The sequence below is a fragment of the Cottoperca gobio genome, chromosome 14 (assembly GCF_900634415.1).
Source record: "Cottoperca gobio chromosome 14, fCotGob3.1, whole genome shotgun sequence".
In the NCBI taxonomy this organism is placed as follows: domain Eukaryota; kingdom Metazoa; phylum Chordata; class Actinopteri; order Perciformes; family Bovichtidae; genus Cottoperca; species Cottoperca gobio.
In genome coordinates, this window is record NC_041368.1 from 6,163,098 (window position 1) to 6,423,503 (window position 260,406).

The 260,406-nt window shown below is 40.6% G+C and overlaps 12 protein-coding genes across 19 annotated transcripts; 8 read left to right on the top strand and 4 right to left on the bottom strand.

The window, feature by feature from the left end:
• Positions 1-8,531: 8,531 nt before the first annotated feature.
• Positions 8,532-11,667, bottom strand: supt4h1 (SPT4 homolog, DSIF elongation factor subunit). The gene is made up of 5 exons (XM_029448317.1): positions 11,495-11,667; positions 9,431-9,537; positions 9,283-9,338; positions 8,899-8,952; positions 8,532-8,781 (listed from the first exon to the last, which is right to left on the bottom strand). The coding sequence occupies exons 1-5, from the start codon at positions 11,561-11,563 to the stop codon at positions 8,714-8,716; spliced, it is 354 nt and encodes a 117-aa protein (XP_029304177.1). The 5' UTR covers positions 11,564-11,667; the 3' UTR covers positions 8,532-8,713.
• A 1,729-nt stretch (positions 11,668-13,396) lies between these two features.
• hsf5 (heat shock transcription factor family member 5) lies at positions 13,397-18,033 on the top strand. Of its 2 annotated transcripts, XM_029448514.1 has the most exons (6): positions 13,397-13,489; positions 14,706-15,194; positions 15,462-15,782; positions 16,367-16,458; positions 16,568-16,942; positions 17,138-18,033. In XM_029448514.1, exons 1-6 carry the CDS (start codon positions 13,474-13,476, stop codon positions 17,171-17,173), a joined length of 1,329 nt encoding a protein of 442 aa, XP_029304374.1. In that variant the 5' UTR covers positions 13,397-13,473; the 3' UTR covers positions 17,174-18,033. The 2 variants fall into 2 exon arrangements, with proteins under 2 accessions (XP_029304374.1, XP_029304373.1); XM_029448513.1 differs by having other exon boundaries at positions 16,568-18,033.
• Positions 18,034-18,647: 614 nt separating this feature from the next.
• On the top strand, positions 18,648-106,098 carry rnf43 (ring finger protein 43). Its single transcript, XM_029449030.1, has 9 exons — positions 18,648-20,117; positions 75,049-75,162; positions 98,759-98,833; positions 98,967-99,101; positions 99,420-99,521; positions 99,631-99,801; positions 99,901-100,003; positions 100,781-102,286; positions 102,967-106,098. The coding sequence occupies exons 1-9, from the start codon at positions 19,896-19,898 to the stop codon at positions 102,990-102,992; spliced, it is 2,454 nt and encodes an 817-aa protein (XP_029304890.1). The 5' UTR covers positions 18,648-19,895; the 3' UTR covers positions 102,993-106,098.
• Positions 106,099-107,520: 1,422 nt separating this feature from the next.
• hpda (4-hydroxyphenylpyruvate dioxygenase a) lies at positions 107,521-115,473 on the bottom strand. Of its 2 annotated transcripts, none has more exons than XM_029448420.1 (11): positions 115,373-115,473; positions 115,247-115,289; positions 115,066-115,148; positions 113,633-113,722; positions 113,438-113,544; positions 113,248-113,325; positions 112,511-112,673; positions 112,082-112,153; positions 111,829-111,951; positions 111,621-111,737; positions 107,521-107,819 (listed from the first exon to the last, which is right to left on the bottom strand). In XM_029448420.1, exons 1-11 carry the CDS (start codon positions 115,451-115,453, stop codon positions 107,706-107,708), a joined length of 1,071 nt encoding a protein of 356 aa, XP_029304280.1. In that variant the 5' UTR covers positions 115,454-115,473; the 3' UTR covers positions 107,521-107,705. The 2 variants fall into 2 exon arrangements, with proteins under 2 accessions (XP_029304280.1, XP_029304281.1); XM_029448421.1 differs by having other exon boundaries at positions 111,829-111,947; positions 112,078-112,153.
• A 3,318-nt stretch (positions 115,474-118,791) lies between these two features.
• Positions 118,792-164,891, top strand: mtmr4 (myotubularin related protein 4). Of its 4 annotated transcripts, none has more exons than XM_029447771.1 (20): positions 118,792-118,927; positions 126,054-126,154; positions 141,998-142,087; positions 146,401-146,517; positions 147,403-147,432; positions 148,010-148,092; positions 150,162-150,328; positions 151,246-151,342; positions 153,195-153,308; positions 153,388-153,587; positions 154,746-154,874; positions 156,276-156,387; positions 157,051-157,246; positions 157,925-158,110; positions 158,471-158,641; positions 159,373-159,527; positions 159,689-161,489; positions 161,642-161,752; positions 161,872-161,960; positions 163,138-164,891. In XM_029447771.1, the coding sequence occupies exons 2-20, from the start codon at positions 126,152-126,154 to the stop codon at positions 163,313-163,315; spliced, it is 4,029 nt and encodes a 1,342-aa protein (XP_029303631.1). In that variant the 5' UTR covers positions 118,792-118,927; positions 126,054-126,151; the 3' UTR covers positions 163,316-164,891. The 4 variants fall into 4 exon arrangements, with proteins under 4 accessions (XP_029303631.1, XP_029303632.1, XP_029303629.1 ...); XM_029447772.1 differs by lacking the exon at positions 118,792-118,927 and adding an exon at positions 124,860-124,996; XM_029447769.1 differs by lacking the exons at positions 118,792-118,927; positions 126,054-126,154 and adding an exon at positions 134,075-134,252.
• A 2,556-nt stretch (positions 164,892-167,447) lies between these two features.
• Positions 167,448-177,845, top strand: ca4a (carbonic anhydrase IV a). The gene is made up of 8 exons (XM_029448807.1): positions 167,448-167,897; positions 171,379-171,423; positions 172,604-172,768; positions 172,853-172,998; positions 174,156-174,248; positions 174,345-174,411; positions 174,500-174,663; positions 175,761-177,845. Exons 1-8 carry the CDS (start codon positions 167,771-167,773, stop codon positions 175,938-175,940), a joined length of 987 nt encoding a protein of 328 aa, XP_029304667.1. The 5' UTR covers positions 167,448-167,770; the 3' UTR covers positions 175,941-177,845.
• Positions 177,846-205,706: 27,861 nt separating this feature from the next.
• Positions 205,707-217,269, top strand: gusb (glucuronidase, beta). The gene is made up of 12 exons (XM_029448797.1): positions 205,707-206,011; positions 209,428-209,613; positions 210,087-210,268; positions 210,594-210,736; positions 210,883-211,070; positions 212,043-212,195; positions 212,376-212,554; positions 212,954-213,100; positions 214,159-214,243; positions 215,097-215,273; positions 215,489-215,624; positions 216,358-217,269. The coding sequence occupies exons 1-12, from the start codon at positions 205,796-205,798 to the stop codon at positions 216,507-216,509; spliced, it is 1,944 nt and encodes a 647-aa protein (XP_029304657.1). The 5' UTR covers positions 205,707-205,795; the 3' UTR covers positions 216,510-217,269.
• A 1,309-nt stretch (positions 217,270-218,578) lies between these two features.
• On the bottom strand, positions 218,579-229,607 carry vkorc1l1 (vitamin K epoxide reductase complex, subunit 1-like 1). The gene is made up of 3 exons (XM_029448270.1): positions 229,340-229,607; positions 225,794-225,903; positions 218,579-223,287 (listed from the first exon to the last, which is right to left on the bottom strand). The coding sequence occupies exons 1-3, from the start codon at positions 229,561-229,563 to the stop codon at positions 223,061-223,063; spliced, it is 561 nt and encodes a 186-aa protein (XP_029304130.1). The 5' UTR covers positions 229,564-229,607; the 3' UTR covers positions 218,579-223,060.
• Positions 229,608-232,551: 2,944 nt separating this feature from the next.
• Positions 232,552-234,796, top strand: znhit3 (zinc finger, HIT-type containing 3). Its single transcript, XM_029448707.1, has 5 exons — positions 232,552-232,723; positions 233,641-233,672; positions 233,791-233,838; positions 234,247-234,324; positions 234,470-234,796. The coding sequence occupies exons 1-5, from the start codon at positions 232,656-232,658 to the stop codon at positions 234,646-234,648; spliced, it is 405 nt and encodes a 134-aa protein (XP_029304567.1). The 5' UTR covers positions 232,552-232,655; the 3' UTR covers positions 234,649-234,796.
• Positions 234,797-234,900: 104 nt separating this feature from the next.
• Positions 234,901-250,144, bottom strand: myo19 (myosin XIX). 3 transcript variants are annotated; one of them, XM_029448705.1, is made up of 24 exons: positions 249,905-250,144; positions 248,104-248,251; positions 246,989-247,137; positions 246,610-246,723; positions 245,872-246,004; positions 244,953-245,022; positions 244,748-244,850; positions 244,571-244,667; positions 244,395-244,471; positions 243,956-244,046; positions 243,380-243,545; positions 243,073-243,146; positions 242,840-242,961; positions 242,523-242,636; positions 242,097-242,273; positions 241,882-242,019; positions 241,660-241,767; positions 241,479-241,549; positions 240,820-240,899; positions 238,403-238,560; positions 238,048-238,177; positions 237,655-237,740; positions 236,402-236,725; positions 234,901-236,315 (listed from the first exon to the last, which is right to left on the bottom strand). In XM_029448705.1, the coding sequence occupies exons 1-24, from the start codon at positions 249,962-249,964 to the stop codon at positions 236,202-236,204; spliced, it is 2,904 nt and encodes a 967-aa protein (XP_029304565.1). In that variant the 5' UTR covers positions 249,965-250,144; the 3' UTR covers positions 234,901-236,201. The 3 variants fall into 3 exon arrangements, with proteins under 3 accessions (XP_029304565.1, XP_029304566.1, XP_029304564.1); XM_029448706.1 differs by having other exon boundaries at positions 238,403-238,557; positions 246,610-246,726; XM_029448704.1 differs by having other exon boundaries at positions 246,610-246,726.
• Positions 250,145-250,567: 423 nt separating this feature from the next.
• Positions 250,568-252,967, top strand: pigw (phosphatidylinositol glycan anchor biosynthesis, class W). Its single transcript, XM_029448267.1, has 2 exons — positions 250,568-250,712; positions 251,117-252,967. The coding sequence occupies exon 2, from the start codon at positions 251,120-251,122 to the stop codon at positions 252,602-252,604; it is 1,485 nt and encodes a 494-aa protein (XP_029304127.1). The 5' UTR covers positions 250,568-250,712; positions 251,117-251,119; the 3' UTR covers positions 252,605-252,967.
• Positions 252,968-253,264: 297 nt separating this feature from the next.
• ggnbp2 (gametogenetin binding protein 2) lies at positions 253,265-260,386 on the top strand. The gene is made up of 13 exons (XM_029448798.1): positions 253,265-253,388; positions 254,231-254,356; positions 254,890-254,970; positions 255,088-255,341; positions 255,892-255,990; positions 256,653-256,766; positions 256,873-257,082; positions 257,232-257,406; positions 257,516-257,704; positions 257,831-257,954; positions 258,191-258,310; positions 258,403-258,569; positions 259,550-260,386. Exons 2-13 carry the CDS (start codon positions 254,264-254,266, stop codon positions 259,751-259,753), a joined length of 1,830 nt encoding a protein of 609 aa, XP_029304658.1. The 5' UTR covers positions 253,265-253,388; positions 254,231-254,263; the 3' UTR covers positions 259,754-260,386.
• Positions 260,387-260,406: the final 20 nt, after the last annotated feature.

A 260,406-nucleotide genomic window follows, 5' to 3' on the forward strand; every position in this document is an offset into this window, starting at 1 on the left:
TGTAAACAGTGCTGGAAGAAATATCACATCCTTCACTTAAATAAAAGTGCACAGAACCCTATCATTTCATGTGAACGTCAACTAGAGTAATTCATTGAAACCTTGTTTAGATACGACTTATTGAGCGACATTTCCGTCACTATGATACCCAATACCTTTCTGTTGGTTTCCAAAAGTGAAAGGCCGCAGCTTTCAGTTCCTTTTGAATGTAACTGTGGGGTTTCTCATAACGTGTGTACAGTAATGCACAACACTAACAACTGAACTCCACAGAAAACCAAATGTTCTCTCTTGACGTAGACTTGTTTATTTTCTGCCCCTCTGGTAGTTTACAGTCTAATCTAGGTCACCAAACAAATCCCTGTGAAGGAGCAGCAGCCCGCCCGTGTGCGCTGTGACGGAGTGATGAGCACGACAGTTTGTTCCATAAGCTTCAAATCAGTCTTTTTGTTTTGCAAAGAGGCTGCTCATCTATACTCTAAGTGAAGTGTTGAAGTATGGGAAGATATGAAGAAGCACATTTTCCTTTCCATTGTTTTTAGTGAGTCCCTTTATATGCTTGTGAAATGGGGTCTGATAAGCTCTGCATCACTGTAGTAATGTCAAATGTAAGTGAAAGGTGTTTGGAATCCATTTTGTTAAGTTGTAACATGGATTTAAGCAACATAAATAAATAAAAATACTCCATTACAATTAAAAGTCCTGCATACAAAATCCTACTGAAGGAAAAGTACATCACCAAAATGTTTCATCCCTTTAACTGATACATTATTACATATGACATTATAATTTTGTTAATACTGTTGCATTAAAATGTAAGCAGCATTTTACGGGTGTAGCTGGTCGAGGTGGAGCCAGTTTGAACTCCTTTGTATATAATTGAGTAGTTTCGTCCTGTGGGTCACAAGATAACAACCAATGTTCTGCTGCACAGAAACATTCGGTGGCTTTGGGCGGTGTTTGTGAGACGTGAGACGTGTAGACGGGAAATCTCTTTTAGGTGGAGCTGCTAACAGCTCATAGACCGCTGAAAGATTTAAACTAGACACTGCGGTTTGTAAGAGATTATCCTTTTATGTAAAATCTTAATCTGAAAAGTAACTAATAAATATATTGTCGTAAAAAGTTAAATATTTTCCTCTGAATTATGGTCAAATAGAAGCATTTAATATTATGTAAAGTAAAGTACAAGTAACTCAAATGATACTTCGACTCAGTACTTGAGTAAATGTACTTCGTCAGTGTGTTCAGGCTTCTGAGGATTTGAAACAACATGGTGAGTGTAGAAAATGTGACGTGGTTAGATCTATAACTTTACTCCCATGACGTGGATTCCTTTCTGGGAGTTGCTGTGGGTCTGAGAGTAGAAGTCATTGTGACATTAATACTCTGGAGAGGATGTGGTAAACAAATCCATGGCTCATCAATGTCTTCGTATTCAATCACTCCTGATGCTCCAGTTACAAATAAAAGCACGTCACTCACTCACAAGGAGTAGAAAATATCAAGCATATGGTGTCTTTTAAAGCCACACTTTTTTTTTAGCCTTCAACCCTCCAAATCTCCTGACCCCTGCCCTGCATTTTACTAATCCCTGCCCTCTTCAACTTATTGAGTCAGCGGCCTGCACTGAAGCGCTGCTGCTTCATCTGGCAGCCGACCGCTAGCGTCTGTGCCTGTGCCAGTGGGGAAGTGATCCTAACTCCCCGTGTGTGTGAAGAGAACACTAAAGCTGGGCCCTGATAGACCTTATCTGGGCCGGCAGCCATTTCCTCTCCACGCTCAGCCGGGTGTCGACACCACCGAGCCGCCCACAAGCTTATTTCCCTCCCAGACCGGCGAGCTCCACAGAGGCCGCCTGAGCTGCTCTAAACCAGCTTCTGCAGAGCACCAGAAAGTAGATGTACTCACATTTTGAGGTACTTGTACTTTACTCGAGTGTATCCATTTAATACATTTATCTGACATACAGTATATAGATACTTTTAAGATTAAGATGTTACATTCAAAAGTTTATTATATAGCGTCCAGTCGGGGCTTATTGTCACATTTCAGATGTCTATGAGTTGTTAGCAGCGCCACTAAAGAGACATTTCTCCTCTGAACTTCTCACGTGTCATTTAAGTGTCTGGAGTCCAGGATCATTTTGTTTCACTTTCTATGCTTTTTTTTTTTTTTTAGCTTAGGGGCCTTCAATGTTTTTCAGGCCAAGGACCCCTTACTACATGTTGATCAAATTAAACTGGCTCTACTGCAACATGTAGGGTGGCCTGAAGTGCCATGCAGGAACCCAAAATACAAGAAAATGTACAAATCTTCAGATGTGGACAAAGTATAAAACATTTACTAATACAACAGTGTAGAAATACTCTGTTACAAGTAAACGTCCTGCATTCAAAATGAAGCATCAACATATACTTAATGTATCAAAAGTAAAATAACTCGTCGTGCAGAATGACATTTTTAAGAAAAATCTATATTATATTGCTGGATTATAATTATTGATGAATTCATGTGTTCATCACTTTAATGTTGCAGCTTGTAAAGGAGGAACTTATTCTTTATGCTTTATATACTGTATATACTGTCGGGTAGCTTGTACATTTCATCAAGGGATCAATAAAGTTTTATCTTAAAGTCTTTAGTGATGGTCATAATATTAGTTCAAGGCTTTACAAATGATAGTTTCACTATCTATACACATAAATACAGTAGAAAAAAATACAAGAAATCACTGAATAATAATAATAATAATAATAATAATAATAATAATAATAATAATAATACAGTTTTAAAAAAACATTTATTTCTAAGAAAAAATGTGATACCCATTAAAACAATTATTTTTGATCGCACGGCCATTACAGCATAAAATCACGCATTCTATTATATCAGCCTCTCCATCGGCTTCGTCCTATCGGGCAAATACATGCTGTTTTCCTGCACAAAAAATAAAAATGCATCAAAATCTATGTTGTTGCTAATCATTGAGTCTGAAAAAGAATGAATATTTGGTAGTGATGATCAGGACTGAAATTAGCTAAAGGATTAAAAATAATATTAATGTATAATGTTTTTTATGGCAGTTTATAGACAGGGACATTTTTGTCCTGTGAGGACATCAGAGCAGCTTTTTATTTATTTAAAGGGTTCTGAGTTCTTCTCCCACCACTGCCGAGCACCAACCTTAACAATCTCAATGTGACGGACTGCATGTGTCAACACTCTGAAGCAGAGGCCGTCATGTGTTGAAAAGAAGTTAAAATCCTTAAATAGGACAAGCTGTTCTCTGTTCTGTAGCTGCTTTCTCATCTGCAAGAGGCAGGAAGTTGTGTCAGCCTGATGCAACAGACTCGCATATAAAATAACACACACACACACACACACACACACACACACACACACACACAAAGACCAGTTTGATTGTGTGTGGCCTTCAGTTGATAATGTCCATCCCCCATGTCAAACACATCCCAGTTACTTCCCCATCTCCACTGTATCCAAATCACACAGAGCACAATGCAACACTGAGTTGAAGAAACCTCTATTTGCTTTTCCCCTTTTTTACCAGAGGTCACCAAGCAGCCGATAAACTTCAAGTCAACACCTAACTTTCTGATCTAATACCTTCCCTTTAGCTTAAATCCTTCACACATCCTAATAAGGGCAAAAGCCACAGTTGTGAGCACCAATGAGGTGGCTGTAGACAGGCCCGTGAGTGTGAAAATGGAAGGCGTGTTTCTCTTCGCTACAAACGCTCGGCGTGTGTAGAGCGCACGGGTGGAGCTGAAAGCCTTCCTGACTACGCCTGCTGTGGTCATGGGAGTCTTTGCAGCACTGAACCAACGTTCTCAGTTTCGTTTTTAGTTTGCAGCTCTCACCAAAGACTTCACCCACATGTAGCTTGAAGGGTAAAGAGGTTCAAATCACATGAAGTGATTTCCATTTTAATGTTGAATTGTTTAGTTTTACACAGCAGACAATGGGTCAAACTGAACAAGGAAATGAGGTTGCACTTATCTATACATGCACTTAGTTCTGCATTGAATTAGAAAGCCACATGGAGAAGTACAGACTGACTTGTGGTTTATTTCTCATTTGATTATAAACTGTCTGCAACCACTGGAGGTAGCTCCTCAGAGCAACACGCCTCTGTTCCCCTGAGATGGAAAGCATGAGTACATCTGTACATCTGAACAGTGATATTCAATGTTTGTGTAAGGAGAATCTGAGTTCTGTTCAAAACCGCTTAAGGCCCTGTCACACATATACGTATGACAGAAACATATGTCAGCGCATACAAAATATCGGCAATAGGTTGATATAAATTAAGAGTAAGTTGTGATCGTTCGAAGGACGCAGACGATACGCCGAACACGCCAGACATACGGCCCTGTCACACAGCTCCGTATGGCAGAAACATGCCGGTGTATATGAAAATGAGCTCAGAATTTGTCAAAGTCCAAATATGTCCAACTTTTCCACAGCGGTGTTGTAGCTGACGTATACATAACGTATACATAACAAATTATTATACATATGTCAAACATTGATAGCTTATCACTTACTTATACAAAACGTATCAGAGCGTCTGGCCAACGGAGCTGGAAAAGTGCCATCTGGTTCACGTCATGCTGATGCTGGAGAACAGAATGTACTCTTGTCGCAGCCTCTCAGCATCCTCCATGCTCTCTGATGATGGGTTGATGTATTCATCAAGATGTGCTGTGAAGAAGTGAGGATGAGCTACTCACAGGGACCCTACATACTATATTCAAACCACAATAAGCTCCCAAAACACTAGCTGAACGCTAGCTGTACTGTAGAAACATGTTTAATAAGTTACTCCGTCGTCAGGCATCATCTTAACATAGGGTAGGAATAGGGTATCCACTCGTTATCAATAAGTTGGCTGTAGGGTTCACCGCCAGCCGACGTAGCCTATATCTAACGTTCCTCTAACGTAGTCACGTAGGTATTTATATAGGTAAGTATTCACGTACGTATTCCGTATTCACGTATGTCTAACGTCACGTAACGTCTGCATATCTTATGAATCACACGTCGGGTACGTCCGGTAATTTTGAACATGCTCAAAACATCAGCGTTCAACAACGCACCCCAGCGTAACACAGCGAGCTCTTAACGAATACTACTTATACCTTATATCAACGTACTCCAGCGTGTTGCCGATATTTTGAATACGCCATAATTTGTATACGTTATGCATTCGTTGGGTATTCGTCTGATACATTTTGTATTACTAAGTGATGCTCTATCAATAGGTTAGACATGTGTATCTGTATATGTTCACTTTTCCGATCAGATGAAAAGTTGGACGTATTTGGACTCTGACCAATTTTCATATACGCCAGCATACGTTTCTGCCATACGGATATGTGTGACAGGCCCTTAAAATATTTCATTTTTAATCCATATGTTTTCACATTAAAGAGGAGATGTAGTTATTTGCTTGTCAAATTATAGTAATAATAGGCCTACATATTTTGACACATGGCTTATTTTATTTGTGTAACATGTCTGACTTCCATGATTGCTTTGATTGAACTGAGAATCTTTTTATATGCTAAAGACTTCGCTGAGTTTCTGTAGGATGACCTTTCTATGGCTGCACATGCGAGAATATGTTTTTGTGTTGTGTGATAACAACTTTGCCTCTGAGACTAAAGCTGCTATTATAGTAAATACATTGAGATAAAGTGGTCGAAATAATAAAGAATGAAAGAAATGTAGAAGTAAAAGCATCAATTATCAAATAAATGTGCAGGTTATTTTGAAAATAAATTGTAAATTCATAAAATGTATCTAATAAATACAGAAAGAAAGTATAAACAGAAAATAATGAATTGTGAAGTAATTTAATATATGAAAACAAATTAATATAACAAAAAGTAATTTGTCACATTTAATTATTTATTTTATGTAATAATTATTTATTTCCCCATCAACTAAGTTTGTCAGTTATCTGACCTGTAGCATCGCTGTTCACAGTGACTGAGCCTCAGAGATCTGTTCAAGTGCAAAGTGTTTGAGACGGTGAGTGTTTCCATTGAGCAGAATAACTGTCACGCTGTTAGAAAACGCTTCTCGTGGAAACATGGTTACAGTGTCGCAGCGTGCGAAGGGGCCATGTTCCACTCTCACACATCCTGCAGTACAAGACACCTTATGAAATCAGCCTTGATGTAGGAAGAAGCATTACTATTGTGTTTAACACCTTATATTCCTTCCATATACATCCTAGCCACAGTATCTTTCATTGATACACACTGTATGATGACGTCATTATAACAGATGCATTGAACCCCCTCCTGAAATCTTAACATGACTTCACATAGATTTCTTGTTTGTTACAGTAAAAAAACAAATGTATGTTGCACATCAGTGCTGGAGCCATTGTAGTGTGTCCAGAAAGGTAAAGTGAGAAGTGTTCCTGCATACATGAAACTGGGACAGCTCTCCTGTACCCATGTATCGTCTTACAGAAAGAAGATTCTAGCTGTTTTCACTTCATGTTATTTTACTGAATAACACCTCCCTGCTGGCCTGGGAATAAATCTGAATTTATTTTTGCGGTGGCAAATAAGGCAGAAACCCAGAAAATTCAAACTGTTCGCTGACCGCAGCTAGTGTAGACAGGCCTGTGTGTTTCCTCCTGCTTTTCTTATAAAATCATTGATATGTTATCAGATGTTTTTCTTAAGTATATAAAAAAAGTGTAGAAATACTTAATTCAAAATTGTACTGTAAAAGTACTCATTATGCAGAATGACCCATTTCAGAATAATATATATTATATTGCTGGGATTCTAATTATTGATGCATTAATGTGTTCATCACTTTAATGGTGTAGCTGGTAGCTTTTATTTTTTACTATAGACACTGACAGGTGGCTTGTTCACCTTGGATCAATAAAGTTTAACCTATAATAATAAATTATTTGTTTATTTATTTTGTTTATTTATTATTAATCTGAATCTGAATCTTGCAGTCTAGCAGGAAATGGAAATACTCAAGTAAAGTACAAGTACCTCCAAAAAGTACAGTGCTTGAATAAATGTACTTAGTTACTGTCACCACTGTTGCCGGATCTTTTCTTTTCTGAGATTTTATTAGTATGGTCGAGATAAAGCATCTCACTAACAGTCACTAGCAGTGTCACTAACCGCACCTTTGTAAAGAAGTGTCAGCACCAAGTGCCCTGCAGTGAAACCCTCCTCTAATAGGACAATAGCGAGAGCTCACTGTGGCTACACAGACTTACAGAGTCCTCGGTGTGCACGCATGACCCCGATCCATCAGGTTACAGGAAAAGTAGACAATGCCCTCGAGCAATAAACAAATCTTCCTCGGTAGTAATAGAAGCTCCAGCTGAACAGTAATACGCACAACAGCAGCACAGATGTTATTACAGAGTACAATGAAACAGTAGCTACAGCAGTGGCTGGAAGTTGGCATGCTGGAAGCATTTCAAATGTAACCTGAGAAACTATTTATGACAGTCAGGTGAGAATCATGCCACAAGATTTACACCACTGATGGTCTTGCTGATGGTTCTCCCTACTGGTGATGTTTGGTATTGCATTTAATCCCAGTACTCAGTGCAAAGCACCATCTCTTGACCCAAATAAATACGTCCAGGGATGTGTCATTAGCATTTGTGAACTAAAATGATGATAGGTGTTGCAAATCTGTCGCTATAAAAAGACTACGGTGATTTCTCTGTGAATGCACTGAACTCTCTTGGTTTAGTGAACATGAAATACTTTAAGAGATTGTATTGGTAAAGTCAGCCCCATATTGAGGCTACAAAATGCCTAAAATGTGATATTTTATTTATATAGAATGTATTTTTATTTTTAATTTAATACATTTGAAGAGCATTTTTTTACATTTATTTGTAACAAGACACGTTTTGATATTTGTGCCCATCTCTGCGTCAACATGCTAACACGCTCACAGTGACAATGCTAATGCTAACATGCTGATGTTTAGCAAGTTTAATGTTTACCATGTTCCACAACTTAGTTTAGGGTGTTAGCATAACGTTTTGTAATTAGCACTAAATAAAAAGCACAGCTGAGGCTGATGGGAATGTTATTAGTTTTGCAGTATTTGGACATACAATTCAAATTGTGAACTAGTAAAGGTGCTGAAAGAAAAGGGATCACTAGGTATTACAATTCATCCTGAAGGGGACATGAATGTCTGAACCATGTCGTGGCAATCCATCTAATAGTTGCGATACTTCAGTTTGGACTTAAGTGGACCTATTGACAGACATTGCCATTTCCAGAGCTACGCTGCTTAACATGGCCAAAAAATAAATTATTTCTAAACTAATTTAGGTGTTTCATGAGTCCAGACCTGAATAAAGCAAATCTCACTGTGTTTATGTTACTGTACTAAAAACAAGTACTCTTTTTTTTTTATGAAAACAGACTTTTATTTTTTCTCAGTTATTCAAAGATATATATATATAAAAAAAGAAGAAGAATATTCTCCCCTGCGAGCACCCATGCTAATATTTATAATCAATACAACAAACAAAAATTGAACAACAGTTTTTCAACAGTTGATAATTATTAATAACACATGACGGACATGATCGCATTTAGTCCCACTGTTGTGACTTCTTCCTGGAGTTGGTGCTGCAGTATGACACCGCTCTGGTGTGGCTGATCAGACAGGTTTATGACTTCACTGCTGTGTCTCTGGATTTGTAGATCACTCCTCTGCTCTTCAACTCCCTCACCACGCCTTCAGAGAGAGATAAATAGTTAGTAGCGTAAACAGCGGGTGAGTAAAGTTGATGTAATAATTAATAAGGAAGGAATTCCGAACAAGAAAAAGCCAGAACAGTTAGATAAAGTGTACCTGGAGGTAGTCTGCCGGTCACTGACACTGCATATACACCTGGCTTGAATTGGCCTGTAGGATGGAGCAAAAACAAAAAACACAAATATTATGACTCAACAATAATTCAAACTGAAAATTACTTAAGCCAATATTTAAGAAAAAATAAAAACTATCGGAAGGCATGATTAAAATCGTTCTAAACAGCATTTGGTATCCATTCAACTTTTTATTATTAACAAATTACTACATATAAAGAAAATAGGGTCCTTATTGACATCATATTGAGTGATAAACCCACGCAGAATTATCAACTGACTTTGTCAATCTTAGTTCTATATCTTAGCTCGTTTCAAAATTCCTGTGCTCCCTTATCAAAAATCTCTTATGAGCATACATATTTACCTATCCTCTGCCATTTAGCCACCCAACTGTCCTCAGGACTCATCATGGATATCACTCTGTGGACATACAGACAATAATGGTAAACATCAAGAAAACAGTTCAATCCATTGGAAGTTTTTTGAATAATCGATGCTGAATCAGTGTTTACCCGTCAAATGAGGAACTTGTGCATTCATAAACCATCTCTCGGTTCCCTTTCATCCGAAGGTACGACTCACAGTTGTCACAGCCGTCATATTCAAACTGGTCAATGGTCTAAAGAAGACAAAGCGGGGAGGGTGAGCTCGTACTGGATTAAATGAATCCAGGACAATGATTAGAGAGTGAATAATGGATACAAACATGTAAAGTAAAATATAAACTACAGATTCTTTTCATTATCGATTAATCTGCAGATCTTTTTTTCTTTTCTCCAAATGGATAATGGATAATCATTTACTATTTATTACTATTTGAAATGTCAAAACATCTTCAAATGTCTTGTTTCGACCAAAGAGCCAAAACATATTTAGTTTATAATGATAATGATATATGACAAAGAAAAAGAAGGAAATCATATCATTTGAGAGGCTGGAATCAGAAAATATTGAAATTGTTTCACTATTTACAGGTACATCTCAATAAATTAGAATATCGTGGAAAAGTCAGTTTATTTCACTAATTCAATTCAAAAGGTGAAACTCATATATTATATGGATTCATTACACAAAGTTAAATATTTCAAGCCTTTATTTGTTTTAAACTTGATGATTACAGTTTACAGCTAATCAAAAATCAGTATCTCAGAAGATTAGAATATTACATAAGACCAATAGAAAAAGGATTTTTAATACAGAAATGTCAGCCTTCTGAAAAGTATGTTCATGTGTCTGCACTCAGTACTTGGTTGGGCCTCCTTTTGCATGAATTACTGCATCAATGCGGCGTGGCATGGAGGCGATCAGCCTGTGGCACTGCTGAGGAGTTATGGAAGCCCAGGTTGCTTCGATAGCGGCCTTCAGCTCGTCTGCATCGTTGGGTCTCGTGTCTCTCCTCTTCCTCTTGACAATACCCCAGAGATTCTCTATAGGGTTCAGGTCAGGCGAGTTTGCAGGCCAATCAAGCACATTGATTCCATGGTCATTAAACCAGGCATTAGTACTTTTGGCAGTGGGCAGGTGCCAAGTCCTGCTGGAAAATGAAATCAGCATCTCCACAAAGCTTGTCAGAAGAAGGAAGCATGAAGTGCTCTAAACCTTCCTGGTAGACGGCTGCGTTCACTTTGGACTTGAGATAACACAGTGGACCAACACCAGCCGATGACATGGCTCCCAAATCATTACTGACTGTGGAAACTTCACACTGGACTTCAAGCAACTTGGATTCTGTGCCTCTCCACTCTTCCTCCAGACTCTGGGGCCTTGATTTCCAAATGAAATGCAAAATCTACTTTCATCTGAAAAGAGGACTTTGGACCACTGAGCAATAGACCGGTTCTTCTTCTCCTTAGCCCAGGTAAGACGCTTCTGACGTTGTCTCTGGTTCAGGAGTGGCTTGACATGAGGAACGTGACAGTTGTAGCTCATGTCCTGGATACATCTGTGCGTGGTGGCTCTTCACTGACTCCAGCCTCAGTCCTTGTGAAGCTCCCCCAAATCTTTGAATGGCCTCTTCTTGACCATCCTCTCAAGGCTGCGGTTATCCCTGTTGCTTGTGCACCTTTCTGACCACACTTTTCCTTCCATTCAACGTTCTATGGATATGTGTGTATGTGGATGTGTGTAATGAATCCATATAATATGAGTTTCACTTTTTGAATTGAATTAGTGAAATAAACAGACTTTTCCACGATATTAATTACTAATTTATTGAGATGTACATGTATATCTGAAGAAATGCTAAAACTATCAATTGTTAAGTATGTTTCTGTTAATTGACTAATCGTATCAGCTTTTTTTTTTTTTTTTTACTAATGCTACTTCTGATATCGACATGATATGGTCAACTGTTGTGTAGAAAATACATTTTAGTTTGTGTAACGTTAAAATAACATTAGCATTTTATGTTTGAGTTTAGCCAAACAAACAGGCTAAGCTTCTTATTGTGTGATTCTGTAAATAAAACTCATTAACAAAGCATTATACACACGCAACAGAGAAATACAGTGCAGAAAGCGGCTAACACGTTAGCAGAGAAGCTAGATTGAGCGTTTCTTTTTTGCATTTTAGTTTACCTTCACTAAAGAACAAAGAAGGCAGGCTCGCAGATGGCGAAGGTCTTTGGGCACCGTTTCCAATGCCATTATGTTAAGCTCCTGGAGAATGTAATACTGAAATATCAAACAGATTAATGTTTTGAATGTGTTCCAGTCGCTGGGGATCTGCGTCACTCACTGTGAGGACCTGAAAGACCAGCACAGAGAGGTACCTATTGTGCGCCTGTATTAAAATCTTAATAATCTCCATCATAGTCAAGATTCAGGTTCTTTATTATGCGCAACAATTACAGAGAAGCAATGACGATATGAGATCTCCGGCTCCTTCCAACAATGCTCATTAAATATATATTATAAAGAAATAGAAAATCAAGCATGTAAAATCAAAATGAGAATCTAAGACATAAAATAGTTCAAATATAGGTCTAAAATATAAACAAAAATGTAAAATAAAGTATTATACATTTGTGGAAAACAGTATTGTAAATTAATAAACTGAGTGCAAACAGGAATATAATAAGCAATTGTATATGCATAAGAGAAGTAATAATATAAAACAGTCATTTCAGTTACAGTGATGATGCTTGAACTGTTTTGTATAGTCGCAAATTGTATATGCTAAATAATGTTAATGCTACATTATATATATGTATATAATGCTATATTTTATATATTAATTTTGTCATCCTGTCTTATCTTACATCTTAATGTAATTTTATCTTGATATGACTAGTGCTCTTATTGTGACTGGTTCCATCGTCCAATACATATGTATCGTTGACTCTGTGTTAACAGATGTGACTAATAAAGTAAAACTTAAACTTGAACTATATATGTTCCTCTGTGTCCAGAAACTTGTCATAGTTATACTAAACATTGATTTAATTTGTGGTCATGCATGCATGTATTTCAGCCATTCCTAAGGGATTTTATATTTAATTTAGTGATTCTCCCTTTCGACTATATGCATTTTCAATTAAATGTTATTTTAATTTTTATTCCTATTCTTAATATTATATATATATATATATATATATAATATTACTGTTTTGTTATATCACTTATCACTGTCATTGTATTATTTATTTAGCTATTTGTTTTAAGGAAAATGTTGGATTAATACTGTGTTTTAAATATAATTCAGCAATATTATCCAAATACAAAATCAATGAAGTACAGTTTACGTTTACTTTTGGCACAAGTACAGGTGCATTCATGCTGCCTCTTAATTACAAGTGTTCTTTTACTGAGGCTGATAATAAATATATTAAATATTAAATCAAGTTTTAGATCAATAAAAATCTATATCAACAACAGACTCATAACAATATTTTACTACCTTGTTATCATAGTTATTTAAAATGTTCAAATAAGGGTATTCTAGTTTATTTGTCCAAGTGGAAGACAGTAGCTGAGAGCATTTACTTAAGTATTTGTGCTTTACTTGAAACTTGCTACATCATATTTATACTTATTCAAACATTGTGCTTTTTACTCGACTTCATTTGCTTGACAGCTATTGTTACTACTTTAAAGAATGAACATTGTCATACAAAGCATGTTAGGCCTATCTTAGAAAAATGTAGTTTAGGCTCATCATCTCCAGCTGGACCAGCTGCAACCTCCATGTTACTGTCAAATATTTAATGTATATAATTATATAATCCTCTGGCAGGGACAATTCTGCAAAAGGAGCACGTTTACTTTTTGCTGCTAACACTTCTGTATTCTTAAGTAGCATTTTAAATGAAGGACTTTAAACTTGTCATGGAGTATTTTTAAATTGTAGCAATGGACTTGAATACTTTCCCACACACATATTTGTCCTAATGGACACACACCTGCATGAGAAGGATCAATTAATAAACGGTCCCCTCTGTACACTAATCAGAGAACCTTGGCAGTTGGTACCAGAATCAGTGTCAGATGAAACGTTTAAACTCCAACAGCTCCAACGGTTCGGGAACTTCAGACGGTTCTGAGAACAGGAGAGGGTCATGTTTTGCGATCCAGGTACAGTTCACCTATCATGGAGTTTCTTCTTGGTGTAACATAACCCCCAAAAATAGAAGGACATAACAACATAATCGTATGCATCCTTAATTAACGTTATTAACGATAAATTCATTAAAAAATACGGATCAGTTAATTGACGAGCTAACGTTAAAGTTAATTTAAACCTAGCTAATGCTAGCTGAGTAACGTTATCAGTAACGTTAACGCTGAAAGTTAGCATTTTCAGGTCTTATAACTTTAATAGCGTTAAAGCTAAATTTACAGAATTTTGTTGTTGTTTTCAGTTAGAACTATTGTTGACATTGACGTTAAGTACGTCCATTTGATATACATTTAAGTAGAGGGGCATATGTGGTTTTATTTTACGTTAACAACTCTTAGTTCACGTTTTGAAAGTGTACAATCTTAGCTAGCCGTAGCTAATTTAGTTACTTTATAACCATATAATTTAACTGGTAGTAAAGATGTATTATTAGCTAACGTTAGCATTAACGATAACTGTCCAAACCAGGACAGTTCTGCTTGTTGGCTAACGTTAATGTTAATGCTAGGTAACGTTAATAATCTATCTTTACTGACGTTACCATTGAAGTATACGGTTATGAAGTAACCAAAGGAGTGATTAACGTTAACTGATTACGGTTGGCCTGATATTCAGATGCGGTGGACCCTGTGTTCAATTCTTTCTCCTAAATATATCATTTTGTAACACTATGAGTTACAAATCAGTAAACTGTGTTTTTTACTTTTTTTTATTCAATTGGAATTTAAAAATATGTATTAACAGTTAACAGTTTAGAGTGTTTTAGGTTCAAAACCCTCTTTACCTCTTTTTTAAATTAAATGTCAATGCTTAACTCTCTTGATCGAACAAACAATAAAAAAGCAATATTAGAATATTAGAAACATATTTAGTTGATGAAACCCCCTGAAGGCACATTAATTTATATTTTCTAATGTATTTCCTTATATATATATATATATATATATATATATATATATATATATATATATATATATATATATATATATATATATACTTTATTTTCATCCTTTTAATTTAAAAAATATATATATATACGTTTTTTGATGTCAGCAACTCACCTGTTTTGTGTTGTGTCTGACTTGAAATGTACTTTTTTTTAATAACATTTTGTGTAAAATAAAAAAAGCCTTGTGTTCACTAACTTTACCCCTTTTTCCAATTCAACAGACAAAAGCATGGTTGCTGGGGATAGTTCACTCCCTGACAGCATCAACCCTAATAATTTTCCTGCTAAACTATGGCGTTTGGTGAACAACCCGCTAAAAGAAGCCATCTGCTGGGACAGACTCGGCCAGTTCATTGTCATTGATCAACAACTCTTTGAGAAACAAATCCTGTCTCCCAGCTCCATCACCTCGGACAACGCTGACGCCTTCAAAACTTCCAACTTCTCGAGCTTTGTCCGTCAGCTCAATCTGTATGGTTTCAGGAAAGCAGATCCAACTATTAAAGAAAGTGGGGAGAATGCGGCGTGTCATCATTTTTACAACCATAACTTCAAGCGAGACCAGCCTGAACTTGTTGCCACTCTGAGGAGACTCACTGTCGACAACAAAGCCAAGATGCAAGCTGGTCTGAATGTGAAAAGTCGTCCCCCAAGTCGATTCCTGCGATTTAGTGGTGACAGTGGTGACAGCGATAACAATTTGAAAAGAGGCAAGTGTCATTGCATGACCTCTAATGGCTGTCTTTCAGTGGGAAAGTATCTGTAGGTAGCAGAAACCCATCTTAATGGTCACACAAGTTTCCCTGTAGTGGTATAGTGAATAATACTGTAAAATTAAATTACCGTACTTTCATGGACTGGAAAGGGTCCAGTTCAGCTTTGTTACTTTTCAATCTTAGTTTCACATCCAGTGCTTTACATTTCAATTATGGCTCTCTAACAGGTTGCCATGCTTTGCTTTTTTCCTGTTTCTGCAGAGAGTTCTTCACCTAGTCCTACACATCAGGGGACATCTCATCCTTACTATCCAAATAAAGCTCAGGCCATGGCATCGCACAATGGAACCCCAGTCCCACCACGATTCCTGATAAGGGGCCATAGTGCGGCTCTTTCAACTACTGTCTTTGCTGAAGACAAAGGGATACCAGTATCTTTAAGCTCCCACTCCCATGGAGTACCCTCAAGCTCCAATGCTGTGCACATTCAGCAGGGTATACTGTCCCGTTCAAACCATGGAAATTCAAATTTCACTTATAATGGTGCTAATGCACAATATCAGCCTAGCTACTATTCCCCAGGTGAGCATGGTATCAATTAACCTGTTAGTGAAAGGGTTATAAACCACACTATTTAAATCCCTTTACTTACATTGTACATGAGTAGAAAAACACATTTTTAGATACAATGTACTTTTAATATCTAAAATTAGAACTTGAAAGATTAATAAATAAATTGTCAACTATTTAATTAATCTATTAAATAACTTTAATAATTAATTAATTGGTTTGAGTAATCTTTTAAGGGAAAAATAAATCTCTGATCCCATCCTTGTAAATGTGAATAGTTTGTGTTATTTTTTACTCCTCTATGACAGTGAAATTAATATCTTTGAGTTGTGAACAAAACAAGACATTTCAGGATGTCATCTTGGGCTTTGGGAAACACTGACTATTTTCTGACATTTAAATCCCAAACTAATAATTAATCGAGAAATAATCGACAGATTTTTTCGACAATGAAAATAGTCGTTAGTTGCAGCCCTAACTAAAATGTACTAATGTGTGTGTTGAATAAAAACAAGTATTATTAGAATGCAAAAATGTATGTTTCAACTCCAAATCCTGCATTTTATAATCTAAAATCTTTTTGTCCTTTTTTGAAGTTTGCCAGTGCTACCATCCGAACCTTGTGGCATCACATATGGCAGGTGGTGGGCTTCAGACATGGCCGTTATCTCCCCACAGTTATTACCAGGTCTTTCCTGTTATCAATGAGTCACACAAAGTCTGATCGGTCAAGGAAGATAGAGTGTTTTGAACATGTATTGTCTCTAAAACACTTCTTTCTTATTTTGCTGATTTAGGCAAGCTACCCTGTGAACATGTTGTCGCATGTGGACCCCAACCAGGACTCAAAGAACAAGGAACACCAGGAGGTGAAAAAATGTGACATTAACTTGGAAACTATTTTCCAGATTGCTGATGAGGTGATGCAAACTCCGCCCAATAGCAGCCTGGTTAGAGTTGTGACCCCAGAGAAGCCTGGCCCTGAGTTAGTTCCAATCTCCGCTAACACTTTGATGTGTGACAATTTTGCCAGTACCATGAAAGCTAGCCCTTTGAGTCCTATTACCATTATAATGGCTGGGTCAGGCAAGGATCGTCCAGTTACATACGCACAGCAGGAGAAATCTGTGTTTTCAATACCTGATCAAATGCCTGAAGATGCCATATTTGAGGTAAGCCTCTACATTGTAGATAAAGACATTTGGCTTTATTTTTTCTAAATACTTTGTCAGACAAGGCAACGTGTGGTCTGACCAGCAAGTAGAAATAATCATCCATGATGTGTATTTTTACATGTGGAGAATGTGTAACAGCTTAGCAGAAGACCTGTTCATTATGTGCTGTGGTTTTCTCTGTGCCCTGGCAAGGTTACCATTGATGATGAAAAGGACACTGCTTTATAAGTTTCGAGTTAAGCAAACCTCTGAAGGATACCAGTCATGCCTACAACAGCAAGGAAGGTACAGGAAGGGCACCAAATCTTCAGGGAAGACATTATTGAGCATTTAGGGAGCACATTCAGAATAAAACTAGTGGAAGAAAAGGCATCATTTGCAAGTCATCATATTAACAAGTTTACTGACAGTTTTTTATATTTTTTGTTTTAGATCTCTACTTGTTGATTTGATTGGCATGAGTCTGAGAGTCATCACTTTAGTATTTGATGATCTTAAATTCTCACTATTAACAGACGTTATTCACCATTTTAATGATTTTTTTGTTGATGAGTTCAAATTTAAATCTTATTTAAAACTTTTAGCAAAATGTGATATATGTTATGTCATAGTTGTGTGTTTACTTATTGCTTGTGACTTGTAACACTCAATCATAATGATTTGTTTCTCTAAGAATTAGAATAACTTGTACCACGGTACATAAAAAAAAAAATGGAAAGCAAGGTTTACCTCTTTATTTTTAACACAGTACTTTCTTAAATGTAACCACCTTGTGATGTTTTTAAATATTTGCCTTTTTAAGTATAATTCATACAGAGTTGCTGCAGTAAGGCTAACTCAGCCTCTCCCCATTTTAATGTGCACATGTTTGAAATGTTTTTAATAACATAAAGGGTAGTGTTTTTTCATTGCAAGTTGTAACACAACTGCTGTAATGAGGGCAAAATTGATTGTATGAAAATATACATTTTAATATTGACTAGTGATTGTTTGCTTTGTGATGGTTGCATTTACCAACTTTAAAAAAAAAATGTACTGCGTCACTTTAAAAAAAATGTGTAACAGACATGTTTAAAGGCAAGTGTATAAAAGTATTATAATTAAAGTGAAATATATTTATAATATATATTTATATTGCATGTCCTGATTTCTTGATGACACTGCAGCTGTGCACTGAAGGTGTCTGCTGGTTCTGTGGGGTTGTGTACACTAGAGGGAGCCACTTACTCGTTTTTATCAGCGCTGCTGCTGACCGGCTGCTCTGCCCTCCAGCCTCTAATGTGGCCTTCAGGTGCTACTTGGAATCTCCTCTTACGTTATTACTTTAACTATTTTTCTTATTCTGTAACGTGCAAATTTTGGGGTTGAAAACGAATCCGGTAACAAAAGTGGTATTTGACAGCTGTTTATTATCATCGACTGTAATTTGACACTACATTTCTTGAAAATAGGAGTTGTAACTTTTACTTTTAATTTAGACAGAAGCATCATTACACATCATTAAAGTACTTGTAACACCATTTGTTAAGTAGGTTTCTCCCTCGTTTAAAGAAACCAGATTACAAAAATCCATCCGTGCCCAAACACATCATGTTTGTTCATGCGCATCGTTTCTTTAAAATTCCCAAATCTCCGACAGCACGGGAAGGCAGCAGGACAGAGAGCAGGTAGAGTGTCAATGAGATCCCAGGGGAGCGAGAGACAAGTCCGGGAGGTAGACTTTTGTCATAACTGTACACGGTGTCTCTCCACTTTATCAACTTTAAATGGAGACTACAAGGAGTTTGGACCACTTTTATTCCGTACTTTTTGTAGTATTTCTACTCTGTAATCGTTGATGATTTTGATAAACAATTCATTTTCCCTCGGTGTTCTCAGGAGGATCGTATCTGATTTCTTAGAGTGCAGCGGAGGCACTGAACTCAGGGGAATGCCTGTGTTTTCTTTTTTACAGCGTTTATGAACACCGACTGTAGAAAATAAGTTGATGGGTCTGTTAGAGGAGTAGCTTTGGTGTCGGACCCAGTATAATTACCAAGCTATAAGCGAAGTAAGTCAACGGTCCATTTGCTTTGGTTAATAATTAGATAGACCGGTGTACTGAATTTAACAACTTCTTCGAGATTTATTTTTCGCAACTCCTTGGTTGTAAAACATATTACCCAACTTTTTGGCACTGCACTATCATCCAACATGCCTTATAACTTTCCGGCGGCAACCTGTAACTCAGCCTTTGAAGTTCAAGTCTTTGCTTTTCTGCGTTTTTTGTGGAATTATCCAGAAAATGTGGCGCCCACAGGATGTGCTATATCTTCTGACGCTGTTTGCCAACTCGCAAAATGTGATTGTAAGGTACAGTGACTGGTGTACACTGTAATATTAATAGTAGTTTGGATACGGATGAAGATTGATACACTGTTGCCAGGACCTGCCCTTCTTCTGGGAGAGGATACAGCCGCTCAAACATAACGCAAACACGTTACAAATGAAGACATTTGTTGAGTATCTCCTGAAGACCAGGCTGCTGGAAAACCAATGCACACTTCAAGCTCCAACACAACACAGCGTGTCTTCATGGTGCATTTGAGCGTGCAATGTTTCGCGACCCACATCAATAACACTGGATAAAAGTTCACTCAAGCTTATTGTATCTCGGAAGATATTCTGTAACGAAGGCTTTGTCTCAGGTGGGCACAGCATTTCTATAACGTGTAGAGTTTGAATATTATCTCTGGTGCTGAATGGAAGTTTTAGGACATTCACGCATGAGTTATGATGGCAGTCCTCCAGCTTTAAAAGTTTGGATTGTATCAGTTTAGTCGTCGAGGCGGAAAGAAGAAGAGGGGACGTATAAATATATACACATATTTTTTCCGTTTGTCTATCCGCGGCGCTTGCCTGCTTTGAAGTCCACCATGTGCGGCCGGGCACCACCGCTAAAGCCGAGGCCATGACCGTCCCCCAGCGGCGCCTGGCCGGGCTCTGGCCGTGGCTGCTCATGGCGGCCCTGCAGGTGGTGCTGGGCCAGCCGGGCCTGGAGTCCGAGCGGCCGGCCCTCCGAGCGGTCATCAAGGTGGCACTGCTGAATCACGAGCCGACGGGAAAGCCCATCACTCTGGAAGGGGTGTTCGTGGGAGGAAGTGCCGGCTACGCGGAGGGAAAACTAATGCAGGTAAGGTGTCTTAAAAAGAGCATCCACAAACAATGCATTTCCACACCTGGGCTTCCTATTCTCACTCATCCTTTACCTTCAGACAAAGACTAAAATGAGGAATTCACTAGATATGCTACCAGGGGTGCGGGTGGGCACCTGTTGTTCAGCTGGGGCTCAAAGTTTCTCCAGGCCACCCTGCAAGTGAATAGCGCCCTCAAAGCTGTTACGAATGTAATGTCTTGCCTAAAGACACTTAATGTGGATAAGGGGGGATATTTGGTCTCGATGGACAGTCTTACCACTCGGCATCATTTTGCTTTGATAAACATTGACATGTTGTTCTCATAACCACTTTGTCCCAGGGGACCCCTCATCGTTCTACTACTCTTCTATATGTACAAATGGACAGATCATTTACAAAGACAGTATTTCCTAACTTGAATGTTCTCCCAGTGTACAGTATTGAAACAATATTGATGAAGTTAAATGGTGTCCACCGGAGAGTAATAATTAAACATTAAAAGTCCAATATAAAAAGCATTAATTTGAAAATGAGTTTTCAGGACACACTGTCCTGCCTCTTGGTGCATCACTCCCTCTGTGCACGGACCCACATGTTTCTCTTTCTTTTCTCTAAAAACTGTACACAGCATCCACTGTCTGATAAACTAAATGATGTTAACACCTGTACTTGTTGCTAGCCGCCATCAACATACTGTAGTGACCATGGGTTACACAGCACACTGCATCTTCCTGAGAGCTGCTCACAATACCACAGTTTCCCACTCAGCATGCGAAGACAGAAATTGTAAATCCCTTGAACAAAAGTGATGACACACAGGTGTTATTAAGGGTATTTTGTCTTCAATCTATTTAAAAAACATGGGTTTGGTTGAGGTTGCCAACCTTTTCATGTTTATCTTTTCAAAGATGATATCTTACTATGTATGTCATGTAATGCTCTTCCAACATTTTTAATGTCCTGGTGTGTTTGAAATCATGTTTAGACTTTCAAACTAAATTTAAGCAAAACATTTATTTTTACCATTTAGGCCTGGACAAAATCTTGCTGTTACCTTGCACATGTAAAGTATGTGCTCTATTCACTGCGCATATTTAGGATTCAGGAGTGGATTAAGGTTCCCGGGCCTTGAAGCTTTGGCTGTGTCAATTTATTTACCGTCTCCAGAGAAACGGGACGACAGATATGAGGCATTGTAGGATCTTGTCTCTTCTCACTCACCAGGCGTGGGAGGTTTAGTCAATGGCAAGCCAGATGCTGCAGTTAGCCATAATTGATAAGGATTTACATGGCTTCTCCACAGAGAAAGCCCAGTGTTAGACACCTCTCCACTTAAAACTGATTTGGCTTTTAATGTGTCTGTGTGGGATGTTGACAACATGTTATGGATGCACATCACAGCGCAGGTGAGATCAAAGACACTTCCAGCTTTCTGGGATTTCCAGCTTTATTTTTTCTTTCTCATAAAACCTTGCACAGTTACTTTTTGTAGTGATCCAAATACATATGTGCTGTAGAGGGAATACATGGACAGTTATTAACCCCGTTACAAAGGTGCTTCAGCAACATACTGTAAGATAGCACATGGGTAACAGAGTGATTTCCTGAAAGTGTGAAGAAAGTGGGGCTTTCCTCGACTAAAGAAATTATTAGTCCACTAATACTCATACCATTTTGGCGACTAATCGATTAGTTTATTTTATCTACAGATCTGTAAAGTTTCTCCACAAAGAATCATGCAAAAGTTTGCTTTTAAATCTTGTGTTTACCAGAGACATGCTCATAGGTTTCTTGTAAATAGGTAGTTCGGCATGAAAACAGCATTCAAAAAATTATATCTGAGACCAAAACGACCAACTAGTTGACTAATCGACTATAAGAGGACTAAGCCCTAGGGAGAAAGATGCACTAGTACCTCATTCAAACTAATATTCTTTATTATGTCGTAGTCTTAATCCTCTGCTCATAATATCCCTGTTTTTTCTTGCTTTCTTCTGCCTTAAAAAAGTCTGTACAGTTGGTTTTGTCCGCTCTTCTGTTTCCTTGTTTCCCAAAGGCAGACCGTTGATTGTGGTTCTGTCCGAGGCGGGGAAGGTATAGTTTTGTCAGGGCTGTTCCCACAGTGCACAGAGGTGGTGTTATGCTGCAGGATGCTCTTTGTTGCAGCTTAGGCCTGTTCCAACAGGTCCTCATTGCCTCTGCAGGCTGCTTTATGGTCCCGCTTTATGTTCTTGTCTCCCTGTTGATTGGTGGGGGGGAGGCTGGAAAGGAGGTTGAGTTCCATAGATAGATTCTCTGCCTCACTCTTTGTCCTTCTTTTATTTTTTATCTTAGATTGCGCTCTCTCCTCTGTGTTTAAACTGTCCACACTTCATGTATTATCATGACCACAGAGCCAAATTGTCTTATTGTAAGCATAATTACTCTCTGAGAGTTCAGCAAATGCACTTTAGGAGTCCCTGAAGCTATCCCAGACTCAACTCTGGATCACGCTGAAGCATTACAATCACTTTTCATAAGCTACAGTTATTACTTTTTGGCCACATGCTGATCTTGATTAATGTGCTCTTCTGAGCTAGAAGTTAAACAGAAATGTCATTTAAAAAGTCGTACAAATGTTGAGAAAGTGTTTTTGTGCTGTATTGTAGCCTTTTGAAGTAAGTTTTCTTGTAGAACTGAAGTTATTTCTCTTAGAAATCATCAGATCCTGTTTGGACCATGTTTGCTAACAGGTGAGGAATAACCTCAGAGTGCTCAGGCTAGAAGAAAAATCCCATTTTTTCCCTCAGTGCATTCGAGTCATAAGACTTTGCTTCATCTCCCTCTGATCTATTAAACTGTGATCTCTCTGGAAGTATGCCCTGTCCTCTGAATGAACACGTTCATTGGAACACTGGCTGGGCTCTGGCCAGCAGTATTTGGACAAATACAAGTGCTGAGGAATTTTGACTCTCTCCCTCTTTCCAAATTGAGGCTTGCATTATGAGCAGAGGAGAAGTGCAAAGGCTTCTGTGATACCTTTGAACTTGAAAGTATTGTCAACTGTCCTCTTTGAAGAGAAGGAGTTGGAAGTTTATCCTCCAATGGGCATTGTGCCTAATTACAGGACTACAGGACTTTCTACTTTGAAATGTTGAATTGACCTTTGAGAGCTCCCTTAAATACATCAGCTATAATTAAGGCAGGGAAGGCAATTGACTGAACACCAGTTAACTGTGCACCACTTCACATTCTTTCGCCTCCCTTCTCGGTGTCCAACAAGGTACTGAATGCCTCTTCGTCTCTCCCTAAACCCTCCGCTGTCCGAGCCCACTATCTGCATGTTTCCCTGGCTGGCCCTCAGCACGGCCGTTTGGGAACGAGGGATGGGAGGGCGGAGGCGGCGCTGAGGGAGAACATCAAAGTGCGTCCAGTTCCGAACGTGAGCTGGGATGATTAAAAACCGAGACTGTTTACACTGCACTTCCCATATGGGCCCTCTCCTCCCCCTCCCTCTAGATTTCCTGTCCATACTTCCTATCTCCCTGGATGAGATAACAGCCTGTCCAGGGCTCCTCAGGGCTCCTCACTGCTTTACATTGTTGGAAGTACTGCTGCACATAGCTTTGCTTTTATATGTGTGGCATAACATACATATATGTATTCATGTTTAGGTGCCTGGAGCTTTTAGTGTTTAATATCAACCCTCGAAATGCCTAGTTGTGTGAGAACTCTTGATAAGATAAAAAGGTAGTATCATCAGAATGGGATCAGAGAATGGGTTTGACTCCAAATCCTTGAAGTTTTTGGAAGATTTGATATACCTAGACACAGGGATGTGGATATTGTAAGGAATATCTTGACGGTAAAATGGCTTATTATTTGATTAGTGTGGATGACAAGTGCTATATTTTACATTAAACCTGGAACAACCTCCATGTTTAAATCCAACATTTTGCGAACAGATTCACTCACTGAAGTGTTTGTTTTACAATACAGTAACAGTAAAAGTAGCAACAGTAGAATAGGCCTGCTCTGAATTTTGCTGCACGTCCCCATCTGTCCCATCTGCCCCTCGGCGACACTGGCAGTTATATAAAGGTATGAATGAAATCGCTTTAAGCTCACAATTTCCCCCTGCTTTGCCACAGCGCCTGTTGAAAAATATGCTGACTTTTCTGTGATTAACTGCTGTTTGTGTAAAAAAAAAAAAAAAGGAAGGCTATTCAGGGACAAACGTCAACATTAAAGCCAGCATTTTAACATAAGAAACATTTCAGCGCTGTTGATGCAGAGATTATTCACATTCCTTTATGTGGCCAGCTCACACAGATCTGCTGTGAAGACATGTTTGTCCTTTTGTATTTCCATATGGTCATCAGTTCAGCAGCCTGCTATGGCTTTTCTATCGTCTCCTTCCTCTTAGTGATCGGAGAGTACGATTCCATGTTGCCTCTGGCTCTTGCCTTGAACAGACCCCCACGTGTGTCCAAACTATCAGACAAGCTCTGGACTAATGGTTTCTCCTGAGCAGGGATCTAACAAAGCTGCAGCCTGCAGCACAGGAAGCAGGGGCGAGTGCTGTCCTGTCCACCCTCTTCCACAAGAGATGGCTGTTGGGATGTTTCTCAGGACACTGGGAAGAAGGGAGAGGCAGGTAGAGGCAACATGGCAAATCTCTTAATCCTGCCGGCCCACTTCTTTTTAAGTCATTAGACCAGATCTGGAATTCATGAATGTTATTCAACACATTCTTTTCTACTTTTCATAGCTCTCCTCGTGCAAATATCACTCATCCAGTCACTGACTTTGTGCAAAAGTGTCACATGCTTAATTCCACGTTTTTATTGTAGCACACCTCTGTAGAGCATGCAAACACACACACACACACACACACACACACACACACACACACACACACACACACACACACACACACACACACACACACACACACACACACACACACACACACAAAATGTAGTATGGTAAAGGAATTACTACTGGACCTGCCCTTGAACTGGCCCACAGACAGGGGAGTTGGAGAGGAAAAAGGGAACATCAGGGCACGATAACGTTTCTGCATCAACATTGCGATGTGCGCATGCACAATATTCACATCCCATGATTTGCGGTGTCAAATAAGGCAAATTAACACGTCATGCTTCATCTTTTTTGCTGCTTGATAAAAAAGGAAAACATTTTCCGTAACTAATCTCCAAGAGAAGTCTGTCTGATAGGAAATCATTTACTCCATTTTTAGGGTTCTTGGATACACAGAGTTTGTTGCTAGTGACATGCAAACCTCAAATCACAATTATTCTTGATAAGTTTATCAAACAAACAGCATTACCAGATCTCCCATCAGAGTGACGGCTTGTCCTCCTTAGTATTCATCGGCCGCCCTGCTCTCCAAATATCGGCATCGGCCGTTGAAATACCCATATCGCCCATAAGTCCTCCTCCTCCACTATGTTTGTGTGTGTGCTTTCACATTCACACACTTTATTGATGTCAAACAAAGTGGTGGAAAAACCTGAAAACACATACACACTTAACTGAAATGTTAATGATACAGGCTTGGTCTCGCTCTTCTTTTTGAGCAGTTTTATTGTCTGTCCCTCTGAGAAACCAGCAGGGCACTGAAGGATTACACAGCTCTTTTAAGTTGTGCCATCGTGTAGCCACACAGCCATTACAATGGAGAGCAGTGAGTCACCAAGGACTATAAAAGAGCACATGCACGCACTCACATACACACACATGCATTCATTTTCCTTTGATGGCACCGTACCTGACATAAGGCCAGGCGGGGCCAGGGTGCTTTCAGGGTCAGTGGAATCCAATTATGTAGGGTTAAACAGTTGATAATACTTTTGCATTTTTGCATTCCCAGTGAGATGGGTTTCTTGTGCGACCTTTCTGAACGTGTCCTGTCGGTGCAGGTCAAGTGAAACACCTGTCCTCCAACCTTCCAGTTGAAACTGATCCACTGGGAGTACAGAGGAAAGCCTGCTGATCCATGGCGGGCGTGGAGGCCAAGCTATCCCTTCTCTGGGGATCATGGCCACATTTATAGAGATTTACAGAGAACCATGTTGCAACAGATGACAATTGCACCATACGTCAGTAGAATTCAGATGCCAGTGCTGGGGAAGGTGACCGTGTCTGCTTTCTATGAAGCAAGAATGTTTTGTCTTCATTTTCAAACACAAAAGAGTTCTCAAAATAAAGAAAACCAATTCAAATCATTTTCAGATCAGATTTTCATTCTTTCACTGTAAAATCATATTTTTGCAATTCACTAACAAAACATTGTGAAATACTGGATGAATAGATGAAATGGTCCATCTTACCTTCTCTTCCAGGCTTTTGAAATGAAATTTCAACACCCATTCCACTTTGTATTCATGCTAATGGCTTCAGGGATGGCAGTGACCCCTTTGGTCCAGACTGAAGTATGTCTTAACGATTGGGTGGATTGTCATGACATTTGGAACAAATATTCATGGTGCCCAGTTGATGAATCCTAATGACTCGTCCTCTTGTGCCACCGTGAGGTTGAAATTGATGTTTTTTAGTGAAATGTCTCATCATCTATTGTATGTACTGCCATCATAGTGACATTGTTAGCATGCTAACATGCTAGACTAAGATGGTGAACATGTTAATCATTATACCTGCTACACATCAGCTTGTTAGGGTTAGGGTTACAGCCTCTTCTTAACCCTTTTTGAACTATCTGTACACTAGATTTCTTTGTGTTTTTCTAGCCATTTCATTTGAGATTCTTCAATCATCAGAGTATGTACAGTACAAAAGAAAATGGTATATACTTTCCACTTCTCCTACACAGCTTACACAATCTGTTTTCCTGCTGAATACTTTTTTTTATCAACTGCAACAAAAGATCTTTGGCTTCTAGATAAGCAATGCCAAACGTTTGTTTACTATGCTTATGTGTGCATAGTAAAAATGATGCTGAGGCTGTGAAACGTTTTTGAATATGCTCAAAAAAACGTTTCATGGCCTCAGCGTTCAACAACGTACACCGGCGTATTGTCGATATTCCGTATACACAGACATAGTTTCCGCCATACGGCGAAGGAATGCATTATACATCTGTTGGGCATTCGTCGAATACGTTGGCCATTCGCTCTGATACGTTTTGTATAAGTACATGATACGCTATCAATAGGCTCTGTATACGTTCATATACGTTGTATATGCTAATTTTCATATGCGCCAGCGTACGTTTCTGCCATACGGCACTGTGTGACGGGGCCTTAAAAGTGCAGCTTCAAATTCCTCCTCCTCACCTCCTCTCCTCTAACCAGCCCTCTCTTGTTTCTTGACAGCTCTTTAAAATGGTTGTAATTCATTGCATGTGCTTTAGTTTCAAGGACAAAAATGGCTACATGTACTCAAAAGGCAGGAAGCGCTTAGTTTGCTGAGAGGTTGGAGGAAAAGAGTCATCACCATACCACAGATAAATGCTCTCTGACACACTCCCTCCCTCTCTCCGGCTCCCTGTTGCTCCTTCACTCACTCTCTCAGGCATTTTCTTTTTTCTTTTTTGCTTTGTGCTTGCCGCTTTGGCAAATACAGCAATAACACCTCCCAGGAATGTAATCTCATTACAAATTTGTTTGGTTCCTGTTTGAGAAGCTATAAAAACTATTTGAACTACATGTTTGTGACAGATACATGTGCGTCAGAGCTGCAGTGATATTGTTTAAAAGCAGAATCTGCAGAGAGCACTTCACACAGTCTTCTGAGTGGAACCACATTTTATGCTTTTCTGCTTGAACGCTTGGCTCAACGATCCGCAAGGAGAGGAGCTTTCACCTGTGTGACGGTCTGATTCTTTATGTATGTGTGTACAAGCATGAGTGAGTTTTTGTGAGTGTGTGTGTGTGTGCACAGGAGGCGGAGCTCCCATACTGAGATCATTTACCAAACTCTATTAAGCGGGATCAAAGTGACTTGGATCTTTCAGTGCTGCATGACTACAAAAGCCATATTGTAACCCCAGATCTAGGGAGATAATGCTGCTGACAAAAAATGCTTTATGTCTGCAAAAGTCACATGGTCACTTCCAAACAACAAACAGCATGTCCTGTTTTTGACCCTTTCTTTTGCCTTCTTCACAGAAAGGCTTCAGTGTTAGTTGCGATAATGGTGCTCATACTTCCCTGCTTCATGAAGAGTTTGATTTATTGAATTAAAAAAGCTGACCGCAAATGGCAAACATGAAACAGCACCAAAGTGGCTTGAGTCATGTTGAAATACTGGCATTCAGATGGCCTTGGAGTATTGTAATATACACTATTAGTCTCATGAAGTCCACATGCCACTCATCATGTGTACTTTTCAACATGGGATATGCAGTAGCTAACAAGTAAAACATTAACAACCTGCCCACTATTGGACAATTTATGAAATTCTGTCTTTTCTTTCTTCATTTTAGTTAATCAAATCCCACGTATATGCCGCGTTTTTAGCATTGAATGAATTTTGTTATCATTCTGCTTGAAGATGTTTTCACTTGATAGCTTATATTGGGATGCGTTTCCATGACTTGGCTTATAGAATGAGTTCAAGTTATACGATTTCAGTCCTGGTTGACGTATGCAGTTAGATACTACAGAACCCAGAATTCTTGGGGCAGGAAACACTTGTTGAGCAGCTACTTTGTTGCAACAGAAGAGTTTGCAGCCGAACAAACTCCCTATGAGTGTGCAGTGCCAACCTTGCTGACAAATACATTGTGTTTCCTTTGACGGCTTCAAAGCCAACCCGTGTTTCGCCAATCAAATGTGTTTAACGAACGTGTGTTGTATTAGCAGGAACTTCACAGCTCTGGAGGCACGCATAGTAAATGCTAGGTTAGAAACTATTGCTAGTGAACTAGCTTGGTGAGCAAGGTAGCCACACCCTTAAGCATACCCTGCTTTATCGTCTATTTTACTCTCAATGGGGCCATAATTTACTAAATGAACATCATGCTGTATTGAAGAAGACGTGAAACTAACGATTGAGAACATGAACTCATCAGGAAAATGTTTACCGAGGTGATAACTCAAGTGAGAAGAAGGGTCATTTTTCTCATAGACTTCTTTACATTTAGACTTGTTTTTTCAAACTCAGTGAGGTCGCCCCCTGCTGGCCATTAGAAATAATGCAGGTTTAAATGCACTTTTCAGACCTTGAGATTGCTGCTTGGGAAAGACTTATCACCCTGTGTTTTTCCGAGAATGTTGTGTTGTTTCCAGGGAACAGCTAGTGTTTAGCAATATAAAATACTGTCAATGGAAAATTACTAATGTTATTCACTTTTTTGGCTTGAAATACTGCTGTGTCTTTGCCCTTTGTAGCTGCTTGCCTGCTCATGACTGCTGTGTGAGCGGGAGGTGAATGATTGTTCTCTGTGAACATGGCTGATCATCCTACTTCCAGTCACATGCCTGCCAGCATGATGGATGGCTGGTCTCTCGGTTGGACTAAATGAAATGTGCATACAATGGTTTGTATGTCTGCCAAAGAAGTGTGTTTAACTGATGTGTTCATCTCCGTTCACCTGTGGGGAGAGTCTTCCGCTTCCCCTTCAGGGAGTTTTGGTTGAACATGTACACTCAGACCTGCATAGACAAAGTCCCATGTGACCTGCTGAGAGAATTTCGTTGTGTCACATGGCCTTTGGCGTTACATGTACATATGCATCCACTGACAAATACATTTCACACTAGTCCTTCCACTTCCATCAGTACCACTTTGTCAGTCTGCTTCTACTCGTTCATTTGTGTCCATGTTGCACTACAGCACAGTGATCCAGATCCAAATCCAACATGCTAAATAGATATTATTATTATTATTACCAAATTATACTGGGTCTAGTTTGCTAGGGAAGGAACTAGTTTTACTGCCACGGTTCTCAGGTCTGTGTCAAGATTTATGCTTATAAAATTAAATTGGTTTGTTTTAAAGCCGTCTATTAGTCTTACCGCAGGTGGAATAACCGATTCCGCACAGCCAAGCAGTGACCTTGTTGCACGCTCCAAAAACAACTAAACCCAAACTTGACTGTGCCTGTTGCACTGTCCAACAGCCCTCAGGAAAGGACTGCGTATCTAGGAGGCCTGTTCCAATTGGCCATGACCTCCTGACTGGCGGCTCCTAATTAGAAGCAGTCCCTCACAGTGCCTCCATCTCTTGTCCAAAGTAAATACCTTGGCACCCAGCAGGAATGCTGACAAGCTGCTGTTTAGGGTGCTCTAAGAGAGGCTTGGACAGCCACTGACTCCCCTCATGTTTAACCCTTTGGAGAGGGGTGCAGCCAACACTAACAACTAACACCAGTCAGCAACAGAAACACAAATGACTTCATTGTCGAAATTGCTCAAAGGAGCATTACTATCTTGGCTTTTCCATGCCAGCATGCTGTGTTGGTTTTCCATTTGAAATGTGTTCAGATTACTGTCTTCAGATGGCCTTGACCACAGACTGGGACTTTGTGAGGATGGGATAAAGCCGGGGGAATATCATCGAAATCTGTGTTACATAACCTTAGTATTTACACTTACTCCAACATTAGGCTTCCTGCAGTCTCCAAGTAAAAAAACAGATCCTCGCTGTTTCAATGTCAGCTGCCCTTGGTGTGCAGCGGTTCACTGGAATCAGGTGGGCGGATCAAAAGGCAGTCTGTATTTGAGAGAACAGGGCCATGTTGTCGCATCAGGGCCATTCACCTGATAACCTCCTGTGTGGGAGCCGCTCCAAAGCAGCCGAAAAGTAGTCCTTGACACCTAACAAGGCATATTTGTATGGCTGCATGGAAACAAATGAGCTCCTTTTTTACTTTGTGACTATCTGTTGGTGACTATAGCTGCCAGGACCCATTCCCTCACAGCCTGCTATTTAAACCCCCAGATTGCTGTGCGGGAGTGGAGCATGGTGTTGCTCTTTGTTCTCGGCCCTAGGTTAGGGTTAGCACAGCATTACACCACAGCGTCCCTGAAAGCCAGCTCTGAAGACTAAAGCAGAGCTGTGTGTGGTTTGGTGTTTGGTCTGCTCACTCTGAGATTAGAGCAGCAGGTTGGCAGAGGATTGGGTAATGACATGTCTACCACTGTTGAGTCCTTGGACTGTCTGGGACTGCGGGGAATACTTGAAAGCGAGACGTGCACACACACACAATACACACATACACACATGAGCGTAGCACTTCTTCCTCTACCTCTTAATGTGACCATGAAGAATCTCCGAGACGAGCTAACATTGTGGTAACAGAAACAACATAACATTTATAATCTCTGCCAAATGAGATGTGACATGGTCAGCCACTAATGGTCGTGGACACAGATGACACGTAATGTTCCACTCATGTCACTGAGTCAAAATCTTATTTTCAGGAGCATTAAGTCTCCATGACCGACTACAATAATATTAAATATGAAAATGAAGCGGAAGTTAGCATCATAGTTTCCCTCGACAAAAAGCCAATGGGAATTTTCTATAGGAAAAGCTAACATTAGGCTACAAACAAACTACATCACGGTCGCATGACTCCACGTCGTTTCATGTCCCCAACAACCTCTGTACTCTCATTTAGCTACTTGTTAGCAACCGCCTTTTTTTAAGACACGTCCAAGCGTCAAAATTTGCGAGCGGGGTATTTACTGACGTATTTCATGTCGTAGAACAAAATGTTAAGATCTCTTAAGCTTGTGTTAACCACAGAATTCTCTTCAGGCAATTAGATAAAAACACATTCAAAAAACACATTGACTTCGAGACGAGGGAACAGGAAGTGCAAAAATACAAACTCATATCCAGCTTTAGGACACATTCCTGCAGCACACTATCACTATAAATAACTTCATGGTGACGATAGTAAAAGATGTGTAAAGAGAATTATAATAGAGGAATGCATTCATTTCAAGCGTTGTCCAGTGCTTTTGATCTTCACTTTCCGACTCTTCATTAACACAAGTGTCCAGTTTGTCCTTTTTTAGCATTCTTTCCATTTTACACACGTGTGTTTGTACAATGTTCGGAATGTTCTCCAGCGAGGCTTTAGTGTTTTACGCTAGAAATGCATGCATGTTAGTAGTTGCACAGTTTTTATTGATGTCATTACTGAGGTCATCCATTACCCTGAAAAATCACAACAATAAAAGTAAATTGGAAATAGACAGCTTTCAAAACAGGTACAGTCAGATCCTGTGTTCCTGGTAGAGGACTGTTTACATCCCACAGCATTCTATGAAGAATATCTTGTTGAGTGCTAATTACAACACTTTGTCCTATATGAGTCAACAGCATAATCATGAAGCTCCAGTTCAAACCTAAGAGCTAGGAGCTGAGCCAAGTGTCCCAGTGCTATGCCAGATCTCTCTGAGAGAGAGAGAAGGCGGAGGGAGGGAGGGTTGGGCTGGAGGGGGGCAGCAATGTGTCTACTGCAGTTCTCTGACCTACCTCCATGCCGCTGACTTCCACTGTTTGCCCACTCTGTTAACTATTACCAAAAGGCTGTGTACCTTGGCTGCAGCCCAACGCTCTTACACATACTGTGGCCCATTATCAAAGGAGACCTGCACTACAAGCCCTGGAGTCCTTCCAAAAAGGCCACAGCCACATTCTGCTTCAAGACCTATCCCAGGCTGCACTGCAGCACTATCTGAGCACTCCCTCCTGTTTTGTCTCCCCATCGGTCTCCCTCTACCTCCTTCTTCTTCCATTCTCTCTTTCTCCTAACCCCTTGCTTGAACATGCACATGTTGGTTAAACTGTCCTTGGCAGGTACCTCACCCACTCGCGCTGCATTTTATAATCCCTTTAATGTTTGCATTCATTTTCTTTGGTGTGGTCACAGTACAAAAACACTGAAAGAGTAAAAACAAGAGTGCTTCACTTGAACTCATGAAATAACATTGTTTTAGGATTTAAATGATCTGTTTATGTTTTATATTATTGAAAGTAGCTGTCGATGCCTTTGGAGTTAGAACAGCATAAGTGAGTCAAGTGAGATTCTCGAGTTGGAAATGTGAATATTTTCATTATTGATTTATCTGCCAGTTATCAGTGGACCATTAGTCAGGTCTATCAAGTATAAGAAACACAGAGAAGGAGTTCACTTATTTTAATGACTTATTCTGTCCAACCAATAGTTTACTGTCATTGGAAAAAAAACAGCAAATCTCCACATTTGACTTAAATAATTAATTAATTAACTAAATTGATTGATTTTCAGTCAATCAACTAATCAATTAATCAACTAATCGCTTCAGCTGTAATCAGTATGTGAAAGTTTGATTACAGTATCTTGAGTGATATTAAAAGCAGAATTTTGTGTCAAATGTGCAAAAAGTTCTCGCATTTTCAAGTCCATAACTGAAAAAGTAGTAAAATAATAGTATGGTTAAAGGGACAATTCAGCCCAAAATCAAAAATACATATCTTTCCTCTTACCTTTGGTGCTATTCATCAATCTTGATTGTTTTGTTGTGAGTTGCCGAGTGTTGGACTACACTTGTGGTGCTCAAATTGTATTGTATTTTTGATTTTTGGGCGGACTGTCCCTTTAGGATGGCTGCGCCATACCCTCGCTGAGAGCAGATTATATTTTATTACTATCTTGAGATATCACTAATCATTAATCATTTTATGATGAGCATGACTTTATTATCTCGTTATCTTGAGATTACAGACTCGGTTTAGCTGAGATCCAGCCCGATTGCCCAATTGATTTTGACAGTCAGTCCATGAGGAAGTGGCCATGGACAGGAGACACTGATCAACTAATCTAATTTCAAGAGTCAAATGACCAGATCCAATTTGATATAATCTTTATCTACATTAATCCAATTTGACGTTGACAAAGCCATACATTTGCTTTCTCAAGTGAGTTTCCTCCGTCATGATCACAAGATAACTATTTAATATGTAGGTAATTATATAATTAATAGGGCCTTTGAGGACCAGAAAGTCCTGTTTAGTTATTTTAAGAAAGGGGAATATGCTTTAAGTTGTGTTTTCAACATAAATGGATCAGATATTTCCTGTTATTTCAATGTTCAGATAATTTAGAGTGCGTGATTCTTCCTTATGTACTGTACAGTGTATTACGTTTAATGTAGTTCATGTTGTGTCTTTGAGTTTTGTGCCATCATGTCACAAGTCATTCATTACAACCAGTGGCGGGCCGTACATTTCACACCTAGGCCTTCAGTGATGTCCTACACAGTCCTACCTGAATTATTCCCCCTCTTAATACCATCATTATGACGCCATGGCTCTAGAAACTATACATTTAGACAGAAACGCAGTATAACCGGGCGTTGCATCACCCTAACAACAGAGTTATATTAATATTTACGAAACATTTAGTTGTAAATAGCAGGCATTCCCAGCAGTACAATGTGCAGTGCCTCTCGGAGGCTGTGAGCTGGGGGTACCGCTCGTAGTTAGAGATTTGAAAGTGGCGGACAAACCCTTTTCCCGGCTGTGATAGGCTCGCTAGCGTCGGGGTTGGCCGTTCTCTTCTCACGATCTATCTTTTCTTGAAAAGTTTGTCTTGAAAATGGCGTTGTAATTATATCTGCGACCAAATCGATCTCTTCTCCTCTTTCAGCCATTGTGGGTTGAAAAAAAACAGCTTGTAGAAATCTACACGAGTTAGCTCGTTCAAAGTTTGCTAGCTCTGCATAGCTCTGCCTCTCAATAGTGCATATCCAATCAAAAGACGTGGACGTGCTGACGTTATCGTACGCCTTCTAGCTGGCCCCGGTGTCGCCAACTCGAAATCTGATTGGTTAACGCCACAGTTTTGTCTCCGTTCACTTTAAGCAACAGGCGCCCGCACGGTTGATTCTGAAGGCCTCAGGGCAGATCTCTTGGACCCTGGCAACACATGATGGCTGAAATATGATTGGATAAAAGCTCTAATATAAAGGCCAGACCTCCAAATCTCGATCTGAGGCTGGAAGCAGCGCAACCAAGAGGAAAGCTATGAAATGAAGAGAATAGACTATGGGGAATAATTTAATACAGATTTGTGAAAAAAAATAAAATAAAAAAATGTATATTCTGATGATGCCAGCAGAGAAGGCCTTGCTGGCCCTGATGGCCCACCACTGATTACAACCAAGTTCTAGTCAACAGAGTTCACAAAGCAACATATTCGTTATGCCCCCTGTTGCTGTTAGTTCATACTGATATGTGGCTGCCATATTGTTAATCTAATTTAGGATTGCATAGAGAGACTGCATGTGTACGTGTGACAATACACTGATGTTATAAATGTGACCACATAATTATGTAATATCTCCTGGATCTACTCTGCAGCATTTTGTCATTATTTATTGCTGTTTATTTCAAAAGAAATGTAGGTTAGACTCTTAGTGGTTCAGAACCCTTCATCAACACTACCTGTCATGTTCCAACAATGAATATAATAAACTGGATATTAACCACTAATTATATAAAAGTGGATATTGTTACAATACTTTTTTATACAATTGAACTGTCAATGTTGTCGACAATATGGCCACATAGCCTACTACTACACGACATTACTTTTAGTGAACGAGTTCAGCCACATAGCTTGCGGTTACTTGTTAGCTCTCTAAATATTTGAACGTTTAGCTATTACAGACATGTATCCATTACATTTAGCTATTACAGACATGTATCCATTACATTTAGCTATTACAGACATGTATCCATTACATTTAGCTATTACATACATGTATCCATTACATTTAGCTATTACAGACATGTATCCATTACATTTAGCTATTACATACATGTATCAATTACGTTTAGCTATTACATACATGTATCAATTACGTTTAGCTATTACAGACATGTATCCATTACGTTTAGTTATTACAGACATGTATCCATTACGTTTAGCTATTACAGACATGTATCCATTACATTTAGCTATTACATACATGTATCCATTACATTTAGCTATTACATACATGTATCAATTACGTTTAGCTATTACAGACATGTATCCATTACGTTTAGTTATTACAGACATGTATCCATTACGTTTAGCTATTACAGACATGTATCCATTACGTTTAGCTATTACATACATGTATCAATTACGTTTAGCTATTACAGACATGTATCCATTACGTTTAGTTATTACAGACATGTATCCATTACATTTAGCTATTACAGACATGTATCCATTACATTTAGCTATTACATACATGTATCCATTACATTTAGCTATTACAGACATGTATCCATTATGTTTAGCTATTACAGACATGTATCCATTACGTTTAGCTATTACAGACATGTATCCATTACATTTAGCAATTACATACATGTATCAATTACGTTTAGCTATTACAGACATGTATCCATTACGTTTAGCTATTACATACATGTAGCCATTACATTTAGCTATTACAGACATGTATCCATTACGTTTAGCTATTACAGAAATGTATCCATTATGTTTAGCTATTACAGACATGTATCCATTACATTTAGCTATTACAGACATGTATCCATTACATTTAGCTATTACAGACATGTATCCATTACGTTTAGCTATTACAGACATGTATCCATTATGTTTAGCTATTACAGACATGTATCCATTACATTTAGCTATTACAGACATGTATCCATTACATTTAGCTATTACATACATGTATCAATTACGTTTAGCTATTACAGACATGTATCCATTACGTTTAGCTATTACATACATGTATCCATTACGTTTAGCTATTACAGACATGTATCCATTACGTTTAGCTATTACAGAAATGTATCCATTATGTTTAGCTATTACAGACATGTATCCATTACATTTAGCTATTACAGACATGTATCCATTACATTTAGCTATTACAGACATGTATCCATTACGTTTAGCTATTACAGACATGTATCCATTATGTTTAGCTATTACAGACATGTATCCATTACATTTAGCTATTACAGACATGTATCCATTACATTTAGCTATTACATACATGTATCAATTACGTTTAGCTATTACAGACATGTATCCATTACGTTTAGCTATTACATACATGTATCCATTACGTTTAGCTATTACAGACATGTATCCATTACATTTAGCTATTACAGACATGTATCCATTATGTTTAGCTATTACATACATGTATCCATTACGTTTAGCTATTACAGACATGTATCCATTACGTTTAGCTATTACAGACATGTATCCATTATGTTTAGCTATTACATACATGTATCCATTACGTTTAGCTATTACAGACATGTATCCATTATGTTTAGCTATTACATACATGTATCCATTACGTTTAGCTATTACATACATGTATCCATTACATTTAGCTATTACATACATGTATCCATTACGTTTAGCTATTACAGACATGTATCCATTACGTTTAGCTATTACAGACATGTATCCATTATGTTTAGCTATTACATACATGTATCCATTACGTTTAGCTATTACAGACATGTATCCATTATGTTTAGCTATTACATACATGTATCCATTACATTTAGCTATTACAGACATGTATCCATTACGTTTAGCTATTACAGACATGTATCCATTACATTTAGCTATTACATACATGTATCCATTGCATTTAGCTATTACAGACATGTATCCATTACGTTTAGCTATTACAGACATGTATCCATTACATTTAGCTATTACATACATGTATCCATTACATTTAGCTATTACAGACATGTATCCATTACATTTAGCTATTACAGACATGTATCCATTACGTTTAGCATCCATTATGTTTAGCTATTACAGACATGTATCCATTACATTTAGCTATTACAGACATGTATCCATTACGTTTAGCTATTACAGACATGTATCCATTACATTTAGCTATTACATACATGTATCCATTACGTTTAGCTATTACAGACATGTATCCATTATGTTTAGCTATTACAGACATGTATCCATTACATTTAGCAGACAATTTAGCTAGCTATTACTTTTTTGGCTAAGTAATTATTTAACCCTTTAGCCATTACTTTGAGCCTTTTCCTACCACTTTTAGCTATTTCAACCTTTCACTTTTAGTTATTTCAACAATGTAGCTGGTAATTGGTTAACTATTTAAACCATTTATCCATTACATTTATGTATGTGTTTCAATCTGCTCACTTGCTAATAGTTTTCAAGCACTTCTACACACATTGTCCAGCTTTATAGCTGACTCTGTGGATTTTCTTTTGTATTTATATATTTTTTTCAATTTAGTTGAGCTACTGCTAAATGTTCCATGTACTCCCTGGCAACTACAGAAGTACCTGCTGGGGTTCATGTGAATACTGTGAATATTTGCCCATATGTATCTTTATCAGGTGGCAGCCTCATCATACTTGAACCAGCTGCTCACCCATATTAGGTTGAATCTGTCCGTAAACATGGCACTCTTGATGGCATGCTTTGAAGCGTGGATAGTTGTGTGTGTATTAATCCTGGAATCTGATTCTTTTTTTGACATGTAAACACAAAGTGCTTTGAAGTGCGTGTGTGGCACAAAGTGTATCTGAAAGTGTGATGTCAGATATCCTCGGGTCATACAATTCTCTGTTGGTTCAGTGAAGCCTGTTAATGTGGAGAGATAATCTCTGCCCCCCACGCCTCTACATCTTCCAAGCTCACTTCCTCTTCCCAGCAGGAAGTCCTGGCCTTTTTGTACCCTGACAAAGCAGTGGAGACAGTAGCTTCTCATTGGAGCCTTATCTCTGCAGCTTTTAATGAACTCTGAGGTGTTTACTCTTGTCTTTTAATGCCAGGGATTCGAAACTCTAATCCTTGACCTGAATGTGGTTCATGATGTATATTAAAGTTATTTTAAATACATAATAGCTCATATTCTCCAACGTCTCTCCTAGTAAATGCAGCCAGACACAACATATTATACCAGCAGCTGATTGATTAGATCATTAACAAGACTAAGTGGGTATTCAAACCAAAATCATCTCTGTGTTAAAACATCATGAAAGGCTGTGTTGGTGTGTTGCTCCAGGTATCCATGGATCTGAAGTCTCCTCAGACACATTTTTTGTTTTATTTATAAAACTGTTAGACAAGATTTTACAACAATAGCAATTATTGTATCTTTAGTCACAGTAGAAATGCAGTGTTCACATTACAAAGTTATCTAGCAGGAATGTGCTCCTGCATGTATTTGATTGGCCAGCCCACTGCCTTGCCAAGAACTCCCGTCAAACTATTTGACTTTACGTGTGTGGATGTACATACACATGTCAGCTTGCTCTGTCCTACACTGTGTGAAAGCTGAAAGTTACAGAACAGGCATTGTTTTGCAGGTCACAAGTAAGTGTCAAGTCTTTGCTCTCCCAAGTCAAGACTGATTAGTCCCGAGTCAAGAAAATGGTCAATTGCATTTAGATAGCGCTTTTCCAATTTTTGCGACCACTCAAAGCGCTTTTACAACACATGTCAGCATTCACTTATTCACACACACACATTCATACAGAGGCAGAGACTACCATACAAGATGCCACATGCACTCATCATCAGGAGTGATAAACATTCACGCACACTCACACACTGTTGGCCATGCATTTGGAGTTCAGTATCTTGCCCAAGGACACGATGACCACAGAGGCTGGGCATCAAACCACCGTCCCTCAGACTCAATCCACTCTACCTCCCTGAGCCACAGCCACCCCGACAGGCAAGTCCCAAGTCAATTCTCAAGTTTAAGTTTTGAGTCCTAAACAAGTCATATTGCGCTCTTCACCATTTTCTATCCACACATTTTACATACTGTAATTTAATAATTTTTTACGTTGATTCAAGAAATGAAGGTAAATTAATTAAGTCATGAGTGTTGAAGTCCCACTCAAGACTTTTTTGATTTTGTCAAGTCTAAAGTCATCAAATTTGTGACTGGAGTCCACACCTCTGTAAAACAGGTACACATTTTAAAGGCGTTGACTACAATTAAATTACCTGTTTTATGCTCAGCAATCCTGTTTTATTTCAGTCGGGCCGTGATGTAGAGCTCTTTGTATTTCGTCATTTAAAGGTTTACAGACAGCACTATAGCAAGTGTTGCTTCATGGGACCTTTGCTGAAGGGCTGGTAAGGCGAGAGTTGGCGTTGACATCATTTAACCGGAGTCTGGTTGGTGCCAAGAGGACAAACAGTGGCAGCACTTTACAGCTGGATATTAGGTATTGGATATAGTAAGACTTCATAATACAATGTGCACAATGATGCACAGGCCACAATATGGTAAAATTACAACTCTCAAGCTTAAATGTCTGCGCTTGCCAGCACGTAATTATGTGTAAAACATACAGTTACTCACCACCTCCCAAACTCAGAGTTACTGCTTTAAACAGTCTAATTAGGCAAGACTTGAAAATTGGTGACTAGTGAGATCTCAAACACACCACCCACCCACACACACACTCACACACACACACAATGCCCTGCAGCGACCCCGTGGTTACAGTCTACATGGCGAGCAGGGAGGAGAGAGGGCAGTACCCTTCGGAGGGTTTCTCCTCCACGCCTACGACGCCTTTGTTTCCTCACATAATGTTTTCCTTTTGGGTCACCTCTCCAGCCTTTTAGGGCAGTGAAAGTGGATCTGTCCAGGGCCTCTCCATTACATAGCCCATCAGATAGGGAGCGCTAGATAAGTCCCCCCTGTATAATAAATGTCTCATATTTGATCTTCACAGGTGGGAGTGATCTCACAACACTGCAGCCAGGGTGCCTCTCCTGGGACAGCTTGCACAAACACCTGCTTTTAGGAGAGAAGAAAGACACGTCTCGTTTCCTTTTTCACATGCACTGCAATTGACAACACAATTTGAAAAACACACACCCTCGTGTAGCCCTTTTCCTGTGACCCTGTACTGTCGATGCGTGGGAAGGTGACAGGTTAACATATCCTTGCTTATTCAGCCCGACCAACCTTTCAGGAAGCTTTATGGTGCGAGTCGTAAACGAGTTAACCCCCAACCTAGAGCCCTCTCCCCACGCCTCGCCTCCCTACAGACTACAAGAGAGAGTGCCTTTGCCGGGTCGGTTCAAAGTTCAGATTCAGGGCCCGACAATCATTTACACAGTAAAGCGACACCATTTTAATGGGAAGAAATCAAAAGGGAACATTAGAAGGTTTGGCACCAGAATAGACAGGCGATCATAAATACAGTGGAAAGTAAATAGTGGAGGCAGAATGTCAGACCGCCTTGTTAGCAGGTATAGTATTGCACGGCTGTGGTCTGAATGGAAGGCATTGGAGACATGGCAGGCAACCCTAGCTGTGAGTTATGTTTCCTGAGCTACACGGGTATGCAGTACTTGTTCCCTACTTAGCATTTGCTAACAATCAAAGCTGTGGCTTGTCAATCATTTTTCAGGGTGACATTTTCCTTGGAGATCATTGGCCACTTGGGGCTGGGGTGTGTTCCACTACACGGCCCACTACGAGCTCTCCCTCTCAGCCCCGCCCATAGCTTCGGTTAAATCTTGGACACTTTGTGCACTGGTGGAAAAAACAGTGACCTGCTTTTGTGCTTGTATGCCTGCCACCCTGTTGAGTGTGCTATTTAACTGTCTGATCTTTTACTCAAGTTAGAGTAAAAGTTATAAGTAAAAGTCCTGCATTCAAACTCTTACCAAAAGTAAACATGTATTAGCATCAGAATATACTGAAAGCACCAAAAGTAAAAGTACTTATTATGCAGAAAGGCCCATTATAGAATAATATATGATATTACTGAAATATAATTATTGATGCATTAATGTGTTCATCACTTTAATGTTGCAGCTGGTAAAAATGGAGCAAATTTAAATTACTTTATATAGTACTGTTTTATTATCTTAATCCATAATAATCCATCATAATTTATTTGTTGATTTATATTTTGTATCAATAATCTAAATCTGAAAAGTAAAAAGTACAATATTTGCCTCAGAATTGTAGTAGAGTAGAAGTACAAAGTAGAAGTAACAATAGAAATACTCAAGTAAAGTACCTCAAAATACTTAAGTACAATACTTGAGTAAATGTACTTAGTTACACTCCAACACTGTTTAACAGAAACCTTTAACACACCAGTGAATGCTGGAAAGGAAAGAGTGCAGGATTTCAGCTGTGGCTTTTTGAAGAAAGATAAATCTGTATTTCAAAATCAATTGTATTAATTTACTTTATTGCGAGTCTCTTTGTTAACTATACTTGAGATATGGCTCGGAAACGTTGCATTGTTCGTTGTTTTACTGTTATTCAGATGGCTTATCTAAAGTAAATAGAGGAAAAGTTCTTTATATCAGTCAGCTATTTTAAAACCACAATCAAAGTTTGTTTTTCCACCAGTGGAAATAGTCAGCTATGCCTCCCTCTTTAAAGAAACATGGATTACATGATGGCATTTAGGTAGTATTTATAAATGGTATTCTACAGTGAGTATCCTTAAATTCGCTGAAGGATAATCCATACGCAGGCTTTAATCCACAGCAAAGAAAACTGAGGAGCTGACCCCTGGCCTTTGTTGTTGTTGCCAGTGTTTGTATCCTGTAGCAATGGAAACAGGCATTTCCCCGTTTCATCTCCCTGTTTCCTCCGCTATTCAGATTCACTCATTGTAACCTGCACGCTTCACTCTGTCATCGTCTACCCGCTTCTTTAGCCCCTATATTTTTAAATCTCTTATCTGATATTGTCATGGCAATGCAGAGTAAACAAACCGTTTTGATAGCTGCAGGTTTGTCAGTTGGAACCTGTCTCTGGGTCCTTTGATCAGAGAGGCCTTTTATTCTGCCAAGAAGGTTGAGAAGCCAGGAGGGGGGCAGGAATGACAATGAAGCAGCCAGAGGAGCAGCAGTGTGCCACGACTCTTCACTGAATGTAAAGGAAAGCAGTAGAGCTGACAACTCGAGGAAATGTTTTTAACTGACTTGACCTAAAAGTATCTTTAATGCCAGGTTCAGACTCCACCAGCCTGACGCTGTTATAACTTCTTGTAAATCAAATCCTGTCTCATAGAATTATAAACCTCTGTGTGGACCAAACTAGACTCCCTTCCAGTGCCTCAGGCAGCAAGCCTCCACCAACTTGCAATTTTCTTTTCTTTTTTGATCAAATTTTATTATTATTTGAACCAAAGAAAAGTAGACATGCGATCTGCAATACAGCAGTGAATAAGAAGCGATAAAACAAAACATAATATGAATTGGCTAAAAAATGCGCTAAATTATCAGTGGAAAAAATAAAAACACAACTTCTGCGGGGAGGGACTGCAGGGTCTTGGAACACGGACTCTGTCAAGTTAACATGCTTTGTATGGGGGACGTTTTTGCTGTATCATGCAACCAATGTGTTTATAAATGAAAAAAATTACAAGAGCACAAAGTTCTTCATAGATCAACCCTCTTAATTTTGCTTTCTGAATGCACCGCATTGACACATTTAACTTAAAAATGTACAACACTTTCACTGGGTTAAGCCAGAGTTGGACTGGCCATAAGGAGCACTGGTGGGCTGGGACTTTGACTTTGCACCAACTGTTGGGAAGTAAAAAGACAGAGCACACCTCTCTGCCTCTCTGGTAAACACTAGTTGTTGGTGCTGTCAGGTGGAACAGTGAAGTCGTTACTGGCACCATCCCGATCACTTATCATGTAAGTTTGTAGAGATGGCAAGCAGTGATTGGTCGGGATCCAGCGTGTAGTCTGCCATGTCTCTCGACTAAGTCGTGGTGAGAATGTATGACTAATGTGTGACACAGTGATCATCTCGAAAGACTCAAATCTCATGTGGTCTGATATTGGCATAAATGGCAACCATGGAAAGAACAGACCACATTCTGTAAATGCTAACAAAGTGTTCTTCATTGCATCCTTTCATTTCTCTTTTATCTTAGGAACACAGCACCATCTTCACATGAGAAAATAAATATTGCCGTCCCACAGCTCCTTGTTACACCCACATTTTGGTGTTTGGATGTTGAACCATCTTGTTACTAATTAACAGAAAGCAGGCCTGCAACATTTGCGGGTGATGACATGCTTACTTGTTTACCCCTGTGTGGTTGTACATGCCATTGTGACTTGAACAAAGTAATTGAGTTTTGGTTGGAGAGCGTATCAGCTGGAGTGTATGACAGGTGGCTTTGTGGGATAGGGGGATGGTGGCATTGATGGAGTAGGTAGTGTAAATATGTGTTCACATTTGTGTTTATGTGTGCCAAAATGTAGGTGCTTGTGACAATACGTGCATGCCTCTACATGGTGAGGTCATTGCTCATTGGCCCTTTTGTGCGGGTAAGGTTGGTGAGCAGTGATGCTTGCTACAGAAGGGGAGTGTGGGAACCAACTGGTCGGTGCACAGAGGATGGGGGTGGGGGTGAAAGATGAGGTAAATGTTCTGGAGCTCAACAATCAGCATGTTGAAGTCTTCACTGGGTGGCCTAGTTCTATGATGTCCGCAGGACAGAGCAGGTCTCTGGGTCTCAGGGTTCTACGGGAGCTCTGGGCAAGGACCAGCGTGATCTCATTGGACACCATATAAATAGCACGCCACTTTTGAAGACATTTCACATTTTGTGTCATGTCTACATTTAACGCTCCATTCTTATTGCATTAAAGTTTGCGTGTCCTTTAACGCCCTGTTGTCATTACCAACTCGTCACAGTCATGGTTCCAGTTTTAAAAACGTGATTGACGTTGTGATTTCAAATAAAACTACTTAGTTGTATTTAGGCAACACAAGTACTACGGTTTAGGAAAAGATCATAGTTTGGTTAAAAATGTGTTTGTTACGTAAAATAAGTTAGTAAGTAAGCCTAATAAGTAGGCAACGGTTGACTTTTGGTTTCACACAGGTTATGAACAGCGCTCTCCTAAGGGAAAGTCATGTGTTTGTTTGACCTATCCATCTAGCACTTGCTCTGATCCTCTAATATTGTCACGCAATGACATGCGGTAAGATAAAAATGCGTTTTGATAACATGCAAAATGACTTAAGAAATCGCCATGTTACTTATACGCCATTTGGTGAAACCTGGCGGCAGGGACTCATTTGCACCATCGTGCTGGATGATGAGCTGTGCTCGCTGCTAAAAATAACAAGATGGAATCATTCCATGAGGTGTCAAAATATGTACTGCGCTTGATACCGAATCCAACAACTTGCAGCATATGAATGGACGGAAGGTTTGTTGAATAAAGCTCAGTGTTTCCTTGTTGAACGTCTTAAAGAGGCTTACTGCCATTCAGTCAAAGTTCTGTTATATTTCCTCAAATAAATGTTTTATTCAATCTTTTTATCACAAAAAAATTCAGAATGGATGAAAGCATTGCTGAAGCTACATATTTTACATTTTAACTTTATTTAGACATATGGGGGACAAATCCTTTTCAGTGGTACCTCCAGTGTGAGTGTGTATTTGCAGATGGAACTGTTGGATTTTATTTAGAGTTAAGTGTCAGCGATAGAGCATTGGCAGACATTTCACCAGGTGGGAGATGCTGTCGTCATGAGAAATTCCTGATATAATCGACTTTGAATTACACTACATGTTTACACTACATGTACTGTTCGAGGCTGACGTGCACTCTTTTATTTCTACTTCTTTCATCCTCCAACAGTCATTCAAATGAAACCACCTGAGAAGTTTAGAGGGGAATATCTCTTTGGTGGAACTGCCAACAACTCATAGACAAGTCATTGACAAGTCTAAATGTCTGCTGTAAAAAAGGTCTATTCTGATTAATACACCTTTCTGCCATCACCATTGGTAGTGCGCTCTTATTGTGTTTACTTTGTTTTGTGTCATCATTCATGAGCATTCCCATCAGTTTCTATCTTTTAGGTGTGTTAAAAGCACCTATAGTGCTGTCTCTCACCATTTGCAATTAGTTTTTCCTTCGTCAAAAACATATCTGCCATGCAAGAACATACACTCAGTAATGTTGCCAATTTAAATCCTCTTTAGATATTTTCTGTAATAGACAACATTGCCTAACATCTCTTGTTGGTAGACAGGAGAGTGTAGTTAGTCGGGTGTGATAGGACCCAGCTGGCTAATTTTATTTGAGCTCTACTAAAACGACTTTTGTCCACAAAATCTGTGTTTTATTGTGGATTGGGCGATGCTACGTTGGCAAAACATCACAGAATAGAGCCTTGGTTCTGAGAATTGTAGCTTTGGCACAGTTAGCATTGCTTACAAATAATGATTAGCCTTTGATTTCTCTAGAAATAGCGTGCAGCATCATTGTGGTAGTAGCTTTAGTGCTCTCTGTAACTCTGTTGTTCAGAGAGGCAGCATCACTTCCTGCTTGCCAAGATACTCTATTCCTTAGCATATATTTATATTTTTCCAAGCACAGTTGGCTCCTGTTGGAACAATGTCAAAGTCCCCCCTCCCACCACAGCAACCTCTTTGGAGTGAAATCTTAACTGCCAGCACTCAAAGCCTGTCAATGAAAGGCCAGCTGTTCCTCGCCCTCTGCCGGCCTGCCCAGGCCTCCGTTAGATGCTCGCCTCGATGTTCGACCCCCCCCAACTCACACACACTCTCACAAACACACACACAGACAGTCCAGGCTCGTGTGAAAGCATGAAATGCCATTACCGGCAGGCGTCAGGTTACGTGGGCAAAGCACCAAGCTATGTACCCACTGCTAACGAAGGATGTGGTGAGAAACTTGTGTGCTACATGCTAACTGCACTCCCAGCATGGCACTGTTCTGCACTCTCTCTTTCACACACACACAGGCAGTCCTCCGGGCCCCTGCTTGCCGGAGCACAATTCTGTAAAAGTTAACCATATGACAGAAATAGAACGCAGTCTTTAATGTTCGAGTCTCCTCAGGAAAACACAGGCTGCTGGTGGGACCCCGTGGAAGAAATGAAGGCTGATGTGGTCAGCTGTAAGAGAAGAGATCTTTGACTGTTTTGAAGCTGCGGTTAATCAAACAGTGTGGAGGAATGTCACTGCCAACAACAGCCTATAGAAAATGAAATATAAATACAGCTGATGTTAACCATGTCATTGACAGCTTCAACCACAATCATACTGAAACAACAGCCACACATTTGTGACTAGTATTATTTTTAGTAACTGCAACACTAAAAGCATTTCCTTCAGCCTCAGCTTTAATTTGGGTTTAGTGCTAATTAGTTCATGTGAAATGTAAAAACATTTTATACCTAACATTATACCTGCTAAACATCGGCATGTTAGCATTCTCTCAAATGTATGTGCACAGGCACTGAAAAAGGGAGGTTTTCTTGAAAGTAACACCAGGGATTGTCTGATAAATAAGAATTTGGTCAAAAAAGAGCATATCGGCCAATGAAGGTGCCAGCTCTAATTGTCTGTGTGAGCAAGTTAGCAAGCTGATGTTAGCATTTAGCTCAGTACAGCCTCAGACAACTGCTAACATGGCTGTTGTGTTTGTTTGTTTGTTTGTTGAGTATCATTGTCGTCAAGAAAACATTAATACCTGCAAAAGTCCATGTCCATTATTGTTTTATATGAATAGGCCAATTTTCCAGTTTCACATAATAATTGAAATACTGCTATCTGAAATTATATATTTTACTGATATTATGATCACACCCTTTTGTTAATGGTTTCCAGCTTTGTACAACATTTCCCAGTGTGTTTGTTCACCAGTTGTTTTAAATGCTGCTTGCCTGTCAAGGATAGCTGCCAGTTCTGTTGTATAATATATATTTGCTTTAATCACATCATGCACGGTAACAAAATAGCGTTTTGTAGACTGATACCACACTGTTGTTGCAGATAGTAGTGGTGGTACGAGATTGGTTTCATTTCCGCACGTGGGAGGCGTGCTCTGCATCGCCTGAGGATACAAAACCACATATCTTTTGCATCTGATATCATCTCATATCACTTCTTGAGTCTCGTCCATCCCAGGCTGTTTTTTTTCCGTTATGTTTTTCCTTTCTCCTGCTTTTTCCTCGCGTTTCTCTTTGTCAGAGTCGGGTTAGCTTTAATGAGTGGACTCCATTGTTACTTGGGGCGGCCGCCTGCTTGCAGCTGTGGATGAAACTATCTGGTGTATTTGGCATGGCGCCCGTCTTCGGCCTCAGTTTCTAACACGAGGAGGAGGAGGAGGTGGTGGAGGCCAAAACATTGGATGTGCTTGATGTAGACTGATGGACAGCAGACAGCTTGCCGTGTCTGCAGGAAAACAAGAGTGCTTTTCTAGTCTTCTTAAACAGGAGTCCATTGAAACTGAATGCTGGTGGAGAAGGACGGGAAGTTACTGTAGATGGGAGATCTAACAGCACTTGAAGTGAAAGTTACTTTCTGTTGAATTTTTTTTTCTTATTTTCTTTACAATTCAGTTGGTCTTCCATATTTGGTCTCTGATGTTTTGCTTGTTTCCACGGCCCATATAGTATAATCAGCTTGTACAGTTTTCATGCATGTGTCAACATCGACCTCCAGTGTAAACTCTACCTTAACCTGTGGGCTGCACTGTCCCCTCAGTCATTATCAGGGCCCATTAGTGCTGACAGTCAAAACACTAAGATGTCTTATCAGTTCATCCTCCTGGTGCCATGCTTTATTGGGGTTAGTTTGTCGTGGGCTTACCTAGAATCTGTGGAACTTTCTAAATCATCTGTGACGTCAACCGAGGGTCCCATAGTCCTCATCTTTCAGCCGGATCAGATAATAATACGTAACGTGTGAAGTCATCCCCAGAGTGTTTAGGTGAGCTGTGAGAGCCCAGGCACCACTACTACATTACCTTTGTCTGGACTTAAATATAACAAAGTCACATTTTTCAATAGATAATAAAATAAGATTCAATTGTTAGTAAATTGGTACATTTTCACAATAACTGAACCTCTTTCAAATCACAATTTTGATATAAAACAATCGTTGTGCCCCAGCTTAAAGGAGATAATTATTATAATAATAAACTTAGTCACCGTGACGTCACCAATTGGTTTGTGGATTACAGTTTTGAAACCTTGACTTTGGCATTTTGGCCATCGCCATCTCAACTTTTGGAAAACAGAAGTGACACGCGATGGTGGAGCTAAGTACAGTACAACCGAACGCTGAGAAAGACATTTTTAGCAAGTCACCTAAATGTTACAATTAACTTTCATGAGCTGTAAACACACTGTGAAAGGGATAAAGTTCTAAGATGAAAATAATTATCGAATCATTGGTATTTATCAGCATTCAAATTGTTGTGTTGTTTTGTGCTCTGCGGCATAATTTATGTTTAGTTGCCCTTGAATAAGAATTTTTTATTTTTTTTGCATTTCTCCTTTACCGTCACATACACCGATGGGTATCACAAAGTTCAGTAAGTCTAAAGATTGTCATCAAGCTCAGCGGTTTGGCAGCTGGAGGAGATTTGACCTTTCCGCCTGTCTTTTGTGCCGCTTGTGTACAGTATCGTGTTTGTGCAGTTTTATGCTCCTGTGATCAGCAGCGGAGCGGGCTACTGTATGTGGCCAGGGTGAAAATAAAGGATGATGAAAGGGAGCAGATTACACATTCATCTGGTCCATTTAGAGGAAGCGAAGCCTAGAGAGATGCCTGTCGAAGCACACTGACGGACCCAAGATTACTCACAGGTGCAACTGTGAGACACACACATACACGCCAATCTCTCCCTCTTTATTCCTGAGTCTCTTTCACTTCCTGTGTCTTCATTTCAGACGCTTGTGTTTTGCCACCTTCAGCTCGGTGTCTTTTATCGCCAGCCCTCATCTCCCTGCTCTTGGCGCGTTTCTGCATGTACAGTCTTTGTCTTTTATCGCCAATCTACCTAGCTTATCAGTTCCCTTTTATGAGCCTTTTTTTTCTTCTTTTTTTTCCCCTTGTCTATTGCCGGCTTGCTTTTATTTTTCCACTGTTGCTTATAATAAAGTCCTTCATAGGAAGGTCCCGCTCCGAGATCAGTGATGTTTCTCTCTTTCACTGACACTGACTGTCAGTTTTAAACAGAAGGACCCAAGTGATGGAGAAACAGGTACAGATACAAAATGGACAATGGTGGGAAAATTGTTATTTTTATATAATGGTTGAAAGTAAATATGTTCTCTGATTAAGAAGGAATCTTAAAATCATCTTTGTTATTAAATGCATCTTCAAACTTCTTTCATGTATGCAGTAGTCCTCCCTAAGACCTTAAATGCTGGAGTTCACCTTTAAGTTCATATGCAGCTTTTAAGCATCAGCAGCAACATCACAATTGTGAAAAAGAAAGAATGGCTGGTTTTTGATTGTAACTTGTATAGGTCTTTAGAAGTAGCACTCCCTGTGTGTGAGGGACCTCTGGTGCCCTCTCTCTGCAGACCAGCTGGTCTCCATGTTTACAGATTTTGCTCTGCATCACATTTTCAAATCCACACACTGCACACAACTAGTTTATTGCTCCATTAGTTTTCCTCAAGTGTTCACAAGTGCTGTGGTAGAACAGCAGCATGCAAGCTTTTTAGAAGGTTAGATTTTTACTAAATAAATACAAATCATATCAAAATGCTCTTCTGTTTTTGCTTTGAAAAGATTGCGACACAGCTTCCTATCATGCAGTGGACCTTTGATGCACCAGCTCAAGACACTCTTTAATGTGAAGGAGTTAATTTTTGGAAACATAATGTAGAGTATGATCAGCATACTCATGATGACTCAAGGAAGTCACTGCACCCAGCCAAGAAATAGTCCGAAGCATAACTCCCTGCATGTGGCGTTATTGTAGGAATTCAACTATGAGACATAACATGTTAAATAATGAGCTTTAGAGCTGCTGGTAGGCAGACTTAGCTGTTTACCACTGTTTACAGTCCTTATGCTAAGCTAACCCTCTCCTGGTTTTAGCATCAGTTTTGGGAAAGTTACTTTGAAGTGTAATAGATTAAAGATTCCAAGTTAAATGTAATAAGTATTGTAACTATTGTAATTACTCCATCAAAGTAATGTAACTTATTACATTTGATTACTTTCTGATTAATTTGTCCAACAAATGCTTTGTACTGGGCATTGGCAACTTGACAGAATGTTCCCTGCTGCTAAACACGCTTTACCTGGTTCAGTAATATTAGAGCTCTTTCTGATCTCAGAAGAAAGATATTGTTGAATTTCCGGCACTGAAAGATGTTCTTGTCCGACAGGATGGCCTAGGCGTGGTCAGCAGTTTGCAGGCATGTCACTCTCAGGTTGCTCAGAGCAATGAGCATTGATTTGATTGTAAGAGGAAAGGCATATTCAAACAAGAGAACTAATCAAAAACAAAACTCAAAATGTGTGCACATACTGCCAAATAATTTGAGCCTGTCTGGACGTAGAGACAGATCCTTGTAAGCAATCCTACCCTTGATGGTGTTGCACTCAAATTTGTCCCACCAGCTTTACTGACCCGTGTCGTCCGGAAATATGCCAAAAAGCATTCCTGCACAGCGAAAAGATGCAAAGCAACATAATGAATGTATATTCTACTAATAAGCTTTTTACAAGTATCTACTTACATGTAACTAGTTACTTCCCAACACTGTTTTGCCTAAAGACGTGAGTGGTAATCCTACTCTTTGCAAAAAAGCAAGTTGGTGTGTTTCCCAAAATGTCGAAACCATTCCTTCAAGGCGTCACTGAACCACAAATGCATGAGGAGAACACAGGACGCTCCTACCATGAATCTTGCTCTCCTTGGGGGTCTTGATAGGTGTGTTTTTGATTCATACCTGATCTAACTGCCTTCTCCGCTCCCATGTTCTGCCCTATTGGCCTAAAGGGCCTAATAGATGCTTCTGAGCGGTAGCCGCTCAGCTGTCGCAGGTCTAAGCCTTGGGCCAGATCCATCGCATCGCGTGCAACCATTTCAGCCTCTAATTAAGCTTCTGAGGAGAGTGACAGCTTTTATTTATAATAGAGGTTTTTTTTTTTTACTTATTCCACGCCCTAGCTGCTACAAAGGCAGGAAACTAAATGAAAGGTGCCTTCCATTAAGGCCCTGGTTTAACCTCCAGCTCTGATTCATAGACTTAATGCTTAAACATGTCTTGTTGTTACGTTTGTGCATGAAGAAGTATGAGTGTGTGGATCTGATTGTGCTTTCCATCATATTTGGTGGTGGTGGCGGTGGTTGGGGGGCTGGAGTGGTTGGGGATGACTCCTCCAGATGATCCTGTGTGTAGCAGCAACAGCGACGCAGCTGGAATTGTTATCTCCTTTGATATTAGGGCTGCATGTAATGTGGAAAACACCCTGGGCCGGCTCCACTTCCTCCTCAGACGATAGGGGTTTCACATGCCAGTGGGGTTTTTATAATCCCCTCGAGATTTCTAGTTTATTCCACTGAATTCAACCGTAGCTATGTAAAATATTTCCCCATCGCTGTTTTTTTCAAAGGATCAAAGAAGAATATGGAGTTTACATTTTGTTTTGCTCTTTCTGAATCAAATCAAACGCAGTTTGGCATTAGATTAGATTGTTCTGAACACCCTCTTCAGAACAAGGTTACTGCTTTGAAAGAAATGAATTAACGTATATAAATTTGCACCAGTGGTAAATATCAAGTGTCGAATAAACAACTCACAGACCAATTAGGTGGGGCCTGATAATGTGGAGTGCATTTTCTGGGCCTCCCTCGTGATGAATGTCTTAGATTCTCGGTCTGCCTCTCTACCTTAACAACATGTTCCTTTGGAGTGAGTTTGAGGAAGGAAGTGCCTTAGATGTCATTGCCCGTGTACCCAGAGGGGCTGCATGTCGAGACACACCCCTCCCTCCTTCCCTTCCCGCCTTCCCTTTCACACCCCTTGCACTGATCTCCCAGCCCATCCATCTCTCCTGAGGCGACAGTCCCGTCTCCTTTACTAGAACTGTCTGGCCTGCAGGGTTCACATAATGAGACGAACACACACTCACCGTAAAACACTGCCAACATCACTTCACCACTCCAAAATAATGCAGACGTTCTCATGCTCTTGTGCCTGTAAATGTGTGTGCAGTGTGTATGTTCATTTATGTCAGAGGAATGTCTCAAGTAAACCAGCAGTAGAGAGTGAGGTCGAGGCAGCTGTTGTAGCGCCCTGTAGACACAGATGTTTGCTTGTATTGACCAATGACAGTGGATGGTCCTTACTGCGTCATACCCATTCCACAAAACCACATGTAGTATATTGAAGGCCCCTCCAAGAAGTGTATATTACATTACGATGACTCATCTTTGGTTCTCCATTTGTTCCCCTTTCTTCTGCACATTAAGATGACTGTTAGTCTTTTCGTCATTACCTCCTATTCCCACTGTCATTAGGATGCTAGTTCAATCATTGGCAGTTCTTGCAGAGAGTTAGATGAGAGGATTGATACCACTCTAATACCTAGCTAGCAGCTGATTAGCTTAGCTTAGCTTAAAGACTGAACGCAGGCGGAAACAGATCGCCTGGCTCTATCGAAAAAGTTAACAACATCCGCCGACAAGCTCCTTTAATAAAGCTCAGTAATTAACGTGTTATATCTCATTAGCTTAATTCATGCCAAAAAACAAGTGTAAAAAATGGGCTGTACGGAATAATTAAAAGCTTCCTGGTTTCATTCATAACGTTGACATTCAAATTTTAAATGCTGCACAGCTTCTTTTTTTTGCATTTCTGTAAAATAAGTTGCAGTTAAAGAATAGGCTGCTCTGATATTATTAGTATTATACTATTTGTAAGTCACTATTTACTTAAAATGATTTCAAAAATTCACAAAATGTTTTTTATCCAACTAAACATTCTGCTTCAAGCCAGATTGTTGATGTATTTCAAAAACAGCATTTTCTCTGCGGTAAAAAAACAGTTTGTTTTCCCGCTTGCCGCACACAAAGGGACGCACGCACCGGTATTAACGGGTGTGGTCTAGCAGCAATCTAACAGCACCATAAATTCTATTTGTATAACCACAATAACAAAATAATAAAAACATTTATGGTGATGATTTCATAAAATATGATGAAAGACATTCAAAGTACCTCAAAAAGAACCTCAAAAGAAACTTTGGATGTAAAATTCACGTCATTTGATACAGCCTTAGTAAAAATGTAATGATAAGGTTATACTGTGTTACAGGGTGTTAGGTCTATTTATACTATTTATGTGTACTAGTATACATATTTATATATAACTCGGCAAGAAAGCAAATAAGCATATTTCCCAAAATGTTGAACTATTCCTTTAGAGTGGTGTCCAATTAAAAGAAGCCAGCCCACTTCATGTAGAGTTTTTGTCTTGAAGGAGTCTTAAAAATTTCTTTTTTGAAGCCGACAACTACCATCAGCTATGGTTTTAACATTCATCTTAATTATGAGCTCCTGTATTTAGTTAAAGCAGCCGGGGATTTAGTGGTATATCTTCAGGCAAAGTGATAAATGTTTCCCTGTGTGGGAGGTCTGGAGGGTTGGGCTGATGTTCTGCCTTAAGAATACCCAAACTATGAGAGAAAAAGAAATCACAGTAAATTAATTAATATTGATGAATTACTTTAAAACAAGAGGGAGCGAAAGTCTGAATGCAGACTTCCCTCTGGCACTGTAAATCAGTGCCTAGTCACTCTTGAGTGTCCCGCTTTGAGGAATTAACTGCCAGTAAAACAGCCATCACATGAAAGACACCCTGGGGCGAAGCAGCTCTCAGTAACACAACGACAGAGCCTGTTTTAGAGGTCTGGTCTTCTGGTCTTTGTCATACAAATCTTGATTTCTTTTGATAAAGCTCTTCTTTTGTGTCTGCATTGTATTCCTAAAATATTCTTTGAGTTCAAACAGGAATTGCTGAAAAAGAAAAAAAAAAACCTAAAAGCTTAGTTTAAACTTGTTTTGTCATAGAACAGGCTCTATGTCCCGGGTCAACACTTAAAGGCAGTTATGAAATACTCCTGAACATATGTTTGTGATCGTTTATGAGTGTATTAGGGCATCAGGAGTAGGACAACAGGACTAATGATATTTCACTGTTTTGTTAACCTGAGTGACGTGTTTTGCTGGCACCTTTGTGAAAAGCATGTGTAATGTGTGCCAAGACTCACAGAGAGAGTCGAGATAACCACTTAAGTAATAGTAACACCGCCTACCCTTAAAGAGTACAGCAGCCGGTGCTATCAGGATGACTCACATCGGCTCTTTGATATGGCAGTGATAATAGGCTGGCAGAGGGTCAGGATGACTAAACATCTGCTTGAATCACACATATCTGCTGCTATTGATTTAACAGATCGTTCTAGGCTACGGGACACTTCTATATGATGAAACACACAGAGGGACACACCTACAGCTTACCTAATGCTTTATGAGTTTAGACAGAATTAATTCTTCTGCGATTACTGAGCTTAATCCCATGAGTCACACCTTAGACAGATGGAATCAATTACATTTATTAGAGGGTAATGCAACACTGGATTAGTGTGTTCAAGTTGTGATCATGAGGCCATTTGTCACATAAGAGGAATTCTGTCTTTTCATTATGTTTATGTGTTTTTGCATATACTATGTGGTAAAATCAGCAATACGAATACCTCAATAGAGACTTTGCGTCTTTTGACTTTCATTATCTATTTTGTAGTTATGGCTAATGTGTTAGCAAGGACAGGAACCAAACATGACTTGACTTGACAGCAGAAACAGAGGGGTCCACTCAATGGAAGTCTATTGTTGATGATGCTGATGTTTTAGCTCTGGTGTGGTCCAACTATGAAAAGCTTGTGTAAAGTTTGATGCTCTTCACCAGCTTTTCTTGCACTCTCTGCTGTTTCACATTAGGCCAGCAGCTTACATTAGGGTTGTGGGCCTTTCCCCATTTGGACTCAAATAGCGCTGCAATTAATGATTTGATTGTTCATTCGATCAATTTATAGAAAGTTAATCAGTTTCAATTTAGATAACCGTTTAATCTGGGGTTTTTTCAATTGAAATCCCCAATCATTCTCTGGTTGCAACGACTCAATTGTGAGCATTTGCTGCTTTTCTCTGTTTTATATCACTGTAACCTGAATACAGGAGTTTTGGGCGGACAAAAAAAACAAACTTTGAAGACGTAAAGTTGGACTTGGGAAAACTAGAGTGGTAGAAAGACAATAGTTGAGGAAAAATATGTGTTTTATTTTTATTTTGGGGGGAACTGTCCCTTTAAGCTTCAGAATGTGTCGTTGATTCTCAGTGAGGTTGGCGGTACTAGCAACTCTCAGTAATGTTTTATTATGTTTTATTTTGTATTGTCAAATAACTTTGGTTGTGTTTTTCTCTACATTTGAGTAAAACCACAACATAAAAACATGTGCTGTGGATAAAAAACGAATGTGAAAGTGGTTGTTCCTTTCCTTTATTGTTACCTGTCAGCACAGATGTTTAACATCAGCATAACACCCACTGGAGCTTGTTTTAAACTGTTCAACTAATTGAATGTTGATGCACTCCCCCCTATCCACAGCTCTGTTATTTTACCATTACCCTGCAGTGATAAGCAGGTGTGAATGGGAATGGGAGGGATGTGACAATAGAAAGGCGATGAGTGCTGTTAAAGGTCAGCGTTGCTGTTGGTTTGGCTGTGATGTGGTTTACCAGGAGAGCGCTGGAGCGGCGGGATACAGTTTGGCGGAGTGGCAGCTGGCCTTTGCCACACTGCACTCCGAATCCTCTAAGGGACCGGCCTGTGAAAGCTGGTTCTGATTTGCGGCCCACCCACATAGAAGCACAGCTTGAATGGAGTTTGCTGTGCTTTCCCTCAGTCTTTATCATTTCCCTGCCAGGAGTTTAATTTTATGCAGTTATTTACTGCGGTCTACAGTGGAGCTCCGCTGCTTTTTTTTCTCCTCTCCTCCTCCTTTCCACCGGGTGGAGGTGTGTCTTGTCTACAAAGGCACCAACATAAAAATGTATCAGGAAATTCTGGTTCCACTTTATACTGCGTTCCCTCCCCTCACAAGGCCGTAAATGCTACCCCCCGACCCACCCACCGCTGCAGGAAAAAGGTGATGAAACGTTATTGCCACATTGTTGTTGTCACCTGCCTGCTGCTCAGTAGAACATTCCTTTCCAGTAGTCTTCAATTAGCAATAAACTTTAATGATTTGATCAGTCTGACAGAAGGTAGGAAAAACCCGATACATGATTTATTTTAGTACCTGAGGCGGTTCAGCAGATGAACTTGACTCACATGACAGTTAATAGGCAACTGCAGGACTGTCAGCATTGTGGACCCTCCAGTTGAGACAGGATTCAAGTCTCCTTTCATGTCCTATGAGGTCACCTCCTTTTGTGTCCACTGCACAAACACACACACACACACACACACACACACACACACACACACACACACACACACACACACACACACACACACACAGATACCCATGGTCCTCACACCCTCAGGGCCAGAGGCAGGAGAGCCAGCAGAGGAAGTGTAAAGGTCTTAATGTGAGACTGCTGAGTGACTCTGGAAAGAGAATAGATCAAGTTGCGGGGGCCAGCCTGGTCTTTATTGTGAAGATGAGTTGATCTGTCTCTGTGAATGGGCTTCGTCTCCGGTCCTGTTTGTGTCGTAGACCCCTGGACCTGCCCGTAGGTGCTAAGCGCTGCAGTGGAAGTTTGAATTCCTTTGTAATACAGAGGAATGCCATTCATGAATTTTTTACTCGAAAAAAGATACTGGACCCAATCATTCATGACAGTGACTACGTTTACATGCACACTAATATTACACTATTATTTTACGAAATATTCTGATTTGGATATAAGTCATGTAAACAGCATATTCTGTTGGGATATTCCCACATTAGGCCTTATTCTGAATGTAGCTATTTCTGATTATTATTCAGGTTTTAGGAGCATGCTTCGGACACAGATCTTTGGATACAGCTCATTCCTAATATGCGTCTCAATTGGGGGTTTTACTGCATGTGCGAAATACAGCCTCTTGCTTGTTTACGGAAGGCTCTGTGCGTTTGACACAAACCAACCAGCCAACACAGGTAGAGATGCATGCCCAAAAGAAAAGCTCACCTCAAAATGTTTGTGTTTTTGCAAAGAAAAAACTGTTTCCTAAAACCTTTAGTTTTTGCTATAAAAAAAACGACTCAAATGATTAATCTATTCAACATAGTTGAAATGTCTGTCGAACAATGAACAATGAGATGATTCATCGTTTCTTTGCATGCTGCACAGTTTCTTGCACATTTCTTTGAAAAGTATAGTAACGTTGGACACGGAGCCATTCATTGGATTTTTAGCTCTTTATTTGTACCATTTGATTTATGAAATAACAAGTACAAAAGGTTTATGAACACATCACATCATGTTAGCTAAGTATTGAATTAAGTGATGTAGAGGCACCAGGATCATGCAAATCTTGGTATTGTTAAATACTTTTATGCAACTTTCATCTATCTCACAGCATTGTGTCTGCCAGCTGCAGGATCCCTGTATTATGAATAAAGTCTCCTCGTGATTCCTGCCCTCCTTGTGGCAGCCCGCAGGTGTTTACGTGCTCAAGGCTACAGGCTGGTTGGGCCTGTGAAACTGCCCTTGAGGATTGTCAACTCTCTGTTTCTGTCAGTGATGGCCTCGGCTTTTGTCCAGAGCCGCTGGGTTAGCTACAATATTAGAAAACAAGGAATAAATCTACCCCTAAAGACAAGGCAAGGACAGGAGGGGGAATGTTTTGATGGGGCCCAGAAGAAAATACTCAGGAGTAAAGAGACTGACCCCATGAAGAACTGAGATTGAAATAAATATTCCATCAGGAAATGACTTAAGGAGCTCCCTGGAACTGACCCCAGACTGGTTAAGTCATTTGCCAGAGGCTAAAAGACAGTAGTAAGGCACACTTTGTGTCAGGGACATACCTTCTCTTTTCTACAGAGGACACGGCACTGAGGATTCAGAACTTGTGTTGACGATGAATCCTAGCCAATGATAGTAAAAAGAAAAAAAATGCACGCAAAACTGGAGTGCAGTCTGGATTTGTCTGTGATTGAATTGAGAGGCCTTCTCTGTTGCTGCCAAGAATCTGCAGAAAAACAGCGATGTTTTGTCTGTGGGCCCAGAGAGCTCCTAGGTTAGGAGGAGGAGAGCAGGAGGCAGGGCCGAGGTAGATGAGCTGCTGCGGGGGTTTTATGTACCTTACCCTCCTGACTTGGCTCTCTCTCTCACTGGGGGCCGGTAGTGGAGCGGTGCCTACTTGTGGTATCGGCTGGCCCCTAAATCACAGACACACTGTCCCTGCTGAAGAGATTTATCTAGCGGCCGGCTACCAGAATACACTAGCAGACCTGCCCTGCCAGGCAGCACAAGTACCAATTTAAAAGCTTCCCTATGATATGACAGCGAAGTGGTGATGACAGGCCACGCTCTGTTCCGGGCTCCCCTACCTTTCATCCCACAGAATGCAGAGGGAGAGCGGAAAGACTGCTGAAAGGCCTTTAGAGTAGGAAGTAGTGCTCCATAATGTTGCCGCTGCGGTAGAAGGACGCCTTGTGTTTTGTTGTCTGAGGCACATCGAGTCTGGCTCAATACTCTCAACATAGTCTTCCCCTTCTGTAATTATGCACCAAATATATTTTTAATGAGGAATGATGTCTGAATAAATGTAATTTGTGCAAAGCCATTTAGTTTGTTGAGCCTTTGGAGTATATTTTGGATGTTGCACTATCTACAGTAGGTTTTTTTTTCACTGGCGCCAAGACAGAACTGCTGCAGAAGAGTGTTAGAGCGAGGCATGAGAAAAACTGAGGAGGAGGATGGGGTTTTTTTTGCATTTTGAGAAAAGTTAAAATAACATTGACATGTCAAGATCAAAGTTGAATAAATCACATTAGTTGAGATATTGAAACTCTATTCTCGACTTAAGTCTCGACATTCCAACTCTATTCTTGACTATTCATTTATTTTTAAATGTATTTTCAAAAAGCTAATTAAAAACAATCTTCCCAGTTGTTCCCCCTTATGCCTGGCCCTAACACTCCTGCGTAGAAGAGCAGTGGGGGAATGCTGCAGATTTAATTCCTCGGACTCAGGCCTGTGTGCTGATGACTCTTCCTACTCTTCCTACCTAGATGGCACAGTTCTGTGAAAATGAAAGCCCTCGCATGGCAGACAGCAGCAGCAGCCACGGCTCAACTTTACTGTGTTAGTGTCTGTGTGTGTACTGTATACATAGTGTTACCAAGTAGGACAAGTGATTTATGTGTATATACACTACAGAGACTTTTATGAGTGTATATATGGATGTGTTGAGTGTTTCTGGGTAGCGGTGTTGAGTGTTCGCTGCTGTTGGAGCAGGCAGATGTTATCATACAACTGCGTCCACTATTTAAGACTTCCGGCACTGAAGATAAGCACTGTTTGTATTTACTGCAGGAGGATCCTCAAATCCTGGCCTCAGCTAAATCAATGCAGGCGGATAGGGGAGTAACTGTACAGGTATTCACACTATCCTACGGGCCATTCAGTTTGTTGCGATACATAACTTGTTTTGTTAAGTCTAATGCAACTTAATTACAGTTTGCAGTTTGACACATGAGGAACGTGCAGTAAATTCAAAAGAACATTTTAGTATTATGTCACTTTGTGACTGTTACCTAAACACGGTTAATTAGTCAGGTTACCCAGCCTGTTGAGCTAGAAATACCTTCATGGGAAATGTAGATGAGAAGCCAGAGTAAAAGGAAAGTGTAACTTCCAAGGTCATTTAAAATGCAAATGAATAAAAATCCTTCCTTGCTGTACAGCAGGTTGCACCTTTCACAGTTCACTCTTTTATCTCGGCATTGCGTAATATTATTATTTGTTTTTCGTGGCCTTTAACAAAAACAATTTTCCACTTTCCCAAGGCTGTAAAACACATCAGCTTGACCAACAGGCAGAAGTTACAGCATCACCTGTCGCTGAACATATGGGACAATACTAAGTAAATGCATAGGCTCGAGGTGCATGTGTTCATTCATTTGCATGTATTAAATAATATGATTAAAATGTAATTTATATAATCAAAAAAATAGTCATTAATACTAAGCTTTTCTTCTTTTTTTTTGTTTTCTTTTATTAACTCCATATGCAGATGTTTACATGCCTTAATTTTTAAAGCACAAATTATGTTACATGAATGTTTATGATTTTCAAAATAAATGTCATTTTTAGTTTTTCCTACTGCGTAGCAAACCATGACTCTGAAACCACAACTTTGCATATCCCCTAGTTGAGAGTGGTTTTGATGTAACACTTCAATTACACAGTCTCTCTCTCAAACACACACACACACACACACACACACACACACACACACACACACACACACTGATCGTAAGAGAGAGTGGTGATCCAAAGGGCAGCAGTGTTTACCTGCCCACTTGAGTGGATTCCTCAGCCGGCTGGCTCAGACGCTGAGGTAGAGGCTCCGGTGCCTGCGTGTCTACTGTCTACACCGGAGACATTCTTTGCCTGATATCACTGCACACGCTCAACAAAGATGTTGAAAGGACATATTGAAGCAGGACTTGGAGTTGAGGGTTAGGAAGCAGAAAGGTGGGGGGGTGGGGGTGTTTGAGGAGATAGATGGACCCGGCTCATAAAACTCACTACCGTCAGCACGGCCGGAAGCCTTGAAGTGTCCGGCCTGCAGAGCGGAGAGCAGGTGTGACTTTTTGTATACAGTATGTTGGTGTGTTTAGACGCATGTGCGTGGGTGCATGTGTGTCTCCTCCGGACATTGAGCTGGGCTGGAAATGCACACATACTGTACATGCTGTGTTTTGAGGTTGCATTCATGTCAGCGCCTAAAGAAAAGCAGAGGCTACTGGTCACTAGTTCAGATCATTTCTTGGCGTGTGCGTGTGCGTCTGTCTGTCTGTGTGTGTGTGTTGTGTGTGTGTGTGTGTGTGTGTGTGTGTGTGATAGGGAGATGACTTCAAAGCAGCATGGCAGCATTCTCTCCGTCCGGCCTGTTTACACTGCTCAGTGGAGTCTGCATTCCTCCGTCTCATTTTCCATGGCATTCCACGAGGAGCTCTCTGCTCCTGGCCGCCTGCCCACACCTCAGCAGCGTTTACCCCAACACCCCCTCCCCTCCATCCCCTACCCATATAGTGCATACATACTTCTGTACGCACAACTGTACGCTCCATTTGGACATTAAAACAAGACAGGACCCAGCTGGGACTGCAGCAAGCAGCACCCACCATGCAGCAGGGCACCTTAAGAGAAAAGGAGGGGTGTCAATCTTTCGGTATCTCACGATTCGATTTTATTTAAATTCGTCGGTTTGCGATTCGATTTAAAATTGTTTCTCGATTCAAAACAATTCCCAATTCAAAATGGATTTTGGATTCAGTTCATATGGGTGGTAAGTTCAGGATGTACTCCAGTCTGCAAATTCTAGCACGAAAGCAGTAAAGTGTGTATAAGATGTGGAGATCAGAAAAAGTTTGATCAACTTACTGCAACACACACAAAAGCAAACCTAAGACAAAAGGTAACATTTATTTTACAAAATAACAGTTAATTAAAACTGGTATTTCTTTATTGATTTTTCAACAATCCCACAATAATGCTTCACACAACTTTGACTTGGTGTGTGGGATTACTGTCCATCAGTATTAATATCTTGGTTCTTTTGTAGAAAATAATATTTTTAGAAATGTATATTTGGAAGTTGGGAACCCATTCAAATTCTCAGAAGATAGGATTCTTACTTTCCCCCCACCCCCACCCCTACGCAGGAGGGCCGGAGACTCAGGCTTCCTCCCCTATCCCTTGTTCCTTTTCTCCCCCTTTACGGACGGACTCAGGTGGATATCCAGACGGACAAATGTCAGTCCTCGTCTCTCAGACAGAAACATCTGTGCTGGTTTGTCTTGAAAAGCTCTCAGCACATTCCCTGACCATAAATCAGGCTGCTTCAACGCCCGCCTCAGAGCCAAAGTGAAATATAGCAGCGAAAAAGAAAACAATTCTGCTGCCAATTACAAGGTGTGTTGCAAGCAGTGAGCGGCCACATCAGAGAACTTCTCTGCTGGTGTTTTTGTGACTATTTACTGCAGGGTTGCTAAGGATGCAGCATGTGTGTGTGCCTGGGCAATATAACCACATAAACATTTGCGAAGAGTAAAAATAACATAGAAAAGCCTTTTATTTAGCTGTTGTGTTTACTTGCTCTTTGCCTTTATGACTGTATTTCTCCGACATTGGCCACAGGTGATTATGGGATTCCCTGTGGGGTGCAGAGTAGGGACGGTGGCAGACAGTGACATCTGTGGAGAAATATGTCTCTCTTTCTTTTCTCCTTTCCATGGGATCCTGCGCTGAATTAAATTAAGAGATATTCCATGACAGAATAGTAGGTAATGACAACTGCACAGTAAAAAGACTCATCTAAAAGTGTGCTTTCATGGAGTTTTTCATCTGAAAAGGAGACACTGGAGAGATCTTTCTAAGAAATGATTCTCCAGACACTCCTCTGTTTTGATTTCTTCTTCCCAGGAAAATAAGATTTAGGGCTGAACATGCAACTACACTTGTTAGTATGGAAAGGTTTTGCAGTGTACAATAATTGTACATACTTGGAGGACAGATGTTAAAGGAATCAACTGTGAGGAAAGAGGAAGTCAGTGGGTTAAGTCATTTGTTTTGAGCAGATGGGAGGATGGGGATGTGTCGGAGGGAAAATGATTTACAGTGTAAGCCCTAACCCCGATAACTGAGCATTACAGTTCTCTGCAACCGTTTATAGTTAATTTACGTTTGAATTGTGTTCCGCAGCCAACAGGTGAACCACACCTGCTGCCAACTGGAAGACAAGATTAAGAGTGCCTGTTCCATTTTACAGAGCCACATGTCCAAACTTAAACAACTAGTGTATGCGCCCCGTGATTCGGATCCTCTCCAAAGTGGAATGGGTTTTTTTTTGGCCCATGCTACACCCTTGCAGCTACACCCTTTGGTTTGTTGCATCCTTCAGCAAATCAACCTAAAACATAACATCCTTGGCGGAGGTAATTAAAACATTTATATAATATGCCTACTTAAAAATCCATTTAAAGAAGTACTTTGCATTTTAAAATAGCACTTAGTATGTAACTCAGTATATTCAACTTGTTTTGATGGTTTCTCCTTTGTTAGCAAAAAATACAAATATAAGAAACTAGAAGGGCACTCAAAGAGGCCAGACCTCCGCTAAGACCATGCCCTATCTCGCAATGCTAACGAAAGTGAAATAATGCGTGGGCCCACACCGTGATTCGGAATCGCTCCAAAATTCAATTGTTTTTTTCTTGGCCCATGCTCCACACTTCCACCAAGTTTCATGAGAATCGGGGCAATAGTTTTCTGTATTCCTGCTGAAAACCGGACAAACGGACAAACAGATAAACAAACCGAGTCGAAAAACATTACTTCCTTGGCGGTGATAAACATTATGCTCAATTAAAGAACGTTAGTCACATACTTCAAACTGATCTCCATTTATGCTCTTTATTCATTAATTTATTTTAAATGGTAGTTGTATACCGGTAGTTCAGATTCAGGGGTTTCAGGCTGTCCCTGTCCTCCACAGGGCTTTATGAACAAAGAAAAGCTCATTGGCTGCATAGTATATCACTGCATGGTGGCATCCATGTTCAGCCCACAAGCTGCGTCTTTAGGGTTTAAAGCTTTATGAGGTTGACGGGAAGAACAGTTGGAAAGCTGGAGCTGCAAGAGGAAGGACGAAAGGAGAAAAATGACTCCCTCTCATATTCCATAATAAAGTTTGACCCCTCTTTAAGAACAGCGTATTGCCACAGCAGAGACATGTTGATGGGTGGGTTCAGGGGGGGACATGGGATTGCATTTCCAAATGAAAGGGATGTTAAAACCACCCCCAGCAGTCTACTGTTTTTTTTATTTTATGTGGATGGTTTAAAAAAAGTCACCTGTCTCTCGTTAAAGAGAATCACACTGTCTATAACCCTCCTCTGGTGTCATGGTCCTTACTCTCTGTTGAGGGTGACCTTTTCTGTTTCTGCAGTAGTCAGTTTAATCTGATCCACCATATAACCCTTATCTTCAGTGAAGTTCCTCTATCAGTTGCTAAGGCTGAAACGTTTCCTCCTGAACTGCAACAGCACCGTGAAAAGATATTTAAATGAGCCTAGGCTCGTTGGTGTTTGTCAAATATGTTTTTAGCCATGAGAGCAGCACGGCTCTATGGATGGCATTGTTGGTCAGTCGGTTGGTCTACCACGTTCAAGACTGAAATATCTCATCTACCATTGGATGGATTGGCTATCATTTGGTTCAGACATTCATGCTTTCCAGAGGGTGAATCCTACTGACTTTGGTGATCCCCTGACATTTCCTCTAGCACCATCAGCAGGTCAAAGTTTTCCCTTATTCAATATAATATCTCGTCATCCACTGGATTGATTGGTTCATAATTTGGTTTACATCCATGGTTCGCAGGCCATGTATCCTCATGACTTTAGTGATCCCCGGACTTTTTCTCCTGTGCTAACATGAGGTTCACATTTGTTTCTTTCAGTGAAATGTGTTTACAACTATTGGATAGATTGCCATGACATTTAATATATCCACAACCCAACAAAGGATTAATTGTGATAACTTGTGATAACTGATCCCTTGACTTTGATTTGTCCAATTCTTTGGTTTCTTAAACACCTGCAAAACCAATGACATTCCCATCAGCCTCACCTGTACTTCTTACTTTTAGTTCTAATGTGTACTTTGGATGCAATTTCACAATCATAAATCCAGAAACAACCAAGTAATGTGTAATTACTTACCATAAAAAGCTCTACATTGACCATAATTACGGTACATATTAGCTTCTAACAGGCAGCTCGCCCTCCTGCTTCGTAGCTTCATGTTTCCTCTTTGTCTGTTTCTTTGTGTTTCTCCTTCTCCTATAATTTGCAGTTCCATTCTGTGAACACTCTTCCTTATTCTCCAGGCTAATCACTTTCCACATAGCTGACCTTACGTTCCCAGCCGTAAGTGATTGACATGCTGAAAAGTGTGGGTTTTCTCTCTGACTGATATTGTGGAACCTGAGAGAGTCTGAGAACCGTCTTACAGGCCAGGGCCGGGCCGGAGGAAGCCTGGAGGACGTGTGGATGTGGCCCCTGTGTCTACAGGGAAGAAGGATCACTGCAATACTAACAAACCGCTGGGTTACCAAGCCACTGACTTGTTATGACAGGGAAGTGCTGTGTTTATGTTGAACTCAGAGCTTTGAAATGTATAGCGTAGCGCTGGCCTGAGGCTGATGGAGTGGCCCAAGTTGTTGGTGGTGTGTATGCGCATATATGTGTTTGTGTAAGACCACAGAACCTGTTCAGGAAGTGTGAAGAGGACACAGAGCTCCATCTTTAAGCGGTTTCCATAGTGATCCAATTGCAACTAATATAATTTGTCTGTTGAGTGGCTCTAAGTGCTTTGTCACCAGTCACAGAGAGAGAGAGAGAGGGAGAGGGAGAGGGAGAGAGAGAGCAGGGTCATTCTGCTGTGATTTAATGTAGCAGGTATAATGATAATAAAACATAAGTGTGTGAGATGTGCTTTGTGGCACCTAAACAGGGCTTGAGAGGGGTCTTATTGTCACAAAAGACCTTCTTATGGCCTTGTGTACAATAATTACCTGGTCAGTAGCTGGACCATATTTGATATATTAGGTTTGTTGTGATCTTTATAAACTGTAGGCAACGGGATAGAATTTTGGTATTGGAAGCGTTCTGGTTTCTGTTTATAGTCAGTGTAGTATTGACCAATCACGTTTGGTTGAATGCAGTCCGTGTTGAGATCAAAAGAGGCAGAACGCATTGGTCGAAATGCAATCTCCAAACCCATCAGATATCGTTTGACGATGATTTAGCTTAAAATGTGTTTAAAATTAGCTTGTAAACTGGCCGCTTGTGAAACAATTCAGTCATAGACGTCGTCTCTCAACTCCAACTCCAGTCTCGCATTTCAAGTTGGTACTCAGACTGTAAACAATTGAGCAGTGCATGGAAAAGGAAGTCTTGGCCCAAATATCCATTAGCTACATCGGAACCCAAGAAATGTATCCCCTTGCGGCTGTCAGACCGATGGCCCATGGGTTCCGAGATTGGATTTGTTGCAGCTATGGACTGTGTAAAATAAGTGGACATAGCCACCATGATGTCACCCGTTGGTTTGTGTACTAGTGTTTTAAAGCCTCGAGTTTGGCATTTTGGCTGTCTCCATCTTGGCATTTGGAGCCAACAATTAGACTTCTGTTGACCATTACAAAAAATGTAAGTTTAATATTGCAAGTTTAAGCCAGCTCCACATTGGCTTAATTTTTCAGATCTGGAGGACGCGCCATGGTGACAAGATCCATATATTTCAGTTTATTGTCTTTTCAATGTCATATTTAGCTTTTTTTTTAATCTAAACTTTGCAATAACGTACATTTGTAATCTATAGGTGTTTATCATCCTAATGGGTTTTCTGTGTACTTTATGTGGGTGTGTTGAGGTTCAATTACAGATTTGTAGTGCTTGTACAGTAGGGTGTGTCCTTCTAATAGTCCATTCTTTGGATCTGAAACCAGATCCTGACTATCTCTGTAGCTTGTGTTTATAACTTTAAGAGTGCTCTCACATAAGGTATTACTACTCCCCCACTGAGCTTTAACATCCAGTTGTTTTCAATGCCATTTGCTGTGTCTGAATTAAAATCTGCTTGCACTGATCAAAGCAGAGGTGCAGCTCTACCTAGTTTAGAGCCTTGGTGCTCAAAGTTCCCCCCAGTTTAACTTGTGTGGTGCATGTTATGATGAAACCCTTGTACATCAACTAGATACATTTGTCACAACCCCGGCTCTAGGGCAGGACAAACAAACGATAAGGACACGAAATGCCAAAATATATAAGCGATTTATTTGTAACCAAAGGACATAACTTGCGCAGCAAGGTATGCAAACAAAAGTCAACGCCAAAAACCCGCGGTTTCCTGGCTCAGGCAGGGAGAGAGAGCAGCATCACGGATGCTGGCCTTTTATGGTCGTGAGATGCGTTGCGCCCAGGTGCTCCAGATCTGACGGAATACTACCATCAGCTCCACTGACACCTTAAACAGATACAACACAGTGACTGACACAAGACAGGTTAAGCAGGGGCCGTCACACAAGGGAAGTACAGAGTGAGGAAGGCAACAAAAAAAGAGCAAAAGATGGAATTGAGTAAGAGTTTATTCCATCTGGCGTTCCACCAGTATAAGTACTCAGCAACTTTGTTTAACGACAACATTCAAGCTCACTCCTCAGCTTCCTTTCTTTAATTCCAACTCCTCTATCCTTTTTAGGTTCTTTCTTCTCTCTTGTCTAATCCCTTTTATAGAACAGAGAGACAGTCTGACGGGCCTGGAGTTGGGGGGAAGCACTCCGAGTTAAAGAAAGCGCCCGGGCAAATTTGGGGCTGGTGGTAATTATTTAGGCCTCATTATGGGATCACGTTTCCCCAAGTCATTCTCTGTGGTAACCGTTACTGGATATGGGGCTGACACTGTCAATAAAGCGAGGGGAAAGATGACACGCCTTTTGTTTTGACAGGACCAAAGCAGTAATGCCTCCTGTTCGTTTGCATTTGCAAAGACAGGAGAGGCAAGGGCCTCAGAGCCCACTTTTCCAGATGCTGTGACAGAGAAAGACCCTCTGCTTGGTTCGCCTGGCACCAGGCAACCCGGTGTCACTCCCGTATCAGCCTTTCATGTAAATCTACTTAGTGTAGGCTCATGACATACAAGGCTGTTTGATTGAGGAGTGTGTATCTGTGTCATCTATGGCACTGGGAGCTTGACCACAGAGTGTGTGTAGAAGCCAGCGCTGCTTGATTATTGGTGCACGGATGGACATGACATTTGAGAAAAGGCTCAGTGGCGTGCCTTTCAGTCCCCCCCCCCCCCCCCCCCCCTCTCTGAAGTAACCGCTGTGATTTAGACCACCGGTGGAACTAAGTACATTTACTCAAGTACTGAAATTACAAATTTGAGGTTCTTGACACTTTCTGTTTCTATTCCACTACATCTCCACAACATTTGTCTGACAGCCTTAGTTACTATTTATTTTAAATATAGAGATTGTTGCATATAAACATATAAAAGGCTTATAAAGTATGAATTTATCTTATAAATTAAACTTCCCAACAGTTCATACAAGTACATCTGAAACAGTTAGTAGAAATAAAATTAATTTGCAACTATTTGGATAATTTAAGTCATTTTTTATGGTTAAACTAAAGATAAACTAAAGATTTTATGCTTTTCCTTTGAATATTTTGTATTAGTTTTTAATAATTTAGTACTTTTACTTAAGTAAAGCAATGTTTCTCAAAAAGGGGTACTAGTACTCCTATGGGTACTTTCCAGTACTGCAGGGTACTTGAGAGTAAAAAAAGTTATTTTATACTATAACAAGTTCAATGAAAAAATGTAAATGTAAGTCTCTGTTTTCAATGCAATCAATAACTCCCATAAAATGTCACAACAAACACAATAACTTTGACGGTTATGTTTGTATAGTGCATACCTGTCAACATTGGAATTTCAAAATAAGGGAATTTTCTTGCCGGACTGCGCCCATATTTTAACAGCTCTCAGCCCCCATATAATGTAAATGTAAACACATAAAGGACGGGTATATACATTCAGGAAATACATGTTTATTTAAAGTATGTATTACTTGTACAGACATGTTTATAAGATTTATGTATTTTATTTATTAGTTAATATCATCAATGTATTTGATGATGGATGAGTTGTGTTGCTTTTGTTTCCGCCACGAGGACTTCCTTGCAATGTCAGAGTCGGGAAACATGTCCGCTACACTGCGACTGAAATCAACGCAGAAGCTGAAGGCTACATTATTTTGGCGCAAAGCATCGACATCTTTCCCTCAGCTTTGGTCACTTGGTCTGCCTCCAACACAGTTCATTGTCACACATGAAGTAATTGACTGTGTGTGTTGTGTGCCTCGAGCTTGTGCTTGGACGATTTTTCTTGCTGGTGAACATCTCTTATTCCGCCGTGTGCGATGCTAACATCGGGAAAATATAAAAAAAATCTATATAATATAATAATAAAATAATAATATAATAAAATATTCAAAAGGGAGAAAAATGGGATAGAAGTAAAAATACGGGATAATCCCGGGGAAAACGGGAGGGTTGACAGGTATGGTATAGTGTGACCAGGAAGTCTGTTGAATGACAAAAATCAAGAAACTGGATTTGTGGTTGAAACTGAGCAGCAATAAAGCTGAAAGCAACAGAAAGAATTGGAAAAGAAGTCTATGTTTCTCACGACATTGTACGTTAGGTTATCAAAAAGACGCAGTTCGATGCGACTACAATGCCGTCTTTAGTGTCAAAAATGAGGTTTGCAATGAATTTAGTTATGGATTCTAAACATCTGAAATGTAGCATTTACTGTAGAAAAGGTTGTTTTTGTAAATCAGACGGTGATGGTGAAGCGTTGTATTGTAGATCTTTATAAAGGCTTTTGTTTTCCTACCAATAATGTTTTGCACTGTTCAGGGGGAACTTTGCTGACAAGATATTTCAAAGTGGGGATACATTCTTGAAAAAGGTTTCAGAAACACTAAAGTACAGGATCTGAGTACCTCCTCCACCACTGATGTAGACACACTCCTGCTCCCAGTGCTGAGTGACTCACTCCCCTGCAGGACTACAGAGGGACTTTTTGCGCCGATGGATCAGTAGAACACACATGTACACATGCAAGTACATGCTCAGGTGCCTCGAGCAACAATACATAACTGCACTCTCATTCATTAACCCGTGCTCTTACACAGTGATTTCAGTTAGGGGGCAGGAAAGGGAGCAATGGGTCAGTGTCTCAGCCCGTCCTGTCACCTCAGGCTCCCTCATCCCTTCACAAATGCGCACAGCGAGCCAAATCTCAGCGGGGACCACAGTAAGTGTTGCCCAGTAACCCGGGCAACCAGATTCTGATCTCTTTCAACTATTACATGAGGTCTCTTGTTGCTCCTTTTGGAGACCGCTCTTCCTGCGCTTAAACCAAACATTTGCCCTCGTTACCAAATCTTCTGCCAAGTGGAATGAGATAAGGCTTTGATTTACACCCTCAGAGACAGATATAGATTTATTAATTTATGTTGTGTCATGAGTGAGGCCAAATCACTTTCTGTGTGTCTCTGTGAATCAAAAAAGAAATTAACTTTTACATTACTCAATAAATGAGTCTAGTATTTATAAAAAATAAAAGACTGAATGTCATTCTGTTAACTTTGGCAACCAAACTTTGAAGCCTGGTCTCAATTTCTAAACTGACTGCAGGGTCCTGTTGCAGCACACTCGGACTCCTTCCTCACTTTAACAGAAGATTTCAACCCTTTATATAAGTGCTGTAAGTGTGTATGTGCACGACAGGTGTGTTTAATGGAGTTTCAAGAGAATGAGAGAGACAAAGACATTTCACAAGATTTAGAGCCCAGACGTGGGATACTGAGTCACTCACTGTGGAAGTGGCTCAGTCAGAACCCAGGCAGCAGATAGTATGTGCTTTTAGGTGCATATGTGTGTGCGTGCGGCTGCAAGTGTGTGTGTTGCAGGGTTGATTGAATATTCCCTGATATAAACTAACCACGCAGGCTTTCCAGGCCTCGGGGCAGAGCTCCATTGAATGAACCTTCCTCCCCCCTGTCACGATTAAATACTGATGTGATAGAATAATCATACTTACGTATTTCTTTCATCTCCGACTAAACCAATCTGTTTCGTTTTGATAATTTTTGCATACAGCATGTCATCCACTAGCTCTTGAGAAGCGACCTGAGCAGCTTTTTTAATTGAGTGGTGGAGCTCGATGAGAGGTGCGATCTCTTTTTGCTTCCCCCCTCTAACACACACTGACATAACTGCCTGGGCCTGGTTCCCTGCTGGCAGCAGATGAACTAGAAAGCTCTCTTGCTGATTATTGGCAGATGAAAAAAGAAGATCCGTAGGGTTAAGCGCTGGGGGAAAAAATATTATTGACTTCTCACCGCAGCTACTATTTATTCTCCCCTTTTTCTGTCCATGTATTTGTTTTTGAGGCTGTTAGATTCTTGCCTCAGAATATTTTTGGGGTAGTCTTTGATTGAGCTGGAAAGGAATGCCTTTAATCGTGGCTACAAAGGGACCGAGGGACATGTCCCCGTCAGTTTTGCAACAGATCTAGACAGATGAGGAGGAGGAGGCGGAACGGAGGAGTGAGCATTGTTAACAGTCTGTGGGGAACTGTTTGCGTGCCCTGTGGTTTCTAGTCCCTGTGAAATGGAGACTCAGTGATTTGGTTTCCCAGGCCCCTTTTTCTCAGGGCCATACAAAAACCAAATGAAGACGTTTCAGTCTGTCCTGGTCGCCATTTATAGTCCAGTGGCCAGAGTGTTTCTAAGTGGTAGATGGCACCAATGGTGGCACATGGAGAGTGTTAGCAGCCATCTGATTATAAGTGGTGTGGGCATATCTAAAATAGAAGATTATGCTTACTCTTTTCAACAATGCAAAACATAGACACTGTGACCATGGAGGTGGTTGCCCTCAGAGCCTCGGAGAGCCAGAGGAAACTCAAACCAGCCACTCCTTCTGAGCCTGTTTGGCTCAGCTTTGGGATTATTATCTGCTTTATTAGGTATGATTACACAGTCCCATGCATTGACATGTTTAATATCACAACAAGATCCAAACATGACCAACTAAGCCTCAAGATTTAAATTAAGAATCGTAATTTCACGGTAAAGCAGATCCTTTTTTACTGAATTTAGCACTTTTTCAACATTTCCCATAAACCTACAGCAAAACAGAGCAGATGTCATGGCATCAGTATAGTAGTGTCATTAAAAGTATTTTTTTCTTTCTTGTTCTTTGTTAAGGGCCAAGTTCAACTATAGGCCTTTAATTTGGGCCTAGTAAATGTGGACTCGTAGAGGCAACTGGGAGCGCAGCATGCAGGCCAGACCATAGTTTCCTTAACAGGGGCTTCCATTAAGGCTGCAAACGAGGGTCTTAAAACCTTATGCATGGCATAATCTTCAGCCTAGATTATTCATTTTTTATTTCACCTTCAACCCTTACTGGAGAGAGGTGTTCTGGGATGTTTTTGTGACTTATCACTCTGTCTTCTCTATAGCAGTGCTTCCCAATCTTTTCTGTCCGGCCCTCACATCAGATGAGCTGAAGTAGCTCTTCTGTAACACTTGTAACAGTGGTTTTTGTGACATTAGATTTAGTTAAGATAACAATCATACTAATTTGTAATTATATTCAGACTATTTTTTTCTTCTCCTAAACACAAATATGTGCTTGTTGTCTTTAATATTTCTCATGTGTTATGGTGCAGTTTCCCAACTAGTTTCATCATATACACACTCATAGAAGATATGATATTAATGATTTGTGGTATTATGAATCCTCTGCACCGTCCTATTCGCCATACACAAAGTGTTTCCCTCCTACCTTCTTTTACCTCAGTGCCACACCCCGGTCTCCCACGTCAGTTCTGTCTCTCCTCATCCTCTCGCTCTCCTTGTGACAGACATGCACCAGCCCTTTGCTGCACATTACGTCAATTCCCCTGGATGGGGGTGCCAGCTGTTGATGTCACCCTTGGGTCTTTTTAATTTAGGTATTTCCGCTGGGTGAGATGAGGGGGAGCCCCATGACCTCAGCCCACAGCCACATGAAGAGGCCCACCAGTGCTGAAACAGGCCGGGACAGGCCTATAGGGCAGGGCAGGACAGGACAGGGTGGCACCGCTCTGCTGGGGTTTTTGGGTGAGCGCAGGAACTGGGCCCTGTCGGGTGATCAGTGAGGATGGTTCGAGGAGCCCCGTGTTTGTGCCCTCATTGATGTCATGTGAGGAAATTAACGAGGCACGGGGATTTTTTCTTGCAGTTTGCTCCCTTTTGGAGTGCCGTGCAATTCCTCGTACCCGTGACAGCATGTCTGTGACTTGCAAACACTGCTGCTATCCCTTGAGCTCTTAAATGCAGCCTTTCAGCAGCAACGAATTTCCTCCCTTTCAGAAGGGATCAAATGTTCCTACCAAAGACTATCTCTCGTTCATTTTAGTCCTCAAGGCTTTCAGTGGGAGTGAACATCGCCATCCATGTAATTGATTTTGCAGGGTGCCAAAGTATTTTTCCTCTTGATATCAACTGTGAACAGTTTAGAGCGGAAACGCCTTCATTTAACACACAAAAGATTCTATCAAATGCAACTGTCTAGATTTTCTCAAACATTATTTTTTCTTATTGTTATTGGTCCAATTGGTCCAATCTTTGATATCCTTTAGGTCACATACTGTCAGTTACATGTATTTTTTTATATCTGGATAAATATGTTGGATATACTTGTATGATTTTACAAATGTTTGGAATGGGACAGAGGTTAGTGTTATCTCTTCTTATCCCTCCATCTTCACCTCCCCTCATCGGAGGACAAATATCTTTGCACTTAACAACAATTATTGTTTTAGAAATTCTCTTTTCCTCCTTTGACTACTGTAGTCACACAGTTTTAAAAGATAATCATACAATAATCAAAATGAAATCAGTAAAGCTCAGTAATAGTGCCGTAAAGAAGAGCAAGTCTCCACCAAAGTACATTCAAGTATGTCAAATGTTTCAGACGATGCCATCACCATCTGTGTTGCTTTACATTTCAAGTGATCAACAACAGGACGCTTCAGTTAGCATCGATATGACATAAATAAATCTCATTTGTTGTTATCTTTGTCGCCATTTTGGCTGTAAGGGAACCTGGAAGGACAAATGTGTGAGATTCAACTCTTCTTTGTTTGGGAGGCGAGAGGGAGACACACCTGGTGGAGATCTGCACTCTTCTAGTTTTCCTTATGAGATGATAACCTCTTTTTCTCTTTTTTTGCAGTATCACCCTCTGTCTCTGTGTAACACAAGCGAGGATGAACGGCAAGAGAATGACTTCATCACCATTGTCAAACTGGAGCACAGGGTACCCCGCTGTCTGCCGCTGCTCGATAAGGTACAGATCACACATACACACACACCCACAAACCCACCATTGACAATGCTTCCTGCATTTTTCCTCACTGAAGGCTCTGAGAAACTCCCCTCTCTGTGACCCCTTCCCCTCTGAGACATGGCAGCAGACAGATTCACAATTTTGCCATTTTGTCTTCTCTCCAGTAACCCTTTTGCTCTTGGATTTAGACTTTAAAGAGAAGATGGTTTTAGAGGGAGTTATTTGGCAGGAGCTTAATGTTTTGTTCAGGACAGTGATCTTTCAGAGTGAGGGCTTGGACAGGAGGGGGTGGGCTTAGCTCAGCGCTGCTATGTAGCAAGTGGCAGTGAGCCCTGGCTTTGGATGTAAGGCTTTCAAGCCCCAGCTGTCACTGGTCCGATCCCAGCCAGCCGGCCAGCAAGCCAGAACCAGACACTCGGCGTTCTCCATTTCTGCTTCCCTCTAATATGAACGTAGCCATAGATTCCACCCACAATGGTTTAGATGTATGTGCGATGGAGTTGACCTAAATGCCCCTTGTGTTTAAGTATTCTACCATACACACTGGCTGCCATATCCTAACTTTAAAGTAGTGTGATTTAAAACTGTTGCTATTTTTTCCCCTCGTTTTTCAAGTGGTGACAAATTAGCAGGCAGGAGTATAGTTAGGCGACTGCCTTTTTTTAGCCCGTGTTTTCTTTTCCCCTAATTTAAAGCCATGTTTAGGAGCTGCCCGCCGTGGCGTCGATGTAGAGACATTCCCACACTTTCCCCGCTCCTTTCTTCCTCCTCCTGTTGCTCCCTCAGTGGGAACCAAACCAAACGGGCCAAAGGGGGGGAAGAGGGGGTGTCACTCAAGGCTGACTCCAGAAAACTGTTTTGATTAAAGCCTTAATGGCAACACTATGTTGTCCCATAAACAAAACATGGTCTCTCCCTCATGCAAAAGTACCCTTGAACAAAAGGCTGTTGCTTCCGAGTGCTTTCTCCCTCCCTGCAGATCTCCTTCGATATCAGGAGAAGTGAAGGAGGGAGGGGATCGAGGTCTTTCTTGTTGTTTTGGTCGTTTGGAAACTATGTGTTGCAATAAACTCCACTTCAGCCACCTGCATCCTCGCTTCCTTAGCGAGATTCAAAGCTTTTGGTCGCAGTGGATTTATTGGGGATTCATCATGCAGCTGTTGAGGAGCCTGCTCTCGGCCTTTAAAGGAGGATGAATCAGATGGTTTGGGATGTGCGGTGCTGGGTCAGCCGTGGTCTCTGGATGGGACTTGTTTACAGTTTAGTCTGACTGCAACCCGCCCCACTGATCTATAGATACCTCGACAGCCACAAAGGGTTTGTGTTGCACCACACACACTCAGAATAGACTGTAAACCAAACAAAGTGAAGCTCAAAACCTTGAAGGATAAGGTTTCATTGTTGTGCTTTGTTTTTATTTTGGTTTTCAGAGGTTCTTATCCGCAGCGACATCATGAACAAGGGAGATTCCTTTGCTGGTCGCAGTCTCTCTAATGCTCTTTGTTCTCCCCGATGGATCTCACAGAACAGAAAGTTAAAGTTTATCTAAAGGATGTCTATGCTGTTATTTTGAGAGTGCAGCACATCTTCAAATTAAAAAGGAAAACGTCAAACACTTTCTCAATCAAAAGTTGTGCATTTAATCGTCGCCCTCTCCTGGTGCATTCTGCACTACTGGCAACCTCTCACCCACATTCACATCTTTGGATGGCTGCTACCTCAGAGAAACTTTGAAGTTTTTCCCCATTTTTCGACCCTGCGGCTTATATAACGGTGCGGCTTATCTATGGATTTTTACAGCTAACGGCCACTAGGGGAATTCCTAAATCTATGGATTTTACAGGTTACAGTCCACCGGATGCCGGGAAAGAGCGCGCAAAAGTAGCGAGTGGTACGAGAGACAGACGGACATTACGAGAGCGAGACAGTTTGTGAGACACCCTCATTATGGAAAAAAAAACGTAGAAATGCATATATATTTATTTCGAGGAGTCTTATTTTGTTAAATATGCTTTTATGTTGATACTCCTGAAACCGGCACTTTCTGGGGGTTCGCGCCACTTTTTCGGGAGACGGAAAGAAGGATACGCTGAAGAGGCTACATACACATCAGTCAATTTAGCATCTGCGGCTTATAGTCAGGTGCGGCTTATAGTCCGAAAATTACGGTACTCTTTGTGCAGCTATATTTTACTGTTCTGTCTTTCAGATACAGCTCTGTCTGTCTGTCTGTCTGTCTGTCTGTCTGTCTGTTTCTGTCTCCCTCTCTCTCTCTCTCTCTCTCTCTCTCTCTGTCTCTCTCTCTATCTCTCTCACACTCTCTCTCTCTCTCTCTCTCTATCTCTCTCACTCTCTCTCTCTGTCTCTCTCTCTCACACTCTCTCTCTCTCTCTCTCTCTCACCCACTCTCTCTCTCTCTCTCTCTCTCTCTCTCTCTCTCTCTCTCTCTCTCTCTCTCTCTTTGCAATTGCCTGAATCAAAACCCTCCACCGCTTCAGTGGTTTTGCATCATTACACAACACAACACAAGCAGAGGCCACGGGCTTTCACTGCCAGCATGTTGTGCTACAAGTGATCCGTCTGCTTTCCACTAGCCAGCCTGGCTTTTCTGTTTACACTCAAGCCCTGGAAAGGTTCTCAAGCTAAGTCATGGAGCAACACATGACTCAACGAGAAAAGGCATGGCAGCGGTGCCAGGAGGGCTACTGTAAACTCCACACGAGGCTTACGTTGCTCTCAATGAACGATGTAATCTGTGCTTTTTGAGACACCGAGCTAACTTTCTCCCACTGCAGCTCTGTGAAACACCATCGGTAAGAATCCACGGTTTTGTGAAAACAACTTTTACAGTACAGTGTTTGAGTCTCTGGCCTGTGTCTGAACTTGTTGACTCCCATAGAAAGCCTTGCTTATTGATTCTGCTCCTCTCAGATGAAAAGGGTTTTGGCCTGATTGTGCAGTAATCCCTTTTTCTTTAGGGTTGTCATGTGCCATGTACCGTGTGTGTGTGTGTGTTGTGTGTGTGTGTGTGTGTGTGTTATTGGAACACATTCATTCAGATTTGCCTAACTTTGTTCAGCATAAATCATGAAAACTAGACCGGAAGGTCAAACCTTTTTTTCTAGTGGGGCCTAAACTTTCAGGCCAGGAGGAGTAGTCCCAGTGACAGGAAGTGGTTGAAAACAAGGGAAGCCCGTTGAGGGAGGAATAAATCACGGCTCTCATGACAATGTTTTTGTCTGATTGTGAGACATTGTAGGGGGTGACACTGACCTCAGGCTATTCTTGCCTGCTGTTTTTTTTTAGCAAAGACAGGGGCTGGAAATGCAATGGCAGCTGCCTTTGGCTTCTTTTCCTCCAGTAGCAGAGTCCAACGTCTCCAGTTCATCAGAGACGAGTCGAGCAGGACAACATCTGGTAAAATGGGAATATTTCAGCTTTTGAGAGTAAATGCAAAAAGCAGCAGGTACACAATGGACATTTTGGCTAGTATGAATGAAATGCATCAGTGTTAGCAGACTTCTGGGTTTCGCTTTGATTTCTCTCCCAAGAAAATTCATTATTTGCTTGTCTATGCCAGACAGTTGCACGGTTGTCTTCAAAGGGATATCTTTCTGTTTCTCTCTGCTGTCAAGGCTGGACTTTGCTAATAGACCGTCAAGGACCACGCACCTCTGAAACCATTGCAAGCACCTTAGATTACTCTTTGAAGAATACAAAACAAACACGCCACAGCAATATTGCCAATATGAGATAAACTGCAAATCACTGCATAAAGAATTTAAAAACCATGTGGGGACATTTCTAAATCTGTTTTTCAGTCCTCTGAGCAAAAGGTACGAGCCCTTTCTTCCTCTCGTACTCCCTCTGCTCCTTGTCAGATAGGTTTAATGATCATTTCATCTTGAACGAAACAGCTTCAACAGTGAGGAGAAGCAGCTTTGGGCTTACCCCCTTTGTATCAAGCAGCAGTGTGAATGTTCCAAATATTTCTGCTGCTTTTAACTGTTCAGTGACTCTGTTTTGCCTGTTCAGATATGTCCTCGCGTTGGCATTGTATATGTCATTCCTTCTCTATTACAAGAAATTACTGAAGACTAACTAACCGTGTTCCTCTGTTTGACCCTGACAGTCATTTCCTTCCCATTTCCTCTGCTACTAAAGTTAGCCGCTGTCTTCGCTCAGCACATCAATGTAAAGATAACTCAGTTGGAAGTACTTAGCTTTGAGTCCAGCAGCCTAATGACTGCCTTATTTCAGTCAGTGCACTCATTATGGCTCTACCTATGATGTCATTTCTAGTTTGATTTATTCTGTCGTTTATTTAGAAATACTTGGTGTTGTGACTGTGAGGGTATTTTTCCCCGTCCTCTGTCTCTCGTTCCTTTCATGATGATGTAGATATTAAAAGGGAAGACACACTGTCAGTGTTTTTAATAAAGCAGAACAATAGGCACCTTTGTCAGGCCATTCTCTAATCAACACACGCTGAATCATAACCCCCAGGCATGCGGTGTTAAAGGGATAGTTTGGATTTATGGAGTTATGAGGTACTTATCCATAGTCAGTGTGTTACCTACAGTAGATGATCTCTCTTCAAAGCCACCAGACTTCTTCCACAAACACAGCAGAATTTTAGCAGAACACAGGAGATGCTGGTCTACCGCTGCCTCCATCGGTTTGTTTGTTACTGTGTGACTTTGGTGTTTCAAAGGGTTAGTTTGGATTCACCAAACTAGATTATACCCTGTGTGTACAAGATCTGTATGTGGTGGGTTGTGATGCAAATTTCAGGGATTTTTTAAATTTGTAATTGTAAATACAAAAGCAGCACTTAAAATGTAAAATAAGATTTCTAAAGTGTTCATTTGTACCCGGCAAAGTCTCTGCTTAATCCACGTAGGATGTTACAGGAGTTTGTAAAGCACTGTTAATAATTTAGCAACGCACGCACACACACACACACACACACACACACACACACACACACACACACACACACACACACACACACACACACACTACTACATATAGATGTTATACTGTGGCTTCTGATTCTGTGAAGTGAGACCTGGAAGAGACTGCTTTCACTTACTGCCAAGCACCATGGTTCATCTTTGTTTTTGGGATATTACAGTAATGTTTGGTGTGAGTCAACAGGTATATATACTGTATATTTGTTGTTTTTTGGATTCACCATCAAGAGGATGGTTATAGGCAGTTATAAGTCCTGTCCGAAATCTTTTATTTGTCTAATACTTTGGTTTATGACCAAGTACCTGGAAAACTCCCATCAGCCTCAGCTTTACTTTGTGTTTGGTGCTAATGTAGCAAATGTTAGCATACTAACACGCTATACTTAAGTGGCAAGCCTACCTGCGGAATCAGCATGTTAGCATTGTCATTGTGAACATTAGCATTTAGCTCCAAACACCACTCTACATACAGAATTGCTCGCATGGCTGAAGACTTCCTTTTGAAGCATATTTGTTCTTTTTTGTAAAAATTAATAAAAGAAGAGTAAAAATAAAAGTACTGAATTTGTATAATATATTTGGTCACTTTACTTTTAGAGGGTAATATTATGTTTTTCACTCAGACATGTTCTACTCAATACTCCCCTGCTGGTAGAATTCATTAAAGATAATATACTCCAGTGAAGTGCAGTGATGAACTCTGGAAGAGTAAAATATTGCCCTCCAAAGTGCTGGCTAACAAACGAAATAAACTCAACCTGGAGCAAAGTTTGAGAGTGAAAATGAGCCATCAGTTGTCACGGATGTTGGTGAAGTATCTGCTGTGTCAGGAGTCCAAGGACAGGAAAACAGGGTGATAAGTCTTCTGTTGTCGTCACACAAGAGGGAGCACATTCCCATGGGACTCAGACAAAGAATATTTTGGATGAGGAAGAGCGCTGAGCAACAGGAATGTCATTCAAGTTCCAATCGCCAAAATGAACCTCGGGCTGCTGCTTGTTGACCTCAGCTTGTCTTGGAGGGCTTGTACACAATTTCAGATTTTCTGCTCATTAGGGGCAGATAGTTGCTGTATTCGTACTGTTCTTGTTGTTGATGCTGATGTCCTCCCTTTACCACCTGAGTACCTAGTTATCGGAGGGAAACCTGAGGTCACCAGCTGGTTGTGGTGCGAATTCACAGACATGGTGGAATCTGTGGACAGGGGGCAGGGCTGTAACTATACTGTACGGCAGTGTACTTTTAACACAAGCTCTGTGCAATCGGGAGGGATTAGCAAGCATAGGTACAAGCCTTTATCACTGGGGGAGACCTTTCAGGGAGGGCTTGGCTTTGTGAGCGGCTCAACAATGAGGGGAATACTTCAGTTTTCCCTCCTCAATGAAAAAGTGCATTCCTCTTTTTGTCACCACTTCAAAAACAAGTGGTGTGCTTTGCATTTCGCAGTCATGTGTGGTTTTGTTGACTTTTGTGAGACACAAAAAAAAAAGAGAGAATTTGAAAACAACTATTGAGTTGAATGTGTCTGTTCAGGTGAGATAGAACAGGATAGCGTGGATAGATAAATCTCAGGGGATGGATGGAATTAGGTTTCCTCGTCACGCCGTGGGGAAGGAAAGTGGGTTCAGCTCCTCGTGAGATGTTTTTGACCTTTGAGGCAACGAGTTGAGTCTACACAAAGATGTGTGGAAGATGAATTAGAGGTTAAATCAACATAATGCCAATGGGAGGTTATTAACACCCATCTATCCATCACATTTTAGCCCTGATGGTGCATCTTACCACTGCATTCCTACAGTTACAAAACAACACTTTCTGGCCCAAGGCTGCTGCAAACACAGCTGTAAGCAAGCAAGACTAATCTATTGGGCACGGAAGCTAAAGAAGAGTACTGCTGTGGACGTCACTTTAGTTTGGATCCAAAAGTCACACAATAACACAAACAAACTTTCTATTCGAGGCAGCAGTAGGCCAGCAACTCCCGTGTTCTACAAGGTAAAATTACTTTTTTTAATCAATGGTCAATGAGTCTGATGGCTTTTAAGATGGCATAAATAACAGCTTCAGTTCCCCATTGGAAAGGCTGTCTGACGGCAAGGTAAAGTGGTGAAAATGTTCTTAATTTAGCGTACACTTAAACTGATTTTTTTGGTGGCCATTTTTTAGGTGCCTAAAATAAGTTTTTCTGCTGCTCGCTTCAACAGTTGCTTTATCTAGTTAGACAGCCCTTCCTGACGGGGAACTGAAGCTGGTATATCACTCTCTTCCAAGCCACCAGACTCCATTGACAAAAGCAGTAATTTTACCTTGCAGAACAAGGGAGTATACATACTTCCCCACTTCTGAACCAACCCTTTCAGATATTTCCAAACGTAGCACAGCTAACGTCGACTCAATAAGTGCTAGCATTCACATTATTCATAACTTTAAATTGATTAGCATACTTTGGTAACCTATGTCACTGCTTTTTGCTAACGTTTCCATTTAAAAACCTCGGAAAACAATGCAGATGTACTCGACCTTTTATAATCAATAACACACAGTTCAACCTATAGGTGACCAGGAGCATTGGAACTGCAGGTCTTTAAGTTTACAGGATCACAACCCAATGACACTTAGAGATTAGACAGGCCGGCAGGTCGCAGCATAACAGATGTCACCTTGACCTGCAGCATTGTTGTCGTTCAGCTCAGTTCAGTGCTGTGATCACTGCGACCAACGAGGTGTGAGGGATTTGAAGAGGTTCTGCTGCACTCTTTCCACTCATCCTGTCACCTTAAATAGGTAGAAAATTCTCTGGCCTAAAGGTGTGTGCGTTACTCTTGCGGCATCTGGCGGGATATTTTCAGCGTAACACACCCCAGCTGTGGCCGCTGCTCTCATCCGCATGTCCTGTCCTCAGTTGGATTTGCTAAGCTAAACATTGACCTGTCCTCCCCACACGTACAGAAAATCTGGAAGATGTGTTGTTTGCTTTGAGAGGTGGTGTTTTCAGATGCTGCCTCTTTTTTCCCAGCGACTGGCGATTAGCAGCTTGTTGCTCCCCTTTCTCACTTTTCTGCTCTTCCCTTTTTCTCTCCCCTCACTGCAATGAGACATGGGCTGTGTTCTGGCTCTGCTTAGTTACTGTTGGGCGAACACAGCCTTCTCTGATTCTGCAGCTCAATTTGAGTGAATACAGCATCACCGCAAAACTTTTATACACAAACAGTGAGATGTCTACAGTGCCGCTCGGTGGGAAGTACCTCTCCGAAATAGAAGCTTTTGGAATATCACCTGCATGTGTTTATGTGTGGATTGCAAAATAATTCCCTCTTAACAAGTTCCGGCTAATATTTTGTCCAGAGTCCTACTTTTCCTATGAAAAGCTAAGAACATCCCAACCATGTTTTCCGGGTTTATTAATACATAATGCCGAACAAGATATTTCACATGTCATGTGCCCCTGGAGAGTAAGACCATATTGTTTGCACTCATACCTAAAGAAAATCGACCCAGAGCCCAACTTTAAATGCATGGATGTACAATACAATGGACATTTCCAAAAAAGAGAAGATAACAGTATATGTTAACAATAAATTGGAATTATTTGTTTCACGCTGGGAACTGGGTTGACTATATAAAGCCAGATTTGAGTTGTACAAATCCATGATTATATGGTAAATTAAAGATCACTCCCTAATTGTACATGTTTTTCACTGTTTGTGTTTTTATTTATCTCCGTTACCAACTGTAACTTTAAAGTATCTTCATTGCCTCCATGAGCTGCAGCTCCACCTGTTGACTAAGTGTTGGTAAATGGGCCAAATCAGCAGCCAAAATTCGATAACTAACTTCCTTTGCCTCACATTTTTCCCCTGCACTCCATTCACACTCTACAGCTCCCCCTTGGGGATGATGGAACATGATGGAAACTTACTGTGTGTCTTTAATTCCTGTTAAGATAAGTTGTATATTTTCATAAAAATGGCAAGTATCAAATTCACTCCCTATGGCTATAATTCTAATCCATCAAGGTGTGAGCAGCCTGGCATGTCGACTTTGTGTTAACTCTCGTGCGAAAGTGTCTTCAACAGCAGAAGCATCTGCAAGTTCTTGCTGTCTGAAACTGTCTGACTGAACAGCTGTTGACTCAACCTAATTCCTTAAATTAATTAAATTTATCACACATTCATCAAACTGGCAGTTGGTTTTACAGACTAAATATTCACATTGAGTTCAGTAAGTTCCGTTTTAAGTTAAACCAGCAAAACATGTTTGACAGTAATTATAACACTAATGAGCCTTGAAAAGACTTAATCTACACATAAAACACTTGTTTAAAGGCAATAATGATTTTAAAGGCTAATGAAGCCAGATAATGTATTTCCTGTAAAAGAAAGGAAAGCATATCTTCTCTTACAGGCAACTGTGTATTTGTGATTGTGCACACACATATATAAACATGCATAAACACTGTGCATGTGCCCATGGGAGCACCTCTGCACGCATGGCCGATTATCTGCTCCCTGAGGGCGAGCGCGCCACCCTCTTGCAGGGCTGCTACTGTTATTGGAGAATGCAAAGTGTTTGCGTCTCAAGGCGTTCATATTAGGGCGGCACATCTCTCACTTGTCACTTCAAAGGGAGCGTGCGGGGGTCAGGGTTTCATCAGGCTGTCATCGGCACTGAAGAAAAATGCTGTACTAAAAATAGAATGCCGTGTCATGCTCATAAAGATAGATGATACCATTCTGTGCCAAATTGCTGTTATTAAAATGCTTCCATCCCAACCAGTTAGGAGACACCTTCAGCTCGGGGGGGGGGAGGGGGTGATGGTGGCTGCAGCCTCGGTGAGTTGGGGTAGGATGCACAAAGAGTTTGGACAGAGTTGGAGATTTCGTCACACAGAGAGAGATGTTTGTGCACTTCCTTATCAGCTCAGATTTTTGGCATTACTGCTAGGAGTTCATTCTTGGCTCTTGCTCTGCCTGCAGAGCTGGGGATGTTTTTCCACACGGGGACGGCGAATAGGATCATATGATGAGAGCTTAATGGCCCTCCAGTTACAACTGTACTACATCACTGCCTCTCCCCGATGAATGAGGCGTTCATAGGGCAGTAACTTATTATTACTTCAGTATTAGTGCTTTGATCTTCCAGCAGTTTGAACCCTGGAGTTTTTTAGGGGGAGAGGGGGTGGCTTGTCAAAATAGCATTGCAGATGGGATCGGGCCTGGTCTTGCCCTGGCTTTGGGGAGAGGAGGCCTGGAGGTGTACAGAGGCACCAGTGTGCAGGAAAACCTGACTACAGAGGCATCACACTACTGCAGTCTCACGGACCTTTGAATGGATCAAAGGAATCATTTATTATCTTATACTTGTAACTAATCTGTTGATCAGCACGGAGGGCCTCTGCTTACTGTAGGTTAAAGTGGCAACAAGTGCTATGATTGTTGGTGCACCGGGATACACTGCATCTGTTTCCAAACAAACTGCAGAACAGAGACGGGGGTAACATATTTGCGGTCCATTGATTTCCATATGAACAAGTAGCTTTGATCTACTTTTAGATATATCGTTAGCAACATGGCTACGGCTAAACGCAAGAAACAACCGTAAGAATCGCAAAGAACTAGAAACCCAGATCTCAGTGCTCTGATAAAGGCAGACTAACACACCCAGTAGTATTAATAAGTAGACAGGTTTTGTTACCCACTGATGAGCTTAGTAAAAAGAAAGTTTTTTATCACTCTCCCTCGTCACCTTCATCACCTCCGTCAACAGGTAGAGTTTCCACAGTTAGCATTACTCTGATTGTTCCACTATCTGGGGACAGCTACTGTAAGTGTCCTCTGGTAAGCAGTGATGCCGTGAATACGTTTCGGGCTTTTGTTGTGAACTTAAGACCCAAAGGAGTGTAGCTGTAATCAGCTGCCGTTGACAATGTGGAAGCAATAAAGAGTTTGCCATCTTGGTTCAGACTACGGAGCCTACATGTGATTATTTTATTACCTTGATAAGAAATCGAGCCTTCATTTCCCAGGAGCTCAAACACAGAGTTGCAAAGTGCAGGCAAGTCATCTAAACGCTGATGTTGTCATTATTATTTAGCATTACATTGTGCAGTCAACATTTACTTCAGAAAGATAAGTTAAGGCAAAACACTTGTCTACTTTAAATTGAGGAGGAAGCCCAGTTTTGTCTTTACAGACTGCATGAAAAGTGGGGGCCCTGAATATAAAGGTGCTGCAATTGAATCTTCGCTCAAGAGCTAACGATAAAACACGAGATGTCGTTCTCAGCCAGGGACATTCCTCTATTAATGACAAAGGCGACTGTTAAGCCCCATGGTGAAACATGAAGAGGGGAGAGGAGAAGGGAAGAGAGAGCAGGAGAGGTGGAGAGGTGAATGGGTTGATTCAGAGGAGTGGCAGGCGAGGCCAGAGGGCGACCCGCACCAGTCCTGTCTCGTGCTTCAAGGTCAGGTCACAAACAGGACTGTTGACAGGAAAATGTGTTGCTTTGATTTGACTCTTTCACGTCTTTCTGCTCCCTTTTTGTTGCCTCCAGTCCCTCTGTGCTGCACACATTCCCCCCCTGTTTGCCTACCTAATTCTCTTTCCACCCTCCCATCCTCCATCGGTGCGTCTGGCACATCCCAGTTCTCATTGTGCAGGCTGAGCCGCTGGCCCTCTTTAAGATCTGCATTAGAATGTTGTTTTTATATAGCAGCAAGCGGAGGCATGTGGAGTCTCTTTTGAACTGCTCAGCAAACAGATGGAGGTTTTCACGCTGCCTTTATGAGATTAAGTGAAACATTCCCGTAAAAAAAGACATCTCCCCATGTCTCTCCACTGTCTCACTTTCTCCCCGTCTTCTCTTTCTTGCTTTCTTCCTTTCTTTCTCTCGTCACTGCCTCTTTTACTCTCTCTATTTTTTTCTGGCTACCCTCAGGCTTGGGCAAGGGCACGCTGCTGCTGAAAGTGAAGTGAAAAGTAGACAGGTTTGTGTTACCAATAACTACTTCCCCAGGCAAGCAAGCGAGCACCAAGCATCTCCCAGAGTTAGAGCAAACCGGCAAACAGCTCTTGTTAGTCCTTAGGCGAAGGGAGTGAGTTCTTGTTTCTCCTCTGGAGTATGAACCTGTTTAACTCTGACTCAGGTAGGTTAGTGCCAAGTGCCCCCCCCCCCCCCCCCGCTTTGGCTTTTAACAGGGGTTTGACAAAACAGATTCACAGGGCAAACAGCAAAGCTCTACAGTATGTAATTCACTAGGATACAATGACACTATTTAGACACAGATTTGCACGGGGCGATTGCCTACTGGCTATCAGTGTGGTTATTCAAAATATTTGTAATTTTTTTAATTGACCCACATTTCATGAGAAAATCATTTAGAGGCCAGATAACATTCTTAAAGTGCTTTGATATTAAATCCTAATGTTGTGAATATGTTTGAAGTCCCACAGGGTAGGTTACAATATTTAGCCTGTCTGTCGTAGTGACTGTTATTAGTTGTTATCACGACCATTGTAATGCTTCAGATGGGGCAAACTGCACCTACCTGCAGGTTTAGGGGGCAAAGAAATCATGATTCGAGATTTTGTTTTTACAGACATCCATGGTTCCCTGATCTTCAGTGACACCAACTATTATATGGATTGCAATGAAATTTAGTACAGAGATTCATCCCCCTCAGGATGAATTGTAATCACTTTGGTGAACTTTCTTTTAGCGCCAACATCAGGACAAACTATATCATACTATATCATCTTGAAGCACCTCACAGCATGGCCATAGTCTTTTTACCAAAATGTAGCAGAAATATATACACGATGAAGTGACTCTGAGCCCAATCATACACCTAGCCTCTTCAAGAACTTCAAATAATATCTATAAACAGCGTTGGAACGTAACGACAATGTAAGTGGTTGCAGTTGTAAGTAGTTTAAATTGCACGTAGTGTTGAGCTATTTGTACTTCACTTGAGTATTTCCATTTGACAATATTTTATACTCCACTACATTTCTGTAGGGATGCCTCATACCTTTCACGCCAAGTTTAATTGACAGCTATTAGTCACAACACTGCACGTTGGGAATTTTAATTCAAAACCTCTTATGGAATTAGAAACATGATACAGTGTTAAACTAGCCAACAATATATCAAAGTGTTGAAAAGCTCCACCTCAAGCAGTGACAACCTTCTGCTTACAAGTAATATATGAAACTACTTACTTGTAACGGAATATGTCTACGCTGTGGTATCGCTACTTATACTTAAGTAAAGGCCCCGAATACTTCCGCCACCACTGCCAATAAATGATTTACATGTTTTTCAGAAAATAAAAGCTAAATCTGTTATAAAATGTGTGTTTTCACTGCATGTAGGTAGATCTTGTTTTCATAAACAATCAACACATTGACTTCTATTGTTCCACAGTATTTGTGAAATCAAGCAAAGTGGTGAATATTTCAAACTTAATCTGTTTCTAGGTTTACCTCATTTACAGACAACGTGCGTGTTCAATTGTCACTGTGCTAGCTGTGTGTGTGTGTGTGTGTGTGTGTGTGTGTGTGTGTGTGTGTGTGTGTGTGTGTGTTTGCTCTGCAGAAAGACACGGCTTAATGCACGGCCTGTTCCAAGAATGAATTCCTGGAGGCTTACAAGAGCTGTTGAATGAGATGGAGGGCTCAGAGCAGGAATGATGGGAGGGAAGGAGAGGAGGGAGGCTGCTCCCACTGTATGAGGGTTGTCAGGCTCTCACTTACAGGCCTGATTAAATAACAGGATGCTTTATGAAAACAAGAACATTATCTGCCTCTTAAAAGGCCGGGAAAGGCCCTCTAATTGGCTTCCCCTCAGTCTCTATGTTGCCGCCCGTCAGTGAGAAAACTCCTCTGCCATGCCCCGGCCACAAACTGAGAGAAATTAAACGGGACACTTTCTCTCCCTGCTCTGTCTTACTCTCATCACTGCTGTAGGAATGTAGCAACATACCAATACCAAGCCTACAAAAAGGGTGTCTTTTTCCACTCAAAGGAGGATTATTGTGCAATACAAACAATAAAGAGATAGTGGCTCCTCTGTGGGATCGGGCACTTTCTCATGTGGGAGCTTTCACAGCTGAGGTTTTTTAAGAAAAGAAAAGAAAAGGCCCTCTAGATGTTTGGAGAAGTGAAGAAAGCGTCAGAGGTGGGGTTTGGCATGTTTGTGTTCCCGTGCATCCAGAGATCTGACTCTTTACATCTCTTCCCATGCCATGTAACTCAGGTGGTTTACTTAATTATATGTATTACTGTCAAGTGCTGCTATGATTAAAGCACATCTTGATAGTTACAGCTGTAATTAATTTTGAAAGGATTTCAGATGCTTACATAGCTTTAGTTTTCCATAGAGATTGTTCAGTGGAGCAGTCAGCCAGCCGTTGAACTGTAAATGGCAAAAACATAATGTAGTTTTTACACTTTACGCTTTAGAGGTGCTGGTCCACCATGTTTTGTTCTTTCACTTTTTAACACGTCGATACGGAAGCCCTGAGAGGCCAGTGAGAAAATCAGTCAGGTGATTGTTGTTTTCTCTGCTGTGTTTATGACTCAAGAACAGGTGAGGGAAAATGTTTTTCCAGGTTCACTTTTTTTTTCCTCTGTGTAAAAGGGTGGCGGAAAACATTTCACTTGATCAAAAACTTGATCCTGACAACAACAAAAATAAATCTCTTGTTTCTGTCAAAACTGAAATCTGAGAAAGGAAATATTTACCTATTCTTAAGCCATTAAGACATGAGAGAAACTGGATCCACATCAACTGATTCAACTGTTTCCAGCCTCCATGCGAAGCTAAGCTAACCATTTCCTGGCTCTAGCCTCATATTATATATATATATATATATATATATATATATATATATATGTAAGCACACAGATATGAATCTTTTTTAAATTACATTCATCAAGAAAAGCGAATAAGCTTATTTCCCAAAATGTTGAACTATTCCTTTAAGGAGCAGCTCAGCTTCTCTGTTATCGAGGCTTCTAGACACAAAGATTTGTTTGCTTTTTCCTTTTTCTTGACATGTTTACTGGCTGTTAACCCTCTCAGTGCCCGGGCATGGGGCTGGTTGGGTTTAAAAGAGTGAAATGGGAGGTCACCTTGTGGCGTGTGTGTGAGGGAGTCATGGCCTCTGGACTCCATCATCACGACTGTCACTGGCAGCCACATCAGTCTCTTCTGCCCCCCCAGGCTGCAGGCGCTTTGATGTTTCGAGGATGTGTTTAGCGAGCGATAGTGTATCAGATGACATTGGTCTTTCTCTGTCACCCTTTGTTTTGCATTTCAAATGTGTGTCACAGTGTAGCCAGGGCCTGCTAACGAGAGGGGGGCAACAGACAAGGGAAGTGCAGGGAGAGAAAGAGGGAGGGTGGGCTGAGCTTCAATACTGTGAGTTCTCCCAATGACCTCTCTTACCTCCAGACAGGCAGATCAGGTTCAACACTTTTTCCAGTCTCTCTCCTCTGCACGAGAAGGGTGGCCAAGCCCAGGTTGTGTGTGTGTGTGTGTGTGTGTGTGTGTGTGTGTGTGTGTGTGTGTGTGTGTGTGTGTGTGCGCGTGCGTGCGTGCGTGCGATTCAGGCGATTCAGGCCCACCCCCTCGGCTCAATACTTTTCCTGAGAGTGTAGAATCTGCTCACCTGCCCTGACATGCCCGCCCGCCCCCTCCTCTTCATACATTACCCCCCCCTGCGGCCCCACATCAAAGTGCCCCTGTGAGTAATGGATATCCAGCAGAGCCACACCCTTCCCTCCTCAACTCCCGCTCAGCCAGTGGCAGAGCACCCGGCAATCACACACATACAGCAATTATTCACACACAATTAGACTTAAATACGCAGCATCAAAGCTAGGTAAACAATATTTAAAGCAAAGCTGTGTGGTTATTTTTGATAATGTGGTCATTTAACCAAACTATTTCAACATTTATGCAAGTGTACAAGGAAAGAAGAAAATAGGAGTAAAAGGAATGTGGTCAACTTCCCTGGCTCTTATCTGATATCGTGTGTTCTTACAAGATTAATTGTCTTAAAATTAGACATTTTCAAAAACACAATAAAAAAGAATGTTATTTTGACAACCTACTTAGCGCCAGAGTTGAAAGTGTTCCTTTGCACAACATTCGATAATCTACATCACTTACAAGTAAAAGTAATATCTCCAGTCCACAAATGAATTTAAGTGTTAGAAGAGAACTTTCATCAGGTTAAAATGATGAGATCAAAAACCACAGTCATCAGTTCAACATGCACTAGTAGAGTGAGCTGCTTACACGTTTAAATTCATAAATGAACACATAAAAGCAGCTGATGTGCTCATGTTTGTTTTTGATGATTTATATTAACGGTGCTATCAGAGGGCTGTATGGATATCTACTGTATCTATCTGTCTCTCTGTTCGTCGGTCCTCCACTTTGCTCCAAATATCTCAATAACTTTGAGATATTGAGTCAGTGAATCACCATTACATTTCACACAGACATTCATGGTTCGCAGACTGAACATGGTGAAGGATGTTTAGTCATCGGACGTCTGGATCATAAATTATCAGAGAAACAAGCTGAGCAAACGTTAGAGGCAGCTTGGCTGGAACCCCGAAACACAGGTTTTTAACTTCAAAGTGTTTTTACCGGTTTTAATCGGCAGGTCAGTTTGTTTTTGAGAGGAGGAGACCTGAGGTTAATTTGTGAGAAGCAATGACGACAATGGTGGTGAAGACAACAACTCCCATGATCCCACGCTACTTCATGACGTCACCAAACTCCATATTTTGTTATTGTTTTGTGGCAGAAAATGACATATTGCAGAGTGGAGTAATACTTTACATTAAATTGGATCCCCAGTTAAACACAATGTCCATAACATCACCTCAGACTGCACCTGTTTTGAATGCCCCCCCCCCCTCTTATTATCACCGGCAGCCCTGGCCCCGTCTGCTCCTCATATAGCTGTGCGGCGTGTCCCAGTGTCTCAGTAATGGTTCCAGTCAGGAGAAATGACAGAGCAGAGAGCCGGCCTCAGACCTGTAGGCCCAGAGCTCTGTACTCTGTCATTAGACACTATAATGCAGCAGCACCACAGCCTGCTCGCCTCCCTCCCTCCCTGTGCCTCCTTCACTCTCACTCCTTATTCCCACACATATTATTCCATGGTATAATTTACTCATGCACCGAACGATGTGGATAGTCACGCTGGGAAAAGAGACGTTAGATTGAGTTAAATAGAGTCTGGTGGCAGGAAGGGTTATCAGAGACTGAGGAAGTGCAACATCAGCAGCTTCATGGCAGTGGGTTATGGACTGTGATTAACAGTAACAGAGATTTTCACAACCATGCTCACTAATTATCTTAGGTTGAGATTGGAATGTCTTACTTTCTGTTTGCACTGATACAAAATGCCTGTCCTAACAGAGTCATGGTGTCATAGTTTAAAAACAAAAGAGTAAAACATTTGAAGGACAGATGCAAGTGATACAATGTTACGATGGAAGCAATGCTTTTGCTTCCATTTCTCTTTTCTTCAACAAGCACCTTCCTCACCTCCCACTCATCCCCTCCCGCCTCTCACCTTGAAAGTCCATAAACATACACACAATCATTGATTCCATATAAGACAATAAAGCACAGTAGAAATTCAAAAGAAAAGAAAAGGGAAGAAGGGCTTGTAAATAAATAATGTTACGTTACTCTTCAATAATTAAATGACCTTTTTACTACTGCTCTGTCCTGCATGTTCTGTCTTGTTTTTTGCAGGAACTAATTTCTAGAAAATTCCTGAAACAAGGTTTATGCTTGCCACCTCCAGAACAAGTCAAACTATCTCACTCTATTGGCAGATTCTTTGCTGGTATATGAACAAAAAGAGATGGCTCAATATGAGAATAATAACTTACTGACATGTTGTTTCTTTGTGCGCATGGCTGCAGATGATTTTAAAGTATTTACTCCCCTTTTAATACACAGATTTAAATCAAATCTGCTGTCAAAAGCCAAAGGTTATGAAGCTACTGGGTCACGCTTGGACTCTGAATATAGTGCTGTAATCATAGATGTTCAACTAATATAGCAGATGTTTCTCCATGGCAAGACTGAATGTGTCTACGTGCGTCTGTGTAATATTCACATTTTTGCCCTCTCCCTTTTCTCTCCGTGACGTTGGAACATGGCTGCAGATGAAGGGGATTCGCCCTCTGCCATCCGCACCACATTAACCCATGACAAACACTGAGACGTTAACAGGCACAGCCATCTTGTCAGGCGACGGAAAAACCTTGGCACGTCCCTTAAGAGAAATAAAGACATCAGAGTAGTTTGTTTCTGCCCCCGTTGAGAACACACTGTGATGCCAGGCCTGGCTCACAGACCGCACTTCGCCAGGGATGTAAACAAACAGCGCTGGCTGGCCCCGAGCAGGCCACCCGATGCTGGAGAGCAGATCACTGGCTCAAACTGCTATTTATGCAAGATGAGCTGCGGTTAAAAGTGCCGTAAGCCAACCATGCTCGCTGTAAGGTGGGACACAGATTCTGGATTGGTTTGTTTGTGTGAATCATTCGCTCCCGTCAGCTTCAGTAGGTGTTACAATTTAAAGCTGCGCTGTAGAAAAGGCCTTTTTTAAAAAAACAAGACATTTTGTCACCATTAGTATTCAATGCTTTTGAATAAATAAATAAAAATGTTTTAAGTTTACTTGGCAATGGCACTCATTGTTGCAGTTTGATTGGCGTCCGTCGCATATGTATTAGTTTCCTTTTTGTATGAAATGATAAACTACATTTATTTCCTGTGTGTTGTAGGTATTATATAAAAGGAGTATAGTTGAGACAAAGCTAGAGTGTACTTTCTAAACTACTGGGAAATTACATACAAAAGTGGAAATGTTCAAATTCTACACATAGTGCCTTTAAGACACAGATATACATTTTGATATGACACAGTAACAACAGCACAAGTGTAGATGATCAAATGAATGATGGCTGAATTCCATGTGTTTCAGTTTCAGGGTCCTTTATTGTTCATACTTTCACACTGTGTGTTGTTATTAACACATTTGGACCATTTGAAGCACAGACTCCTATAAAAGACCATAAATAAATAACGCTTTATTCAGTCTGTTGGCTCATGGGACTTTTTTCTTCATTTTATTTATTTATTTATTTCATTATATTAAAACCCATGCGCCCAAAAGATTAAATATAGTATGATAAGACAATGTATCTCAGACAATACAGTTACAAGAAGTATAATCAAGTATTTAGTATCTATGAACTTGTGCACGAGCAGTGTAAACAAAGAAATCATATGGAGGACGTTTATTAAACACCATGGTAGCAAATCCTGTGATTTTTCATGTGATCTAAAAATGTCACTGTCGCACATAAGTACATGTGGTTGTCCTCAAAATGTCTTGTGAAAAAGCCCGCAGGCGAGCTCAGTAATACGACCGGATGATACGCTTTTAAGTTGTAGTTACATTTCCGTTATTATCTGAAAGTAAGAAACTCCGGTAAGACTGCAAGTGATTGTCTGTGACCTCACAGTACCTCTCCCTGGCTCTGTGCCTTCAGATGTGTTTATGTTGGTGACAGCTCTCCACTACCTGCTGCTCATCCTCGCCTGCCTCGCCTCAAATAATTACACTGTGTTACAAAACACGCGATACCCGTCAAAAAAACGTTGTTTGTTAGGTTTTCAATGATGACGTCTTCGCTGTATACCTCTGTAAACCACAGGCATTTCCGACACTGCGATTGTGAATCGTTAATGTTTACTCGAATGCCAAATAGTGTTGAATCACATGTGTCACGTTGCACCTCATGAGGATGGGTGTTTACCCGACCACAGCTGTGTCTGTATCAGTTCCGTCCATAACAGACCTGGAGATGTTGAAACCCTCGTGCTTGCAGTTCATTTGAACTTGTCTTGTTAGCGTCACGGCTTTTCATTAAAGTTTTAAAATAGTATCTTCTATTAATCATGTAATGAGATCTCTCAGGCCTCTTCCGGGTCTGTGGCTCACTACTGCTAATGCAGAGATATAATAAGAGCACAGCAGCAGTCATTTGAGAAATGCATTACGATATTTTCTTGAACTGTAGGAGACTATTTGAAACTGCGTGTGTGTGCGTGTGTGTGCGTGTGTGTGCGTGCGTGTGTGTGCGTGTGTGTGCGTGTGTGTGTGTGTGTTGGACCACAAGGCTTCCCTGCGTTTATTACCACGATTAGAGGACGTATGGGCTCAGTGCCGTGTTGGGCAACTTTTAAACCCCAGGTAAAGCAAATTCCCACATGTCAAAAAGCCAGCTTTTTCTTTTTCTTTTAAATGTGACCGCACCCGTTTTAGGCCCATGCACGTACTACAATTAGCGTGCTGATGAAACAGGGGAAAGGCTGCTGCACCAGAGCTGGAAGCCAGATCAAAGAGAACATGTATTTGACCTCTTTCTGACCGTCAGTACTATGGCCACCACCAGCGTCACCATGTTGTTAACTCTCAGCTACATTGTGCATAAAAACACACTGCATGCACGCTACTGTACATGCACATTTAGTGCACACAGTGCTTTTACCTCATACATCTGCAAAAGGCTTAGGACGATGTGAAAATGTCCTGTCACAGCTATTCTCGTCAAAATAATTGCGATTCACGATATTATCCCGATAATCATCAAAATATGCTTAAACCTTTTTAAATCGCCACTAAAACACTTAACATCACATTTAGTTAAGAAAGACATATCTTCATTGCATCACAGATAGGACACTTAGTGAAAATCAAGTTGAGTCTGTTCTCTCGATGATAGTGTATTTTTTCACTTCTCTACCATGATAGGAGCGTTTTCAAGTCACTCATGTGAGGATATTTTCTATCAATTTATTGTGAGTTTTCTTTGCTATCACTATAAAATCCAATATTGTCTCGGCGTGGGGGAATCAATACAGCATAGCATTGCGGTATTTTGTGTGGCAATATTGTATAGATACAATTATTTATCTTTAATTATATAAACTATTAACGTTGCAAATACAAATAAAAACACTTTGTTAATAATTACTCTTTAAATCCACTTGATGGAGTTTTTCTGTGGTGAGGTCATGGGTAAAGTCAGCGGGACTGGCAGGAAGTCAAAACAAAGTTGGAGTCACACTGCACAATTGAAATTCTTCTGAATGTTTTTAAATAAATAACAATATATCGCAATATATATTTTATCGTGATATTCATCATATCGCAAAATGTTTGCGTTCGTATCGTGATAATATGGTATCGTGGAGCCTCTGGTGATTCCCACCCCTAATATCATGGCATCCCTAATCAGCAATACCCTTTGAGGGGTAATAAGTGCAGCACTTTTGACATTCTGTGTCTGCAAAGTAAACGTTGGTTTCTTCCTTGTCATGCGTTGAAGTTCTCTTTTTGAAGAGTTCGATGAAGCCACTCCCTTAAATACGTTTCTTATTATAACTTGATTAATGGATCATCTGAGTGATGCTTTTACCTGAATGTCTTTGTGAACGTCTGTGTGTGTGTGTGTGTGTGTGTGTGTGTGTGTGTGTGTGTGTGTGTGTGTGTGTGTGTGTGTGTGTGTGTGTGTGTGTGTGTGTGTGTGTGTGTGTGTGTGTGCTACTGACAGGCGCTGGGTTGACCTGACGTTGTCTTGTTTATCAGGGCTGCTGTGTTTTAGGTTACTCTGAATGTTGTTTGTAATTGTTTTATCATTGTGCACTAAAAAAAAGCCCAGAGAGGCTTTGAGCGAGCATCGCCTGAAGCCAGTGAGAAAACAAATAGCAGCCTTTTCATCAATACCGCATCACATGCTCTCAAGCGCCCGGCATCTGCCAACAACACAAGTTTAAACACCTAATCACCAAACACTACGCTAAACAGTGATTTCTGTTCTAGCGCTCACACACACACACACACACACACACACACACACACACACACACACCATTCCATTCCATGGTGATAAACATTCAAATATAAATATTGTGGAAGGAAGTGTTTTACTCATGAAATGTTGAACTCATGGGCAATAAAATGCACAGCTGGGCATTTGTGTACACTTTAATTGTCTGATACGACCAGTACTGTAGCTCGTGGTGGCTAATGTTAGCAAAGTCTTGATATACTGTATATTACAATGTTACTGAGATTATTGAGTTAGTCTGCTAACCACTGAGCCAGAGACTCTACTCGTCACAGGTTACATAGGATGCTTTAAAGTGGCTAATCAATATGCTTATATACACGTGTAATGAACCTACGGGGAAAGATATCTCCTCAGCTCTCTTCACTTTCAGTTTCAGTTTTATTCACAAACATTTAAATACAAGTACATTCATAAAACATAATGAAGATATGTGAATGGGGACACCCTGATGAGCCATCTGAAGCTTGAGAATAGAGACATTAAACAGATTTAAAATATATCTTTACTTACACATCTTGATTTGTAAAAGTGCATGTATTACACGGTAACATTTACAACCTACAACGCACCTTCAACAAACTAAAGACCCTAAAAACTAACTAACCTAAGCCTAACTACTAAATGGTCCCAACACATGTATTCCATCAGTTTAAACATTGGTTAAATAGGTAAGATGCAATAAATCGAGACATATGGCAAGTGGAAATAACAGTACAGATTTAAAATATTTCAGAAATGCTTTTAGCTTTAAAATCCTCCACTGTTAAATCACATAATACACTTACAGGGTGTAGTTTGAATAAAACATGTCTCTATTTGCATGTGAGTATATTGCCCCCACCCGTTTCCTTTCATTTATTATAACATCTTTTATTTTCAGTCAAATAATCCTGCACTATTTCTTTTGCCGTTAGAAAAAGGTTCAGATCAGGCAGCAGATTTGTGCTTTGGCCTTCAGATTCATGCTCACACACTTTTTAGTCAGCGTGTGGCTTTCAGAGTCAGGTGGAAAAGTGGGAGGAGCTTTACTTTGGTCTGTGTTGGGACGCCTGAGGCTCAGTGTCTGACTGCCACCTAGTGCTGGGTTAGCACATGCAATGAACTGCTGAGGGGAGACACTGCAGATGAATAACTAATAGATATCACTATGAATCTTTCCCAGTTGATTACTTACAGTAAATCTTTGTAAATGTTTTGTATTAAATGTTATGTTTAAATATGCCAATTAAGCATTATCTTATTAAATACGTGCTAGTTTACATACACTTCCAGAACATAAATCTGAATATTGGTTCAAAACTCTTGTTTCTTTTTGTTGACATGTTACAGTCTACAAGAGGGAATGTTGTATATCTGTCTTCTGAGAAATAAAACAACTTATTTAACAAACATTAAAAAAAACACTGTATTTCACATAAATCTAGATGCAAATAGACAAATTAGTTAATAATTATTTCCACTCGTCTGAAAGAAGACATGCTATGGAAGCAAAATAGCCCAAACTCTCAAAAAGGCCTGTTGTGTCTCTCTTTAGGTGTGATGTCCTTTTTGTCCTTTTTGCACATCACACGAGTATATGAATCTAAACTTAAAGATGTCCTCTCTGTCTGTAAGTTTAGTTTGTAACTGTCGTCCCCCCCGTGTTGTCTCCTTCAGGCTCGCATGGCATTGGACAAAGGAGCTCAGGCTGTAATCTTTGATGTCAGTGATGATGCCAATGCTGCTGCGGAGGTGAGTGTGCAGCCACAGCTACAGCTGCATTCATCTATAAAGTATGTAAGATGTAAAACCAACAGAGAAATGTCACACTCATATTTCTGTCTTCACGTCCTTCACACACACACACACACACACACACACACAGCTGCGAGACACAGACTCCCTTCCCCGTCCAGTCGTGCTGGTGGAGGCGGAGCATGCCGAGGAGTTGATGGGTTTGGTCAACAAGAACGAGGAGGCCAAAGTTCGTATTGATATCCTGGTGGAGCCGCCCAGATGGGTAAGCCCTGAAACACTGACACACATCTCTCTGACTTTCCTGCCTCTGGCTGGGAGAAGAGGAACCCCAGAAGGAAGTTGTGTGAAAGTTCATCATGTTGAATGTGTTGATGAGGACTGGATGTTGCACCATCAGTGTAGAGAGGAGAGGGTGGGATCCATGGGCATAGACATCTGCATATTGCTGCTGTGCTTTAGATTTCTTACAGGATGTTCTTGTTTCTTTAAGTACTTAATATTAAGTGTAAGATATTTTAGAGTAGCCTATGAAATCATTTCAATATGTTTGCTCTTTTCCCATCTTCTTCTCCCTTTTAAGCCACACTACGATGTGGGTATCCTGCTCACCATCGTCCTAGCTATTCTGTCCATCGTCCTAATCTTCGCTTTCCGCTACAAGTGCAAGTCCAACAGGACCTGGGTGAGTGAAAGCAACAACATTGGCAAAACTGTAAAGCTCGCAGACACAGCGGTGTCAGTGGATCAATCTTTTAAAGGTTTTTTTAAACCCTGGCTTCTCGTGTGTGCAGGACTCTGTCCATCAGCAGACCATGCGGGCGATTAGTCGATTGGAGACCAAAGCCTACAGCTCGCAGGGCTGCTCGGGCTCTCAGCGCCAACGCGCGGCCTGGGGGTCAGCCAGCAGCTCCAACTCGAGCCCCGTCTGTGCCATCTGCCTTGAGGACTTCCTGGACGGGCAGGTAAGACGAGAGAGAGCAAGGAACATTCTGTATCTGTAGATTGAACTGTCTTGTCAGCTATTTATCCTCATATCTACCTCTGTCTCACTTTTATCCCAGCATCTGAGGATCATCTCCTGTGCTCATGAGTTCCACAAAGAGTGCGTCGACCCCTGGCTGCTGCAGCACCGCACCTGTCCTCTGTGCATGCACAACATCATGGGTGAGGAAAAGGCACATTTAAAGAAAGTGCCGATTAGACTGGAAGATTTTAAACTTCAGGAATTCTATTTTTTCTTCTACTTCAATATATCAACATAGTACGGACGCCCTGAGAGGCAAGTGTGAACAAAAAAACAATTCTGGTGATCCATTTTCTAAGTCAGATCTAAATTGTTCTCAGGGAAAACAGGTGGGGGAAAGGTTTGTATGTACCTTGTGTTCAGAGTGCAGGGAGAACTGAACACTAACCTGGAAGGAAACATGAATACTTTTAGTGCTATTTAGAACATGTGGTAGTGGTGCTTCAGCCTCTTGCACTTGCACAAATGTTTTAACAGATCAATTAAAACAGTTACTTACTTGTTTAACTTGTTTAAGTCGTAAACTAATAATGTTAGACTTAGAAAATGGATCACCAGAATTTTGTTTCTCTTTCTTTCATCTCAAGTTTAGTTTTCAAAAGCCATGAAGACTTCTCAAAATTAGGACAATGTTTTTTCTTTTAACCTTCTGGAAACCTGTTGCTCTCTTTTGCATTCAGTCATTTGCAATGCTAACAATAAAAACATTTTAGTGAATTTGAAATTCTACATTTTGAATTTGGATAATAATAATAATAGATGTACAATTGTACTCTTAGCAACTCAGGCATGTTAAACCAGCCATACGCATCTCTGAGTTCTGATCCCAAATTTGAATCTGAAATGATATGTGCTGTATAGATGTTACTATTCTCCTGCAGTACTCTGTATATTCTAACTGCTGCTGTGGTCCACAGGGACAGAGCGGCAGCCCCAGAGGAACAGACTGCAGCAGAATCCAGAGCAAAGCCAGGGTTTCCTGCACCCTCAGCCTTACAGCAATCCACACAACCACCCCTTCCCCCAGCACGCCATCCCCTTCTCTATGAGGCCCCACTATCCTCGTGGACCCTCTGGACCTTACCCCTCTCTGGGCCACTACACTGGCTCTTCTCCCGTGGACGCCCAAACACTACGTTTCCTCACCAGCAGGCCGCTTGCCACCGCCTGTGGGTACCACCTTTCTTCGGAGGGTCCGGGGAGGCCCCACAGGATCGGAGGTAACTGCAGGACTTCCACCCACCACTACACCCCTCGTCGGCCCTGCCACAACTATCGCTCATCCTGCCCGGCCCAGCGCAGTGCATCCAGCTCCAGACTGCACCACACCGCCTCTGCTACACAACAGCCCCGCGGAGCGCCGGTCCACAGCCGGCAGGATGACGGCAGCTGCTCGGGTGGCAGCTACCACACAGAACGCAGCGGATACTTAGCTGATGGACCAGCGAGTGACTCCAGCTCGGGGCCATGCCATGGCTCCTCCAGCGACTCAGTCCTCAACTGTACTGACGTGTCCCTGCAGGGGGTTTATGGCAGCTGGTCCACCTTCCGTAGCTCTCTGAGCAGTGACTATGATCCGTTTGTGTATTATGGGCCAGGTCCTGGGCGCGCCCCCCGCAGGAACAGCCTGGAGGCAGGTGCCCAGGCCCGGCCCAGGTCTCTGGATTCTGTGGTGAACAAGGCGGGCTGCCCCGAAGAGCAGCCACAGACTGTGTTCAGCCACATCCACTACCACCGCCACAGACACCACCACTATGAGGAGGGGGAGCACAGTCAGGGCCCGAGCAGAGGCTCGGACGAGGAGCAGGGGGCCGCTGCTGCGGCTGCTCCTGCTGCTCTTGTTCTGGACAAAGACTCGCCTGTGTGCCCTCCTAAGCACAGTCCCTGCCAGTGTCCAAAGCCAGAGCCCACAGACCGGCCCAGTCCTGGGGCAGAGTGTCAGGACAATGTCCCCAGCAGCCCTACAGGACCTCCAGTCCTGGTGTCCCCAATCCCTTTACAGCTTCAGCCCCACTGCTGCCACCAGGGACACGGACACCCTCCCGCTCCTCTTGGGCGAGTGGGTGGCTGCGTGCTCGATGGCCCCTCAGTTCGCTTCCACCAGAGCCTAGATCTGCAGGATGACCGGAGCATCCACATCCACTACGGTCAGGGCCCGGGCTTCTGCTGCTCTCCTCCTGAGCTGCACCCCGCATTGCTCCCCGTGCCTCTCATTCTGGACTCTGGAGGTATGGAGGACTGGCCGTGCTATGCCGGGGCCCATGTTGTGTGGCAAAAGCGGGTGCAGCAGGCCCGCTCAGAGCCCCAGCTCTTGGGTCCTGGAACCTCTATGGACAGGCCTCCCTGCAGGTTCCACCACGGCCCTGCTGCTGACCGCAACACAGACATTTGTTTGTACTGCCAAACATTACACCACAATCAGGGTGGGTGTCTCACTTGTTTCTTGTTTCATCTTCAATAACATGACCAGCGCTTTGGACTTTGAAGAATACTCCACCCCCAAAATAATCATTTGTCCATCAATAACTCACCTTGTCTTGAATTCGTGAAGAGAACGTAGTTTTTCTTGCATACCACCTCGGTGAAGGAAGAATCTGAAAACAGAGAAAAGTCTTGATGAATTCAACGTATGAATGTTTGATAAAACCTTACTATTCAAAACACTTCCACATAGGCAGTTCTTGTTCGGACCATTAGCACGCCTGCACAAGCGTGAGACTGTTAATGCTGAAGTGTTTTAAATCGTAAGGTTGTTAGGGAAGTAGTGAAGATACGACTGCATGATACTGCACGAGTTGTGTGAGAGTTTGTAAACGGATGTTTTGATATCATTTTGCTGTTGATGAAGATGAATGATCAAGACTTTTCTCCATCTTTTTCAATTCTTTGTTTGAGTTTTCTTCAAGGTAATAAGGGGGGAGTAATTGATATACAAATGATCATTTTGGGGGTGAAGTTTCATTTTATTACCAACAGGAATGATGGAGAAAATACAAACATAAGCCCTTAAAAAACTTGAATGATCCTTTCAGCATAATATTTTCTTTGTCTTCTTTGTTAGTTTGTCTTATTTTGAAGATGACCTGAGCTTTTGTGCCCACAGGATCAGAAGAGGAGTCTGGTGTGTGAGAACTTGTTGCATCCCCCATTATCACGCTGCTACACAGGAGCCAGAATGGACAAGCTTCTCATTGGTTATCGCTCTCATGTCTTCCACATAATTCCACCAGCAATGCCTTTGTTCAGACGAGTCCCCAGCTTCCCCCAGGATTCAAAGCTCACACGCTGAAATGCTCTTTTGGCTGAGTTGGGTTGAAATGATTGTGAGTAAATCATGCTCAAAATGTTGAATAATGCTAGACAGATACATTGAATGATTTAAAAGTGTGGGAGCTGCTGGGGAAACGACTCCTACACCACAAAGGGGGAAAAGTGTTTTTCCGTGTTTCTTCTCATCAGTGATATAGGAAGAACATTCATTTTTGACATGATATCACAAGTTCCCATGCTCCTTAGCAACGAATGATCCTTGCTTAGGGTGTTGAGCCCTCGTGAAGTGAGACTCCATCTCTGCATCGCTCACTCTATTGCAATAATAACTTGATTTATCTTAGAGGTACTATCTTTCACTCGCGTGATCTTCGTCTTCCTTCGCTGAGTCCAGTCTCAGCTGAGAGAAGCTTTTCTCTCCAGCCTACCTCAGCTCAGATTTCTTAACATGCCTCACACAAGGGGTCTTTAAAGGTACTGCTGTAGTGATTATTATTTTTGTTGTCACAACCATGTAGCTCCCATAAACTCAACAAAAGGTTTTCCTCTTGGCAGTCTGACCTGTCCAACATGGAGAGAAAGGTTGATGCTCAGCCCCTCAAACAACGAGCATTCACTGAGGTAGCTGAGCCTTGCATGGGCCTTGTTTTCATTCTTTCAATAATGGCAGCTGTTTTCAACATGTTTGTTTGTGTTTTGGATCTTTTTTTTTTGTAGTCTGTAATTTTTTTTTTTTACCTTTCAAAATGAACCGGTTTGACTGAATTATGTCGTCGTCATTACAAGCTATTGTCTTGTTCTCGTCATTTCTCTGGCCGTTAAACCAACTGATCAGTGCAGAGTGAACAGGCCTCTAATCCTTTAACCCCTAATTCATCACAATGTTGTTATCCTCCATAAAGGTTGTTATTCTAGCAACTGAAGCTCTAGAAGAATGTTCTGCATTGCAGCCATTGAGAAGAGATAGAGACTATTTAACCATATAACTGGAGTAAAGCCATGCACGGAAGACCTTACAGTCCCAAGCATAATCTCAGTCTGTTGCCGTAGCACCAGTTTAATAAAAGCTCGCCGTGCTTTTCCCCATGATTTCAAACTGTAATGGGTAGAGCCTGAGAAATGTCTCAGGAACAATCAAACACTGGAAAAATGGGAAGAATTCCTCTTAGTTACAATACAGTACGGCAGCCCTGAGAGGCCCGAGAGAAAACATTTCTGCTGATCCATTTTCTAAGTCTGATATAAATAGTTTTCTCTCCTATGTTTATGATTTAAGAATAATGCATAAGGATTGATAATAAGGATAATCAGCCAAAAATGAATATTACAACAACACTTGCTCTAATAATCCTGTTTCACAGATGAAAACGTTTTTTAAAGGAATTTGGAAAGGTGCCAAGTGTGCTGTTTAAATTTTTTTAATAATACACATATGATCATATTGTGTAAATAATCCAGCGCCTCTTAAATCATTTGCGTTTCTCTCTGTTCTCTCTGTATTTACATCAGACTTGGAAAATGCATCACCACCATTTGTTTTCCTCCCTTGCGTCTCAGGGCTTCTGTAGTAATGATACCCGCATTGGTAAAAGATCCTTTGTCGTGGTAAATGTGCATTGCCAATCCCTGCATTTGCGGCTTTGAAGGAAGATCCACCTTAAATCAGAAATCAAATACAGCATTTAAAAAATAAATACAAAGTTTTAATTCAGGTAAATAGTTTCATATTTTTTTAACTATCTATCAAAACTTAGAAATCTCTGTTGCCTACAATTCCCTCTCTTCTTATATAGACCACTCCGGCAAAAATTCAATGTTGTAGATGCAAGTCAAAGATGGCTCTGTTATTTTGGGTTTAACCCCAGACTTCTTCACTGGGCTAAATAATCAGAGGTATAGGAATTCTGTTATAGCGTGGACTTTCCCTTAAAGGCTCAGTGAAAATGTGAACAGATTTTTCTCAGCTGTCAGACTTCAGAGACAGTTTAACAGCAGACACCGAGCTCATGGGTTTTGCAATGTAACCAGTAGCACTTACTGAAGCCTCATATGTGCCTTATTCACTCAAAATGTTCATAATCCTCAATCAGGAGCCTCCCAACACACTAAGCTCTTACCTGTCGTACCAAAGAGGCAAAATCTTGAACACAGTGAACTTACGACACAGTGTGTGTTGTGACTTCTTCCTGCTTCAGCCCTTTCCTTAAATCTCAGAATGAAATGTGCTTTCTATGACAAGAGAGAACATGGCAGAATTGTAAATCATTTTGGAATCAATATTTTGGACAATCATGCAGAATTTTCAACTGCAGTCCCTTGTACTAATACCTCACTGTGTATGTATCAGCGCAGCGTCCTCCAGTTAAAGTATCAGGGTTTCCTTGTCTGTTATTATTGGTGCGCAAACAGCCTGCGAGACAGAGATGGAAATGACTGAATTACAAGCAGCACTTTGACTTGAGCAGATTCTCTCATTTGAAAGAAATAAACAACATAAATCTTTTAAATATTCATTTAAAACAAGCCCCGAACCATAAGCATATCAAAAATGATGCCGCAGAATATCTGATGTGATTTCATCCTGTTCAAGATCTTTCTCTTTGTGTTGTTTATGTGTTTGTTTTGTTATGTTTTGCAAGAATAATGAGCTGAAACTGCCTTTTCTACTAAATCCCTCCAGAACGTTAGGAGATATGTCAGTATATTTTGGATACTTTGTATACAAAAAGAGAACAAACAAAAAAACCAGAAATGAAATAGTGTTGTATTTTATATATAATAGAACATTTCAATATAGTGACATGTCACTAATATATTTATTTACTAATATATTTATCCATTTTGTCCAGGTTTGAAAGAGTGGTTTCTGTATAGACTGAATGTTTCTATATGGAAACTGACCAGTGCCATCACAGATGTATCAACCTGTCTTCATTCCAATTATATGCAAATAAATTATTTTGAAATAAAATCTCTGTGCTGAATCCATTCTTTATTCTGCAGAATCAGGAGCAACTCCCACAGCGGCACAAGATTTGGTTTGTGTTGTTAAAGGAACAGTTCACCCAAAGTTACCCCACATAGTTCACAATCAATTACCTATAGCTAAAAGACAATATTACTCAAAACATTGATGAACAGAGTAACCCTTTGAGGACCATATACGGGAAGTGAAACTGGGTAGAGTATAGAATATGCTGCTATTTGTAAAACTAAAATTGTATATTTTCGAGGAACTGCAGATTTTGAAACTTCTGCATTGACTTCATTTCTCAGCAACAGAAGGAAGCGCTTGGTTATAAGTGATGATGGAGAGGGATTACTTTGTATGAGCCTATACATTGTTTTGTTTTAGTTTTGTTAGTCCTACTCATTCTGCTTAAGTCATATGTTTGACTTTTGGGAAATACATTCATTCACTTTATTGACGAGCGTTAGATTGAGAAGATTGATACTACTCCCATGTCTGAAGCTACAGCCAGTGACCAGTTAGCTTAGTTTAGCACAAGGACTTGAAACCGTCTTGATTCTGGCTTTGTTTTTCCTGTTTTATTTTGTAAAGTACACTCCCTTTGTGTCATGTCTAGTTTTACTTCCTGTCTTGGGGTTTTTCCGCCTTCAGTGATTTGTTTTCCCTGCCTTGATTTGATCCTGCTGTGTTTGTCTTTGCCTGCCTCCTCCAGCTGTGTCCTGATCATGTGATTAGTGTCTGTCTGTATATATACACCTGTGTGTCTCATTGTTCCTGGTCGGTTCGTCTTCTTCCATATTACCTGGTGAGGTTGGTCATGATGCTACTTTGAATCCTAGTGTGCCATCGTTCCGTCCTGGTTTGTTCATGCAGTTTTTGCTTTATACTTTTTTTGTATTTTAAGCTTTGTTAAATAAAGCTTGCTTTTTGCTCCTCCCCTTACCCCATACAGGCTACAGGCTAGTTATTTCCGTTTCCTATCTTTGTGCTAAACTAAGCCTCTGCTGGCGCTAGCTTCATATTTACAGCGTTGCATCAATCTTCTTACCTAACTAATGGAAAATTTCATATGTCAATGTTAAATTCTTATTGTTTAATACTTGGTTCAATGAACTTCTGTCTTTCCCAGCATATCTCTCTAACTGTATTTCTTCCCACCATATTCCTCTGCGTTTATCCCCAATGGGTGAATCTTTCTCTACTCACTGTTTTATTTCGTCTAACACCTGCAACTGTGTGAACCCGCCACACACCTCCTTCTCTACTCTGACTTTGTGGGACAGCTGTGGCAGTCTTCCTCCCCTCCTTCTCCTTACTGTCTGTTTGGCAAGAAAGCAAATATTGTTTTCCCTATCCCATGTCACACACTTACTTTAAAATGTGTGCCCGTTTCCCGAACACACAACCCAACCTGCATGAGGATAAGTTTCTTTATTTGGTCATACAGCATGGACAACTTAAAGCATATCTGATGGCACTTGCAGCTTGTCACGTGAAGATATTCAACACACTGTACATGTGTTTCATATACTGTACTGTTGATTGCCTCTGAAATGTGCAGCCATATATAACATTCAAAGTGTTTGGCAGCAGTCGGAAGATCAGTAGAAGGCTTTGGCCTGCCCGTCGGGTGTCAGCGCAGTGAGGTTGCCCCTGGCGTCTTGGTCCTTCTCAATGGCCTCAAAGAGAGACTTGAAGTTTCCTGCCCCAAAGCCCTGGAGAGGGAACAAGCACACACAGATGGCTAATTACCCGAAGATCTACCATCTTCTGTGTCATTTGTTATGGCTCTGGGGATCGTCTCTGACACCAATCAGTGTGTTACAGTAAAAATCTTTGATGTTGGAGGCAAATAAATATTCTCACAGGGTTCAAACACCCCCTCCGCTCTGACAGGGAGCTGCTATCACTGGGGGCTCACAAATTAATCATGTAAATATTTTCATCATAGATGATCAAAAGATCAAGTGTTGGTGGTTGCTCTGAGAGCTTCTTTGCTGCGGTTCAGATTCAGTTTCTCACTTTCATGCATTGTATCCACATCTATAGACTCCAGTGAAATGTTGGAAAGTGACAAGATGTGCCTGTTCTGACAAGCAGAATGGGTGCTAGGTAATAAATGAAGTGCCACAGGGTGCAACCTTATCCAAAGATCCCCCTCGCTGTGAAGCAGGGAGCCTTTTAATCTGTATCTGTGACAGATTTACTGAGCTTTTACAAGTGGGCCACTGTTATACTGTTCACACTGGGTGGGAAATGCATACAGGTGTTCAGGTGGCTCTCTCGGCTTCTTAAAGGTGGTGAAGAAGGTAAGAAACAGGACCACAGGCCTGTCGATTCCACCTCAAACACGATAAGATTACATCAATTTACCAGTTGGACCAGTAGTTTGTATAAGTACATTTACTCAACTACTATGCTTTTTACTGTCCAGTGAAAAGCATGTATCTCCAGATGTGTTGAATGTTTGGGATAAACTGAAGGATGAAGTGTTCCTTATGTGCTGGGGAAACTCTCCTCCTTAAGCTAAATAAACTCTTTAAAAAGCATCTTTGATATGAGATACTACAGGTACATCTCAATAAATTAGTAATTAATATCGTGGAAAAGTCAGTTTATTTCACTAATTCAATTCAAAAGGTGAAACTCATATATTATATGGATTCATTACACACAAAGTGAAATATTTCAAGCCTTTATTTGTTTTAATCTTGATGATTACGGCTTACAGCTAATGAAAACACAAAAATCTCAGAAAATTAGAATATTGTGAGAAAGTTCAATATTGTTGACTCACGGTGTCACATTCTAATCAGCTAATGAACTCAAAACACCTGCAAAGGTTTCCTGAGCCTTTAAATGGTCTCAATCTGGTTCAGCAGGCTTCACTATCATGGGGAAGACTGCTGACTTGACAGTTGTCCAGAAGACAGTCATTGACACTCTCCACAAGGAGGGAAAGCTTCAAAAGGTATCTGCTAAAGAAGCTGGCTGTTCCCAGAGTGCTGTATCCAAACATATCCATAGAAAGTTGAATGGAAGGGAAAAGGTGCACAAGCAACAGGGATAACCGCAGCCTTGAGAGGATGGTCAAGAAGAGGCCATTCAAAGATTTGGGGGAGCTTCACAAGGACTGAGGCTGGAGTCAGTGAAGAGCCACCACGCACAGATGTATCCAGGACATGAGCTACAACTGTCACGTTCCTCATGTCAAGCCACTCCTGAACCAGAGACAACGTCAGAAGCGTCTTACCTGGGCTAAGGAGAAGAAGAACCGGTCTATTGCTCAGTGGTCCAAAGTCCTCTTTTCAGATGAAAGTAGATTTTGCATTTCATTTGGAAATCAAGGCCCCAGAGTCTGGAGGAAGAGTGGAGAGTGAAGAGTGGAGAGGCACAGAATCCAAGTTGCTTGAAGTTCAGTGTGAAGTTTCCACAGTCAGTAATGATTTGGGAGCCATGTCATCGGCTGGTGTTGGTCCACTGTGTTATCTCAAGTCCAAAGTGAACGCAGCCGTCTACCAGGAAGGTTTAGAGCACTTCATGCTTCCTTCTTCTGACAAGCTTTGTGGAGATGCTGATTTCATTTTCCAGCAGGACTTGGCACCTGCCCACTGCCAAAAGTACTAATGCCTGGTTTAATGACCATGGAATCAATGTGCTTGATTGGCCTGCAAACTCGCCTGACCTGAACCCTATAGAGAATCTCTGGGGTATTGTCAAGAGGAAGAGGAGAGACACGAGACCCAACGATGCAGACGAGCTGAAGGCCGCTATCGAAGCAACCTGGGCTTCCATAACCCCTCAGCAGGTGCCACAGGCTGATCGCCTCCATGCCACGCCGCATTGATGCAGTAATTCATGCAAAAGGAGGCCCAACCAAGTACTGAGTGCAGACACATGAACATACTTTTCAGAAGGCTGACATTTCTGTATTAAAAATCCTTTTTTTATTGGTCTTATGTAATATTCTAATTTTCTGAGATAAATTATTGAGGGAATTTCAATTTTAACCGGTGCAGCTTTTCTCGTTTTTAAGGCACTGGTTTAGCGGTTCAGGAAACTCAGAGACCAATTACATGCGAGTTAAGCCATCCCACGTGATGCTACTCAGCCAATCAAATCTGTGCATTCCAACCGGCAAACATTGCGACATTGAATACAAACAGATGAGAGGCGAGAGGCGCGTGACAGACGGGAAGACGAGTTAGCGATACAGGAAGAGAAGACGGAGAAAGGGAGAGAAACACAGAAGAAGAGACAAGTGAGCGGCAGACAGGGAGAGAAACACAGAAGAAGAGACAAGTGAGCGGCAGACAGGGAGAGAACAATAACTACTCATGGCGCTCTCCAAGAAGAGAAAAGTCAACAGAGCTTTCAACCCAGAATGGACTCATTCATGTCCATCCTTCCCACTGGAGCACAGCACCAGTGTCTCATATGCTCAGAGACCATGGTGCTCATTAAAGTGGTGATGTGAAACACCACTATGAGACAAAGCACAACGTTTTTGACCAAACATACCCACTCAAGTCTGAACTGAGGTCACAGAAAATAAGCACTCAGAGCCCAATATGATTTTGATTTGTGACAAAATAAAGCAGATAGGCCTACCCGTCAACATCATCAGCCACAGAGAACAGTTTAACCCAGGATGTGCTAGCCTGGGTTAAACTGTTCAATGTGTGTTGAGACTGATTTATTCTAACATTGGTTGAGAGTTAAATCAAGATGTGAAACAATTAAATAAAAAGGGGAAACTCAAGCTGCTGCTACACTTTAGTTTATGTTTCTAAGATTAAACACTTTATTTTAAGATGCACAATCTTTCAAAAGCTATTTTATTTTCTCAATTGTATTTTTAAATGCAGCCCGAGAAGAACACTATACATATCTACAGTATTATATATATCTGTATAGTTCAATGTTAAGTCACAATAAATATTGTGTAAATGTTTTCAACTTGTACTTTCTTTATTAGATTTGACAGTCAGTTGTTGATGACGTGCAAACGTTGATACAGCTACTAGGCTGCTTCAATATTTCTCACACTAATTCATAACGCAGGTTACACATTATGATGCTCCGGACCTTTGCTTGTGGAAATTTTCTCTAACTGGACCTCTTAGAATTTTAGTTGAATACCCCTGATATAGAATATGATGCATTGCTGTAGATTAAACTACCCAACAGTATATAAAGGAGTTACAATAAGCACAACCTTAAACATATACAGCAGGACAATGCAACATACATGAATGCAGCTGTAATATTAATCCAGAAACATTGTATATAATAATAATAATAATAATAAAACACTGACAGGGAACATTTTACTGCACAATCAATACTTTTACCTTTTTTTAGCACATTTTACTTGCGTACATTTACTGGAGTAAGATTATTAATGCAGGACTGTCACTTGTAGTGGAATATTTTCAAAGTGTGGAATAAGTACTTTTACATAAGAAAATGATCTGAATACTTCCTCCACCACTATACTGGTCCGTGGCACTTACAGAGTGGTTGTTCCGCTGAATGACCTCCAGGAAAAGAGTTGGTCTGTCCTGCACAGGTTTGGTGAAGATTTGAAGTAGGTAGCCCTTGTCATCAAAATCAACTAAGATTTTCAATTCCTTAAAGGAAACACAGATTTATAGTTGAGAGTGACACAAGCAAAAAGGCTGTGAATAATTTCATGCTTGCTGAAATTATACCTCTCCTCACCTGTAAACGGTCGAGGTCCTCCTTCACCTTGATCTTGGCGGTTTTGAGATTCGCCCGCAGGTTGTCGTAGTACATGTCAGGCGCTGAGAGGAACTCCATCCCTCGGGCGCGCAGGTTCACTACCTGATTTAAGACACACACAAAAGAAGCAGGATAAAACTTGTCCTTACTTGCAGCTTTGGGGAGGCTGTGTGAAGATGAAGCTAAAGTTTGTAGATAAAGTTTTGGCGATAATCAAACGCAGGAGACTCACGGCTTGGATAATGTTTGACGTGTTGAGAGCGATGTGCTGAACACCTGGTCCCCCGTTGTAGTCCACATATTCCTTTGAGGAGGGAGATGCAGAACATTAAAAACACTAAGGCAGGGCTGTAAACCAGGAGGTATCACACATTTCAACACAAGTATACACATGGGAAGATTCTGATTTGTGTTACACCACTGCGATACACACAACACTGCAATACGACACTGCAATATGCCAAACTGCGGATACACCACTGGGATACACCACTGCGATACACACACCACTGCGGATACACCACTGCGATACACACACCACTGCGGATACACCACTGCGATACACACACCACTGCGGATACACCACTGCGATACACACACCACTTGGATACACCATAATAAACCAGAAAATGTAGTAAAAAATTAGCTGATAAAGTCACACCTGGATTTGTGAAATTTTGTTCCCCCTTGCAGGCTCATTGATGGGCATCTTGATGGTCTCCTCATAGTTGGTCACTACTATGGACCTCAGTGAACTGTACTGTGTGTGGATCTGCTTGTCGTCTATTGACCAGAACCGATGGAACATCAGACACTTCTGATACCTGGAAATTGGGGAACACCGAGTATGTGACAATAAGCTTAATGAACGAGCTGTGCCTTTTTATATGGAATTCTTTGAATGTCCTTTTTACAGAAGCCCTGAGAGTTTCAATTTCATCATGCACAAAACATTTGTGTTTAAAGGTCAAGTGTTCATTGCGACAGTTTCACAATGTTAAATAGAACGGTCATATATGTAGTTTTGGAAGTCACTACCTATTCTGTGGTTTACAGCAGGTATGAGAACGCGTTGGGTAGTGGTGCACTTTAACATCTTGTGGTTTAAATTAGTATTACAACAACAAATGCATGATAACCACAAAACCATTGATGGAACTAAAAATTGATTATCCTGTAAAAAAAAAAAGAAGATGATGGAATCAAATGGATCACCAGAATGTTTTTACTCACTTCCCTCTCAGGGCCTTTTTATTTTATTGACCAGTAATGTTGCACTAGCGCCAGCTTTTATATCTGCACTGTGTCAGAGGTGGAGTGAGATTGAGTGTTTACTTGTCCTTTTGCCCCGTGTGTCTGTTTTGCCCTCCGTGTGTACGTGCGCACAAACAGTCTTACCAGTCTGTAATTGGCACCATTTGGTCATCTGGCTGATTTCCCACCATGTGATCGATGAAGTGCAAACCTCCAGGTGGACTACAAAGAAAAGAAGAAAAATAAACATTGCATGGATACTTTGCCATGAAAGTTTTGGGGGAAATAATTGAGAATACTCATTGTATACATTTTGTAAATATTAGAGACTCACAGTGTGGCTAACAGAGGATCCCTAAACAGAGGCTCTTTGTAGCCTGGCAGGAAAAGGCCCTTGTAGGGACTGAGGTACTCAATAAGAGTGTGTGTTGTATCTCCATACTGAGGACAAAACATTAACACAACATTGTTATTAAGTTCCAGTTTCATGTGTGTATTCACATGAGGCTTTCAAGTGAGTCACTCTTACTGTTTGAAGCACAGCATATTTGACCCTCCCCTGGCCGTCCTGCTCCACCCAGGGTTCCTTGATGATCACAGCTCCTCGCTCTTTAGCTGTCTGTCAGGAAAAAAGGAATTTAACAGCATTTTCTGTCTGAAGACGGCTCTTTGAAGCCCTCCAGTGGTGGAAGACAGAATGTCTCCTTATACATGCTGTGATATAATGTACACCTAAGTACACCTAAGTACACTTAAGTACACGTAAGTACGCGTAGACAGGCTACTGTTGATCTCTGTGTAAAGTCAGGTGAATCTGACTGACTGAGGTAAAGAGTTCAAATGAGGCACTAAACATCAAAGCTGCGCTGTCGCACCACCGGCATGTTTGCTCCTATTTCAACACACACTGAGCGTATTGCACAGTATGATAATACAAATACAAACCACGTTGGGTTTATTTCTTGAATGTGAAACAGAATTGTGTGAGCATGAGCAGATTGAGACAATGGGCCCCCAGTGCACAGACATGCAAAAGGCCCCACAACCTCTCCTACATGGGGACACAAGAGAAAGACTTTAAAGTTGTTTAGCCTCTTTATGTTGTTGTTTCTTGTCTCTTTGTAGTTGTGGTACGTTTGTTTTTGGTCATTGAGTCTCTTCCTGGTTGGTGCGTGCTCTTTGAGTGACAGTTTGTAGATGAAGGCCAGGGGGTCCCTGACACTTTGGGCCCCTGGGCCTGTGCCCTGTAGGCCCTTTCAGTAATCCATCCATGAATGCAGTGGTGCTCAAATCCATTACTTCTCTGATTCCTTGTCTTGCTGTACATACTGTATATAAACAGTGGTGTGAAAATAACTACATTTACTCAAGCACTGAATTTGAAACAGTTTTGACGTGTTTGCATTTATACTTCTACTCTACTACATTTCAGAAACTAACGTTATACTTTTCATTACAATATATTCATTTAATAACTTTAGTTACTTGTTACATAGCAGATTCAGATTAATAATACGAAAACATAATCAACAACGACTATAATGATTATTATTATTATTATTATTATTATTGGTTAAAGTGAGACTTGGGAAAGTGTATCAGCAGTATAAAAATTATTCAAATGAGTTCCTCCTTTACCAGCTGCAACATTGAAGTGATGAACTCATTAATGCATCAATAATTATAATCCAATGATATAATATATATTCTGAAATGGGCCATTCAACATAATGAGTACTTTAACTTTTGGTACTATATAAGTATACTATGTAAGTATATTTTGGAGCTAATACTTTTGAACTTTTACTTGTAACAGAGTATTTCTACACTGGTATTTCTTACTTCTTCTACTTCTGTATATAAACACAGCTTTCTGAAATGGTAAGTATGTCAAATCATATGAAACTTGTTTATTTCTGCCTCTAGCTAATTTCAGTCCATTTTCTCCCTCCATATCATTACCTTGATTAAGAAGTCACAGTCCTCCACTTGGAAAGCGATGTCTTTGACTCCATCTCCATGCCTAACCAAGTGTTCTCCCATCTCTGATTGAATATAAAACTATGTTGAAATGCAGTAATATTGTGTGTCACGTGCACAGCAATTCATCTTTCATATAATCTCATATCATCACAAAACTTGCCTTTATTTCCAGGATTGAGCTGGGATTCAAAAGCAAATACTATCTGTGAGGGGAGAGAAGTGGTTGTGTATCATTGATTGTGAATGAAGTGAGTGTTTGTTCAATCAGCACAGCATGTCTGCATACCTTATCTTGTCTGATGACATGAGACACCACCTCTCGACTGCCAGTCTCCAAACCCTTATAGGCCAAAGCCTCAAAGCCCATCTTATCACAGTAGTACGAGGCTGCCTGCAAAGTGATCAGACTGTCTTTACTGAGAAGGACCATGACAAGGTGAGATACAATTAGAAACTCCTCCCAAAAATGTGTTGACTGTGGGTTTCTCAATCCAGGCTGTGTGTCTGGCCTATGAAGAACAAAATTAACAGTTATTATGTAATTACTAAACCTAAACCTGCAGATGTTCCTGTAAATACTAAAAATATGATAACTTGTATTTGCACTCTAAAAGGTATAAAAAAGAATGATGAAGACACTGAACGTTCAAACGCAAAGTGTCTGGAATCTAAAAAAAGTTAATCTGGATCTAATTATGAACTATGTGGAAAAGAATTAGATGTGATTTGAGTGTTGCGGAAATCATTAAATCTGTCACAAATAACTACTGGCCTGTTTGGCATTGCCGACCCAGAAGGTGACGTGATGAAACTTGAGAAACCTTCCCCTTGCGTGCTAAAAGGCAAAAGTACAAAAGAAGAATAACATCGATATCGTTACTTCAGCTGATGAAGAAAGTATCCAACTGTTTAAAGACTGGTAGAGGTGAGAAACATTACACATGTTTTTGTCCTTTATTTCTGATAATAAAGTACTTAAAATGTACAAAAGGGAACGCATAATAAAAAAAAAAAAAAACGTTTTTCATTATGAAAAGTTTTATTCTGTGGGGGGATAAAGATCCATATAAAAATTCCTAACACAGTACAAGCTGTTTCAGTTTTAATTGCTTCTGTTGATTTGAATGAACGCATTGTTTTAATTCATCGCAAAGGCAATAAAGCATGGTTTCCTTCCTGTGAATTTACATTTATGGAGTATGGCCATTATAATAACAAGATTAATCATGCGCACACAAGTGTTTTTCTGTGTATTATTTCCCAGCAGACCAAATAACTCATTCATCCAAAGCAAGCCAAAACTCTCATCGATATAAAACCACACTGATTTTAGCAGAAAATCTTCACAATTCAGCACAATACACGTCTATGTCTCTCTTAAATCTGTGTTAACATAGTTTTTAACTGCATTGAATTTATGAAGAAGGTAAAAATTAATTTCGAAGTATCGTCTCATAATCGAAGCACTTTGGGCTGCAATTCTTGTATGAAAGGTGCTATAAAAAGAAAGTTTATTATTATCATCATCGATTAAGCAGAAGCCTTCCATACCATTTCGGCCACAAATTGATTCCAATATTAAAACTAATTATATTTTATTTGTATTACACTTTGTATTAATGAAATCTCATATTAGTTGTAGTTTCAAAATAATGCATTTATTCCTGCAACAGCCTCTCGGCTATGATTCAGACCTTCTTCTGCAGAACTAACAGAACTGTTAACACATCAAAGTATATCACGGATCATCTTCACAGGCAGTTTCATCTTACCTTTTCCCCTTTATCTGTGTAGCTTGTCTAAAAAGAAAAAAGATAAAGATCATTAAAACTTCATCAAGTGCTCATACTAACCTACGATCTCTCTGGTTGTTATCCACTGAAGATATAATGATCTCCTCAATTACTCAGCAGTGAGAATGTTTAAATGTCCTGCTCATCAAGATTGACTCTCTTACCATGCTGTGATTGTACACGGGCCACAGTTCAGAGGAGAGAAATATCAAAATCAGTGCCCGGCCAGACGGGGTGCAGATAAGTACTGACTGGATGACCAACTGTGATTGGTCCTTTAGGATGTACACCCACCTGTCCGCCTCCTCGCTTCCTGCTGCACAATGAGTAAAAAAGTTCAACAGAAATGTTGTCATCTCTCCTGAGTCCAGTGTCTAATCATTTGTCAGTCCTCTGAGCCTCAGTCGTCATAGAAACAGACACATTAACATCAGCATAGGGCAACTACTGAGTCTGTAGTCCAGGAGGATATGCCTGAGATACCTCTCAGGTGAACATGTAATACACTCAGGTGATGATTTATTTGACAGAGACTCATTACATTGTTATGTAACATGTATTGCATCCAGAATGTGAATAAGTGATCTGGGATTGTGCACTAAATAAAAATACAGTGGTGGTAGTGTTGAGAATAACATTTTTAAAAAGAGAGAGATAATCCTGTTCCACACCTTTGAGATCCTTCCCTGGTTTCTGATTTCTACCACCAGAGGGAGCAACTTTGCCTGATTTAAACAGAAACAGATAAGCGATCATGTACAATAAAATCAGTGAGTACATCCAGAACTTTCTACAAGCATATGTACTGATTTTGAATAATTCCTCATTTTATTATTGTTATTAAATCTAAAAGATTACATTTTCTACTAAGAGCATTTCTTTCCATAAGGACTCACAATGAAATAAGGATAACAAAAAATAAACACAGGCTGTAAACATGAGTCTAACAAGATTAAACACCTTATTCACTGTCAATGTACCCATGCATCATAGTATTTGGCACATCAAAACGTCTGATAATGACAGCAAAAATGTGCACATGCAGTGTTTCTTTTAAAGTTTTTAAGCCTTTGAGGTTGGAAAAAAACATTGACATAAGGGGGAATCACATAAGGATTGAAGCAGACACGAGAGTGAAGCAGCGTTGTGGCTGTTGACTGGTATGGAAAGGTATGTGAGGTCAGTCAGGTCCAGGCTGTCACAGGCAAGGCTGATGAACAAAAATAGTGTCTCTCCCCAGCAGCTACAGAGCTGTGAACACCAGGGCATGCCAGATGTATGTATACACATACCACTGTCTGTGTCAGGGAGCTCCATGAGAAATTCAAGGAATCATGCAGTTCATTGTCCCAGACATTGTCATAACCCTTTTTAAGTGGTTCAAATTAAAAGAATATAGATTATTCCATCAATGTTTTTTATTTATTAATCGATTAATAGTTTTGTCGATCAAATGTCAGAGTAGTCAAATAAATTCCAAACCCAAATATATTCACTTTGTTTTGCTTGACAGATGACGTTTTCTTGAATTATGACCTTTTAAAGGTTGTTTCGACCTTTCATGCTTCCTTCTTTTACTTTTGTTTCCATTTCCGCTTATCTTAAGTTTATTATGTATTTTTTTTCTAAATCCTTGACATCTATGCTTCGTGTCATTTTTCAAATATGTTTATTTCAGTTTTGAAAACTGAAAGTATTTTGTGTTTAGAATATTTGAAAACCCTGCCGGGCTCTGACTGGTATAACTGTTATGTGCCTGGGCGCACGTACCGTACTATGTATGTGTGCATCCAGTTTGTGCCGCGCTGTGATTTTCTATTGGTCTGCTTTAGGAGCTTTGTGGCACCTGATTGGCTCGGCTGTGGGTGTGTGAAATTCACTCGCTTGACTGTTCTCAATTCCAATTGGGCAGGACGACTTCTGTAAAGCTATTGGACAAGAATGTTCCGTTTCCTTCCTGACGATTGGCCAGCGCTGTTGTCATCACACAAGAATGCGGAAGTCGTGTAGTCTACTGAGTCACCGTTGTGTCAGCTGATTCTTTCTGAGTGAGTAACTCGATTTATATTTTTAAAATGAAGTAACTTCTAAATAATGTATTGTGTGTGATATATTCTCAGGCTGTCATACTCGTGTTGGACGAGTGAACCGTAAGAAGCTATGTCGTTTTATGTTGGTAAATGAGCGAATTTGACACACCAGCTCCTAGTAATATTGCTATCCGGCGGCTAGCATGATGCTAACGTTTGCAAACACTGCACACACACACACACAAACGCACGCTTTCGATTTGTCAACTAGTCGCCTCCTTGTACAGTGCCAGCCTGTAATGAGGATGTGGTCCACTTTCACTTTCACCTCTTTAAACTTTATCCCTGTTATCATACGTTCACACCTGTTGTGTTGTCACGAGCCTGTCAAACAGCACCTATTATTTACTGCTGTGGTGGAGCGGACAACCTTACCGGTAATGCTGGATATTTATAGTTAGATCGTCTGTGTCTTGGTGAGGGGGAAAGTACCTTGGCATCCCTCACATGACTGGAAATGTATTCTAGACTCAGTAGGAAGAGAAACTGTTTTTTTTATTTTTGCTTAATGTTCATCACTATCATTATATCTCTCTAAATACTGTACTTAATACATGACACCTCTGTTGCCCTCACTATGCACAGAAGTTAGCCTTTGCCTACTTTAATAAACTCTACTTTCCATATAGCCAAATGGTGTACTGCATCCAATGTCTGAATGTTGAGCATTTTTGCTTGATAGAAAACAATTAATTGTTTATCATGTAGTTGGTTCATTTTCTGTTGATCAACTATTTGTTTCAGCCCGAATTAATCAGTTGTGTTTATTTATTGTAATCCACTGGATTGTGTGGCTATATCATCACAGTACCACTTTTATTTTTATTTTGTAATTAAGAGGTGACATTGTGAACACATTTCATGTGAAGGGAAAGCTACAGGATTTTCACATTGAACACAACTGAATGAACAAAATTTGGTTTTGTTTGGTGTTTTTATGATGATTTATTTTAATACACTCAGCTTGTTTATTAGATGTGCCTAGCTAAAGCTAATGCAGTCTACTAGCCCTTCAATAAATCCTACCTCCATGAAGATTAGTAGTTTCAGAATAATGCAGCCTAGTTTGTGACACTGTTAAATGGTGTTATGTTGAGACTCGGGTGTTTCTAATACAGCATTTTATCCACCTTGTTTATTATTGAGTAGCTGATTGTTTTTAGGAGCTGTACTGCCCCAGACCTCATCATCTGTACACATCTATTCTAGAAATGTTCTCACATGATTACCTAAAATTATAGAGAACTGAGTTTGATATTTTCTCCTTAATCTATGACCATAGTATTCAAAGTAACTGCAGATTTATACTATATTTTATTTAGACAATTATATGGAAGGTTCGTTTTAGGAAAAACGTAACCGATTATTGCGGTTGTTTTGTTAAATGTAAAAAAAGAGAAACATTTTAGCAGAGACAATTTTTTTTATACCCCTCAAAGTAAATGATCAAACAAATCGTGTTGGTCCAGAGTTTCAGTTTTTGTATCTATTCTTCGTGTGCATGTGACGTCACGCTTATTTCCCAACCCGGAAATCAGCCATGTTGGATGTATACACAACCAAGATGGCAGCCGTTCACATGCGAGTTGCTGCAACGCTTCGTAACTTTCTTTGTATTTAAAGGTCTAAGATTGAAAGAAAATGCCAATCTCAGTGCGCAGTGTATAATTGTGGTAATAACGCTACTCGTGACCCAGAGAAACGGTTCTTTAAATTTCCTAAAATCATCAAAAACAACGATCCACAAAAGAGAGATGAATTACTGTCTACCGAACGCCGTAAACTGGTTTAGTAACATAACTCGTGAGGATTTAACAGAAGACAAAGCACAATTCACCCGTGTGTGTGGCGTCCACTTTATATCTGGTAAGAGCTCATGCTAAATAATGTATTGTGTGTGTGATATATTCTCAGGCTGTCATACTCGTGTTGGACGAGTGAACCGTAAGAAGCTATGTCGTTTTATGTTGGTAAATGAGCGAATTTGACACACCAGCTCCTAGTAATATTGCTATCCGGCGGCTAGCATGATGCTAACGTTTGCAAACACTGCACACACACACACACAAACGCACGCTTTCGATTTGTCAACTAGTCGCCTCCTTGTACAGTGCCAGCCTGTAATGAGGATGTGGTCCACTTTCACTTTCACCTCTTTAAACTTTATCCCTGTTATCATACGTTCACACCTGTTGTGTTGTCACGAGCCTGTCAAACAGCACCTATTATTTACTGCTGTGGTGGAGCGGACAACCTTACCGGTAATGCTGGATATTTATAGTTAGATCGTCTGTGTCTTGGTGAGGGGGAAAGTACCTTGGCATCCCTCACATGACTGGAAATGTATTCTAGACTCAGTAGGAAGAGAAACTGTTTTTTTATTTTTGCTTAATGTTCATCACTATCATTATATCTCTCTAAATACTGTACTTAATACATGACACCTCTGTTGCCCTCACTATGCACAGAAGTTAGCCTTTGCCTACTTTAATAAACTCTACTTTCCATATAGCCAAATGGTGTACTGCATCCAATGTCTGAATGTTGAGCATTTTTGCTTGATAGAAAACAATTAATTGTTTATCATGTAGTTGGTTCATTTTCTGTTGATCAACTATTTGTTTCAGCCCGAATTAATCAGTTGTGTTTATTTATTGTAATCCACTGGATTGTGTGGCTATATCATCACAGTACCACTTTTATTTTTATTTTGTAATTAAGAGGTGACATTGTGAACACATTTCATGTGAAGGGAAAGCTACAGGATTTTCACATTGAACACAACTGAATGAACAAAATTTGGTTTTGTTTGGTGTTTTTATGATGATTTATTTTAATACACTCAGCTTGTTTATTAGATGTGCCTAGCTAAAGCTAATGCAGTCTACTAGCCCTTCAATAAATCCTACCTCCATGAAGATTAGTAGTTTCAGAATAATGCAGCCTAGTTTGTGACACTGTTAAATGGTGTTATGTTGAGACTCGGGTGTTTCTAATACAGCATTTTATCCACCTTGTTTATTATTGAGTAGCTGATTGTTTTTAGGAGCTGTACTGCCCCAGACCTCATCATCTGTACACATCTATTCTAGAAATGTTCTCACATGATTACCTAAAATTATAGAGAACTGAGTTTGATATTTTCTCCTTAATCTATGACCATAGTATTCAAAGTAACGCAGATTTATACTATATTTTATTTAGACAATTATATGGAAGGTTCGTTTTAGGAAAAACGTAACCGATTATTGCGGTTGTTTTGTTAAATGTAAAAAAAGAGAAACATTTTAGCAGAGACAATTTTTTTTTATACCCCTCAAAGTAAATGATCAAACAAATCGTGTTGGTCCAGAGTTTCAGTTTTTGTATCTATTCTTCGTGTGCATGTGATGTCACGCTTATTTCCCAACCTGGAAATCAGCCATGTTGGATGTATACACAACCAAGATGGCAGCCGTTCACATGCGAGTTGCTGCAACGCTTCGTAACTTTCTTTGTATTTAAAGGTCTAAGATTGAAAGAAAATGCCAATCTCAGTGCGCAGTGTATAATTGTGGTAATAACGCTACTCGTGACCAAGAGAAACGGTTCTTTAAATTTCCTAAAATCATCAAAAACAACGATCCACAAAAGAGAGATGAATTACTGTCTACCGAACGCCGTAAACTGGTTTAGCAACATAACTCGTGAGGATTTAACAGAAGACAAAGCACAATTCACCCGTGTGTGTGGCGTCCACTTTATATCTGGTAAGAGCTCATGCTAAAGCTATGTTTTCAATGTTTACGTTAGCGAGGATAACATCGCCGCTCTTCTCACTCACAAACCACGGCTTGAGCGGTGTATCTCGAGCTCTTTGAGAGTGATTTACACGAGCATGGACGAGCACCCTGTCATCTTTCAGTGGTTTGGTAAGAAGACTACCAACCCAGCCAGAAACAAAGACATTATAAGCATCTAAGCTCTTGTATGCCTTCATTTGTGAATCGGCGGTAATGAATCTAAATCCTCAATATAATCCGACGCCTTTAGCGGGTACGGGTCAAGGCCGCAAATTTGGACTTTTTCCTCTGAATCTTGCCTTTGCAGAGGACTCCAGAGAGTCACAATACTTTGAAGAAGTCGGAGTTGTATTGTTGTTGTTGTTCGCTTTAGACGCCATTTTTGATTTGTATATCATCCAACATGGCGTCGCACACATACGTCACACAGTTTTGTCACGTGTTTGCACACGAAGAATACTAGCATAGAAACATTTCAAGCAATGCCCACAGCTCATGTTGAGCAGATTGCAATGGGGGAAATTATCGAGTAGTAGCTTTTAACAAAACAAGGCCTTAAAATTGTCAGTAATTTACAGTTAGGTTAATGAATGAATGTCATATAAAGTACACATCACTATCAATGATCTGAAGACGAAGGGTGTGGTGTCTGGAATAAATAGTAACATCTCACTTTATAATATATTGAAGTACACACCCTACTGTCTCCATTGAGTATGTGGAATCTTTTTGTTTGTAGTTGTGTTAAAAATATCCCACTGACAACACCCAACCTGTTATTTATTTTCACTAGCATTTCACCAAGAGGGAGCAACAAGATGATGAAGATGAAGTTATTAAAAGAGCATCAGTCGAAAATCCAGCCGTGAAAACAAATGTAGAGCTGGATAGAAATATGACATTTCTGTTTGTTGTATGTATTAATGTGAGAACGGTTACATCAGATGTGTTGAGCCACGAGAAACCTAATCTGCCATTTTTGTTTGTCTCTTCAACAGTCTCTTCTGTTGACGTTAATACTTCATGTAGGTCATCAGTTATTCGTCCGATATATTTCCACTGCACTTCATCGCATTTTGCTTTTATAAATACACCAACTTTTCTGCCCGAGAGTAAAAACACTTTTGCTAAATTTCAATATTGTTTAAAATTGTATGCGTTTCCAAATAGTTTTTGCGCAAATTGAAACTGTGCAATAAACAGGTGGATGGAAATACACTATTGACAGGTTTTGGGCCACTCCGCTTAATCGTTGAATTCAGGTGTTTCAGTCAGTCCCATTGTCATAGGTGTATAACATCAAGCACCTGGCCATGCAGTCTGCCTTCACAAACATGGATGAGTTTGGTGTGGAAGAACTTGACTGGCCCTGCACAGAGCCCTGACCTCAACCCCATTGAACACCTTTGGGATGAACTAGAACGGAGATTGCGAGCCAGGCCCTCTCATCCAACATCTGTGTCTGACCTCACCAATGCTCTTCTGGATGAATGAACAAACATTCCCACAGACAGCCTTCCCAGAAGAGTGGAAGCGGTTAAAGCTGCAAAGGGGGACCAACTTCATATTAATGCCTATGGATTTGGAATGGGATGTTATAAAAGCTCCTGTAGGTGTAATGTGTGGTGGCCCAATACTTTTGTCCATATAGTGTATGTCAAGTTGCTGTTTAGTTCTTCTGCCCACAAGTAGCCAATTTATCAATGAATGCATCTCTAAAGGTTGGGTCACCTTTACTTGATTCTTTCTCTGCTAAGTTTGTGTGTTTTGTTAACTTACACATTGTTTTTGTATAGTTAAATTGTCTGACACTTTTGATAAGTCTGTAGGTGACTTATATTGCCTTGAGTCTGATATTGTACCTTCTTTGAAATCAATCACGACTGGTTGCCTACATGTGGAGATTTCTATATTCATGGCTGATTAGCAATGAAAGCCATCCTTTTTTGATAAATGAGTCATCAGTGGAGGTTTGTAAAATGTAGAATCCGTCCCTTGTAGTGTGGTTTCTTTCACTTTGAGAAGCCTGGCACTTGTGAGTGGGAGGGAGAAAGAATAAGCAATAGAAACAGCGCGAGGGAGGGAGGGAGGGAGGGAGGGTGTATGTCATGCAAGGGATTACAACCAGTATGTGTTTGGGAGACGGAGACTACTGCTACTTTGCAAAGCATTGAGCTTTGATTCAACCTTAAAAAGTAGATATCAACAGAAAGTGTGAAGCTCACTGCTTCTTTACTTTGGCCAGGTAAGAGATGTTAACTTTGGGAACAGGATTTTGTGAGTTGAAAGTAGTATTTCTTTCTTTTTTTCTTTTTTTTTTGTGGAGCTGTGTGCAAAGGGGGGTGTGTCTGGAAAAGAAAACTTGTAGGGAAGTGAGACGACAGCACTTAGCAGTGAGAACTTTGATCCAGTTTCAAGTTGTGTCTTTGTAATCTATGTGTTGTATTTAACGTTTAACACTAAACACAAGGAAGTGAACACTACTTCCATGTTTTGTCTAGCTGCCTGTGTTTGTGACTCCATATTAAACGTACACTGAGCTTCCTGACTGAATGAGCTTGAGTATGCACAGGAAGAGAAGGTAGCGCAATATCACAGCGTTAACTTTCATGTCAGTCATTTAGTAAAGCAAGTGTTTGCTCAGTATGTCACTGTGTATTCATCTGTTGACGGTGTTTAAATGTGACTTATTATGTGTGCAGCCCCTGTTCAGATATCTTGTGTTAGAAATAATTTCAGAACTGTTAAAAGAACAGGATATCCACCCCAGTGTGCCAACTCGGCTGGAGCGCCTTTCGGTGTGTTGGGTGTGTTGTGGAGTTTGTCCACCTCCTGCTGTCTTCTTCTGCAGTTATCTGTTATCTGACGAGGAATGTCAAGTTTGCATTTCCTGTGAATCAGAGTCTCCCCCTTCAGGGCAAGTCAGGTCAGCTGATCTGCTCCAAGATTTCCGTGGTCAGACTTCACGCATGTGCCTGCATGTCTGTCGGCAGCACAGCATATGTTGAGTGTGTTTACATTGACTTGACCCGATTTGTAGCGAGTGCTACTTGTTCAAGCCAGTTTAACCATCACACACTCTTCTGAGGGCTGGATTTGTGTGGATTGTGCGGTGGTAGCAGGGGGGTAGACCGGTAAATCCTTACTCAACATCTTCAACAATTGGATACGTTACAATTGCTTGTTATTTTTTTTTTTTTATCCAGACCTTTTATGCAATCACTCACTCCTCAACCGCCCACACAAGCACACACAAACACACACACCCAATGTCTGAAGGTTGTGTGTTTTTATGTTGGCAGGAGCCACCGCTGGCACGGCTGAGCCCAGTAGACAGGAGGAGAGGGAGGGATCTGAAGAGGAGCGCCCAGACCGACTGTCTACATCACTGACTGGCAGCATGGTGAGCCAATCACACTGTGTGTGTGTGTGTGTGTGTGTGTGTGTGTGTGTGTACTCTGCTGTATATTCCTGATTGCTCTTAAACTAGCTGCCACTCTTAACTCCCTACATGCTTTCTGAAGGTAAAATGGCAAGCTGGGACTTTTTCACACTCACACAGGAAATGGCACAATACTCTTACAGGCCTAAACATGTTTAACGACAGAATGCGCTACTAAAACGTCCGTCACTTTTTTAACTTGCCACACATGTGCTTTTAGGCTGCACACTTAATTGCACTTGTTAATTTAAACAAAGTATCAATTTCCAACTTCAAACATTTTATTTCATTAATATACTTTTTTTGTCTCACAGTAGTTTCCATATATAATATTGGCCCATCAGAAATACAGAAACTTCCATTTCAGTGATAAAGTAGTTTCTTTTTTCTTTATTAAATGCATGAGCAATAAAAAACGTGTTCATTTGATCATGATAAACAAGAGCATTCTAAAGAAATATATTTTCATGGTGCATGAAAAGAGAAAACGGTCAGTTTAACAATGAGAATCACACTAAAAGTAGAAACAATAATAATAATAATAATCATCAAAAGTACTGTGCATCTCAATGGATGAAAATAAATAACAAGCCATACGGCACATTTTAAAGAGTGACGAGAGTTGAAGCACGTTAATAAAGACGGCCACTATAGAACCTTTTAGAACTGAGTGGTGGTGGAGGAGGATTTAAATGGACTTCCAGTGAAGAAGAGGAGGAGGAGGAAGAAGAAAAAGGAGGAGGAGGAGGAGGAGGAGGAGGAGGAGTAGGAGGAGTTGTTGTTGTTGTTGTTGTTTAGGGATCAACAAATATGCACACCAGAAGGGCACTGGGCGAGTACAGACCTCTGCCAAGGCCAAATGTCCTATCTTTAACCAAGTTGTATGAGAATTGGGCCAGTACCTTTCCGTAATCCTGCTGACAGAGAAACAAACCAAACATAAAACATAACCTCCTGGGCTGAAGTAATAATTAATAACAATTTAGCTATAGTCGGCACTAAACAGGGATTTGTGGAGATCCAATATGAGATCGTCCTCAGGCACCATCTCTCTTCACCCCAGAAGTAGTTTCCTCAGCAGGGTCGCAACTTTATTGCATTGTTTGTGTCATTCAGGAGCGTGCATGTGCTCTCTGAACAAGCCATGGCCATTGTTTACCTCAACTAAATGGCAAAAATGAGAAATAAATTGCTTGTGTAGTCCAGTGGGGTGTCATCACTCACTACAGTAAGTACTGAATTGGATTCTGTTTACTTCTACTGATTGCCCTCTAGTGGATGCTACTGTCTTGTTCAGCTCCAAAGCAAGACTAAAACGTTTTTTTGTATTATGTAACATTATCATGGAATTAATTGGTGCAGAAAGGTGGAGAAATAATTGTGCCGCTTCAAGTTGCTACATGCACTTTTGTTTATCAGGGTGTTTCTTTGGGAAGGCTGAACACGCAGTGATTTGTCTAATCATGCTGCAGTCATGGCCCTTAAGGTTGTGATTACACTGAAGCATAGTAACGTGCATGATGCAGAACTATTTATAGGTCACAACTCTACTTACATTTAAAAACAGCCACAATGACTCGGCCAGTGCTCAGTTTCTCAGAGCTTAAGAAATGTGTATAGACTTACAGGTCTTCTCAAATGTAATGTTTAAATGCTTATTATTCTGCAATTTTATATATAGAACATGTTGTAATATGCTTTCTGAAATTTATATCATCAATATACTTTATATATTTGGGGAGAGCACGGTAAACTGAGCCGGGATAGATGGGCTATAAGGGAGGGGAAGCACTAAGCACTGACCAGATGAGTGACACATTCCTCTTGAAACTAACGGCTGCAGCTTTTATGGGACAGAAATAGGAAGTGTAACAGGAGGATGTGTGTCCCAAAGTTCTGGTCAACTGGGTCCACAGAATGCCACTGTGGCCGGCTGCCCAGTTCTCAGCCTTTTTATGGGACACACAGTCGAGCTCTGGGCTTAATTGATGGCGGGGGCTGATTGACAAATTATGTGCCCACTGAGGCCCGTAAAATGAGGACACGGACCCCTGCTCCTCCTGTGGTGAAGTTTAATTTCATATGAGTACAGAACAGCAACATCCTGCCAGGCGTCCTGACACTCACAATATCCAGACAACAGACATCCTATATTATGGATTATGGGTAGTGGGTCAGCACTTCAGAATGTGCATTTAATTGTACATGTTTGTCAAAAGAGACAATAAGAGGAAGGTTTAAACATTTTAAACGGTGAAGGTGTGCGGGGAAAACCACTAAACACGTTCCTTATTCCAACTTATGTCCATATTGCATTGTATAAGTCGTTTCTGAATCCAAGCAGGGAAGTTAGTCTTTGCGTCTCATGAATCTCTTTTATGATTCCAGTTGTTTAATGTCGGCAGGTCCGCCTGTAAAGCTGCTTTCACATGATCGGCAGTAAAACAGCTCTGTGTCGTTGTTTCCTCTGGAGAGAGAGAGAGGTGCCACTTGAAATTGCCACCGTGCGCTGCGGTCAAAGTTCAAATTATTTCAACTTTGACCTTGATTGCCGCTGACCTTTCAAAGCCCAACCAATGAGATAACAGCTGTATGACGCAGGGGAGGAAACACTAGCTGCCGTCACCGCGAGGCTCTACATTTCCTCTCAGGTGAAGAGCAGCTTAACCATTTACAAATGTTTTTTTTTTGCTGCTACTATAAATATTTTCAGGTGTTTTGTCATTCCTTCTGTTCTGGCAGATCTGAACACAATTCAGAATTCACGCCAATACATGGAACAGGAAGTAGAAAAGATAGTTTAACACATGTTTTCCCAATGTTGACTGGTCATTTTATTATTCATTATTTTTCCCTTCTCTCATTGATATTGTTTGCGGTAGCTCCACCCCCAGTTTATGCCTGTACACATAAGGTTAAGTGGGTTAGATTTTGTATTTCAGATCTTTTCACTGACTCTTTACTTTAGTGAGTGTTGCGGTATGTTCGCTCTGCTGCACTGTCTAGTTTATTTCCAAGTAGGTTTACACATACAAGGAATTTGCTCTGGTGTGTAATGGTGCTCGTATAAAAACACAGTAAGAGAAATAAAATGTAAAATAAGAGCAAATCTAGAAATATTATAAATATTTTGAAATAAATGACAAATTACTGTTAAAATATTATGTACAGTATATCTGAATTTAAACTGGAATAGCTCTGCAGTTTTAAAAGTGGTAGTATTGTGCAGATATTTGCAAACTGAACACTGAGTACTATATCGCTGCAACCTGTGAGAAGTTCAATCACTGGAGATCAGCGAAGCCCATATTTAAAGTTAAGTTACTCTTTGATGGAGATGCACATACATTCATAGTATTTGTGCAGTTCAGTTAATTTGTTTTCTCAGTGTGGATTGTGAGACATTTGTTCCACAGGTAATTTGAACCTTTTAATCCCGTCTTGTGAAAGAGCCTTTTATTGCTTCCCAGCCTCCAGCTTTTTTTGCTGAAACAAAATGGGAAGTATTGAGTTCACTCTGTCGTCCACTCATAATGCCGTATTGTTAGCAGGATAATGCGAGCATGGAAACTAGGACAATGGGATGGTTTTACCCTGGCCTCAGTACCCACAATGCATTGTAATGCTACCTTGGTGGGGTTGTGCGGGAAACTACCAGGAGAAGTTTCTGTTTCTTTGTCACTGTCCCATATGAGGTTACCTGCTTGCATAAGGATTACATCACCTGTATGTGTGCTTTTTCTCAAAATGAACGGACTACACACAAGAAGCTCTCAGTGCAGGTTATAGTTAAAGCCAGCGGGTTCATTCAAGGTTGTTGTTAGAGATTTGACTGTCACTCTTCTTGAAGATACTTTGGCTTCAAGCAGTGTTTGACCCTGATCTGGTTCCTGACGACTGGTTGTCAAGGTTTCGACAGAAGAGAGGAGAGTGAGAGAGAAAAAATGCTGTTGATTCATTTTCTAAGTCTGATCTAAATAGTTTTCTCTTCTGTGTTTATGACTTAAGAACGGCTATAAAAAAGGTCTTGGCATGTGAATTTCTTTTGTCAGGATAATATTCGTTAGTGTTTGTTGTTGTAATTCTCATGTGCGCCACAAGAGGCTGAAGTGCACCACTACCACATGTTCTAATAGGACTAAAAGCGTTCATGTTTTCTTCCAGGTGAGTTTTAATTTCTCAATGCACTCTAAACACAACACACATATACTCTGTTGGCAAGTTATCTTACATTAATGTTAGAACACATGAAAGCTTTGAGTCCTGTTTAGAGCATGGGGCAGTGGCCTGTGGCAGAAATGAGTATTACAACAACAAACAAAACAAAAAACATCATCAGCCAAAACGTTTCATGCTTCACAGATGGGGATGATCCTGGAAATATCTTCTTTCCTCCTGTTCTTGAGTCACAATATTCTGGTGATCCATTTTCAAGTCAGTTCTTCTGTGGGTTTTTGTCCCTTGCCTTTCAGGGCTTCCGTAGTTTTCATATTCCTCCTTTTCAATCAATTCAAATAATGGCTAACTTGCTGTTTTGTTAAGTGCTGTATGTGTTTAGTTTTTTATCAGAGCCTGTTTACCAGCACTACTACAATTGACCTAACTCTAACCCAATGTTTAATGAACGCCTGAATGAACTAAAGTTACGTGGGTGAGCCATTGTAGTCAGTATATTGGACACAGCCTACATGTTAACATGTTGTCACAGCTAACTGTAACAACACACTTCTTACAAAGCACTCATTATAGTATGCTGCAATCATTTTACAAAATTCTAATAATTAGTTGGGAAACACTTTATGTGGGAAGATTGCAGAATAGTTGCAGGTTATGGCTTCTATGGTTTTAAATTGTAAAAGACATGCAAAAGAACTTTAAAGGCAATTAAAACACAAATGTCCAAATATTTCTCTCTTTATAACTGGAGTTTGAATAGCTTCATATAGACACCTAATGCCTCATGTATTATTCATATCCTACTTCTAGAGCGTTGTTTCAACATGTGGGCTGACGCTCTGCGTTGGTGACTCGCTGCCCTCCTTTCCTAAAATAAATCCCGAAACACAAGAGGCCAAATCTGGTGCTCACTTTTGCAGCCATTTCTGGTGGGGCTGGGCAGAGAGGGCCCAGTGTTTGGACTGTGGACCCTATATGAATGTGGATACACTGGAAAATGATTTGAAAGCTATTATAAATAATAATAAAGTTGACCCAATCTAAGCAAAGTTCCCTTGAATGATATTCCTGCTGAGGTTGAACTGAAGGCCTTAATGTAAGAGTTTAAAAATCTTCTTTTTATAGTTTCGCTAATCACATTTTTAGGGGAACCCCTCCATACTCCCCAAACTTCCCGAGGTTGCCAGGATACGAGGAGACTCAATCATTGGGATTTTGCTAAATAAGGAAACGCTTCAGACTGTGGTGCTGAGCGGTTTTCTGTCACACATCACAAGACCAAGAAGCTGGCATACAGTGCACATTCTTCTGCCTCTTACTCCCTATGACGGCTCACTCAAACATTTGTGCTCTGAAAACGCACGTTTACAAGTAAAGATGTTTTCGTAAAGCTGGTGTGTTTGGGCTTAAGTGCAATGTATACTGCTTTATTTCACTTCTTCATTTCACTCTGGGATAATAAATATAGCAAGTCACAGGTTTACCATGTGACATGAAAGTAATTCTCTGTGAGCTTCTGCTTGATTTGTGGAAGTGCACTTTCAGCAGCAGACTCCATTTACCTGATTAGATGGAAGTCATACTGCACATGAGTGCAATGCATCATGCCTCCTGCAGCGTAAGCACAACCCAGTCTAATATATTGCCATAATAAAGGTTATAAGTTTAAAGATAATTCAGGCATAAAAAATGGTGACGCTTGTGAATTTTGATCTATAATATCTGCATGAAGAATTGATATGCTAATTATGACAATTTTACATAAATGTCTCTGTAGGATAAAATTATGAAGTGATGACATTTTGGACAGACATGGATGTAAACTGCAAATTGACTGACTGACTGGTTGGCTGAGGCAAGGTGGTAATTCTATGTTAATTTTAATTTAAAAAACTTTTATCCAATTTGAGTGTGCTATAGAATAACGTAGAAACTTGCAATAGTTGGTGCAATATACTGATGGATGATGTAAAATTAGCACATTTTCACAGTTGTACAGTTGCTGCTTTCAGCCAAACTCGTTTCTAAAATTAAAAAACTGACGCAGGATAAAAGAGAAACAAAAGAAATGCAATTGTTTTTGCTCAAACAAACTAAGGTAAAACATTTGTACATCTACAATGTGAAAACTAAACTGCCAAATAATGTAAATACTGATGCAGTTACAACTAGTTTAAGTCTTATCAGTCTATAAGGACACCCTTGTGAAATGGGATTTGTAAACATTTATCTACACTGGATTATTTTTACGGGGGGTATGTGCTGTTCTTTTTACTATGGTATCTGTAGTTTTAATCCCTCAAAAACCTCAATTTTTTCTAAATTCACAATGAATGTCATTTGTGTTGCACTCACTGTTAAAGCAGGTGCAGCTTTTACATCTTGTTCAATTTGATGAAAATCATAGATATCCCTTCTGTATAAATGACCCTCTGGACAGAAGCACTGTATAGACGGGTAGAATTATACTGTAGAGATGCAAAGTGGTAACATTAGTCGTACTCCTTCAAATTCATCGTGTTAAAATGAGGCTGGACCGTGTCAAAATTGCATTACAGCCCCTCCCCCAGTTAAAATGAATCCTATATTAGTAGTGCTCCGTTGTGCATCAAGCCTATGCAGCGTGTACTACGTTATACGTGTTACATAATATGGGGTCATACAGCTGAAGGCGAGAGGCTGTCACGACTCTGCCAGGGAGGAGATTGGGGTAAGTGGGGGAAGGGCTCAGTGTGTTCACCTGTAGTATAATATACACCCTATACATCCAGTGACCTTCCCTGACTTTACTGTTTACTGCAAAGATGCACTGCACTTGTGTACAACAGTGCCAAGAAGACACTCTGAGACAGGTGAGGGAGAATCTGTGTCTGTAGAATGCTGTGTCACTGGAGATTTCCGCATACACTCGCTCTCCTCAGCGCCCTCCCTCCTCTGCCACATATTCTTTTCTCCTGCACTAGATCAATTGCTGCCAATGCAACGAGTTTTGTGATGGGATACTGTTTGCTTCAGGTTGTGTTCAGCGTAGCCTGTGCACACAGCTACAAGCAGACGGTGTGTGTACTTAGGGCGAGAGCCACAGAATACTGCGGTAGATCATACGATCATATGGTGCATGCCCGGCAGTCGGAGCATCTCCTGGTTGCCAGCGGTAGGCTTTACCGCCTTGTTGCTGAGGGAGAAGCATATTTATAAGGAAGTGTCGGTGAAGGGTGAATAAGAAGGGAGTGGGGGAGGAGTAAGAGATGAGAAGGGAGAAATGAGAGAGAGAGAGAGAGGGAGAGAGGGAGGTGGATGCGCATGCTGAGGGTGGAGCTTAGCATCAGGCAGTTCCCTCTGTCTTTCTTTCTCTCCTGCTCTCGCTTCTAGCAGTATCCCCCAATCCACTCGCTACATCTGAGACGGCACATCTGCAGTGATTTCATCACTTTTTGCTTCCGCCTCATTTATAACGCAGCTGATCGTGTGGACTGCTGCTCTCGTTTTGTGTCTTTATGGACTATCCTCCCTCTTTCAGCAGTGCAACTGGGGCTGTCTTCAAACACCAGCGTGCTCTCCCTCCCAACTCTGGGAGCGGTGGGGGGGGGGGCGGGGTGGGTTCCTGAATGAGAGCCGGTGACTGGCGTGTTGGCACACAGCACCTCTTGAGAAGGGGGGACGTGCAGAAGGTTGGGGGGGGGGCAGAGAGGGGCAGCAGGCAGAGGGGTTCGGAGTGGACGAGGGGTGGACGGGCTCCGGCTGGGAGGAGAATGGTTATGCCGGCTCCTCGTGCTCTGGTCGTGCTGCTGCTCTATAGGCTGCGTGTCATTCAAGCACAGCCCTGCCTCTCCTCGACATGAGCTTCACAGGAAGGGTGTCCTGCTCCATGCTCAACTGCTTTGTAAGTCCACAAGCTTCTATTTTGGTTTTTGTTTGTCCCTTACCTAATTGCCTTCTTGTGTGTGCTATCTGTGGGGGATGGGGGGGGGCGTCGGTGGTCGGGCATGTTGGTCGACACGCGCAAGCGCTGCAGTTACAAATAATTGCATTACCTTGAGTCTTCTCACGCGTGTGCTGATGAAAATATATTTTATTACTCTCATCACTCCGGCCTTGAGCTGCCGTTTTGTTGATTGGCAGGGAGGAGAGTGAGGGCCTGTCAGGAGTAATATGTGTGTGCTGCTCAGAGCGAGCACATTGTGTGCAGTCACCATTGCAGCCTTAGAGTGGTGAAGTATGTTCACTGCAGTGGAAGACCTGCATTGAGCACTTTGTGGCATTGGGATATACAGGGGGATAGAGCACAAGAAGTGATGTAGAACAGGTTTTACTCTAACTTTGCTTCTCAACACAGCGGTGAAAGAGTTGACGGTTTAGCAACATCACAGGATGGTCTTAGCCTTACGTCGCTCGGCCTAAATGAGCTGATGATATGCAAGTAAACCTTTCGACCTTTCAGTAATGTCCACAGCCCACTGTCTGGCCAACTTAACCACTTGATTAAACTATTATTAACTTTGAGCAAGTCCCCTTTTAAACTAGGCACACATTTATTTCCCATTCAAAACAGTGGTGAAGAACACCAGCAGAAAATGCAGAGTTGAGTTTTGATAAGAAGTAAATTATGACTGGTGTGTTAACTGCATGCCTTTCTAATCGGCACACAAGGCCAAATTGCCTCCCAAGTTTCCATATGACCGGAAGACGCACCGGGGCTACATCACAACACTTCCAGTGGACTTCATGGGGAACAATGAGGGCAAAACAGCAACACCTATCTGTTTTAACTGAATATTCTGTCAGCGTGTCGTTCAATACCGAGCCTGTTTGTAACCGACAACCTTATCTTCAATTCACTTGTTCAACTGACTCTAGCAGTTTAAATAAACAGACACATAGCTGTCCTGCTGTCATTACATTACAGGTCATTTATCAAACGCTCTTATCCAGAGCGACTTACAGTGAACTAACTACAGCAACTCAGGGTTAAGTACCTTGCTCAGGGGCACAATGGTGGCTTGTGCTTTGAGAAACTCACGTCCATCTGGTGTTTTATTTGGAAGGCTTACCACTAGACCACCAGGCCATCTCCACACACATTAGACACGTGAACTAACCACAGACTTGGACAGTCTTGTCCATAGACTCACGGCAGTGCACCGTTACAGTTCACAGCCATGCGCCGCTGCAGAATAGATACAGGGGAAACACTGGAATGGATATTTGGCGTTATTTTTGTAATTAAAAAAAGAGTCTGAAGGATTCGTCCTTTGGGGACCATGAATATCTGGTCAACTGACCAAAAGAGTCTTTCATAGAGCCATGTCGCTAGCATGACTAAAATGTTCAGACAAGAGCAATAGGAGGTAGTAACACTAAATGGAAATCAGCTAAAAGCATCAGGAATCAGTGTCTTGTGCTTTGTTGAGCAGGTTAGTGCACAGACCTACTGTATCTAGACAACATTGAATTCCTTGCAGTTCATGATTTTAGCATTGCAGAATAGAATGCTAACATCACAATATGTTTAACAACAATCAGGGTTCACATTAGGAAAGCTCTACTTTCATTTCAATCACTGTTTCATGCAGAGAGTTGGTTGTTTAGTTATCAGCTGGATCAGGAAGAGCGCAGCTGCTGGCTCCTCTTCTTGGTCCTTTGTAAACAGACATGGTCAGGCACACAATGTATGATCTCTTTTAATATGTGTGTGGTGCAGCTGAGTCGGCAGTTCCTCTTCTGCGTCAGTCTCTGTATAATTTAGTGTCCACGTCCTCTGTGGATCACAGCTCTGTCAGTCTCCTCCTGTGGAAGAGGGCTGCTGCGTTGTGCTAAGTTTTCATCATCATGGCCATTGTTGTGATCCAAAAAACATCTTCAGTTACTGTCCCCTCCATCCTAAATGTATCATGTTTATGCGATATGTTCTCTGCACCAAATGGAAAGCCTAATGGAATTGGCTAAGATTTTTCTATGACTCAGATTATATTATACCCACTAGCTAAATGAATCAAACCTTTTGGGGATGTGCTAGCTTTAGGCTACATACAGTAACACTGTGAAGAAATGCACAGTATGTGATCCAGTCAACGTGTTATGACACAGAGGATAGAGCTGCAACGATTTGTCGACTAATCAATTTGTCGGCCAACTATTCAATTGGTAAAGTAATTTTTCATGCAATAATGGCAGAAAATACTGTTTTTAGCGTCTCAAATATGGAGGTATCTGGATTTCTGTCCGTTTTTATATCATATTAAAGTGATTATCTTTGGATTTGACAAAACAAGATATTTAAAGACATCACCTTGGACTTTGAGAAACTAGGATGGACTATTTCCACGATTAATCTAGAGAATAATCAATAATGAAAATAATGGTTAGTTGCAGCCCCAACAGGAAAATATCATGTACTATGTAATATCAAATATCATTTCCTGATGGAGGACACAATGCAACAATGTGGGACAGAGCATGTCGCCTTTCTTTACCTAGAAGACTGGTTTTCAAATAAAATGATAACTTTTAGTCCTCTGTTCTCAGCATCTATTGCCTAATTTACCTGCACATAGATCAAGTCTTCATCTTTTCTTTTTCTGTTACTTTTGGATTATATTCCAGTATAAATGGTTTTCTCAATGGAACATTGTTCTTGCTTGCCTGTGTGTTTATTGTCAACTAGATCATTACATTTGCTAAATGTCACCTTGTGTTTTTCTTAAGAGGATCTGGTATCAACATGCCCACATAGAAATATCCGTTCACTTCTCCATGTGCTACAGTGGTAGTTCAATTTATATTTTTCAGTTCTGCTTAATGTTTCGAAAACGCTGCCCCTGTCTAGTTCCTTTACCTCTTTGAATACGGCCCCAGACTAAAATGGGAGTGATCATTTAGAACATGGTGGTCTATGAAATATTAACGTAGTCTGAGAGAGAAAAGTGCATTAAAAAAAGATATGTCATGCTATGCCATCTTTGATCTTGACCTGATACTAAGACTGCACTGCCTAACAACACTCAAAGGAAAACAAAAAGATATGATTTTCTTGTTATATTTGCTGCTTTTCATTCTGCCATGTCATTGAATCCTGTTTCCATCCACCCTCCTCCTCACTGCCTTAAGGCCCTGTCACATATATCCGTATGACAGAAACGTATGTCGGCTCATACGAAATATCGACAATAGGTTGATATAAATTAAGAGTAAGTTGTGATCGTTTGAAGTATGCAGACGATACGCCGAACACGCCAGACATACGGCCCTGTCACACAGTTCCGTATGGCAGAAACATGCCGGCGTATATATGAAAATTAGCAAAAAATGTGTCAGAGTCCAAATACGTCCAACTTTTCCACAGCGGTGTTGTAGCTGACGTATACATAACGAATACATAACGAACTATTATACGTATGTCTAACCTATTGATAGCTTATCACTTACTTATACAAAACGTATCAGAGCGTCTGGCCAACGGAGCTGGAAAAGTGCCATCTGGTTCACGTCATGCTGATGCTGGAGAACGGCTAACATGCTGAACGCTAGCTGTACTGTAGAAACACGTTTAATAAGTTACTCCGTCGTCAGGCATCATCTTAACATAGGGTAGGAATAGGGTATCCACTCGTTATCAATAAGTTGGCTGTAGGGTTCACCGTCAGCCGACGTAGCCTATATCTAACGTTCCTCTAACGTAGTCACGTAGGTATTTACGTACTATATTTACGTAGGTAAATATTCATGTACGTATTCCGTATTCACGTATGTCTAAAGTCACGTAACGTCTGCATATCTCATGAAGCACATGAACATGCTCAAAACATCAGCGTTCAACAACGCACCCCAGCGTAACACAGCGAGCTCTTAACGAATACTACTTATACCTTATATCAACGTACACCAGCGTGTTGCCGATATTTTGTATACGCCATATTTTTGTATACGTTATGCATTTGTTGGGTATTCGTCTGATACATTTTGTATTACTAAGTGATGCGCTATCAATAGGTTAGACATGTGTATCTGTATATGTTCACTTTTCCGATCCGATGACAAGTTGGACGTATTTGGACTCTGACAAATATTCGTATGCGCTAGCATACGTTTCTGCCATACGGATATGTGTGACAGGGCCTTTACACCAGATTTGGGGTCATTCTTCACAATTCAGACAATGTGCCAAACTGTGTCTACCTCTTTTAATATGTCTAAAATGGCACATAACAGGACACTAAAAAGCAGACCTATAAGCACATATTCCCTACATTTAAAAAAAAAAAGGTCACCTCTGCATCATGTAGTGGCTCTCTAATCTGCACAACTCTAGGACAAAGCCTCAGTCAGATTAAGTAAATAATCTGGTGAGTAAAGGCAGCAGCAAATTGTTTCCAAAAGCTTTAGAGAGAGGTCCTCTAAAAAGAGGTTGTTGTATCCATAGCAACCAGACACTTATTCATGAAGACGTTGCCCGGCTGTCTTTTCTCGACCTATTTTACCTTTGTCATTTTTCCATTCACTAGCATGCAGAAATCTCTGGAAGACTGCTTCTCCCACATGCTTTCCCCAGAACATTAAAACCGTATTTTAGTTCATAAAAAAGAGGCCTGCCTTGTTCTTGCATTCACACTATTAAGCTGCGATATCGTGGCTGTCTAATCAGCTGCTCGCTGATCCTGTTACTGCTACGCCAATACATGTCATGAAGATATTACATGTGTTATACACTCTGATATTAATATTTGAGAAATGCATGGAGGCGTATGTGTGTGTATGTGCGCATGCCTGTCAGCTCCAGCTTTTTGATTGCTGGGTGGACAAAGGTGGGGGAGGGTGTGCAGGCTCACAGCAGTGACGAAGCAAAAACTTGCCGGGCACAGGACAAGCTGCGCTCCATCTTTATGAGTCGGTTGGAAGTGAGAGCATTTCTCTTTTTCCTTTTTAAGCTTCTGTAAGATGATTGTCTGGTCATAATGCAATACACCAACGATCCAGAAAACAGAAGTGCCTCGCTGTTTGTGTTTGTATGCGAAAGTAAAGCTCAAGTGTTCTCTGCCATATGAAGGGACTTATGAAGCTGAAATATCAAGGTTATCTGCGGGAGAGCTTTCAGTTGCTATACTGATGTGTGTGCGTTAATGATGCTCATAATGCATTGTCAGGTAAACATTTTTATGTGTAGTATCTTTATTTTTAAATGCTGTTAAAGTATGTTAAACACCAATGCATCAGAATAAGTTGTGCATTTTTAGCCTGTGTTATAGATTTATGGAGCAACACAACATCTACACAATTATTAGTCAGCAGTTTGTCTTTTTAAAGTACATTATGTTCTCGAAGGTCTCTCAGAGGAGTGCAATGTCAGGGCTGCTCCATAAGAGAATTGAGTAAATGGTGCCAAGTATCTACCAGGTAGTCGTGTGTGCGTGCAGGAAACGTGCGTGTAAAGATTGAATGCAAGTTCTTCTTAACTGATTTGCCTTTCTTAGGGGGTGTTTCTATAGCAATAGCTTCGCCAGTAATTTATGGTGGCTGTCTGGCACGCCACAGTAATCGTTATTCCCTTAAAAAAAAGCAAAGGAGTCTGTCCCTCCATGGCAGGATGGTGGTTCAGACTGCCCAGCAACAGTGTGTGAGATCAACTTGCAATGACCCGCTCCTCGCAGGATGCCTCTGACTGATGGCCACTGTCATGCCCCACCCATTCTCAAGTGAAAATACGTTAAATTGATGACTCACAGCTGTTTCAACAGTCGGATGTCGAAGGCTGATTCCGGTCAAAGGCTGTCGGAGCTCCGGCGAGAGTGCTGTCTGGTGGACCACTAGCGGTCGCTCACGGACCACTCTTTAAGAAAGACTGGTCTATAGGCTCAGCCTGTAGGTAGCCTATGGACTGTTTGTCTTCTCCCTGCCAATACAGCTGTAATGTCACAGAAGCTGCTATATTATGAATTGGCTATTCTATTCCTATGATCTTTATGCATTTGAAATCGGATGGTGGCAAGTTGGTGACTTGTAGAGGATGGGTTGTCACTTTAGGAACACTAACTCTTTTACCAGAAATCCCAATGGGTGATATGATTATCATGTGGTTCAATCACCGGCTCGGACCTGTAGATGACATGTGAAATGATTGTAAACATGGCAGGACGTCTACATGGTGAGACATTAAGGGGTTTCCTGCTTTAATGTACGGCATTTTGCGGTGTTTTTTGCCCTGGGACACGAGACCAACCTGAGTCAGTAGTACTACAGTACATTCTGCCTCCCTCTGGTCGGCCTTCAGGACTCCATTGCTCATTTCATTAAGGAACAGCATCGACATACGGCCGTACTCAGATGGAGACGCCAACTCCAGCAGAGTAGTAAAGGTAGCAGTGTTCAGGCTGCCAGAAACCAAACTGGGTTCATCCTCAACCACCGAGTCTTTGCCCTCTTTGTTCATCTCTCGTCGTCACCTCTGCTGCTTCTTGAGGTGTCGCAATCTAATTTTAGCCTAACATCCATTATAGCAGGTGTGCGCTTGATAAGAGTGCATTTGGCTGTTTCATTAATCAGCAACCTTGGAATGTAACATTGAATTAGTTTACATGGTCCCTCTTACATACACAGAAACATTTGGTTTGTCAAAAGTGATCCTAGCAAGGAATTGTTTAAACTCTGTAAGAAGTCAATATATGTGCATGACTCGTGAAAAACTAGTCAAGTGTGTGAAATACTTTACTAAGTCTCAGAATCTTTTTTTGCACAAGACTAACACCCAGTCACAAAGTCTACAGTTTGTTTTGCATTGATCATGCTATAACTACCTGCACAACGCCAAAACAAACAGAATACAAACATCTAAAAGTTGCATTCTTTTTTCAGCTTCCTATTAGTTATCAATCAGGGAAAATGCTGTGTAGAATTGAATGGTGAACATTTTAACATAGCTTTCCTCATTGACCTAATACAAGGTCAAGCTTTGCAGCTTTCGTAGTGAATATTTAATCTCCTACGTGACTGCTGTGAGTTGGCTTGGCTGGATTGTGAACTTCCACCTGGCATGCAACTTGCATCAAAGGTTAACCACCCTGATAAATGTTCAATACAAGAACACTGAGATATGTGAACTGTGGGTTTGATTCTATGAAAGATTTTCTTTTTGTGGTCATTCCAGCATTCTTGTGGTTTGACATTGATGTTATTAAACTGTATTGGACCAGGGGTTTGACTGTGCAACTTTTTATTTTAGGGATGCACAATATACATCGGGCTGATTTTCTCTACTTTTCTCTACTTATTTTCTCTAAAGATGATGAATGGGCATTTGAGTCAGAACTGTTCTTTGTTTTTGTTGTGTTAACAATAGTGATGTCAGTTAGATTTGTTTAGGTCAGAGCAATAGAATATGAAATCTTACTACAGTTAAGCCTTTCTTACACTCAGGTGTGCATAAACTACAGATTAGGAATTTATTTTTCTCATACATAAATGTGAAATGATCGGTATCGGCCATGTGAAACAGGTTATTGGTATCGGCTGAAAGAAATTGTGCATCCCTGCTTTTTTAATATGTATCTATGTGGGGTTTTACCCTGCTGTGTCAACCTAACTGTTGACAGAACAGTACGTGTCTGACCACCCCTTCTTTGTGTTTGTGTCTGACAGGGTGAAGAAGGGCCTCCCAGTCTGGAGTACATCAAGGCCAAGGACCTGTTCCCCCAGAAAGAGCTGGTGAAGGAGGATGAAAGCCTTCAGGTGAGTCTAACAGTTTTCCTCAACCATTGATAACTACCGCACCAGAGCACCTCCCGTCTGCCTCTGACATCCAGCTATATGTCTGTGGAGGACACAACCAGGAGCTGGTGAAAAGACCAAGTGTGGCACTTCCAGATTATGACCTCATCTTCGATCCTGGCTCCTGGCGTGGCCCCAGAGAAACACCCTGATGAAGTTTGAGTCGACACTTTGTAGAGTGTGATTGCCAAGATATTGCACGACGCAGCAGGCCAGACGCTGAAGGAGAGATGATGACACTGTCATTGCTCTGTCGTCTCTTATCAGTACAGGAAAAGGTTTATTAGGCAACTTGGTGGATAACTAAATATTTGAATGGAGCCGCTTCCCACACACACTACAGATTAGGAATGAAGCTTCTAAAAGAAATACATTTTATTCAGTATTTAGAAAAGAGACTGTGTTGTTTGGAGGGGACATTAAGACACGCCAGCTGGAGATCTGCTCTCTACTGAGTGCACTTTGCTAGTTGGCTCAGTGTCGAGTTAAAAACAATTATTTTACAGTTTTTGTTTTATGAAAATAAATGTTCAACTTTTTACATTCGAAGATTTTCCTCCTGGGGGTCTGTCACTAAAGTACGGCTTTATCCACTGTTCTCCTCAAAAAAGAAAGCAGAAGTTGCTGCAGAGGATTAAGAACGGGGCAGCTAAAAAGCATTTAGGTCACTGAAGTGAGAGAGATTTGTGAGTCTATTCCACGATGAAAATGCCAGTAGCAAAATTGTGACGGACAACTTGTGCTGTGCCCTCCGTGGTGTTGAGGTTGTGCTTTCTCTGTCTGCTGGTTAATGGAGCTGAGCATTATGTGTCTGGAGAACCGGACAAAGGGTAGGTGAAAGGATCTTCCCAGCCTGAGGGTCACTATCTGTTGTTTCTGTTTTTATGATTTTCAACCGAAGCATGTTTTCACTTGGGTTTCAATGAACCACATGGAGTACCCGTTAAAAAAGTGTTTATTATTATAATTTCAATACATATTTGAGAGGCTGAAAACAGCATTTTCTGCCATTTGTGCATGAACAATTTACAATTAATTGATTATCAAAATAGTTGGGGATTATTCTTCTGTCTATCCACTAATCGATTTGTCGCCTAATAGTTGCAGCTCTATTATTAAAGGGCTGAACGCCAATGAGCTTTGTGTGTCAAAGGTCGTGGTAGATTTCTATATTACCTGCTAAGAAATGTAAGAAGACTGTAACATAGATCCTAATCTGTGTGTGTGTGTGTGTGTGTGTGTGTGAGTGAGTGAGTGAGATCCCATGATAGTTGACAGCTGATGTCTCTGACCCAAACTTTCCCGTAGGCAAATTCTAGGCATTCCCTGCCCCAACATATTCATTACCCTGCTCCCCTCCTGTGTGTGTGTCACGTGCCTGTCTTCACTGGCAGGCTGCTTGAACCGGAAGTCACGACTCACAAGTGAGAGTGTTATCTCGCTCTCTCTCTCTTTCGCTATATATATGTATATTATTTGTGCTGCTGAAGGCTTCATAGAGGAAAACATGACACAGTATCTTCTGCTGCACTTACTGGCTGCTGGTGACTCATGCACCTACTTTTGGAGCACAGCTTGTTCAATGCAGCTTGCGGTCTGTACAGCATGTTAACTATGGCACTCTCAGCAGGGCATGTTGGGTCTCTTCCAGAGCAAAGCAGCACGCACACTCTGTAGCTGCTCCATTTCTGCTGCTGTTATAATGTATGTAATATTTCATGCAAATCTCTTTTTAATATAGTTAAACTGTCACGGTCAACAATTTCCGAGTGTTCAGCTTTGTTTGGGTGCCAGCTGTATTTGTGCGCCTGTCATTTTAAAGTTTCTTATTTCTAAACGCATGCATATTTTACTGTCGACTATTAGATATTCCACTTTTTAGAAGTCCCAGTGCAGAGTGCCTGGGGCTCTGCTGCCTATATTTGGCTCTGTTGGTGTCTGACAGCAGAGTACTACGTGCTCCATTTCCCAGGTTAAGCTGCACTCTTTCCCTCATCATGCTTCCTGTCCCGGCGCACGCACACATTTTCAGATAGAGATGAGCAACATCAGGTGTAGTGATAAATGACAGGGGTTTGATTCCACAATCAACAGCTTTTGACCCGTCCCTTTTTAAAAAAAGGGATTTTATTTACTATAGATTTATGGTCTTGTCATGAGTTGTAAGATGTAAGATGACTAAGTAGATATTGACTTGTGTTTCTGGGTCTGTCAGTCACGTCTAGCTTGGTGCAATAACTAAGACTGTGCTTTTAACTGTTGCTGGCTTATGTTATTTCAAGTAAGCCTGATTTTCTGACATCTTACCATAATCCCCCATCTGCCCTGCTGCATGTCCTCTTTTAACGTGCACTAGTGGGCCCTCCTCTGCATGACTCAGCAGTGCATGCTAATGCAGGATGAGGTAATGTTGTCTCTAAGCAACACTGTTGTCCTCACAACCAGCAACTAAACGAGACCTGGGTCGCAATTGGTGGTTCACAATGTCTATGATTATGTTAAAGCGGCCAGAGCTAACATCAGTGCATGCATGGTGATCACACAGAAGTGATGACTAAGAGAAAGTGAAGTGGTTATGTAAATGATTAATGAATGGGCGTAACACAATCCTCAATTTGTCAGATGTGAGAGAATGATGTCCGTGCGGTAATATATCTCCCAACACACTTTACTGTTTGACATCAGCCAGAAGGAATGTTTTATGCGAGGTGATCGAAAGTGATTTACTCTCTGTTAGCTTAAATCCTCCTGATCAACAGCGGTCATAAAAAAGGTCTTATTCTGTGTTCACACCAAAAGTGAAGCGATTGTTTTGCCTTGCGTTACTCAAAAGGATGCTGAAATAACTACATTATCATGTGAACTTGTAAAAAGTCTGAATTCATGCTTTGTCAGGTTAGGACCTCTTGGAGAAGTGGCTCCAGTAAACGGTGCGGTACATTCTGAAAGTAGTTGGACACTTCCATATTTATATGAATTGTGATTAAAAGTTGGCAACTATCTGTGTGCGTCTTCAACGTGGTCGGCTTTTAAAGCGAATGCCCTGCTGAAATGGGGAATGTTTTCTAATGACCTTTTGTTGGGAAGCAATTATCTGAATGTTTTGACAGTTCTGGATCCCTCACTGTACCGTCACTGGTGCAGACACGCTCCCTCCCAGCCCTGCCTCTTGTCTGCCTGCTCATTCAGGCTCACCAACAAGCCCTCTGTGCTCACAGAGGTCCTTCTGTAAAACTACTATGTGCTAATTGGACAGCTACACATGCACACAGTTTCCCCTATATCTCCTTCTTTGTCATATCTGTGATGTCACTCTGTCCACAATCGTAACACGTTTAGCTTCTAGTAGCCAGGAGGGCGCAATAACATAAAGCACAAACTTTGCCTGTTGGTTGTGTTAAGTGCAGAGTATTGTTTAAACATTTTTTAATACAAGTGCCTATGATACTTGAGTTTCAGTTACGATACCAGAATGATACATTTGATACTTCCCTTTGGAATTGATCAGCAGATTTTTCTTCTGACATGCATCAGTTTTGAATTGTGTCTTAAAGGACCAGTGTGTAGGGTTTTGGGGGTTTTATTGGCAGAAATGTAATAAAATATTCATAACTAGAAGCTAAGAATTGTGTTTTTGTTAGCTTAGAATGAGCACTTAATGTATACAAAGGGCTCTACAGTAGCCCAGAACGGACAAACACTGACGCTAGAGAGGGGATTTCACAATTTGCGACTAAAATTGTCGAATTTTGAAGTATTAGAGCTAAAATTTCATGTGCATGCCCCTGTTTTTGTTATGTTACGCAGATTTGACTAATTCCATAGGCTACGCGTGTACGTAGCGGTCCACTGTGCGTGATGCATGTGTAGGCATTGGCACAGAACTTTGCCTAAATAAAATGCAGACTTAAATTGCCAAAATGAATTCTAATAACTTTGGTTATCCCCTTAACTTTGGGTTAATTTGTCTTGGTCAATCTTAGCATGCTAACAGGCTTAACTAAGATGGTGAGCATGTTCAACATTATACCTGCTAAACATCAACACGTTAGCATTTAGCTTAAACCACTGCTAAGCCCGTGTACGGCCTCACAGAGCAGGTAGCATGGCTGTAGACTCCCAGGCTTGTAGATCACTGAAAGTACAGCTTTAAAAGTAGAAATGTGGATGTTATGATTATACTCCCAGTAGCCATAACAAAAACAATAAACAGGTGGTGTCATGTTTGTGCTGCTCAAAATCCTCAACAATCTGGTTGTTTTGTGTCTCTACAGGTGCCATTCGCCGTTCTTCAGGGGGAAGGGGTGGAATATCTTGGCTGTGCTGACGAAGCCGTCATTGCCATTTCTAACTACAGACTCCACATCAAGTTCAAGGACTCTGTCATCAACGTGAGTGCACGTCAACAGACTATAAACACACAGAACAACCGCTTCAGTCCAAATGGCACGAGTGTCTGTGTGAGCTTTACAAAAGCCAATAGAGAGGAGGCTATAATGTGTAGTTTAGGTTTAATGTGACATTGACGCTCCAAAGGCCCGGCCCCCACTGGCACTGACGTCCACCGGCCCACTGCTGCTTGACGTCAGACCCTGCTCAAACACAAACGGGCCAATTGTTTGCATTCACTGGCAGCAAAATTCCTCCTCCTTCCCCAAATCCCAGTCATCCTTTTCCAGAAGGATTCATCTTATGGAAAAGATGACATGGATTTGAGAAAGGAGGAGGAGCCGAGGGCAGATCACCATGATGTTCATATTACCTCTTCACCTTGACTTACTGTAGCGGAGGAGAGTCAAATTAATGCACTGTAGTTCAAACGTCACCAACTAACAGTCCTTATCAAACTGCTGTCCAGAGTCCTGCCTTGACCCCGGCAGCTCAGATGACCTCTGTATGAATGCCAACATGCCACAAAACCCGTCTCTCCCACCCCCCTTTACCACTCACCCCCCTACTTCTAAGCTGTTTTCTTGCCCTTTGCTCCTGTCCATGTTTGTCTTTCTCTCCACGATTTTCATTCAGCTCGTTCACGTGCTGCAAGTAGCACATTCACTTATCTTTCAACCTCTTTGATGTTTTATTTCCTTTTTAACTCTTCATTTCCTTTTTTCTCCTGAATGTTTATGGTTTAATAGTTTTTCCATTTCCTCCTGTCTTGTGTCTTTCCCTCCCTCCCTCTGTGTGTGTATATGTGTGTGTAGTGTGTGTGTGTGTGTGTGTGTGTGTGTGTGTGTGTGTGTGTGTGTGTGCTCCATGGTGTCACTGTGTTTTAGACCTACCCAGGTGTGGACAATGAGATATCTGTGAGTACCCTATGATAAAACACCACCCTCTGCTACTGTCTAGACAGCTGAAGTCATTCAGCTCCTCGTTTTAAACTATTATAGTGCACTCAATTGTAATTTGCGTTCAAAGGAGAAAATAAATTGTGGTGCAGTGTGTTGGCTGACCTTGAGCCTTAATACAAAAAGAAGGAACTATTTGTTTGCTATAAGACATAAAATAGTATTTTCACGGTGCACAAAGTGCTGTTGCATAAGGGTTTGACCAAAAGTGAAGTTGTGTGGGCGATTTTATAAATCTTTGCAGCGCCTTTGTTAACACTTAGTCCACACAAAAAGCTTAGACAGCAGAATATACAATCCTGTGGACAACACGTTTTAAAGCTGCTGTTTTGTGTCAGAACTGAGGTCGAGAGACACATTTAAGACACTACAGAGGCCTTCGTCTCCACTACAGTCAGCTTAAAGCTGTACTGTGTATTCAGCCTGGATTCAGTCTGTACTAGACCAGAGGGTGGTGACCTCTCTGCAGATGTGCCGTCTGCTCTGACAGCGGGCCATCAGGCTGATCACACATGCACTCTGTCTCCCCCTGCAGGTGCCGCTCAGGCTGATAGACAGTGTGGAGAGCAGAGATATGTTCCAGCTGCACATCATCTGCAAAGACTCCAAAGTTGTAAGGTAAGAAGAGCAGCTCACTCGCACACTATACGTGTCATATTAATGCCGTTATTAACCCTCTGAACCCTTTTGCTTAAAAAATTCATAGCCAGAAACTAAAAACAAAAATTATTGTCGGATTTTCTCATTTTAAAGATCCTTGAATGCGTCAGGTAGAGTTGCCAAATCTAAGCTTAAACTAGTGATACGTTCATCAAAATCACCTTCTTCTACATTTCTCATTTAAAGTTTTGCCAAAAACAAACCGTTTGCACTAACCAGATCCTGTAAAAAGCAACAACATTACATTCTGAACACCTCAGCGCTCTGAGAATCATGAAGGCCTCTGCTGAAAACATCACACAGATGAAAAACAATTCAGTGAAACTTGAACTGAACTGCAGGATTTTTACATAGAACAGAGGAGAGGTTGTAAAAAGCGTTAATAGTACTACATGTATAGCACGTTGAGCCCCCCAGTCCCCAAACATTGGTAACACTTGAACACTTAAGATTCTGTTTTTTTCCTTTTTTTTGTATAAAACAAATTATAACTGTTATGCTACACAAAATAAATGTTTACTTCTAGCCATGATTGCTTTGTTTCCATAGGGGTGCAGGACTTTAGTGAAAACATGGCCTCAGGTAGTAAAATGTGACGGGGCGGGGGGGGGGGAGCGCCCGGATCCTGCCTGGGGTTCAGAGGGTTTAACAAGAGTAAATACGGTAATGAATAATACAGTAGTTAAATTCTGTCCGGCCGTGAGGAGACATTTTATACACACGACCACGCTTAACAGCTAATCTATATTCAAATCCCAGGTGTATAAATAAAGGTTACAGACTTGCATTAGTATTAAAGTAATGTTAATATAGCCTCTCGCCTCTGCTCCTGAATTGTTTAATGGCATTAGTGATTATGGAGATCATGCGTTGTGCTCTCACAGTTAATACAGTTTTCTGATGCTCAGGTGTTACCAGAAAGCAGAGTTGTCATTAATAATGGTTTAACGTGTGGAAAGAAAAGTAACCATTTAATAGTTTTAGATTCATGTTGGTTTCCTACTTTCTGGCTATGACCCCTTCTCTGTTTAGCATTTGTGTTCGTATGACAACAGACTTAAGGTCCAGCCTGTACGATTTCAATATTTTGTAAGTGCGATGATGCTGAAACTAGTTAATTGATTAGTCAATCAACAGAAATGTAATTGAGAGCAATTTCTATAGTTGATTGTTGTTCAAGTTATTCATCATTAAAGAAGACATCAGACAGCTCCTCAACTATGAAGCTTTGCTGCTGTTTAATATCCTTATAATCCGTGTAAAGTCGCACAGTGCGAGCGATTTGAACACCTTGTGCTCTGGGAAGTTGTTGTGGGCGTTTTATACACTAATCTAACAATCAGTTAATCGTGAAAAACATATTGACAGTCATGAAAATAATCTTAAGTATCATAATGTGCTATATATATATAAAGCAGGAAAGAACAATCTTGTTACTTTGAAGTCAAAATCAAAACAACATTTGTCACAAACACAATCCTACACAGTGTAGGGACGTTCTCTAATGCCGAGCTACAGAAGCAAAACATTAGAATAAAATACAGTTCAATTATTTACAAGGAAACGATAAAACAGTTACAGCGAGATGAAACGGTAAAATCATTTTCCAGCTGATACAATTTTTTTCTACTTGTTGCATTGAATACTGAATGAAATGAGGATGATGCAGATGGTCCTCATATTGATGTTGTTTGCGCTGCTTTTAAAAGTGAAGAGTATGCCGTGTAGCATTTAGAGCTGTTGGATCTGATGATCGCTGCATTAGCATTTACCAAGAACAGATGGCAAATGTATAACTAGCACTAATCCTGCTCACACATTGCTTCAAAAAGGTGTTTCAAGTAATAAACACCAAGGCCTGTTTTTATTTCACAGCAGACTGAAATTCTCATGTGTTCATGGACATCTGTAAAGTTCAAAGCCAGTGGAGCCTTCAGATGGTCACAGCAGATGTGCCAGCTCCTGATTCAAGGCTGGAAATGTTGAATCTCACTCGGCTTTCTTATCTTCACGTTCGTTCTCCTCAGATGCCACTTTGCAACGTTCAAGCTCTGCCAGGAGTGGGTGAAGCGTCTGAACCGGGCCATTGCTCACCCGTCCCGGCTCGAGGACCTGTTCGCCTTGGCCTATCATGCCTGGTGTCTGGGAGGCAACGCTGATGATGAAGACCAGCACGTCCATCTCTGTCGCCCAGGTCATTAACACACACACACACACACACACACACACACACACACACACACACACTCTTAAGGGGTAACTTCAGGAACAAGCCCCTATTTTCCCATTCTTTTGTGTCTAAGTCACTAATGGGGACTAAAGTGTTATAAATTGTTCCAGGATGGAGTGAGAGTCCGTGTCATCCTCTAAAAGTGCTTGTTTTTGCCACTGACAGCTCAGATTGTTATTATAAGTGTTTGACAACATTCTGAGAAATGAAATCCTTTTCTTCACGTTTCCCTTGATCCGTTCTGTTTTGTGTCCAAACAAGTCTCACTCTGAGAAGTTGTTAAGAAGTCTTTGTCGCGTCCACATGGTCGACAACAGCTAAACATTTTTAGATAACACTAAGCTACGCTTTTTGTACTCTAACACAAGAAACTCTGAAAACACCGGTACGCCTCTCTACAACTCTTACTCCCGTTTCCACCGCTGTCTTCCGGCAACAAGTCACGTCTCGTGAGATTTCAGAGTGAGACTTCAGTGAGACTTTGTTCGACCCAAAAACGAACAGACGGGATCAAGCAAAGTGTAAAGAAAAACGTTTTATTTATCTGTAGGGAATAATGTTGTCCGACAAACACTGTATAGGCATAATAACGAGCACTGTTAGTGGACGTTGGCGCTGCGGCATTGCCCAGAAGGATTACATTGCAGCCTGTGTGGCGGCTGCAGCGCTCTCGCTCAATACTGCACCAATATCAAAAGTTGTTGCACCCGTTCGTCACTTGGACGCAAAAACATGGTCAAATCGGTTCCAGGTTGAAAATACAAAAGTTTCCCTTTTATCACAACAGTAAACTGTACAGTTTGTTGAATGTTGACATTCCTAAAATAATTTCCTCCCTTCATGTTCTCTCTCTCTCTCTCTTTCTCCCTGTCTCTCTGCAGGTGATAACGTGCGCCAGAGAATGGAAATGGAGGTCAAGAGGATGGGCTTTGACACGCAGAACGTCTGGAGAGTGTCAGACATAAACTGCAACTTCAAGTACGTCGCAGATACTTTACCACATATAGCTCGGCACCTCTGTTACAGCAGATAGCTTTACAATACTGTAACAAGTCCTGATGGATGTTTAGAGAGTGAATGGTGAGTGACAGCATTTGAAAGAGCTTTTTAAGAGCTGTGACAGAGTAGGGCTGGAATCAGGCAGGAGTAGAGATGCTGTAACCACAATGTCGCCAAACTGAACTGTGCGTGTGTCTCAGCACTGTGTCAGGAAATGGGAGTTTTGAGTTCATCTTGAATTACAGTTACTTTTGGTGGGGATAGTAGTCGAGTTGGGTTTAAGTTACAAGAGTACACTGAGCACATACGTTATACACAGCACATCATTTTTACATTAGGTGTGACTTACAGTTATCAGAGGTTATTATTGTCTCTGATGTCCATCGAAAAATAGTTGTCCATAAATCTATAAAATAAAGAACACAAATAACCTGCCAATTTTCCAAAATAAGCAAATATATTTAAGCGTCTTTGAGTTTCTAGAAAAGCGCTATACAAATCTAATATATTATTGTTATTATGCCTGAGACTGTTCAGAAAGTCAACTTTCTTTCTGTGTCACGTGTTTTGTAACTTCCCCGCCCCTTCTGGAGACTGGCCACAGGTCCTCAGTCTAATAACTCCAATGGAAGAAGTGAATATGCGCCAAAAACTCAGGGGAGAAAATGAACTTTGACCCGGCTCTGTCTCAGCTCCACTCTCTTTAACGTTGACGTTGATTAAACTGTTTCAAGATTTTAAGCACTAGCTTACTTATGAACTACACTACTTCCACGTCACGCGGTCGCCTCCTCATAGCTCTGGAGCGCTACTGGAAGTAGCTTATTTAGCGATTTATAGGGGACTCAAGGATTGTTGAGACGAATCGACAGAAGACCAGAATTGACATACTTTTGCTGTGTCGGATTTCCATTGGTACCCATTGTAACGGCTGTGAAGCCAAGCGGACTACAGCCACCAGTCTCCAAAAATGAACTTACGATTTTTCGTAGTCGTCTTCTAAACCTACAAGATATGATTATTTAATACTTAAAAGATAGATATGCAGCGGACTATTCCTTTAAATGCCTTCATTCAACAGTGCGGGTCAATGTGTAGATGTTCCTTTGTCTGGTCTGACCTCTCCAGTCTTAAAACATAAACACACACAAATAACATTGTAGCACTCGATCAAAGAGAAATAATGTGTGTGTGTGTGTGTGTGTGTGTGTGTGTGTGTGTGTGTGTGTGTGTGTGTGTGTGTGTGTGTGTGTGTGTGTGTGTGTGTGTGTCAGTCAGACTCTTTTGTCTCCTTTGCTGTCTGGGCAAGTAAATGCTACAAAAAAAATAAGGTCAGTCTGCTTGGAGGGCCCAAGAGAGCACATCCTGCTGAGGGAGAAAGACACACAGGACAACTGGCTAATTAAACAAAGCTGCAGCCTGCTGAGGCCCATGACTCAGCACAGTATTTCACTTTCCCTCTCTCTCTCTCTCACACACACACACTGTCTCTGACTCCACTTCCCCTTCCCTCCTCAGACAGTCAGCAGGTGAATAGACATTGACGAAAGGATCATGAGAGAGGAGGAGGAGACAGATGGAGTCAGGCTGTTTGTGAATTGTTCTCTGCCAGAGCTGAGAGTTCTTGATGAAGTAGTGACCTTGAACACCAGAATGCCTATGAAGGTTGTTTGCCGCAGTCCAAAGCACTATTTTCTCTTCTTTTTTCCACTGAAAGCCTCTTGTTGGTTGCAGCTATGTCTAAGTTAAGTCAGCCTGGCTGTATAATGTTTGCAGCAGGATAAACTTTTAACGTTCCTCTATGAAAACAATCGGTCCTTCATGTCCACAGGCTGTGCTCCAGCTACCCACAGAAGCTTCTGGTTCCAATATGGATCACAGACAAGGAGCTGGAGAGTGTGGGTTCGTTCAGATCCTGGAAGAGGATCCCTGTGGTGGTCTACAGGTGTGTTAACTGACAGTCATAAAGTATTTTCCCTTTATGATATTTCGATCTGTACTGACTCTATAACCTTGAATTGCAGGCACCAGAAGAACGGGGCGGTGATCTCCCGTTGCAGCCAGCCTGAGATCAGCTGGTGGGGCTGGAGAAACACGGATGATGAGTACTTGGTGACATCCATCGCCAAGGCGTGTCAGATGGACACCGGAGCCAAGGGTACCTGCGGAGCTCCAGCCTGCCGACAACGCGGTGAAGCTCCCGACTCCTCCGATAGTGATTTCGGTAAAGCAGTTTGATTTATTTTGCACATTCACTGTTAGAGCAAAGTGGCTATCAAGAATACATTTTAATTCTGGCTGATTTTGTGAAAACGTCCTTATGACTCGGAAGGAAGACAATAATTTACATTATTAACATGCGTCATTCATTTTCCTTGGACTACCAGCGGATAAAGATGCTAAAAGATAAGTGCCAAGAAATACAGCCTTTAATTATGTCTACAGACACTGAGCTAGTTCGGAAAATAAATTGTCAACTAGAAAAGTGCGCTCAGTAGAGTTCAGTAAGGCTTGTTTTTAGCCGAGCTGATTGACGGAAATGCCTTTTTGCTACTGAAGCAGTTGTTGATCACTTGCAGCTCCTAGTTAAGAGGAGACAACAGTCAACGACTGTATAAAACGGTCAATAAAATGGGTCATTTCAAAAACTGTGAACTACCGCACCCACGAGAGGTCCTTGTGCACACGGTCATAAATGACGCCTGGCGGAGATTACAATTTATAGTGGATAAAGTTGCATAAAGTCCCATTCATGGCCATTTTCCTGACTTGTTACATGCTCCCATTTTAAAAGGAAGTGCATTCAGTATCGTGCATGTTATTGCATTAGAATCAGACTTAGCTACAGAAATGTTATTTAGGCTTCAACTGTGACAACTTGTCACTGCAACTTATACAGAAAAGCAACTCTGTGCATCTTTTTCAAACTCTGTTTTGTTTGTTTTTTGTTGATCTTTTGCTATTTTTTAATTTTGCTTATTTTTCAAAGATGATGCCAATACATCAAATTACAAGTGCACGCACAGAGTGACATGTGACGTGCTTGTCTGAAAGGCTCTTTAACTCCATTACTGGCAGCACAACACCGACTGACTGCAGAGTAGTGTAGTTGCAAGCTCAAGAGTAATTCCTCATCTTTCTCTGTGGCAGCTATTGACAGCAGGTCTCTTGACTGATTGTTACCTATAGCAACACTGTGGTTGTGTCAGCAGGAGGAGATATTGATTTTTAAGTAGGTCACAAATAGATTCAGTTTCTGTTAATCATGTCCCTGGCACTTCTCTAATTCCCTTCTTCACGCGTTCTCTCTCTTCCTCTCCCCGGCAGTCCGAGTCACATAACCACTCGTAACATTAAAAGAAATCCTCTCTCTGTCCTCCAGACTCTTCTCTGACGGGCGGCTCGGGCTGCGATGAGAACACTGTGCCACAGAAGCTGTTGATTCTGGACGCTCGCTCATACACTGCCGCAGTGGCCAACAGAGCCAAGGGCGGAGGCTGCGAATGTGAAGGTTGGTGCAACCAAACATTTAGAAAGTGTGAAAGAATTGAATGAATTTAGCCTTTTGTAAAATATGAGATCAGAGGCAACGTTTCAATTCATTTCAACATTTATTAATAACATTTTTAGAAAAGAATCTAACAGACCCACTGTACGCTGCCTGCCTAGATCGAATGGCAGACATCCAAACGGCTCCGACGGATCTTTAAGAAGTCATTGAATTCATTCATCTAAAGATATTGATATTAAAATCTCCTAAATCAATCTCTCAAATGTAAAATCCCCAAATAATTGTAACATATGTTTTTCTTAAATATTTACCAAATGCCTATAGCATATCGCAGCTGGAAAAAACAGCAACATATTTATCTTAAATTTAATTCCAAGTGGCATTAAAAAAGTATTTAAAAGTCTTAAATCTAACTTGCCTTAAAGTGTAGGAACCCCGATCGCAACCCGCTGTTCAAACGGCAAACATCTAAAAAGGTGAAGGCGACCAAAACACAGCTAAAAGTCAATATTGGGTCTCGGGTGGCTAGAAACACGATTTGCTAATATTGCCCCATAATTGCTGGATGTGCACAAAAGGGCAATTGTTTGCTATAACAACTTTGAAAGGTGATATGTCAGATGTTGTGTTTTTAATCAATTCTCCAATCAGGTCTGTAGCTACCCGCAAAAACTAAAAGTATCAAGTTGGTCTGAGCTGCTTTTAATCACGCGTCTATTTAAGAAAGCGCTGCTCTGTTCTGGATTGTAACCGGTGTCCTTAATCTGCACAATGCCACATTGTGTTTCATGCGTAACGTTGACATTCAAATGCTACACAGCTGCTTTTTTTAGTTTTTTTGTTATTGTGTTTAAACTAAATAAAGATTAGGCTACACTAATATATTATTAGTATTATATTACTTGTAAAATTAGATTCCAGAGGTTGTGTAGGATTATTTCCAACTTGTATGATCCAAACATTTCCAAAACTCCAGAGCGTTGTAAAGTCCAAATGTATTGAGAAAGGAGAGATGCAATCATTTCCATGATGTTTTTATCCCACAAAATATTCTGCTTCAATCCATATTTATTTGCGTTTAGCGTTTCAAAAACATTTTCACTGTATCAAAAACAGTTTATGACCCGCTTGCCTCACACAAAGGGAGGCACGCACCTGCATCACGGGGGCGGTTTAGCAGCATAAATTAGATTTATATACCACAATAATAAAGAAATCTCAATAGAAGCTTTGAATGTAAAGAAATGTCATCAGTAAGCAAGTGATTACTGCCAGCCGTGACAGACTTACTGCTAAATACCATCGACGAAGATGCTAAAAACACCATAATCTGAACCCGTAATGCTACTGTTGTTCATGTCTTATGACCTTCATCAGAGTTGTTTGTTTGTTTGTATTCAGAGTACTACCCCAACTGCGAGGTGATGTTCATGGGAATGGCCAACATCCACGCCATCCGGAACAGCTTCCAGGCTCTGAGGACCGTCTGCAGTCAGATCCCCGATCCAGGAAAGTAAGTCAACCTGTTTGACCTTTCTCTCTGAGCGGCTCTGCCTTCATTAGTGCCTCCCTCTTCCTCCCCCTCCCCCTCCCCCGTTTTCATGGTTTCACCTCACAGTAAGGCAACACCACACAGAGATGGGAATGCTGCCACAGTTCAGTCCCCTTCCTGCTGGGCCGGCCAGCTGTCTGTCTGTGCACACCGACAGTGGATACGTGTGTGTCCGTTTGTTAGGGTGTTTACATCTGTGTGTTTTTACCAGCTGTGTGTTTTTTACTCGGGTGTTTACATCTGTGTGTTTTTACCAGCTGTGTGTTTTTTACTCGGGTGTTTACATCTGTGTGTTTTTACCAGCTGTGTGTTTTTTACTCGGGTGTTTACATCTGTGACTGTATGTACAGTACAATGGTTAACCCAGCTGCTGTGACGTCACACCATGTTATTTTAAGGCTTGTTGTTATTCTGGTATAGGTGTGTAATGACGCAGGGAGGCCTCCAAAGATATAGGTCAGAGGCCTCCTCCTCTTAACCCCATCAGCCTAATAACCTGGTCTAGCTTAACCCTGAGCAACCAACACTGATGTATGTATACAGTATCTAGCTCCAGATCACTTCACCAGTTGGGACAGGCTCTATATAGATCTGTCCTCATCTCAGTCACCTCTGTGTTTCCAGCTGGCTTTCGGCACTTGAGAGCACCCGTTGGTTGCAGCACCTGTCCGTCATGCTGAAGGCAGCCACTCTGGTGTGTTCGGCGGTGGAGAGGGAGGGCCGTCCGGTCCTGGTGCACTGTTCGGACGGGTGGGACCGCACACCACAGATTGTAGCCCTCTCCAAGATCCTCCTGGACCCCTACTACAGGACGTTAGAGGTGAGAGTCTGCACAGTGTGGCCACAAAATGTTGCATAGTAGGATTTTAGATATTCTTGTCATACACGTAGTATTAAAGGGGAACCGATTTATGTTCAACATTCAATCTGTTTATAGTCAAATGTAAACTGCTTTGAAGTCAGAAAGAAGTGAGTTTACCAGACCCCAGAGGGTTACGATAGTCATTTGCAAGCAAGGTGTTATATTGCGATTTGTTTCATTCTCATTTTAGGAAAACTGTCATTGTATAAAAAACTCACCGCCACATGCAATCAGAACGGTGGACAGTCACATAGCATCCAACATGATAGCACTAGTACAGTACCAGTAAACAAATAAAAGGACTTACAAGATTCTTTTAGATAAACAATTTAAGTAAATATAACGTGTAAACAGACGATGTTACGTAGATATAGATGCAGAAGTGTATGAATATCATCTTACACCCTACTCTAGTCTGTTGCTCTTCTCTGCTTGAGGCGAGCGGCTCAATGCTACATTAGCCACTTCTAGCATACTACACCTAAATCTCTGACCGAGCCGTCGGCGCTCGAGTTGCATTGTGGGTCACTCAGGCGGCAGGTTTTCACAAGGAAGAAGAGTGTGTGGCAGTGGAGCGTACTTTCTGTTGCACTGTAATATTATTATCTTCAGTACTGACTACCGTGTCGTCCGTAGGGTTTCCAGGTGCTTGTGGAGACTGAGTGGCTGGACTACGGTCATAAGTTTGGGGACCGCTGCGGTCACCAGGAGAACGCTGACGACGTGAGCGAGCAGTGTCCCGTCTTCCTGCAGTGGCTGGACTGTGTTCACCAGCTGCTCAAACAGTTCCCCTGCCTGTTTGAGTTCAACGAGGCCTTCCTGGTGGGTAGTCGAACAGTGCTCTTCACTTCTCTCTCTTTCCATTAATGTTACTTTTCTTTCTTTTTAAAGATGCATTTAACTTGGAATTACATGTAACCTTCTTAAAAGATGTGTAATGATGTTAACTTTCATATTATCAATCTTTTTTTTTTACATACTATTCTAATCCTTGAGCCATTGCCTTGAAAATGTTGCAGTCAATAAGAATTGATTGTCATCACATGGTAATGTTGTTGCGTCAGTCAGCTGTTACATTGAATTGGCAGATCGCTCTCAGACTATAGCTATAATCTATATAATCTATAATCACTGCCATTGTGAAAGGCCTGACTTCATGTTCTGTTTCCCACGTGTGTCCAGGTCAAGTTGGTGCAGCACACGTACTCGTGTCTTTACGGCACCTTCCTGTGCAACAACGCTCGCGAGAGGGAGGCGAAGAACATCTACAAACGCACCTGCTCCGTGTGGTCCCTGCTTCGCAATGGAAACAAGAACTTCCAGAACTTCCTCTACATCCCCAGTCATGATATGGTACTTACCACATTTGACTATGCTATTCCTATTATATAATTACTCATGCTTGAAGACAGAAACAACAGGAGGTCGCTTCTTGCTTTGAGCCACTGAGCTTTTCAGTTATTGAAGAAAGAGTGACTTAAAGGAACAGTGGTATTTAAGGATTGCTTCTCTCAGGCGCTGAACCAGAGTCCCTCATGGGTCCAGTTCTTTCCAGTTACCTGCAATTATCTCCAAGTCAAATCCGTACCGGACCCGCCCCTTTTTAATATAAGACCCGTGATTAAACACACAGGTTACTACGCAGTCACTCACGTTAAAGGGCTTTATTTTATTTTCCCTGATTTAAACTTGAATCACAAATCCAGCCGAGCAAAGGTCTCTGTCATCGGCACATTACGTGCAATCAGTGCCAGACAGGCTTTCACAATAAATAAAAATCTACGGGTTCTCTCCTGCTGTCCGCCCGCATTTAGTTCATCTTTACCGGTGAATTTATATAAATGTATTTCTTACCTGTTACTTTTTGTGGGTTTCCTGGGGGTACCCGGCCCAAAGTAAGTTGTATATATTTAATGCATAGTATCACCCTGACACTATGTGAATGACCTCTCAGAAAAGCATAGAAGTTGCCATAATACATCACCTACAGCAGGGTAGACCCACACTAACGGAGTATAAAGAAGCACCATCATTACTGTATGTTGACCTTCTGGGATTGTCCTCGTCCCTTGTTTGTCTGCCAGGTGCTGCAGCCAGTCTGCCACACACGAGCATTACAGCTGTGGACAGCCGTCTACCTGCCCACCTCCTCCCCCTGCACCGCTGTGGACGATTCTATGGAGCTCTACCTCCCCCCGAGTGTCACCGGAGACGAACTCACCTCCCGTTCCCTGGACAGGTGTGTTCGGTTGATGCATATCTGATCTGTACTTACTGTTCTTGCAGAGATCCACATGAATCCACAGAGAGCCAGACTGCCCTCTAGTGTCCCAAACAGAAAATTGTATCATCCCCGTTTTCTACAAAAACAAACCCTTTTTTTGTATTTTTGATTTCCAGACTTCCCAAGACCCGCTCCATGGACAACCTGCTGTCAGCTTTTGAGAACGGGGTGCCCCTGACTCGCACTTCCAGCGACCCAAATCTCAATAAGCACTGCCAGGAGGGTCGCTCTGCCCCGGAGCCCTCACCAGACCTGGAGGACACCTCTGCAGACATCTCTGATGAGGTCACATCTGACACTGATCTGGAGAGCAGAGACGGGGAACCTTTACTTCAGAGTCCTGCCAAGACCTCAGAGGGTGTCCCGGCTGAAGAGCGCTGTGAGGACGCAGTGGAGGAGCCCTGTCTCACCACGCAGCCCCTGCCCTCTCTGCCCCTTCCCCCCGTCCCTCTCATTGAGTACCTCCCGCCCGCTCACACTCCCTTTCTCGCTCCTGTTCTCCAACAGGCTTTGCCTCAGATCACTAACCCTCCACTCCTGCCACCTCCGCTGGAGCCTGAGAGCCCCTGTAGGACTGCTGAGAACACCACGTCACCCACTCATAAGTCAGAGCCGTGCTTAACTCTCCCCTGCAACGGCTTGGAGCCTGCAGCCACCGCACCCACCTGGCTGTTTAACGGCCACGGTGACAGCCAAGAAAACGGCCTCTCAGAATCTGCAGACCTGCTGGCTCTGAAGCAGCTAACACCACTCCTTCCCATGGAGGACTCCACAGAGACTCTCACAGGTGAGGGAGAGCTGCCTCCCGCAGAGAGCCAGGATCTTACCCAGAATCCTTTTAATGACGAGGAGCTGCCTGAGAAGCTGCCTGAGAAGCAGCCTGAGAAGCAACCTCAGGAGCAACCTCAGGAGCAACCTCAGGAGCAACCCGAGAAGAAATTTCAGAAGCAACCTGAGGAGCAACTTCAGAAGCAACCTGAGGAGCAACTTCAGAAGCAACCCAAGGAGCAACTTCAGAAGCAACCTGAGGAGCAACTTCAGAAGCAACCTGAGGAGCAACTTCAGAAGCAACCCAAGGAGCAACTTCAGAAGCAACCCGAGGAGCAACTTCAGAAGCAACCCGAGGAGCAACCCGAGGAGCAACTTCAGAAGCAACCCCAGGAACAACTTCAGAAGCAACCCGAGGAGCAACCTGAGGAGCAGCCTGAGAAGGAGAAAGAGGACTTGAGGACCGATGAGGTGAAAGGAAGAGAGCCCGTGTTAACGGTTGCAGTAGCTCCTGTGGACTGTGCCCAGGTAGCAGCTCGCCACCTGATCTCTCAGAGCCAGCTCACGGACCTGTCTCTGCTCGGCTCCCATTGGGAGAGCGTCCAGGGTCTGGTCCAGTCCGCCTGCAATAGCGCCACTCACTCTGGCGTCAGCCGCGCCTTGCAGCACAATGCTTACCAGAGCCGCCGGCTCGCCAGCAAGCTGCTCCGCTCCCAGGGTTTCGCCATCCCCAACGGGTCCCAGTGCTGCCGCAGAGAGGCTCTTTGTTATCCCAGCAGCCCCCTGCAGGCTGGATGGCTATCTGCTGCAAGGGGTGCAGGTTACAGCGGCCTTTGTGCGCCTGCTGCCGCCGCCCCCACCGCCATCAACAGCTACTCCATGGCAGGCCATCAACTCCTGCCCGTGTCATACTCCTCGCCCTCCGCTTCCAGCTCCCCGCCCCCACCCCAGGCCCCAGCTTACCTGGATGATGACGGGCTGCCAGTGCCTATGGACGCTGTGCAGCAGAGGCTGCGGCAGATCGAGGCCGGCTACAAGCAGGAGGTAGAGGTGCTGAGGCAGCAGGTGCGACAGCTGCAGATGAGGCTGGAGAGTAAACAGTACAGCACCCCTCCCTCGGAGCCAGACATCGACTACGAGGACGACATTGTGAGTTTTGTCAGTGATGACAATAATGCCCGACAGCCCAGTGCTAGAAGCTTTCTTCCGTCTGCGACATTGGTCAATGTTTACTTTTGATTATCCTCAAGACGTTTTCTTCTCTCATTCCGGTCTGTGTTCTGCTCTCTCTTTGTTTGCAGACGTGTCTGCGGGAGTCAGACAACAGTAACGAGGAGGACTCTCTGTCCACCCACAGCGAGGACCGTCTGTCTGAGGGCAGCTGGGATCGAGTGGAGAGCAAGGACACAGAGGTCAGCGTCTCTTGGTGCTCCATCGTCGAGAATAACTTCCTCTCCTTCCTTTCTTCCTCCCCCTCACCTGTTCACCCTGATAGAGATGTCTTTGTGTGTGTGTGTGTGTGTGTGTGTAGGTCACGAGGTGGGTGCCCGACCACATGGCCTCCCATTGTTTCAACTGTGACTGCGAGTTCTGGATAGCTAAGAGACGTCACCACTGCAGGTGGGGCTTCACTGTGCTTTTCTGACATTAACACACACGAGAACACAAAGAATCTTAAAATATCACATTTACTCACAAATGAAACATTTGAAGGAAAAACAACATTAGTGTTGAATCCAAAAATATAAATATACAGTATAAGCCAAACACTGTTGTTGGAATAGTTTGACATTTTTAGAAATACGTTTATTCACTGTCTTGCTGAGAGTTGGAAGGGAAGACTCTCAAAAAAAGTGTCTTTCCCAAAAAGTTAAACTCTGATTTTGTCTTTAAGCTGCTTTAAGATTTGGTTCAACAGCATCCTGATTTGTGTTTTCACTTCACTTCAAGCATCACATGAAGGTTTGCTCAGGAGAGCTTACAAGGTTCTTCTAAACGCCGGCAGTTTTTTATATACACATTTCTCCTGGCACTCTAATGTTGCCGCACAATCCTGCCAAAGTGGAAGCCTGCAATTCAAAGACGCACTTTGCTTTGTGTTTGTCAAGGCTATAAACAAAGCTTTGGCCCATTGTTTCAGAATGTAAGGCTCTTTGGTTAGCCAGAGAATTATTTTTATGTTCCACTAAAAAACTGAGAATGGAAAGACATTCATAACAGACAGAGCATAACTCTGAGTACAGGGGATTGACTAAATGTATGCTACAGTGGATGTAGGTAACTATTACATGCATTCTGTAAACATCGCTATTTACCCTTTTCAATCCCATAAAGTCATGTAAGTTAACTACGGAAGCCCTGAGAAGCAAGTGAGAAAACATTTCTTTAATGCAGATCCATTAACTAAATCTGATCTAAATAGTTGTTTCTCCATGTGTTTGTTGTTGTAATACTTATTTTGGCCACAAGAGGCTGAGATGCATCACACACATGGTCTAAATAGGACTAAAAGCATCCATGTTTTAGGTAGTTTAAATTTACATGACTATACACTCTACATCTAGATCTATAGATATAGATATTTTTTCAAAATAAAGCAAAACCTTTTTTCAGCCAATTCTTAAGTCATTAACACAGGAGAGAAATCTATTTAGATCAGACTCAACACATGCACACTGCTTGAAAAATACTAGAAGGTTTTCTGTGCAGTTAAATACTTGTTTGGTCCAGGCTGCTGATTAAAATACAAAACTGTTATGTTTAAAAACTTAACTTCCAGTTTTCTCTCCATCTTCAGGAACTGTGGCAATGTGTTCTGTAAAGACTGTTGTCATCTGAAGCTGCCAATCCCAGACCAGCAGCTGTATGACCCGGTGTTGGTCTGCATCATCTGCCACGACCTGCTCCTGGAGTCCCGCACCCGCGAGATCCGCAGCCAGCAGCTCAAGAAGGCCATCGCCACAGCCTCCAGCTGAGAGAAGCGTTGCGTAGCATGGCCCGCCTCGGCTCTGTCCTGCTCCTTTTGGACTGATGAGCTGAGCGCCCCGTTGTAACCCAAAACCTGCTGTGGTTTTGGCTGCTGGGGGGGGAGATGAGGAGGAATTGTTACTCTTTGGGAGGCTCGGTTTGGGAGCCGAGATGCACTGTGAGACTGTCTGAGAGGCGGAGGAAAGGGAAAGTGTGAGATGGGGGGAACAAGCGGGGGGAACAAACCCCTTCTGTTCAAAGACATTTTCAGGCCGGAGCACTGCAGCGTCCAGCTGCCTCAGCACGGCTCAGTCCTCTAGTGGTGTCCCGTCCGAGACACTTCTCCAACCTGTCGACACCTTTAGTACCAAACACCTGCGCACCCTCCTTACAGACACTGTCTCGCACTTCACAGGACAATCGCTCACCCTTCCTACGTGTCGGGGTGACTCCAAAGCCTTTACCTGTACTACTGGAGGCTTTCAACTTTAACAGAAAAGAATTGCTGCTACAGTATTTAAAAGTCTAATTTTGTATTCTTATTTTTGTGCACTACTAGCTGTCGTGTATTCGAGGGAATTTGAGACCAAACTTGAGTAAAAGGGAGAAATCTGCTGTTTACTTTGTCATTGCATCTTTTTTTCTTGGAGCCTGAATGTAATATGTAATGGATAACTGGATCGAGTTTATGTGCATTTGGTGGGTCGTATATGTGTTTCATTGCTGCAATGTGTTTTCAAATTGTATATGCACAGTCAATGTGGTTCTGTCTTTATCAATGCTTTTCTCCAGTATAGCCATGTTTCGACGTTCTGAGGGATGTGCGTGAACCGAGCGATGCAATGCTGCGTGTGGTTGGTTTTGTGGGACGTGTACTGAAGTGTTAAGAGGAAGAGAACACGATGATGTTGGGAACAGATTTCTGTAACGTCTTCTGATGTGATAAAATGTCATTTGAAGGTACTGTCGGGATTCTGTGATGTGACGGGGGCAAGGTTCTTCTGCTGAGATGTTTGTGAATGAATGAATGATGTCCACCTGACTGATGACTCCTCAGATTGTTAACTGGCAGTACAGACTGAACGAAGTGCTTGGAGTTTCTTGTTCTGTTTAGGGGAGTTTGGCCACAATCCCCTTTTGAAAAAAATCTGTGTTTGTGTCTACTGGTTGTTGAGACAATAGTGCCATATTTTGTTTTGTCTATTTTTAAAGCCTTTTTCTTTCTTCTGGATGGCAGCAGGTTTCTAATTTGTCACCTCTCTGTATGTTTTATTGGTACAGATAGTTAGCTGCTTGATAACACTGAGACAACTAAAGAGTAACAGATGGTGCGATGGCGATAAGAGTCTAACGTTTCAATGGATGATCGGATGTCACTGAATTAGTTATCCATTGTCTAATATTTGGGATTTTTTCACACGGTGTTCATGAAGTCGAAATCTCTAAGAGGAACTCAGAAATGTAACATACATAGTTATCTGATCTGTAGTGGTGGCTCAAACCTGTCACTTAATGAATTATTGTTGTAAAGAAATGCACTGTAAAAGTTAAATCCCATGGGTTAAAATAAAAGATTATATCATGGATCTGTTTCCCGGCTTGCTTATTTGCATTTAGCTCTGGAGAAGTATTCAAAGCATCGATAGACGTGTGGGTTTCCTTCTTATTTTGTCCAAAGTGATGAGACCAAAGTGTCAGTCAGCAAATCAGACGACCGCAAATAATAATTAACTTATTTGTATAGCACTTTTCAAAACACAGTTACAAAGTGCTTTACAGAACACAATGAAATAGTATCCACAGTCGAGATAAAAACAACAAACGACAAACAACAAACATAGAACATAATAAAACCGAGTTCATAAAATAAACTGGTAACTGATGAAAGAGGGATAAAAACCAGACAAACAAATTATTTACTGTGTTTAAAAAAACAAAACCAAGAATAAAACTAACCTAAGTTCCTCAGGTAGGGGGTCCCACAGCTGCGGGGCTCCAGTGTAAAATGTCTTCCTTGTGTACGGAGTGTGGAGCAGTGGGAACCCGACCACAAATCAGTTTATAATTAGATTTTTATTCATTATGCATCCCATTCATAATACCATCTGTTGTTAATCATTTGTCGCCCTATCTCTCGCAGGAGCATGCCGAACAAAAAGTTTGGATGATCTGATGGTTTAATTGCAGCTATGGGCTACTCGAATATTTTGCAACCACAACATGAAAAATATAACTATTATTAATATGTTTTCCTCCATTAGTGGCAGGTTAGCAAAAGGCAAAGCAAGACAAGTTTATTTAAACAGCACATTTCAACAAGGCAATTCAAAGTGCCTTATATAAAACATGAAGACAAAGTGCAAAAGAAACACATTATGAAATTACATTTAAATACGGTTAAACCCCATGTGAATAGAGAAATATGATGCTTTGCTTTTTTTGTAAAGTAAATGACCAGCAGTATATAAAGTAGTTTAAATAAGCTCCATCCCGACCAGCTGCAACATTAAAATGCTGCCATATTGGCCCATGATGGACTTCCAAACTCACTGTGATGTCATGAAATCCTGCTCGTGCATCCATGTGGTAAACTGATTGAAGGTGAGCACAGAGAAACTCAGCATGAATGTGAAAACAACTTTCTAATGTCTCCGCACATCATTGTCCACAGTGAAGCTCAAACACCCAAGTCAAGTAACATGTTTCATTCAAGAGGGACTTTAAGTAAAGGATCTGGATACACTGGACACACAACCACTGCTTTCCCTCCGTTTGTCCACCAGATGGAGCTTTCCTATCGACGCTAATGCAAGGCTGTACTTTCAGCAAATCACATGACGAGATCTTTGCATAATCTCACAGTTATAGATTTCCTAACTTCTCCCTTTTCCCTGGTAAAGGCGGTGATGTTTGTCCCAATGAATCAGAGTAAAAGTAATTTCCTTTCCTACGAACAAGTGTAAGGGGTTTCAAATGAAACGTACATTTTAAGGCTTTACATAATGTTTGATTACCACACGCACGCACGCACGCACACACACACACACACACACACACACACACACACACATACACGCACACACATACACGCACGCACACACACACACACGCAACGCAAGCTGATTCATGTTTTTTTAGGAGGAACTTTTGTCAATGTCCCTCACTGTACTCACTCAGCATGATCAATAATTCAGGCTGAGGGTATTCTAGGGTTCCACCCGGTGAATGAAAATAAAGGTGACAGCTTTAACTTTTCTGTGGAAAAGTTGAAAGAAGATGGTGAGAGTTTTTTTGCAAAGCGTTGCACTGACTGGACAGGTTTTCATGGACAGGGTGAACTGGGCCGTAAAATAAAGCTTTTTAAAGATTTCACCTGAAATCCTCTTTTATATGTGTGAGGCTGTCAGGTGTGTGTGTGTGTGAGTGTGTGTGTGTGTGTGTGTGTGTGTGTGTGTGTGTGTGTGTGTTGTCTCGCTCAATCTCTCTCTGTTTAACTCATTAAACCTCACAGACCTGCCATTAGATTAATCAATAGAGACCATAGAACTTTATTTTGATATACTGTATATTCATTTAAATAATTATAATAATTTAAACATTTTCTTATATGTTTTAGGAAAATGTGTATGTGTGGTAGAAAGTAACTAAGTACATAAGAATAAGAATATTGAGAAAAAGCCTACAATTGTATGGTACTTGTATTTGAGTATTTCTATTTTCTAATACTACTTTATACTTCTACTCGACTACATTTCAGAGGGTAATATTCGTGTTTGTACTGCACTACATTTATCTGACAGCTGGGGTTACTTCTCAGATGAGTTAATTAAATACATATTGTTATTATTACTGTTTTCTGTGTACTTCTTGTGACTTTGACATTGTGTTTGTTTATATGGAAAAGATGAATAGCAATACTGTGTTAGGTTTTCTTTGAACATGATGCTTCACAATAATAAAAAAACTAAAAACAACAAATGTTCAGTGCAAGCCTTTTAATCGTGAAGGAGTATTTTATATAGTGTGCTACTTTAAACATCATTCAGCTTCAATAAAGATGTGAAACAAGCGGATACCGATCATATACAGTACTCATGGTGTGAAATACTATGATTTTTCTAACCTTTATTGAGGAAATAGGAGGTACTATATATAATATCCTTTCTCTCTGAGGGCCACCTTGACTTACATGTGGAGCCATGAGCTGCCTGCATTGATGATTAACTCCATCAGATTCCACGCAGGGCCAGGCGCACCTCTCAAATCTCCAGGAAGTGTTTCCAGCAACACCATGACAGTAAGTAATAATTGCATTATTAGATTTGGCTCCTGCACACCAGGAGCTGTGGGCCCCCTCTTATCAGAGGAGCGCTTTATTAGAGGCGATGCCCGAAGGGGGAGGGGCCACTCTTTCTTTTCCTGTCGGGGTATGGTGATAGATAAGTATAAGACCCCCTGCAAGAATGCGATCACATTGGCAAAAACAAGTCATTGTGTTGCTTTGCCTCGGTCGAGTCAGCGCCAACATGCAGCAGCTCATCCTGCCCGCTCTCCTGGCATCATTCTGGACACTGTGCACAGGAGCAGGAGGTGAGTGTGACTTCATTCATAGCTGGGAAATATGTTTATTTAGATGATTCCTCTTAGGTCAGGTGCTACATATACAGAAATTAACAAGGTAATTGGTTAATTATCAGTTATCTGAATTTCAGCCTGTCTTGTAATATGTATTTCTTATATTTCTGATCAAACTCAGTGAGATTGTTTTACGTCAAAGCATGCAAGTGATAGATTATTAATATCCGAATTAATCTAAGCTATTCAATTAACTAAACATGAGGTTATGAATACATCAGAATGAGACCAGCAAGTTGCTTTTTTACCAGTTTTTGCCCAACCGTGCCAGTCTTTTTATTCAATTAGAAAGTTGATATATTGCAGAGTCCCGACAATCTAAAATTACAGTAATCCAAAAATAGAATCAAAAAGATGTTCTGCTGAAAAACCGAGTTATCAAAGAGATGAAAGAGGGGCTCCCCCGCACCAACACAGCACCAAAACCGCCGTCGTGACGCACGCATACACCTGCCCTGTCCATCACACTGATGTGGCACCGCTCCGTGTGTCCGATGTGCTCATCTGCATCCTGCATGTTCACCACTGAGCTCCATGACATGACATGAGAGGATACATAGATCCTGTATCAGCTGAGCCAAAGACAAAAGCAGGCAGACCTGACCGAGTTGCTGAGATTCCCTCAGTCCGGACACCTCTCTCTCTGTCTCTCTGTATGTCTCTGTCGGTCTCTCTCTCTATCTTTCTCTATCTGTCTCTGTCTGTCTCTGTCGGTCTCTCTCTCTCTCTCTCTCTCTCTCTCTCTCTCTCTCTCTCTCTCTCTCTCTCTCTCTCCCCCCCCCCCCTCTCGTGTACCTGCTCAGCTCCACACTAAACCAATGACAGACGTTTGCGTCCTCGTTGCCGCAGAGAGACGCGTCAACCTGCACACGGCCAATGTCTCCAAATTCACAGCGGGGGATTGTGACTCGTTCATTTTACAGAAAAGGACCAGCGGTTTGGCACCAAGAGTAACTAATGGCTGGCTGGTGACTGAAGTCACAAAGCATTTTGGTCGGTTCCATTAATTATTTGTTATCGGTTAACAGATGCGCACAAGAAGAACATGTCACAATCTCTCCTGGTGCGTTTTCGTTCAAATTCCAAATATATTTTCAAATGTGACCAAATTATTCTTGGTAATTCATTTTGGAATGAATAGAGCAGAGAGTGAAACTGGCTTGATCGCAGCCCAAGTTTTTAATTCTTATAGGGACAATGCTAAACGCTTTTAATTTGATCAAAGTCTAGAGAATATTTAAATAATTGACCTGATCCTTGAGTTAAATAATAACAGTCAATATTTTTCTGACACAAAGTTGTATAGAAACTTTTTTAGATAAAGCACCAGTAAACTATTACTCAATGAGGTTCATTTGGGGTATTTGATGCGGTGCTCAGAGCGCTCATTCATGCGGTGTTGAGGAGGAGCCTCCTGTGCACCGCCACATGCACCGCCACATGCACCCTGAGTGGAATGGAGAGGAGAGGAGCACCTCTGAGAGGGAGAGCTGCAGCGCCTTGTCGGTGTATTTCATTGCAAAGCACAGACGCACAGAGCCCCAGTGGTTTAGTCCCAGTCTTCTGCAGGAGAGTTCTGTGGAAAATAAAATCGATAAGGACAGTCAAACTTTTTTCTTTCCAATTTATAGTGAATGAATTGGCAAAAAACTGAAAGAAAGTAGACTAGTGAATCTCCCTCATCTCGGAGTTGGAGAGCCGCTCTGACACATGAAGGATTGGCAGAGCATGGCAGAGTCTCAATCTCTCCTTTTCTTTTGAACCGTGTTTTTGTGTGAACTGTATGCAGCGTCTATTGCGCACAGTTTATGTCTGGCTCGCACAACACAATGACATGAAAAGATCCGTCTGTCTCCGCAGCGTGCATTCATTCACATTATTGTCGACGCGCGGGCAGACGTGGACTATATTTGTTTTCCTTACGTTGCCTTTTGTTGGCTTCGTGACAGTTTCCTCAGTTTGCTCTCTTGGCCGAGCTCTCAGATCCATTGAAATACATTCATATTGTTCATTTGCTCTGCGCCGCACGGATATCAGAGCCAGGAGCCGATTGGTCAATAATTGTGCGGACAGAAATCTGATTGGCTGAGATAAAAACAAGCAGTGTACGAGCCTTAAAAATAGATACCTACAGACAGTGATGGAGGGAGCATTCAAATTCATTACTTCAATAAAACACTCATTTACAAGTTAAAGCGCTGAATTGAAAATATTAGTTTTTCAGTTAGGCCTCTAATTATAAAAAGATTGTTCATAGTGCTGTAGTTTGTGGAGGTGAAACTAAATTGAACTACTTTACTGTCAGAATCTATAGTGTCTTCATGTGTTTTGTATGAACAATCTTGGTTAAGTAACTTTTAACTATAGCTGCTGAGCTTTATTATCAGTTATGAGATGTATTAGGTACATATTATTTTGTAGGACTCACACAGAGCCAGTGTTGGAAGAAGAACTGTTTTACTTTTACTACTTAAGTATAAATATTAGTATGAACAGTAATACCACAGTAGAAAAATAATCTGTCAAGTAAAAGTCATGCATTAAAGTAAATGTACAAAATTATTAGAATCCAAATATACCCAAAGTACCAAAAGTCAAATACTCATTATGCATAATAGCACATTTCATAACAATGAATATTATATTATTGGATTTGTCTTATTAATTAATTAATGTGGTTATTGATTTAATCTTGCAGCTGGTAAAAGAGGAGCTAATATGATTTATTTTAATAACTCTACATAGTGGTAGGTAGCTTACGAATCCCCCTCCCTGGGGGTGTTATTGGTATAATAATATCATAATTTTTGTATTGATTATATTTTGTATTGTTTATTTGAATCTTCTTTTTATACATATTTGATTCGTGTGATAGCTGCAGATATTTGTTTCCGAGTACAGGGTGGAAATATACAAACCAATTGTGAAATATTAATAATAAACGTGTGATAATGGGACCTCGCTGATGCAAGAGATTGGCTCTGTGTTTATTCTGATAGCACAGAAAGATAACGCACAAACAGCAACTTTTCTGTGAATAGGAAGACAATTCCTGTGTATTAGGGGTTTTTGTATGGCCGGTAAAAACAGCTGACTTAAACCAATAAGAGAACAATTCAGTGTTTGCAGTAAGGAGGAACAAATAAACTATACATAAAAGGACACTATATTTGACATTTGGAAATACACATCAAATCTAGCTGGACAGAATATGTTTAGAAAAAACATCCCAATCACAATAGCCTGAGGCCTGCTGGTGTCAGTCAGAGGTTAACAGTGCAGGCTGACTAACAATGTGTGTGTGTGTGTGTGTGTGTGTGTGTGTGTGTGTGTGTGTGTGTGTGTGTGTGTGTGTGTGTGTGTGTGTGTGTGTGTGTCTCAAGTCAGACAAGTTTTTTGCTTTGACAAATTTAAATTTAAATGTTCTGTGTTTCAGATTGGTGCTATCAGTCCCAGTTCAGCTGTGATCATCAGTGCAATGGTAAACCTTTTTAAATACAAAAAGTCTAACATTGTTTGTTTATAATAAGAACTTTATTTATATGGTACTTTTTAAAAGCGAATTAAAAATGCATCAAATAGGACATGAAACCAACAGAAGTAGATGCAATAAAATACAAACAGGTTAAGATTAAAGTAAAGAGAAAAATGTAACAAATTACATTTAAAAAAGGAAACAATGCAGTGATAAAACAATTTAAGTTTGGACAGATTGTACTGACTCATCACTTGTGATGTAATAAAAAACATGAACTACTTCCAAGTGCTTTGCAAATTTCTCATTTACTTGCAATGAAATGTACGAGTGACACAACGTTTTGGTCCTTAGGCCTCATCAGTGGGCCACTAATACATTTCATTGCACATTAACGACAGTGTGCGGGAATACCCTCAAGTAATTGAGAGTGTGCATCAGCCTGCAAAGTCAAGTGCACAGTCAAGTGCTTTGCAAATGAAAACGATAGAATTTAGTAGGAGGCTGGATCGGACAACTGGGTTCACATGTCAATCTAAATGTGAAGACATTTGACTAACTGAAGAATCTGAAGCTATGATAATAACTTGTGATTTATTGGAGTCTAAGTGAAGGAAGTTGATATGTTGCATTTCAAATATTTGATCTAAAGGTAACATGGAGATGGAGGAGACTGATCCCTGTGGTACATGCATTCAATGAAGTAGTGGAGGATTTGCAGTCCCTTTAGTCACACAAGGAGTCCTGTTAAAAAGATAGGAATATAAATCTATCAGACACATTACTTGATATGCTTACACAATGCTTAAGACGTTCAATTAAAATCAATAAGTCATCTGTATCAAAAGCAGCAGTAAGATCTAAAATCAATGAAACACATGTCCCCTGTCAGCTGCTAAAAGAAGATCATTACAAACCCTGAGAAGTGTTTAAAGGGACAGTCCACCACAAATTTAAAAATACATATTTTTGCCCTTGGCTGGTGCTCACTCATTGGGTCATGATTTCTGGAAAGAGACATTGCTGTTGAGTTTTTCAAATGTATTTTTGTTAGTGATTTGAGCACCGCAAGCCAATGTGCCATCTAGTTCCATTATATTGGAGAGCACAACAGCTATTACTTAAAATATGTATTTTTGATTTTGAGGTGAACTTCCCCTTTAACTTAGGTGTTTTCTTGTTTTAGCGCCAGACAAGTGGAACCACGCCCACAGCGACTGTGAAGGAAAATACCAGTCGCCCATCAACATCGTCACCAGAAAGACTTCGAAAGACGAGCGACTGACTCCTTTTCAGTTCGACAACTACCAGCAGACCTTCAGAGGCACAATCAAGAACAATGGCCACTCGGGTGAGCACATTGTCCATCAGATAGCCATCAGTGCTCTGAAGCTGTAATGTGACATCTTAATGCTGTGGTGTGTGTCCATTACAGTCCAGGTTGGAGTTCCTCACCTGAGCACCGTCTCAGATGGAGGCCTGCCGACCAGCTACAAGGCGGTGCAGTTCCACCTGCACTGGGGCGACAACGGAGGACCCGGCTCAGAACACACCATTGATGGGGAGCAGTATCCCATGGAGGTACCTTCCACTTCCTATACAAATCACAAACAGCCTACTTTTAGTTATTAACTAAATCCGTTAAAGGTTTGCTCACACAGCTGGAAACTCAGAAGGAGAACAAATTGAACTTTTCTCTATGACTTGAACTTTTCAGATATGTGTGTGAATATACTGTACTGTTCATGGGTGAGGCTGATGATATTCTATATTTTACCTGCTAACTTTTTATTAGTCCGTCTTTCAAGACCTCCCGACCTCCCTACCTGCCTGTGGCTCCCAGCCTCAAGCCCATTCATTCCTACTCAAGACATAAATCTAAAAACAGGCTACAAATAAATAGTGTATTTTCTTGGGAGCTATTTTCTGCCACAGATTCAGTGTGTTAGTGAGTATTTATGGCAATAGGATGGTGTATGAAGGGTTGACTCATGCTGAAGGAACGTATCACAAAGTGAAATGATGTGAATCACTGATCTTTGAAACAATGGAGCTCTATGGCACGGATGAATAAGATATATCAGGTTTTGGATACGCAGACATGTTAGTTTGATCAATTCATTGTTGGCTTTGGTCTTTAATGCAATTTGTCGACAATATATAATATCACCAGACTAATTCAAATGGTCAAACATACTGATTGAGCCTTTGATAAACAGCTGGTTCACTTGAACTGATATGTTAAGTGTTTTATTGTAAACTTTGCAACCTCTATAAACTGAAGGCTGTAGCCACACTGTAAAACAGGGGCGTCTAAACTAGGCCCGCGGGCTAACTGCGGCCCGTAGTCTATTTTTAATTGGCCCGCAGCAAATTCTAAAAGTATAATGGAATAAGGAATAGAAACTTGCGCTTGAATGTTTTGTACGTCTTAGTTCTAACACAGAAACACAGTTTTGACTTGTCAGCTAACTTAAAACATCACGTATCAGATAAAACGTGTGATTTAGATTTGTACTGGATTGCATGTAATGAGAGCACAGATGTGACAGACAGGATCACCATCCTGACTATGAAGCAATCTGATGCTTCGGGACTTGATTTTTTATTTTTAGGCAATATACCTCACCTCGAGTGAGTGGCCCAGCCCTTCGTATACTTTTCTGTATGTGGCCCTCAGTGAAAAAAGTTTGGACACCCCTGCTGTAAGACAAAAGTCAGTAATATTTTCTCAACAGCTGCACATTGTACACATGAAGCACCATTACACTGATCTGATAACAGCCCTATCAGACCCAGAGGGAGTTGCAGTCCTCGGGTTCTTCTACGAGGTAACCATTTTGATCCCTGTATCATTGAGATTTATTACAGAACAGACCTGATGTTGGAATGACACAATGCTGAAATGTGTATATTTCCATTCTCAGAGGTCCAATAGTGCAAACCGAAAGTATGACCCCATCATCAACGCTCTGCAAAGCATCAAAGCTACAAGTAAGTAGTGAAATTCAACATAAGTAAGTGAAAACATGGCTGCACAGCAGTGTTGCTATCGTTTCATTTGTGGCTTTTCTGTTTTCAGATGGAAATACTTCTCTAATTCCCATGTCCCTGGCACAACTAATCCCAGCTGAGCAGAATCTGACCACTTATTACCGCTACAAGGGCTCTCTGACCACCCCAGGGTGCACTGAGGCTGTGATCTGGACTTTGTTTGAGAATCCCATCCCTCTGAGCATGGCACAGGTTAGGATCAAACACAAGATAGTGTAAAGGAATGCAAGCGGATTTTGTTTTAGCTTTAACAAAAACAACCTGTCTTTAGGTACAGTTCTGACTCAGCAGCCATTATACAGTTTCCCTGAACAGAGGGAGGAGAAGTATTCGGATCCTGTACCTAGTTAAAGTACAGATACAACAATCTAAACACACTTTAAATAAAAACAAAGTTTGTTAAGTTGTATTCTATAACTCTTTTGTGGCGCTCTGACGGGTCAGTGGAACGTTTTCAGATTCATTCATTTAAATGATCATGATTTAAAAACAACAATTTCTTTTATAAAAGGTTTCATAGTTTAACAAATAATTAAAACATCTATAATAGTTCATAGATTACATTCTAATCTAACAAATCGATAACTCTTAGGATATGCAAATATACTGAATACATGTCCAATATACAAGACATTGTGTTGTTTCACATAACAACTAAGTGACTATGATAGTGTAAAGAACAGGCTGCGTTAAAGGGACATACATAGGGGGTCCCCGGTATATACTTTACCTTGTAAGAAAATAAGATAATTGAGAACCTCTGCTATAACCTTTGTTAGTTTTCTATACATTCTTTGTGAAATACCAGGTTATTTGACCTCTTTGTGCCTCTGTTGGAGAACTTGAAAGGGGAATGTGATGGAATTTGGTGGAACTCATAGACATCTGAAAAGTGACAAGGGGCCCCAACAAGACACTGCTCTTTTGTAAGCGGTCACATACCAAAACGTTGGGGAACCACTGGTTAACAATGTATGGTATTTCATATGTGTTCTTTTATACATTCTTAATCTGTAAAATAACTTGTAATTATAGCTGTCAGATAAATGCACTAGAGTGAAAAGTGCAAAAGTATAAAGTAGCATAAAATGGAAATACCCAAATAAAGTACAAGAACTTCAATATCACAGTGCATAAGTAAATGTATTTAGTTCTGTACCACCTATGTTCCTGAATGTGCATGTTTAGATAAAAACACTTCATTCACAGACTGAGTCCGCTCACACACGATGATGATCTCTTTCCAGATACTGGATCCTAACATTTGTGTTTATCTTCTGTTCCTCCAGCTGCGGGTGTTCTCCGAGCTCAAGTTCCACGACGAAAAGCAGATGGTGGGGACCTTCAGACCGGTCCAGCCCCTGAACGGTCGGCAGGTGTTCCGGTCGGGAGGTGCAGTGATCCTGGCCAGCTCCGTCCTCCTCATGGCCGCCATTGCCACGGCCTTGGGTCTGTCCCAACCCAACTAGAGGGAGGCATCCCGTGCTGCACTGCGACATCCATGAACACAATAAGTTCTGTATCACTCCTTAGCTGAACCCTGGTTTATAACTTCCTCATCGCATGGTTGCTAAGATGTTCAACCACGTCGTAGTGCAGGCATGACTCACAGTTTTCCGCCCTTACAACACAAATGACAAAGGCGTTTGAGGAACGTCTTATGAATGGTGCTGTAAGGGTTCGATTAGCATTCATGCATGTGCAGTGAAGTCTTATTTCAGCATTATGAATGTGCCATAAAACAGATTACCAACCACTCAAGATATGAACTAAATTCAAACTCAACACCAGATCACTCACTCATGCCCTCATTTTTCACTGCGTCATCCTACACAGCATAGACTCGCACACTCGTTACCCTCCAATGTCCAATGTCAGGTAAATTTAGTCTCTGCTTCATGCTAATGCGAGTCGCTGATGATGTGCCAATGTCAGCCCCGTGACCTGCACGTGATGTGCAGTTCTCAATGGGGCGTGTGAACGGCATGGAGCTATTAATAGCAGAACTGAGTTGAATAAACACGCTCCATTTCAAAGCCAGCGGTCAAAGGAGTCAGCAGTTTGGCTTTCTTTCAAAGTCCAGGAGCACACAGCGCGGCCGTCAGGTGAACCCCAGGCAGCCACTCAGTCAGCAGTTGGCCTGGGAAGGGGGGGGGTTGTGGTGTGAGGTCTTGCCTTTCTCCGAATCCAGTGTCATGAGCAGAGCTGCAGTCTATCTTGTTCAAGAGTCAGAGGCCCTGTTCACACCTGGCATTAACATGCACACGTCGTGGTCAGCTCACACCAACGACAGCATCAAGAAGCATGACACACGCATGGTATTACATCCTTGCACGTGCCACTTCTCGCATGTTTTTCCGTGAAAACCGCGATCTAACGACTTTAAAAGTTGTGTAGAGTTAACTTGTCTTAAAAGAATGTGGTCTGAGCGATTGGATCTCAAAGCGTCCTCATTGCATGTTGGGTACATTCACACCTGTACTTAAAGCTGTTTACTTATCACTGGATCACCCAAAATGCATGTTAAGGCCAGGTGTAAACAGGGCCTTTACTGAACCCTGAGACAAAGATGAAGCTGCAGAGATGCTAATGCTAATAAAGTGAGGGACAGCCTGGTTTCAGAGAGAGGGGGGGAGCATCTGCAGCACCAGGAGACAGCAACACTTTTGAGAATCAACCTGCATCTAAACTCTTCTTTTTAAACCAACATCATTATTTTCATGCATCTCAAACACTTGCATGACTCTGCATGTCTGATGTCCCAGATGTTCATAATGAGCTGCGTGTACATGGCTGCTGGAGAAAAGCTGCGCACGCACAAAACCGTGCTTGACAAATTCATAAACACACCTCAGGCACTCCATTTCACATTTTTGACCCATGAAGTTCAGTGAGCTTATCTTAAAGAACATGTGACTGTGTTCATGGCTTGTATTACAGGGTCTCAGATGCACTGAATGTTATTGACTGTGAATTACACCCCACTGAGTTCTCACTCATTTATTCAGGAGGACTCGTCTAGTGAGAGATCTGTGCAATTTTCCAGCAAGAATTTATTGAGCAAGGAATCTGTATATTTTCCATTGTTTCATAAGGCATCAAGTTATCTTACTATGCTGTGTCATTGTACGCAGTATGTATTTATGTACTGAATGTGTATATTGATATGAGATGCACAGTTATTGTTATTTATGTATTGCAAAGTTTATATATGAATGCAAACCCATATATGAAGCATCAACTTGTCCATGACCAATCGAGTTTACTTATGATGTCCAAGTGTATGAGATTGTAAGGTTGTAATGCTTGACAGTGTCATAAATAATATGGAGAATGTGTTCCGACTGAACAAAATAATAAAATACTTACATGCCTTTTTAATGACTGTCTCTTCTGCTTGCTCGGGAACAATTCAAGCTATTTGAACCGGTGATCAAAACAGTATTTAGCCTCAGTGTCAGCCCCGCATCTCTGCACAGTGGAAACTGATACCAGAACACACTCTCTCTGCTCTGTTGTTTGTCTGCCGGCTCAGACACACAGACAAGCTTCTCACTTTTCCCGTCCGATTCCCCTTCGGTCTGTCAGAAAAGTCTGAGGGCGCTCAATCCTTTAATTCTTTTCTAATTGTCTTGTCCTTGATCTTATAGAGGTCACTTACACACACACACATAGCTGAGTAGGAGAGTCTCATACACAGCTCACTGTGAAAGCTACACAAACACGTTAAAATCTATAAGAAAACACACAGCTTTCTTTTTCTTACCAGCCATTGCAGGTGCTTTTTCAAACTTTATCTCCTTTCAGGCTATTTTATGTCCCCCTACCCCCTTCTTTTGCTTTTCCCTTCCAGTCATTAAGGAATCAAAAGGCTTATTGTGATGGACAGGCTTAGGAAGACAGGAGCCCTTCACAGAGACATGCATGAAGACGGAGAGAGAGTTCAGACAAAAACTTGAATGAAAGCCTCCCGTTCATTCCCCTGCTCCGGCCTCTGCTGCTTCTTCAGTTAAGCATCAGGAGAGACTGCTGATCAAAGGGTGGATCCATAATATCTGGCAGGGGTACCTTGGTGTTCTAGTCAGGCTTCTAGGACAGCACAAATACAACCTCACTAACTCCTAAATCTACACTCAAATGCCCCGTGTCCCCGGGGTCTCCGGGACAAAGGACGCCATTCTCCCTGGGAGAAACCAGAGGCATCCTCATATTGAAAGTGACCCTCCCTGAAACACACACAGCAGCCCATCAGATACCCAGCTGCAGTTAAAGGTCACTGGGCCGCTCTTTGTCAATGTGTTCAAGAGAAAAACAAACAGTGTCACCTTTACTGCTCTTCTTTAGTCCCTTTCACACATGCACTGCTACCCTGAAATGATCTTTATTAACCGGTGAACGCAAATGTCCAAATCCGTTGAATCGGACATTAAACGATCTTTACCCTTCCAGCTCTCGAGTACAAAGTCTGTGTAATGTCCGATTGAACACAAGTGAATAGAGCCACTCAGAATGTACGGACAGCGAGTCAGCGTGTTGTTGGCGTTTCTATCGTGGCAGGTGTGAAACCAGAAAATGGGTAATCTATATTCTTTATTGAATTTTTCTTCTATTAGAATTGGCGACAAATTCAAAGAACGTCAAGAGGCTCAGTTGTTCATGACGAAAACACCAACGGCTACGTGACCGCGGTGCTTTTGCCACGTCGTGCCTCCTGGATGCTTTTCCCAGGCACCACCCCTCGCCTAAACCAAACGGAGTATTTCATGTAAGTGAGAACGCACCTGACACGGACAATCTCCTGTTGTGTGCTACATGTGTGAAAGGGAAACTCCGGACAATGTTTGGACCTGATTCTCTGGATATTGTCTGAGGTTCATTTTAGAAAACGGCTTATGTGATGTCCCTACTTCTTGTATCTCACACGGTCCGTTGATCGATGCTGCAATGTGTGTATCCACGCCGAGCTGTCGCCAAGAGATATCTGTCGCCCAATGAACTTTACTCTAATACAATTGATACACCTGCTAACCTTATTGCAGCTAGCCAGCGACAACAACCCCCGCTGGAGGAAGCAATGAAAAAAGGGCTAAACATTCATTTCCTCTTAAATTGAGAGATAGGCTACGAGCAGAACGTTGCTTTGTCCTTTAGCGCACAATGGCTTTCATTGAAGGAAAACTGCCCAAAAACAGCAGGGGACCATTAACTGCTAATATCTTTTTTAGGAGCTATCACAGCACAGACACTGTTACAGCCATTAGCATACATTTCCCATCAGTGGGGATAATATCCTGTCATTTATACACAGCGGCTGACATCAGTTTACATCCAGCGCCAAGAAAGAATGTGAAGCAAATTAAAGCCTCTTGATCTCAGAGAGCAGAACAATGAGTAAATCACTGGGTTTAAAAAGCCTTTTCAAAAAAGTAACTCTTCCCTTCACAACACTTGAGTTTCAATTGCAGCGGAGGTCAGAGGTGGTTACGGTCAAAACAAACACTACAGTCCAAAGCGAGCTGTGGTGTCTTTATCTGTGAGCCTTGTTTGCCTCCTGATCAGCGCTCTGGTCCTCAGAGGTGTTCCAGTGGCAACGTGGCATCTGGTTAAGAGACGATGAGATGAGCTGAAGCCGGTGTCAGGCCGATGAAAGTGGAGTCAGTAAAGCAGACAGGCCGGTGAGAGTCAGCTAAAGCGATAGGTTAACCACTGTAATCCTTTTCAGGAGCAGCAGCTTTGGGAAATTGATCTGGATTAGTCTGGCCTACTGTAGTTCATGAAGGGATAAGACGGGTGGATGCACAAATATGGAAGACAGCCCTGCCACACTAATAGAAGAAAATCTCTCAATTAAAAGAATTCCCCTCTACAGTCGGGGGGGATTGCTGTGAGTAATTGTGAACACAATCGTTTTTGGTAATATATTATACTTATAGTATTATTACATCTTTCTGTTACAATTTGTCTGTTGTGTAAAGAAAACCATTAGAAAAACAAAAAGAGGGGATTTCGCAATAAAATAATTATTATATAAGAAGCATGTTGGTCTGGCCACAATCAAATGTTTGCAGAGGTTTGCAGCTTTGTGTTTGTGGAGCCTGCCCCGAGAAGCATGCAACAGGCCTGAGTCCGACTGATGATGTCTCATTTTAACTTTGGCTTTGCATGGAAACAAATCAAGATATATGTACAAAGTTAACTGCAAGGAAGCTGATATCATTGCACTTTTGTTGTGAAATTGACACTCCGATCGTGACCTGAGTGCAGACTTGGACCGAGGTGGCGTCAATCGACAGGAAGAAGGATCAGGCTGGGGTGAAAGACGGTCCCCTTTTAAAAGTACATTAAGTACCAGCACTCACAAAGCAAACAGAGTCAAGTCGTTCTATTTTTGACAACAATGTCAATTGGCTGCATTGTTCTCGGGGCACAGGCCAGTACAGGGAGTGAGGGGTCTTGTCAAAATGAATGTGAAGCTTTGGGTTGACCTTACATTCAGCCAACCAGGTTTAGGGTTTTTCTGAAGATCAGGAGGAATCAGAATAGTCATCATGTACTGATCACCAGTGTACAGTATATTCTCAATAACCATATTCAACATTTATTTGTAAATCTTTGGTGAGTTAATATGAAAAAAATGGAATGTTCTCACAAAGGTCCTGCCAACTTTGCAGGACACAGTGTGCGCTCACGTATCCTGTCCAAAAACTACACTTAGCATTAGCTGCCAATCGAATTTCCAAATCCACACTTGAGGATGTGATGATGCACGTTCTATTATGTACCTATCTATGATGACTGTAAATACAATTCATCCACCCTTCTACTGGTGCCATAATTTTTGTCCTGGCTGGCGACACACCCTGTTCACCGGGACGCCTCGAGGAAGCAGCAGGTATTCTCATTTTCCATTTATTAAATAGATTTGTCATGAGTCATTCTGACCAGTCACAATGAGAGTAAAAGGCTGCTGCCTGTTGGTACGTCACGACAAATATCCCTCCACCCACCATCCACCCTTGGCACTCAGCCTCATACTTTCCTCCCTCCCCCGTCACGCAGCTCGGCAGCTTCTTGAATGCAAATAAAGCCATTGGGAAAAATTAAAAATGTCTTTGGTCCAAAGTAAACAAATGTTGGATGCAAAAGCGGAAAAAAAAGAAGTTCGTTCTTTTCACAAAGTAATATTTATATTTTTGAAGGAAGGCCAGCCAGCCTACCAATGATGCAGGATGAGAGGACAAGAAACAGGAGACGGAAATGTCCATGACTTGAGTTGTGCGCAGTACAAACTGATGTGACTATTCATATCTTTGGGTTTTCAACAATAGCTTCCAGTATTCATTTAAAGTATATTTACGAGCCTTACACCATTATCAATAATGTTGAACCTTCATTTTAGCTATGGGGACATGCAGTTGTAGAGAATAGTAATGAAGCATCCTGCAGGCATTTACAATTTACAATACTGTGACTGACTTAGTTAGGAATGCTATGGCTCCCGCTTTTATCGGCCAGTACATGGATAAGCAGTAAGAGATGGAGAAATAATATGAAATACATAAATGGTGTTACAGCCTACACAGTGTCTGTGAACTGCTGTGGGCTTGTTTTCTCTGCTCCCACGTTATCTGATACTTCATACACATGTAGCCTACAATCAATCTGCTCAGGCTCCCTACATGCATATATTTCTGTTTATCAACTAATATATTTCATTGTTGTCGCTTCTTTAGCTGTAGCTTGTAAATCTGATCTCATAATGCTGACAAATCACACACCTTAGTTTATAAAACTGTGTTTCTCTGATGCTGTTTGGTGTATTCAAGAAACCAGCCGAACAGCCACTAACTTTTGATTCGCTTGTTTCTCTGATAACTTACGATCCAGACGCAGACAAATAAAATCCGTCATTCGGTTAAAATACATAGTTAAAAACTACCAAGATCTAAAAAGTGTATTGTTAAAAGTGGCTTAAAAGTGTATAAAAAGTCAATTTTAGACAGCTTCTTGCTGACAACCACAACGATGACGCATGCGCAAAGGGGAAACATCACTATTACAGGAACAGAGAAATCTGTCTTTTGAATCAAGTTAGTTTAAAACATTTGGTTTAATGTAACACAGCTCAACCAAAGTTACATATTATATCTTCAAAGGTTCAATGTGTAATTCCGAGCTGAATGTACTGTATATACACTGCATGGCTATTTTTTAAAATATGCCAAGAATTGATACTGTACAGAGTTAATGATATAGAGTAGAGCTCTTACACAGTGACTCAGATGTTTTGAAGCCTCTGTAATGAAAAGCCTGCTGCTGGTCAATGGGGCACTTGTGTCATCTCTCCTCTCTGTGCCAAAGTGCTCTGACCTTTCCAGAAGCTGGTGAAATATCTTCCATATATTGTTTCACCACCTCACCACCTTTCTCAGTGGAGCCATAGCAGGATAAGTGGCTGCCAATACACTGGGCATGCCGAGCAAACCCTCACCTCTGACGCCTTCACAACAGAGGAAGGAAAGAGGAAATATCAAAGACTTCCCTCCCTTTTTCTTCCTGTTAGTGGGTTTTCAGCAGGTCGTCATTAATGCCCGGTGACCCATTAAAACATGAGACAGTTTCCTCATCAGTCGCTCATTTCACAGCCGTGTGAGGTTCAGGGAAGTCTGTGTGCCATGGTGCAGATCATATTTAACGTCTTCAATGTTATGCTGAATTAGACAGGCACTCGGGTTTCAAAGGGAAAGCAACGGCAGGATTTGGAAGGTAGCGTTACTGGCGTTACTGTTTCTGTGGCCAAGTCACACAAACAACTGCACTTCATGTGTATGCATACAAGAAACCAATGAGGATGGCCTTACTACTGTGTGTACAAACACAGTTCTTAAAATAACTGCAAAGGATTGTATAAGGCTGAATAAGAGATTTGACACCCATGATGTGTTGTCAACATGGCTCGCATAAGGCTGTTATTATAACAGCTATAATTAAAAATAAAAATAATATAATTAATTTATCACCAAATATAAATCATTCACACTCAGTCCTCCTGTCGGTCCAGCAGGCCCTACTGTTGGCAGATTATTTCTCTGCGGTGCAGTTTGTGACACTGCGAGCATCTCAGATATCTGATTTAAGTTCATTCAGCCTTTTTTCCTGCTAGCCTGAAGGGGACACGGTGCTTCTCTTTCCCTCACTTCTGCTGACTTTGTGCTGTTTTGGAATGAGAACCAGAGAACTTTTTAAAGGACTCTGCGGACACCCCTGCAGTGTGAAGCTCCTCTCTGTGTGATCAGCTGCAAGTGAGTGTCCTCATTTTGCTCTGAATGATGTTTCGCAGATGACAAGTTTAGTCAGCGTCAGAAGGCTGCGTGGCTGTTGATCTGGGAATTTCTCAGATCATACAAACCCAATATGACATAGAAGCCTCAAGCATAACTTACTGGTGTAAAACAATGACTGTATGATATGAATCTGCACTGGGGGAGGAGGAATCGTTCCGGCAGGAAGACTTTAAAGGGACAGTTCACCCTGAAATCAAAAATACATATTTTTCATTTTACCTGTAGTGCTATTGATCAATCTAGATTGTTTTGGTGGGAGTTGCCGAGTGTGGGTCGTAGAGACTTCTGCCTTTTCTCCAATGTAATGGAACTAGATGGCAGTCGGCTTGTGGTGCTGAAACTCAACAGCAATGTCTCTTTCCAGAAGTCATGACCTGGTTACTCAAGATAATCCACAGACCTCGTTGTGAGCCGCTTCATGTAGGAACTATTTTCTTTTACCAAACAACACCCGTCAACTGTATCTCCACGCATAAGTAAGAATCTACTTATGGAGGAGAGGCTTGTGCAAGATGCAAACATTAATGACTTCCTGCTCGGCTGAACTTTAGCGTTAGCTAGCGGAGTAGATGCACGCTTCCTTCTGCGCCTTGACATGGTAGAAAGAAGTAGTTCCTACATGAAACTGCTCACAACGAGGTCCGTAGATTATTTTTGAGTAACCAGGTCATGATTTCTGCAAAGAGACATTGCTGTTGAGCTTTTTCAAATCACATCTCTACGGCAGATATCTCCAACACTCTGCAACTCACACAAAAACAATCTAGATTGATAAATAGCGTCACAGGTAAAAGGAAAAATATGTATTTTTGATTTTAGTGTGAACTGTCCCTTTAAAGCAGTGAGTGAGAATACAATGATTTTGAAGGAGACATACTCTCCGAACAGAGAGCTGCTCTGCTTGAATTGATGTGAGCTTTTCTTTGCATCCTGACATACAAGGATCACTTTGAAGTTTATATCTGTAATGTCACACAGTTAACACCGGGAGAAAAAGACTACAAAAGGCTACAGAAAAGATATATATGGATTTTACCATGACTTATTCAGACGATGAACATTTCTAAAGGGACACCTTGCTCTCTTCATCCAGAAGTGGAGCACCTTTGCAGCTACAGTATACGGTACTGTACTTACAATCATGGGTTGATGCAAACAGAAATGTGCACACACAGTGCCAGACCAGGACAAACAGAGGCAAACAGAAATGTAAAATTCATAAAGAGCTGCCATTCACCTTTCAGCCATGTACTGTAAGGACCATAAATGATGTCATTAAATACAAAGAAATAAAAACAACAAGTTAATAGAAATGATACAGCTGTTCAGGAGCTTTCAATCATTTGTCAACGGTTCTTTCCGAGGTCAAAAATTAACTTTGAACTTCATACGATAAATAATATAAAAGACAAATACTACAAAATGCACTTCTGTAAGGATCAATCTAATAATCTGCATTAGATCATTAATCATGCCAATATAATTGCCATGATTAATTAAGTAATGCTTTTGAAAAGTGCTCTTACACCTGAATGATTTAATGCAACTTTAGGAAAAACAAAGCTGGTTATGCTTTTGATTGTCATTTTATACATGCAAATATTGTACATTTTTCAGATATCAACTTCAGTCATTAAAAGTTACCATTTAGTGGCCAGAATAAGTTGTAAACAACTAAAACCATTTGATGGTCATTCATACAAATGTTTGAAGTCATATGTCCTATTTTCCCACGGCATTTGTTGAAACATGTTTGGGTTTTTCTGGGCCTGAATCAGCAGCTCTCAAAACATCAGGCCCCTCGATTATTAATATTTATCATTCACACATCCTGCCGTGAATTATTCTCCTGAATGTGATGAGCTGAAAATATTAGATGTTGTTTATTTATATAAACAGGGGCGCCACTGTGGAGGACATTATGCGTGTGTGAACCGCCCTGGCCAAGACCTTTGACTCAGATGATTATATCATCAATTGTATGGTAAGCAAATAGTTAAGTCAAAGTTTATTACAGCCCAATATCACAAAGCATGCCTCAAAAGGGTTTACACATAATAAAAACAGCAATGAGCAACATAAGCAAAACCCACTAAAATGTATAGAAGTGAGATAAACTGAATACAAAGCATTACAAACTTAATATTAGACATAAACAATACATACAATAGAAACAGCAGCATTAGCAAAACATACATATACTAAAATAAATACATATATATATATATGTAAATATATCCATATAAATAGGCTCTGTGTCAGTAAATGGAGCAGCAAATTCTGCAACGGCTTTCTACAACACTATTTCTGAAGAAAATACTTTGGTGTAAAACAGGTCACGTACTGTAGGCAGATCTGAGGCATCTCAAGCAGCTCATTAAATCTCAGTTTCACTATAGATGGAATTCTTAATTTGATGAGCCTAATTGCCTGTGAGACAAGGAACATTTGTGTTTACCCACTATCATTGTCTAGATCCATTCCCATAGCAGGGGGTTCACAAACCTGCCCTGCAGCTTCCACTTAATTTCCTTATGCGTCCAATTATAACAGCCACTGGATTTTTAGAATTCAATTACATGATCATTTTTCAGATTTGTGCACTTCACTGAGAAATACACCTCCACAGAGAATTGGTGGTGTTAGAAGGAACTGTACTGAAGGACTGAGAGCACTTGTCTGCGCTTTCTGTAGCTCTTTTGTTAATTGTACATCAAGGACCTGGACGTAAAGACCTTTTAACATTCAAACCTCTGATATGAACATTTATAACTACAGTCCCGGCATATTAATAAGGGCGAAACGACGAGAAATGAAGACTGGATATAGTGGGGAAATATAGTTGCCTTTTTAAAGCATTACTGATTATATTAACATTAACCAAGCCATGGTTAAACTTATTGTTCAACTTACTCATACTCCAGAGGTACTACTGCTGTTGCCAGGGGTTAGGTGGAAAGATTGTAGAGTAGCTCAACTACATTGAAAAAATTGAAATGATTATTTTATTAAAAAGAATATATCCTCATATTAAGTATGCTGCCTAGATGACAATGAAAACTACATGTTGCAGTTATATTAGAGTGCGTGAAACTAGATAGCAAGCGAGCATTGTCCAAGTTAAGTTTTAAACAGGTAGCTAAAAGTTTGAAATATTCAGCTGGATGGAAGTAATAGATAAACAGCTGAAACATTCAGCTTCACTTCAAGAAGTATTACGATAGCTGACCAAACAAACTTAAATATTGCCCGTTCAACTGTATGAAAAAATTAATTAAAAAAATAATTTTAATTTAATTTTAGATAATTAATAGTGTAAGGTCTATACATGTAATATATACATTGGGAAGGCTGCAGGGGTATCTGAGAACATCTGACAAGGCTGCAGGGGTAGGTCTACCTCAGACAGAAAAGGTTGAGAAATGTAATGTCCAACTAGGATATAAAACCAGTAAGTTTAAAACCCACATAAGTCACAAGAATCTCATGCAACAGCTAGAAAAATCATCATAATTGACCGTAAGCATGGATATCTGACTAACCCTGACCTGCCCACACAGCACCACCATAGCCAACATTACAGGCTCCTCAAACTATGGTTGACACCAAGGAGAAATGTTCCTTCTTCACGCTCAACCAAACATTGGCGTATTCTCATGATGATTGTTTGGGTGCAGAGCTGAACTCTCGACCCAAACCCACAGGTCTCAGACACATTGTTGTATTGTATTGGAGAAAAACTGGCTTTAACCGAAGGGAGTAAACCAGTTGAAGGGCCACAGGGGCGCATTGTTGATCTCGTGCTTTCAAAATAAGGCTCTGACAGTTTAAAGCATTTACAAGAATGATGTGATGAATGTGATTTCCCGGCAGTAGGGTTGTTAAGTACGGCACAGATACGGAAACTAGGCATGATTTCCAATGTTATTTTATACTATTTAAATTCTGCTATTTTATCTGCTATTTTAATTCAGCTATATTATATTTAATTCTGCTATTTTATACTATTTTATCTGCTGTTTTATACTATTTTAATTCTGCTATTTTTATAATGGTACTTCAGACTCACTTACATCTACACTGATTATTGTACTGTAAATGCTCTTATTCTAATCTTGTACTAATTGTTATGTTTTTGCTGTGAAGCACTTTGGGCTGCAATTATTGTATGAAAGGTGCTATACAAATAAAGCTTATTATTTTATTATTATTATTATTATTAGTGTGTGGGGAGGGACCGGGGTACGACCCGAGCTGACACAGGAGGACATCGGTGATGAGTTTCTATAGGGGCGCAGGGTGAGGGACAGTGACATCACAACACACCCAGTCCAGAGAGAGGATGTGAGATAGAGACCCACAATCATGTTTGTTTTCAGTTGGGGGGAAGTTGATGAGTTAGAGAACTGGAGATAAGAAAAACAATACATCATCTGCTGGATTCTTATTCTTCAATTAGATCATTGCATGTACGGGAAACTGACACCTGACAGGGAGTGTAATATAATTAAAATTATGGTGTGTCATTTTTTTTACATCTGAGTAAGAGAAGGGTTAATCTGATTAAATATTTTACAGGACTGTTGTATTCATAGCCTTAGATCTGCTGGTGTTTCAGGCAGCTCCAGATGTTTCAGCCTGGTTTGTTTATTGTGGGTGGTCTGTGCACAAGGCCACCACGTTCTCATGATTACTGTCCTCTTCCAACCGCTGACACTGCATATTCAATCATAACCTTTCCTCAACCTCCAACCTTACACCCCATGATGGCCTGACAACATGATACATCCATGATAGATACGTATCCTCCTACAGCGGTTCGTATGATATCTACCGAAAAGTTATTTTGTTATTTTTTCAGTTCTCCTACATAAGCGATCGATCCACTGCAGTGCACAACCTGTACAGGCAACGAAACTACATGGTTAGATTTAGGAAAAGATTCTGGTTTGGGTACGTTTGTTTGGTGACTTATGTATGTGGCATTAGTTACGTAAATTACGTACACGTGACACGAACAGCGATCTTCTGGGTGAAAGTCCTGTGTTTGTTTTGCCCATCCATCCCATCCAGTCTCCTCCCTATGCAAACTTTGTTGCTCTTTGTACTACGTCACCTGACTTCCTTAAAGGCAGCCATGCACGTCCTGGCTCATGATTATGTGGGTTAAATACATATTGACTCTGTGGATTATATGCACATTATAGTGCATTACTTTTCATAGGTATAAATATGAACAGTGCATGAGTACAGCCTGCCTTATGAGAATCAACATGGTCTACACATAGATCAGGCAAGAGATTGAGTCTGTGCTCCGAAACTATATGCAGAGAGTGACCTAGTTTGTTGCCAACATCGTGCGTACATTTCCTTCCATTTCTTCAAAGTGAAGATAAGTGGTGACCAGCATGTTGTCTTGTCAGATAAAGCCATTGTTGATTAAGGTTTATCGGGCTGGAGCAGAGAACAATGTCAGGTTTGCTGAACAAATACTGTCCTGTACACTAGCCTATGTTCAAATGTTTTGACTGACAGTCTTTTTCAAGGACTTTTCTCTGTTGTGTAGTGATTGTACATGATCTGTGGCTTACTGGATTTGTTATTGTTCCTGTATACTAGTGATGTGATGAATAACCTGTGTATTTCTTCTGCTGGGTAATAATTGTAACTATGATTTCTGTTCAACTTCAGCTGAGAAGTCTTCTCTACAAATCTGGAATTTTCATTGTATATCCATTGAATTGTCTAAAAAGCTAGACATGGTAAATTTAACGTAACTAAGTTTTGAAAAATGTGCACATACAGTATATGTGTGCATGAACAGCCCCCGGTTGCCTCAGTTTTCTTCCAACCTTTCAGATTTGTTTTTGCTGCCCATCTTCCTGTAGGGTTGTATAACCTCTGGCAAACTGTGTCCAACATTTTTAATGGAACAGACGTCTTTTGAGGTGCTGAGTTGGCACAGAAGCATTTTCTGAAAACATCTCTTTAATGTCTCTTTTAATATCTGTCAGGGTGTGTCAATGAGTTGGAAACCAAGACGGGGAGTGCATCGCCACACATTCCTCTGGTGCTGGGGTCACATAACTAAATCTGAGCTTAATGAGAAATTCTCCTTGTTACTTTCCCAGCGTTTTTCAGATGACTAATGCGGTAGTGAATATATGGCTGCGTGCTTTATCAACAGACCTGATGTCTGCCTGCTTGAAAAGCACAGGAAAGTGCAGAGGTACAGTTTGTATAGCCTCAGAAATCCCCAAGGGGAAAAGCTAGAGACTTCTTGTCCACCCGGCACAATGGGAAACAAGACTGTCACGTCATGGCACACAATAATTCCTAGTACACCAGGATACAGCGGAGAGGGAGAATAAGGATGCTGAGTCAAGCCAGACAGGTATTCAGGCAATTAGTCTGTGACAAGTCGCTCAACGGCCTGCTGCATGTTGGAGCTGATGGCGCCCCTGCGGTGTGCTGGCAAAATAGTTTGTTGCATTGATGCCAGGAACAATACATTTGTGAGCTACCATAAAGGAAGAAAGGCTGTGTGGAGGTGTATGAGAGAATATGACTCCATCCAACGTCAGACGATATTGACGAAAATGTTAGGAATTTTGGGAAATATGTTTGGATCGATTGAAGATCGATACCAGTTTCATGTCTGTGTACCAAGAATGAAGCTAGAGCCAGCGCGCGATTAGCTGAGCAAACCATAAAAACTAGATTGGGGGTCAGTGTTGCCAGGTCTGTGGTTTACCTGCAGAATTGGGCTACTTTTGAAGGTGTGCCACGGGTTGAATTTTCTTATTTAAAAAGGTTCAAAGGCATTGCATTAACTACAGTAAATGCATATGAAGTAAAAACAGTACATTCATGTTGTCCAGGCAGAGAGGAAGAGGGGAAAGGGAAGAGAAAGAGAGAAAGAGATAAAACAACAGATTAGTTTGTGCGTCAGTGATTTGGTCTACATGTATCTATATGTGATAAGTTACTGTATCTAATTACACAAGGCCATTTTATGACCTATGTGAAATAACTGTTGAGGGGAAAAATGGTTTTAATGCTGGCACACTAAATATGTATGGTGTTACTTTTTAGATATTACATTTGGCAACGATAGCAATGCTGGTGAATTTTAAAAGCTGTGTGTATACTTTGGCTGAGGAGTATTTTGAGTTCTGGTACTTTGGCTGGTTTTGATTTGACATTGGGCTGGCTTTGTCACACAAACCTGGCAACCCTGTTAGGGGTGAAACAGGCACTTAGTCAATCATCTTAGTTTGAATTATAACATAGTAATATCAGCTAACAAACACAGAGTACGGCTGATGGGAATGCCATTTAGTCTTACACCAAAGTACTGGATAAACAATTTGACTTGATGTTGACACTAGATGGAAAGTCAAAGGATCGTTGTGTGAACCAAATTTCATCACGATCCATCAAAACGTCTCACCAAAGAAATCTCCCTTACAGTCCATCATGAAGATTACAAAGATTCCCTCACCGCTGCCAAGTCTGCTTACCTCTCGACCATCTTCAATGACCCCTCCCGGAACCCCAGAACTCTCTTCTCCACAGTCAAAAACCTCCTCCAGCCCCGTGCCAACAGCTTCACTACATCTACTCCTGCTTTATGCGACTAATTCCTCCAGTTTCACAGACAAAACAACAACATTAATAGCTCACTATCCCCTGTAGCCCACCCAGAAGCACTTACCCCAGCTTCCACCACTGCGCCTCTTCCCTGCATCTCCTGATCCCCCCTCCCCACTGCCGCCTCTCCCAGTTCAACCTGGTTACCCCTCCTGAACTCCTCCAACTGATCAGCTCCTCCAAACCCACGACCTGCTCCCTTGACCCTCTCTCAACTCCTCTACTGAAGTCCTGCCTCCCTATCCTCTGCCCCTACCTCACTCACCTCTTCAACTCCTTGCTGTCCCATGGAACCGTCCCCTCTGCCTTCAAAACTGCCGCGATCAACAACTCAAACCTCCCTTTCCTCTCAAAAACGTTGGAACGCTTTGTTGCCAATCAACTCCATTCCCACCTCCATGCCAATCACCTTTTTGAACCCCTCAAGTCTGGTTTTCACCCCCTCCACAGCACAGAAACGGCACTACTCAAAGTCCTCAACGACCTCCTCACCTCTGCTGATACCGGTTCCCTCAACATCCTAATCCTCCTTGACCTGAGTGCAGCCTTCGATACCGTGAGCCATAGCATCCTGTTCTCCAGACTCAAGGATATCGGTATCGAGGGTACTGCACTCAGGTGGCTCCAGTCCTACCTGTCCTACAGATCCCACTTCATTTCCCATCACAACCACTCCTCTGCCACAGTGCCAGTCACTCAAGGTGTCCCCCAAGGTTCAGTACTTTGCCCCCTCCTCTTCACAATCTACATCCTTCCCCTCAACCTGGAACCACTGCTATGCCGATATCAAATCATGTCTCACAGCCATAAAAAACTGGATGCAACACAACTTCCTCAAACTTAACAACAATAAAACCGAACTCCTCCTCATCGGCTCCAAATCCACACTCAGCAAAACCTCCAACCTGACACTCACCATTGACGGCACCACTGTTTCCTTCTCCCCTCAGGCACGCAACCTTGCCGTGATCTTCGACCCCACCCTCTCCCTTGAGCCCCATATCCACCATATTGTCAAAACTTCCTTTTACCACCTCCGCGATATCGCAAAAATCAGATTTCAGAACATCTTTCTTTTTCTCTTTCTCTTTTCTTCTCTCGTCCCAACCCCACCTCCCCTACTATTGTTAAGCGGCTTTGAGGTCTCGAAAAGCGCTATTAAACTCAATTTATTATTATTATTAAAACATTTAACTCAAAACTACAAAAGTTAACCTCATGGTGGCACAAGGAGAAAACTCATTAGGATACATCCTCTGGGAACCATGACCGTTAATACAAAATGTCATGGCAATTGATCCAATTATTGTCGAGGTATTTTAGTCTGAATCACAATGGTTGTTTGACCGACCGACCCACATTACAATCCCTAAAACCACTTAAGTTGTTGGCTTACGCGCGGTGACTAGTTCATTTGTGAACAGTGGTGGGTCACTGATTACAGTGACGAAAAGACTCCACACAGCAGCATTGTGCTCCATATGTCAAACTATTCCTTTGAAAAATCTTATATCTTCCTCAATGTCAGCTACCATTTACTTTAATGAGAGTGTTTCTTTTTGTCAAGCGGTTATATTCTACCCTAAAATAACATTGCTCAGGCAAAGGAAGCCATTCTGCAACCCAAATGCAATGATATTTCTGATGCTTAGAGAATTTATTCTTTCAGGAAAATAAACATGTCGTACCAACTCCCCTTTTAAAGGAGCTGTATCATAAACATTACCATCAGGGGGTCATTTCAATCATCTTAATGTGCTGACAGATGTGTCCTCTGGTCTAAGAGAAGAGTTCGCAGTCAACACCTGCTGTCACGTGAGCTCCGTGTGTGTGTGTGTGTGTGTGTGTGTGTGTGTGTGTGTGTGTTTGTGTGCCCGCAAGTAGTTTCATGAGAAATGGTCCCCAGACATCCTCTGTGTCTGTCTCTTTGTAAACGCTCTCCTGCAGCGCCTGCTTCTTATTCAATCTCCTCACAAGCAGGAAGAGGAAGCTGAGTGTTCGATTGTGTGCGGGAGCCAAACACTGATCAGAACATAACACTCCTCTAATAACAAATTATGTCATGAGCAGAGAACTATGTGACAAATGGCACAACGATGACAAGTTTGAGAAAATACACTCATGATGAGATTTGTCTATAATGGTGCTTTTTCTTGGGCAATCCTTTTTTTGCTATTACTTCCCACTATTATCCATTAAAGGTTTTCCTGTTAAATCCCTAATTTGTCTGTTTTTTTTTTTTTTCTCAGGTCATGTTAAGGAATGGTGAACTTTGATGATTGAAGACAAGGAGCAAGGGAACATGAGTTTATTTTTTCAGCTGAAGCCCCCATGATGCTGGTCCACTCTGGAGAACACTGACCCACACCAGAGACTCGGACCTCTGAACCAATCAGAACAGGCTACACACACGCTGAAAAACAACACGCATACTGCAGCTTCAAACCATGGCTTTTCATATGAGCAACGGCTCAAATGACTATGTGTAATGTGAAAGGAGTTGTGATAAACCCACAGAGTATTACCAGTATTTTGATTCAGTCTCAATGCTATCATGCCTTTTCTGCTGCTAACCTTTTTAATTTTTAACAAAAGCACATGTTACTAATTACATTTATGGAATAGTTCACCATAAAACAATATACATTGTATGTCATACTCACCTCCCTATAAGAGATCATTTAATTTGGTTATTATAAATCCCTTTTGCCTTGATGTATTTATTTTCTTTATTGATGGAGGTGTTAAATGTACTTGTTATAATTGTATTGATTTATTTTGTTTAACCTTTAATTGTAAGTTACTACAGAAACATTCTCAAAATAAAACTGATGCCCCTTTATGACCTACATAAGCAAACTAGACCATCAATGAGAAGTTTGGCTATTTCTATAACATGATAGTCATCGGGTCTGATTCCCAGCGACATCAGACCAAATGATTTCCGGCATACAGCTTCACCAGAAACTCCATCAGCTCAGACTCCAACGGGGCCTCCAGCGGGACCTCCAGCAGTGACCAGCCCGCAGACCCAGATCCAGCTTCACTGCCGCCTTCAACCTGCAGTTGGAGTCCCGGCAGGAGGCAGAGAGCTTGGTGCCCGGCAGCAGCAGCTCATCCTCCGGCCGGGTCCACTGCTGGAACCACCAATACCACGCTGCTTGAGGTCTAAGCCGTGTTGCTGGGCCCACTGGAGGGGAGTTGATGCACGGGGGAACCAGAACTAGGACTGGATGGGGTAGACTGTCAGACTCTGCTGTAGTAAAATGAGAGGTTTTCCAAAGGAAGTCTGGCAGCTGCAGATCTTTATGACACGAAGCGATGGTGCTCATGGAAACTCTACCACTTAAGTCCACAGGGGCTGTTGAAATCAACACAAAAGGAAAGTTCTTTGTAGTAACTTTAAATGACTGGATTTTCTAAAATCCCACTCTTTTGATCTTGTGGTTGAGTGTCATTCATGTTTAAGCCTTACAATATTTCGGACCTGCTGATTGACAATCTTACTACAAATTAATAAAATGTTTCCATTGATTGCACCAGACATCCTCCTCTTTGCTGCATATGAATCAGGGGAGGTGGTGTTCAAGCCAATCAGGGTTCAGTGAGGATGTAGTCTTCAGTTTATAAAAAAAACTTTTACATATTCTCACACAATGTGTGACCTTTATTGCAGATCTGAAAGCCTTTACACTTACATTTTTTTTTCATTATGTGTGTGTTGTCAGTATGAATTATTCCTGCAGCTATGCTGAATGGACACCCAGCTGCTTTGTGTCATTAAAAAGGGGAAACCCTTCGCGCAGCCTTAAACAAGCACGGATCAATGCACTCCATTGCCCAATGCGTTGCCATACGCTTTCCGTTTTGTCATATTGCATGCTGCTGCACACGTTCACATACAAAGAAATAAAGTCAAAACAGTGCACATCACTCTGCTCCTTGGTGTTTTGCAAATCTTCAATGAAACAGTTGGGTTATAACCTCCACCACACACTCATCCCTCCTACATCGCTTTAATAAGTAAAAATGCACAAGCTCTTTTGTCTTGCCCGGGGCTGTGTTGTTTCTTCACATACATGTGAGGTGTATATTTAGAATAGTTGTGCGTAACAGTGGGTGTCGCGTGGGCGGATGTGAGAAATTACTTTTAACACTGGAACCAATGATCCATGTTCCGCAAAAACAGCCACACAAGCATGGGCTCAGATGTGTCAGCATATAAACACACACACAACTTAACAGAGAATAATTAACATGCATACACACACAGACACGCACACAAACTGAAATAGAGAGTGTGTTAAGGAGAAGGAGGTAAACCCCTAATGTTATACTCCCATCTCTCCCTGCACAGGAAACCCAGCGTGCAGACACAGCTCTGCGAGATGCTGCAGCGATGCATTATTCACCATCTTTAAACATGGATTCTCCTTTTCACTCCATTTACACAGTTTCACAGCGTTCAAAGTGCTTCGGAGCAAACAAAAAACATCAAGCAGAGCATGTCGATGTGCTTTATGTTGTGATCGCGAGCAGCACAATTCAAGTGCAGATTGAACACTTTGTACTCAATAAAATGTATATGTGCTATTTCAACTCCTCTGCATTGGGTGAAGCAAGTGAGAGATCACTCAGCGGGGGAAGCCCTCCTCTCTCCTCACTCTCCATTGCTCATCAACATGCATCCTTTAATCACTTACACGTATTTATTATTCACCTCCCACAGGCTATGAATTATTTAACGCTCGTATTTCCACATGAGAACAGTGAGAGAAGACACAAGGTGCACCATTGTCACTCTGGCAGTGCGAGGACAAAGATGGCAGAGAAATCCCCTGCCACCGATCAGTGTGCATGTTCTACCTTCAATGTGTCCGAATGTAAAAACTGAGGCTGGGCAAACGTCGCTGCCAATCAATCCATCATTTGTATAAGAAAGAAACTTCAGGCATGTTTATTACATTTGAGAACAAAGCAGTTTTGCTCATGTAACCGACAGAATAACAGCATGTGAGACGGTTCTTTAAATGCACAATAATATTCTGCCACTAGTGGTCTCTCAATCAAAACAATAACAAAAGATAAAGTTTGGTGACGTGGACCATGGAAGTTGTTGTCTTCAGCATCATTGCTGTCACTGGATTGTGTGTTTAACTTCTTCGTATTTGTCTAATATTGCAGTTTGCTCTTCATTTGTAAAATATGGCGCTCTGCTGACAGTACATCCCTGTTTGTGATTGGTGCTTTTATTTGAATCCCTGGGTTCACTTACCGAGTTGATAACCACCTTCGTAGGACAGCTTAACGGGATCGTGGTTGTTGGGGTTAGTTAAGTCAGATAACACAAAGATATCCTGAGTATGTTGAACTCGCTTCGTAATGCAGGCCTCTGGTTAGTAAAAACAATAAAAACAATGAATAAAGCAGCGTCACGTTAAAAATCAGAGTTTCCCCGGAGGACGCAGGACAGAGGGTGTTATTTTCTAGGAACTGAATTATCCGCAGAGGTCTCTTCAAAACTAAATAGTTTAAAAAAGATCTAAAAAGTGCATCATAGAAATGTAGCTTAAAACTGGATAAAAAGTCCACAAACAACGCTGAGGCATGCTAGAAGGGGATACATCGCCATTACAGGCGACGGGATGAAACAGACCATTACCTTGATTAAAATGATGGATTTCTAGGTTTGAAAATAGTTGGAAACATTAGTGATAAGTACGTACGTGTAAGTACACAGCTCAACAAAATATATAACATATGTCTGGTCGTTTTTAGACATTTTAAAGAGGAAATGTTACATATTGTACCTTTAAAATATCTGCAGTGCTTTGCTAATACAAACAATTCCTCATTTAGTAATTTGATTAATTATTAATCAACCAAGTATGGCAGAAAAGTTGAGCAGCAAATAGCAGTACACCTGCTTCCTGTCACTAAAAGTGATGAGGCATCCAAATCCATGTAAAAGGTGGCTGACCTCTGCTCGGCCCTTCTCCCATGACCGCCATTATGTTTCCTCCCACAGCCCAGCAGTCGCATGACCTGTAATGGCCATTAACAGGTTGCCGTGAAACTATTAATCTTTAGCTGGTTTCGTCCCTCGTCTATACATGGAGGTGTGGAAACAAGACTGTGAACACACAGGATACTGCCAGGACTTTTTGCTGAGATACTGAAACATCGTCATCCATAACTATTCTCTCAATAAATGTCCCTGTATATCTCAGCTGCGATACAACATTCATACAGCAGTATATCTTCTGCACACAGTTTGGACAGGGAGGCGATTGCGACTTGGAATTAAAATCGATCGACCGGGTCTGTGTGCCGTTGCAGCTGCGGCTCTCACACCTTACACAACATTAGGTGTCAGAAGCTGCTGTCATGCACCTGTGTTACTGTGTCCACTGGGAGCCGCCTGCACCACTCTGCTGTTATGTCATCTGCAGGAGAGGGAAGGACTTTTTTCATTCACAACAGAACAATTACAGTATATAAATAAGTTTAACTACCACACACACACACACACACACACACACACACACACACACACACACTACGGCTAAGAACTTATGGAAGTACATTTCCGCCAGTTAAAGAAACAAATAAGATAATACTTAGCCTTGTGATGAAGTAAAAGATGAACAAAGGAAGCCATTACAATAACATATCTCAGAATAATGACTTAGGATTTCAAAATAATGACTTTTGCGATACTAAGTCATTATTTTGCGATAAGTCTATTCGCTATCTATCGTTAGTCATTATTTTGAGAATGTTTCTCATATTGAGGAACAGGATCTATTTTTATCACATTGGCAGAAATGGGCTTCCATAGCAACCCTCTGAGAAAGCTGAAGCCCTGGTTTGTTAATAAAATGTGGAGGAGAGCAGATCTTTGCTGAGATGGTGGCGGTTCTGCAGGCTCCTGATCACAGCTTTGGCAGTGTGAAACCTTGGCACAGAGGGAGGCGCAGCGGGACTTATGAGATGACTTCCTACTCTATCATGCATGCGCCCACACAGCCAATCTGTTACTACTGCTATCTAACGGAGCCTCCCAGGACCTTCAGTGCAGCTACACCTTATTTGAGTTTCCTCCATTTGCCCCGCACTCATATCTCTGGACAGAGACGATGGTATATTATATGATTTTAAGAAATTCATTAAAAACATACACAATAAAATACCTAGAATATGCACAAGGCAGAACAGCAAACAATTAATTAATGAATCCTTATTCAGAAAATAACACTTTAAGCTGCAAATTTCAGCAAATAATGTAGGAATCATTTTTTTTTTTTTTGTATTTTAAGAGTTTCAACAACTAACATAAAAGCACATAGATTTCAGTAACATTAAACATGATGTGATGAAACATTTGCACACAGACAGCCTGGACTCCATAGATTTCACTGTAGCTTTGAACTCATTCAGGGTTATTGTGTGTTGAAGATCAAGATCAGTCTGTAGCTTATTCCATGCAGTCAGTACAGAAAACCTAAAAGCTTTCTTTCCCAATCCGGACTTGGAAAACAACAAATCGCAAAAAGTCCTGCAAACATTGAGACATTTTTAAAGAGACATTAAGTAGGTAGGAATGTTTCCAAGAATAGTCTGTAAATCAAAGCATGACAGTGACTGAGGCAGCCTGTACAGAAAGCATGCCAATTCACTGTTGAGTATAAAACACAACTATTTAAATCTGTAATGTTATTAGATGCTAAATCTGTCTCTTCTCCTGCCAAATCTCTGCAATTAAAATATTTGTGTTTTCCTAACACACCTGATTAAACTCCAATTGCTTCCGCCTCTTCCAGGAACACATTATCACCCATTTATAAAGTTCAACTCACTTCATAATCTATTGGTCACGAGTATTAGATGTGATGCCTCATTAGATTGTCTGCTAGTTATGGCATTAATATGTGCTCAGTATTTTACTATATGATGTGAACTTTATTATCTCATTAAGTTTTATTATGTTTTTTATTGCATTACACAGTCTTATTACAGTAAGTAGGAGGTGCTGAAAATATTTCCGTGTTGAACTAAGGACTTTACTGCCCGACAGAAGATGTTAGGTAAGAACGAAAGCACAGAACAAGCTGTCTCAACGACCACTTTCACCTTGTAACACATGTTCACTGGGCACAACTTGCAGTGCGAACCTCTAACTCATGATGGTGAGTAAGATGGAAGGTACAATTTCCTTCTCGCATTTCTCATTTTATTTCCTGAAACTTCACATGAAATCCCCACAAATTAATTTAAGAAATATCCTGTCAATCATTGAACAGGGTTGAACAGCAGTGGTGGAATGTAACTACTTGACTCAGTACTTAAATACACTTTTGAGGTACTTTGATGATACTTTATACTTACACTTCAATACATTTCTGAGGGAAATTATATATATATATATATAGTATATAGGTAAAATATATGATTAACTTATTAAATATGATGTATTGTTATAGATTAAGGCCCCACATCCCTGCTAGAGCCCCTGAAGTCCTCCCAAAAAAAGTATTTAAAATTTGTGGCACACAATAATAATTGATCTTTTGTGCAAAAGACAATCATCTTTCAGGACAATGAAGGCTCCATAAGGCATTTAGCTTAGTGAGGACTTTTACTTTTGCTACGTGTAGTACATTTGAATACTTTTAAAATCTGTAACACAGGACTTGTACTTGTAACAGAGTATTTCTATAGTGTAGTATTGTTACTTTTACGTAAGTAAAAGATCCGAGTAGCTCTTCCACCTCTGATTTATTGTAATACACTGACAAACTACTTTGAAGTGGTCTAGAGTAAAGACACATAATTCAGGGTCCTTATCAGATGTGCCATCAAGCAGTACATGTTTATCCACACAGAGTGGACACTATGGACAATGAAAAGAGACAGGATGCAGAAAGCACTACAGGAAACACACAAGTACATCCGCACCACACTGGAACCAGTTCATTAGCAGCAGTCTGTTAATAACTGTCCATCACTATTATTAGACATGTTGAAAAATCAGACTAGAGACGTAAGCACTTAAAAGATAGGTGATACTTGACATACGTTTGTAGCCTACGTTTTAAACAGAAAAACATTGTGATATTGCAATACTTACTGGACATTGCATTAAATATAGCTAACAGCGTGTAGAAGTACTAGGTTGTTAGTAGTACTGGCGATCTCCCTCCAACCAGCTGCCAACTTGTTTAGGGTTTCGTAGCGAAACAACGAGGCATCAACTCCTCATTTCAATTGTATTAATTAGCCGGTCCTCATCCAGGAATAAATAAAAACAGGGCATTCAATAAAAGACAAAAGTTTAGCTCAAAACGCCGTGGACATTAGAAAACAATGCGATCAAACTGATTTTGTCGCTGATGCTCTCTCGCAGCACATCAGATCCACACAGTGTAAGACAATCCCAAACTCCAACTGCTCCATAGACAATGAATGAGGATTCATGTTATAGATGGTACAACACTACAATAGAATAAAACTCATTTGGGTGTAAAAAAAGAAAACAAAATCATCGTCTATGGAGCAGCGTAAGACTTTATACTTGATGACATCACAAGTTTGAGACTTACTTCTCTGGTTCTGGCTCTAAGAGAGAGAGAGTAGCTCATGTTCAAAAATATTGTTTGGACTTTCCTAGGCCATGGAAATAACATATTTTATTCTTATATTCTTAATTTAGCTGGTGTTCCCCTTTAAACCATGCGTTTGTCCATCACAGCAGACGAAGACGTGTACGCTGTTCTCCTCACCAGCCGTCCCTCTGTATGGTAGATGCTACAATGACTGTTTCGATGTCTGAGCTTTATGTGGGTCGATACAAATTCCACCAGATAAATGACAAACTAAATGCAAGAAAGTGAACTGATATCTAATCTGCTTGTGGGTCTTATTAGAGGATGTATCATTATTATCTGCACAACATACTGATTGAGATAAGGATTTTAGAATATCGTAACATCAGTGACACAGAATATGCACACTGCTGAACTGTGCATTTAAACCTGCACTACAAGCAAAAACAGCATTTTCTTTCATGCACTAGTCAAAAGAGTTTGGCTACTGCTTCCATAACATGTCTTCTTTCTGACTAGTGTTTACACTTTGTCTATTTTCGTCTGTAAATTTCTCCTAACATTCACCAAAAGTTAGCAATAGATAATTCCTCATTTGCATATTTAAGCATAACATTTCAGGAGATCGTAATTAGAAAGATAATTGTCTTAATATAAGTAATCAACTGCGGAGGTTTCATCTATGACATTAGGGAGGCAAGCTAAAAACATATCTCTTTACTTTAGCCTTTTAATGGTGATATTTTATACAATCTTTAATGCTGCTACTTTATGCCACTTTAAACTTATATGAATGCTTTTATTAAAGCTGCTATTTTATCTCTTTACTATTAGCCTTTTAATGGTGATATTGTTAATGCTATTTCACATTTACATCAACACTGTGATTATTGTACTTTAAATTTAAAACTCTTATTCTGTCTAATCTTATAATGTTTATGTTTTTGCTGTGAAGCACTTTGGGCTGCACTTCTTGTATGAAAGGTGCTATACAAATAAAGCTTATTATTATTATTATTATTATTATTATTATTATTATTATTATTATTATTATTATTATTATTATTATTATTATTATGAGTAAACATGTTTAAGCCTATTCCCCTGTAGGGTTTTGTACAATGTATGGAATTTTACAATACAATACAATTCAAACTAGAAATCTCTACACTTAACACTTACATACACAAAACATTCCTGTATCATTCCTATCTATAATCTGAAGGCTTTTTACTGAGGGGTTTGTTAGCCTCATTTAAAGAACATTTTATTTCTAAGAATATGGTGAAAGTGGATTTATTTTATGGCTTTTATGACTTTCGGATACAAAGAGATATCCAATCTTTCCTCTGTAATAACCTTTGACTGAACATGTCAATGAAATCAAACAATGCTCAGATTCTGGAAATGTATGCAAATTAACTCATAAAATATAATTGTCTTAATGTTAATAATCAACTGGGAAAGTTTCATGGTGAAACATATCAGTTAAATATGTTTACCCCATTGACCTGGGGTGTCTCCCCACCGGCACCTAACATGGTTTTGGCAGTTTTATTCTCCATATCTGTATGTTGTGGTTTTTATCTCACATGTTTTTTCGGTGGAAGGCAATGTCTTTACTGAGCAATCTGAGCACTGAGAACTAAAACTGTTACTACTCCTCACAACTGAACATGTCTGTGTGTTCTTTCCTCGCTGATGTTGTGGTAACACGGGCGCAGCAACATTGCGAAAAGCATATCAGCAAAAATTCTGGCTTTGGGGAATTGTGTTCCCCTTTATCTCTTGCTCTCACCCTTTGTAGTTCTCCCTCCCCCTGCTTACTTATCAATAATGCATGGATGAACCCCTTTTCAACAGTTTTTTTCTGCAGACTGCTTTTTATTTTTAGCCGACTAACACATTTATTCATTAACAAAATGTAAAAATAGCAAATGAAAATAAAATGACAGCATGAGATGGGATGAATGAAACGGTGTCATGTGTAATTAGTTGCTGCAGAACCTAAAATGATTGAATATCAGAAAGCTGACAGCTGAAGAGCTTCTGGAGCTGACTCACAGCGAGTTAACCACACTCTGAGTAAGGTAGAAACTAGAGATGGATACCGATACAGATAACGATACATTGAGTATCTGCAGATACCGAATACAATCTGATACTGTTTTAGACATCTAAGCTGTTGATATCACGTTTGTGTGGAAGCACTTTGCTTAACCCAGTCAACTCAAAACTATAGTATAACAAATAAATTATTATTCCAGTTACACCTAGATGCCACTGTTAATCCTGTTTAATTAGAGCAATTTAAAGTAACAAACGCAACCAAGAATAAACATCAACATCTCTCAATGTTAATCCCACAATCACAAACTGCCTAGCAAAATGCAAGTGACAATAACTACATTTTACACACTGAAGAACAAAGAGCATTTTTAGCAAGTGGTCTGATGGATTGAAACATTTGCCAAAAGATAAACCCTCTTTGCCACATCATGTGGGCAAGACCTCTGACAGCTTCTATTCTCAGTCAAGGTTATGACTTTTTTTTGTAACCCACAGCTCCTCTGAGCATTGTGTGGGCTTTTTGAACTGCATGGCTCTGTATCACAAAGGCTGGTAGGCACATGGAAAAAGAAAGACACACCATGAGTGAACGCAACACTTGAGTTTTCCTTTAATTAAAGGTCTTTAAGTCAATGGGGTTTGATTTGAGGTAGAGATGTGTTTTCAAACCATGCAACAGAAATCTGATTGGGAAGAAGTAAAACTGTCAACTATCTGCACAGTGAGAGCAGGAGCATGCAGGTAGATGAGAACTGCTTTCCGTCAAGCCTTGTGGAAGGGATGTGAAGTTGTGGATGGTGATGAAAGTCAAGTCATCTGTTGCTCTGTGAAGCACTTTACAACCAACCTGTGCATTAGAGCTTTACCAAATGTGCACGGATGCCTCAACATGTGCTTTGTAACTAGTCTCACCTGGATCAAACCAACTGAAGTTGGAAACACACAGGATTTGCTACAACAAGATTACAAGCCACGATGATAACAACTGCATGATAAAAGTTTTTTTACATTTTACAGTGAAGGACAATAATCATGTCAGATTGTGGTAATAAGCTTTTTGAAACGTACATTTGATTTTGCCACAAGAATCTGTCTTCCGAGGATAGATATGTTGAGCAAGACATCACTGACATGGGAATCAAAGGAATAGCTCCATAAATAGATTCAAATTACTTTTATTTTCAAACATCCCAAATGAATTGGTGGGAAAACAACTTGAGAAAGTCTTCACATAGGAAATTAACACTGATCTCACCATTAACCTAACATTCATTTCAGGCGTATGGCAGTGTTATGAGTTGTTTGGATGCGTGTTATTACAAACCTGCCTTGTTTGTTCTGTAGATGCATAGTTAATTTTACTTCTTTGTGCCAGACAGCACAAAAAAAATCCAATATTTAATTTCATTGATTGGATTAGTAAGAGTATTGTTACTTATGGTAAAACTTCAAATCAACACATCCAGTTCATTGACAATTGAAGATTTACTGAATGTAACACTGTTGCTTGATGCATTTATAGCGTTTTCCTCATGTCAAAAGTTATACATCAGTTTCAGACTGAAATAAAAATATTTTCTACAACTGTTGTGTCTTTTGGCTGTGTTATGCCTTTATTAGCAATTTAATTGTAGAGAGATGACAGGACATGAGGAGAGAGACAGATGGGGAATGACAAGCAACAAAGGTCCCCAAGAGAGTGGACCCGTACCGTGGGTGGTGCATTTCAGGGTCAGTGCCCTGCACCCCAAGGGCTTTTAAAATGTTACATTACAACCTGCAACTGATACAAAACAGAGCCTGATGTTGGCACAAAGTCAACCACTGATTGATAAAGTGGTAGACATAATAAGTACCATAATCCAATGGATAACAATTAAAAGTAGCCTACTCTGATCTGAATACTTTTGGATTACATGTGGATATACAACATTGAAAATACAAATATTGCACCGCCACAAAAAAAACCCAAAACATCACTTTTTTCTTGAATCATCTCCAAAAATGTATTAAGTCAATGGTACATGTGTTCGGGAATGTTGCATATTTCAGAATACATTTGTTTCCACAAACAGGGCGCTTCTGTGCTCTGATGCGCGCTGCTGTTCACCATGATGCGCGAGAGCCTGGCGCCATCTAGTGTCATCTATTCAATGTTGCATTCGTGAATGATGATTTACAGCAACTGCCGACAAATTTAGGTGGATTTAGAATAAAATATTAATTTCCTCGTATTGAGGATTATTTACTCTGTTTGTGGATTTTATTTTCCAGCCAGACCAGGGCTTTTAGTTCGGTGGGAAACGACGACAAGATGCTACCTTCATGTTTCATTTTAAGTTTCCAAACAAGTTCCAAATACATTTGATTGTATAATAAAATAAATATCAAATACTCCATGTCATAGTATAGTCGCTGATTGGGTTTGGCGTAATAATAATTATTTTATAAATATTTCTTTGTTTTTTTGGCGATGGATGATAACGTTAAACGATGTTCAGCTCAATATTTAATCAAGAAACTTCCGACAGTGAGGCAGAGCAAGAACGCAGCTCTGCGGTCACGTGACAACAGCACAAATCATGTGACTGGATCAGCAGCAAAACCCACGGAGCTACTTCCGAGTGGGCAGAATTAGGAGATTTGCTCAGGATGTTCATACCTGATAGGTACGGGGTGTTCCGTCTGTTGTGCCTGTTTGCTGTGTTTGAAGCGGCATGTCTGCTGGACACCGGCATGCTCTTCCCCCGGGAGTCTTCCTCCAGGGAGGTGAAGGAGCTGAACGGGCTGTGGAGCTTCAGGGCTGACATGTCCCCGAACAGGAACCAGGGCTTCGACAGCGCATGGTACAAAAGTCGCCTGGCGGAGGTGAGCAGCACAGTAACTAACAGCAGCTCTGACATAATGAAGCAGCTCGCTTTGTTAGTTTGACAGTTCAAATTGTTATTATTTGTAAGTCTCTCATAGGCACTGACTGTAGATAGAGACTGAGATAAGTTACTGTCAATGGGTCAAAGACGAAACGTGTAAATATATATATATATATATATATATATATATATATATATATATATATATATATATATATAAACATATATTCAATTAAAACTTTATTTCAGACTCCCAAGAGGGTTCATGGCATTTAAAAAAAACAAAATCTACACATTGTAAACATTTATGTGTAGGCTATTTCACCAGAGTTTGCTGAGCCTCATATGTAGGAACACCAGAGAACACAGTTGACAGGCACTTTGCACATCTGGGAACCTGAAGCAACAACCTCATTGCATCTTTGCAATCTTTGTGAGCCTCCGCGTACTATTTTTCTTGTAGCTGCACAACATATATGGACTGTAAACATACTGTAGGTATGCAGGAAGCTCTAACATTTTACATTGACAGAACGCTTAAAACACTGTCGACAAATATGTCCTATCAAGATATCATGGAGAAACCATCCATAATATTTTATTTCCTTGCATTTCATGAGAGGAATATCGCACAAGTGAAACGCAGGGAAAACATATTTCCTATTCTTTCTAGTTCTGAGCGTTTTTATGCGTTAATGCGTTTATATTTTAACAAGTGATATACTTTTGTCCCAAAACACGGATCTCATCAAATTTCTTTCAGTATAACAGTCAAAAGTCAAAAGTCATTTTGGATCGCATCACTTGAAGTGTGTTAACCCTCCTGTTACATTCAGGGTCAAAGTGACCCGTTTGAAAATCTAGGAAAAATACTTCAGATTCAGAAGTGCATATGTGATGCATATTGTTATTACACACACACACACACACACACACACACACACACACACACACACACACACACACACACACACACACACACACACACACACACACACACACACACGGCAGTGAAAGTGGAGGTGATGATCACGGCAGTGAAATAGAGAATGCATCTGACGATGAAGACCACCTTGAGATAAATTCTGATGATGAAGATTCTGATTATGAACCATCAGGTAAAGAAACTTCTATGTCTCCAAATGAGACATTAATGTAAAATAAAATTGAAATACAGTGGTTCTTATCCCCCAATAGACGCCAGCCCACACTGTCGGCAGCAAACATGTGACATGAAGGCAGTGCCAGGGGCCACCACGATGGCAGTGATTATGTTACATTACAGGTCATGTCTTAGGTCATGTGCTCAGGGGCACAATGGTGGCAGCCCTGCTGTTGAACTTGCAGCCTTCCGGTGTTCTGTTTGGAAGCTGGACCACTAGACCATCACCACCAGACATCAAGTCTGCTTTTGAGCTGGTCCTTCCCAATTCAGAAAATCATACTAGAAATGACTAATCTGGAAGGGAGACGTGTGCCTGGGGAGGAGTGGAAGGAGTTAGACGAAATGCATTTACATGTGTATTTGGGTCTCCTCATCCTGGCTGGGGTCTACAAGTCCAAGTAGTGAATCAACAGCCATCCTGTGGGATGCAGACACAGGCAGGAACATATGTCTCTGGGGACCTTTCACATTTTCTCCAGAGTAATCCAATTTGATAATCGTGAGACGAGCTGGCAAACGTGAGAGAGACAAGCTGGCAGCTAATAGGACAGTGTGGGACAAGTGGGTAGAGCGTGGCACGTTTAAGCAATACATGCCTTCCAAACTGGTCAAATATGGCATAAAAATATGGGCATCATATGATGCAAACTCCAGCTATGCACTGAACCTGCAGGTTTACACTGGAAAGCCGGTTGGAGGAGCCCCAGAGAGGAATCAGGGGCATGAGGGTTGTGCTCGACATGGCATTAAAGGTTTGCTCCCTTTGCTTAAGCATTTAACTTTAGAGCTCAAGGTCATCACTTGATGTAGGTGGTCAGGTAGTTGTTGCCCATTATGTGTGTCATCCAGTACAACAAAAAAATAATGTTACACCACAATGTCCTCCGTTATCATTGTTAGATAATGAAATGAATGACAAGGAACATTTTCAATTTTGTAACAAAGACAACATGACATTAAATAAGTGAATTTAGTCATTTTTAAACACTTAGGCACACTCTGACACATAATATAATACCATAGGACAGTGCTCCCAACCTTTATGGCTTGTGGCCTCTAAAATGAAGCAAAGTCTTCTTGGGGACCCGGTCATCAGGTCGTAGTGTGGCCAGTATTACCCAAGAAAAGAACATAATAATAATAATAATAATAATAATAATATAATAATAATAATAATAATAATAATAAGTTGTATTGGTATAGCACCTTTCATACAATAATTGCAGCCCAAAGTGCTTCACAGCAAAAACATAACAATTGGTACAAGGACAGAATAAGAGCATTTACAGTACAATAATCACACTGTAGATGTAAATGAGTCTGAAGTACCATTATAAAAATAGAAGAATTAAAATAGTAGATAAAATAATAGTATAAAATAGCAGATAAAATAATATAATATAGCAGAATTAAAATGGTATAATAATAGCTGAATTAAAATAGCAGATAACGCGTTATGGTTTCCCCAATTGTTAGAGTTGTGTTAAACTTTTAGACTCCTCTGGTCGATACTTTACTTCCCTTTGTCCCCGTTGTACAAAGTAAGTAAAAACACAATCGTCAGTCCCAGATTTCGTTTATGGTCAAATCCAGATAAAACCGTTATTAAACACGCTGGTTTAACCTTTTCAGTCTAAGGCAATATTTATCTCGTCTTCTCTGCTGTGACTCGTATGAAATACCTCTATCAAATATCTCTTAGGTCAAAGGACTTCAATATTTAACTACTAAATATCTCTGTCAAATATCCACCCTCGACATAGAGAAAAGCCTTTACTCATCTTTTTGCTCCATAATATATTTACATATATGTGCATTATTCATTTTTGTATTTTATACACCCAGTGATACAAGCAGAAAAAGAGAACAAGAACAGAAAAACTTACTTTTCATGCATATACACACATGTATGAACACATCTATTTATAAATGGATATATACATTCATGAATGCATCCAGATATATCTACATATAGAAATTAACTAACAGGGTTGTTGACTATGCTAACTAAAGGTAACTAGACAAACTGACTTGATGATGATGATTATTATTATTATTATTATTATTATTATTATTATTATTATTATTATTATTATTATTATTATTATTATTATTATTATCATTATCATCATCATGCTATTATCAGTGTTGATGTATAATCAACCGTGTAACTACAAACCCCCTAACAACAGAACATTCACTGTTAAAAATAAAATATTGCCTTTTCATTGAAGTTTTATTTTCCCTAGACTGGCCCAGTGATTGACATGCCAGTCCCTGCCAGCTACAATGACATCACCCAGGACTCCACACTGAGAGATTTCATTGGCTGGGTGTGGTATGAGCGAGAGGTGGTGGTGCCTGCCCGCTGGATTGCTGATGAAGGAACAAGAGTGGTTATCAGAGTGGGAAGTGCTCACTATTATTCAGTAGTGGTGAGTATCACATGTACCTTCCCCGGCTGATTTTTCATCTTTCTAATTGTTTGTCGACCGGCTGAAGTGCACCACTACGCCATGTTATAAAAAGATCTAAAGCAAGTTATGTAACATGGCTAGAAATGTATTTTAATCGGCGGTAATCTGGCACTTTTAGCCCCATTTAGGACATGAGTTGCTGGTACACTTTAAAAACAAATTAACCTGCCAAAACTTTATTTTTCCTCCTTTTTCACAGAAGGATTTTTATTTTTTTTAAGGAACTTCAAAACATTACCCCGGTGAAACCTTTATTTTCACCTCTTCTGAAGTCATAGGAGAGAAAACAATGTAGATCAGACTGAGAACGGATCACCCTCTCACTTCTCAGGGCTTCTGTAGTTTTGAGTATGACAACCATTCCTTTATGTCCACCTCTTGTAATAATGTGATCAAGATCATTTGGATTTCATTGTCTTTACCCTTTGCAGTGGGTTAACGGGGTGAAAGTGACGGAGCATAACGGTGGCCATCTTCCCTTTGAGGCTGAGATAGGCAGTTTAATCCGCAAGGATCCAACTCAGCCGTGCAGGATCACCATTGCTGTCAACAACACTCTGACTCTGGAAACTCTTCCTCCAGGGAGCATCCAGCACATGGACGACCACACAAGGTAACCTCAAGTTTTTCATATAACAACTGCCCAAATGAATTTGTGAGCTCACGTCACTGAAGCCAACTGACTGTGATTTGTTCCGACTCACATGTTTGAAGCCATTTATGGTTTTTCAAATATTATTTTTTTCACCCTTATATTTTAATGTGAATTAATGAGGTGAATGTTCAAACGTGCACAGTTTAAGCTTGAGAAGTCATTTGAACTTTAAACGGATCACAGTCCACAGGGAATCTATTCTTTTCTAGTTCGACGTCATATTTGGCCAAAATATGTGTCAATAAGTATTCATATAATGGAGGAAAACGTCATTGCTCAACAGGTATCCTAAAGACTTTTTTGTGCAGAACATCTACTTCGATTTCTTCAACTATGCTGGCATACATAGACCTGTATTGCTGTATACTACTCCAAAGGCTTATGTGGATGACATCACTGTGGTGACTGACTTCTTGAATAACACTGGTAAACAAATACACACAACTACAATGAAACTACTAATTTTACTCCATTTCAAATGATCTTGACCACCGAAGCATTTGTAAGAGAGTGATTTTTGTAAGAGTAGTTAGGTGACATTGTTAGGATTTTTGTTTTCCCTTTTGTTTCAGGTCTAGTCAGATACAATGTGTCAGTCAAAGATGCTGCTATAGCCACCCTGAATGTCACTTTGATGGACAAAGATGGCCGCTTGGTGGCCTCCTCCAGCGCGCCAGCTGGAGTTTTAAAAGTAGTAGACGTCAAGCTGTGGTGGCCGTACTTGATGCATGAGAATCCAGCTTACCTTTACTCTATGGAGGTAAGAGTTTACATGTCAAAGGGACTTTCCGGTGCGGTTCATGTGAGCATTGTCACCAGATTTATGGGAGCAATAAGGCTCAAGAAAGAATATATATCTATTATTCATTTTTGTTGGTCATTATTAGTGTAAACAGTATTTAATGCACTCAACAGCATATTTCCTTTGAGGAAGATCACAAGACTGCATCCTTTACCTTGGGTTCAATCTTAAAGTTATAGTTCAGATGTTTTGAAGTGTGGTCAGTGTATTACACCTACACCCCCAGTTTGGAGGGTAAAGCAGTGAAAATATTCTTAATATAGCGTACACATAAACTGATATTGATTGTTTTCAGTGGCTAAAATATGTTTTGCTGCTGCCCTCGTCCACAGCAGTAAGTCTGTTTCTCCAAACTGGATAAGGCTCTAACGACCCAACCTTTAAGTCAGGAGGAGAAGCAAATGTTTGTAATAATACAATAATGTAAAATGACCCGACTCTACCACCGTACACTGTGAAGCTAAGCAGCTGGTCTTCTCTCTCCTCTTTCTCGTACCTGTTTGTAATGCTCTGCATGTTCTGTCGAGTAACGCTTTATGAGATGTATTCCTGGAGAACAGCATCTGTCTCTTTGCAGATGAACACAGGAGGCTGCCGCATTAAACACAATAAATAAAAAGTGACTTTTACCCTCTGTTTTTGCAACCTTGCTTGAAAATGTAATGATTTCTTAAAATTAAAAAAAGAGAGAAAATATCTGAATGTGATGAAGATTTAAAAAGATCTTGCTGTCTGAATTTAACATTACATTTATAGTTTTAACTACCCTTCACTTTTCTTATTTACCTGATGTTTTTTGCACTGCTTTTGTGTGTTCTCTTGTTTTAAAGTGGACGCCCCAACTCGCTGTAGTTGTTGGGTATTCAGCACAACCTCTGCTGAAAGAGTTGCAAGAAAAAACGTTAGTGACATTTGCATTTGAACATCTAGGTTCGCTTGATGGCAGCCGATGAGAGATCTACGTATGAGGATGTGTATACTATACCAGTTGGCATCCGCACAGTCAACGTCACCAGCACACAGTTCCTCATCAACAACATGCCCTTCTATTTCCACGGAGTCAATAAACATGAGGACTCTGATGTGAGTACCACTAGAGGGAAGCAACATATCTGTTGTAACATGAGCTAACATCTTTCTTGTAGCTCTGTCACATGGACATTACAATTCTGATAACAGACAGGAAATTAGGTAGAACAAGTGGATCCAGTCCAATAATCCAATCCTCCAATCCTCCCTGCCTCTGTTTCCCTTGTGTTGTAGATTCGAGGTAAAGGCTTCGACTGGCCCCTGATTGTAAAGGACTTTAACTTAATGAAGTGGATGGGGGCCAACTCGTTCCGCACCAGCCACTACCCCTATGCTGAGGAGATCCTGCAGATGTGTGACCGCCACGGCATCGTGGTGATAGACGAGTGCCCGGGGGTGGGCATCAAAGATATGTAAGTGTCACCGCTCGCATCGCTGTGACCTTTGGGTGTGTTTACAGTTCAGAGTGGGCAACAGCATGGACAGGTGACTGTTAGTCACAGAGTATGAGGAGACAGAGGAGAGTGTCCATCACCACTACTCCTGAAAACCTCCTGACTGTTGTTGATTTAGATTAGAGCAACAACATATATGCAGGAAAACTCAGTTGTTGTAACACAAGTTACACAAGACCCTGGATAAGTTGCTGACTGGACAAACCTGGACAAGATGCATATTCTCAAAAGTATATTGAAATCAAATTTCTTATAACTGGGGGTAGAGTAAAGCTAACTTTTAACCTGAAAGTGGGTCTGGTGTGTTTAGTACATTTTAACTCTGTGTGCTGTGTCTTTTGTGCCTCGCCAATGAAGTCGCAGTTTTAGAAACGCCTCCCTGACCCACCACCTGGACGTCATGGACGAGCTTGTACGTCGGGACAAGAACCACGCCTCCGTGGTCATGTGGTCAGTGGCCAATGAGCCGGCTTCAGAGATGCCCCCTGCTGAGTTCTATTTCAAGTGAGTCATTTTGTTTAGATCCACTAAAATATTCATTCATACACAAACTGACTTATCTGACCTTTTTGGATGCGAGCTCATTCACTTGATGTGAAGTGTTTGTTTGTTTTCTATCCCCAGTATACCCTTTGCCATGAAATCCTTCAGTTTTTCTGATTTTCATTTTGGGGCTTTTTCAGCTCTATTTCATAGAAATAGTTCAGAACTGGCCAGGACGCCGCTCAAAGTCCCAAACTTTAAAACATTTTAAAACATTGAACTGTGAGTATGTGTGTGTGTGAGTGTGTGTGTGTGTGAGTCTGAAAGGGTGCTTTGTTTTTCAGACCCAGCCTATCCCTTTTTTACTCTGATATGTGGAATGCAGTAAGAGTAGTCATGAACCTGCCCTGAACACTAACAGCTGGAGCTCAGTAATAGCCTGAGGCTTCAGCAAGACAAACATTCCTCACAAATACTCGACCTGCCCAACTACCGTACCCATCAGGTGAAGCAGTATGGGGTGTGTGTGGAGAACAAAGTGTACACATGACTCTAAAGCACAGACATGCTTTGTCCCACTGAAGTTGTAACAGACTACAGGCCTTTGCACGACAAGTCTGTATTTTTCGTCCGAAACTGTTGCACGTTTAAAAATAAAGGCGAACTTGTGTTGTGTCAATTACGTTTAGAAACAGAGATTTTCTGCTTGGAATCGGGGATAGTAGGTACTGATCGCAAAACAAAGAAAGTACGACAGATTAGTCGCAGTTATTTTGGTCTAGGCAGCTAAATGTTCATTTCTTGCTAATGTCATTCCTTCATTGGCTTTGTTCTGGACTAGTGCTCTCCATTGCCCATGTAATAAATTGCGTTTTGTCTTGTGTTGCGAATTTTTGCAGCAATTGGAATAATAAAATGCATATGACTCGATGTGCGAGGTTTTTGTGCATAAAGTAAATTCTTTTAATGATGGTGTGAAAAGGTCTTTTTAAAGCAGTTTCTTTAAATTACACAAGTTAGCGCTATGTAACATTGTACTGATTTATATAACACTGTCATCGTTTTGGTTTTTCTTACAGGACCTTGATAAAACACACCAAAGCTCTGGATCCAACCCGGCCCGTCACTTACGTCTCAAACAGTAACTATGCCAGGGACAAAGGGGTGAGTTTAAACAGCACTTGCTTCAATATCAACAGTATGCCAAAGTGAAAACCTGCGCAGCACATTGATCATTTCTCATGTTTATTATTGAACACATTATGATAAAAAAGGATGAAAGTGTATCTGAAGAGTAATTTAACGGCGCATAAAAATCTTGTTTTTGCTACCTTCTCATCTTGTTGCAGTGATGTAGATGTGTACTCGAGTACACAGTGACATCACCATCATGTTGGGTGTAGTTACAGGGGAACAGATCACACTTCTGGCCACATCCAACTGCTCCCATCAGTGATGCTGGCTGTGGTCCACCAAGAGAGAGAGCAGCAAAACACTGCTCGTGTTGAGTTGCTCATTAAGTCATTACACTACAAAAAGCTAAGCTACCTACTAGCAGAACATGTGAGGTATTAACGACTCACTTTTGAAGGTCAGATACGGACACTTTTTACATTCGTTTTTATCATAAATGTCAAATGCAACATTTGTTTGACGGCACTGGTTTTGTTCTGGATGACAGTCCAAGATGCTGACATCAGGGGGAAACAACAAATCATTTTAAACTATGGAAAAGTACTTCTACAACCCCACTGCAAAATACTCAAGCTATCTCTTTAAGGGAAGATACTGATGAGTTTACTGATGTCAGTCAGTCAGGGCAAGAATAACCAAACTGCTGAAACTCTGAGAGCCGGTCAAAAGACTCTGCTGTCTTATTATCTATATAAGTTTGCCTTATTTGAGGTAATTGCTTCTACTTTATTATGAATAAATAAAGATAATTGACAAAAAGGGGTTATCACCGCCTGTAATTTACGCTCAGAAAGGATCAAACTGTCTTTAATCTCGTCCCTAGGCTCCCTTTGTGGACGTACTCTGCATAAACAGTTACTTCTCCTGGTACCATGATCCAGGCCACCTGGAAGTCATCCCCCTCCAGCTCAACACTCAGTTTGAAGACTGGTATAAAAAGTACCAGAAACCCATCATCCAGAGCGAATATGGAGCAGATGCAGTGCCAGGGCTTCACAGTGTGAGGACTCGTACACATCCAGTTTTTCCCGACTGTAGTGCACCAGTTATTGTATTTTATATTGCTTTCTTTTTTTGTAGAATACTAAGCCTGCAATGAATTTCAGATTTTGCCCAACCTCCCCACATCTGTCTTAGAGATTCTGATTGTAAGACTTTTCCCCAGAAACATGTTATCGCTCGGGGTAAGAATCTGTATTTTTTTTTCCTTGCCAGGATCCACCCATGATGTTTACTGAGGAGTACCAGAAGGCGGTCCTGCAGAGCTGCCACAAAGTGTTCGACCAGAAGAGGAAGCAGTACGTCATTGGTGAACTCATCTGGAACTTTGCCGACTTCATGACGACACAAGGTACTGCAGCTGGAGATCACCACAACTGCTGCCGGAGATCACCACAACTGCTGCCATGTCTCCCAGTTTATACCCTGCTCCTGTTAGCATGCTGAGGGATTTCTGCTCTGCATTTCCCTCCATGACAACATATATTAAAGGGACAGTTCTCTCATGTTGGAGATATTGGCCGTAGAGATGTCTCTTTCCAGAAACCATGAACCGGTTATGATACTCCAGTCCTTGTTGTGAGCAGTTTTATGTAGGAACTACAAGCCGTATCCCCTGCGTGAGCGATCATCCACCCCGCTAGCTAACGGTATAGCCGAGGAGGACGTATTAATGTTTACATCTCGAGCTGTCTAGGTTTGCCTCGGTAGACAGTGTTGCACAGTGGTCGAGGATACACCGATTAAATTAATTGCCTACTGCCCCCATCGTTGTATTTATTTTTTGTAGAAATAATACCCATTTAGTTAAATTTCATGTTTCATGTAGGCTCATCGGCGCCCACGTTCATCAAATAAATACATTCTAATTTGTAAAGTGTTTTATCAATACCAATCAGACTTGTGCTCCTCTGTGATGCAACTTTCAGTTTCAGTCAAAGACAGACAGATGATCAGTGACCTGATAATGTTGGAATGACACTGGCATATTAATAACCATGTTTCTTGTCTTCCATAACATTTCTAAAATTTAATTTTTGTGTCCTGTGCCTGACAAGGTTCTTGTTGATCCCTCGTGTCTGCAGGGATCACCCGTGTGGTGGGCAACAAGAAGGGTGTCTTCACCAGGAACAGGCAGCCCAAAGCAGCAGCATTCATCCTGAAGGAGAGGTACTGGAGACTGGCAAATGAAACAGCCAGACTGCCTCTCTGGACCAAGTACCCCTGCTCACTCTGAGACCCGCCACAGTCCAGGACAGGCAAACACTACGCCTCATGGAAAAGTGCTGGAAATTAATTTAATTCACACTTTGAAAACATTTCAGTGCGTACACATAAGATCAAAGCACCATAAAATGTAGTCCATGCTTTTGCTATGAACTAAACCACCACTATAATAACTTTATTTTTTCTGTAATTTAGACAGAACATAAAAGCAATTTTACATGCCGATTTAAAAAGAAAGTCAATGGTGCAATTCACATTTTATAATAATTCTAATTGTGCTCTGGTTTCCTTAGGAAGCACCTGTTGAGTTGTTACAGGATGTTGTGATACATATAATGTGAGGCAGAGCTTTCCACTGCTATCATAAAAAGGTCAAAATCAAAATCCTTCATCAGTGAATCGCTCTGACCTTTCCTCCAGTCCGGATATGAGTACACCTGGCAGAGAAGGCTCATCACGTTACAAAGACACTGCTAAAGAGCAGTTCCCACACCATCGCCTCCATGTTCCTTTCCTCTGTGTGTTTGTGGGAAATGTTCTTAAACAAATGCATAAATAGTGTTTTAGCAGTTTAATATAAACGCTGTGTTGGAAGCTGCTGACCTTCCTGAACATTTTAGCGTGAATGTGTTTTAGCTTTAGATACATGTACTGTTAATGTGAATTGCAAAGCTGAATCCAATCGCAAAAGTGTTTTTATTTTTATAAAATCAAGAGAAGCACAATTTTATATGAATCAAGCCATTAAAGACTAAACATATTCAATATGACAACTGTATTTTTTTTCCCCAAAAAAATGAAGTTTACTTGGACGTTTTAGTGCAGTGTCTCTGTTTGGATGTTTTCAAAAACTAAACCAAAAGGGTTAAGTGACAAGTTGACGGTGGCGTGACAGCGATCAGAATCAGTGACTCTGCATGAACCCTCCTCACACAATTGACCTTTGTGTTACAGCTGGACAAATACTGAACATTTAGACTCCGCTTAAGAGTTGTAATGGATTTGGTCCAGCTGTAAGTGCTATTTACTAAATTCTTGTTTCACAACTGGAGATTGTGTCACTAACGCACTGCTCCTTCAACAACTTCCGTGAAACATTTAAACTATTCCAATAAACTCAAATCAGCGCTGAAGATTAAACTGTTTTTCTTTGTCACGGTGACAGAGGTCCAAACACAGTTCGCTTCTCAACTGAAGGGATAATGTATATGTTCACTTCCTGATTTATAATATCCTTTGTCAGGGCACTTTATTGCATCTGAATCCAGTTTTCATTCTGAACCCTTCAATTCCTTATTAAATGTATACGGCTTAGGTTTCAGAAACATTTCACAACATAAGTAAATGTTAAAAGAACTTAAAACCTGAAGTATTGAAACCTAACAATAGCCAGTTAAGGAAATTACTTTTAACTTAATTACATGATTACTAGTTTTTGCTAAAGAATAAATTAAAAGATTTGATAAGACACTTGAGCACCACCAATCGCTCAAGGGGAGTGCTAAGCCTCAAACAGTTTTGTAATAATTCCTGTTGCTTTAGGGGAGCTTTTTTTAAAGTTTAAAAAAACACTGACATCATCCGGGATTAGACGCTCTCAAATTACATTATGGAAATAGGATTCTGTGTTTTGTGGTTTGAATTATGAACAAAGCATGAGCTCTAATAGCAGGATCATTATGTATGACTTGAGAACAGGTGAAAAGACAGGATAATTGAAAGTGTGTTGTTGTAATACTTATTTCTTCTAGTTGAAAACTTAGATTATCCTGGCAAAACACCAGTTCTTAAATCATAAGCACAGGAGAGAAAAACTATTCAGATCTGATTTATAACCTGGATCACCAGAAGAAAAGTCTTGCGTGCCTCTCAGGGCTTCCGTAAACGTGAGGAATGATTATAGCAAGCAAAACCTTTTTAATGTTAATAACCCGACTATTGTTCTGAGACGGACAAATTGTGCACCAAGCCTTTAATGTCACAGTAACAAAATGACATAGCAGTAATCTCCTTTTAGTTTAGTCACTCTGACTTTGTTTAACAGAATTTAACTTTATTCAAATAACTTATAATGACAGGTTGTTTCAGAGGGAATGTTTTAATGGTAGATCATTTCCACATGACAATGACACAATTAAAAATGTTCTCATGTCAACCTTTTCCACAGTTTTCCCTTAAGGTAAAATGGATTTAAACAGATTATTTTTTTGCACCCTCTTACCATTCATGTAACACTTTTCCATGTAAGAAAATACAGCATTTTAAAACATATTTGGCAATACAGAAGCAAACCCAGTAAGTTTTCCTCCACAAAGAAATTGAATAAACAGTTTATGCTGACACATGGATTCCGAGCCCTCCAACCCCCCTCAACTTTTTTTTTTTTAACTAAAGTAACCCAGAATGTTAACAGTCTATACAGCTAAAGGGCATAATTAATGATGAAAAAAACATTACAATCATGTAGTTTAAACAGAGTGTATTCTTAGCTAACAAACATGTCCTAGCTAGACAAAATAAAGATGAGAATTACATAGTGGAGTTCAGGAAGGAAAAAGGGGAATGACCATTAATTTGACGGGACATTTTGTCTGGCAAATTTCTGAATGGATTTTTGCACCGATACTGGATATCAAATCTTTGGGAATTACCAATTTATAAGATTAAATCTTAAGGAAGGCAAACATACGTGCCCGTTACAGTTACCATTCTTCATTTTACAAGGCTATTACTGTTGCTCGTCTTTGGCTCAAGGCCTAGTGATCAAACAGAAGGCACTTTTGTTGGCATTGGTGATGCAACTAACATGGCAGTTATACCTCAGGGCCTAAATGAATATTCATGAGAATGCACTATTGATCATTTTGACCTTTCTTTTTGACATTAAAATCATCACACAACATGTGTTACCAGCCAAAGATTTCAAACTTGACTCAACATCCAAATTCCTGACCCATTTCTTTAAAGTAACAGCACACAACTAGTGTAATAGGCTTGCATATGACTGGAATCATGAACGTAATGGTAGCTACCTACTGTGCATCAGTTCTAAGGTCGACACTTACAGGACCCATAGTTGTTGCCACAAAAACTAGCAAGTTATGTTATGTCAGTTTGACTTGTGCAAGTGAATCCATAGGAGACTTGTCTTTATACGTGAATGCACAGGCTTTCCCAGACAAAGGACGAAGACAAAACAGCGTGGTTGTTGTGAGTCGTGATGAAACAGAACCTGATGTGAGTCCAACCAGGCAATACTGTATAAGGAAGATCTTAAAGATGACTTGCTAAGTAATGAAGCAAACATTTAAAATCATTCTATGGAGGACCATACAGTTTTTGTTTGGGGGGGTTTTGTTTGCTTTTTTAAAAAAGGACTGTACTGGTGGTGCTTGCATGTTTTTGCCAGTTTAGTACCAATCATGTCAACGTAGCATAACTGCCACCATTTTCCAAAGCAAACCATAAGTTTCTCTTCCAGGAAGCCATTCCATTTCTTTTCTGTATGGCATGAAAATCAACTTACAAAGATTTTGAAATGTGTTTAAAGGAACTCCGCAGATTTGTGAGGGAATACCACTACAGTTAGAAAGAACTGAGCTCTGCAGAACGCCTACTCCCCATCTCCGCTTGGCTAGCTGCTTAAAGCTGTTAGCCACTACTAGCATTAGAGCTGTAAAGGTTAATCGATTAGTTGTCAACTATTAAATTGATCACCAACAATTTTGATAACTGATGAGTCCTTTTTAAAAAAGGAAAAAAAAAAAAGGATGAGAGTATTCTGGGTTTTTTTTTATACTCGTTTTCTGACATTTTATAGACCTGAACAACAAATCAATTACTCGATAATGAAAATGATCAGTAGTTGTTGCCCTAACTAGCATACCACACCCGAATCTCCGGCCAAACAGTCGGCGGTCGAGTTGAATTGTGGGTAATGTAGGCAGCTTGTTTTGGCGAGGAAGAAGAATGCATGGAATAAAAAAAGAGAGGATATCTCTGATTTTGCTGCATTGAATTAGAATAAATGCTATTGAAATGTATGCTAAATTGGTGGAGTACTCTTTAAGTTAAGGCTGTCAAACTGCATCACATTGATCAGTTATACTGAAACCTAACAAGCAAACATCAACATAGTGAGCAGTACATCATCTTCACTGTGAAGGATTAAGTGCTGGAAGCCTCTCTTAAGATCTCAAATACACAATGACATTATGCTTTGGAAAATAGGTAACACTAATGTGACACAAGCTATATATGACCGGTAGTAAATGGGTTACAACATGCATGAACAGACAACAATTTCACTTTGACAATATCTTGGGGGAGGGTGAGGGGAGAGGGGGTGAGTATCACCTCAATTTCCTTTTTCATAGACAAGCGATGACTTCATGTGTTATCACAGGAATCACGTCACTGAGATTACTTTCCTGGCAGTTGCTATCATCAATACTTTACCGAGCCACAAATAAACTGTCGAGGAGCATTTGAATTCAAGTGAAGGGATATGGAGACTAGCAGTGATGGAAACTATTAACAAGCTGGTTTAACAACACAGATGAATCACATTATTACAATTATTACTACGACTGTTCTGGATCTTTTGACAGTGCGTGTAAGATTGTCCGATGGCCAACATTTGCTTAAAGCCAGGAGATAGAGTACCATGCGTCTGGATACTTTAACCAGTTGATTCAGGATGGAAGAGAGACAATGGTCCTACTCTGTCACTTAGTGCTGAACTGAACTGACAAAACTGTGGATTTCTAGCAATGCCACTGCCAGCTGTGGTTGCTTTCTCCCCCCCCCCCCATACTGTGATCTATCTCTTTACAAACCTTGCTATGTTAGATCAACAACTTCTGTGTCTGCAGCTGTTCATCTTAGAAAACAGTGGATATCTTTCCTACTGGAGCAAAACAAATCCCTCAAACTCAACATATGGCTTAACACACTGTGTAGATTTCTTACAGAATCTTACGCCTCTTTATGTTTCTGCTGCTTCAACATCAAACATTACATTTTCCAACAGTTTGTTCACATCCTGCAAATTAACTGTAACTCAGCTTTGCAAGATCACCGTTACTGTTCAATTTGACATCAAATGTATACAGGCTGGACTGAACAAAAGCCAAATGAGCATTTAAAAACAGCAAGATAAGAGATGCCTCTGCCACCGGGCCACTCTACACTTCAGCAGACAATCACAGTGTAGCAGCCTTTTGCTACCTCATGAGACTCTATTAGGGAGGGAGAAACACTTCACTGGTATCTTAATTTACAAAACTGATCAGAAAAATAAAGCCTTGGACCTGTGACAATAAAACAACGAGCAGAACTTGTGTCAACATGACATTACCCCGCCCCACCCACACCCAAAACGTAAAAAAAAGAAAAAGGTAATTCACCTTCACACTCCTTGAGGCACATAAGTCTTTATGGATCCCACTTGGGTTGTGGTCAGGAATGCTTATCACACATTAACCAAACAAAAAAGAAAGTGAGGGTGCCTTTATGCAAACTTGGTGAAAAGAACCCATAGTTCTGTTTCAGAGACTTGTGTCGGTGGCTTCAGATGAAACAATAACCACTTACAACAAAGAAATCCACACAACTGAACTGCATGCCTGACCAGGATTACAGGACGGAAGATGTCCCGAGCACATCTTCACACTCATCCACCCAACCTTGACCTTTACGCTTTTTTGTTCCAGATTTACTCATGTTATCCCCGTTACGTTGGTGGGGTGTTTTTCCTTTTATAAAAAAAAAAAAAAAAAAAAAAAAAAAAAAAGGTTTGTGTCAACACTAAATCACAATCTAGCCTGGAATATTGCTCAGCAGCTATTTACAGAATTGCAAAACAAACAATCTGACTGGTCTAACACACAATATCTCACATTGTCCTGTGTTTTACTTTTAGTGGTCCTCTTCATAAAAGAAACATACTACAAAGTGTAAACATGAAAAGAAACTATTCTGTATAAATGTTAATCGTTTTGCCCCCCCCCCATCGCCACCCCCTGCAAACTGTACGATAACCTAACGAGTGTTTTTCTAATGTTGGGACCCATACTTCGGTTCCGAGTTATAGTGCAGATCCGCTGTGCAGTAATATGACCTTTCTAACCGCTTCAAGTAAACCCCTTTGATGTCACGTTTTCCTCCTTCCTGCGATCCTTTTTGTTCAACAGCGAGCTGTCCTCCATCGCTCTGTACTGTGGCCTCCTGCTTCTGCTTGCTCGGGTTGAGGCGTTTCCCCACACACACGCACTCACACACACAGCCAGCCCCTTCCTTAAGTGAGTACAATGTTAAACGAGGAAAAAGAAATTAAAAGAAAAATCATCTTTCACTTACAAATCCTTCCGTGTTTGCAACATTGAGATGTTAGGCCCAACATTTAAGTTACATTTCTTCATTTTTTTTTTAACACACAGCAGAATAAACATTGTTTGGAAGCAAGGTCTCCTGGTGGCAAGTCAAATGTTCAGAGGTCACGTTTCTTTTTTTCTTTTTGTTTGTTTGTTTTTCGTACTTGTCTTGCCGTTCTCGACAGCTTTAGTCCTGCTTGGCCTGAAGCTGCTGCTTCCAGGCCTCGTTCAAGTAAACTAGTCGCTTGTAGTTGAGAATAAAGAGAATGAAGTTCAGCGCATATGTGATGATGCAGATGATGCAGAAGTCCTTTAGGACAAAGTAGAGGATGTAGCCCAGGTAGAGCGAACCCATCACCGACAAGATGGATGTCGTCATGAGAATAAGGGCGGCCATTGCACTGACAGTCATTCCTACGGCAAGAAACACAAACTAAACTTAGGCAAATGACTGGAACAAAAAAAAAAAAGACACAACCTTAGATCACACAAGTAACCTGATGAGTCTGAGCTTTCAGCCTCGGACAATTTTCTATTTATGTAAGCAGCCAACTCGTGATGACATTCAGCTTAAACACGGCTCATATTATTCTGTTGTCACATGAGGTGCAGTCACAGTTCTAAAGTTCTCTCAGTGTTGGTGCTTTTGATGTTTCATAAGGTTCTTAACTATTTCGCTGTTCCATACCAAACTGAAATAGTAGGTTCCTGGTAGAGACGGGACGATATAGGATCACCATAAATAAAACACTCAATAAGTTCATCATGGTGAATTTCCATCATCGTGAATATGCTTAAAAAAGCTGTCTAGCTTGTTGTGGAGAAGTGAAACATAGAGCCTGATTTAAAGAAATACAGGAATTATCATGTAACAAAGATGGTTTGTTTTTCACAAAATCTTTACTAAATGTAAGCTAAAGTGATTCCAGTATGTTTTAGATCCAATTCTAAGAGTTTTAAGCATATTTGGATGCAATATCGAGAATTATTTGGGTCGGGATAATTGTGACAGGATATTTCCCATCCCTAGTTCCTGTTTCTGTTACTGGGAGAATATCCAGCTAAACACTTCCTGGTATGTCTGCACATGTGTGAGTCACAGATGTTGGCAACTGTAAAGGCAATTATAAACTTCATATCTGAGGGTTATAACAGCTCAATGTGAATCACTGAGCGGCATTAATGGCCATGCCTCATTTAATATGACTGTACAAATATGACAAATACAATGCACTGTGGTGGAAAGTTACTAAGTTTATTTGCACTTGTACTTTAATTTAGTAATTCTATGTAATGCTAATTTATACCTCTACATCACTACAATTCAGAGGCATTTATACATTTATTCTAAAACTTTACTTACTAGTTACTTTGCAGATTCAGATTATCAAAATATAATTTGGCAATAAATTGTTTATTATTTATTATTATATATTAAACTAGCCAGCAGTATATAAAGTTGTCTAAATGAGTCTCACCTTTACCAGCTGCAACATTGAAGTGTTGCATACATTAATGCATCAATGCAGTCGGTGACATCAATCACGAGCTGACATTTAGAAAGTCGTGGTAGTACCGAGGTGTTGTAGCATGGAAAATAACTTTTTTTCCATGACATGTATACCCTGTGGGGTTTATTACACCAGTGTGGGCAATGTCGCACATCAGGGAGCAGGACTGCTTGATAGATAAATTGTACTTTGTTTTTTGGATAATCCAGCAAATTAAATACCAGACAAATCCAACATTATTGGTGGTTATTCTAGTTATTTTTCTATTTGCAGTTTCTCAATTGATTTTCCAAAAAACTATTCAATATTGCGATACAAAGTTACATAAAGCGTGAGAGGATTTTAAACATATTGCCCACCCCTCTTTATAACACCAAATTACAATAAAGGAAATTATTAAGGGAACCGCACAGATATAGCATTAGTTTTATGTCTAATTTCAACATTTGAGTGTACAGTAACTGTTTGACAGCAGTTTCATGCACACTGTTTACACAATATGCAGATTCTGGAGTCATCCCTACGAACAACTATTGGACGTTTGAGGCCGTAAGAATAATGAAACTTCTGATCTTGACTTTAATATGGAAATCTTGACCCGCTGTAGCAGTTTGGCTTAACTGGGCTGCTATTGTGTTAGGCAAATGAGTGCTAACTGATGTGGCTAAAAGGACCTCTTGTTCTGTGCCGGCGCCAGGTGGCCAGGCAAGCCTACAGGCCACTATTCAGAAGAAGACAACATACTGATTTGGATGAACTACAACGCAATGGACAGATGAAGGACATCGCCATGTTCCATACTTTAGTGTGCGTGTGGCCTTCCCTGTTTACCGTCTTCCAACCTTGCAAAGTGAAGCCATGTGGTTCCTGGACCAAAGAACCCCACACTAGTTTGTTTTCTAATAAATGTATAACTTTAATCTCAGACAGTACTCAGGTGTTTTTCTTCTGTAAATTTGTGATTTCTTTTCTCGTTAATTTATCGCTTTAATCTCAGAGAATATTCAAGTTTTTTTCCCGGGAATGTTCGGTTTTGTCTCGTATTATTACCCCCTCCCACAGCTGTCATTTCTTTCTTTTTTTTAAACCTACCATGGCCCTAATGCGCCTTCGCAGTCTTAGTAGAATTAATTCATTAGAATTATTCCAAAAACACACAAAAATATTGATTGCAGTTCAGTCAGGTGAGCTTCAAAAAGTGCAAGCCTCCCATTTAACTATATAATTATATTTATACATGGCTACTAAATATGATGTCCATGTCATGTGAGTCAGTTTTTGGCAAATACAGCAATGACAGAGGAACACAAAGTGTTGAGTCAGCACGAGTTGCCTGTGTAATGTCTAGGAAACTTTTTCACCTGAATTTGCATTACCAACAAAGTACTGTGAATAAAATGACATCTTACCTAGTAGAAGCTGAAAGGCATAAAAGACAATCCCGTAGACACTGTTGGGTTGGTTCAGTGCACTGTCATTTCCAAAAATTGAGCCCAAGAGCCCAAATCCTCGACCCCACCTAAAGCACAGAAAACACAACAGCATTAGAAGGCAGTTACAACTTTTCTTCAGGAGTACAGAAACAAACTAAACAGACAACATCACAGCTGAGGAATATCAAAACCAAAAGATTTATATATAAGAAAACACCTGTATACAACAATCACAGATCTTCATAATGTTTTTCTTAGTACATGGATGGGTGAGGTTTGATTTTTAGAAAAGTTGTGTTTAAGGATAGGCAAATTATACTTTACAGAAAAGTGTTTTAGTGTTCGGTGAACATCAGCTGAAACAAACTATTATTGTAATTATCGATTAATATGCTGGTTATTTTTATCAACACCCCTAGTTTGGTCTAAAAAATATCAAAGAAATGGTTAAAAAAAAAAAAAAAAACATCCATCTCAGTTTAAATGACTTGTTTTGTCAGTCTAAAACCCAAAGATACTTTAGTATGACAGAAAACAGAAAAAGCAGGAAACAGCATTTTCGTCCATTTTTGCATGAAAAATTACTTAATCGATTAATTGATTACTCAGCTAATCGATGGAGCTCTACTACAAATGTCACAAAACAGTAAAAAAAATGTCCGTCACTGTTTCCCAGTTTTCTCATTTTCTGTTGATGAACTAATCAATGAATTGACTAAACCCATTCGGACTTTTTAGGAGGGAGCTGCCAAAAGAAAAAGCATTTATTTACTGCAATGGCCATTGACATGACTCTAGTACCTAGCAGAGAAAAGATTCAGCGCACCTGCCACCATATTAAGAAATATTATTTTGAAAAAGCAACTCCTAAATTAAAAAATAGTCAGTATGGCTATATGACATATTCTATATTTCTAATCTACTGTCTGGTACCACGGACTCAGTGTGTACTATTCTTAAGAGTTCTACATAGATTTCAGAAGTGGCAGACAAAAAGAAATGCCAATAGAAATGTTCAGCGACCTGCCACAGTGGCAGCTGAGAAAAGAAAACTGAATTTCAGACCCTGCTTGAGTACCACCATCAGGACGGGGTTGTCCCGTCAAATGATTCTGTGCATGTGACAGATGAGAGCCCGTAGAGGCAACCCCTTTATTGAGTTTGTCTGATTTTAAGGACTCTATTAGTACAGAGGGTGACATTTAATTTGTCGGTGGAAAAGTACACTTGGTGCTGGTGAAATATTCTCTCCTTAAAATGTGTTCATACCACTCTATTGTTCACCAACTTCTATGCAACACGTTAGGGCTCGTTGCAGTGAACTGAAGCTTTTGCCCTGCTGTGAAACCGTTTGTCTTAAGACTAGATGGATTTCTTCCAAAGAAAACTACAACATCCAGCCCATCAAAAGATAAGATTAGTGTGTGCAGTCATTACGCTTAAAATCAAAAACAGAAGGAGTTTCACTCAGTGGGAAATGTTTAACTTATTCGTCATGTTCAGTAAATATATTACTCTATTTCACAGTCGGAAACAGTCTTCCTGCTCTGTAGTGCTACAAACTTTTAGAAAGTTCATTTAATCTCTTGCTGAATAATAACAAACAAACTACCTGCAGTCACAAGGTATTGAATCACTGCTCACTTGAAACTCTTGCCATATGACTTAAGAAAAAAGATGGCCAATAAATCTATGAGTAAGTTCCAGAGTTGAAGCAAAGAAGACTAGTAGATAATAAGGAAATGCCTGAATATACACTGATCTATTGACATACAACTACACAGGTATATGACTATTCATACACTATGTAGGTAATTCTTGTTTTAGGGAACAATAGAACTAATTCATTATGAAAGTTTTTAATGTATCATTTGAGGATCAGCAGCAGGAGCATGGAGAAAAGAGGCTGGTTCAAGGCTGGTGTATTATGTTGAGCGATCTCATTTCATTTACCTACTTTGTGGTCATGCTTTCCATTATTTTCACTACAGAATGTTTAATGAACAAATGTAACAAATTGAAGGAACTGGTGGGATTACATTTCACTGGAATTGTATCTACCTTATAGGATTACATGTGACACATACAATTGATTGATTAATTGATTTTGGCTAGTGTTTCAAGGCTTTATCTTAAACAGAGGCATGCACAAAACAGGCAATTGAACAAACATAGCAAATACAAATTCAAATATAAGGGTGTTCGCTTAATAGGCCTTGATGGCATTGGATATTAGACTGTTGGAAACCCAGCTTGTTTAGCCTGAAGTAGTAAGATTTTTAATTTAGATGGAAGAAATTATCTCATTGAGTCATTATTTCCCTATTTATAAACACTTCAGTTAGTTATTTTAGGTGACACAGGCGAGACAGTCTCCAATACTGTGGATTTACTCACTCATCTTGCAAATATGTAATGGGTCCTAGACAGGTTACATTCCAGGCAAGCGGTGAGTTTTTGTTCAAGGCCCACAAAGACTCTCATTCAATGAGATTCAATAGGTGAGTCATTAGTAGTTGCCCACAGTCAAGCTGGTGTGTGAACTTCAGAGAATTAGCTTCTTACAACAACTATGATGTTAAGACTGCAAAGGGACGTTATTCTAAATGCTTGCAAACTCATCTTTGTGAGTAACAACTCGGATGTATTTTCGACGGACACATAGCAAAAGGGAACTCCTGCAGCAGCTTTATCAGTGTAGCCGTGAGAAGTTAGCTAGATGTAACAATGTGTAATGGTAGGCAGCACTGACACTTTAAGGTAGCCAACGTCGTAACAGTCCCCTGACCTCTGGAGCAGTTATGTGCACTGTCCCTTTAGTTAGCCGGGATGTAGGTGTAACCCCTTTGGCTGACTGGTAGCTACCCGGTGACATTAGCATGGCAGCTAATGACAGCAGCGTGACAGCTAACGTGAGGGCTAGCTAGAAGGTTTAAAAGTTACCACAAATCATCAACATTAAGCCAGCTAACCACCAAAAATCATAGTATTGGTCGGCGGAATGAATGGACTCATCAAGCAGCAACACATACGCAACAATAACGTTAGACTGAGCAAGCCATCGACAAGTTGTGTGCTAAAGTTGGTTTTACAGATGTGTTACCCATTCATACACACAGAGCATCCAGTAGCACCAGTCAACACGAGCTATCGGCGACTTGTCCATTGATTGAATTCAGCAATGCTGACGACTCACTGTTGATGGCTAACTGGCTAAGAAGTATAACGTTAACAAATGTGTTGAGTTAGCTAACGGTTAGCAGAGTTAGCTTCATCGAGCTAGATAGCTAATGATGTGCTTATTAAATTATATGCTCAAAGTTAACTTGTTCCAGACAGGTTATTTAACCAACAGCCGGCTTGCAGCACGCCGGCAGTTACAGTATGCAGTTAGCCTTAGCGGTAAGTTAGCGGCAGCCGGCAAATGCTAGCGGAGAGCATTTGACAGATTGAACCGCGCAGCCCTTCCCAGATTGCCACAATAGCAGCTTCATTGAGCGCTCTTTGCTGAATTCAAATTACCTTGAGCTGAACACTTTCGAACAGCTGATGGAGCTGCTGACGTCGCACATAGCCTTATAACTCGGATCCCGAATCTTTTCTCTCTCGACGTGAAAGGCATATAGAGACAACAGTATGCCCAACAGGCAAACGAGAAGCCTAGCTATTCTTTCCCACCGAGGGGTGGACACTCTCAGGACGGGCGCCGCCATCACTCTCTGGCCTAGCTGGAGACACGCATACATACGCAGGGAGTTCGCCCGAGACAGGACTGCGACGTGAAAAAGCGTCAGGACGTGCCACACCGTCAGGGGCGGGCCGCTGTGCTGAGGAACAAAACAGTACACAAACACTGAGCACGGCTTTCTATGCGGGCACATTTTAATAATCTAATAGGCAAGCAAATAGTCGGGTCATACACACAGACTCTATACAATAGGCCATACAATCTAAAACAGCACAGTGTTTGTTTGTTTTTGGATCACATTTGTATTGAGATTCAGGATATGCATGGGAAATTAGCCTATAACAAAAATGGCATAAATAAGAGGCCTAAATAAAACATTTTAATTAAAAATAAATACATTTGAAGACAAAACGACGCACAATGTCAAGTCCTTCATCTCAGATCTAAGAGTAACAGTTGAGTGTAATGTTCATTAAGGTGAGTTCAATTATTTATGGATACACAATGCTAGTGAGAGTAACCTCACTATGTGCAATGTAAATTATTACCAAAACTTCCTTGAATATTTATGTGTTCCCATATCCCAAACACATTTCAGTCACTAAAGGTCTCTAAACGTTAGCACATAAGCGTTAGCACATTGTTATTACAGCTTTATGAATGTTGTTTAGTTTGCCATCCATGCACATTGCACACAGAAAAACAAAACAAAAACACACTAACAAACAATCAATTCAACATGGTACATTAACACGAGAGGACAACAATGAAGACAAAGTGAAGTAAAAGAACAAACAACTCAAGGTATTTATTACAGCATATAGCCCACATATTTCCTCAGCCACAGCAATGATCACGTGACTACATGTATATAAACACTGGGTGACTACAGCTGTTTACTCGGTCTGAGACTCGTCTGGTAAAAACTGCTGCATTCCGTCTCCAAATGGCGACAGATATGGAAAGATTTGTTTTTTTCGAGGAAACATTTTACGACCAGTATGACTATTATAATCTGCTCGAGTACTCGTGCCATGCTTGTGGCAAAGGGAGATCCAAGAGAGAAATTGAGCTGAACACAAACCGCCATTGCCCTGCCGGACACGAAAGGAAGATCGCAGAAAAATATCACAACAGCGAAGTGAAACGCAAGGGAACCAAGAGCTCGTCGACTTGATGGCTTTCCTCGGTGTTTACTGGTAACGATGTGCCTTTGTAGTCTAAAAAAAGTGTTTGTTCATCGTTGAAAAACACTTATTTATTCCACTGTGATGGAAAAAAAAGACCTATACTTGGTTATTTACATAACAAACCAGATCCTGCAGATTACTCCCATACTGTAAATGTCAGCTGAACAACGCCTGCTTTTGTGTCAGGATTGTTGTAATCTTTGCTTGAAATTTTAATTTAGCTGTGTTCCACAAATTAGGTCACTGGTAGAGCCATATACAGATCAAGTATTTACCCGTTGCATGTTTTTATTCACCTATTCTGTTTGTATCAGAATAAAATCAAACCATACTCCATTGTTTGTGCACAGGTGGGATAACTGCTATGATATCTTACAATTTGATTAATTCTCAATTTAACTCAGGCCAGCACAGTAAAAACATATATATATATTATGAAAAAAAATATATATATATAATCGATCACCCATTTGACAAATCTTTAAATCACAAAAAAACATTTGCTGTCTCCAGATTCTCAAATATGAGAAATTCTTGTTTTTTTAACTTGGCGGAATATGACACCATGGACTTTGGGGGATAGTAATGGACATTTCTTTCTGACATATTACAGACCAAAGGATGAATTGAGAAAAATAATCTGCAGATGAATAGTTATTGAAAATAGTTGCAGAATATGAGTTGTGATAGCCATTTAATTCTGATTCTAATTTCCAAACAGATCCGGACACAAAGTTGGATTCCAGATGTTGACTATGACCAAGGTGCTCTGCCTTCCCTGTTCCTGACCCAGTGAATGGAGCGCTGTGACACTGGGAACATGCCCAGTAATCAGTCACACGAGACAGCTCTCCATACTCTGTAGCAAGAACCTGCTTGTCTCACAGCTGTGCAAGAATAATTTGTTTTGAGCTATATAGGTCAGTGGTGTATGCTTGGAAATATAGAGATAGATGTAGTAATTTCTGTGGGTGCAGAAGATATATTACAATATTTTGATTCAATAAAAACAGATGTTGACAAAACCAGCTTGGATTGTGTTATTTATATTGCTCATAACTGAATACACATAAACAGTATTTGTATTATTTAATACAACTGGTTTATTTCTGTTAAATAAGCTGTGTTACAGGTTTGTTTCTGTTTGGACAAACTATCTTCCTGTTTTCTATGAATTTCTACCTCCTGTCTGTGGTTCTGTGTTTTCTCATGGGGAATGAGGGCCTGCTCTATTTACTTTCTGTATCCCACAGGAGGAGTGCCATGCACATCCAGACACCAATGTCAAAGGGCAGGTCTTTCAAAAATGCTGAAGCCTGCAGTTTAGACAGATTTATTTATACATTTTAAATTGCATGATCATTATTACTAATATGAGCTACTTGTGGTGCCTCTTGACACACTTTTAGAACCAGACTGGAAACCACCCTTGCAGGATGCAATAAGGCTCCTAAATCAATGGCTTTTACTGAGGAGGACTAAACAGTGACAATTCAAAAATCTGCATCTGCAGGTTGTTGAAAATACTCTGCAGTAATTGAAAAATTACATAAATTAATGATTAATGAAAAGTATTCTTCAATTGAACCAGATGCTTGCCAATACAAACAATTGCTGTTTTTTTATCTCCTGTATTTTGTAAGGTGTCCTTGGGTGTCTTGAAAGGCGCCTCCAAATAAAATGTATTATTATTATTATTATTATTATTATTATTATTATTATTATTATTATTATTATTATTATTATTATTATTATTATTATTATTATTATTATTATTATTAATTGAATGCGTTTAATCTGTGTTGGACTACTGGCTGAACCGTGGGTGAGGTCAATTGCTTTTATTTTGAAGGGTTTCCCAACCGGAATCGATTTGATTCATTTCCTGGTCTACACGCACACATGTTTGAGCTGCTAGCATAATACTGACTAATTCATAATTTTTTTCCTACTCGCCAGGATGCAGATTTGCAGTGTGTGCAGCGAACATACACCAAAATACAGATGTCCAGCCTGCAAAATAAGATAGTAAGTAGCGTTAACTTCAAGTAACTGTCTGTAAACTAGCTAGCCTTCAATTAGTTTTCTAGTTGTTTGGCTAAAGTAAGAAAACAGTTATTTGAGAATACAGTAGCCAATGTATGTTCTGTTGTTCTGGCACAGCAGTAAGTTTGTAGGACGTAACTTAAAAGCGAAAATACAAATAGCAGCCGTATCCACCAAGAGGTAACGTTAACGCTAAGCTAAATTACGATTCAGTTAGTGTTGTAACTTAACGTACGTTTGAACATGACACTGGTTCACTTTAAAACATGGGAACGCCTGTAACTAAAAATATGAAAAATCGAGATAAACAAGCGCATATTTACAGACAAGTGTTGTCTCTTAAAGTTACACGTAAAAACAAATGTGGACAACACCACATGGGACGGGAATCCACGTAGGTCAAATCGATTTGCGTTTCCACGTCATGGGCCGCTATTCCCGCTGTTTTGATTGATGAGTTAGTTAATTCATTCATCCATTCATTAATAGGACACCCTATATAGAACAGCAATGTCTTTATTTTATTTTTTAAATAATTTCAAATTGCAAATGTGTTCTCATCATATGAAAGGCACATCAATGATTGTCCAACATTAAAATAAGGCCTTCCCTTACATGTTAGACATTTGAAAAAAAAATCAGGAAGCAACCAATAACAACAATACATAACAATAAAGTTAGTAATATAATTAAGTATTTTGTACATTGTTTCAAACTCAGACATAGTTCACATGGAACAGCAATTAAGTATTAAAAGTATTTCAGGCAAGAATATACACATTTTAACACTTTAACATTATACAGTATATTAATATAGTGTGCACACTGTATGTGTACAGTATGTACTAATGTCACTGTGTATTACTTTGATTCAGTATTTCTAATGTGTTCTCTTACAGTTGTTCACTTGGCTGTTACAAGAGGCATAAAGGTGAATAAGCTCGATCTCGATATTGTACTAATGTGCTGTTTAGACAGGCTGCGGTCATTCTCAGAGGAAATATTGCAATACTCATTATCCACCATCTAAATTCTCTGTTTGTCCACAGACTCTTGCCTTTCTGTTAATCCTGAAGCTAAGGATTCTTTATACACTGGTATGTTAATATGTAATCATTCCTGTGATTCTATTTGTTTTAGTAAAGTGTGTATATATAATAGGCGGGGCAGGCAACATAGACAAAAGTAATAAAAACATTAAAAAATTCATGTTAACAGAGTGCTTATGGTTTCATGCCATTCTAAATTGTTTGCTTTAGTTAATCATTACAATTGTGAACAATTACTGTATCTAGAAAGATGATAAAAATATACTACCATGATAATTAATTCTCACCAAGCTGTGTTTCACTGTCTTTAAGTTGTCATAAAATTGTGTTTATTTAATCGTTCCTTTAGTAAATTAAGTCACTGCAAAGATAGGCTGTGAGATTGTAATACCAGTTCCACCTTCACTTTTCCAATGCCTTGTGTGAAAAGCACCTTTTGCTTTCCTGTCTTTGCAGAGACGAGGACTGTTGAGGATCTTCTGCATAAAGAGGACATCATTGACAAAGTGCCTCTGCAGAGGCTGCAGCTGTTAGGTATTAATCCAACAGTCTGCTCTCAACACTTCTGGCAGCATGTCATATGTTCATCTAACACTCCATTTACTAATGACCATAAAAATTAAGTTTTCTAAAAAGTCAGGTGTGGGTAGTTCATGTTTTGTTTTGCATTTCTCTACAGGTCAGTCAAAAGAGCTAAGAGATCTTCTTTGCAACCCCCACCTGAGACAGTTGCTGCGCTCCATCGACAGTGCAGACAGCAAAGACGATTTAATGCAAGCTGCCATGCAGGAGCCTCTGTTTGTTGAATTTTCAGATCAGTGTTTGAAAGTAACATCCAATGAAGCTGGTGATTTATAAAATGGACACTGCATTAGTTTGTATAAAGTCTTAGAATAAGCATGTTGTGTAGTGACTGTCATTTTTGTTGATCTAACTTCCGGTCCTGTGCCTTGTAATGCTAGTTTGTATATAGTGTCAAATAAATGCTGAAATGTTTTAAAACTAATCGATTCCTGAGTCAACACTAAAAGGCATCATCATGTAGTTTTAAAAAAAAAGTTTCTTGTGGAATGGCTGGTCACATGTCAACACATTGAGGTGAAAAGAAAATGCATAAATCACATTTTTTATTTCAAGTTGTACATTGATCCCTTGCTACTACAGGCAACGCAGTACAGATTTTAAATACAAAAACAGTCAATGATACATTTCAGTAAATCTACAGCTGGAAAAAAAGTTAAAGAAATTATTCAGGGAGCCAAGCTCAGTTGATATGCAAAATATCAACAGATCTGTCTGTATGGTATGTGTTGGATAAAAAACTAAGCTGATAAACATCAGTGTTAAGCTACATGAATACATTTTAACATTACTTAAAACAAAAAGACATTTTGAATATAAATATTGTGAATATAGTTCAACTTGATGGCTATAGTAACAACATGCTTGTTCTCCCACATGAAACAGTAGTGTAAAAATACTTTGGTAGTGCAGCGGATTAAAATCCACACAAACAAAATGTGCATATTAGATCCTTTATTGAACAAAAAGCAGCAATTGGAATAAACCTGGGTTCATCCGTTCCCTGTTTCACATAAGTGATGCGTCTGCTTGTTTATTGCTTTTTGTACGCCTGCAGCTGTACGTGAGCAGGTGTGTGGTTTTAATGTGCAATATGTGCTTTGCATGTGCAATACTTGCTTAATTACTTTTGTTTTTACACCCAGCATAAATCACGCTCAAAATATAACTGCTGGATGTTCAACCATATCTGCACCTCACCCAAAATAAATCTATAAAATCAAACATAAATAATCACCCTTAAATAAATACACATACTCGCAGACCATTTTTGATTTGAGTATAGATTTGAAGAAAGGCAGTCGTCAAAGGCCCAATACTTTGATCAACAGTGAGATGTTCTGAAGAGTTGCCTCTTCAGATGAGACAAAAACCTGCAGTCCTGTTTTTAAAGATGCTGAAGTTGTGCCATATCATTTCAGTTCTCCAGACAGGGACACAGACTCAACTCACTCCCCTGCATTGTTTTCTATACGTCCTATCTCAGATCTGGCAGGTCAGTGTTTCTGGACAGTCTACTGTCTAAGATTTTGAAGTAGAGACTAAAGATGATTTTTAATAGGAACGTCAGGGTCACAGCACACTACATTATTTTACCTGAATTCCTGGTCAAAATATTACTATGCCAGGGTGCAGGTATTTGCACCCGTGTACAACACAGAGCGAGATCACATTTGGCATTATTAAAAAAAGTTGGAGGTGTAAATGATCCCTTTAAAACACATTTTAACAAAATGATAGCAAATAATGTCAGGTTTGTTCCCTCTGTGCCAGATTGTCCTTAATCTGTGCAAGAAATTAGCCGTTAGTGTTCTGCAAGGGAGGCACTCTTACAAAGTTTTCTCGAGCAGGATCGCGTTGAACCCCGTCACGTCACTCTTCATGTCTGGCTGCCTGTCAGCGTAGAGAAGTGGAGATCGCTGATAGTGCAGCTTTACGGATCCCTGAGTAGAAAATACATTTAATCATAAAAATACTCCAGATGATAAAAATGTGAGATTTAACAGAACTTGTGTGGCTGTGCTCTCACCTTGGGTTGAGCCCGTATGGAGGCGAGCTCCTGAGAGTACTGGTTGGGCTCCACCTTATAGTCCCCTTTTCTGGAGGGCAGGTTGAGGGAGGCCATCACAGCTACCATCTTCTGGAAGCCTGTGGCTGTCAGAGACATAGTGATGGACGGGGCTGAGGCCAGAGCCAGGCCCATGGGCCACCCTCGCACTGTGACGGGCTCCTGGATGGTGGAGAGGTGCACCGAGCCGCGCTCCCTGATCACAGGGTTCAATGCTGGCACGTCCTCCTGCAAAAGGTCCTTTGCATCATCCAGTTCTGCCTCAGCCAAGGCTTTCAATAGAGCCTGCCACAAAAACAAAACTAATTTAATTATCCATAATTCCACGTTTATTTATTTAACAGGGCCAATGCACATTAATAAACATTGTAAATGTTCCAGTCACGCAAAAGGCTATTTCTTTTGGAAGTCTTTGTGGTCCTCAGACTACCGAAGCTCTGAGAGGCAAGTGAGAAAAACAAGTCTGATCTAAATTGTTTATGACTTGAGAACAGGTGAGAAAGAAAGGTTTTGACAGGATAATATTTAAAAGGTGCTAAATACAAAGTTGAGAGAAAATAGTTGTTTGCTGTTATATTAATGTTCTGAATATTGTTATTGATAACCTTTTAAGTTCCTTAAATATTCCTAATTATCTTTGAAAGCGGTAGCATTTTTTTATTTTGCCAGGACAATTTTCTACTTCCCCCCCCCCCTGTTTAAAGAGATAGAAAAGTTGACTGTCAGGATCACAAGTGTTTGTTGTCATAATATTCATCTCCACCACAAAAGGCTGAAGTGCACCACTACCCCATGTTCTAATAGGACTAAAATCATCAATGTTTTCTTACAGGAGAGTTTTAATTTCTCCATGCACTGTAAAAAAATAAAAAATAAACTGCCAAAGCTTTTTTCCACCTGTTTTGCCACAGATGAAAAAAAATGTAGGCAACTTGGAAGAATTATAATTTAAAAACACTTTAGGTTTTGGTCATACGCGTTCTGCTAACACGCTGATTATGACTTAAAACAAAGATGATGACAATGTGATAATGATGATAATAATGATGATAATGTAATGTAATGTAACAATGTCATTAGTTTTGCAGGTATTTGGTCAGTGGATCACCAGAGTTATTATAATTCATCCTGAGGGGAACATGAATTGTGAGTTCAAAGGTCAATGCAGCAGCAAGAAAACATAAGAGGCTAAATGTATTCTTTGCAAAGCTCACCCTCCACTTCCTCCAGGTGTTCTGGATGACAGCAGCTGCTCTGTTCCATCTCCGGAGCTGCATCCTGACAAGCCAAGACCGCACCGCTGCAGGAGGTATAAAACACACTCAACATCGGACCAAGCCATTTATTCGTACAAGTTTAATCTGGACATTGTGGGAACAAATGTTTATGTTCTCCAGTTCAGAAAGAAGTATCAAAAGAACATCTTATATTAACAGTTAATCAGATGAGCTGGGGGATAAACAGTGTCAGCACGCAACCATTGTGTACAGACTCGGCCAGCTGGTTCCTGTTGGCCAGACAGTCAGGTCAAAGCCAGCAGACTCATTGGGAGTGAGGCCACAGAGCTCTACAGATTCCACTCCTGGCCAGGGCATTAAAGACTTTACCTGCTTGGATCAGAGTAGCCGACTGCTGGCGGGCGCGACGTCTGCGGTGCTGGTACCGCAGCCAGCAGCACTGAATGGAGAAGGCACACTGAGACAGGATCTTCTTCCTCTGATCCTCCAGCAAATCTAGCTGTGAGACAAGAGCCAGCGGCTGATCAGTACTCCGAAAAAGACCAGAGCCTATATTAGCTTTACAGGCCGGATAAATAAGTAACTGAAACACCCAATAAGGACAATATGACCAGATTGAAAAATAAATTCTTGGTAATATGTAGGACAATTGCAAAATACTTCCCAGGCATTTCCTTTTCAAGCAATACATACACTTTAAATGATGTGTATATAACTGACTGACCATCGACTGAGTGAGAAACACTTTAGTCCTTCCGCAGTGCACCCATGAATTGTGTTTTTCACTGTCACGGTTGTGCAAGGGGTCAAACGCCTCGTGCTGTAACACAAGGTTGAGGAGCTTCTCCACATCTTGCCGTAGAAGGTTGTCGCTGTCAGCTTCTAACACAGAGAGGAATTGGAATTAGAGTGAAGCACTAGAGACATAATTCAAGTAAGGGCAGATCAGCACTAACTGTCTACAGCAGTGGTTCCCAAACCTTTTCTGCAGGGCCCCCCTTTTGTAGATAAGAATATTTTCAAGCTCCTGCTACGACACACGTACACATCTTTAGCTTCCAAATCCACCAGAATTTATTTTAAACATTGTAATTCATAAAACTGCAACTTATAAAATAAATAATAAAGTGACAAATCACCTTTACAGTGGAATTATTAAAACTCTAACTATGTAACAGCATTTCTGCTTTCAACATATTTTCTCAAAATGACCTCTCTGGCTTTTAAAACTTAAACAGCTCCCCGAGAGAAAACACTAAAACCTGAACATTTTCTTTGCAAAGCTTACACCTTTAATCACCACATCAAATCCTCCCTCAAATCATCGCCATCAATGAATGTGACGTACGACATCAGAAAACAGTCTTTGTTACTGTCAGTCGCTCTATCCACCTGCAGAGCAGCGGCTGTCTCGTCACTCGTCATTAAGCTGCTCCTCTCTGTCCTTTACATCATTAATGCGCCTCGCCATAGTATTATTTGACAGAGGAATAGCCTTTAGCTTGCTGGCTGTTGCTTCATCAATCATTGTGGAAACCATATCGATAGCAGAGGGAAGTATTAATTCCTCGGCTATAGTGTGCAGCTTTTCACACTTTGCCACTCTGTAGCAACTTTATATGAGGTGAGTTGAGCGTTTGAAGGCACAGATGCAGCTTCAGTAAAGTGACTCTGCTGTGCGCGACAGTTTCTGAGTTTGTCTTTGTGCTCCGGATGTGTTGTCTCCAAGTGGCGTCTTAACTTGTTCGGTTTCAAACTGTCACAAGCTAGTATTTTCAGACACTCAACACACTGTGGTCTCTCCTCGTTACCCACCTAATATGATATGCTATGCCTCATCATATTTTCTTGTCTTGACTTTTGCTTGGGAAGCTGGTGAAGATTCATCCTCTGCTTGCTTTGCGTTTAGCTGGGAGCCCTGTCACAAACTTGTCCATGTTATGCTAGCAAGGCTCAAGCATGCCTCATTCATTTGCCTTGCCTTGCCTTGCCTTGCCTTGCCTTGCCTTGCCTTGCCTTGCCTTGCCTTGCCTTGCCTTGCCTTGCCGCCCCCCCCCCCCTGCAATAGCTCTGCCCCACTTTGGGAACCACTGGTCTAGAGATTCACTTTTACCACACAGTATTTGTTTGACAGTGTGTCAGTCAGTGAGGTAAAAACTGGATAAGCGTGAGAGCACGGAGAAATTCAGAATCAACAGCAATACTGACATGATTACTCTAAATTATATGAATATTTCAAAGCTGATAATATTTGGCACCATTATTATATATGTTATAGTGAGCAGGTTCATTGATCATTCATACAACAAGACTTAAAAGTCTTCAGCCATACTGGTGGATCTATGGGGCTGTACTTGAGCTAAATGCTAATGACAATGTTAACATGCTGATGTTTAGAAGGTATAATGCTAACCATGTTCATCAACTTAGTTTAGTGTGTTAGCATGCTAACATTTGCTAATTAGCACTAAACACAAAGTACAGTTGAGGCTGATGGAAAGGTCATTACTTTTGCAGGTCATAACTCCAACTATTGGAAAAATTACAATTTTGAGGAAAAGTCAGGGGATCATTAATATTCATCCTGAGGGGAACATGAATTGTGTATCAAATTTTATGGCAAACCCAATAGTGTTCATCATGGTGACAGTAGAGGAAAAGAAGGGGGATTACCAAAGTCAGTCAAATACATCCTCTGTGGATCATGAATGTCTGTACATAATGTAATATTAATCCATCCAATAGTTGTTGAAATATTCCAGTTGGGAACAAAGAGGCTGACAGACAGACCAACATTGCCACCCATACAGCAAAAAGCAGCTGAACAGTGTGTTAAGATGAATATAAGTCAAAGCACTGACTGTAAAGAAACATGAAACAACATGCAAAGCAAGCTCTGATAGTCAGAGGTGCATGCATTTACCTGGAAAGTTCATAAGATGTTGCAAATTGTTAGAAGGTCCTGTTTTTATACACCAAATGGGAAAGTCCCCAGGAGAGTAGAGAACTGAGGATCTCATTTATTAAGAGGTCTAATGAAGGAAAAGGAGAATAAATCAGCTGACCTAAAGAGAGGAAATAAAATCACTCTTTGTCCAAAGCAAACATGTCAAAATTGATCCAGCAACAAACTGTACTTACCAACACAATGTCTCCCCGACTTGAAATTAGAATATTTTGCAATCAGACCATACCGGTGCATGAAGCCTTTGAAAGGAATTCTGCACAACAGAAATGACAAGTCAACCAAAATCCAAGCGAAACAAAGCAATACATTGATAGAGGCGGTTCACTACAAAATCAAAAATACATATTTTGTCTTTTACCTGTAGAGCTATTTATCAATCTAGATTGCTTTGGTGAGTTGCCGAGCGTTGGAGATATCTGCTGTAGAGATGTCGGCCTTCTCTCTAATATAAGGGAACTAGATGCACTCGGCTTGAGTTGCTTAAAGCGGCAAAAGAATACATTTGAAGAAAAAAAACCCAGCAATGTCTGTTTCCAGAAATCATGACCTGGTTACTCAAGATAATCCACAGACCTCGTTGTGAGCAGTTTCTATGTAGCTATTTTCCTGCTACTAAACTACACTGGCCAACTGTATCACCGGGCAGGAGGGAGTATGAATCTACTCCTGGACAAGAGGCTCGGGCTCACTAGTTGGAGGGTTAGTATGGTTGATATCTCCAACACTCGGCTACACCAAAACAATCTAGATTAATAGATAGTACTACAGGTGGGTTCATCTTGGGGTGAACTGTCACTTTAAGATTAAGAGTTAACAAAGTAACAAATGTCACCTTATTGGAAAGCCAGCAGCACTAATATGAATAGTCTCCACAATCCCACAGGCCTCCAACTGCATGATGACCTGACAGCAGACAGAACATATCAATTAGAACATTTTTCTTTTATGAAAGTAGAAAGCATTGCCTCTCATTATTCTCGTGGTGGCACTGCTGTAAAAAGGACAACATCTACCTCCTCCTTTTTGAAGGTCAGGGGCTTGCAGTCCGGGTTGGGTTTGATGCAGCGAGTGTAGTGAGGAGTTGTGGTGTGGAGGATCCTCATCAGGCTCTCCAGGGAGTTCTACAATCGCACATAAACATCTTCAGTGCCATGACCAAACCCTCCCAGGAGGAACTCTACAGGCCTCAACAAGCTAATATAACCCTGGTGATAAAGGCTATACTTGGCTCCCACCTTGAACTTGGACACCACAGTGACTTTACTGAGCCCCTTGCTAGTTTGGCTCTCAGTTTCCTTGTCAGAGAAGATCTGGTGAAGCAGAGAGTTGTCAGACTTCTGAAGCAGGTTGACGACCTCTGGAGGCACTGGATCCTAAGACACACAATCCAGTAGGAGATGAGTGGATGTGATCTGTGATCAACTTCATAAAAATAATTATTCTTACACACCTTGTTTTTCTCCACCATCCCCTGTATCTGGTAGTTGACCTTGCCAGCGTAATGTGCCACGGTGAAATGTGGCTCCTTGCTGAACTTGTCCCAGCTGATGTTGGCATTGTCATGGAGCTCCTTCTCCAAACGAACCCTCAGTGTCTTTGCGTCTGAGGCTCGGTTAAGACGACTCTCCTATAGCACAGGTATGCAAAATGTTGTCAACCTCCAATTTCTACCGATACTTATATTTAATGATAAATAAATGTAGGGATTAACCAAGAAAATGCATTCATGGAAACAAAGGGTAAAAGTGCTGTAGGACGTTTTCAGTTGTTAGCTGGTAGGTTTGCGGGTTATGCAAGCTATTTTTAAATTAATAAAAATGGGATAATTAAACAAAAATTACAAAAAATAAATAAATAAATGAATGATACAGCATACCTCATTAAGAAGAGAAAACACACTGACGGGGCTTCCTTCTAGAAGATCCAGACAGCTCTGGTTATCTTGATATTTGACAAAAGACCACCGCAACCCCTCGGACACATATTCCTCCTGGGAGAAGCAGAGATAAACATAAATATTCAATTACAGATTACATTTTTCACATGACACAAGGTACAACAAGTTGTTCTGTTTACGATCAACAGACAATTCATAGAGACCGAAGAAGCGCCCTGAATGTCTGAACACAATAAGCAGAGAAACTACGGCTCTCCTGCGATCACTGCATGGAAACAGAAAACTGATAGAGGTACCTGCTGAGCTCTGAGATAATGAGCCACAAAGTGCTGCTGCAGCTTCTCATTGGCATAGTTGATGCACAGCTGCTCCAGGTTATTGATCTGGAAACGCTCAAACCCGTACACGTCTAGAACTCCTGGAGATCACAGAGGAGAGGACTGTGTGGGCTTATGAAAAGAAACTAGGAACTTTTTTTTTTACAAATACATATGTATATATAATGAAGTAAAAGACAAAACGCTTTTACCTATGAAGTTGCACCATATAGATTTGTCTGCACATATGCTGTTGTTGATGAATGTAACCAGCCATTCAAATAATCTGTTGAAAAAAAGACAAACTCTTACTCAAAACATAGACAGCCTGTAAATCTAAAGAGTGATTAACAGACACATCTTCCTCACTGTTTATTGTAAACAAGAGAGCGTGATGGTAACACATTTCAGTGTTTGGTGGAAAGGAGTGTTTGACGACAACTGAGGACAAAAACAAGTGCCTGCTTGACTGGTCCTTTATCACATTGCTGTGTTATCTGATCAAATCCTCATTCTTACTGGGCGTAGATGACCTTGGCCAGGCAGTCTCTCCTCATGCTGCACTCTGCCTGGGAACAGGGCTTTAACACGCTCTGCTTCCCCGCCTTCAGCATCCTCACTTTTAAACACATGTGAAGCTCATCTGCAGGGACACACAGCAGCTCAGCAGCCCTCTGCAAGAAGTCTAAAACACAGGCAGGAGTGAGAGGCAGGCTGTTAACTACGTATTTCATGTTTGTTGAGATATTTTCAGGGACCTACGGAAGCCCTGAGAGGCAAGTGAGAAGAACAAATCTGGTGATCCATTGGTCTGTCAAAGTCTGACCTAAATGTCTCTCTTGTGTTTGTGATTTAAGAACATGTGAAAAAAGGTTTTCCTGGATGACACAGGTGAAAAAAATAAGTTTTTCTGCAATCCAGCAACATGCCACGTGAAATTACAACCTGTATGTATCCTTCAAAATAAATCCCTTTAGCATCATTATGTATTTATGACAGCCTTAACTGTTTAGATAATGGAGATGTTAAGCACTCAATAACAGAAAGTGAGTGATAAGAGTTGATTAAATATCTCAAAGAAATCATATCCAATACCTTGCGACTGTTCATCTAGGTTACAGGGTTGTGAGTCATCGTTTGAAGAGGAGAAATTCACATTTCCCAACTGCAGAATCCCTGCTAATATCTGTAATGCATTACAACAAACAGAGAAATTAAATCCTGTGCTTAGAGGGAAAGAAAGATAATTACACAAATGTTTACAAACAAGAATAACTGGATGCTGGTGTATAAACAGATAATGAGTGACAATATAGTAAAACATAATTTAATAAGAATACTGATAAAACATGTCTTCATAAGAGAAGTTATAATTGATGTCAAATACTTTGTTGATCAACACTTTAAAATGTCCTTTTATCTGCTTACAACTACATTACAATGTGTTTTAAACTATTCGTTTAATGTTTATAGTTTTTATAAATGCTAAATAGAGGGGGTTAAATGTAAGTGTTACCAATGAGGAGAAACTTACCCTGAATAATTGCCTCTGCCTTTCTGCATTAATGGCCAGACAAACCATTGCATCGAGAGTCTCATGAAAAGAATCCTCTATGAAACATTACATGAAGAGAAGTTACTTGTTAGAATGACAAACGTTTATCAAATAAAAAGACAAAAACATGCCTAAATACAGAAATTAAGACCAACCTTCAACTGTTTTTTCAGAATTTGGTAGCCACACAAAACGTTGGCCATGTGGCATCTTCCACTCTCTTCTCTGCTCATCTGTGGCCCCTTTCATCATCTGAAAAACCATATTCTCTCAGCATCGACGGGTACATATGAATGCGTTAATGTCAAACTTAAATGCCACATGCATCTCACCTGGTAAAAGATGTGGAAGTTCCTCTCATTAGCTGGTTGGCAAGCCACTCTGGTCTTCTCTAGCAGGTACGTCTGCACAGACGCCCCCACTAACAGCTGATACCTTCATGTAAAAGATAACATATTGAACAGATTAAACCGACCAACGACTTGTTCTGATGCTATCTCACGTGATTAAAAGTGCAGCAGGGTCAGTTGTAAGTACCTGTCTAGCTGGAGCTGGATGTACTTTCCAAAGCGACTGCTGTTGTTGTTCCGTAGCGTACAGGCATTGCCTACGTGGAGGGTGAAGTGTTTACTGAGTGACTGTGCACACTGGTTATTTTCACATCAAAGCTATTTTTCAACCTGGTAACTTTTTACCATGTTTTGTGTGTCCATGTAACTAATGGGGGAAATATTTTTTGAAATTGGTCCAGGGTTGAGCGAGAGCTGCAGCCGACAGCCGTTAAGCAATGTAATCCTTAGGGAAATTCTGCATCGCATTGTACGTCCACTAAAAGTGCTGGTTTTTGCCACTGACTGCTCAGATTGTTAAGTGTCTGACAACATTATGGAAAGGACCATATATTTTAGAGGGGGGGGAAATCTAATTCTTTATCTTTCGCTGTTTGTTATTGTGTCGAACGAAGACTCGCTGTGAAATCACGCGAGAAGGTTTGGCCTCATCGATTGTCAAAATCAGCTAAATATTCAGCCACGACATTGAACATGTTTTAGGTAACACCAAGCTACACTTTCAGTACTCACTCATGATTTCACCGTTGTGTTCCGGTAACAAGTCACATGACAGAATAACAAACAGACTGGGTTAAGCATAAGGTAAAGAAAAACCTTTGATTTCTCTGTAGGGTCCTCTCCATAATGTGGTCGGACACTTATAATAACAATCTGAGCCAGTCAGTGGCAGAAACAAGCGTTTTCAGTGGTCGTACATAGACGGTGGGCAATTGCCCAAAGGATTACTTTGCAGCTCGTATAGCAGCTGCTCAATACTGGATAAATATTTTAAAAAAAGGTTGTGCCCATAATTCACTTAGACACAAAAACATGGGTAAATAGGGTCCAGGTTGAAAAACACAGAAGTCTCCCTTTAATGAGACACCAGTGATCAGTTATCTCACCAAAAGCCTCCATGATGGGGTTGGAATCCAGCACCCTCCTCTCTATCCGCTCCACTGTGTCCTGACTCTTCAGCACTGAGGAGGCGGCCGCCACAGTAGCGTAGTATTTCATCAGGCAACGAGACGTCCATGTCTATAAAGAAACAAATCACAGATCCACTAAAGACTGTGTCTACTAATACTGTGACCCAATGTGCAGCCATCACCTCGGTTTAGGTTTTGGACTAGCGATTATTCTCCTCATCAATTAATCAGTTGGATAGTTTTATGATTAATAGTTTAGCCATAAAATAGCAAAAAATGCCCTTCACAAGTTCCCAGAGCCAACCATGCCATCTTTTGTTGTTGACAATTTGTTGTCAACTGAAACTGAAGGATACCGTCGCTGTTCTTGACAACTATCTTCCTTATAGATTTCCCCAATTACCAAACTAATAAGAAGTCTGTGAAATGAGAAAGATTATGACAAATTGCCAACAGATGTTACATGATTTCTGTAAAAAATGTAAACTGTCACATCACAAGAAGTTTTTTGTACATTCAGAACAACAAATTAACTGTTTTGAAAATGATGCTTTTGTATTTCAGTACCAACAGATACACATTCAAACTGCCCTTACGATCTAGTACTAACAATTCCCCAATCTGTGGCAAGTAAAAAAGCCACTGATGGTTTGAACCCCCGATGTAGTAGGTTACGTTTACTCTTTAGGATTAACACTCTATGTCTCAGTTTACCTTTCCTGCACCGCTCTCACCGCTGACCACCAAGGATTGGTTCACTGGCTCCAGCTGGCCCTGAACATTCCTGTAGGCTTCTTCCGCCACAATAAAGATATGTGGTTTGAACTCCTGCTAGCCAAAAACAAATCAGACTTAATACAGATGCTGGTTACTTGCACACACACACACACACACACACACACACACACACACACACACACACACACACACACACACACACACACACACTATGGCTGCCAAAAGGTGGGCACATTTTTGTAGACCGACTGACAGAGCAAGCTATAGAGCTGCTGGTCGCAGCTAAAAGTCCTATAGAGAAATATACACAAGTTAGCTGAAATGCAGTGAGAGACAGCTGTGACTTTTTAAATACCTGGGGCTGAGAAGCACAGTGATACTCCTTCATTACATCCAGAGAGTAGAGGTCTGGGATTGGCTGGAAGGGGTTTAGAGCCACCAAGGTGCAGCCAGCATGGGTGTAAAACACATTCACACTGTACCTGGCCTGCAGGCATTTCAGCACTACCGGAGGAAAATAAATGACATTGTTAGACATTAACAGGAAAAAAACAGAAAAGCCAATATTTTACCAATGATAACAAACAGGGAGAAGAGAACACTAGAGAAGACAGTAGCATTAAAATGGCAAAGATATGTTTATCTATAATAAAGTATATTTACTATATAAATCCGGTAACAGATGCAGCATAATCAGTCCAAGAGCTTTGAAAGAAAATATCCTACATAAATGACCTCTGCTGTTATTAAGCTGTACTGTTATGTTTTCTCTCCCTTGGGCTGAAATTAACACCACATTGAAATATAACCTACACTCGTCACAGAGTATAATGACAAACACTGATCTTTTCTTATTCCCAATCACACTGCATTTTTGTGTCGAGACAAAAACGAAGAGTGAAAATGACTGATTATGAAAAGAAATGTTGCACATACACTTTAAGATATTATTCTTCATATTTACCTGTGGACCTACTGTATTTTAAATGTATAAGGAGTACAATACGTTTTGGGAATGCGTGTGCCTGCCAGCAAAGTAAATCATGCCCTTAGTTCACTCGTGTGAAACTTGTTTTCTCTCATTGTGTACATTGTGCACAGCAGTCATTAATGCATTTTTTTTAATCATGTCTGCAGATTTTATCTTGACATGGTTAAACAATACGCAGCAAATGCTGCAATCCAAGGTGACATGAGCTGGAAAACATTGGGTCACACTGGCTGTGTTTTTGTAAATAAAGACAAAGTTGATGCAACATATCAAACACTCAGTACTCACTATTTGATGGCATGCATCTTGAAATCAAAGTGGAAAGTGTTCCTTGTTAATCAACTAACTAACCCCAAATGTATACTATGTGAAAAGACTTAAATGTCACTTAGTTGAAACAGCAAGCCCCATGATGCATCATGTTTATAAAGTGATTTAGAGAGTCAAGGCCCAAGAGACATTACAGCCCTATTTGTTACCTGTTGTCGGGGTCACTGGGTTGACTTTGGTGAGGTCGTCATAAGTGTGGAGTTGGTCTTCATCAATGAGGAAGGCCTGAATATCTCCCTCCAGTGAATCATTTAGGGACGGGTGAGGAGAATAGACTTTCCGGATTAATCCTTTCACCTATGTGAATGAGGCCAAACGGAATATTTGTGTTTAAAATAGGAACTGACACCTTGTAAGTCATGCCAACGTCAAGTCTGATAACAAATGTAGTATTGTCAAAATAAGGATACATTTCCGAGCTCTATACTCATAAAAGTACAACAAAAATAAATCTTATTTTGTGCTTTAAAAAAGGTCAACATTCTGAGGGTCCATACAATCTGTCAAATCTTCCTGAGTTATGAAGAACTTAAAAATTCCATCTCTATGCAATTAAGGGTTTAAGTTTTTATTCTGGGTTTTGAGAGAGCTGTCAAACATCATACAGATTACAAATGTAAATCAACTACTAATTCTTAAATCACATGCTATTTTCATTAACACTATGGTTTACTTTAAAAGACTGTAGTCTTTTAAAGTAAACCATAGTGTTAATAATGTAATAATAATAATAATAATAATAATAATAATAATAATAATAATAATAATAATAATAATAATAATGTAAGCCTATGGGCTATTGTAATAGCCCATAGACTTACATGGGCAATTGCTAACATACATCTGTTCAGAACCAATTTGGTCAATGCGTCATGCGTAATTCATTCAGTCACAATCACTTCAGGTTGACAAATGGAAGTCTGCTTTATCCTGTCAAGATCACATGGCCTGGACCTGCAACCCACTTGACAACAGTCAACAGGTGCTTTGTGCTGACAGATTTAATCCAATAACAGTTAGCCTACATCCCATCATTCTGTAGGTCATTTTAAAACGTGCTTAACTATAATCATCTTAATGTCATGAATGTAATACTTAAGTACACAGTGCATTCAATCTAACACATAATGTATATTTAACACTAATTACAAGTATCATGTTATAGCAGTATGTTATAATAAAATAAGTGGCTGAAGTATACATAGGCTATTAACAAACAAAATCCTAAATGGGTGTATGATGAACAACACGTAAACAGTGATTTCTTAAGTTTTGTGAGCGATGTTTTAGTAACATTCGTCCTGTTCTGCTATTCTCATACCAAACTCCAGTCAAAAATCTGTCAATTTAGTAAATGTTGTTTTATATAGGCGACTGTCACTACTACTCCCTGAAATTGTAGAAAATGTCTCAATATTTTGAGCAACAACACGTTATAGCAACGTGTGTTAGACATGTATGGTGCCATTTATTGGTTAAAACTTCTACTTCGAGTACATTCAAAAGTGGCCCGCAGCTATTTGACTTCACTCACGTTCCTCAGTGTGTGTGTGTGTGTGTGTGTGTGTGTGTGTGTGTGTGTGTGTGTGCGTGCGTGTGTGCGTGTGTGTGTTAATGTTAACTTCCAAGCAAGGTAGAAACACGTTGCTAAATTAAAACATTACATTTGGCGACATGAACTCCACGCATTGTAGGGACTATTTTCATGTGGCGCATTAAACGTTAGATTACAGTTATTCTGTCATAGCTTCATAGAGCATTTTACAAAGCCTTTGAATACGAACAAACCAATCAAAAATGAGAACCGTTACACATTGATAAAGGTAAGCTACTCCAGGTCAAGGTATCAAGTTAACTTATCATTAACTTTTACATTAATAAAATGAAAATAAAACCTCAAAACCACCATTTGAGAAATTGTGGTCGAGTCTTCCCCGTGTCTTAACTTACCGTTCCCCCTCCATTTCTGTGTCCTGCTCTAACGTCACGTCGGTTGTCCGCAGAAGTCATTGATTTCACGGTACCGGTACCTTCGTGTCGGTCTTAAAGGTCAGCCGAATACCTTAAAAGAAACTACGCCTATATTCTAATTAAGCCGAGTTGTGGTTATTGTACACTGCAGTCGTGAACCTCAATATTTTCCATTACAGTTAGAAATTCCTCAGGGACAACTTCCCGTGTCTGCTGCCTTTCCGACTGCCTCCCTAACTCCTAAACTACACACGTGTTCCCGCCCTCCCGATGATGCTTCAGGGGCCCAGCTGTCAACCCGAGGCTAAGAATTACACGGTTTCCCCCTGAAATAACTCTTACTTTGGAATCTTTATGACATACCTTTTTTAATGCCATTTAAGTAAACTTAAAATGTTATGTTTTTCAATTTCAATTTTTTATTTTGAGTATCTAAAAGTAGAGACTCCATTATGCGTGTATCAGTTCCCTGAACTGAAGTATATACTAAACCATAGCTCTTTGAGTGATATATTTATACTAAGGTTAGTCTAATAAACCTAGTATTTTTCAGAATATGTTTATGATAGAAACTCAAGTCCTGGTTATGTTGGAAGTTCCCAGAAATCCGAGTTCTCTTGAATGCGTCATGGGTCAGAATACGGAAGCACAGGAGCTCTCCGTTTGTTACTGTACTGCAGGCATCCTGGTGGGTTAGGTTCGGGACTTAAAGCAACTGCAGATAGGTATGCTGTGAGACAGGTATTTTGTGAAGCTATATTTCCGACGCCTAACAGACAAATCCGTGGTAAGTACTGATCACTAGAAAGAGAAGTACCCTGGTAACGTATTAAACATCGTAGTAGACTATAGATCATTAGAGCACTCAGTGAGGACTTAATAATGACTCGTGGTGGATGCTAGTGACATTCCAAGTGAAACCTCATTATTTTTACTATGATATTTTATATAGGTTAGCCAACAAACACAGACTGCTTTAGCTGAAAATCAGTACAATTAATTGTCACTTTTATACGTTTAAATCAGAAAGAGTAGCCTACCAAAGGCCTCTAAATTCAAACTGGGTGCTTTCATAGTGTCATAAATATTGTTAAATTCCCCAGTGTCTATTGAACCTGTTCATCTTTATTTGTGTCTAAATAAAGTCGTGTTTCTCTGATTTTAGTAAATAATGAATTTGAATGTTTGCAGGCCATGTCTCAGAGGGACCTGAAGGAAGCGTTTATCAGTAACCTCAATGGGACCAGTCTGCAGGAGGTGGCACTGGGCTCTTTTCTCACACCTCTATGTCTCATCAACAGAGGACTGATTTTGACCCTTTACTATCAGGCCAAAAAGACTCTTCCGCTGCCACTTCCACTGATTTCTCACCTGCTTCTAGATTTCTGTCTGCTTATCCTTCCCCTCGTCCTGTCGTGCACCGTGCTGAGCAGCGTTCTTCACCAGGTCATCTTAAGCCTAACCTTTGTTTCGGCATGTGTGCTTTGCTACATCTACCGTGTCAGTTATCGTTCTGCTCGGCCCCCACAGAACACAGTCAGCACCTTCCTTCAGAGTCACGTTAAATTCAACCAAATTCCCTTTGTGACCATCTTTCGAGTGTTTGTGAATGTGAAAACAGCCATAAGCATACTTGCCGTAGACTTCAGTGTCTTCCCAAGGCGATATGCTAAAGCTGAAACCTATGGGACAGGGGTTATGGACTTTGGTGTTGGAGCATATGTCTTTGCAAATGCCCTCGTCTGTCCAGAGGCACGGGGGAAGAACATCTCGGGATCCAAGATGAATCACATCGCTAAGCAGCTCCTGTCTGTGTGGCCCCTGGTTGTTCTCGGCATGGGAAGACTATTGAGCCTCAAAATGTCTGGCTACCAAGAGCATGTGACTGAATATGGCGTCCACTGGAACTTTTTCTTCACACTAGCTATTGTCAGAGTTGTGGCTTCTGTGCTTTTGGCTGTTTTACCAGCCAATAAATCATGGCTCATTGCTCTTCTGATCAGTGGATTTTATCAGTTTACTCTGGAGACATCAGGGCTGAAGGCTTTCATTATCCACAACAATGACAGAGAAAAGGACTATCTACATGCTAACAAGGAGGGCATATTCTCTGTAGTGGGCTATGTAGCTATCTACATGGCAGGAGTTCAGGTTGGACTCTATGTGATGCAACCCAGATCCAACGTTAGACAATGGCTCCAAACCCTTTTTAACCTCCTCTTGGGAAGTGTTGTCCTGTACACTGCTCTGTACGCATGTCAGACACTTGTGGAGCCAGTCTCTCGTCGCTTAGCTAATTTACCTTTTTTCCTCTGGAGTGTTGCTCAGTCTTTGTTCTTTATGTTCTGTCTTGGTACAGCTGATATGGTTTTACTGTTTTCCAAAAGAACATCAGGCTGTCACTTAGTGCCCTCATCGTGGAATTTGTATAAAAAACAATCAGACTCTGACAAAAAGACGGGTGAGATAGAAAGACACTGTCTTGTTCAAGCCGTCAGCAGGAATCAGTTGTTATTTTTCTTGCTTGCAAATGTCATGACAGGATTGACCAACTCAATAGTGGACACACTCGGTTGCAGCAGCACATTTTCAGTGTGCGTTTTGCTGTCGTACATGTTCGTGAATTGCTTTGTAATAAATGTTTTACATTTCTGGGGAATTACACTAAAATTCTGGTAAAATTGTATTCCTTAAACAATGTTCTTTTGTGTGTATTTTTGAAGTTTTTTTTATGGGGCTGGTGTGACATTGAAATTCAGGACAATTAGAAAAAACACTGGGAAGATGAAATGTTATAAGAATATATTATCTGTAATGTTGAACATACTATTGTACATATGTTTGTGTAAGCAAATAAATGCATGTCTTAATAAAATGCTTTCTCCAAATAAGTTTTACAATATAATATGAAACCAAACACGAGTGTTTTTAAATTATTTGTCTTTCTCTATGTTTAAAACAGATGAGTAATTGCTGCTAAATCATGCATTCTGCTTATTTGTGATTGGCCTATTACAAAACATATCAGTTTAGTTAGTAGAATTTTAAGACAAGCATCTGAACTTTTCATAAAAGGTAAAATGGCATTTAAAATGATGCAGCAATTGAACAGCCATAAATCGTGTTATATGTATGAAAGGTAAACAAATAATAATATTATTATTTCTTGTGTCTTACTTCCCTGGTTATTTATTTCATTACTCCAAAAAATAAGGCCCTGGGGTTCAAATCTAATATAGCAATATCATGAATACAAAGGAACAAGCCAATACGTCGAAATATGTACATTTTGTCTTTCTCACTCTATATAAATAACGCGCCGCCTGGAGGCCACACGCATTACGACGTCAGTTACGACGTGCAGAGGGCAAAGGTCAAATCAGTAATGAAGATTTCGCCACCGTAGCAGCCTCACTCACTGTCGCACTTGTTTATTATTTTTAACGAGAACTTTCAGAAGCGCGTAAGTAAACACAATAATTGGTCTTAGTCAGATCTCCCTTTATTTTGCCACGGTGACATATTATAGTCAACATTTTTAAACGTTTGTACGATAAACTGATGAAAGTGACAGTTGCTAAGTAGCCAGTTATCCAGTTCAACTTTATATTAGCCGTATTCAAGCTCGCTAACGTTAGCTTTGTAGGACAGCGATGCTAACTAGTGAGTTAGCGAAGTTTGCTGGCATCGATAGGGCGTAGACAAAATATATCAATACTGCAATATATGTATTATTGGTTAAGGTATTATTACCTCCAGTATAAATGAATCACATGAAAATATTGTGCATAGAATACGCTGACCGGCTTCCTTAGTTTCTAAAATCGTACTGGCAAATACAAGTAGCTAGCAGGCTAACTGGCTAGCCGTCAGTTAACATACGTTCGCTTCATCCTGCCCAGTATATAGCTAGGTGTTAGCGTGTTCAAACTTATCGTCATTATTTAAATCATTTTAGCCAATAGAGCTACAACCCCATTTTACAAACAAAAACGTCATTCACCTTTATCCATCCAAGCTGTCGTTTCTCAGGTGGTTTTGCTAACTAACTAATCTGGGTCAAGCCAAATCTGTGCGTACTTCGACAGTGTTAGTAACGGTAAATCAGATACTATCAACGTCAGGAAATTGTTGTATTTTGTATTTTGTACCGTGTTTTATTGCCTGTTGGTCTGTAAATTAGCTTATAAGGATGTTGCAGTTAGCCAGCAATGACCTGCGATAGATTAGCATTAGCTTGGTGTAGCCTGTGCTGAAGTTATATGTGATTTTATATGTGATCAGTCGGTCTCTTGTCACCTGCAGGTGATCTGCACCACAGCCAAACTGGAAGAAGTCATGGCACGTCTGGTAGCAGTTTGCAGGGAAGGGGAAGAGGACTACCCATTTCTCGCCAGACAAATTCCCCTGTATATTGATGATTCACTCACGGTTAGTAAACTCGCCCATATTTGTGATCACAAAGATAATATTACATATAAGATTACAGGTGTCAAGTGGCTAACTGAACCATAAGCTTCTTTAGGTCAGGTGTTCGCACTCTATCAGCTCTCGATTTCATGTCCAGAAGTAAAGGCCAGGGACAAACATTTCACTAACCTTGTTTCACAATCCTTTAAATAACTGTAGATACAATATTAATAATAGCAAATTAAAACCACGTTTCTTTATTATTTCATGAAATATTACATTTGTACACCTCAATGTACACTTCAAATGTCATTGTAAACACTGTTTATTTAGAATGGTAATAATTCTGAGTTGGATGTATCTGTTTATCGTGTATCTTTTAAGAAACTAATGAACATGTGCCAGTCATCAGTGTGAATCATTTTTCTGCCATATAGTATAAACTTTAACAACCAAGAATATTGCCTTGTGACAATTGTCAGCATGGCTGAAATAGATCTCTGAGGATTTCTATAAATAATGTAAATTAACAGTTGTATGGTATCTCTTGTCAGATGGTGATGGAATTTTCTGACAGTGTCATGGATGTTGACAGCCAAGAAATAAACACGTCTCATTGGAAACAATTTTCTGAGGTAAGTTGGTGAGGTAGTTTTAATTTTTTTTGTATACAGGAGCTGCTTAGTGTGTATTTTGTCTTCATATGACTTGTCAACAAAGTGGTAACAGATGTATGATTCTTTGGCTTTTAGTATCACTCCAAGTTGAAGCAGCAGGACTTGAATATTGCCCTGATGGTGACTTCCAGAGAGGTGTACAGTGCATTAGCGCAGCTGGTGCCATGCGTGGGCTGCCGACGAAGTGTGGAGCACCTCTTCTCACATTTAGTGGAATCGGGGAACCCAGCCCTGGAGCCCCTAACAGTAAAACCCAAGGGCATGCTCTCTGTCACCAAAGCCTGTTTAGCAGATGTTAAGAAGCTCTACACCCTCTTCTATGTCCACGGGTAAGATACAAAGAAGTGTGTTTCTTTCCTTTTCACTGCTAAATCAATCATACCATGTCGCAAAAAAGAGTACAGCCAAAATAAATTGCAATATGTGACGTCAAAACGAAATGCTTTTTGGTTTTGTTATAAAACTATGTACTGCTATACCATGCTGAAATACTGCTCTCTAGTACAGGGTTCCTACATCTAAAGGCACATTTGAGTTAAGACTTTCCTAATGCCACAATTAAGTTTAAGACCAACTTTAAAATAACCAAAATTGAAAGAAAAAAACCCTTATTTAGGGTTGGGGACAATTTTGCCCAAATGGGTTTTTTTGTCCAGTGAAATAGTTAGATGATATACTTCAAATGTATATACTTATATACTTCAGAGTTTGAAACGCTTCCTGCACAAAATGCACAGAGCCTTATATACGTTGCCTTATACCGGTTTCAGCCCTGCAGTGAAATCTTGGTTGTATAGCTCATTTTCATTGAATTTGCACTTCCCCATGTCATTGCTAACTACTGGGATATTATAAAGTTTCTTTTTTTTTTTTTTGCAGGTCAAAGTTGAATGACATGATTGATGCGATTCCAAAAAGTAAAAAGAACAAACGCTGCCAGTTGCACTCTCTAGACACACACAAACCTAAACCTCTGGGGTGAGTAATATGACCATCTTTTGTCTTTTTTCTTTCTATAAACGACATTAAGGATGTTACCGTTAAGAGACTGCATTTTAGAAGTGGAATACTATTTCTTCCTAACAGGCTGATCAGTGTGTTTTTAAGTTGGGAAGGGGAACTGTAGTGAAGGGAGCACAAAGAAGGGCAGGTGTTAAGAGCTACACTGGAAGACGACATATGCAGCGTCTTCTTTCCCTTTGGACAGTTTGTGTCCACCGTCGCGTAGACACAAGCCAGGATGTCACTATCACTGTGTACCATTTGATGTTTTTCATTCGTTTTATCCCTGGATAGTTGATTATATACACAAACGTAAGCCTTAGTTTGAAAGTTGGTTAGCGCTTTGACAAACTTTAAAATTAGACGGAGCATGAGCCAGATATTGGTGAGAGTTGGTGGAGACTAAAACCTGATCTAAAACCTGCCAGCTGGTCAGAAATGGGACCCCTGATGATAATAGTGCTCCATATCTGCTGGATTTCTAAATACTGTGAGTTATTGTTTAACAATTTCCTAATAGGCATGTGAGTGTTGTGTATACAGCTTGTTCCATCATCCCAAAGTTACCATAGAAATCAGTAGTTGCAGGTTTAAGAGATGTGTTGGTATGGCTATAATAGTTGTCTGTTTGTTTACAGGGGAAGCTGGATGGATGTGTGGGAGCTGATGTCTCAGGAGTGCAGGGATGAGGTTGTCCTCATTGATAGTGCTTGTCTCTTAGAGACACTGGAGACATACTTGCGTAAACACAGGTACTGTGTCAACCTTTATTTCCAACATGTTTTTTCCCCCTCTTTTAAATGCTGTCAGGTTTTCTTTTTAAACTGACTTAACTGCGTTGTCATTTCTTGTCCACAGGTTTTGCACTGACTGTAAGAACAAAGTTCTGAGGGCATACAACATCCTGGTGGGGGAGTTGGACTGCAGTAAAGAAAAGGGATATTGCGCTGCCTTGTACGAGGGACTATGCTGTTGCCCCCACGAACGCCACATCCATGTGTGCTGTGAGACCGACTTCATCGCTCACCTCCTTGGCCGGGCGGAGCCTGAGTTCTCAGGAAGCTATGAGTAAGTAAAGGTTTAAACGGTGAATACTACAGAACTCACTTTTACCATTGATGAAGTCAATTTCATTTGAGGCATTTTCTATCATGCCATGATCCTTACCTTGCATTTAAACATTCGGTTGATGATATTGTTTTTGTTTTGTTTTAAAGACGCAGAGAGCGACATGCCAAGACTATTGACATTGCACAGGAAGAAGTCCTAACCTGTCTCGGTATTCACCTGTATGAGCGGCTGCACAGGATCTGGCAGAAACTACGAGCAGAGGAGCAAACCTGGCAGATATTGTTCCATTTGGGAATTGATGCACTACGCAAAAGTTTTGAGGTACAGAACTTCTAAGCCAGTTGTGTGTAAGGTATCATTTCAGACTGATCTTATCAGATGGTAAATGCATTATGGCTGTGTGATGATGGCTTTGTTACCATGCCCCTAGTTGGCCGTGGAGAAAATGCAGGGGATCAGTCGGTTAGAGCAGTTTGTCGAGGAGCTGTCCGAGGAGGAGAGGGCCAAAGAGCTGAAGCAGGAGAAAAAGAGGCAAAAGCGAAAAAATCGTCGCAAAAACAAGTGTGGCTTTGACGTAACAGAACAGGAGGGAGAGGACAAGGAGAAGACTCTGGATGAGGTAAACCTCCACCAACAGTGAGGGTTCTGGGACATGAAGCTCTCCTTGCACAAGATGTCTGCGTTCATCTGCAGCTACACATTGTTTGCCTGTATTTATTTAAGTCTGTCCCACATGGTGTTGCAGGGTTCACTTGAGTCTGTGGAGGGCGATTGCAAGGTCTGCGGTAGCCACGATGAGGAGGCCGGATGTGATCAGAGTGCCGCCAATGGAAGCACTTCCTGTAGCTGCCCAGACAACACCAAACAGGGTAAGAATGCACACAGGCTGACATGGCGGTCCTTCGAACTAACACGTAATTTGTTAAAATTAATTGGAACTCAACCCTTATACTGTAAGCGCCCCCCCCCCCCCATTTATTTTATTTCCCACGTTTGAAAAAAAGTTTGACTTTTTTTAAAACAAAAAAGTGACAGCCTTAACAGACATCACTACGAGCCATTAAACTTGTATTTATAGATGTTTTTTTTGTTTGTGTTCCTCCAGATTTGTCTCCCCACAGCAATGTTAGTGACTGTGGCTACTCCTCAAGTATGGAGGGCAGTGAGACAGGATCGCGGGAAGGCTCTGATATTGCCTGCTCTGAGGGAATATGCAACCATGCAGGTCTGGTTTAAGCAGCTTTAAGATGCTGAGGACTTATAATGTCTCGAGTCTTCTTCTTTTTCTCACAGAGTGTCTTTGTTTATCTTCTGCAGGAGATGACTCCAATGCCCATCACTGTGCTGAAGACAAGGAGGAGGAGGAGGAGGAGGGGGAGGAGGGATTAGACAGCTGTGTGGACTGCTGGCCACACTCTGTGGAAAACACTCAATGCAAGAGTAAAAAGAAGAAAAGGAAGGGCAAGGGTTTATGCAACGATCAGGTAAGAGAACAGACTGTACAATCCACATGCTCTATGCAGAATATCTATCGCTGTGTATCAATTAAAGTATGCACATTTCCGCAGGGACAAAAAGGGGAAGGTTGTATGTCAGATGGGAACACAACAGGTCCACCAACATCGCACACTTGTCGAACCAAATAAATGTTTTCCTCCTTATGTGGCGATACAATTGCCAGCATTGCACTACAGTTACCGTGGGCAATGTATCAAAATAACCTCAGCCTTGATGAGAGTCCTCCAGAGGCAAACGCAAGTCTCATGGAACTTCTGGTCAGTGAGAAATGTAGTTTAAAATACTCAGAAATAGACCTTTCTCACAGGAGACGATTTGTCTTGTTTAGGGCTACAACTCACCGTTATTTTCATTAGCCATTAATCTGTCGATTTTTCTTTTCTCGATTTTAATTGTTTGGACTATAAAATGTCAGAAAATAGTGAAAGATGTCAATCCCAGTTTATCAAAGTCCAAGGTCATAACCGTAACCTTTTTAATTGTCTGGCTTTGTCAGTCCAAAACCCGAAGATATTCAGTTTATTTTTAAATAAAGCCAAAATAATCAAGAAATCTCTATATTTGAGAGGCTGAAAACTGCATTTTCTGACATTTTTGTATGAAAGATTATTAAAATAGTTTCCAATTATTTTCTGTCGATCTGCTAATCAATTGTTGTAGCTCTAGACTTGTTACAGTGGGACAAGCACAGTTGCAACTCATAACATTAATGATAGCTCTGCCATGCTACTGAGCCATTATTAACTGGCAAGGCCCTTGAACTGGTAAGTAAAATAAGTGGAAATGTCTGCTGTATGAAAGATCTAGTTTATTCTTTAAAGAAATAGCATGAGTTCCTTTTTATTTAACTACATTTTTCCTTTTCCCTAATAAGAATTGATTATTACACTGGGTTGATTCTGGCTCTTGTGTGACCTCCTGCGCTCCGCTTGTGTTCTTAATACAGGATGAGTCAGAAGTGGCTTCAGATGAAGAGAATTGTCTGACACAGGATGAAATCCAAGCATTTTTGGAAAGAAACCAGTCCTTCTACAATAACCGCCACCAGTACCGACAGCTCCTGAAAGAGAAGTTCACCAACTACTGCCGTGCCACTGAGCTGAGCAAGCAAGTCTGTGGAAAGTGGTTTACCACCACCAGTGTCAACTAACTGCACTAATGGCATCTTCCCTGGGAAAAACTCTTGTGACCACTGCTGCAACAACTTTAGAAAAGATAAAATTCTGAAGTACATTTGATGTCTTGTTCAGTCATTTCTTCTTTGAAGTAAATGTGATTCTTACTTTCTGTTGATCATCTCTCTATTTTGCACTTGTACACCAACACACTTTTCCATTTAATTTCTTGGCCACTTTCTCTCTTTTTACCTGTAATTTTTCTCTTTGACCAAGCCTAGCTATTTGTTGTAGGTCTTGTGTAGGGTTATTGGGTAAGAGCACAGTGGAATCACTAATCAAGCTTTACAAGCGATGACATTAGGGATACATTTTAGGAGTCTTAGTTTATGTTTTCTTTTTACATTTCTTTTTTCTGTTTTGTTTCTCTTTGGTGACACTTTAGTGTATTGGTAAAGGTTGTACCATTAAATGTGTACAGAAATTCTAAATATAAAAGATTTTACAGAGAATAAACATCCATTTGTAATAAGGATTTGGGTGTGATAAGAGCGCAATGTGCAAAATTGACGAAATAAAGAATATTTATTAATATGCATTATAAATTTGTTGTGTTTTTTGACCTGTATATTCTGATTTTAGAAGATAGATTAATACTAAAGTTCTAATTCTGTGTGCCACTTGGTCC

Excerpts from the sequence above, each read along its gene's own strand:
- pigw (XM_029448267.1), top strand. The coding sequence starts at position 251,120 with ATGTCTCAGAGGGACCTGAAGGAAGCGTTTATCAGTAACCTCAATGGG.
- hsf5 (XM_029448513.1), top strand. Across the intron at positions 15,195-15,461 it reads CGATAACAATTTGAAAAGAG|AGAGTTCTTCACCTAGTCCT; the intron begins GCAAGTGTCATT and ends CTGTTTCTGCAG. Across the intron at positions 16,459-16,567 it reads CTCCCCACAGTTATTACCAG|GCAAGCTACCCTGTGAACAT; the intron begins GTCTTTCCTGTT and ends TTGCTGATTTAG.
- myo19 (XM_029448704.1), bottom strand. The coding sequence starts at position 249,964 with ATGACTTCTGCGGACAACCGACGTGACGTTAGAGCAGGACACAGAAAT. Across the intron at positions 245,023-245,871 it reads CCCCATCATGGAGGCTTTTG|GCAATGCCTGTACGCTACGG; the intron begins GTGAGATAACTG and ends CCCTCCACGTAG. Across the intron at positions 242,274-242,522 it reads TGTTTTCTCTTCTTAATGAG|GAGAGTCGTCTTAACCGAGC; the intron begins GTATGCTGTATC and ends CCTGTGCTATAG.
- ca4a (XM_029448807.1), top strand. The coding sequence starts at position 167,771 with ATGCGATCACATTGGCAAAAACAAGTCATTGTGTTGCTTTGCCTCGGT. Across the intron at positions 174,249-174,344 it reads TCCTCGGGTTCTTCTACGAG|AGGTCCAATAGTGCAAACCG; the intron begins GTAACCATTTTG and ends TTCCATTCTCAG. Across the intron at positions 174,664-175,760 it reads TCCCTCTGAGCATGGCACAG|CTGCGGGTGTTCTCCGAGCT; the intron begins GTTAGGATCAAA and ends CTGTTCCTCCAG.
- gusb (XM_029448797.1), top strand. The coding sequence starts at position 205,796 with ATGTTCATACCTGATAGGTACGGGGTGTTCCGTCTGTTGTGCCTGTTT. Across the intron at positions 213,101-214,158 it reads CCTGCTGAGTTCTATTTCAA|GACCTTGATAAAACACACCA; the intron begins GTGAGTCATTTT and ends TTTTTCTTACAG. Across the intron at positions 215,625-216,357 it reads CGACTTCATGACGACACAAG|GGATCACCCGTGTGGTGGGC; the intron begins GTACTGCAGCTG and ends TCGTGTCTGCAG.
- vkorc1l1 (XM_029448270.1), bottom strand. The coding sequence starts at position 229,563 with ATGTATGCGTGTCTCCAGCTAGGCCAGAGAGTGATGGCGGCGCCCGTC. Across the intron at positions 225,904-229,339 it reads TCGAAAGTGTTCAGCTCAAG|GTGGGGTCGAGGATTTGGGC; the intron begins GTAATTTGAATT and ends TCTGTGCTTTAG. Across the intron at positions 223,288-225,793 it reads TGCCTTTCAGCTTCTACTAG|GAATGACTGTCAGTGCAATG; the intron begins GTAAGATGTCAT and ends TTCTTGCCGTAG.
- hpda (XM_029448420.1), bottom strand. The coding sequence starts at position 115,453 with ATGGGCTTTGAGGCTTTGGCCTATAAGGGTTTGGAGACTGGCAGTCGA. Across the intron at positions 115,290-115,372 it reads ATGTCATCAGACAAGATAAG|ATAGTATTTGCTTTTGAATC; the intron begins GTATGCAGACAT and ends CTCCCCTCACAG. Across the intron at positions 113,545-113,632 it reads AATATGCTGTGCTTCAAACA|TATGGAGATACAACACACAC; the intron begins GTAAGAGTGACT and ends TTTTGTCCTCAG.
- rnf43 (XM_029449030.1), top strand. The coding sequence starts at position 19,896 with ATGACCGTCCCCCAGCGGCGCCTGGCCGGGCTCTGGCCGTGGCTGCTC. Across the intron at positions 20,118-75,048 it reads CGGAGGGAAAACTAATGCAG|TATCACCCTCTGTCTCTGTG; the intron begins GTAAGGTGTCTT and ends CTTTTTTTGCAG. Across the intron at positions 100,004-100,780 it reads GTGCATGCACAACATCATGG|GGACAGAGCGGCAGCCCCAG; the intron begins GTGAGGAAAAGG and ends TGTGGTCCACAG.
- znhit3 (XM_029448707.1), top strand. The coding sequence starts at position 232,656 with ATGCAGATTTGCAGTGTGTGCAGCGAACATACACCAAAATACAGATGT. Across the intron at positions 232,724-233,640 it reads CCAGCCTGCAAAATAAGATA|TTGTTCACTTGGCTGTTACA; the intron begins GTAAGTAGCGTT and ends GTTCTCTTACAG. Across the intron at positions 233,839-234,246 it reads TAAGGATTCTTTATACACTG|AGACGAGGACTGTTGAGGAT; the intron begins GTATGTTAATAT and ends CTGTCTTTGCAG.
- mtmr4 (XM_029447769.1), top strand. The coding sequence starts at position 134,208 with ATGAGCTTCACAGGAAGGGTGTCCTGCTCCATGCTCAACTGCTTT. Across the intron at positions 158,111-158,470 it reads AGTTCAACGAGGCCTTCCTG|GTCAAGTTGGTGCAGCACAC; the intron begins GTGGGTAGTCGA and ends ACGTGTGTCCAG. Across the intron at positions 161,753-161,871 it reads TGGAGAGCAAGGACACAGAG|GTCACGAGGTGGGTGCCCGA; the intron begins GTCAGCGTCTCT and ends GTGTGTGTGTAG.
- supt4h1 (XM_029448317.1), bottom strand. The coding sequence starts at position 11,563 with ATGGCATTGGAAACGGTGCCCAAAGACCTTCGCCATCTGCGAGCCTGC. Across the intron at positions 8,953-9,282 it reads GGCTAAATGGCAGAGGATAG|GCCAATTCAAGCCAGGTGTA; the intron begins GTAAATATGTAT and ends TCCATCCTACAG. Across the intron at positions 8,782-8,898 it reads GACCGGCAGACTACCTCCAG|GCGTGGTGAGGGAGTTGAAG; the intron begins GTACACTTTATC and ends CTCTCTCTGAAG.
- ggnbp2 (XM_029448798.1), top strand. The coding sequence starts at position 254,264 with ATGGCACGTCTGGTAGCAGTTTGCAGGGAAGGGGAAGAGGACTACCCA. Across the intron at positions 256,767-256,872 it reads ACATACTTGCGTAAACACAG|GTTTTGCACTGACTGTAAGA; the intron begins GTACTGTGTCAA and ends TCTTGTCCACAG. Across the intron at positions 257,083-257,231 it reads GAGTTCTCAGGAAGCTATGA|ACGCAGAGAGCGACATGCCA; the intron begins GTAAGTAAAGGT and ends TTTGTTTTAAAG.